The sequence below is a fragment of the Malaclemys terrapin genome, chromosome 6 (genome assembly GCF_027887155.1).
Source record: "Malaclemys terrapin pileata isolate rMalTer1 chromosome 6, rMalTer1.hap1, whole genome shotgun sequence".
NCBI lineage: Eukaryota > Metazoa > Chordata > Testudines > Emydidae > Malaclemys > Malaclemys terrapin.
In genome coordinates this window covers 61,358,194-61,646,551 of record NC_071510.1, presented here as the reverse complement: position 1 = coordinate 61,646,551, position 288,358 = coordinate 61,358,194, and the positions used below count along the sequence as shown (strand labels likewise).

Here is a 288,358-nt window from a genome sequence, read left to right as displayed (position 1 = left end):
GCCAGGCCAAAGACATTTGACTCCTTGTAACCATGCAGGACTCACCCCTGCGGCGCCTCCTGCTGGTACATTCTGGGAATTAGCTCTCCAGCCATCAGAGCGCCCTCTGCAGGCCAGTGTCCCACTTTCCCTGGCCCCTGTGTCCCTCCCGGAACGGTTCTGTCCCTTGGCAGTACACCGCTCAGTCTCTGGAACCCCCACCCTCTATCCCCACTCGCCTCAGTCTTTGGCTACTATCCAGCCCCCGTTCACTGGGGCAGACTGCAGTATAAGCCACTCATCACAGGCAAGGTTGGGTTTGGACCTGCTGCCTCTGCCTACCCCTTTGGGCTGCCCCCTGCAACCCCAGTACCTATTTGGCCTTCCACTAGGCCGCAGCCTGGGGGTTTCCAGACCAGAGCTCCCCAGCTCCCTGGGCCTTCCCCCAGCCCTGCTCCAGCTCAGGTACTTTGGTATGCTCCCAACAGCCAGGTCCCTCCCTCTCAACAGGCTAGAGAGTCTGTCTGCTCCTAGCCCACTGCCCTCTTATAAGGGCCAGCTGGGCCCTGATTGGGGCATGGCCACAGCTGAGGCTGCTTCCCCAATCAGCCTGGGCTGCTTGCCTCCAGCCACAGCCCTCTCCTGGGCTATTTTAAGCCCTTTATGACTGGAGTGGGTGACCACCCTGCTACACTCCTTCACCACAGAAGCCTGAAGAGAAATCAAAGAATGGATCTGCAAGCTGCCTGGACTTGAAGCTGCAGAGAGCCCAAAGATCTCTCTCACTGAGGGAGAAGAAAAAGAGGAAGTAGATGTCACTGATCATTATCTTCAGCCCCTTTTCAGCTTGAAGACATGCAAGAAGCATTTGTCTGCTGAAGTGTCAGTGTGGGAGAAGTCTCATTTCTTCAAGTGGTGGCCCCTATCTGTATACGTCTCCCTAGTGGAGGTACAGGACTCTCAACATAAATTTGTGGATATATTGCAAACAACTGGATCCAGTCGAATAGCACTACCAGTTAATTAAGCTATTCTGGAACCTGCTAGAGAAGTCTGGCATACACCAGCTATATGTGCCCCTATCCCTAAGAGGGCAGAGAAATGCTATTTTGTTCCAGCCAAGAAAGTGGAATTTCTTTTTACCCGCCCCATACCCAACTCTCTGGTCATTCAGGCTGCCATGGAGAGATCTAGACAACAACATCCAAAAGCCACTCCTTCTGACAATGAGGCTAAATGTCTAGACTTGTTGGGGAGGAAAGTCTTCACATCCCCTAGCCTTCAGTTCAGAATAGCAAACTGCATCTGAGGCAGAGAGAAGAGTTTAGTCCCTCGACGTATAATGAGCCTTGGTCTTTTACCTACAAAGGATAAAAACAATCAAAAAATCACCTAGACTGTTTCTTGCCATAGTAAAATGACTCCAAGGTCAAGGTATATCTTCACAGAAGCTCTCTGTTGTATCATACGCCACTACTAGCTGTCACATGATCTCTCCCTTCAGGAGTAGGGCCTACCAAATTCACAGTCCATTTTGGTCAATTTCACAGCCATAGGATTTTAAAAGTCGTAAATGTCATGATTTCAGCTATTTAAATCTGAAATTTCACAGTGTTGTAATTGTAGTTGTGTGGGGTTGCAAGGTTATTGTAGGGGGGGTTGCGGTACCTCTACCCTTACTTCTGTATTGCTGTTGCTGGTGGCGGTGCTGCCGTCAGAGCTGGGCAGCTGTAGAGTGGCAGTTGCTGAAGGCAGAGCTGCTGCCAGCAGCAGCACAGAAGTAAGGATGGCATGGTATGGCCACTCTTCCTTCTGCACTGCTGCCTTCAGAGCTCAACCCTCAGTCATCAACCACCACTCTCCGGCTGCCCAGCTCTGAAGGCAGCAACACAGAAGTAAAGGTACTTCTGTGCTGCTGCAGGCAGCCTTCACAGCTGGGTGCCTGGCCAACAGCTGCCGCTCTCCAGTCACCCAGCTCTCCGGCCACGCAGGCAATGCAGAAGTAAGGGTGGCAATACCGCGACCCATCTAAAATAACATTGTGACCATCCTGCAACTCCCTTTTGGGTCAGGACCCTCAATTTGAGAAATGCTGGTCTCCCCCGTGAGACAACATTTCACAGGGGGAGGCCAGATTTCACAGTCCATGACACATTTTTCATGGCCATGAATTTGGTAGGGCCCTATTCATGAGGTAAGGGCTCATTCTACATGAGCACAAGCCATATAAATGGCATCACTTCAGGAAGTATCTCTACTTGACATTTTCACAGCAGCTATGTGACGTTTCAACCGCACGTTCACAAGACATTATGCTGTAGTCCAGGACTCCACTGGTGACGCATCCTTTGGAACAGCCATCCTTCAGATGGCTCTGCCACCTTCAGCCTTGCACCCTCCTCCTACTAGAGTACTGCTCATCAGTTACCCACAGTGGAATACACTTAGGGACCTGCACTCGAAGAAGAAGAGTTAGTTACTTACCTTATAGTAACTGGAGGTTCTTTGAGATACGTGGTCCCTATCTGTATTTCATTACCCTTCCCCTCTGCTTCAGCTCATTCCTGGATTCACAATAGAGAAGGAACTAGAGAGGCACTTGGTCCACTCCTCCCTTTATACTCTCAGGTTGAGGCATGAGGGGAACAAGGGTGCATGTGTGAACTAATGTGTCCTGCTTCCAAAATTTCTCAAAGTCTGGGTGCATGGAGCGCATGCTCACCCACAGTAGAATACAGACAGGGACCACACACCTCAAAGAACCTCCAGTTACTATAAGGTAAATAACTTACTCATGGGAAGGATGGTCTGGATTCACTGTGGATGCTGCTCTCAGTTTTTCATAACCTTGTGTTCAGATGTTCTTCATTCTGGGATTTTTTGGTCTTTTTTTTTTTTAATTTAGCATGTTCAATTAAGGTTCCCCCGGCCCTCTTTAAGTCAAGTTTTTACAACTTTAGTTCTAGTTTTAACTGTTTTTTTCCCCTTGGAATAGAGATTTTTATTTGGGCCGAGTTTACCCCTACAAACACTGTAAAGTTATCTGGTGGACAACTAGGTGCAGACAGCACCAAGAAGAGACTTCCAATGTCAGTAAGTGCTTGGTAATCTCTAAAATGGCAACAGAAAAATAATTGGTTGGACAGAAAACTAAATTCTTTAGGGATCTTTTCTACTGACACTGTCAGGATCCATAGTGAAGGCATTATGTCAGTTCAAATGGATGAGACACTCACTCAGGACCCTTATCAGATCAAGGAAAAACCCTTATCAGAGAATAGAAGCAGAAGGAAAAAAATGTTTCCTAGAGTTGGATGCCCTCTGAGTAGCTATATTAATATATCAAAATGCCTTTCAAATGCCTTTGCCACAACATAGGCAAATTGGAACAAACAGCACTATTCTCAGTCTTAAAGCAATAAAACAGTGCACCACTAGCTTTACTGCTTTCAGACAGAGACTAGTACACTGGGCAATGCTTGCTCTTTGTTCCATGGAGCCATTTAAGTAAATGACAACTTCACTGTCTGGTTCAGCAGATAAAACAGAGCCAAATCAACAGGTTTCCAAGTGGATAGTCTCTATTAGCAAAATAAACCAGTTTGCATTTGCACACACATGAACTGCTTCATGTCTATAGTAGAGCATGAAATCCAACAGCAGTAGCCCCAAATACACTTGCTACTTGTAAAAATTACTCCTTCAATGCCATTAATTTCTCTGACTCTACAAAAAAAAAAATGGAGTAGATCTGCAATATGAGAGTAATAGCAACAAAATTACCATGAAGACTTTTGGTACAGTATTTGAACTTAGATGAGACTGAAATCCATAGCTGTTTCATTGAACATAGCAATATAAAAGGAGCTATTTCTCAGTCAGATACAATTAGCTTAACAAGGGGAGCTTAAATGCTGAAAGGCAGAGCTTCATAGGAAAGGGATATTCAGACAATGATGTGATGCACATAAGATATTTGTTGACACAGCAGGGTTAAAAACAGAAACCTTATACTATTGAATTGGCAGAAGGAGTGACTGGAAAGTGATGGAATATACAATAATGCTAAGCAAAGTCTAATAATCTTGATAGACAGGAATCTCCTGTTTGTAATAGTGTAAGTAATTTGTTTTAGCCATGGTAGATTGAAAGATATTGGATGTTAAAACTGCAACATTATCCTGGATAGTAAAGCTGTTTTAGTTTACTTTCAGAGGTTTACAAAATTTGTTAGTAATTCTCTCTCACTGAGGCTAGTTGAAATCATCATTCAAAGTTAGCCTGGCTTTTCAGTCATAGGAAAAACAAAGCACTATATAAAAGAAAATACTCTAGAACACTTCTAAATTAGGGTTTTTTTCCCTGTAAAATATATAGCATGTTTTGTTGGTGTATCCACCCCCCCGGCCTGAAGGGATTAAAGTGGCAAGGGGGGCCAATTAACTGCCCAGGCTGCACCTGAAGGAGGAGAAGCCAGGGAGCAAGGATTAATTAGATGAGGCTCAGCTGGACAGAAACTGGAGCGGCCTGTCTAAAGCCCAGGAGCTGAGAGCAGCTGAGGGCTGCAGTCCCTTCCTGGGAGAAGGAAGGTGTGTTTGGAGGTATAGAAGCAAGTACCCTACAGTTACTCCCTGGGATAAGGGAACTTGAGCTGGCAAATGAGGAAAGGCTCCAGAGAAAAGCAGCAAGGAATGAGATAGTGCAGACCTTGGCTGCTAAAAAGAGGGCCCCTGAGCTGGAATCCGGAGTAGAGAGTAGGCCCAGGTTCCCCTACCAGGCCATGAAAAGTGAACTTCCTTGGGCAGTTTTCCCCGAAAGACTTTAATATTCCGGATGGGGAAGACCATAGTGACCTGGCTGGAGGTCCAAGCCATGAAGAGGAAGCTGCTGCTCCTGGAGCAAGAGGGGCTGCAGGGTGAGAGGATGATGGGTGGAGAGACTGCTAGAGGAGTGCTCAGCCCCTGGAAGGAACTAATCCCCAGAGTGGCCAGGAGGAGGTGCCGTAACAAACGGTGAGTGGACCCTTTGTGACACACGTACAGACACACGTACAGAATTCAGGATAGTATGGAGTGGCATTTGCTTGGGATAACCAACATAAGTCATTCAGGGCTTTTCTATTTGTGGGTAATGCAGTCGCCCCAAGTTCATGCTGATAAAAACCTTTATACCACATTTCACCATCATATATGTTCTTTGGGCAAGATTGTGGGGTGCAGTGTGGCTGATGTGTGCCATCCTCTCAATGGATTCTGCTATAAAGTAAGTGTAGCCAGCCTTGGGAGGATCAACTGGTGTAGTGGGATCCTGCAATGGCATATAGGCTGCGTAAAGGCTCCTACACCACCATCACTCTGCTTTTACCAGAGGGGGCATGGCTAAAGGAAAGGAGGCAGTCAGGAAAACCTTGTGCTATGTCTTATGCCCAGCTCAGCTTTCAGTTCTTTGGGCCCTTTAGCAGCCCTGCTGTAACCTACCTTTGAAGCCTGGCCATTCCCAAAGAATCAATATGCTTGAAGGAATGCAAAGTTGAGTTTTACACCACCTTTGCAACAATCCTCCCCTTTCAACCTGTATGTATACATATTCTTTCTATGTAACAATAGTCCTGTGGACCATCAATTTACTTAACTTTTGGAGTACCATCTTATAGGATCTACACCAGTGGTGGGCAACCTGTGGCCCGCGGTCCGCATGCGACCCATCAGGGTAATCTGATTGCGGCCCACGAGACATTTTTGCTGATGTTGACCGTCCGCAGGCATGGCCTCTGATAGCTCCCAGTGACCGCGGTTCTCCGTTCTCAGCCAATGGGAGCTGCGAGAATGGGAGCTGTGGTGGGCCGTGCCTGCAGACAGTCGATGTCAGCAAAATGTTTTGCGGCCCGCAATCAGATTACCCTGATGGGCTGCAGGTTGCCCACCACTGATCTACACTAAGGAATGTAATGGTAAAATTTCTAAACCTGCTGCAATTTATTTAAAATTATAAAAATGCAAGTGTATATAAAAATTGTATATGCTTCATAGATTCCCAGGCCAGAAGGAACCATTGTGATAATCTAGTCTGACCTCCTGTGTAACACAGGCCATAGAACTTCCCAGAAATAATTTCTAGAGTATATTCTTTTTGCTTGATTGTATCTGTTTCCTTACACCTTTCATATGGCACTTGTCTTCTCAAACTACATTTTTGTGGGCAGGAATCATTTGTACAGTGCCTGGTTCAATGAAGTCCACATCCAGCTCTGGGCCTCTGGGTGGTATTTACAACATAACTGATGAAAATTCCTTATATTTCATTTTAGTCAAGTTAGAACTTCATGAAGGAAAATATCAGAAGTAAGAGCTGTGACCATTGAAATTCAGTTCTTCAGCATTCATCAGGATAGTGTAGTATGAAGAACTGCTGCAGAGTTCACTCTCAAAGTGAATTCTGTTTTTTATAGATCAAGTCATAATGTTATCATTCTGTCCAGAACCTAAACATAGCAAAGAAAAGCTATGGCATAGGTTTAGTGTCAGAAGGCCCTGAGGAGGGCATTAAAAATGTACCTAAAGAGAACTAAGTTTCAGACTTTCACAAGCTCGGCTTGTACATCTCCACCCTAGATACAAGGTTAAGAAAACCTTTAAAACCACACTAACTAGTTGACTTAAAAAGCTGCATATCTGAAGCCTGCAAATCTCCACCAGATGTGATTAAAGCACACACTCCTAGTTCAGTTTCAGCCTCATGGGCAGACAGAGCAAGCTCTTTTACAGAGGGAATCTGAAAGTCAGTTACCTATTTTAATATCCATACTTTTATAAAGCATTATAAGGTAAACCTCCAAGATTAGGGGATACAGCTTTTGGAAATAAAGGATTCCATGCTGTTTCTAGTTACTCACTGTACGATTAGCCCAAGCTCTTTATGGTTTGTTCTCTAATGTATTTATGCTTATCTTTAATAGGAGGAATAGTAGCTTAATTTCTTCCCATTCTTACTTGACTCTTTACTCTGTCTATAGCTATAGCCAGTATTCCTCTGGGGTGGAAAGTGGGTGTTGAACTTGGTGAAGTAATGCAGAAGCATATGTCTTGTAAATTATGTTGAATTCAGTCAAATAATGGGGCTGATTCTTGCAATAACTTTTATTAGTGTCATGCATCATCAGTACATGTTCCATCATTCAGCTTTGTCCAGCGGTCTGAACCTGACACAAATGGGAGCATTAATCTATACTGCTTACGCCGGTAGTAAGGTGGAGTAGAACGACCTTGACCAAGAGGGGAAATGGCACAGCTTGTTTGTCATCCATCCAGGAGTAATACTAATGTTAAAAGATGTTTGGGTTTATACTAATAAGCTAATTTATGGATTTGATTGCCATTTATTCAAGTTTATTAGTTTATAAATCAGTAATTTTAGAAGAACTATTCTAGCTCTCATGGACATGCCCTTCAAACTTGCAACCCAGACTGACAGTTTAGCCAAGAAGGATGTTACTCTGTTGTTTGAATTAATTACACTTCTATGTTCATTTTGATGCTACATGTACATACTGTTCTATAAAAACATTTTTGATTCTATTTTAACTGTTTTTCACTCCTAGAACATAAAGATCTGAAAGTTGCTTTGCGGTTAGAGTTCTTTATTGGACTCAAGTTGGCCCGGCAATACCAGAATTACCAGAGGGCAGATTCATTCCATTCTGTTTCTTTCCAAATCAGCTTCTGAACTAGAATAAGCATCAGTCTTAAGTGAAAAAAAATTACGGTGGGAAAAACAAAAGGGAGGCTGAAGCTAAACTTTCATATGCTCCACTTTTCTGCTGATCCACATCTTTTGTATTCAGATGAACAGTTTATAAGATCCAGCATTTAGATTTGTTTCTATTATTAAACATTTATAAAATCAGATGGGTAAAATCTGGAATATTATATATTTCACTAGATAAGTTAACGGATACTCATAAAAGATTATCCTCTCCCCTCTCTGACTTGAGTTCAAATCCAATTTAATGAGACAGATTTCTGTTTGGTGTGTTTCCTCTGAAGTCAGTGGAGATACTATCAGGATTAATTTGCACAATATCTACAATGAAATGAGTGTATTGCTGTAACAGGGTGCACTCACGTCACACGAGCATCCCGTGGTTGAGTGCATGGGTGCCTGCAATTTTTTCTTCACTCACAGTGTCCCATCAGCCATTATGCTTGTCAGTTGGTGTATCTTTCTGTAGTCCTCCCTGGACTCAGTCATTAACCAGTCCATCTAGATTGCAAAGTTCCAACTCTGGTATTGAGCAGCACCCCAAGGGCTTCTTCCCTGGTGACTCTTTGCCTCTACTTGAGTCCTCTACTTGAGTCCTTCCTACTGAACCACTCTTCTTGGACTCAGTTCACTAACCACAGCTCCCCGCTGAATCAGTCCCAGTAGTGCAGCCCTCTTCCCTGGGGTGTCACAGTTCTAATTCCCTTCCTTAGGGTGTAGACACTTCCCCCACCAGCCACTAGGGGAATCTGGTCCAATCCACTGTTTCTTTTAAATATAGCAGCCTCACACTGCGTCCCTTTAGTAATTGCTGTTCTGCGTTTCCATGGGCCACTTCCCCATAGCCTGTCTTAGTTGAGTCCCAGCAGCCAGTCAGGAGCTATTCTTGGGCTTCCTCTGTCCCTTCCAGCAACTGATCTATCCAGCCCGTTTGCCTCTGCACCCAGCCAGGAACACCTTTTGCTCACCTGGTCTCTGCCAGCAGACTGAACTCACTCTGCAGTTCCTTCTATACAAGACGTCTGGCCCTGATTGGCTGCTCCCTGCAGCCTCTTTCCTCATTGGCTGTGTCCCATGCAACTGCTATAGGGAGTTTGGAAAACCCTCTCCACTGCCCTCTTCTGGGGTGGGTTGCAGCAGAGCCACAAGGCCTCCAGCAGGGGGCCTCAGGGCCTATCTCTCCCCTTCACAATTGAATTTATTGTGGTTCTTGAAGACAGCGGTCCTCTTCACACAGCCATCAGCACCATATAATACTATACAACTGATTGATTGAAAACCGAGGACCTAATTCTGATCTCAGAATGCTTTTACATTGACTTCAGTGTAGTTACTCTTGATTTTTCACCAGTGTATCAATTAGTTGCACAGGGTCACAGATGAGGCTAATAGTAAGATCCAAAGAAATTTATAAGCACAGAATATCCGAGGAAACACAAATTTTACTCTCTACTCTGGGGAGTTGTAAATCCCTATATAAAATGCTATTATTGAACCCTAAATTCTTTTCTCTTTCTAGCGTTGGCTTTCTTTGTGACTGGGATTCTTGGTATCTGGGGCTGCAGTAGATGATGCGCACATATTTACTGCAAAATATCCAACAGGGATAGAAGAGAATGATATATTGCCTGCTGAACTGTTCTGTGTCCATCGTTCAGTCATGAATATGAGGAGTCAAAAATGCACCACTGCAAAATAGACATAGGTGAAATGTTTTCCCCCATACACAAAACCATTAAGCATGTTTATTTATTTGGCTGTTATTTTTGCTGTACTGAGTTGCTTCTCTTAGTGTACCATGCACAAAGGTTGCATAAGGTTGAATACAGGGATTGCGTTCCCAGGTTGACAAGGTTACGAGAAACCCAGCAGCTTAGCCAAACTATTTTTCTATGGGTCCCTTCTAAATAACTTGCAAGTGGACTCTGGAGCACAGGTTGCACCAAATGTTCTTTGTCTGCTTAGTGCTTTGTTTGTTTTTTTGTTTGTTTGCTCATTAAGGGCCAAATTCTGATATTCCTACCCCCATCAAAATAGTACCTTATTTCACAAGTGAAGTCAGTTGGGCTACTCGCGATATAAGGTGTCATTCAATGTGAGGCTATCAGAATCTAGGTCTTGGTAGCATTTATCTTTCTCCTTTTGTTCTATCTTTGTTTCTTCCTGTACTTTTAAATTGTGCTTCTGCATCAGGTAAGTACTGGGGAGGGGGGTTGTTAATTATTCTTTAGTATAACTGTTGTATAGAGTAAGCAGTCTTAAGAAGAAGTTTTAGAAAATCAATAAGCTTTTTGGGACACTTTCAGCAATGTAGTTAAAACAAATGCCTAAATATATATGCATGTGAATAGCTCAACTGACTTGAGTGGGATTACTCATACATTTAAAATTAGGCATATGCTTAAATACTTCCTGAACTGGGGCTCAGTCAGAATTTTGTCAAACTTCTTGATTTACAATAAACAAAACATGTTTAAAGTCTTCCTTGGATCCTGGGTACAGATCTAGCATATTAAGCATGCTGAAGTCTGTGCTGTTTTCTCTCTTCTGCAGGGAGAATGATAGGAAACTTCAGTTCTTTCTAAAATTATAGATAGGTCTCATCTGAGTACACAACAAGCAGCACCAGACAAGAAAATGAACAAATGTGACACAATAATTTTGTATCAGCGCCTCCCATTTTTATTTTGGATGAGCAGCAGTGAAGTCGACTAGAATCCTGACCTGTGAAGTTCTGGCAGACAGTGCCTTGATGTTTGCAATTTTAGTTTGTTACATTTGTCCTTTTGGTGATTTGCTGGCAACGAAGTGAAGCTGAATTAGAACAGTAAACTATTAAGCAATGTTTACAGCAGCGTCAGAGATCACAGTTCTGGTCAGTTTTATTTTGCTGCCATCTGGAATGTAGAGTGGAATAAAAAAGAGAAAAAATGCATTGGGAGAATGTGGAGCCGTGGAAAGCGAGAGAAAGGGGAAAGGCAGAATACAGGGAAGGGAGATATCAAGACTATAATTTAAGGTAACTAAAGAGCCATCACAATTCACAAATGAAAGGGGTAGGAAGGAAAGCTCATATTATTCAGTTCCACTGGTTGCATCACACACAATTTTCCACCACCCACCCAGATCCCTCTAGATGTCTATCAGACCCGTTTTTGAACACCTGTAATGATACAGCCTCAATTACCATAGTAGGCAGTCTGTTGTCAGATCACATATACTGTTAAGATACTTTCCTAACATCTTATCAAAATGCTTATCTTACCATTCTCATCTAAAATACATGCAGTACATAAAAATGTAGCAGGTGTTTGTGGGATCCTGCAAATGTTCCTAGTTGCTTTTTGTCGAGTCTCTATATTTGTTCACATACCCTCCTCCTCCTACAGCACTGATTTCCCCAACTTCATACAGATGTGTTTGTCATGAATCCTCATAGTCTTAGACTAGGAATGCTTTCAAGTCAAGGAGAAAGAATAATCTAGGTTGTCAAATCTGGAACTTTTTGACAGAGAGCCTAGAGGGAACTATATCTGCAATTTCACTAGGCCTTATTGCATCCTCTTACAAGGCCCAATCCAATGCCCACTGGAGTCAGTGGGAGTCATTCCATAGGCTTCAATTGGCATTGGATCAGACCTATATGCTTAGACTATTAATGCCACTCCTGATTGGCCACATGAGCAACTTGAGGCTCATCTTTTCCATTGGATCTGAGAATACCACCTTTGTAGCGCTTCTGTCTATTGCTTCTTTGGCCATGGGAGATCATTTCTGATGGTTCAAATCCAAGTGTCTTGTTTGGTAATTTTAACCTTGTCCCGAAATCAAGGAGACCGTCCCACCTGCTATTTTTGAAATCAATGACTGGCATTTCAATGTTCATCTAACAATAACAATCACTTTTACAGATCTCTTTATCAGTATATCTCAAAGCACTTTATGAAAGTGGATGGTAAGCACAATGAACTCCATTTTACAGATGAAGAAAGTGAGGTAGACAGTGAGATTATAGGCTTTGCCCATGGTTGCACAGCAAGTTAATGGACAATTATTAATCCAGAACCCTACCCACTGGACCACATTGCCAGATTTTATTTCCTAAATTTAAAACATTTTAAATTTTTTAAAACATTGAGTAATCAAATTAAGAACATAATTACTTTACAACTTAACTAATGCTCTAATTTAAATTAAGTTTACAAAATTAAAGTAAATGTAGTTGATCTGCTTCTTAAAAATCCCCTTGTTTAATTTGACCCAAATAATTTCTGCCTACCTTTACTTTAAAATAAGTATGTCAGTTTGCTTCAGCATAAGGTTTTTGGTAGATGGTGTATTTAGCACATAATGTATTGGCAAAGTGTTTCATTTTATTTTTTTTAACACTTCACTCCACTAGTCTGTAAATACAACTGGGAGAGAAAGCTGTGTTATACAATTTCTGAGTTGTTTTATCAAATATCAATAATACTTAAAGGAAGGATACAAGTGGGAAACCATGTTTATACAAACCTGATGTTCCCTGGCTTCACTATATCTTGCTCAAGAGGTTAGCAACCTTATATTTCATAACAGGAAAGAAACTAAATCACAGGGAGTTCACCTACATACACATTTTTTTAGATAATTATTCAGCCAACATCACAGAGCTTAAAAACCCCTAGACTTCATGGTCTCTGAAGACTGAATTCATTATGTCTTAAACAAGATAAGATTTCCCTTTGGGATTTTGATCTGGATGCTTTCTTTATATAATTTACCTGTTTAGGAAGTAGGCAAAGAGAATAGATCGACTCTTGTAAGTCAGTACATATCAGATATTCAAAGATATTTTCTTGCTATTCCAGACTTAATAATGATTTTTTTGAAATGTAGGCAGGTTCATATTTTTCCCCTGGGTTGAGACATGAGGCCTAGTCTTTGTGCCATTTTCATTTATAGTTTTCCATAAGGCAAGATGCACAGGATGTAAAGCTCTCTAGTTATGACTCTATTAAGGATATGTGAAAAGAAGGTATAAATTGGAATTAGGAATCCTGTCCAAAGAGGTATAACTTGCTTAAGCAATAAAGTAATAGTGATAGTCTCTGGAAAATTTGGACATTTTTGGAAAAGTTAGTCCCAGAAGTGGATATGAACCCAGATTCCTTTTGCCTCCTTTTGGCAATAAACAATTGGGAAAAAAATCCCTAAAATGAAAGGGACAGATCCTTAGTATCATTCCACTGAATTTGATTTACTCTGGCTGAGAATCTGGCCCAAATCTCCATTAAAATCTACTTCTTACAGTTGAGTGGCTTAAAGCTGTGTACACAGGGACTGGTCTTAAGGATCTAAGCCATGTTTTCCTTGTGGAAAATGATGATGATGATGATTTTTATCAACATCTGTGAAATTTCATTTTTGTGATAGTCTCCTTTCACAGTAAATAACTGAGTTCTTGTGGAATTTTAATTTTAAATGCTTGTAATTGAATGAATTGTGGCTTGAAGAGGAAGAACAACTCTGATTTAAAGTCACTAGCCTTCATGAGTTTCATAATTCACAATGGCATCTCATTTATTCTGAAACATATGCAGTAATTGCTTTTCTGCCTTGCACAGTTTGTTACTGGTCTTGCTCTGCATCAAACATGTGAAACATAGGTTTACTTCTCAGTCCCTTTCTCCTTTTTTCCACTGGTCCTGGAATCTGTTGACAGGTCATGTAGGCTCTGGAGAAAGGAGGTAATTTAACATTGCTGAACTGTGGTTCATTTCACCTGTTTAAGGAGCAGCAATGGCCGGCTTTGAAGGGTGTTGGCTTATTTCATGCTTAAAGAGGGTGGCATGATGTGGGTTCTTGAGCAATATCTGTACACATGACCCCCCACCCTCCACTCCGCATCTCCATCAGCCTAGTATCTAAGTACTCTGGGAAACAAAAGATCCTACCAAGGGAAAAAATGCTCATCTCACTAGCAAGTGGAGCCAGGAATAGTGGAGACACCATTGGGGAGTAGGGGGGGAGGAATAAGATATCAACCAGGAGCAGTTAGGGCAGTGCTCCACATGCTTCTCCCCACACCCAAATTGCTGGGGGGCTGCTTCTTTCTATTGCCTCCCCTCTTCCCCTTCCTTATGTTGCAATACAGGCATGTTTGTGGGGGGAGGAAGGATGTCACATGCTGCAGCCAGGCACTGGAGCCTGTCTCTCCCACCACAGATGCCTTTGGGCAGTGGGGGGTGGTAATGGTACTGGTGATTGGCTCCTGCCTGGAGAAGCTGGGGATGAGAGAGGTTGCTACTGTATGCTGCCTAGGCAAGTAGCCCTATTGGGCTTCCTGTTTCAGCTGATCCTTCCCATCCTTAATCTAATATGCTGGATCTTTGGTGATGCCGGGGCGAGGCTCATTACCAGTTTTGCAGTCTTGAAGGATTCTTTCCATATGGCAAAATTGTTTCCACCATCCATCTGGCATCCTAGAGTTCTAGTTTTGGGTGTTTTAAATTACAATCATCACAACTTTCGTAGAGTCATAGATTTCAAGGTCAGTAGGGACAATTGTGATAATCTAATCTGGCTTCCTGTATAACACAGACCATACAGCTTCCCCAAAACAATTCCTAGAGCAGATCTTTTAGAAAAACATCCCATCTTGATTTAAAAATTGTTAGTGATTGAGAATCCACCATGACCCTTAATAAGTTATTTCAGTGGGTAATTATTCTCACTATTAAAAATTTAAACCTTATTTCCAGTTTGAATTTGTCTAGCTTCAACTTCCAGCTATTGGATCATGTCATACCTTTCTCCACTAGATTGAAAACCCCATTATTAAATGTTTGTTCCCCATGTAGGTACTGACTGTTATCAAGTCACCTTTTAACCTTCTCTTTATTAAGCTAAATAGATTGACTCAAGTAGCTCAGTCACTATAAGGCATGTTTTTTAATCCTTTAATCATTTTCATGGCTCTCCTCTGAACCTTCTCCAATTTATCAACATCCTTCTTGTATTCTAGATGCCAGAACTGAACACAATATTCCAGCAGCGGTCACACCAGTACCAAATACAGAGGTAATATAACCTCCCTACTCTTACTTGATATTCTTCTGTTATATACCCAAAGATCCATTTTTGGCCAGAGCATTGCACTGGGAGCTCATGTTCAGGTGATAATCCACCACAATCCTCAACTGTTTTCCAGAGTCACTGATTCCCAGGATAGTCTCTCCCTTATTGTAATTATGGCCTACATTCTTTGTTCCTAGATGTATAAACTCATATTTGGCCACATTAAAACGCATATTGTTATTTTGTGCTCAGCTTACCAAGCAATCCAGATGGCTCTGTAACAGTCACCTGTCCTATTCATTATTTACCACTCCCCCAATTTTTGTATTATCTGCAAACTTTATCGGTGATGATTTTATGTTTTCTTCCAGGTCATTGATAAATGTTAAATAGCGTAGGGCCAAGAACCAATCCCTGTAGGTCCTTACTAGAAACACACCCATTTGATGATGATTTTCTGTTTACAATTAAATTTAGAGTCCTATCATTACCCAGCTTTTAATGCATTTAATGTGTGCTATGTTAATTTTGCATCTTTTTAGGTTTTTTTAATCAAAATGTCAGGCGGTACCAAGTTGAACGCCTTAGAGAAGTCTAAGTATATTACATCAACACCTTTATCAACCAAACTTGTAATCTAATCAAAAAAAGATATCAAATTAGTTTGACAGGATTTATTTTCCATAAACCCATGTTGATTGGCATTAATTATATTACAACGTTGCAAGGTTCCAGTATGATTGGTGGGTTAAAAATGGTCCCTGTAACTTGGTGGGCTGCCTGGGCTTTGAACCTGGGCACAACAGCAGTGCAGAGTGACTGGAGGTGTGTCTGTCTCATGCATTTTATATCTTCCGCTTATCTCATCTCTCCTGTGTAGAGGAAGGGAGTGGGTAGGGAACCTGACTTCAAGTTAGGGGCCCAGTGCTGACCTGAGGTTCCAAGAGGACATGGCCTTCATAACCATTCTCAAGTTTATGATACCTGTGGCCATTAGTGCCAGTTGAGGTCCACACAGGAACAACCCTGCTAGGTAGTTTGGGGTTGTTAATCCAGTTGTTTAATAGTTTAAAATAAAGTTGCAGCCTTTGTAATTAACCATACTATGCTGTATATGTCTCATTGTTTCTGTCATCACATCAGTGCTTCTTTGCACAATCGAAAGTGATTATCTTTAATCTCTTTGGTGTTTATACTGTACTGAACAAACCAGTCACTCAATAGTGACAGTGTTATATCTCACTTTCCTAGAATTTCTCTCGTTTGCCCAATGCCTATTAGTTAAGCAGTCAAGCTTCTCTCATTCTCCCTCTAAACTCAGTACCCCATCCCACCTTCAGCCATCCCACCTTCAGCTGTTGTGTCAAATGTCATAAGCTAACCAGGAGCTGGTCTAGTCTGTACTTGAATGAAAAACCTCCAAAGAAAACTTGGGTACTGTGGAAAGTGATGTTAGTGATTCAGTAGGTGTCACTCTTCCCTCTGCATCATCGCTGAACCAATGCCACTATATGTGGTCCTGGAAATGGCATATTTGGGATAATATATCCTGACCACTCATGCAGATAGAAAGATTCTATGGCAGTGCGATTGAACTGTGGACTTTTTTCATATATAGTGACCATGTGTCCACATGTCCAAGAATCTTTGTGGAGGATGATTTGAGAATCGGTTTTGGACATTACAGAGTATGCTTTGCCATACAAATCACTGGTACTAGTTTTGGGGTTATCAGTGTAATAAACCATCTTTAAACTTCATAAAAGCATTAAAATGTGTTGTACTCTGTTTGGAAAAATGACATTGTAAGGTTTCACGTTTCTTGTGTCTCATTGATTACCTGGGATCTAAACGTTAAGCTGGGCTTTTCATTTTCTTGTTTTATCACCCAGTTACTTGAGGTTCTTGTGCAAATCATGCCTTCAGTGGCACACGTGAAATTCATTGTCTTCAACTTTGGAAGTTAGTAAACAATTCTGTCGGTGTGTAAGAAGGCATAGAATCCAGCTCTCTGGGCTGTGTTGGTTCCTCAGGGCTAACAAGTAAAAGCAGTAAAAATGTATTTTAGTCATTAAAGTCAGTAACCGTGACTGAATACACAGAGGGAGCAGAGCTGTTATGTGAGAAGGTGTCATTTCTGCAGTCAGTTTTCAGAGTAGAACTGCACTTTAATTTCGCACCACCTAGTAGCTGCTAAATATTTAGAAGAAAGGACCCATACTTCCTCCCCCAGGTTTAACAACTGTCGGGTTATTTCCCTGGTTTTTGCTATAGTACTAATGGAAAAGTTAATGGTAAAACAAAAAGAAGACATCTGCTAAGGAATCTGGTTGCTATTTAATGTTTTTTTTGGGTACAGCACATTCACCACCTGTTAATCCAAAGCATCTAGGGCTCAATCCTTGTGTGTGTACAAGCTATCAGGGAAGGAGAGGAAATGTGGTTATATGCCAGCCTTGCACTTGAACTGATATAGGTCAGTTAATGGCCTTCAGGTGACTTTTATGCCAGCTAGAGATCATTGGAGCACAGTAGTTCTCTCATACAATACTTTCCCCTTCATGGCCCACTCCCAATGTAATCCCTATGTTGCTGGTAGGTCCTACCTGCTCTATATCAAATAGGAATTTGTGCACACCAGGGCCATGCATATCTGTCCAGTTAGGGCAGCTTTGTGACCCCTTTGTGCCATAGGGCCAGCACAAAGGGGCTGTATGCTCTTTGTGAGTAGTAACTGTGATATACCTGGTGTGATACACCTTGCCATAAAGGATATGGCAAGATCCAGGAGTCAGCCCCCATCCCTTCCTCCAATACATTCTGTCTACAATATATATCCTGTAATGTAAGAAGCCAATGTAGCTATTACTATGAAAGTCTTAGCACAACTACTGTAACATACTGCTGTCTTGGTTTCTTGTTATTATAGGCACTATATCCTCTTTAGACAAACAGCACTTTTTATTAGATTCTGCCATCCCTTCACATGTTTAGTACCTGTTTCCTTGAATAGTTCAATTCATTTCAGTGGTCCTCCTCAAGAAGTAAGGTGCTACTCAGTGTGGGTAAGGGTGGCAGAATATGGTGCATAGTAGGGTTATTAGTCCTGCCACATCAAATAGTAGCTAAGCTCAGGTTCTAGCCAAACTGTGATCAATCAGCCCCGCTCCACACACAATCACACCAGTTGCTAGTGACTTCAATGGGTTTCCTAAGCTACTGCACTGTGGTTATGGAGACTTTACCCTCAATCTAGTACCAGCTGGAGTGGGAGTGTTTTCCTGTTTTGCCTATGAATACCCTTTGCTGGTTGGGACAATGGTCCTAGCTGGTGGCTCTATCAAAGATGCGGGAATAGTCAACCTTTCTGAAAATTGGTAACTCCAAGATTATCCAGATACTTGGAAATTTATCCGTGATGCACTATAAATCACTTATTTTCTGTTACTCAAACAGAATTATTTTAAACTACAAATAGAATCTCAACACTGAAATTTTTACTTTCATTGATCTAATATACATATATTTTAAACCAGTATAAACATTAAGGCTGATGACGAACATGATGGCATTTTGAACTGTCACATTTTATCATGTGGAATAACATTCACTGGCGGGTTTTTTTTAAAGTATATCACATGCAAATGCTTCTATCTAAAGGCTGATGACTTTTTTTTTTTAAGATTATTTTGAGCTGTCTCTATCACACCTGCATCTATCATTCTTTACTTCTGTTTTTAATCATCCATTTTAGGTGCTCAGATACTGCCAGGATAAGCAAAGTGTAAAAGGCCTGATAGATGAATGTGAACCGTGTCACAAACACGTGGACAAAGAAATGTAACAAAAGATCCCAGCTGAGAAATAGCTCATTACCCTTCTCCTCCTTTGCTAAAAACCCTGTAAAATGACTGCTTTACCTTGGCCAATAATTAGTACCCTTATCTGGAGCAATGCCTGCTGTGTACAGCATCTCCCCCAAAGATGAGTAAATAAAGCACAGGGTACATCTGAGAGTAAATAACCCCATACAGGGAAACATACTTTAGCCTGAGAAACAATTGAAAGGAATCTGTCATAGCTTCACAATTAAAGGTACAATATTAGTTTCTGTCTATCTGTCATGTCTATAGAAAAAACAAAATCTTTACTGTTACTAATGGTTCACTAGTCTAACAGCCCTATTTAAAATAACTGCACAGTTCCCAGACCAAAAATAAATACCTCTTGAAGGGAAGCTGAGGCAAATTTACCACTTATTACCACAGAGCAGCTTGACATCACTTCATTTCAAATTTCAAACTGACTATCCACGCAGCAGGAGGGATATTCATTTTAAATTAAACATGCCAGGAATTGGACTTCAAAGGAAGCAAGGAGAATATTTTGTTTCCTCACTGGAAATTCTCTATGTCTGCACCAGTGAATTTTGGCTCACTATTTTTCCTGTTAAAATTAATTGCTATCCATGCTAAGCTAGAGCAATTAGATCATGAAAGAACTCTTACAGTGGCTCATGACATGGGAAGAGGATGAGGGGCACAAAGAAGGAGATGTAGTTATCAGACTACTGATACCAACTGCTATCAGAGCTTAAAAAAAATACAGGAGAGGGAGCTTAGGAAAGCAAGATTTGAAGTTTTTATCAACTAACTGTTGGTCTGAGATGCATAACTTGCAGTGTGTGAAACTTGGGAATACAACATAGGATGAGGGAGATGAAGCTTGCCTCAACATGCGTCCATTAGCTGTAATTAATGTTGTTGTCACAGAGGTGTTCACTTAGAACCATATCTGTCTTGTCTGTGCTCATAATAGGATTAGGAACACCCATTTTAAGGGGTTTATAAGCAACTAGAAAAAATTGGCTTGAACCAAAATCTTGTCTGACAGGTCTAACCCCTTAAAGCACCTTTAAAAAATATCATCTATGTTTAAATTGCAGCAGGAGTACAAGCAAATGTGCATATTTGCTGGATCTGGGCTCTTTCTAACTGCAGTTCTATAACTCAGTATGTTTCTTTTCTTTAAAAATGTTGCTGTCATTAATATGGAGTGTGATTAATATATATGAGAGAGGTATGAGTGTATCTGTACAGTTAAATGAAATCAGTGATTGTTTCAGAATAAACGTTAATGAATATACAGCCATATTTTGTAATTTCTTATACTGTATGCAAGTTAGTGTATTATTGATGTAAATGTTGCATACTAATGCCCAGATGGGTTTGATCAGGAATTACTGTGTGAAATTCTATGGCCTGTGTATGTCGAAGGTCAGATTATGATTAAATTATCATAATGGTCTCATCTGAGCTCTGCATGTGAGTATAAGCTGAGATGGCATCAGTTAGCTAAGGATTATGATTAAATCATCCAAATACTTGAATTCTAAGATATTATCATGAACTGGTCTTGAGCTGTGTGTACACATGTACTACTGTCCTCTTCTGGATGGAGTCAGAACTGCTATACTGTGGTTCATACTCCCTATACAGCTAACAACGAAGAGTCTCACTTAGCTCAAGTGACAGGGGACTATTTTTAGAACAGGTGGTTCTGCATTCCATTCCCTTTGTCACCATGAAACTCTGAGAAGCCATGGCTTACAGCATAATAGCAACAATAAAATTCCTAGGGGACCACAAATTGGTTATATTAATAAGGGTCACATGGTAATAAAAAAGTGGGGAAAATCTGGTGCTTGAAATAAAGCTAATATTTTCTCTGGTGGTTACTTGGGGCTTTCTGCAGCATGCGGCGAATGACAGCATCAAGTTAACAGAAAGGAAGCATAGCAACAGCATGCCTTGTCACTTAGTAACTAGATGGAATTACGATGAGGAAGGAATGAACATATATAAGTAAAATATTCAAAAATATAGATATTTATTCAAATAATAGATGGAAAACCAGAGAGAAGAAAAATGGAAATAACTAAGATTCTCCAAGTACACTTCAGTGAAGTGCTAAAAAGAATCCTAACTGTCTGTCACCATTCAATGTGCCATAATTTTATTATCTTTCCACATGAAGCGGTGCTATTGCAGTGCTGTTACATTCTCTCCCTTCACCTCTGGGTGCCAAAGAAGTTTGACAGATGAACCTTCAAGGAAATACTTTATTTTGCAGACACGGATTGATATTTTATTATACAAACCACATCTACATGAGTGATTTTCCCTATGTGCTGTCATGCCCAATGCTGATGAATATACAGTGATATATTTCAGCTAAAAACAGAATCCCAATTAATTTCCCTGTTATGTTCTTTCACCCTGGGACTGAAAGTGTGTTCCTTATCATTAGAATTCCTTCCTTTACCCACTGATCCAAGTAAAGCATAGAAGAAAAAAGAGAAACCAGACTGCTGGGGAAAGAAAACTCTTCCTATTCGAGCTACCTCCTGACCATTAAAGTTCTGCCAAAGATGTCAGCTTTTTAATGAAAAAAATCACTCTAAAACACAATTCAAAACTCTTTTTAAGGGATAGGGAATGAGATTTTGGGAAAGTGGCAGGACATGATTTTATGTTGTTAGATCTTCTAGTTTGGATATTTAATCAAATATGCAATCCAGATCTTGTACAATGCTAGAGATTATTACACTTATAAACCATTTTCCCCTTTCACTGCCATTGCTTCAGCAGCTCTTCATTTTCAGTGGAGTACAAGTACAGCTCCTTATCTACAAGTTCTCATTTTTATAGGCTCAAGGTAGAATTGTAAGCAAATGTTAGGAACACACCTTTATTGCTTATTTTGTAGAAGACATGACACAAGAGTGATCTCTCTTTTACACTGCACCATCTTTTGATGTTTTGTCTCAAAATATTGATGTATTAGTCATGAATTTGCATAAGCAACATCACATACATTTTCTCTACTCTCTTTGCAGTAAAGAAAGCTTTACCGCAACTGTGCTTGACTAGGGAGGAATCACGTTGTGTTTGGTAACTCTTTCTGTTATTGAGTAGCTTCTGGGATTGAATGAGCATTTAACACAAAGAAAGGTAGTATTCCAAACTTCATTCACCATAGGGACAAATATTTTATGTGTTCAGGGTGCTTTCAAAACAATTACCATTTAAATTTGGGTCACAGAGTGTATATATATATATATATATATATATATATATATATATATATATATATATATATATTTTAAATATTCTACCTTTTTGGAAATTTTCATAATAAGCTTAGCAAAATACTTGAATATATTTTAAAGATACCAATATTAACATCATCATTTTCCCTGTGTAGCATAGTCAGTAAAGTTGATTGGTGGATGACCATTCTGTTTCACAGAATTATGTTAAGAAGCCTTGATTGTGTGTGTGTTGGCATGTTTCTTCTTCTGCAAATATGAATTCCATGTTTTTATGGCCTCTTTTCAATTAAAAGGAACTCTGTCAAGAAAGTATAAGACCAACATTTATGACACAACAAACAGTGGGGTCCTAGTCCATGACTGGGAGTCCAAAGTTCTACCACAATACTACTAATAAATAATATTAACAATAAAAAGTTTCATAAAATTTTATGGTCCAGATTCTGCTTATCTTACTCCTGTTGAGAAAGATTTACTGCAAAAGCAGCTCCATTGAATAAAATGAGACTGCTCTCAGAATAAGGTACCACTCAGTGGGATTAAGAGTGGTAGAATGTAGCAAAATGAATAAAAATATTTTCATATAAACATTCTCTAGCAGTGTTGTGAACCCAAACATCTTAACATTGTCCTAGTCTGTGAGAAAGTGTTTCATCGTCCAAGCCAAGTAAAATGCAAAAGTGAACGATGACCATACATCCAAATTAGACTTTCTTACAATTATTTTATTTTAATAATTTGTCATATAATTTGTGTCATAAATAAGGAGTTTTGTTATTAACAACATATTAGTTTTATCCTAGCAGCTTCCCTTTAAGGTCAAGGCAGAAAAGCAGTGGGTTTATATGTAATAGAAATTGTGAACTTTTTCAGCCCTTGTTGAGTTGCTGTCCCCATGCGCTAAGATCCAAACTAAACAAAAAGTAGTATCACTTCCACCTGGTTTCCATACTGAAGACGGGTGTAAACATATAGCATATTTCTATTTAAAAATCATTCTTGCTTTAATAAAGAATTTAAGAGCCCACCATCTTACTTCCAAAGTTGCTTGTAATTTTTTTTTCTCCTCCACAAATGTCTGTATACCTGGCAGAGATCAAGAGAAAATTGTGTCCTACAAGAATTGCTGTATCCGAGCCAAGTGTTGCTTCTACTGTACTTTATCTGATCATGATCAGGCATCTTCCATGGATCTTTTTTTTGTTGAAGGTGAAACAGCAGTCTGAGAGAAAGAAGGTGGAAGGCTCAAATGCCAACAGACTTTGCCTTAAAGCTTCAGAAGCCCAGTTTTATGGGGCTAGGATTTTAGCACTAGTGTAAAATTATAGCACTTGCCATTTCCTATGGTGCTAGAATCCAGAAAGGAGTTCCTTGTTAGAAATACAGAATATAATCTTACATTCTGTTAATTCAGCAGGGCCGTCCCTATATTCATGCATATGAATACCCGTTGTATACCTTTCTGAGGCAACTGCTGGATATGGTGTTCTTTATGAGAGCTAGTTTGTGACATTGCATTAGCCTTACTATGGTCCATCAAGCTAATTTAATTGCATCAGGAAATGAGAGCAAGGGCATCATGATGGTGCAGCTTTTCTCTCCCAGACCCAATCAGGAATCCCCAGACATGGCAGAAGTCTCAAGTAGAGACCTGCTCTGCTCAGTATGCTAATTGGGAGCAGGGTTTAAAGGATATAAAACATGTAGTGCTCACAAAGCTGATTTTCAGTCAGCTGGAGCGAGGTCACTGCTACCACTTGCCCTTGCTCCAGCAGTAGAGTACATCATCTCACTCCAGAGGGGTTATCTGCAGGAAGGGAATATACAATAGTTGAGTATGGTTGACTAGGAGACCAAAAACTATTGTCAGCTTGGTATTTTTATGTTTTAAATTGAACTATCACATTGATGAATTAGCATCGAATCCTATCACTCTAATTTGATAATTTGCCTGTGCATTAGGATAAGTAGGATTTGCATAATAGTTTTCACTTGTCTATTTAGAAATAAAATAGTTTGATATTTGTGTGGACTAAATGGGATCAAGCTACCAACTGCCAGGAGACTAATTTGATTTTAAAAAGACACCACTGGGATTAAACTGAGTTTGCTACTGCTGGGCAGCAGCTGCTTCTGCCACATCCCTGGAGGTTTCTTCTTTTTCCCCAATTATTTTGCTCTCCCACTCCAGACTGACCATTTGTATCAAGTTAATCTTAAATTCACATTTTTATTTTCAAAACCCAGAACCAAATTGCAAATCCTCCATTAACTAGTCCAGCCTTTTTGGGGATGGTAGCCAAAGAAGTGATGAAACTTCCATGGGCCTCAACACACTAGTAACCTCACAACACCCCCTGAGAGTAGGGAACTGAGTCACAGGTTAGATAATTAACTTGCTGTAGCTCACACATGAGTTCCATAGCTAAGTTGTGGTTTGAAGCCAGGTCTCCTGAGTCCCAGTCCAGTGCCCAATCCACTAACGTACCTTTCCGACCTATTGCAAGTTTCAGTACCATACCTCTTAAAAAAAAAAAAAGTCAAGCATCAAAAAGGGCTCTGTCCTCCCAGCATCCTCTTACATCTCTTTAAAATTCTGCAATTGTCATCCTTGCAACTCTGAATTCTTTAGGTTGCCTCTAGTGGGTATTTTTATACATCTTTTATTTTATAACTAGATTTTATACATAATGTGTAATACTCAATGGAGATTTTACATTTTTTTTCCTGGGGCTACTTGATAACATTTTTTTCGATCTATTAAAGCACCCAACTCCTTTCAAAGATAGGTCTACAATATGATGTGCCAGATCTGACTTTAGGCACCTGCAAAACTTGCAGTCTCTGGTGGGAGATCACTAACTTCAGATCAATTAGAACATCATGTTTCCTCCCTTTTTGTTGTATATTTATTTTTTGTGTGTCTAAATGTTTCTGGCAAAGGAATTTCCAGGGAGCTGTCATTCTTCTAGCACAAAAGTATATTATCAAAGTATTTCCGCAGGTAATACCAGGAGAATGCTAAAATCATCCACAAGTCCAGAGAACGAAGGAAAAATCCTGATACCTAATGGTAAAATTCTTCAAGCTTTCCATTTAAAATGCCAGTGTTTTTTCTAGGAAATGCTGTGGTGATAGAGAATTAGTTCTAGAAAGAAATAGATGAAAATTTAAAAAAAAATAAAGAAAACTTCTGGGACATATTCTGATCTCATGTCAGTTTTACACCAATGTAGTTCCATTGATTTCAGAGGAGTTACTCCTGATTTACACCCATGTCTGGGGGATTAGACTGTTGATGGGTATCTACATCTGTGTGCATGAGATTTACCTGTATTTAAATATGTATATCTTGTCTGGGTATGTTTAAGAGCCTTGTGTATTTATATATCAAAATTAATACAAATATTTATGAAAGAAAAACAATACTTGCGGAAGTTTCAATATTTCTGTAGCTGTGGACATCCTTAAGCTTTCTCTCTTTCTGTCTCTCCATCTAGTTATATCTTCTATGAACTCCATCACGATATTATCTTAGCATTTCCCAAGTATTTCAAAAGAAATACAATAACAGTATATCATTCTTTCTTCCTTACCAGCATGTTGGTGGAATAGTTGGATTAGAGTGAGTGTGTGTGTGTGTGTGTGTGTGTGTGTGTGTGTGTGTGTGTAAAACACACACACACGAGAGAGAGAGAGGATGATATGGAAGGGGAAAAACAAAGTCAAATAGATGAGGGGGCAACCAGGATCCAGTCTGGTCCTTGCACAATTTAGAGCAGCCTGCCGGCCCAATACTACTGGAACATGGCATGTTCCTGCTGTGCCCTTCACAGGTTTCCCCATAATTCTGCCTGTGCCAGGGAATAGGTGGTGTGCAGCTGGCTATGCCATCATCACACCACCCAGACATTTCCCTCCGCAAGGAGGTTCTGTGGATTGAGGTCAGCTGTCTGCCCATTTATGTCACGTGACGTAAAAGAGAGAACAGTGCTAAGGATCAGGTCTGAAGTTTTTAGGTAGTATTTCTTTAATTTTTGTAAATATAATTTAGTTTTATATTTATGTTTGATACCTTATAGGCAAAGAGGGTTCAGGAGCTTGTAGATCTACTCCCCTTCCCCCAGAGGACAGATGTCCCTCTGATCACCTTCTCTACATTTTTTTCATGAAACACCATGCACCATCCCACGTCTTCTCCTGTCCTGTGTGCTTCATTATATTATAGCCCTGATCTCTGTGATGAAGGCTTTCAGTATATATTCTACTGCTTCCAAGAAACATTTAAAAAAAACATTTTTTTAAAAAAATAGATCTCATTCACATTGTCACAACTTCATGGCTCTATTACTGATTGTCTCACATTTAGTTAAAAGCACTAATTACATGTTTAAATAACAGCTGTGGACGTTTTTCTTCTTCTGGAACCTTGCAGACAAATTTTCAGAATTTTGTTGGTTTTTAAGCTTTCATGTCCTTTAACATTTAGGAAAACTGAGAGTCTGAAAATGTTATAGCTCAAGTTCATCCCATGAATGCTGCAGAGGTGTGGCCACATTAAAAAGTGAGTGGCCCCTGGAATATGTGGAATACCCTGTCATGTGACATGGGTATTGTTCTTTGTAACCCTGACCCAGATCATGTGACTGGGACCAGGAAATCCAGTGCAGTTTCTTACCTGCATTCTGATGTGTCACAAATTTATTATAGTTGGAAGTGTGCAGGACACCAGGAATGAAAATATGAGTTCTGTATCCTCATTTTGGTTTGAGATCACCAGAATAGATTTAAAAAATGTCTGCTTTCATCCCTTGGCTTCCATGGTTGCCTCTTTGCAATGGAATCATACCAGGAAGGAATTTGGTTTTATCTTCACGTATGATTTACCCTGACTTGCCTCAAAGTTGAATAAAAATAGTTATAATTTTAGTTAACATAATTATTTACTGCAAAATAGTCACTGCTTATGTGTATATAATACACAAAATGTCTGAGTCTTGAGAAGTACTAAGCACTTGCCACTCCCACTGGACCTATCGGGACTAAGCCCTTTAGAAATGTGCAGTGTAAATCATTGTCTATGAATTAAAAGAAAACTGAATGCTTTTCCCCTCCTGGAACTTGCATTTTTCAGATCCAATATAAAAATGCAACACAATCTATCTGGTAGAAAAAGGGTTAAGATTATTATTCCTTGTTCTAAATGGTATTTACATAGGTTTAGGCAATAATATAAATCCCCCAAATCACTGATAATCTTTAGTGAGATAACCCTACAGTGAAGTCATTTGCATATCAGGTTAAGCTGATCTTAAACTTACAAGTACTCATTGGAACATTAGACCTCATTGCTGATAAGTTTTTGGCATCAAATGCAACCTGCATATGTATTTATTTAGTTAGTTTCTTTTTAGATAGTACTCTTCATTGTGAGAGGACTAGAACTACACTGGAGTAAACTCGGTACTCTGAAAAGCACATCTGGACTATAGCTCAACTTCTTTCTCGATTAGTCCACAATTGTATGTGTACCTTTCTAGTTTTGTCTCTGGCCTGGTTTACACTATGAGTTTAGGTCGAATTTAGCAGCGTTAAATTGAATTAACTATGCACCCGTCCACACAACAAAGCCATTTACTTCGACATAAAGGGCTCTTAAAATCGATTTCTGTACTCCTCCCCGATGAGGGGGTTAGCACTGAAATCGATATCACTGGTTCGAATTAGGGTTAGTGTGGACACAATTCGACGTTATTGGCCTCCGGGAGCTATTCCACAGTGCACCATTGTGACCACTGTGGACAGCACTTTCAACTAAGATGCACTGGCCAGGTGTACAGGAAAAGCCCCGTGAACTTTTGAATCTCATTTCCTGTTTGGCCAGTCGAGCTCATCAGCACAGGTAACCATGCAGTCCGAGAATCGAAAAAGAGCTCCAGCCTGGACCGTGCGGGAGGTACTGGATCTGATCGCTGTATGGGGAGACGATTCCGTGCTAGCAGAACTACGTTCCAAAAGATGAAATGCCAATACATTTGAAAAAATCTCCAAGGGCATGATGGAGAGAGGCCACAACAGGGACTCAACACAGTGCTGCGTGAAAGTTAAGGAGCTCAGACAAGCGTATCAGAAAACCAAAGAATCAAATGGACACTCCGGGGCAGAGCCGCAGACATGTCGCTTCTACGCTGAGCTGCAGGCAATTCTAGGGGTGGCCGCCACCACTACCCCATCCCTGACCGTGGATTCTGAGGAGTGGGTACTATCAACCACGCCTGAGGATTTTGAGGATGGCGAAGATGATGATGAGGAGGAGGACGAGCTTGAGGAGAGCACACAGCACACCGTACTCCCCAACAGCCAGGATCTTTTTCTCACCTTGACTGAAATACCCTCCCAACCCTCCCAAGGCAGTATCCCAGACCATGAAGCTGTAGAAGGGACCTCTGGTGAGTGTACCTTTGTATATATAATACATGGTTTAAAAGCAAGCTTTTTTTAATGATTAATTTGCCCTGAGGACTTGGGATGCATTTGCGGCCAGTACAGCTACTGGAAAAGTCTGTTAACGTGTCTGGGGATGGAGCGGAAATCCTCCAGGGATATCTCAATGAAGCTCTCCTGGAGGTACTCTAAAAGTCTTTGAAGAAGGTTTCTGGGGAAAGCAGCCTTATTCCGTCCTCCATGGTAGGACACTTTACCACGCCATGCTAGTAGCAAGTAATCTGGTATCATTGCATGACAAACCCTGGCAGCGTATGGTCCTGGTGTTTGCTGGCATTCAAGCAACATCCATTCTTTATCGTGTTATCCTCAGGAGAGTGATATTGTTCATGGTAACCTGGTTGAAATATGGGAATTTAATTAAGGGGACATTCAGAGGTGTCCGTTCCTACCGGGCTGTTTGCCTGTGGCTGAAAAGAAATCCTCCCCGCAGTTAGCCAAGCAGTGTGTGTGTGTGTAGCGGGGGGGCATTGGTGTTGAGCTGTTCGCGTTTGGCTGGCAGGGATCCCTGATACTAGCTACGCAGTGGGGGGAGGGGTAAAACGATCAGCCCAGAGAATTGGATGGGGGGGGTTAGTTTGGTTTCAGCTGCTGCATGTTAACATGAAAACCACAGCACTCAACGGACTTTACTTGGTATGGGAAAGGAGGGCGCTGCTTTTATAAAGTTTGCAGAAGCCGAAAGACTGTGGCTTAGCATGGCTGCCTGCAAGCCAAATTCTGTTGCCCGGCCCTGCATCTGTGATCTCTAACACCAAAGCCGCAGGCACTCAATAGATGCAAAATGCGACCTTGCACCGAAATCATGTATGCTATGTAATGTGAATAGTGTTGTTCACCATGAAAGAGTATACCCATTGTTCTGTAAAATGTATCTTTTTAAATACTTCTCTCCCTTTTTTCCCTCCTGCAGCAGCAAATTTTTCAAGCCTCCCTCCTCCGTCCCGAAGGCTATCTCAGATAAGGTGGTGAAAAAAACGAACGCGCAATGAAATGTTCTCTAAGATCATGCAGTCGACCTGCAATGAAAGAGCTCATCAGAATGCATGGAAGGACACAGTATCACAGTACAGGAAAGTGGTCAATGAACATGAGGACAGAAGGGACAAACGTGAGGACAGGAGGGACGATCGAGATGAGAGGTGGTGGCAGGAAGATCAGAGGAGGCAGGATGCAATGCTGGGGCTACTGTGGGATCAAACGGACATGTTCCGGCGTTTGGAGCTTCAGGAATGGCAGCAGGATCACAGACTGCCGCTGCAGCCCCTGTTTAACTGCCCTCCCCAAGTTCCATAGCTTCCTCACCCAGACGCCCAAGAATGCAGGGGGGAGGCTCCAGGCACACAACCACTCCACCCCAGTGGACAGCCAAAGCAACAGAATGCTGTCATTCAAGAAGTTTTGAAGTGGCCTTTTCCTCCCCTCCTCCCATACCCCACCCTTGCTACTTTGTCAGTTATCTCCCTATTTTTATAATTAATAAAGAATACATGGTTTTTAAATGATAGTGACTTTATTTCCTTTACAAGCAAGCGGTGATCGAAGGGGGGAGGGTTGGTGGCTTACGGGGAATGAGTCAACCAAGGGGGCAGGTTTTCATCAAGGATAAACAAACAGAACTGTCACACCGTAGCCTGGCCAGTCATGAAACTGGGTTTCAAAGCTTCTCTGATGCGCAGCGCTTCCTGGTGTGCTCTTCTAATCGCCCTGGTGTCTGGCTGCACGTAATCAGTGGCCAGGGGATTTTCCTCAACCTCCCACCCCGCCATAAACGTCTCCCCCTTACTCTCACAGAGATTGTGGAGCACACAGCAAGCAGCAATAACAATGGGGATATTGGTTTGGCTGAGGTCTGAGCGAGTCAGTAAAGTGCACCAGCGACCCTTTAAACGTCCAAATGCACATTCTACCACCTTTCTGCACTTGCTCAACCTGTAGTTGAACAGCTCCTGACTACTGCCCAGGCTGCCTATGTATGGCTTCATGAGCTATGGCATTAAGGGGTAGGCTGGGTCCCCAAGGATAACTATAGGCATGTCAACATCCCCAACAGTTATTTTCTGGTCTGGGAAGTAAATCCATTGCTGCAGCCGTTTAAACAGACCAGAGTTCCTGAAGACGCGAACGTCATGAACCCTTCCCGGCCATCCCACGTTGATGTTGGTGAAACATCCCTTGTGATCCACCAGTGCTTGCAGCACCATTGAAAAGTACCCCTTTAGGGGATAGACTGAGGGGTCTTAGAAATCAATGAACAATAACATTACAAAAGGCAGCTTTCCAATGTGTTCCAAACATTTCACAACTGCAGAGACTGAAGATATCTTTATGGCTGATAATGTGAATGGATGGTCTCAAGCGATCAATATGTGCCATTGGTTTCATTTCAGCCTAGGTTAGTAGCACCCAGAAATCATTACCATTTAAATGAAATGAGTTGGTGGTCTCAGTCCATGCCCAAGTTGACAGGTGACCACATCCCAAACAATATCATCGGTTGTTTGGCAATTTCTGGAGAGGCCAAAGACTGACTGAGCGCTGAAGGGGGAACTGCTGGATCCTTTTGCTTGACATGTGGTCCCTACGGAACATGATTTTGGAAATATTGGCAAAAGAAGATGCGGAAATTGTTCTGCCAAACTCAGTGGTACTTGTTCTGAGCAGAGAGAATTCAGTTCTAGTGCTCTTTCTGGAGCATTAAAATCAGCTTACTTAGCAACAAATACAGCTAGTAACAAAAATTATCATCCTAAGTACTTATTCATATTTATCTTTATTTTATTTACTAGTATCCATTTAACTAATGGAAAGATTAACCTACTGATTTGTGCTGATAAATCTGGAATAGTGGTAATACTAACTGTAAATAGCAGTAAATGGAACGTGCAAATTTTCACAGGTGGGCTGAGATGAGGGGAGTGCATTTGTAAAAGTGTGTGATAGGAACCACTGCGGTTTGTGCTGCTGCAGCATTGCTAGAGTCATTGGGGCTATTTCTGATCAGAGTTACAACAGCGTAAAAGTTTAAAAGCAGAACTAGACTCATTACACTTGCCTCAGGAATGGCGCCTGGGGGAGTGGCCCTTCCTCAAGGCCTTATAATGCAGATAGTGGCTTAAAAACCAGTCTTGCCCCTCTGTGTACACAGGCACGCAGAGGGTTAGCCCACTGCATCATCTAGCCATCTGGAATCATGTTAATTGTTGTTCTGTCATCAAGAAGCAGCCCCAACAGTGCATAATGTATTGAAATAATTTGCACTTATGGGAGAGGTGGAGGGCTAGAAATTTCTCAGTGCAGTTTAGTCAGGTAGAGCCTGCCACCTTTGATTTCTCAAAAAGCACAGTCTCCTTATCTGCGTGACAAAATAATCATATGGATTTTTGTGTGAGAGGACGAAGGTAAATCAATATCAAACCGCTGCACAGGTGCCTTTGTTATACTGGAGTGCTAACAAAGGCAAGATCAAGTTTCTATACTTCATCTCTGCCCCCAAGCTATTTTAAGATGAACCCAAACAAATATTAATGAACTGAGAAACTTTCTCGGTGTGACCACAATGTTGAGATTGCATGGGAAGTTTCTCTTGAAGCAAAAGGAGTGGGCAGAGAAGACCTGCTTGGCTAATTTGAAAGAAAGGCTTGTTTAGACTGAATATACACCTCTACCCCGATATAACGCGACCCGATATAACACGAATTCGGATATAATGCGGTAAAGCAGCGCTCCGGGGGGGCAGGGCTGCGCACTCCGGTGGATCAAAGCAAGTTCGATTAACGTGGTTTCACCTATAACATGGTAAGATTTTTTTGGCTCCCGAGGATGGCATTATATCAGGGTAGAGGTATATTGGAGAAATTGTTCAGGAACGGTTCATTCCTGTTTTTAAAAAAAATCCTTATAATATTGCCAAGGTCAGTGAGGTCTGCAGTGATTTCCTGTCTGAGTGCCAGTCAGGCAAATTAAAGCTACTGACTGCTTTATGTTACACCTCCAGTATTTTTCTACCCCAAAGGATGCAGGCAATTTGTAAAATGCAAATATGTGCAACTTCTTTGGGCCAGTTCCTCTACTTGGATATTCCTATCGCTACCAACCCCGATTCCCACCTGGCCAAGATTTCTGAGATCTGCCCCAATTTCTGATAGCAATAAGGCTGACACTGAATAATTAAACTGAGAAAGCCACTTACTACCTACATATTTTGTCTAAATTTTTGAAAAATCCAAGAGTGTTTTGTGCAGTAGGAGCGGGTTCAGAATCTGTGAGTGTTTGAGCCTGCTGATGTGGTGGAGTAACGAGGAACAACTCCTGGTTTCCTTAAACTGGCATAATTTCAGTGAGGAGGAGAAAATTTTTTGTAATATCTTCTTGAATTTGCTGATGATTTAAAAAATAAAACATAGACTAGTCATCTTGTGGTGGTGAGCTCTGCTGGTCTGTCACAACAAAGAAATGAAACTAAAATATCTCAAACATTTATCTTAAATATTCTCTAGTCAGAGATATCAACCAGTTCTTCCACCACACAAACACTATTAAGCTCTTTTTGCTTTTGGAATTAATTGTGATGAGTTGACAGAGCTCCAGAGATCTTTGAAGAATAAATCGAATATGTCAGTTTGCTCTGAATTTTCCACACCTCTCCAGTGCATGTTAAATTGAAGACCTTTTAAGTACATTGTAATCCTGTAGCAGGCATTTGTCAAATTAGAATTTTCTGTGGCATCAGTATAAATTAAAGCTCAGTTGATATTTATTTTTATAACTAAGCTGATAGTTATATTTTACTGTTAGGGGCATGCAATTATGCTCACTTGCATGGATTTATTTTCAGCATCTACAATATATGGGATTTTAAAAGGTTTTGCTTTATGCTTACGTGCAGCTTGGCATACATAGCTGCAAAGCAGGGAGGGTGTTTCCTCATTTTAATGTGTTATTCTTTTGGCAGGTCTTAATTTGATAGGGTTTTACTGTGTACACAAGATTTGAATAAATCTCAAATTAGTTCTTTCACCAATCAAAACCTCTTCACTGTGTAAAAATGCATAATGAAATAATAGTAGTTTCTGTAGATTTTTGTTAAAATTAGTACTAATGCTTCCAGAATGTCTTCACATCTCCAGCTCTGCGTAGGTGTTAACCTCTGAGTCCTGGCTTTATATTTTTCCCTTCAGCACATATAGTTGTTTTAGAGAACTTAACACACACATCACAAAAAGCTCAGTGCCCCGTGTTTCATGTATTGTGTGCTAGGCAAATAATGTTAAAGGATTTCATATTTGTAAAACTAAACTGGCTTTTTATTAAGAGAAATATGTAAAGAGATGATGCAACTGCAGCTAGCATTCTAGCTATGTGCATGCAGACCTCCAAACTCTTCTCTCCAACAACCTGTGCTCCTCCCTTCAAGTTTCATGCAGGTTGCTATATCTTTCCTTTTAACAGTTTTGTTGTTGTTGCCTTTTGTGCAAGCATTTGCTGACTTGCTGGAGCCAGAGGTTACTAGTACGTAGCCGGCATTAGGGCCAGAGTGTTTACCACCATACCATTGCAGCTTGTTAGGCCTCATAGCCTCCCAGTTTTTGTTTGTGTTATCGCTGTTGGTGGGGGACTTGCTTCCGCCTTATTGCTGCCTTCATTCAGTTGGGTGGGCCTTTGCATTACTCATGTACCTGATTTCTTCTGACTTTCCCGCATCTGGCCAGCTGATAGTTGAAGCTCTTTCAATGCCCTCCTGCTCCTGTCCTTGGCCCTGTCTGTCTGGGTGAGCTGGCTCTCTTGCTGCTTCTCCACTGTTCTTTGGTCTCATTTCTACCACTGACCTCAGTCTATATCTGTCTCATATGACCTATGTCCCACTGCAGCTTGGACTGTTACCTTTTGCCATTGCTTTGTGTGGTTATTCAGTATTTAGACCCAGACTGGCTCACCTGTGTAGTAGCCTTGGGTTCTTGGCTTCTTTTTCTAATAGGCTGCCTGCTTATCTTGGTGTTCTCTCAACTACTTCTGTATTATGTCTATTGTTCCTCTGCTGGGCTGCAGCAGGCTATCCCCTCATGGTTCTCCAAACCATCAGTCCCATGCTGGGCTAGTGCCTGGGAAGGTGAAGAGGGATATAAGAACTCTAGAATAGAGTCTGGGCAGACACCTCAGATGTGGAAAAGCGAGAGGTTCAAGTGCCTGCTATTCTGGGGTGGTGTCTGTCTCACTGGTTGCCTCTCTCCCACCCCCCAAAAATGTCAAAAGATGTTGGTTTTGTTGATGTAGAATGTAAAATTTTTTGAAATCTTAAATGTTCATGGGACAGGAAAACAATTTCCACTCAAATCTAACTATGATCTTTTTTCCCCAGCATCAGGTTGGGATTTCACAAGGCTGTAAAGTGTCCTCCTGTTGTTGATCACTACTTTTTTGTACACCTCACACTGTTCCCTATACACTCTCAATTGGAAAGCATTCCTGGAGAGTAGATATCTCCCTAGCTTGTCTTAGGCATGCCTCTGAACCCCTAAGTGTGAAATGTATAACCATCTCTTGATGGGAGCTCTTAAATCTTCTCAGATTATTGCTCAGTTCCCTTTAAAATACAATCCTGTCTTGAACACACAGCTCATGGCTCACTTGGTAATGGGGATAACTTACTGTGGCATTGCTTCTTGTGATCCAGCCAGCACTGGGGTATGAACTGTTATATTGTAGCACTCCATCCTCTTCAGTGCTTTACTGGATTGCCTGGAGCCTCCCATCAGAGATACAAAGGTATTGCAGAATGCTGATAAACTGTCTCCTGTCCCACAAAGCCATCTGTGTTGTCCTCTGGAATATATGCACTATTCAGTGTATCTGCCATCAATGGTGACTTTCCTTAGCAGAACTTATCCTCAGATCATAGCACTGCAATCCCAATAACTGGCATTGTAGTCCCTTGTGTACACTCAGCAGCAACTCCTCCATGATGCTTTGTAATGGCTTGTGATCTGACTGTACATCCATCTCCTGCCCAAAGGTGAACTGATGGATCATTCCATTCCAAAGAGCACAGCCAATAGCAACTTTTCTGACTGTGCATTTCCCGTCTGTGTCTGTCAGAGCACTAGAAAGAATTGTTATAGGATGCTGGCTTTGCATGAAAGTTCCTCCGAGACCTCCACCTGAGGCATCACATTGTAGCTCTAGCTGCTCTGCAGGCTGTAGTACTCTAAGTCTGGTGCCTCACTTATGATTTTCTTTACTCTTTTCCAAATGCCTGTTTTTGGGTCTCTGACCATTCCCATGCTGTATCATTGAGAGCTAACTGTCTCAAGGGTTCCAAGGCTTCTGATAGAGGGTGTTTGCAGAATCTGGGAAGAGAGATGACCATTCTTCCTTATACAACTGTGGATTCCCTTCCCATCCTTTGGTCTGGGCATTTCCTTAAGGGCTCTCAATTTCTCAGGGTCCATGTGACATCCCTCAGAAGTCAGGTGTCCAATGTAGGGAACCTCAGTTCTCCTCAGCTTCAGCTTGTTGCATTCAGCCTAATAATATTCCATATCTGGCTCCTGTTTAGTAGTTATCACAGCTGGATATCCTGGCCCTGAATTGCCTCTTTCTTGATCTCTCCTACCCCTACATTAAGAATGTCATCAGCTACAATGTCGATGTCTGTTTGGGAGTGCCTGGTTCAGTTTACACTGGAACACCTTTGGAGCCAGGCTGATGCCTATAGGCATTTGTATCCAGTGGTACCTGCCAAAAAGTGTGGCAGAGATATCAGGCTCTGGTTTCCTCCTTGCTCCGGGCGTGCTCAATTCCCCTCTACCTCAGGCCCCGCTCCCACCCCACTCTTACCCCTCCTCTTCCTGCTCCTACTCCACCTCTTCCCTTCCCCCAAATCCCCACCCTGCCTCTTTCCACCCCTCCCCCAAGAGCACCCCGTCACCCCCCCCCAGCACCTCCTGCCATGGAACAGCTGAATGTGGCAGGCAGAAGGTGCTGGGAGGGAGGAGGAGGAGTTGATCAGCAGGGCTGTTGGTTGGCAGGAGGCACTGGGGGGTGCGGGAGGAACTGGCTGCCGGTGGGTGCTCCCATTAATTTTTTTTCCCCGTGGATGATCGAGCCCTGGAGAACCCACGGAATCGGCACCTATCGCAGAGATTGGATTGCTCATCTGCTCAACATGCCAAAATCCATTCTTGACATCCCAAACAGTGAACATTTTTTCCCTGGATAAATCGTGTAGTATGTCCTCAACCATTGGTAAAGGGTAGCGTCTTCTTGTCAATGCTCTATGCAGTGGTTTTGAATCAATGCATATCCTCAGTTTACCCAAAGGTTTTCTCACAATTACTAGTCTGCTGATCTACTCTGTGCTAGTTTCCACATGGGTAATGATGCCTCTTCTTTGCCAGGGCCGGTGCAACCCATTAGGCGACTTAGGCGGTCGCCTTGGGCGCTAACATTTGGGGGGCGGCGACCGCGCGGCCGGATCTTTGGCCGCCCCGGTTGTCATCAGTATTTTGGGGGTGGGATCTTCCACCGCCTCTGTCAGGGGTGGCATTTTGGGGGCGGGACATTCTGCTGCCTAGAGGGGCAAAAACGCTGGCAGCGCTCCTGTTCTTTGCAGGCTTGCTGGTTTCTTCTTCAACAGCTCCCCCAAGGCTAAGGGTACTCTGTGTTTCAATATTCTCACAGACAGCATGTTGGGGGTCTGTTTCTAAATTTGGTTTGCCCTATTAGGTGTCCATCACCTTAAAATATGTCCTTATATTCTGTTAGAATGCTGATCAGGGCCAAGGTGTCTGTTCTTCCTCCTCTCCCACATTGAGAATATGCTGGTTCTGTGCTATGATCTAATCCATGGTTTACTCTGCCCTGCTGCCTAGCAGGGAGTGGGACTCCAGTGTGGGTTTCTGATCAGCAGCCTGCATTTGTCCACTGGCCGCAGAATGGTTTTACTGTACGTCACCAGCACCTGGTCACATTTCTCCAATTGAATATTGCTGTTTATCAGTATTGCTGTGATTCCATGACAGCTGACCCTATAATCTAGCTGAAATCAAATTGGTCATGGAACTAATATGGACATGAAAAGGTTCTGTCTCCCAGACTCCTTGTACAGTTGCCCAGTGGGCATTTTTCTTTCTGCCTTTTCTGTTGCTTTCCATTCTACATTCTATGTTGGCCTGGCTCTGTCCTACTTCCTGGGTTGCTTTAGGTTGAGCCCATGTATTTGTTTTGCACTAGTGGCTGTTATTGTTTTGCTCCTTTCCCTGGACAGGCCAGATGCCCTTGATATTTGGAGCCATTTCTCTCAGGTTACATCTGCTTCTCTCAACAGTCTCTCTGTAAACTGGAGTCACGTAGCCACAAATGGTCCTGTCTCTAATTAGGGAATCTGTAATGTCTACAAAATGACATTTGGATGCCAGAGTTCTCAATTCTGTAACATATCTATTTCCTTTTCTGCTTCTCAGTTCCAGGTAAAAACCAGTATCTCACTAGTGTCTCACTGTGTCTGTGATAAAGGTGTCTGATGACTACTGTGATCAGCTGTGGCAGTATTTTGGCTGTTATTCCTGGCACTAGTGTCTCACCCATTACTTGTCCTCTCCCACACACCCAGTGCAATAGTAGAAAAGCTTTACCTTCATTTTCACATCTTTATCCCCCATGTTCGCTCTGTTTATAGCTATAGTCCTTGCTTCTACTTCCATGCTTGTGCAATGTTTTTTTGGTCTGGAAATCCAACATTCCTCTTGGTTTGAGTCCCGCCATGCTACCCGTTTGCTCTGCTTCTAGGTGCTGCTATGTTTGCCTCTTAATCACACTCTCTTACCTTGCTGGGTAATAACGTGAGCAGTCTCCATGCTTGTAAAACTAAACTGGTAGTATTCTGAGGTTTACAGAGATGCTGGAACTGCAGCTGTCATTGTAGCCACATATAGAGACTGAGCTGCTGGTGCCTTCTCTAAACTATTCCTTCAGCAATCTGTGCTCCTCCCTCTGATTTCCATGCAGTTCACTACACACCTGAGCAGCTCAAAGAGAAACAGGGCCTGCTCTGTGGATCCACTTGCAAGACTGGGAGCTTAGGGATCAATTCTGTCCTCATTGAAGCCAATAGTAAAACTCCCACTGCAGTAAGTGGGAGTCAGGTCAGGCCCGTGTTTTGGTTAAAGAGATATATTCTGATCATTTGACCTTAAATTAATATATCCTAATACAATATTTAGTTTGCATTTGCTAAATCTATGAGGCCAAGATATACACCCAATTATTCATCTGGTTGTGTAAACTGCCAATACTGGTTCTGAAAGACATATGAAGGGTACAGTGTATTAAGTAACACAGGGGAAGTCCTAAGTACAGGTGTAACTCCAGATGGGTAAGATGAACAAGTGTTCAGTCCTGTTAAATTATGGTCCCAAGGCATGATGGCACCAGAATCTGTTCGCTTTATAAACATTGTCCCATAAATAAGGATTCCTTGTGGTGATTCTCTCTCAACCTCTTGCTGTTACTACAGCCATGTCAGCATCTTTCTCTGCTGATGCTAATATTGCTGCTGGGTGACTTGCTGCTGTTTCCACATCTGCTGTTAGTATATCCACACCAGCGTGGTGAATGAAAGACCACATTCTGTTTCCTCTGCTTCCAAGAGGAGAAAACCTTTGGCAGGAAAATACAGAAAGAGTGATAACGCAGAAAGCGACCAAATATTACAGCCTCATTTAGGCCGCAATTAAGGTGCTTAAAGTTACCCAGATGCTTAAAAACTTGGCTGAACAAGGGTCTTGTAGGACAGGCCCACTGAAGACAGATGCTGAAAAGAAAACAAATGTATAAGAAAGCCCAGCTGCCATCAGTCCTCGAGTAAGCTGGGTACACGGCATGGCATCACTAACACATTGTAAATAAGTAATTAAGATGCCTAATGTAACTGAATAACATGGGAAATAGTGGCAATAAAAGTTAATTGCAAAATATGTCTGTTCTTCAGAGAAATGCACAGGTATGCAAAAAGGACTTACTAGTATATATTACTGCATTTATGAGAGACTGTAGTCATCACAAAGACAGAAAGAACTCTTGGGTAATCTAATTGAACTTGCTCCCTATGCGGATTTGTTTCCTACAATACATTTCCCAGTGTTTTGTTACAAGGGCTATGGGAAGCATATGAAATAGATACTTTATAGACATATGGCCCAGATCCTCAGCTTGTTTAAACTGACATAGCTCCACTGAAGTCAGTGGATTTATAACAGCTGAAGATCTGGCCCCTGTGTAGTAATAATCATGTAGGGCCAGATTCTGCCACTTTTACTCACGATGAATAATACCCTACTTCATGAATAGCCCCATAGACTTTGGAGGCTGTTTGAGTGTACAGGGCAGATCATCTCATGGTTACGGTACTAGCTTGGGATTTGGGATTTCCTGCTCTGCCCCAGTCTTCTGTGTGGCCTGGGGCACCATGTTTAGTCTCTCCATGCCTCTGTTCCCCATCCGGGTAAAATGGGGATAATAGAACCACCCTGCCCCACAAGGCTGTTGTGAAGATTGTGAGCTACTCAGATACTAGTGATGGAGTTTATATAATTACCTAAGACGGACAGACTTGAAATCAAAGGGCTACTCATGGAGTAAAGTACTGTAAAGGTTCCAGAATCTGGCCCATAGTGTTCAGTTATGTTTATGAGTATTTTAATAATATCTTTCTTATAAATTTTAGAATTAATGTTCATGTGTAACAAGAACTCAGTGCATACATATTGTGATACAAGGAAAAATGTAGAGCATGTGCAAAACTGCACAGCTCTCCTCTGATAAAAATGTGCTTGTTTGCCTTAATATTTGTTTGATATAGCCACAGTGGGCCTGATTCTGCCACTCTTAGTCACACTGAGTGGTACCTTACTGCTTGAATAGTTGGGAGTTAACTACTGCTCAATAGGAGCAAGTGTGGCAGAATCTTGCCCTGTGATTGTATTCACACTGTAAAATCCAGAAACAACCCACTACCACTCTTACCTGAAGTCTCAGTTCAGTACTCATTGTACTCTGGCCTAACTGCATCCTTTTGTACCACCTCCAGAAATTCTCTTCAACCCGACATCTTCTACAGTAGCTTCAGAGACCAAGACCACAAGGACTAAAAGCAATTTCAAGTAAGAACCTATACAGTACAATTTGATGCACATATTATATGATGATTTTTAACATAATGTCTTAGAGTAATATATACAGTATGACTTTATTGTGTATAGCTTCTTTCGTTCAAACTGCATCTCATATTTCTTTACAGTTAATACAGCTGCAGGGTGAAATAATAAATAATTTCTGAGGGAGTCGGAAATTAAGAGGCATAGCTGAAGACAAAAAAAGATACGTTTTCAGATGAGATTTGAAAAGAGACTGAGAGTCAATGAGGCATGTAAATGCATTTTTTAATCTTTATAAAGCATCTTATGCTCCAGAAGAATCTTTTCCAGTTAGCAGCTTTTTCCTTTAGGCCACGGAGAATCAGAACCACATGGTGTCACTGGGTCCTTGCCAAGCTGCATGACTCACCAGCAGTCAAAGCACATCATTCTACAACGTGTGGCTGTATAATATTAGAAATCGGTGAAGATATCTCGATGCGGAGTGAGAGAGAGAAGGACATCCTTGAAGAGGCAGAAAAAACCTGATATACCTTAGACTAGAAACTTTTTCCCCCCAAAGACTTCCTTTTTTAACCAGCACATCACCATCTGATTCAGAGTGGTCTGCCGTTTAACATCCTTCTCCCCAATCTCTTAGGAGGACAGATCTCCCTGAAAGATGAATACTGCATCTCAACCATGGAAAAACTGAGCAGAAATACTCAAGTGCTATAGGGAGGGAGAGGTTGCAAGTTTACTGCTGAAGCAGTGAGGAGATGCCTTCAACTTAACCATTTCATGCCTCTGAGACAAATTTAGGCTTTCTTTCTTTTCAAATCCATGTTAATTGCAGAGGGAAGAGAAATAAGTCAGAATAGTTCGTAGAAGACAGTTTTTTGTCACTTCCACTTAAGCAAAGTTTTACAGGTCTGTATATATGTATATCCTACATATTCTGGATGGAGAAAGGCAGGAGTCAAAATATCTAGATTATGGATATCTACACCACATTTGGTTTGCATATGAATCCAGGCTACTTGAGGCTATGTTATGTCAAATCTGTTTTAAAAAATTAAGGCAGCCACATGCCGTTTTTGACAAGACACTTGCATTTTTCTGCTGTCTTTAATATTGAATAAAGCATAGTTGATTTACAAAAAAGATGAGCATCTCTCTAATGCATAGCTTTTGGTCTAACAAATGTGGGTTACGTAATCATTCAAGGTACTTGCCTGGAGTAGAGAGCTGGTGGGGAAAAAAAGGTGTTTCACTGAAATTTTGAAGGAAATAAAGTTTTTCATTTTATTCAAAAACTTTTGTGAAAATGTTGTTTTTTGGTGATTTTTGAAGTCTTTTGAAAAGTTTCATTTGGAGAGAGAAAACACCTTTTAAAAATGTTTCCCTCTTTTTTCCACTAAGAAAAAGTGTTATTTCCCCATTGAAATGAAAGAAAAGTTTTGGAAATATTTTGAAAAAAAAATTGAAAAATGTCCGTGACAATGTCTAAGCCTATTGAAAAGGTATTTTTCATTGAAAAAGGTTTTTAGACAAAATGTTTTCTTCCAGCTCTAGCCTGGAGCTACCTAGTCCTCCAACTTCTAAATAATCTTTTAGATTGTGTGTGGAAGGCCTCATAGATGCATTGATTTTAAGGCCAGAAGAGACCATTAGATCATCTGGTCTGATGTCCTATATAATACAGGCCTGAGAATTTAATCCAGTCACCCCTGCATTGAGCCCAATAACTTGCTTGACTACAGCAAACCCAAGTTATTGGATTCTCTTTGCTCCATCGTCCTTTCAGTCTCTGATGGGATGGGAGTGCCGTGGAAATGCTGAGTTGTGCCAGGGATAATTAGTTGCATTTGGCTTTGAGCACTGCAGCTGCTTGTGTTCTGGACATTTCCTCAACAACCTATCCTCAGTTTAGTCTTTTCAGTAGGATGGAGGCTGCCTCAAAACAAGATAAAATATTTGCATACTTCATATCTATAGCTGTTATTGTTGTTTCTCCTTCATTTACCTCACCTGATTTACAATCTAACAGTGGATTTGCAGAGCTACAGGATGGTCATCTTAGGCTAAGTCTACACTACCCTGAATCGGCGGGTAGAAATCGACCTCTCGGGGATCGATTTATTGCGTCCCATAGGGATGCGACAATCGATCCCCGAATCGACGCTCTTACTCCACTAGCGGAGGTGGGAGTAAGCGCTGTCGACGGGAAGCCGCAGAGGTCAATTTTGCCGCCGTCCCCACAGTGGGGTAAGTCGGCTGCGATACGTCGAATTCAGCTACGCTATTCACGTAGCTGAATTGCGTATCTTAAATCGACCCCCCCTGTAGTGAAGACCTGCCCTTAGAAGATGAGCTATTCTGAACTGTTGGGTTTTGTAATATTTATAGCTCAGGAATGATTGGATATATTTCCCCACTCCTCCCAAACACAAAGGTACTTGCTTCCAGTGACTGCTTTATTCCTTTGTTCTAGTTCAGGTTGGGTGTGGCAGGGAAGAAGCCTGACTCTAAATCAGAGATCAGTTTACAAGAAAGCAGGCCAACAATTAATTCTTTTGCATTGAATTAAGGTTTTCATTTCAGGTCCCTGATGGCCTCTGTCCTCAGACAGTAATTTGGTAGGTTGGCTCAAACCAATGAACAAAAAAGTTAGGCAGCATAGGACAGGCACTCTCTGCAATTCTGCATAGAGTATAAGAGGCATAAAGAAATCTTCCTCTGCTATCCGATCTCAAGAAATTTTCAATCCTTTGTTACTTCCAGATCCTTTTTTCCCAGAGGATTTGAAAGGATTTGTGAATCTGTCAAGAAAATGGAATAACTCCTGTGAGCCTTACTTGATTCTTATTTAATCTTTACTCAGGCAAACAACAACTGATCTAAATGTAATTGGCCCAATATGCTGATCATATGTGTATCATCTGATTTTTTTCTTTTAAATGCTGTCATATTTATATCATACCTAGTACTATGGAGTCTATCCTGGTTGTGGCCTTTACGGGTTACTGCAATCCCAATTTTAAAAAATATAATTAATTAATAATATTCCCCTTGTTCCTCCTGTTATAAACAACACAATAATTTGAAAAGAGAATAGGCAAATAAAAGCCTTTTTATGTGTGAAATGCTCTTGAGAAAGCTGTGTGATTGAATCTGTATTACAAAGTGGACTGTGATCTTGTGGGTAATCCTGGAAAAGTGATCATCATCATTTTAAAATATTTTAGATATTATTTAGTTGGGTATAATGAGCAATCCAACATATGGATCCCTACAATCATGTTTATTGCCAGTTTATTACTGTTTTACACAATTACAAGATGTTAATGATAAATTAAAATACTGCCAGTTTGAAAACAAGTGAGAACAATTTTTTTCTCTGTTTTGAGAAAGGGCTGAGAATGACAGTTTGCTTTGGTACGCACAATGAACACAATAGGATTTCAAAGAAGAAGTTTGTCATTAACAGTAACTGGTATAGGGATTCGTATTACCCGTTCTTTCAGGTTCCTTTACTGGCGGTGCTCACACAGCATTTCCCCTACCCTATTTGAATACTGTTCCCCTAATGGATTCTTTTAATGATCTATGTTCTAGTGTGTGCCTGATGTTTGGCAGTATATCTTAGTGCTTCCTTAAAGGATGTCACACTTGTCTCATTTCAGAGCCACGCAATGTTAATATTCTACGGAAGAAGGCGTAAGTGACTGATGTAGAGAAGGAGGGTGTTCATGTAGCTGTATAGTTTATTAGCTTATGTTCATGTGAAAAATCTAAGCCCAGGGTTAACCTGTACATTAAAGCTGTCTAGAATCACTTCTAACTGATGCCTCTAGTTTGTTGTTGTTGTAGGTTTTTTGGGGGGGGGGGGGGAGGGGACAGTTTGTTTTGGAACAAGGATGACATGAATCATTTTGCTCCCTTGGGACAGTAACTTTTTATGTGCTCTTAGCCCTTTTAGCTGGATGCTCATTGTTCTGTTTTGTAAGTTCAACATACCCTGCTGTGGGCTTTACAGGAGATGGATGGTAATAAGTATAGAACATTTATTATGTGTAACTTAAACACGAGGTGTAAAGAAGTGCATTACACATGTAAGGGGTAAGTGAGGGCAGAGCTGAGGCATCAAACAACATGGAGCACAATGTGGATGTGCAATGCACATTTTAAAATGTATACTGAATTATTAGGAGTATCTGCAGATCTTTAGAAAATTATCAGAACACTGTCTGTCTGCCTGGAAGCCAAGTTCAATAGCTTACTTAAGTTGCTGAGCTGTGTCTGCCTAGTGTTGGCATTTCCAGCTGCCTCTTTTCTATATCCACCATGCAGCAGAGCTGTAACTGTTGCTGAGGCAAGCCTGCTGGGTAGAGGCTGAGAGATAGCATTGACTCACTGGGTTTAGTGCTCCGCTTCTCTCCTGCTCCTCCACACACCCAATTTGGAGCTGAATCTTTACTGCTGCTCTCTATTTCCTACCTGTAGACTTGCCATAGCCTGAATCAATAACTGGGTGTTCATGTTCAATGGTGCTTCTGTTGTTTGTTTGTTTGTTTGTTTTTGAATGCCCTGAGAAGCATAGGGCCCTATTTTCTCTTTTAAATTAGAGTTTCTTGTTAATAGCTATCCCTTCTGTAAATCAGACAGTCTTTAAAAGGCCGTGGCCTGGCATAGTAGTAATAAAATTTCTAACCCTCCTTTTTGCAAGATAACCTGGGAGTGTTGTCTTACTAGTAGCGAAAAGCTACCAGTGGGTTTTGTGTACCATTGAACTATGTTAAATGAAATCTTATTCAAAGTTGGCTTAGCATTTCCACAGTGCTGGTCTGCAACAAGGTCAAAGGCACTAACCTGTTACAAGTGGAGCGGAAGCATGGTCTAATGCCGTGATTCTCAAAAGTTTGTACTGGTGACCCCTTTCACATAGCAAGCCTTTGAGTGCGACCCCCTTATAAATTAAAAACACCATTATAAATACTGGAGGCAAAGCGAGTTTTGTGGTGGAGGCTGACAGCTCGCGACCCCCCACATAATAACCTCGCGACCTAACCCCCCTAAGGAGTCCTGACCTCCAGTTTGAGAACCCCTGGTCTAGTGGATAGGGCACTAGAGTGGGAGATGTGGGTTCAATTCTTGGCTTGACCATTGACTTGAGGTGAGACCTTGGGCAAGTCACTTTATTTCTGTTTCCCCTCTCGCCCTTTTGGGGTCCTGTTCCTGGTGGATGCTACTGTAATACAAACAATAACAATCAATGAGAGCCATGGTTAGGTCTGCCCCGTTAGCAGTGTTTGAATATTGTTCTGTTACATGGCTCTTAGCATGTTGTAATGAGGTGTGGACACAAAATATATTATGCTCATTTCTGGACAGGGCTAGCAAGACAACACTGCATCATTTTATAATTAATAGGGTATCTTTGCAGGCAGAATAGATAGAAGCTATTTTTAAATGAATCTGAAGAATGCATGGAAATAACCCCCATGGAAACCTGCAGACAACATGAAAAAATAGAACTAAAAAGTGTAAACATTTCCTGTTTATCTTAAAAGTATAGTTGCCAACTTGTTAACAACTTCCCTGTTGATCATTGTACCAGAAACATGCCACAAATTTGATTGGTATATCTGTGCTTATTTATCACACGCCATTAAAGTGTTCTCTAGATCTGTCATCACCAGGCCTGTCATAGCTAGATGATGGAATTAATTAGTTTGTACCAAATTTTTAGATCTTAGACTGACACCTTGTTGATATACATTTAAAATGCCCATCAGTAGCAACAGACTTGCCTGGACCCCACCACAGTCCTCTTTATTGTTTAGTCTGGTCTCTCTTTTTTTTTTTTATGTGACCTAATGCCCACTTTAATCTTTAATTTCCTCACTTTCCATTTATGTGTGAGGGCATTCCAAAGGAGTGAAGCTACAAGTGTTTTAACTATGCAAATCAACTTTTCCCCCCTATTTTTGATCTTTCAGATAACATTGATGTTTGCAACTTTCCTTAAAGAACTGGAGTTTTCATATGAGCTGAAAAGCTCCTACATTGTGGCTTGCAGAATTAGGTATGTTCTCCTAGAGAGGTTTTCCATACAACCACCTCCATGAGCAAGACAGACAAAATAATAAGCCAATGCAAATTTGTTCAGGCCTTCCATGCATCTTGTATTAGGATCTGGTATGAATGGATAAAATGAAGGTCAAGTAAACACACACAATTGAAAGAATTATCGTTAATAATTAATACTTTGCACTCCCATAGCACCTTTATCCATAGTTCTTAAAGCACTTTAGAGATGTGAATACATTATTATTAATAATAAAGCTACTTTGTATTTCTACAATGCCTTCCACTTAAGGATCTCGAAGTATTTCATAAGCATTGATGAATTAAGCCTCAGAACAACTCTCTGAGCTAGAGATTTTAAGATTTCCCCATTTTAAGATGAGGAAACTGAGGTACAAAGAGCTAAAGTAATTTGCCTAACACCAAAGAGTGACTGGAATAGAATCTAGGAATCCTGATTTTCAGTCTCCCATTCTATGCAAGGCAATGTCTCTTCCCAGAAACCATCCTGCAGATTTGGACAGAAAAACACTCTGTACTTTACCAAAATACCTGACAGATTTACACTATTCATGAAAGTTGCTAAGGGCCCTAAACCTCATAGACACAGTTGGTTTCTGCCCTGCTCTTGGCTGTTCTGCCAACAGGATGGCTTTTTTTTATCTCTTTGTAAGGCAGAAATATGGAACCTTTACTTCTGTGATTAGTTTCATCTGCAAATATTTTATTTTATATGTTACCGGTAAGTAGCATTTTCAGTGCCCTCTTTATTCCTCAAATATAAAGCAAGTGATAGTTGCAAATATCACAACCACAGTATCCACAGTTCTCTTTGAAATTTTAATTTGTTTTAAAGAGCTCATTGTCTAAAATATATATTAAAAAGTGGCTTCTTTAATTGAAGCCAACATTTTTTCCAACTATATAGTGTAGGGATTTATGCTTCGATGTAGCATAAACCAATACAGAGGGATGGGGCTGAAGGCTGATGCTTACGAAGATCACTGGAAAGCAGTGTACGCAGCACATAGCTGTCAGATTCATTCACTCAGTGCCTTTGTACCCTATAGAAACGTGCTTTAACTGAGGGCAGCTACAATAGCAGTTTATCATGTTGCCCTGCAAAATCCACCCTGCTATGTGCGTGGACTCATGATTTACAAAACAAATCCTAATGCTCACCTGTACAATCCTGAGGCTACCTAACATCAATTCTTTACTTCCTAGGAGGATAAAAGCAATCTCTGTACATCTTTTACCGTGTATTAACTAGTAAGGTTGAAAACACAGACATGAAATGAAAGAGGGAAAATCATTCCACGCACGCAGAGCTGCAAATCAGAATGCTTGAAGTACTCATCACTAAAAAAAAGCACTGTTTGCTAATGCTTACCACAGAGTGGCAACTGAGACACTCCAGTAATATCCTGTTCTAAATATAGGGGGAAACTGGTTTGTCAGATGCCACTCCGTAATAACTATTGGTAAATGGTAGCTTTCTGATTGTGATTATATCACTTGGATTGATGGAAGATGGTAACATGTCTGTATAGCTACAACTATAGGTAAGGTTGCTTAACATTTTCCATTATAAGATCCTGTTTACAAGTACTTATAATTTTGACAAACTTTATTGTGTTGGGACTGAAATTTTCTATGCCAGGTATTTGCCTCGGGCTCAATTTTTTTTGAAAGTTTCAGCAAAAATGGATTGGGCTTTTCTGTGAACAAAGTCAGGAAAGAGGTTCATTTGCCAGTTAAAAAATTCTTACAACTGTCATTGAGAATCTCTAGTGCTTCCTTGTTTTGATACTTGGCAGGAGGATCACCCTGTGGTCAGGGAGGTGCCTTTGGCTATCCCTGTGAAAATCAGATGGGGGGGAAGTGGGGCAGTTTGCCCCGGGCCCCGCAGGGGCCCCCATGGGAGTTTTTCGGGGCCCCTGGAGTGGGATCCTTCACTTGCTCCAGGGGCCCCAGAAAACTTTTGCGGGGCCTGGGCCACCGGAGCTTCTTCCGCTCTGGGTCTTCGGCTGCAATTCGGCAGCGGGGGGGGTCCTTCCGCCCCAGGACCCGCCGCCAAAGTGCCAGGTCTTCAGCGGCAATTCGGCGGTGGGGGTCCCCTGCTGCCGAAGACCCCAGGCCCCCTGAATCCTCTGGGTGGCCCTGGTGAAAATCCACCGAAATTTGGCTGCAATATAAACTTCTGAAAATCACTGTTTGCACATGCTCAGTAGAGGTAAATTCTCCAAGGAGTCCTTGTGCATCATGCTCACAAAGCCCTATACTATACACACTGAGCATGTTCCACCACCCACAGAGCTCACTGAGCATGTTCCAGCCTGAAACTCATCTGGCCTTTTTCTGAAATGGCTTTTTCTGACATCTGGAGGTGGTTGGTCTGGTAACACAGAGACTTTTTTCCTGTGCTTCCAGTGCTTTCCCTGCTAGCATCCAGGTAGTGTTGATAAGGAGGAGGAATCGGCTGGACTAGAATGTTGAAATGTAAGGAGCAAAAGGCAGGAACAGCGTCAGGCATGGTGTTCAGGCTGGGACAGGCGTGACAAGGGCAGGTGTGTGTTACAGGATGGTAGCAGAGGTGGAGAGAAGCAGGGAGGACAGGGACAGCAGAGGACAGGGCAGATGGAATCAGGCTAGGGGCAGGACTCTGTAAGGACTAGAGCACACTCCTCTCCAGAATCTTGAATTGAACCCAGGATTCCTGAGTCACAACATTCCTCTGCTGTCAGCTAATCATGAAACCCACTCGCAAAATGTCTCATTTAGTGGAGGGGTTGGATGATATGTGTTGTATAAGTGATGGAGCCACAAACTGAATGGTGAGGGTAAAAAAAGTATTAAATATCTACCCATCCACCCAATGCACTGAATGGTGCAGGGGTCTTGTGGGAAAAGTAGTATGTGATCATGTAATTAAAGACTGTATCATAAAGCAAAAGGGGGCTGAATTAAAGTTGCTTGGGCAACTTTAATTCTGACCTCTCTTAACTTTTGAGTGATAGACTTTGCAAGCTTAATGTTCTTTCAACATAGCTTTTGTAAGTAATAAATATATAATGGGTGTGTGTGTATATGTGTGTGTGTGTATATATATATATATATATATAATGCCAAAGTATATATAATACAATGCCTTTTGATGGGTTGCCTCCAGCAAAGATTGAATGCAGCACCTCTAAATCTACAAGCATGAATGTCTACTACCTGACCTAAATTTCACAATACTGTTGTAGCAGACTCTTAAATCTGTACATGTGGAGTAAAACTAGAGGGCCATCAGAGAGCCACACCATGTAAGCATGGGTTACACAGACAGAGGTAAGCAAAGTAACCATGTATTCTTACTGTATAATCTCATGTTTTCTCTCTTACCCCTTCTCCTATTGTTTTGCTGCCTTACTTGTGTTATTTAGGCAAGTAACATCTTTGGGAGGAATCTCATCTTTTCTTTCCCTGTAATGCATGGAGCACAGTTGGACTCTGTAGAAATAATAAGAAGAATTACCGTATATACTCGATCATAAGCCAGTTCGTTTATAAGCTAACCCCCCCAAAGATAAGTAAAGTATAAGTAAAAATGGAAAAATTTTATGACCCTTTCATAAGCGGACCCTATAATTCAGGAGTCAGCAAACTTTGGCTCCCGGGCCATCAGGATAAGCCGCTGGCAGGCCGAGATGGTTTGTTTACCTCGAGCGTCTGCAGGCACAGAGATAAACCTAAGTAAACAAAGTGTCCCGGCGTGCCAGCTGCTTACCCTGGGGGGCGTGCCAGCAACTGGTGGGGAAATTTTGGGGGGGAGGAGAAGCTGGGGGTCAGGGGAGTAACCCCTGTGCCCACCCCCCACATGACCCCACCCCTAGCCTGGGACCCCCAAACTCTCCCCATCACATCCCTTCCCACCTTATCTGGGGAGGGCCAGGGGAGGAGCTGGCCTGGCCGGAGCTGCTCCGGCAGGCTCGGCAGCGCAGCCACAGCCTGCTCTGGCGGGCCAGACCGGGCAGCCGCAGCATGTTCCAGCGGGCTGGGCCAGGCGGCATGGCTGCAGTGTGCTCCGATGGGCCAGGCAGCGCGGCCACAGCCTGCTCTGGGGGCTGGACCGAGTGGCACGGCTGCAGCCTGCCAGCCCGGGAGCTGCAGCTGCTTCGGAGACTGGGGGGAGAGCAGCCTGGCCAGAAGCGGAGAGACTCTGGCCCGGCCTCTTCCCTTCTGGCTCTGCTGTCTCTTTTTGCTCCCTCTGTTGGGGGAAGGGGCTGTGTCCCACCTCTCCCTCTCTATACCCATTCATAAGCCAACCCCCTTCTCTGGTGCTTCCCTTTTTTACTAAAAAAAAATTTGGCTTATGAACGAGTATATACGGTAATAAGAAAATGATGTGAAGCAGAAGACTATGCTTTGGAATTACCCTCCGTACACTTGCCCTTCTGTCAGGTGAAGGCAGTGCAAGGCTCAAGTTCTTGACCATGGATGAGCAAGGGAAGTAGGACGGACTTGGATGAGGGCTGGGATATGCTGCAATCAAGCATGCTACAGCTTTTCTTCTTCTCCTTTTTAGCATAGCAGGTCTGCTGAATGGGAAGGGAAAGAGCAGGGGATTACAATAGGGGGATAAAGAGAACTTAGAATGAAGGGAGTGAAGAAAATGTTTTGACCCTATTTAAGATAGCCATGATTTTCTAATATTCAGGAGCCATCTCTCTCAGGGTCAACAGGACATAGTTAGGCCGGGTACTGCCTGCTGCTTAAATCTAAAGTAACTCTCTAGCTGGGAGCAAGCAAGTAAGTTCAGAAGGGAATTGGAAATGAGGTGGCACTAGTAATAATAATTGTATTTAATAGGCAGCCTTTCTCCACCCCTCAGATGAACCCTAATGGCAGCACACAATACTTAAAAACAAATGAATATAAACCCTCAATTAATGTGTAAATAGGAGCTAAATCAAGATAATAAAGTATTATCACTAGATCTGATGATTGTGATAAAAGACTTAGTTCACTGGAGACCAATGATACCTGACTCATGCCCAATCCTGGTCTCAGTAGATGTGAGTGGAATTGGGAGAAAGCTGCACTTTTTGGAACTCTGCTGCAGCATTTCGCTGACTGCAGTATGTCAAGTCCACAAGCAGATGGGGAAATAGTCTGAGCTGGATCTGCAGATTTCTCTGTTTCACCCAAGTGGAGTGAAGTCTATAATTATTTTTATTTTTATTGCTGTGAATGTTGTGCTTGTAATATAGGAAAGAATTTTAATTAGCTGCATAAGTTCCCATTGTAACCCTGAGCTTATTTTCAGTTACCCTATGCATAGGAACCCTAAACCAACTCCAAGTACCCTACTCATAGGAACCCAAACCCTAGGTCCAAGTACGCTACTTATTGGAAACCTAATCCTGGATATCGGACCTATACCCATTCTATCCCTAACTGTATATCTCAGTACTCTACCCATAGGAACCATAACCCTAGAGCAGGAAGCCCTATACATAGCAACCCTATCCCTAGTTCCAAGTGCTCAACCCATAGGAATCCTAACCCTAGCTTCGGGACCCCTACCCATGGGAATGCTAACTCTAGCTTGGAGCACCCTACCTATAGGAACCCTAACCCTAGCTCTGGGCTCCCCTCCAATAGAAACCCTTACCTGAGCTCTGGGAGCCCTACCCAGAGGCACCCTAACCTTAGCCCCGGGTGTCCTACCCATAGGAACGCTAACCCTATCTCCAAGCTCTCTACCCATAGGAACCCTAAACCTAGCTCTGGAAACCCTACCCATAGGAACCCTAACCCTGTCTCCCGGTCCCCTACCTATAGGAACTCTAATCCTATCTCGGAGTGCCCTACCCATTGGAACACTCACCCTATTCCGGAGCACTCTACCCATAGGAACCCTAACCCTAGTTCCAACAGCTCTACCCATTGGAACCATAACCCTAGCTCCAGGAGTCCTACCCATAGGTAGCCTAACTCTAACGTCAAGTGCCCTACCCATAGGAACTCTAACCCTAGCTACGGGCACCCTACCCCTAGGAACCCTAACCCTAACTCTGGGCGCCCTATTCATAGGAGCCCTAACTCTAGCTCCACAAGGACCACCCATAGGAACCCTAAACCTAGCTCCAGGAGCCTTACCCATACGAACCCTAGCCCTCGCTGTGGGTCTCCTACCCATAGGATCCCTAATGCTAGGGCTGAAAGCCTTACCATTGGAACCCAACCCTAGCTCTTAGTGCGCCCACAGCTAGGGTTTGAGTTCCTATGGGCAGGGCGCCCACAGCTAGGGTTAAGGTCCTCTGGGTAGGGCGCCTGGAACTGGAGTTGGGCTTCCTATGAGTAGTGCACCCATACCTGGGGTTAGGCTTCCTAAGGGTAGGGTGTACTCAGCTAAGATTAGGCTTCCTACAAGCAGGGCTCTTGAAGATAAGCTTAGGGTTCCTATGGGTAGGGGGCTAGGAGCTAGGGTTAGGTTTCCTATGAGTACCTTGCTAGGATTAGGGTTCCCGTGGGTAGGGCTCTCAGAGCTAGAGTTAGAGTTCCTTTCGACATGGTTCTCAGAATTAGGGTTAGGTTTGCTATGGACAGGGCTCATGGAGCTGGGGTTGGTGTTCTTATGGGTAGAGCTCTGGGATCTCGGGTCGGGGTTCCTATGGGTAGGGTTCCCAGAGGCAGGGTTGGGGATCCTATGGGCAGGGCGCTTCTGAGCTCAAGATAGGCTTCCTTTGGGTAGGGTGCCCAGAGCTAGCATTTGGGTTTGGATGGGAAGGGTTCCCGGAGCTTGGGTTCGGGTTTCTATGTACGGGGTCCAGGATCTAGGGTTAGGATTCCTAAGGGTAGAGTGCTCCGAGCTATAGTTAGTGTTCCAATGGGTAGAGCACTTGGGGCCAGGGTTAGGGTTCGTATGGGTAGGGCACTTGGAGCTAGCATTAGGGTTTCTATGGGTAGAGCTCCCTGCCCTAGGTACAGGGTTCCAATGGGTAGAGTACTTGGAGATAGGGTTAGGGTTCCTATGGGTAGAACACTTCAAGCTAAAGTTAGGGTTTCTGTGAGCAGGACATTTGGAGCTAGGATTAGGTTTCCTGTGGGTAGAGCTCCCAGCCCTAGGGTTACAGTTCCTATGCGTAGGGTACTTGGAACTAGGGTTAGAGTTCCTATGGTGGGACGGTTGGAACTAGAGTTAAGGTGCATGTGAATAGGGCTTCCAGAGCTAGGTTTAGGTTTCCTATGGCTAGTGAGCTCAGAGCAAGGGTTAGGGTTCCTATGCATAGGGCTCCCAGAGATAGTTCTATGGTTCCTGTGGGTAGGATTCCCAGAGATAGGTTTAGGGTTTCTATTGGTAGGGCTCCTGGAGTTATGGTTAGGGCTCCTATGGTACAGTCCCTGGAGTTAGGGTCAAGGTTCAAATGGGTAGGATGCTGGAATCTGCAGGTACGGTTCCTATGGGTAGGGCATTTGGAGTTGTGGTTAGGGTACATGTGAGTAGTGTACCTGAACCTAGAGTTAGGGTTTCTAAAGGTAGGGCGCCTGGAATTAGGATTAGGGTTTCTATCGGTAAGGCTCCCAGAGCAACTGTTGGGGTTCCTTTGGGCAGGGCACTCGGAATTAGGGTTGGGGTTCCCATGTGCACAGGGCATGGATCTAGGATTAGGCTTTCTATGGGGAGAGCGCATGGAGCTAAGGTCAGGGTTTCTGTGGATAGGGCTTTTGGAGCTAGGCTTAGGGTTCCTATCCTATTGGTAGGGCTCCCCGCCCTAGTCTTGGGGTTCTCTGAGTGGGGCACTTGTTACTAGGGTTAGGATTTCCATGGGTAGAGCACTTGGAGATAGGTCTAGGGTTCCGATGGCTAGTTCTCCCTGCCCTAGGGTTAGGGTTCCTATGGGTAGGGCTCCCTGCCCTAGGTTGGGGCTCATATGGGCAGGGCACTTGGAGTTAGGGTTGGGGTTCCCATGGGCATGGAGCTAGGGTTAGGGTTCCTATGGGTAGGGCTCCCTGCCTTAATCTTCGGGTTCCTCTGGGTGGGGCACTTGTAACTAGGGTTAGGGTTTCTATGGGTAGAGCACTTGGAGATAGGGCTAGGGTTCCTAAGGCTATTTCTCCCCGCCCTAGGGTTAGGGTTTCTGAGGGTAGGGCACCAATAGCTAGGGCTAGGGTTCCTATGGCTAGTTCTCCCCACCCTAGGGATAGGGTTCCTATCATAGGATGCGCGGAGCTAGAGTTAGGGTGCCTATGGATAGGGCTTCCAAAGCTAGGGTTAGGTTTCTTATGGCTAGTGCACTCGGAGCAGGGTTAGAGTTTCTATGCGTAGGGCTCTCAGAGATAGTTCTATGGTTCCTATGGGTAGGATTTCCAGAGATAGGTTTAGAGTTCCTATTGGTAGGGCTCTGGGAGTTATTGTTATGGCTTCTATGGATAGAGTGCCCGGGAGTTAGTCAGCATTCAAATGGGTAGGGTGCCTGAAACATTTCCTATGGGTAGGGCACCCAGAGCTCTGGTTAGCTCCTATGGGTAGCGCACCCAGAACTAGGGTTAGGGTTTCTATAGGTTGGGTGTCCGGAGCTAGGGTTAGGATTTCTATAGGTAGGGCTCCCGGAGTGTCTGAGCTAGGATTGGGGCTCCTATGGGCAGGGCACTCAGAGTTAGTGTTGGGGTCCCCATGAGCATGGGGAACAGAGCTAGGGTTAGGCTTTCTATGGGGAGAATGCATGGAGCTAGGGTTAGGGTTCCTGTGGGCAGGGCACTTGGAGCTAGAGTTATGGAGCCTATAGCTAGGGCTTTCAGAGCTAGGGTTAGGTTTCCTATGGGTATGGCACTTGGAGCTAGGGTTAGGGTTCCTTTGGACAAGGCTTTCCACCCTTGGGTTAAGGTTCCTATGGGTTAGGTACTTAGAGCTAGGTTTAGGGTTTCTATGGGTAGGGATCCCCACCTTCTGATTCTGGTTCCTATGGATAGGGTACTTAGATCTATGGGTAGGGTTCTTATGGGTACGGTAGAATGCCAACTATAGTAGAGAAATTACAACACACTATCCTAGAGTTTTAAATTATTTATGACGTAGTAGTAAAGTAGTTTTGGTATGGGGGATCTCCTGCTCACTAATTTGATAAACTGTCACTGTTTATTCTTTCTCTTATTTTCCCTTTATTTACCTAAATATAAATTAATCATAGACTCTAAATATGTTTTTTTTTAAACCGTCTACCATTAGGATTAAGATGTGTGCCATCCCTCCCGTCATTTTAAAAGGTGGTGGTTTAATCCTTAGATAAACTACTGTGTATCGTTGATTTGTACTGAAAGGTTAAAAAAATAAAGATGAACGAAGAATATATTGAGTTGCATTAGTTATGTTAAACGTCATGTTTGTTTAAAAGCAAATCCCCAAGAGACTACTTAATGCTCTGTTACTCAACCTAATGCATTTTCCACTCTGGTTTTGAATAGTAGAGAAGATCCTGCAAAAAGTGTGTTTATGGTCAAGATTTGCTTCTGGAAATGCTAATATAAAACATGTAAATGGATCCTATTTGAATTTAGAAAGCAGTGCAAGCTGCAACTCTCCTGATCTGCATTTCTACCAACTCCTCATCAGCACAGAGAGCTAAAGATAATCCCTCATCTTAAAATCAGATTTAACTGTGTTGCCATATTTTTATTATTTCCATCAGCAATGTATTTTTAATGTTCTTTAAAAAAATCAACTACAAATTCAACATAGTTCCAAGACATTTAGATATAAAAATTACTATAAAGACTGAGTTTGTTGGGATATAAATGTGAATGATTAAAACCAGATCTGTTTAATTTTCCTGGAATCCAGTGAAATATATTAAATACTATGAACTCAAGGTTTCTACTCTGAAAATATGACTGTATAATAGTAGCACCTGCTTGCTGTGCGTATTTATTTGCTGACATTAATGACTAAAATATGTCTAATACATCTTGTTCCTATTAGCACAGCAGAACCAATACAGAAAAGGAAGAACAAACTAGATTCACATATCATCAGCATTGTTAACAAAGTTTCAGTTGCAGAATCTTTATTTTTGATGCGTTAAGCCAGAATGGACCCAACTTGGTTTTCTGATTACAGGTTGATTTGAAGCACTGACCATTTTAAAAATCCATAATTTTGCCTGTAAGATAAGTAGGATTTTGCCATTTGGGCCCAACCCTATTTCTCTATCCAGTAGTTGTAATGTACAGTAATTAATACTCCCGTATAAAATTAATGGAACTACTTATGTGAGCAAAGGCTGCAGGACTGAGTGCCTGAATCTTTTTTAGAGATAAGTAGTTTGCCTTCTTAGCATAGAGTTGTTTTCTGCATGTTTAATCCTGTCAGATAATTCCTTGATGTTTGTTTGCTTTAGCAATGACTGTTGTTACTGAGGATTCATAGCAATCTGCTGTAAGATGCTTTATAAGGAGGATAGCACTGTTCTTAGTTTTACTGAAAAGCATTAAAGTTTTTGCCTAACTTTAAGAATGAATCAGTCTTATTGAAGTCAATTGAAGTCATGCTTAAAATTAAACGTTCTTAAATATTTTTGCAGGATTGCAGCCTAATTGTGCTTCCAGCAGTAATTCTTTCAATTTCTTCCAGGTTAACTGGACACTTTGGGCCAAATTCTGCTCTCATTTACTATGCGCTTACTCCAGTGTCACACCCTTTAATTCAGTAGTTATTCCAGAGAATTTACACGTGAAAGCAAAACTTGGTCCATAATCTTTTTTTTTTTTTAATGAGTTTTGCACAGATATAAATAAGGGCTAAGATCTGAGGACTTCATTTTGTGTTTTTTCCTGCTACCAGCAGTTTATTTTAATTATTTTAATTCCATTTGCAGTTGTATGTTCGGTTCCTATCATGCTAGTGAAAGCATCAGATTCATATTAATTAGAATGCATGTTACAGCTTGCTACCATCATAGGACTCCCTGTGTCAGAAATGGTGGATCGTTAGATTTGCCAAGCTGGAATAGTTTATCCAGAGTTGTGGTGGATATTCCATCACTGGAACTTTTAAAATCAAGATTGGATGGTTTTCTAAAAGAGACACTGTGGTTCAAAGAGGAATTCAGGGAAGTCCTGTGGCCTGTGTTATACTAGATGTCAAACTAGAAGACAACAAATGGTCCCTATTAACCTTATAATCTATTAATCAAATTGAGGTTATGTGAAATTTTATGTTTTGCTAGGGCAGTCAAATGATTAAAAAAATAATCACAATTAATAGCGAGATTAAAAAATAGTTGTGATTCATCACAGCTTCAATCGCACTTTTAAACAATAAAAAAATACCAATTTAAATTTATTATAAATATTTGTGGATGTTTTTCTACATTTTCAAATATATTGATTTCAATTATAACACAGAATACAAAGTGTACAGTGCTCACTTTATATTATTATTTTTGATTACAAATATTTGTACTATAAAAAAAGATAAAAGAGAGTGCAATCTACAAGTCGAAGCATGAAGGGGCATATGAACATTTAGCATATCTGGCACAAAAATACCTTGCAACACCAACTGCAACTGTGCCATGTGAACGCCTGTTCTCACTTTCAGGTGACCTTGTAAATAACAAGCAGGCAGCATTATCTCCTGTAAATGTAAACAAACTTCTTTGTCTTAATGATTGGCTGAACAAGAAGTAGGAATGAGTGTGGACTTGTAGGTTCTAAAGTTTTACATTGTTTTCTTTTTGAGTGCAGTTATGTGAAAAAATATTCTATATTTGTAAGTTACACTTTCACGATAAAGAGATTGTACTACAGTACTTGTATGAGGTGAATTAAAAATGCTATTTCTTTTGTTTACCTTTTTTACAGTGCAAACATTTATAATAAAAATAATATCAAATGAGCACTGTACACTTTGTATTCTGTGTTATAATTGAAATCAATATATTTGAAAATGTAGAAAAACATCCACTAATATTTATAATAAATTTAAATTGGTATTTTATTATTGTTTAATAGTGTGATTAAAACTGTGATTGATCGTGACTATTTTTTAAATCTAGTTAATTTGTTTTGCTTTAATTGCTTGAATTAACTGCAATTAATTGACAGCCATAATTTTTACTAACAAAATGGATCCCACATTATTATTTTTCGTATAATTCAGTTTAGGGGATAGCGTCACCTGTATAGTCCAGCTGCTTTGTGCCACCACAGCAGTGTAAGGCAACCATAAAACCAGTTTGACTGGCACCTTACCCTGTATTTACAGGGGTTTAGCATCAGTAGAGTCAAACTAAGGAGCCAGAGCATATCTGTGAATCTAGTTCTAGGTTTTTAACCCATATATGGGCCCTGCATGGTGAGAGACATGTTGATGTATTTAAAGTCTTTTAGCATTAATTTGGATAATGCACCTAGTACCCCGTATTGCTGTTAACTATTGCAAATATATAATTATCCAAATGCTTTAATAATGTTATTAAAAGAGACATGCACTCAGACCGTCAGGTACTTATTTGGTTAGAGGAATAGCAGACCTTTTCTGAATTATAACATATTTTCCTGGGGCCCATTAATTTTACATAGGAGAAGGGCAAAATTCTTCCCTCAGGTCAGAGTATAGACTAATATTCTGATCTCCTTACAGTACATGACTAGGTGTCTAATAGACATAGGTCATTCTGTATTTATAGGTCCCTTACCTTCCATGGATTTGTGGTGTAGCTTTGAGCCCATACAGATGGCAAAATAACCAAGATCAGCCATGAGGATCAGTCTAAGGCTGAAATTTTGCTCTAAGAGCTTTCAGTCCCTGGTTTTCCTGATTGTGGATCCAAACTGCTAAAAATGAAGAAGTTTTGGAGTTGCTCAAAGTTTTTCTTTTCTATTCAGAACAGGCACATGATTATCAGGGAGAAATCCTTCAGATTCAGTGCTGCAGTATTACAAAACTTGTTCTGTCCTTGTGGCTTTCCTCTAAAGAGAAAGGTAGAGGCAGATATTATATGCTACAAAAAACCCAAAACAAACAAACAAACAAAAACAGAGAGAGAGACACACACACATATGCTGGTCCTTGAACTACTGCAAAGAGATATTGTATTACATTTTGCAGTGTTTCCTAGGAAACCAGTTCAGTGTAAAACAAATTCTTTGTCTCCTTTGCAAAATTGTTTGAACTATCACATCCCATAAAAGGTTGCTTCACAAGCAATTTATGCAGCATTAAAAAAAGCTTAATCTGCAGTTTGTGGCACCAATGAAAGTGATACTTTTATCAGAGGCTTACATGCTTTAGATTATATTTATTCAAAATTGATAAGATTATGCCATAATTTCTGAAGAGTCTCTGAAATAAAATCTTTGTTGTGTGTGTCTTTTTTTTTTTTTTTTTTTTTGTAGATAAGTCTTTTCTGTGCACCAAGGCAGCATTAAAAAAAACATGAAATTATTTCTAGGGGCTCTTATCAGCACGTCCATGCTAGACTATTGTTTGAGAGAGAAATAACATTTCTTCCTGAGCATTCAAGAGACTTGAACAAGATTTCCATAGATGTTGGATTTTACTCACTGTTTTTATTTCAAGGAGCGATGCATACGCTGATTTGTGGGTTCCCATCTGCGATAAAAGGTTCAGAAGGTAGGAACAAAAGAATATTCTTCTGACTTGAGTTGTTTCTGACGTCTATTACAGCAGGATGAGCTTCCCCCCAGTGCAGGAAGCTTGCATTAAGGGGCAGACCCTCAGCTGGTATAAATTGTCCCAGCTTCTTTGCAGTCAAAGAAACTGTGACAATTTACACCAGACAAGAATCTGTCCCTTATGGTTTAAAGTGGTACTGTCTACAGGGATCTGTAGGTTCGCAGTACTGGCATGAATTTCACCAGTAATGCTGAATAGTGAAGAAGAGCTTACAGGTTCTTGACCCTGGAGGATGTAGGGTCCTGGGATCCCACATTTCTGAGGTTCATATTTTTAAATTTTTTGTTGTTTTAATTTTAAAGTCAGCTTTAGAATTTAGACTGTCAGTTCTGAGCAATTTGATGACTTACTATTGCAGGTAGATTGGCCTTTGCTTCCATTGCACTTTGCTTAGGTGTGACCTAATGGATCTGTTCTAGTCCCATATTCTGTCATATATAATTGTTATAATTTCCCATCATGCTCATTGTGATTTTTTTTCTTGTTGTAGTCCAGAGTTCAGCTACATTTCTGACGATCTCTGACAATATTTTATTATTCTATTATTTACGATGCTATTATTCTGTGCAATGGACTGCTATCCACATTATGCACACAGTTGTTGAACTTCCAAATGCATCATGGCCAGCAAAGGAAAACACTGATCTAACTGAATTAACAATGGTGTTGTTATGCTTAATAGAGTTTGTCATGAAACACTAAGCAGATGTGACAGTGATCTTGGTTAGTCGTATTTTTGTCCTTACTCCCAGCCATGTTAACTGTTAGCCAGACCATTTTGAAGGATAGCTCTCCTTTGCTGATCAGTAATCACACCTACCTAGACATGTGACAATCCCTTTAGACTGATGGTTAGAAAAAGCCAAAGCCTTGAATAACAGAAAGTTTTAAATACAGATAATAAACTTGCCTAATTAAAAGGAGATGCAGATGGCACTGTCACCTAGCAATTTTCACCTCACTTACTTTGACTCCAATTATAGCCCTTCCCTACTGACTTACACTGTTTAAATTACAAAGTCAGAAGGATTGATGACTATTTACCTGTTTCTATTCTACAGACAAGTCTAACACATTGTCCTTTTTCTGTTCTAGGCATGTGATGATGGTCTTAGTGTTTATTTGGGAAATAGAATTAACTTCATTCTTTAAAAAAAGAAAAAGAAAAACTACTAAGAGACTCATTAGCAGACCTACTCATCAGCATGAAGCATATGACTGTTACGCAACACAATTTGTTGGTTAGAGGAGTACCATAGTTCTGGGAAATACATGTTAGTAGTTAAATAGCTATAGCATATGTATTGCTTTTCAAGTCAGTTTCCTATTGTATTTTGCCGTTTGGCACACTATAGGAAGACTGATCTGGCTTCCACTCCATGAAATTTGTTCCTCCCTACTAAAAGCCAGAGTAAATGGGTTTTGTGGGGTGAATAAAGCTGGATTTGTGGGGATAGAATCCACCCCAACCCACGGACAGGCTAAAGAGATGAAATAGCTACTGTAGGCTGTTCCTTTGCATGGGGTGGTACCCAGCTATTGTGGCCACTGTTCCTTCTGACCTGACCCTGAAGTTCCACACCACGCTATCTGGGGCTGGCACAGCATTCCTGTCTGACACTCGGAGTCCAGGAGGTGCTTAACCCTGTGTCCACTGAAGTTAATGGTAAAGCTGTCAATGGTGCAGAAGCTCCTTGGTGTTGCTGCTCTGCTTGCACCATCAGTGCTGCAAGGCTTCTGTAGTGCAGAGTCTATTCAGGCCACGTACTGGGGGGAATTTCACCCTTGTTTAACAAAAATATGAGTATAGACAAAAACTGAATAGTTGCATTTCCAGGCCAGCTTAGCTAAGCTTTTTGCCTGGCCAGAACCACCCAACTTCAAGCTGTGTTGGCTCCCTTTTGGGAATAGAGAAGAGATGGCAATCCTGGTGGACTTGCTCGTGTTAGAGTTCCTAGTGTCAGGACCTAGGCCCACAGCGGGAGTGAATGTGGCCTTTAATGTTTCATGGATTTTAGAGTTGGAGGTGGTACAAAGCCTGGGTCTTCTCAGATAAAAATGTTTTAATGTCTCAGTCTGCATTGTGAGGTTGAGTGCGATGGTGAGCACTTGCTCATGAAAGTAGTTCCATTGACTTTAGTGGAGCAGCTTATGTGAGTGTGACACTCTCTGTACACCAGAGCAACACCCTGGCACCCCCATATTTGCCATGGTGGTATTATAATATGTTTTGTACAAAGTATGCCTTGTGAGGTATCGTTTTAAAAGTATTGACCAGTTTACCATTGATATCCTGTTAAATTGCATGGGCTATCATTTTATGTGCAGTTATGAAGTTTTTCTGTGTGTGTGTGTGTTACTGAAATATGTTGTGAAGTTGGAAACATCCACAACTAGCCTTTCAGATACAACAATGGAGAAGCCAGACAGCATTGATGGATCATTAAGGGAAATCCACATGAACAAGGACTATTACAGAATCTGTATACAATGAAGACTTCTCAGAGGGAGCATGTAGCCAGTGGATACTGCTTGACTCACATCATAGCAAAAGTTCTTTCCAGGAAGCTAGAAGAACCTATAAAGAAGGGGAAATGACATCATCATTTCACAACTCAGCTCCTGGAAACACATCTAGAGAACAAAGACTTTGAACTGGGGAGGTGCTCCCAGGCTGAAAAGAGGAATCCCAGCCTGTGTATGAAGGAACTATACCATCAGGGTAAGATACTGCTTGATTCAAATCCTGTCTATTTGATAGAACTCAGATTGTGATTCTACTTTTATTTCTTAGGTGACCAACTTTGAGCTGTACACTTACCGCTTATAATCCTTTAAAATTATCTTTCTGTAGTTAATAAATCTGTTTTATATTTTACCTAAACCAATGGGTTTTGCTTGAAGTACTTGGGAAATCTGCTCAGGAACAAGAGATGGTGCATGTCCTTTCCACATTGAGGGAGGGGTGGACTGGATAATAAACTTACACTGATCAGGCTTCTGACCAGGGCAAGGCAGTACAGCTCTGGGGTCCTAGGCTGGGGAGCTGTGGGGAATTGACTGGAGCTTCTTTATTGTTGGTTCATGAGTGGCTGGCAAAAGCATTCGCGTAATTCAATTGGATGTGTGTCGGCCTGTGGATGTCTGTACAAGTGCAGTACCTGGAGGGGTTTGCAGCTTGCCACAGCATCACAGTGTGAGAGGGAGCCCAGGTTGGTAAGACAGAGGCCTCAGCAGTACCGCAAGTTCAGGTTGCACCCTGGGGAACCCATCACAGTAAGTGCTAACCACTGTAAAAATGGCCTAAATGAAGCCAATGAACAAGGATTTACAGTATCTAAAAAAATCCACTTTTGGGATTCATTTACCAGAGTATCTTTCATTTTGTGCAAAATATTTATGCAAATTAATGCTGATTTGCAATGAGCTTTCACATATCAAAACATGCTAAATGAGGTCATCACGAGTAACAATATTAACAATGAATACTGTGTCATTTAATTGATTAAACTGCTCAAAGCTCCATTGCTTTTTTCTGACACTTTTTGCTTGACCCATCCAGACTAGAGGAATTTCTGCTATATGGTACCCAATTATTAATTTTCTTCAATGACACCTTCAATTTTTTTTAAACAGCAAACGAAAAATGCCTCTTATTTCATGATGCACATTTTTCTTCCTCATTTATTCCTCCTCTACTAGGCCATTACTGCAGAGCATTAGCAGGATGAATGACTGCCTCTACAAACTGTTAATGCTACTGTAGAGACTGCCTTGAAGAAGTCGATTGGGAGGAAGAGTGGCTTTGAGGCTTACACCTTAACCCAGAAAGAGATGCTTTGTCATACAGGCAGATTATTTACAGATCCCCAAGGGTCCTCCACAGAGGATCTCTGATTTTGCACCCTCTTCCTCACGACCTTGGTTTGCAGTTACTGTCCTTCTGCTGAAAACAGCTGGGTGGGGTTCCCAAAAATGTCCTTCATTCCTACTCTTAGATCTACCAGGGTCTGAAGTGTTCTCTGTCCTCAGGTGCTGAGCAGTCTAAGAGCTCAGTAACACTCTCAGTCTAAGAACTCTTACATGGCAGCACAAGACTTTCCAGCTGGCCTCCTTTTTTTAACCCCATAAATTTAATTTTCATTTGCAGAAAGGTTCTGTATGAAACAGTATTCTGAAGCAAACCAGGACAGCAAAAGCTCAGTCTTCTTCTCATTCTGTTCCAAAGGCTAATGGGGCCAGGGCTAGCATAGAATAATTCAAATGGAACACATGCTAATGCTAATGTCTGGAGAAAACAATCCAAATGTGATTAGTCAATGGGAAGTTGAAACATGGAAAATAGTAATGTTGAAAGAGACTTAGGAGTGACAGTGGACAGCAAATTAGACATGAGTTTGAATGTGTTACAGCAGCAAGAAAGGTAAATGTAGTTTTGGGTTGTATACACCAATGTGCCATGTCATGGAACTAGGAAGTAAGGGCACACAGATAGTATAGTGAAGAGCACAGTATAAGTACCTAGCTAGACAATAGTCTCTCCCAATATGCACTAATGCAACCCCACCTAGAATTTTGTGTTCAGTTTTGGGTGTTGTCTCACTGCTGGAAAGCTATTCACAACTAGAGGCTGGTTAGAGGGCTGGAACAACTGAGGACAAGAAAAGAGTTAAATATGTCTAACCTAGTTAAGCAACAACTAGTGAGGGTAGGACAGAATGTGATTACAGTTCACAGCTGCTGTATCTGAAGGGGGAAACACTAAAGGGAGGAATTATTTATTTAATATGAACAATAACCAGGAATAATAGGATGAATGGGAAGCCTTAGACTGACTGTTAGGCAAAAGTTCTTGCTAGTGAGGTCTTTTAACTTGTTGAATAATTTCTCAAGGGCAGTGGCAGATGCTTCATTATTTGGCACATTTAAGACTAGAGACTGGAGAAAACATAGCAGAGAGAATATTCATGCATTAGCAGGAGATAGATACTTTGTACCCTATAGACCGTTTCCATTTCTACGCTCTGTGATTTTTATGAAACTTCTAGGAGCCAATCATGCAAGACGTTGAGCACTTCTTGAGAGGTGCTGAGTGCCCTCAACTCCCAGTGAGGGAAAGCAACCTCTGGTGGAATCAGACTCAGGGTTGGAGCAAATGAATGTGGTGGACTCACCTTTGTCATCAGTAAATGTGCATCAATGCCCCATCTAAAATTCAGTATGATTGGCAAATTCTGTTCAAGAAAACCCTAGGTCTGTCAGGAAAAAGGCAAGGATAGTTTTGTGGGTGAGGCACTGGACAGAAGGTCAAGAGACTTGAGTTCATAGCTTTACCACTTCCTGTGTGAACTTGGGCAAGTCACTTAAAGGATGATCCAAAATCCACTGAAGCCAATGAGAATGTTCCCATTGATTTCAACGGACAGTGGATCAGATCTTTAAGCTTTCTATGGGCCAATGCCCCATATGTAAAATGGGGGGCGGGGCGAGGGAGGGGTTTAACAGTAGTTCCCTACCTTACTGGGATGTTGTGAGGATTAATTAATGTTTGCTATATGTGATAGCTAGTAATGGGGACAGATAGGTATATGGGAATCTATCTGGGCAGAACTGCAGGTCAGGAGTGAGTTGCATTCCAAGAGCTATTTAGGAAAGCGTATGCATGGCCTGTACGATGACTAACATTGATTATTACAGTGTAGCCCTCACTTCCATTAGCTTTAAACTCATATTATAAAACTGTTAAAATAATGGGTATTTGAAGGTTTGTTTAATAGCTTTTTTTTTAAAGTGTTCCACATTTATGGAATTCTGTTACACAATATAGAGTATGCAGGTAATTTTTAATAACATCCAGGAATGGATAAATAAACTCCTTTATTCTTTAACTGTTTAGTAGTATTTTCTTGCAAAATTAAAGTTTAATATGATGTTATAACATCCTGTAAACCATGCCCATGAAATTTAATGTTTTGCCTGCCATGTGAAAAATGTGACCCCCCCCCTCCAATTTACTAATACATAAAACAAGGAAGTGAAGTCCCATCTGTATAATGATCTATTTTTGGTGGACCATGCATGATAAAATCCCAGCCTTGATCTCTTAAACTATCAAGTCTGCCATAAATATTTGATGATGAACAAGCCCATAAAAAGAAAATGCAGAATATGAATAGAGGGAGAGCAAATATGTAATTCAATTTTTAATTACCAGTGTCTTGTGCTAAAGTAAAGTTCATCTTCCATAAGAGGTAGAAAATAACCTACAATTTCCTCTCTTATTGTAAGCTTCTTTAAACAATCAGCATCACATCTCAGATTAGAGCTTTAACAGGGAGCGAAATCATCACCGAAACAAAAGAACAGGACACAGACTAAGGTAGAACAGTCTAGTTTTATTACCTTATGCAATCAAGAGCTTTTTTCCTTTCCTTTTCTTTTTTTCCCCATTCTTTCTGTTTTTTTTTTTGTTTTTGTTTTGTTTTTTTTTACAACATACATTAAGTTGTGAATCAGATGTTAGGGGGATGTGGAGATGAAGGAAAGTCAGTGACATCACAATATTTTACAACTTTACAACAAATGAGAGTCTGAATTTGTTGCATCTACCAGTGTATATCAAGGGTGGAAAGCAAAGGCACACTTAGGTTTATGTACCCCTCCAAGTGAGGGGTGCAGGGAGATTGGGGTGAGAGAGGATTAAAACAAAAGAAACAAAAGACCCACTGAGTACAAAATGAGCATTTCAAGGTCAACCCAGTAACTGATGTGATGTATATTACAAAGGCATATTTCTGTACAAGGCTGTTGCAGTGATTATTCATTTCTACATGATGTCAGAACACTTTGCTTAATAATAGCAATGGGCACTGCTCATTTGGTACTCGAGGGATTGGAGTTTGGGGGGGAAAAGGTTGCAAGTTGCTGCTGCTGCTACTTTTTTGTTTTTTGAAAGAAAAAAAGACTTTCCTGCTACATACTGTTCTGAAGGGTTTAATTAAAAAAAACATTGCTTTGGATACAATCTATCTACAGCAGTCTGCATAGTTCACTAATGGTGAACAAGTCAGTTTCATAAAAGCAGCAATGATGGAATGAAAGAACATGCAAGCACCCTTGTTACACACTTTGGTCTAGATCATCCAGACTTTCTAAATACCATCTACACGCTAGCTGACTTGAACTCTTTCTTTTTGATTGTTCGGAAACAAAACCAAAACCCTGCAAAACAAATTAGGTATAAAATTTAAAAAACAATCAAAACAACCTCCCCTCCCCAAATATACTGCCCAGTAAAAAACAAAAATGGCCCTCCCTTATTTTCTATAGTATGTTGACACAGTTATTATAACAGATTAAAATCAAATCTACCTTTGTGCATGAATAACTGGAAAATTGTAAAAGACCTTATATGTGGGCGTGGGCACCTGCACACTCAGGCCACATGAAAAGTCACATGAAAGGAAAAAATGAAAATCAAAATTAATTCCCCCAAAAGGTTTTTTGCAGCATTGTTCTGGGTGGCCTTATTCAGTTACAGCAGGAACCAGCCTGCCTCATCCTACTTCCATTTCACTTCATTTTGTATACTGTGCATGCACACGGCAGCATGTATCATTGAGGCTTGCTTCCAGTGGCTGGCCAGTCACACACAGTGCTTGTCTCTATCTAGTGGACAAACCAGACTTGGAGACCATACATTACTCATTTCTCTGCTGGCTAATGAGAATATCACCATACTGAAATGATATGAAAGTATAAGGGGGAGGAAATTGCCAACCACAATACGGTGTCTATGCTGCCAGCATAGCCTAGGGGTGGTTTGAGGGCAGAATTGGCACAACTAGAAAGTCAAACTGAATTGGAGGGTATAGTACTACTCTAATTTCTTGATGGATATGGTGTTATTACAATAACCACTACATTCTTCTTTGAACTTCTTTACTCCAATTCTCCAGGGGGCTTCGGAGAGGGAAGGTAAATAAATATTTGCATTTATTCAAAGGGCGGGGAGGGGAAAGTTTTACATACTACAGCTCACAAATATACACAACTGAGGGTGTAAGGCACAAATTTACATGTGGAAGAAAACAGGCTATTCACAGATGTATTCCCAAGAAAAACCTGTGTGATAAGACCATAATTTATGCATGGTAACAGCCGGCATACTAATTAGGTCACACTGTTTGTGGATTTTGTTTGCCGTCTCACATGCAAGGTGAAATGAGATGGCACATCACAAGCTGGTGCCTTCACAGAAAGTATTAATGACTGACAAAGCCATGTTGACAGTAATGGTGCACAAATGTGCAGTTTTTAAAGAGTTTCTTTTGCAGTTGCTTTAGGAGTTATAAATTTGGGGGAGTTTTTGTTTGTTTGTTTGTTTGTTGCCTGTCATAGATCAGAGGCCCAGCAAGCAAATTAACTAACAGATTTAAATAAATATTCCCCTTTTTTCAGCTAGAGATCAAACAGTCCAAACACAAAGTTCAGAATTCCAGCTCCAACTTATTTAACTCAGTGAATTTATTGGAAAAATAAAAGAGTTTTAATTACTCCAGTTAATGGGTTTCACGTTAAATAGGTATAATTTTCAATGTATTTTTTTCTGAAGAGCTGTTCATAGGATGATATGCAGAAGTCATTTCCTTAGGAAAAACAAAAGACGAACAATAAATAATAGGAGTTATTTGCGTTAACAGTCACATGTTATTCATTAAAAGAAGAGTAGCAGAAATCTATGACATAGTTTTGCCCAACGTGGCATTTATCTGCTATAACCAAACGGCTGTAACACTGATGGGCATTTCACAGTACCTGCACATAGTAAACTTCTGCCATTGTTAAGTCAGAGTTAGCTTTATCAATGAATTTTTTATTTTGTATTTATTTTATTTTTTTAAGTTCTTTTATTTGCTTTGCTTTTCAGAGCACTCTTTCCCAGTTCAGAAATGCACTGTGCAATTGGGGGTGAAATGTCACAGTCATCATTCACCTGTGTGCTTTTGGCTCAATGTTTGTGATGTTAAGTTAGTGTTTTGAGTAAAGAACTGTCAGGTAGTGGGGGTGAGTCCTGCAGTTTGAAACCTTCACTGCAGATCAGATGGCTCGGTTTAAAAAATATTCCACTTTTCCCAGAGAGCAGGATCAACACATCCTCAGCTTAACAACAGCCTTCTTGTCAATTGGAACTAGTGATGCAGTTGCAGAACACTGGCTTTAAAGGGCAAACTCTGTTTCATTGCTGTCCCCCCCCCACTGTGATTATGTACACGCATCATTGGGCTTCATGGATGTTGAGAGTGGAGTAAAGGAAGGTTTGGGGGGCACATCTGGTTTTAGCGAAGGTGTACGTTTCAACCCGGCCCTTGTCAGCGAGTTGTATGCGGTGAGACTAGGCTGCCGAGAGACAGTCACAGCTTGTGCCTGGGCAGCATGGACTTGTATAGAGTCCACTCTCTGTGGGGCAGGCGGAGGGTTGTCTCCCCGGCTGAAGCTCTGATTTCGAGAGAGGTGGGAGGAATTAGAGGAGTTAGTATTGTTTCTTTTGAGAGTTGATGTCTGATGATTTCTCGTGAGTGAGTTCGTAGGGTAGTTTCTCTTGTAGTCCACATTATAAGCAGAGGAATGCATTTCTAATCGCTTGCCCAGACCACTCTGAGCCAGAGAGGAGCCAGGAGGACCCAACGAGGCTTCCCTCTGGGGTACTTTTGGTGGCATGCTATCCAGATTTTCCACCAGATTAACCCCATGGTTGGGACTTTTGCTGCTGAGATGCTCCTTTATGGTTTTGTACTCGAGCGTGGCATTCTGGTCCTCCATGGCCATTTGTGCCATGTCGCTCATTTTTGGCTGATCAACATACTCATGTTGATAGCCTTGCTGAGAGATTGGCAAGACTACAACACTTGGGATGTGGCTGGGAGAAGCCCTGAGAGGCAGGTCAGTTGGAATCACAGGCGATGACATTGCAGGGATATCTTTTGTGCAGGCGTTGATAAGGTTCTGGTTTCTTTCCCATTCCCTGCTGCCACGGCTAGGCTTCCTCTTCTGTTGCAGGGTTGGGGTGGACTCAGGGGTTGGCAGAGCAGCCAAGTCCAGATGGTGCTGGTCAGCTTTGATTAACATTTTGGCAGTGCTGCCCGGGGTAGCGAGTTTGCCATTGTGCATCAAAGGTGTGAGGATAGCTTCTGGTTTTGGCTCTTTGGACTGTGTGTCTCCAAAGAGACTGCTGAGCTTGGTAACACTACTCATGGAGCCGCGGCGGGAGTGGGCCAGCTCCTTCTCCTTCCTCTGGACAACGGCCACGTCTCTGCGGCGATGGTCACAGATGCAGTAAACTATGAGTCCTGAGAAGACGGCCCCCATGACAAAAGCAAGAATGACTGCAATGGCCAGGAGGGTGACCGGCACCAGCTGATCATGGCCTTTGAGATAGCTCTCACGAATCACTCCTGCAACAAACATATAATGGTAAGCAAAAATCTAACAGGAAAAGCTTCTTAATGTATCTATTCCATTCAAAGGCATTAACTGGGGATTTTATTTGTTCTCAGATTATCATTAACTATCCCAAGTTCACATCCATACTGTACCTGCTGGCTGGAACTCACTTTGAGCAAAGTTGAACTCAAGCTGTTGAATTAAGATCCAGGCTTGAACAACTTGGAGCCCAGGGGGGGTGTTCAGGGTTCAGTCTTTATAAAGACAGGGCCCATTTGCAGCATTTGGATCTGTATCAGAGATCAGCTTTCAAAATACCCCTGAAATTCCAGGGTATTTAGATCAGGAAGTGAAATCCTGGCCCTACTGAAGTCAATTGCAAAATTCCCATTGACTTTAGCAGGGCTGGGATTTCACCCAGGGTTTTTAGTTAGGACTGTCTCGCAGGCTGAGAAATAGCATATATTGCTTCACCCATCCCTCAACCCCATCTCTCCTCCCACCTAATGTTATCCCACGTTTTATTTCAGTAAATCACCGACACTGAAAAAGCTGAGGAGTCAGAAGCTTTATGTAGGTTACATAAATGAATCTCACATGCTTTCAAGTTTTCTCCCCTGCTATTTACTTGTTGTCTCTGTCACAAGGTTTGGAAGCTGGTGTCATATGTTTGGGCTGCAGCAGGGATGTTATAGAGTATTTATATCCTGAGTAACTATGAGAGAGAGAGCCCAACACTGAAATACATTGAGACAGAACAGGTTTAAAAATACCCTCCAGATTTCAAGTGTCACTGCTAATTTTTTTTTTTTTAAATCTCTTCTGTTCTAGATAGATAAATATGCTGGATTCTCTTTGCTGCTTTGGCTAAAAGCACACACAGTGAGAAGCCGATTTTGTGGCATTGCACTGTGCTTAGAGATGTTGTCAGGTCGTCTTATTGCTCCTAAGGCGTGCTGTCATAGTAGGCTTCTTCAGTAGAGTTAATATCCTCAACTTAATAAAAATGATGTGAATGCACCAGTCAATAATCCTACAGAACATTAACCAAGATATTGCACATATAAAGAACATTGCTTTTCCTTTCCCTACTTAGTTGTGCACCAAGTCAGCACACGCTAATCAAATGCAGGTGCGGAACCTGTTGGATTCTTTTAATGCTAAGTGAGAAGGAGTCGCAACTGTCAGATCCTAAGTGCCTGACAAAGTAGTTTAAAAAGCCACAACTCAAATACCCCATTCCCTTCTCTGGAGAGCGTGCAAATGCAAGTGCATTAAAAGCATACTCTGAGGAAATGTAAACAATGTTCTTATTATGAGAGAGATAGTGAGAGAGAAAATGTACCTCGAAGGCCTCACAAGACTTTGTGAAGATACCAGTCTTTCATGTCATAAATCAATGGTTTCAGGAATCCAGTCTTTTATGTATTTAGTAGGCAGATAGCTGTGGTCCAGAATTAGAACCAAGTGCAAAAAACCCCAGCAAACTTTTTCAAAATACCACTGAAATGCTGTTGTTGCCTCATGGAAAGCATTGATAAGCATTCTGTCTAGATTCAATTCTACTTCTATAGCATACTTGTCCTCATTTCAATTAGTGTGTGTAAGTGGACAAATGATATTTGCATACAAACCAGGAATTTTAAAAGCTGAACTGTTCTTGAAATCATAATCTCCTGCTTGTGACATCACAGTTGGTTGCCATGGAAATTACTTGTGTTGTGACAGAGGATTGTGATTTCAAGTGGGGAACAAAATAGCAGGAGCAGTCGATCCCTTAAGAAACAAAGATCCTGAGAGTTACATGAATTCATGTAAATATCCTTTATAATAAAAGAACAAGGTAAGTAAAATAACTCCCAAAGGGAAAACAATGTGTAAGTAGAAACAATCTTCAAATTAAATGCTTTTCAGACTCTTCCAAGAAGCCCCAGAAGCTTTTCAAGGGCCAGATTTTGCCACCCTTTTACCACAAGCAATACTTAATGTGAATATATATGGTAGAATCTGGCCTTATAGTTGAGCTTAGACCAACAATAGTATGAAAGTTCATAGTTAAAGTTTCAGCCAAAATGCAAATCTTTTTGTGCCTTACTGACAGGAAGCATGGTCTAGTGATTAAGGCATGGGATGTGAAATGAGGACACCTGGATTCTATTCCTTGCTCTGCTACACTCTTCCTGTTGTGACCCTGGAGAAGTCACTTAAACTCTCTGGGCCTCAGTTTCCTCAACTGTAAAACGGGTATTTACTTACCCCAGAAGGGTGTTTCAGACCAAATTCATTTATATTTGTAAAGTGCATTGACATCCTCAGAGGGACACTCAGAAATGGAAAGCATTTTAAATGCAAAATATTACTTTGGTGTTGCAAGGATGGTGAGAAATGAGTTAGGTCATATCCACACATATACTGTTAGGCACAATGGGCTGAGCTAAGACCAGCTTCAGCCCTCAGGATCCAAGTTCACAGGTGACTCATGTAGATCAGACCACTGGAACTTAGTGCACAAAGCAGCTACAGAACTGGGCCCATAATTTACATTTCCTTGCTTTTGTCAGCTAAAGTTAAAACTTTGATATTGATTTACTTGGCTTCTTATTTCACCTGAGTTTGCTTAAAAATATCTTTAAAAGAGGATAAGAAAATGGAATAAACAGATTAAATAAAAATGAAACAATTATGTTTCAAATTCTTTCATTCATCTAACAGTTTTGCTGCTGTTTGGCTTGGTAGCACCTCTGAATACTTGTGATATAGTGAGCCATTGCTATTGTATCCAAAAACTGTATGGGACCTCGCTATCACTATCATATTACAAATGGATTCTGAATCATTACAACTTAAATTACAAAACCACACCACAATTCGGAATGCGTGGCCACGTGTGCTCCAGAGAGCTGTGTGGAATAGTAATGGTGCTAGAGGTCAGAGTTTTTCTTCACTGGCACAATTTCATGAGGCAGCTTGACTAGAGCCAGTGCCATTAGAGTCTCACTTTCATGACTTCTAAATTCTGCCCAAATCTTCATAAACTCTGAAAGAGAGCTTTGTCATAACAGAGCCCAAGGTCAGTTTCTGTGGCTTTGCTCTAAGTGTGTGGATCTTTTGGATACAATGTTGTGTTAATAAAATGGGTTATTTTGATCACAGGTCAAATCCAACTGGACTTACTTACTTGAGTAATCCCAACAACTTTAGCTTTAATCATATGATTTAAGATGGGCAGGATTTGACCACAAATTAATGAAGTTCAAGGCACAGATAAAGTAAAATAAACTAAAACGTAGTGGCTATGAGTGTTTTGCATTCTAGTATTAGGAGGGAACACCACCAAAACCTTATCTGAAACAAGGGGATGATCTCAATCTATTACCAATGCACATCCCAAATATTCAACACCATTAGTAGCAGTCCCAAGAGACTGGGGCAGAGTGGATGGGTCTACTCTATCAGGGGTCGGCAACCTTTCAGAAGTGGTGTGCCGAGTCTTCATTTATTCACTCTAATTTAAGGTTTTGCTTGCCAGTAATACATTTTAATGTTTTTAGAAGGTCTCTTTCTATAAGTCTATATTATATAACTAAACTATTGTATGTAAAGTAAACAAGGTTTTCAAAATGTTTAAAAAGCGTCATTTAAAATTAAATTAAAATGCTGATCTTATGCAACCAGCCTGGGGTTCTGTTCCTCTAGGCCGGCAGAGGGCTGATCAGGGCCTGCGGTCGGGACCCCAGACCTGGGGGGGAGTGTTTCAGGGGTCAGGGCAGAGGGCTGGGGGAGGGGGTTCAGGGCAGAAGGCTGGGATGTGGGGGGGGTTCAGAGATCAGGGCAGAAGGCTGGTGGTGTGTGGGGGTGCAGGGCAGAAGACTGGGTGTGTGTTGGGGCATGGGGGTTCAGGGCAGAGGGATGGGGCTGTGGGGGTGCAAGGCAGAAGGCTGGGTGTATGTTGAGGTGTGGGGGTTCAGGGCAGAAGGCTGAATGGGGGGTTCAGGGCAGAGGGATGGGGCTGTGGGGGTATAGGGGCAGAGGGATGGGTGTGCGTTGGGGTGGGAGGATTCAGGGCAGAGGGGTGGGGGATGCAGGGCAGAAGGCTGGGGTGCTCAGCTCATGGGGGTGCTCCCAGCCCCCTGCCCTGAGCAGCTCAAGGCAGGGGGCTGGAAGGGATATGCCCTGTTCCATCGCCTTCTCCCAGGCTCCGTCCCTATCTCTCTCTGCCTCCTCTACGGAGCTGTGTGCACGCTGCCGCTCTTCCCCCTCCCCCTCGCTAGGGCCATCAGCTGATTGGCGCAGGGAAGGAGAGGAGGAGGGGCAGGAAAGCACCACGCTGGGAGAAGAAGCGGGGGAGTGGGGAAGCTTGGCTGCCGCAGAACCAAGCTTCTGCCTCCTGCCCCCGCAGGGGAGAGTGGGGGGCTGAGTGGGGCTGGGGGCCGGGACCGCGGCAGGGAGCTGCGTCCCACTCAGAATCGGCTTGCGTGCTGTGTTTTGCATGTGCCGTAGGTTGCCGACCCCTGGTCTAAACTATCTCCTCACACTAAGCCACAGTCGCTCTAGGAGGACACTGGGGGCACAGTGTGAGGAAGCTTACTGTGCTGCTGCCCATGCATTCCTTGTTCAGTGGCTATTGAGAGAACAGTGGTTTCCAGTGGCATTTCTGAACAGTAATAATTCAAAATATTAACATAAGCAGAAAAATAATGGACAAAAATGTAGAACCTAGACTCTTGAAAATCTGGAGCATATAAGGGGTTCAAGTCATCATCCAATCTACACCTTTAAAGACATAGCAGATAAACTGCAAAGACTTCATTGTATTGAAAAGGCTTGAATCTATGTATTATCTAAAATCCTAGTACTACATCATGTGCTGGTACACTTAATTACTGAGGTTTTTTTTAAAACAAGATCATAGGATGTTCTGGACATGAGTTTTGCTAATTTTATAATACATGATACCATAACAAATTTCTTATACAAAATATTATTTGCTACTTTTAAAATGACCTGAGTAGCTCGTCACTCTAAATATGAACATTAATTGCTTATTTTATTTGATGTGATTATAAGTGTATTAGAAGGGTTTTTCTTTTGTTTCAAACGCAACCTTATCTTTAGATAAACTTGAAAGATCTTCCTACAAATAGGTTCATATTATTTCCATATAGCATGTGCAGGTTGATCTCCATAAATGATAACAAACCATTCCCTGGACATGTTTATGTTATTTACAGAATACATTCAAATAAATCTTAGGAGAAAGCACTGCGGTAGTAAACCTCAAAAGCATCAGAGGTCATAGGCTTGAAGATATGAGTGCTCAGCACCTTTAGGGATCAGGGCCTACATGTAATTAAGAATCTAATCATATTGATATTTAACAAAACCTCTTGCGGTCCTCGAACCAGGCTAGTACTCTTCCTCCTGAATACATCCCTTTCCCCATATCAGCTATGCTATCCTTTTGAGAGACTGAGGGGCGGTTTAGTCATCTGATGTCCTCACTTTTTTGGTGGTTGTTCCTCTTCATGGAGACAGTAATCAACCTGATCTCTTCCTTCTCCTCCTCCTCCTGTTCAAGGGAACCTTTTCCACTGAACCAGTGCAATTGTGTCTGGTATTCATTTTTCTGGGCCTGTTGATCTTACCAATTTAAAATATGAAAATAATTCTGTGTGTCCTCAGGATTTATGCCCAGTACTTTCTGAGACTGTAAAATCCTGGAGCATGCAGGATCATCTCTTCTTACTTTTCCATCAAAGCTGCCCATCCAATGAAAGGAGAGTGATCTCACATCCTCTGGGATTTATCATTCTACTCTATATACAGTCATGCATAAATTGTGAGGAAACCCCAGAGTGCCATTTAAATGCAGAGGGGTGAGATTTAGAGGTCTAGCAGAAGGATAATTTGCTACATCATGATAGCAAGTTGCATTCAGGAGAGGAGACCCAGTGTGAGAGGACAGAAACAGGCATCATGGCCCATCTTCACCCCCCAAGAGAACATGCTACTAAGGTAGTGAGTTGGGTGGTTGGTTTTTAATGGGGACCTAAGAAAAATGTTTCATAAACTTCAAAATGTTTCAGCTCTGACATGAGGGATGGACAAAGCTCAGATGAATTCTTATTTTATCTGCACTGGTTCATTACTGGCCTGGTAATAATCATCCATAGGTTTAATGTCTTCAACACTAAAATGCAGTTGTACTGTGTGACCTTGGTCTCTGAAAACTGTGTCTTCTGAAGCCCAACTAATCATTCCTACATTATACAAAAAAACATATAAGGTACCTTAGCTAAGCTGTGTTTAAAGGGCTTGATCCCACCGAAGTCAATAGAAACACCTCTTAAGAAACAATCAATGTCATAAATCAGACTGTTCAAGTATGATATACTAAGAACCAAAGCAAAATCATAACTTTGAACAAGGAAAGCCCAAGCCATAATATAAAATGTGATGGTTCTTCCATTTTTTGTCTTGCTATCAGTTCCCCAGCTTTCTTGTTTCTAGGCTGTTATGATATGATGGATGTGTCTTCTCCATAGTGAAGTGATTAATAGGCATCTGTGGAGAGCAGACCCAGTGACCACAGATCCAACAAAAACTCTCTGTATTCTTTTTTATTACATTCAGTCAAAAAAGACAAAAAAAGTCTCCCATGTACAAGCCTGAGTTTGTTTGTCTTGTCTGTGATCACGGATAGAGATGGCAAACTATCAAGAAAAGCCCTAGAGTCAGAGTCCCCTAAAAATAGATTCTGGAGTTTGCTTTATGGTGAAGGCAAGTCTGATATTTCAGTGAACTCATCACAACTGCTTTGGTGAACAAAAACGAACTAGCTCATTTTTCTCGTTTGAATAGCTTATTGAAAAGACATTCCATAAATACAAGGGGCTGAATTCTGACCTCATCTCCTCACATACAACCCCACTGAAGTCAATGGAGGTCACACATGTAACTGAAGACAAAATCTGCTCCCATCACTAGAACACATGAAAAAGCTAGCTACCTGTCACCACAAACAATGCATTTTCATTTCAATACCGTTGTTAGCTGTAATCTGTATTAAAAGAGATCTCTATACTCTGAGCTGCACCCCGGACAAACAGGATGACCACACCAAAAGTGAAATGAGACCGCTATGTGGTTATCTCAGCAGGAAGCTGTCGTCTTCTTGTTTCCCAGTATAATGTGGACCAGATGGTAAAGTACTAAACTTAACCGCTGGCAATGGCATACACGGAAATGGAACTTAGAGATGGCAAATGATATATGATATTTTGACAGGGATAAAGGGAAACTACTAATTGGGTATAAAGTTTCAGTGACTGAATACATCATGGCAGGGAGGCAGCCAATGAGTTGTACCCATTTTAGCTATTTTGAGCTTCACATCTTGACATGATACACTCAGTGGTTGAATGGGATTCAGCCCACTTCCATTCTGCCCTACCTTTCGAATCACTTAAGGTTTTATTGGGAGCTAGGCATAGCTGCACATTGGGCAAGGTGAGCCTGAAAAAAGAGGAAAACCTGCTGTTCACATTTTTTGTTTAGTACCAGCTTTTTGTTTGTTGTTTGTGTACCTATCTCTGCATTAGAGTTAATTAGCACCACAAAGAGTGGTGGTATTGGTTCAATATGAATGTTTGTGTTTATGGGCTTTAAAATATAATTTCTGGATACAAAAGAATGGGTTTTCAATATGTGTATTCAACTGTTAGTGCTGTATTTACATACATTCACATGCTGATAAATTCTATATCAGGTCTGGAAAGCCTCTCAAGGTATTTTTAAGCTTTTTTTTCGCTTCCCTAAATATGTGTCACAAAATAATCTGCTGAAGTTAAACCGCACATCCAAATCTGAGTTGATAGTAGGTATGGGAATAGCCATGGTCTGCAATTTTTTTTTTTTTTTTTTTTTTTGCTATTTGATATAATTACTTTGCTTGAAGGAACACTTTCAAGGTCAGGAAGCCCACAATCTCACCCACAACTCATCAGATATCTACCACTCTGGTGGGAGCCCCTCATCGTGGAGACAAGTAAGCAACCTGCTTCCCCCCTCCTTCTACTCCTTCTGTTCCACTGGCCCAGTGCAGTTGTACTCAGTATCCATTCTCCTGGGCCTGCCAATCTCACCATTTATATATAAGAAAAGTTACTATTTGCCAACAGTTAAAACACTCTTGTTAAAACCGCTGGTAAAGGATAAATTTTTAATGGGGACCACTGCCCTGTTGTTTTCATACAGCTTTGCAAATGCAAGTTTTATGTGATTGATTTCTCTCACTCTCTGAACAACCTATACCAGCAGCCCAGCATTTCTGAGGAAATTCTGCAATATCAAAACAGTGTGCACATATCCTGCAGGGAAGGATGAGGTTAGTTCGCAGTTATAAAGTTTTGTATATATTTCATAGCTTTGTAGATTTCAAGGCCAGAAAACTACGAAAAAAATCCAGTGACTATGTGTCCTGAATAACATGAAGTGCAATTTGAAAAGCATTGGCGTTTCTGATCAAGCATAAAGGAGAGACTGTGATTACTAGTCCCTAATCTCAATAGTGGTCCCTCCAAGAAGGGCTTGTTTACTGGTTTTTGAAGGTGTTTTTTTCCTTCTTCCAATTGATCCAAATTAAATGCCCCTACCCCTCCTGATGAATGACTTTCAGCCTAACTCACTATGAAAAAAAGGTGATTGTGTCCGACAAGAGGAGAAGGTGCACATGCATGGCTTTGCTTATAATGAGAAGGAAAAAATGTAATGAATGCTAGTCTTAAATGTAAGGGTCAAATGTAAAAAAACCTCTCCACCATGAGCGTTCTAAAGGTCCCAGGTCAGACAGCTGGCATGCTGACCTAAAAAAACTTCCTTAGGCGAGATGTCATTGTACAGTCTTTAATTCAATGGGAGGCATGCAATCCATTTTAGTGTGCATTATAGCAGCCACATAAATCCTAAAGCATGGGTTTGCTCTATTGACTGTACAACACTGAAGATCTAGCATTAAGGAGAAATATTTTTATAAATAATTTCTCTCTTTAAAAGCTTGTAACGTAGTTATGAATTAAAAGCCCAATCCTGAAGTTCTTATTCAGGCAAATCTTCCACTGAAATCAAAGGGATTTGATTTCAGTGGAAGGTTTGCCTGAATAAGAAGGAAGTGTGTCTGAGTAAAGACTGGAGGCCTGGCCTGTCTCGATTTTTTTATACTCTGTTTTGTGAGTGGTACCTCCACAAATGAACTAATTTACTGACCTTTTTAAATCTGACATTAGGTTCAAAGTACATATTCCACTGGATCTATTATTTATGAGAGAGAAACTACAGCTCTGAAATCTGTACACTTTAATTTGTCCCAAAGGTTAGACATAAGGCAAATCCCTACAGTAGAAATTGCCTGACACCATTTCCCCCAATGACTAATGGTATTCAGTGGCTGTTCATTGTGAATTTTACTGATTTTAGTACTGTACTTACTTCTCCCCTTTCACTCTTCACCCTGAGCAAAGGTAATTTTAGATGCGTGTGTTTGATAAGAAAAGGCATAACAATTGTGTTTCCTATGAAAAAAATAAAATATGGGCGCTTGCAAAAGATAAAACAAAATGTATAATAAAATTCAAATCCTCAGGAAAATTAATTCCTTTGTAGCTTTTTCTTTGAAGAGAGAAACTTTATGCTGCCTTGCATCTTAAAATACAAGCCTCTTAGAAAAAGTCTAAATTTCTTCTGATGTAAAAGAATCTGTGAGCACATTTTAGGATCTTTCTACAGTGCTTGAGATGAGCTTAAAGATATTTAGCTGCTCTTTATTAGTTTACTTCAGGGGATCCTCTCACAGCTGAGTTGAACTAGATTTACATGTGCTTCTGTGAATATGTATGATTTCAGGGCTCCAGAGTAATTGTTGTAGCATGCAATGTGCATCGCTCATCTTAGCCGTTCCCATTTCACTGCATGTTAACTCCTCTCATGGCACAGAATAAATTGAGCTTTTTTCCTATATGAAGGCAGCAGTAGGCATTATGTATTCTGGGAGGCCTTGTGCCGCTCCCGAGGCAGTTCTTATGTGCAGTGTCAAGAAAAGAGAAGCTGTCACTGAAAAATTCTCTTGCGCTTCTTCTCTTTCCACACAGCCTATTCTGATCTATGACCTCTCTGAACAGTGGGGAAAACTCAAGTTTGCTGAATGTCAGCATAAGTAGCTCTGCATAGCTCTATGAAACTAGAATCTGCTCTGGCTAGCAGACTTGAGGAAGAATCGGGGTTAATTTTTCATCATCATGTGTGTGTGTGACCCAAAATCATAAATTGGATTCCTCATCCACTCCAATCCTCTTTTCAAGTCAAAACATGAAAGTAATATTTTTAAGGCAAGCTACTAGTGTGAATGAAGAGGCCACAGCTGAACTAATTAATGAAGTATCTATTGAATACCCAGATGTTTAATTAATAAGATTGTGCCCTGTACATCAAATCCTCTGAAGTCCATCAAGAGTGCTGTTAAGCTGTCAAAAAACTAAAGGACTGATCCTGCAACCTTTTCTCATGCAAGTGGCCCTTAGGTCATGGGGATGGTCCTTGTGCCTTCAACTGGACTATGTCTGTGTATAAGGGTTGCAGAATCAGGCCTTAAGTTAGCTCTGCTCTTGCAAAGAAAGGGTGAAAGGGAAAACTGTTTGAAAATCTGTGAGACGTCTGTGAATCCTTCATATAATTAAAATCACAATATTTATTATGTATTTTGTGATAAAAACCAAATACGATTGTTGAAATTTTAGTTGCTTCTCCGCTAATGGTAAAGGACCTGATCTCAAAGCTTTACTCTAAAGCCTTGTATGTGTGAATCAAAATATATTTTCCTATTTATTGTTCAGTAAAAGGAAAGATTGGATGACTGTGTCTTAGAAATAATCAGAGGACAGAAGCAAGCAGGTGGAGAGGAGAAAATAGTTGGTACATAGGTGATATCACGCTTGTTATTTTTCTCTCCTTATTGCACGCCCTATGACCTTGAATAAACTCAGTGAGTATTAAATCATTTTGAATTTGAAGCAATGCCCACACTACAGAAACACCTCTTTATATCTACACTTCTGTTCCCACCTCAAAATAGAAGACAAGGAGCTGAATTCTATGATCAGTTACACCAGTTCAAATCCAGACAATGGAGTAACAGAAATAATTACAGGTATGCGCGCTCTCTCTCTCTCTCGCACACGTGTGGCACAGGTATGCAATTGAACATTTTCTCTGTTAGACATCCTGTCATGTACTATTCCCATCTATCTCACACTTCATTCTCCAACTGGGCTGGTGGTTCCATCTGCACACTGAAACCCTTTCACCTATGGAACTCTATAAATAGTCAAATTCTCGGTCCTCTGCATTTTTCTACCTTCACCCTGTACCTTTAAACTTGTCCACCATATTTATCCTGATGATACTTGCTTATGCATATCTTTTAGCACTTTCAGAGATTCCACACTCTCTATCCTGCCTTGATCAAGTAAACTTTTGCCTTTGATCTAGCTTTATTTTATTAAATATCTCAAATACAGCAATATTTCTGTTGGGTAAGAGGCCCAAACAGAAGCACAACTTGATGACCTTGATCTTATGCCATGATTCAGACATGTTTTTTCCACCCCCTCTATTGCTTATAATGTTGATTCTTGACTCTTATTTTCCTAGATCTCCCACGTCTGCAAATCTGTTTTCACCACTGTATGTCATGGCTTAATTGCTTTGTCTGTACCTCTAATGAAATTCTCATCTATGCCTTTCACTCCTCTCACCTTGACTCTTACACTTCCCTTCTCTATGGCTTCCTGCCCAGTCCCAGGTCTCCAGACTCTGTTATGTGCAGTATGCTCCCAATCGTCATCCTCAAACAATTTCCCCGGCTTTCCATTCATTTCAGGATCCAGTTCAAATTTTCCTCTTTGGATTTCTTGATTTTGTAAAGCTTCTGTTTCTGTTCATTTTTTAAAATCAACGTTTTCCTCTCCTGGAGGAAAACCTGGCAGCCTGCATGCCATGGAAGTCAATGAGAATGATGGTGTTATACCAAGGTACCTGGTAGGCTTCTTGCATATCTGTAAATGTTCCTTAGGACAGGATGTGGTCTGATCTACTACAGAATTTTCCATGGAGAGGATTTCTTTTTTTGGTCTTTGGAGGTTCAACAAGCTGTTTATTGGTCTCCTTCCATGCCATATAAAATTGCTGCATATTCTGTTTAGGTCTTTTTAATGCCATGTAGGTGGAAGAATGTGGTGGACATGTAGGCAATACATCACATGGGGATAGGCATTCATTTTTATTAAGTTCTCTCAGCCAAACATAGATAATGCCAAGTTATTTCATCTTTGAAGGTCTTGATGTCAGATATTTACAAGGGGGTGCAGTTTTAGCAATATTATCTTAGTTAAACTGTAGATTTGTACCCTGTGGCATATGAATCTCTCAGAGGACCACTGGCATGGAAAATTAATTAGCGTCTTGCTGAATGAGTGCCTAAGCACATCACCTTTGACTTGGCCATATTTAGCAAAAAATATACAGAATGCTGCAGGCTTTCAAGACCTCTTTAAGGCACTGAATGGAAACTGTTTTGTGACGATAAAGCAGGATGTCATCTGCAAAAACAGCTATGTTCTTTATTATGGATTCTGATTCCCTGAATCTCTGCAGAGTCTCTGTAGTGCTTGCAAGCGGTTCAATGGTGAGAGCATACCGAATAAGTTACAGAGTCCAAACTTGCTTTTTGCCCCTCTTTGCGAATCATAGAATATCAGGGTTGGAAGGGACCTCAGGAGGTCATCTAATCCCCAAATAAATCATCCCAGCCAGGGCTTTGTCAAGCCTGATCTTAAAAACCTCTAAGGAAGGAGATTCCACAACCTCCCTAGGTAACTTATTCCAGTGCGTCACCACCCTCCTAGTGAAATTTTTTTCCCCCTAATATCCAACCTAAACCTTCCCCACTGCAACAGGAGACCATTATTCCTTGTTCTGTCATCTGCTCTCACTGAGAACAGTCTAAATCCATCCTCTTTGGAACCCCCTTTCAGGTAGCTGAAAGCAGCTATCAAATCCCCCCATATTCTTCTCTTCTGCAGACTAAATAATCCCAGTTCCCTCAGCCTCTCCTCATAAGTCATGTGCTCCAGCCTCCTAATCATTTTTGTTGCCCTCTGTTGGATTCTTTCCAATTTTTCCACATCCTTCTTGTAGTGTGGGGCCCAAAACTGGACACAGTTCTCCAGATGAGGCCTCACCAATGCCTAATAGAGGGGAATGATCATGTCCCTTGATCTGCTGGCAATGCTCCTACTTATACAGCACAAAATGCCGTTAGCCTTCTTGGCAACAGGGGCACATGGTTGACTCATAGCCAGCTTCTCGTCCACTGTAACCCATAGGTCCTTTTCTGCAGAACTGCTGCCTGGCCACTTGGTCCCCAGCCTGTAGGAGTGCATGGGATTCTTCCGTCCTAAGTGCAGGACTCTGCACTTGTCCTTGTTGAACCTCATCAGATTTCTTTTGGCTCAATCCTCTAAGTTGGCTAGGTCCCTCTGTGTCCTATCCCTACCCCCCAGAGTATCTACCACTCCTCCCAGTTTAGTGTCATCTGCAAATTTGCTGAGGGTGCAATCCATGCCATCCTCCAGATCATTAATGAAGATATTGAAAAAAACCAGCCCCAGGACCCACCCCTGGGGCACTCCGCTTGATACCAGCTGCCCACTAGACATGGAGCCATTGAGAGAGTCTGATTGGGTGCCACTCAAATAAAGAATACACATGAAGAAATGTAGAACATGATGGAGGCTCTAAAATGATGTTAGAAATTAGATTTCTCCAGTACTACAAACAGATAGTTCCATAGAACCTATGTAATACTAGAACAGAGGTGGGCAAACTATGGCCCGTGGGCCACATCCGGCCCACAGGACCGTCTTGCCCAGCCCCTGCTGTCCCCCTTTCCCTGTAGTTATGCTGCCATGTGGGCAGCACAGCTGGCTCCAGCGGAGCTGCGAGCTCCTGTCAGTCTGAGCGGCATCGTAAGGGTGGGGGGGGAGGGTCGGTTGGATGGCGCGGAGGTTCTGGGGGGGCAGTCAGGGGACAGGGAGCGGAGGGGGGGTTGGATAGAGGGTGAGGGTCCAGGGGGGAACTTAGGGATGGGAGGTCCTAGGAGGGGGAAGTCAGGGGACAAGCAACATGGGGGATTGGATAGGTGGTGGGTTCTGAGGGGGGCAGTCAGGGGGCAGGAAGTGGGAGGGGTCGGATAGAGGGCGGGGCCAGGTTGTTTGGGGGAGGCACAGCCTTCCCTACCTGGCCCTCCATACAGTTTCACACCCCGATGTGGCCCTCGGGCCAAAAAGTTTTCCTACCCCTGAACTAGAGCATCTAACGCTACAAGGCCATTATTGTTAGTTTGATGTGATGAATGATGTTTAGTGTTTACCAAATATTATAACCTGTGGCCATCCCTGGACTATAGCCAGATTGGTCAGTTTAAATTAGTAGTGGTAGGGTTAGACAGCACCTTTTGAAAAAGACTCTTTCCCAGTAGTTTATTATTAAATTAATTGATGTGAATGATATTATTTTTTTTTAATACCCCCCTCCCCCAGAGTGCAGTTATACTGGCTTCCAAACTGGAACTGGGTAAGATTCCCTGGTCTGACGAGGGAGAGAACAACTCAAATATCTGTCAGTTGACTCTCTAGAACAGGTTTATGGAACTTGTCACTGAAGCCGTTGGACTTGGGACAGTTGTCATGGAACTTGTCACTGAAGCCGTTGGACTTGGGACAGTTGTCATGTGTGAGGTCCCTTACACTTTCTTATGCACATTGATAGCACTGCTTCAAATGATACCGCTTGCTCCTCAGTCTTTTTGTAGGAGTATATGGGCAAGAATAACATAGGGGAGTTTGGGGTTTTTTTAAGAGAATTTTAAAAATACGCCATTTGTTTTCTTCTGTCACAACTGTAAGTATCATAGACAAATCATTAGTGGGATGGCATATTTTTGGAAGCATTCAGGGGTCTTTTTTTTCAAATTCAAAAAATCATTGTTGGGCATACAAAAGAGCTGCCTGGGCCCTAGATGTGATAATGTTATCAAGCTGCATTTTCATTTGAGCTGTTGTTTCGTGAAAAATACCCATCCTCAGTGGTCCTTAAAAGGAGTACAGTTTCTTATCCAGGATTGACTGTCTGATAAAATAGCTGTACCATATATGAAACAATAATTCTATGCTTTAAATACTTCTCAAAAACTCATGAGGAGACTGCTGTCAACTGCCATTTATTTTAAAATATAGCTTCATATGACAATTTACACCAGCTGAGGATCTGCTCCGATGTTTAGTGAAAAAACGCTTTACTTTTTTAATATGTATAAAAGAGGATTCTCCATTTGTAATTCTGGTCGTTGAGATCCTAGGCTTCTAGCAAGGTATATATTGGTGCGTGAGTTGAGATGAGTATTACACCTATCTTAGAAGCTAAGAGATTTAGAGGGAGAGATTTAACTTTAATATAGCATTAAAATCTCCTACAAAGTAGAATTTAGTATTTATTTAAGGGAAATAATTAGTAAATAAATCTGATAGAAAATTGAGAAATTCATCAGGAGAGACAAAGCTGCCTTAACTGTCTATGAAAAATCACTCCAGTGCAGATGAATGCTACTGTAGCATAAGATTGGTGTGGTGGCTCTAATGCCACCTCCTCTTCACTCAGCCCAGGGAATGTGGTTGGGGCTTCCCTGGATAGTTTTAAGGGTCCTTTGGGGTTACTGGCCACCTTGCATAAGTAAGAGCAACCTTCAAGCAGCTCTGAAATATGGGAAAGTTGTGGCCCAACACACAGCTATGACCAAGATGCAGGGAGCAGTATGGTGGCTTTACACTATCCGCTTCTCCTGAGTTGTGGCTGTGTGCTCCTCGGCCACAGTTGAGGACTCTGGGGACTAAATAGTAAAATTAATGCCAGAAGCTTAGTGATCACATCCTTTTTCACCAGCAATGACTGAAGTACTCAGGGTAAGGGTAAATGGTTTATTGAAATTCTCTTACAAGAAGTTGCTTAGATGCAGCAAATACTTATTCCAGCCAACTTTTTTAACTTTATTGGGGCAGTTCCTCAGCTGGTGTAAACTGCAATGTACATCAGCTGAGGATCTACCCCATTATGTTTAGAGACATTTTGATATATAGCCTCAATTTAGAGTGCAGAGAACTTACTTACATTTTTAGATGGTTAATTCCTTTAATAGTCGAAATACAGAATTTTAGCAACTGCAAAAGAGTTGTGGTGGGAGGTTGTATTTTGTTTCATGGCTGTAACAAAGGAATTCTTGGGTAAGTAATCGCCGCTATGAACAATGTTGCTTCTAGGTGAGCTAGTGGATGGTTAATCTATTGTAAACTTATTAAATTACATTTCTAAATTTAACAGTATTCTTAAATATAATTATTATCATAGTGCATATGCACAAGATGGCTGAATGAAACTGCACAGGCTCCTCATCCCTCTGCATTTCAGTCAGACTGCTGCTACTTCTTTCTCCTCCATGGGAGGGATGGTGGGGGGAGAGGAAGGGGCATTGAGAGCACAGGAGAGACCGTCTCTTGGCTCTCAGATGTGCTATCCAATGCCACAGTGCCTGATACCCACCAGGAGCAATTGCAGGGAAAATCCTGCTCAGACCCTGCAGCCTGAAGTACTTTGCTGAATCAAGGACATTTGTAGGAGAGATTGCTTATCAGGTGCAATGCAACTGGCTTTCTGTGTTTAATATTAAATAAAATAAACCATGGCAAAATGTGAATTATGCTACTTAAACTTTCATAATTAAGTGTGTTAGTCATTAATCAGGAAACTAAGATACATCCTTGAGTGAAAGAAGACATCTAAATTTATCTCTTTTTTCATAATCCTAATCAAGTGTAAGGATCAATAGTTCGGAATTTCAGCAGAAAAAGGCTATTGAAAATGGTCAGGGCAAGTTTATCGCCATGAAAAGAATGGAAGTGGTATTTCATTTAGGATTAGGCAATTAGTAAATAATCTGTAGGCTATATGGAAAGTGTAGGCTGCTCTCAATCAACACTTGGGTTGTCATAAAATTATTACAGAAGATGTTCTCTATTAATTAATATAATCACTGAATCTAAGCACATACTATATAACTAATAAGAAAAATGAATTATTCAAATAGCTTTAATTTAACAAAGTATTGCCATTTTAATTACATACTGGCATTAATTTAACACAAAAAAGTTCTTTAAGACTCATTTTAGAGTTATGTTATTTGCTCTAAAGTGTCTTTGAATTTTAGAGCCTTTTCATGGTTTTTAAGTTGGAAAGCCCAGATTCTCTCCTGGAGACCTGACCTCTTTGTGCTGCCTGATAACCCCCCAATTAGCATAAAGCCATTATAATTATCATAGAGCTGGTGTAGTCAGCACTTACATCATTGCCTCCAACTGTTCGCTGGCCATTTTCTGATATTGTGATGACCATGTGGGGCCACAGCCCAGTTAATGTACTTTACAGCCATTCCCAATCTGAAAATATTTCAGGATTAGTGTAGAACCGGCCCCAGAATCAGAAAGTCAAACCCTTTGTGCTCCATCATGCAGCTGCCCCGATAGGAGAGTGCAGCTGTGAACGTAGTCCTTGAGGAAATATATCTGGTACCCTGATTCTTGCTGAATTGGATGCAGCATCTTTTGCTGCAAAGATGGAGAAAAGTCCTGTGTCAATTGCAGTTTTTCCCTGGTGGAGGGAGATCTTTATTTCTTGCTCCCTGAAAGAGGGGAAAACTCTAATTCTAAGAGCTTTTTTCTGAATGGACCCCCCAAGCTACTACAGCTAAAAGTAAAAAGGCAAAACCTTAAAAATAGAGCTTGTCAGTTGTCAAATGTGGCTACAATGGATTGCAGGCTTTTAAAGCTATGTAAGTGGATAATTACAGGTTGGGGGAGAACTCGTCTCCTGAAGCCACTTTTGACACCTGATGAGCTCCGTTTTTAATGTTTTACTTGTAGATCCAGTAGTTTGGATGTTCTTTCAGATAAAAAGCTCTTTTTTTCCCCACTCTTCCAGGGAGACCCAGAAGTCATGTTAAGTTGGCAGCTTTTGTTTTCATATCTTCATCTTTATCCTCGGAGTAGGCTGACAGGTTTCTGTTGCTATTTGAGCTGATACATACATTGTTACTGATGGTTCCTCAGTTGTTAGACCAATTAGCTGGAAGGGTAGATGGATTTCATAATTAGCTAAGAAAGATTGTAGAACTGTTTTGATTTAAAATTAATTACTGTGGTCAAGTGTAAGGCAATTCCGTGTATGATCTTGGTTACCAGATACAGCATTTTGCAGAAAGCATGGTTCTCGGCTGTCTTCCTGATCTTCTCCCATCTTTTAGCGCTGAGAGTTTTGCTTTCTTTCTTACAACTCCAAAAGGAGTCCACATATTGTTTAGAAAGCTTTGATTGTATCAGTTGGGGAATCAATTATTTTGTGATTCAAATGAAGATCTAAAAGAGTTTCAGCCAGGAGCTAAGGGAGATGCTACTAAATTGTTATTCTGCATTACATGACCGCCTCCCTCTTTCGGTTTAAAACTTATTCATGAACCTTGTATCTCTCATCTACTCTGCTTACCTTGCAGTAGTCTACTCTCTTTCCCTCCACCATCTGTCAGATACAGTCTTGAGAACGTTTCATTGAAATAAAGTCTTAAGACAGTCTATTGTCTGGAACAGCCTTCCTTCATCTCTCTTGTATCAGTTTCTCATCTCATTTCCACTTTCAGCTGAAAATGTTTCTTTTCCTCTCTCACCTATACCCCTTAATTTCTGCCTCTTGCTATTAATTATTACCCTTCTGTGACTACTGTTATTCTACCATGTTTTGGTCTAGAGTTGCGATGAAAGATGCAATAGGCGAAAAAATTATATTGTATAATTCTGGACACACAGCAGAAGTGTCAGTAGTAAAAGCCTCTCCACACTGCTCTGCTAATGTGCCTAAATCTGAACTGCAGGAACCACTTCTTGAGGTGTTAGGATATTTCAGCTTCCAGCTCCATTTAGCTGTCAACCCTTTTGCTGAGGCTGCCAGTTATGATTGTGGCTTTTGCAATGAGGACACCTGTCCATTAGGAACTGCACTGAGACCATTAACTCCATTTATATGGTGATTATATTGTTAGTACTGACCTGGTTCGCAGTCAAACTGGAGTCGAAAAGCTCTGAATCCCATTGCCAAATCCCCAAGCCATCCAATTCCCCAAGACAAGCCACTTATTAGGACTATTCCAGACAAGCATTTGATTATTTTAAAAGAAAATTTCTTACAGCTCCGATGAAGACCCATTATGTGACAAACATGAATACTATTCCTTTTATAAACGTGGCTGTTTACAACAATTTGATGCAAATTCACTTAAGAACATTTTAAAGAAAAAAAAATCTATTGGGTTTTGTTAGGAATAGGTTCCTCTAAACAACCTCTACTGAAATTCAAATGTGAAAAATAATTATGTCTTAATCTACATGGAGATACATAAAAGATTTAAACAGACTAAATCCTGCATAATCTCAAGACACTTTACTGAAATCCCAGTATGGAATAGAATATTACTTGGATTATAACTAACTTCATTTCAAACCTCTCTCCACGAACTGCCGATAGATGCTGGAGAAGCAATGGAGATACAGATAGTCAGGGCTGATTCTCCACTCTGTCACACTGTTTTTATATCTCTGTTTTAATTGATTGCAGTCTAGGAATAGAGTTCCACCAGCAGAGTAACAAATTAAAGGGTAAGCCCTGACTGTCTTTATTTTCACTGCTTCTCCAGCATCTAGGTTCTGTTTTTCGTAGTTAGAAATGTTGTGAAACTGAAGTATTGTATGGACAAGGGTTTGGTTTTGATCAGGGATACTAAAAACAGGTATCTAGAGCAACAGGTGTAAATGTAGTGCTTACTCCAGTCATGTACATCTTCAGTACAAGTCTCCTTCCTGGCTCCCTGGAAATGATCGTGCATGCTGCTACTTCGTTGATTAAAGTGAATTTTTAGCAAGGGTCAGTCACTTCTGATATTCCCATAACTATGACTGGCTAAGGAATATTTTGTTGACCTTGGAAATTGAAAAGACAACACTGAACTCAAAGGATGATCTGGACAAATTCTGTGCTACACAGAATCCACTTCTGAGTTATTACAAAATGGCAGCAGGATAATAAGGAATTCCCCTACTGCTCTTTTGTAAACATGTTTGGAATCCTTCCATACCTTGAATAAATCAAAATAAATGTATGTAAAAATAGAGTAAATTTAAATGTACTCTCTGGGCCAAATTCACCCATGCTGCTAAGGGGTACAGCATCATTAGCCTCAATTTATACAAAATGAAGCTGAGCCTCCATCTTTACTGTAGGTTGTTATTGTTTTCATTTCAATGTGAACAGGATTTCAGTAAATAACCATTAAAACCCCAGTTGGATTTCTACCTTCTCAATCCCTCCTATCATGACAGTACCTGAAACCTCACATAATTTTGGGTCTTTGGAGCAGAGTCTGGCTTTATTTTTGTGAACTCCCCAGGCTAAGTATAGTGTCAACACTCAGCAAATCATTCAAATAGTAGTAATAATAGTAACAGCACTACCTTATTCCTGCAAAAGGAAATGTTTTCTTTTAGACGGACTCTTGAAATGTAAAATCTTTGCCCTCCCTGTGGCTATTAGCTGACTACTTCAGAATGGTGCACAGAAACTGTGTGACAGAGACAGGTTTGCAAATATTGTTAAGAGAAGCTGAAAAAAGGAGGTTCCAACATATATAATATTTACGGTTGCATCCCTGACAGCCTAATTAATGTACTGGCTACTCTTGTCATTTGTACACCTCACCTCTTATTTTGAATCAGCTTTGTACTATTATTGAGGTGTAGACACTGAACAAAAAGTTTGTTAAGAGAGGAAGGGTGTCAGGGTCACCTAACCATGCAAGAGACAAATATTAAAACTGCTAAAAATAACCCCTGGACTTTAATCTTTCAGTGGACTAAGCAGTTAACTCCTCTATTGCTTGAATTAGACAGAATAAAAACTGGCAAAACCAAGAAAGTAGAAGCCACGACTGCATCTAATTTATGAATCTGATTAAAGGGCAGGCTCCAACCATCTAGCAAGTGAGAGAGAAAACAGAGTGTTTACTGTGTTTGTGTTAATGAATCTAGGACTTGAAAGATATCAGGCATTTCTAAAGAAAGGCAGCAAGGACAGAAGACAGTAGACAAGGGCCAGTAGGGCAACGAAGGGCAAGGTCAGTTACGGTTGAAGAAAATTACTTCATTTTCTTCATTTATACCCTCTAATAGATTTATGTATCTACTCCCCATTTTGTTAGTAGGACCATACATAGATACAGCACTGTCGTACGATTCAAAGTGAACAGGGTAAAGCCTTGGAATATTCCACACAAGGAGCTTGGTTTTATTACTTGAGGGAGGGAGACTAAGTACAATGGCAGCAGAAGGGAAGGTTAGACTGCAAGGTGAGGAGCTACTGTTTTGACAGAGGTGAGAAACACAAAGAATTAAATTAAAACACAGCAAGAAAAAACAAACAAAAGCACACTCTGGAAATGTGTTCTTTTTGGAGAGGGCTGGGAGAAGAAAAAATGGTGGAGTTTGCCAATCGCAATTAATTTTTCATTCTGCAATATCAATGACAGATTATTCAGTGGCCAAAATGAAAAGGCCATTGGGATGGCAACAAACAGCTCCTACTCTATGAAGTGCACTACACATTTTCATTTTGGCAAGAAATGTGAGGTATCTCAGAAACAACAATTCCAGAGTATATTTAGCTACTAAAGCTGTGGCACACAAATGTCACATTCCCATGAGTCAACCCATTTAAAGAACCCCCTCTTTGCACCCCCGCAGATATTCCCCAAGATGCCTGTGCTGAATTAACAGCTGAACATATGGATGTGACATCATCAAGGCACCAGTGTCACAGAAAATAAAGTAGCAAGTGGTTTCAGTAGAATTAGAGTGAAGTCGTTTGTGAGTGCAAGAAAAGAAAGAAAATACCTTCCAAAGGAATAAACACAACCACACCACACAGCACTTTGCAAAACAAAAGGAAAATGTTAAAAACATAAAAGAGATTTTTGGTTTTTTTTGTAAACGTGTGAAGGGAAAAAAAAACACACAGTGAAACAAAAACAAAAAACTTTATAAATGAATATTAAACGTAACCTTGTTTGGTTTAATTTTGCATAACAACTCATTCCTTTGCCCTTTAAAATATTGGATCAATAGTAATTTTGGACCTAACTGGGGTCTGATTGGGCAAGGCAAGGAGTAACAGCACACAAGTACATGGTAATGGTAAACAACCATGCGGTCACCTCTGCCACCATTGTTTTTGTGTAGACTACTTCCAGCTTTATCAATATTCATCATTAAGCCCCAACGAATGCATGATATTTAAATGACCCTGTCAAGTGCTAAGAAGACTCTTTGGTAACCGTCGCTCCCTGGGGAGGTAACTATACAGTGCAAGCTACCTCATCAGTCAGTGACTAGAAGCAAAAAGGCTTACAACCCAATAGCTATACATTTATTAATATTTTTACTGTGCGCTCTTCTGAAAGCTGCTCCTGGCATACAAGATGCTTTTAAGAAGTAGCCTTCTGACCATTAAGAGTACTGCTGTGCAAAACAGTTGTGATGCATGGAACCACACATAACAAATGCCATTAATATTAACACACACCTCTGCATTCCTCCCTGGCACATTAATGACCAGATTCTCCACTGGTGTAATTCATCATATCTTCATAGACATCAATGGAGCTACACCAATGTCCACCAGCTGAGGAGCTGGCTAGCCCCCAGGCGTTATCCTTTCCCCATTACAGATACAGGCCTAGTTAAAGGTAAACACATCTGTCTAAGTGGATGGGAGGAGGCCAACACTTTCTCTTGGGGGTAGTGTAGTAGAGAAGGAACAGAAGCACTTGCTCAAAATAGTGTGTATTATCAAGAGAGATGAACAAAAAGAAGCCAATTACTTATCTGCCATTTGCAGTGTGCCAGATTTATTGACCAGAGGAATTAAGGATTCAAGGTAAAGCACACATTATCATTTTGAGTCATTTTGTTTTGCTTTCTTTAAGTACATGGCAGACAGAAAAGCAAACATTTCTGCAGCTGTTACCATAGCAAGAGCTAATTGCTTTTACAATAAATCAAAGCACAAGGCCCATAAAGGCAGGGTGGCCCAGCAGCAATGTACGAGAAGCTTGCAGGCTCACGAAGGATTACTACAGCCACTTGTCAAGGGTTTCACTTTGGAGTAATCCCAAACTCTGAGGTTCTGATTGATGTTTACTACCATAATATTGGAGTGAGAAGAGATGGGCCAATCAAAGAACTAAGACAAAGAAATGAATGTGAAGATGGGGTCTGCAGGAACCAGCAATTACTTATTGGCAGAAGCATGCTCTTATATTTAAGGCACAGGATGAGAAATCAGAAGTCCCAGAGTTCTATTTCATGCTGCAGTCTTCCTGCATGTTCGGCAAGTTCCTTATGTCCAGATTTGTAAAGGTATTCAGGGGCCTAAAGATGCGGACAGACACCTAGTGGGATTTTACAAAAGCATTGTTTTCAGGGGGTGTTGAGCACCAAGAGCTAGATTCACAAAAGGACTTACATGTCTTACTGCCACTTTAGGTGCTAAAGTCAAACATTTAGCAGCCACTGAGATTATCAAAACCTCCCCTTAGCTGCTGCGTAATCCTGCAGGTGCCTATGTTTCTGCCAGTAACGCTTCCTCAACACCTAAGTTCCTACTAGTTCACGTGCAAAATTGCTCAACTCCTGGTGCCACCTTGATGCTCATACCTGAGCCATGGTGGGATGCGCAAGTGAGGCGTTCTCCATCCATCTCATCTGCCGGGCATTCTCAGAGCATGCCTATCCGATCAGGACCCATATAGAAGACAGCTGGGGGCTACCTGATCAAGAATGTTTGGGTCAGGCTGGCTGGTGTGAGTGTTCTAGAATACCCAGACACTCCCCTGTCACTTAGGAGACCTGTTTTCAAATTCCCACTCTGCCTGATTTGAAACGAGGACTTGGCCTCAGGTCTCGGTGAGTGCTTTAATCACTCACTATTAGGGCTATTGGTATAAAGGTGGGGAGATCTTGCTCTCATGAGAAAATGGCGAGCCTGGCTTAGGTTCCTAACTTCAAGAGAGGGTTTACCTGGAATCCCAAATGGAGCCAGGTGCTTCCCTGTGGCCCAGCGTTAGATGCCTACCTAACTTTGAGCAGCAGGGCCTAAATTGCATCCCCTGTCTCACCATTTCCTATTGGCTTGCAAAGGCAGCTCTCCATTCAGCTTGTGGCTTCTGAGAATCTCTTTTTAGATGCCTAACGCTCCCTATGCATTGTATAAGAAGCCTGGGCACCTAACTCAAGGCTGAGGATTACACTAGGTGGCAAAGCGCCTAATGCCTAAGTCCCTTTATGGATCTAGCTCCAGGTGATTTTGAAAATCTGACCTGGCACTTCTCTGCATTTTTCAGTGCATACATACATTTAAAAACGTGGCCACTAAATCGCTACATGCCTCAGTTTCCCTATCTAACTTACAGGGCGATGAGGCTAAATTAATTACAGTATGTTTTAAACCATTGGATGGAAGGCACCATGGAAGCTCTGTGTGTTAATGATAATATAAAGCAGTGGAAGTGGCTCATCATTAACTCATGAAGATCACGCTTAAACAGGGTTAAATCCACACTTCCCCAGTCACACATAGTCTCACTCACATTTGTTTTGTGTGGTTTCCTTAGTCAATGAATATCGAGAACTAAGTCTAAGCTTGGTTATTTTGTTTCTGCCTTTCCAATAAGCTTTTAATTACAGTGCAGGAGTTTTGTTACAGGCTACCATGATCCAGCTGGAAGCAGTTAGTTACACTGTAGTCACTCCCTCCTCCCCTCCACCACTGGATTCATTTCCAAGGCCTTACCCTTCTTGTCTTGGTGATTATGGGATGAGACTGCTGCATATGGATCTGTGTTTTCAGATGAGCCAACCGGATCCTTCCAATCCAGCATACGTCCCCTAGTATCATAACCCTCTTGAGCTGGAGAGTCAGAAGTGGTGGTGCTTGGAACTAGTGAACTGGAGTGGCCTGTATTTACATTACAAATACAATTAGGGAAGACACCACACATTAGTCACTCAGGAGCATAAAATAAGCCTTGTTTTTTGTGAATGCTGGAAGGGTTTCTTGAAACCAAGCAATGTTTCAAAAGCCTTTCACAACATTGCCCAAAGGAAATGTAGCATCTGAATCTTTTGCAGCTGTGAGAAAAACTACTTTCTGAGTAGTCAGAGCAGGCATGTGTGTGCCTGTGTCAGTGGGAGACATGGGCCTTGACGATAGTTAACACTTCACTGGTTTACCTAAAGGTTTTGGTTAAAACTGATTGAGTTGAAATGGTGCAGTGGGCATGCTTTCTACAATTTCAGTCCAGTTAGCTTAATTCAGTAGGGTGTTGAGCTAAAACAATATGAGCCTGGTTTACACTGAATTAAGCATGTCCACACTGTTTTAAGTTAATTGATTGTTTTAAACCAACTTAAAGTGAAACTGGTGAAAATTTACTGTAGACAAGGCTGCTGTTCTTAAGGAGAATGACAGCTTAACTGTAGCAGGGATAGGGCAGCTGATCCCTGCCTCGTGCTCTCAGGGGCAGGACAGATTGTCCAGGACCTGACCATGTTCTCATGATGGTATCAATTTTCTGAAAAGCCATAAGCTCCATGATTCGCTAACACTACTTTAATACTCTGGAGTGGTCTCTGCCCAAATGGACGCATTAGCATGATCAAAAGGGGGTCCCTGTAATGGGAGTAGGAGTGCTGGCAAAAAAACAGATAATTGGGTCCTGGCTCCACTCACCTGATCTAGATCAGGAACACAAGTGTCAATACCCCTGTCTCATGACCATGATCTACTGACTCTAGTGGCCCCTGCAGCAGTCTCCAGGTGAGATTTGCCCCCCCCCTTTAAGGATAAAACACTATTTTTTTAAAAATCAATCCAGGCACCTTCAAACCTTAATTTGTTCCTGCTTAAGAAAAGCTTTTTTCATGCTGTTTATTTGGCTCCAAACCACATTGTGTTTTCTATGCAGGCTACTGCAATTTACCGTGCACTACAGGAGACAATCTTAAATCTTATAGTTCCATGGAGTTTTATAATGATTCTGCGATCATTATTGCTGTTTTTAACTATACAGGTTGTGGCAATCACCTTTTGACATGGTTCAGATTAACAAACATGTTCATGAGACATGGCCAGCCAGGCACAAGGCAATTTTCACATGAAGTGGGATTTAGTTGGGATTTGGTGGAGAACTGATCTGTGTGGGTTAAATAGTCCTTTATCCACCTCACAAGGTTGAGTTGCAAATGAATTCAGTGAAAAGGCAGCAGCTCTATTAAGTTCCTGCTATGATGTAAAGGCGCTCTACTGAATATTAATTATTGTGGAGAGACAGAAAATGTCTCTGTGCCTCCCTATATTTTTGAGGAGGTCCTTTGAGTCATCACATAGGGTTACACACAGCAGCACTTTGAACAATATTTAACACAAGACATGCATGTAACTATTGCCTGTATTTAACTGATACAATTTGCAGGAAAGGAGGTCAGCTCTAGTGTTTTTACCATGGATCTAGTCTTGAGATGCTACAGCTAATCATTAACAAGATTAATTTAGCAGTGTACCCCAGGCTGAAGGATGATACTGACAAGGGCACTGTATTATTCTTTAATCTATCATGACAGGAAGTGTGGTTCCACTATCTGTCTTTCTAAAATACTGCAAATTAGAGGCTTCATTTTGTTTAAATAAGCTTTTTTAATTTTGCTTAAATAAAAAAAGAGAAGCTAAGTGGTTATCCACTTCTAAAGATTTCTATAAAGCCAAGAGCATTGCTGGAAATATTGGTAACAGTTACATGGATGGATTCTGAACCAAATTTGCTGCCTTGTCTCCAAGAATTCCAAACAGCTGCCTCTATGCAAAGGGACTAGTATGGAGCCAGCTACTGAAAATATGTGCCTTCTTAAACTAGGAATATACTGGAACTGTAAGGCTTTTCGACCATACCATTTTATGCCAATAGGCTCCTGTGCTCATCCCAAAGAAATAAAAGAAGCAACGGGACAGAAACAACCTAGAAAGTGGAAGTTATGAGCTTCCATGCTTCTTTTCTCTAAATACAAAACCACAGTGCCAGTATTCATGGGGTTCCAGACTGCAAGTTGACACCCTATTCAACCACTGCAATACTGTACAATATTTGATCAGCCCTACAAATAATGCTGCACTCAACATAAGAAAGCAGTTAGTCCTAGCTTGATAAGGACTGAGGAGAAAGCATTGCCAAATAGCAGTCATAATTTATACCTGTATTTGATATGCATTTTGTGCCCCCATCTCCATGCAGACACTTTCAATTTAGCTGTGTTCAAGGGGCAATTTTATGGTAATGCAATAAGTATAGTTAAGGAAAAACATTTCTTAATACGGTAATCTAGGGGAAAGATATGCCTGAGGGACACATTCTTTACAAAAAGTGTTCCTGAACCATATGCTACAAATACATGGAGAACTCCTTGTAATAGAAATCTATAGCTATATGATGATATTAATGTGTACCAGATGGCAGTTAGGTAGAGAAGTGTTTCACACAAATGCAAGAAGTCAGTCTATTCACTCTGTTACTAAAGTGTTGGTATAGTATGCATTGAGAAATGATTTTCTACATGTAGCTGAGAGACATTTGCTTCCATCTGAGCGAGGGGCAGCAGCAGATTAGAACATAATAACCTTTCCCACTTGGATTCAGACTGGATCCTGCAAACACTTACTGCTGGGCACAAAGTTTTTTCCCCTGAGTCAGGGGCGGCTCTATGTATTTTGCCGCCCCAAGCACAGCAGTCAAGCGGCTTTTGGTGGCATGCTGCGGGAGGTCCGCCGGTCCCACGCCTTTGGTGTACCCACCGCTGAATTGCCGCTGAAACCGCGGGACCGGCGGACCTCCCGCAGGCATGCCGCCGAAAGCAGCCTGACTGCCGCCCTCCCAGCCACCGGCAGGCTGCCCCCCACGGCTTGCCGCCCCAGGCACACGCTTGATGCATTGGTGCCTGGAGCCACCCCTGCCCTGAGTAGTCTCATCGTGCCCTGTGAGTGTTGACACAATTAGTCCCTTGTGAAATTCAGATTTACGATGGTGCACTGCATAGGCGTATGTGTTACTTAAGCACTGAAAATAAGGGTTAAAAGTGCTGCATAGGCTTAGTGCTGCCCCTCTGTGCAGGGGTGACTCACTCATTGTGATGATTGTTCCTCAGCAATGACTGTCATATGTAATGTAATATGCCTTTTTCTCAAGTACACTAAGGCTACTTTATTCCACGCTGCCTGCATAAAGTGGCCTTAAGTTATATTTACACCCACTTTAAAGCCTTTTTACACAACTACAGCAATGCAAAGTGGCTTTAGCATAATGGGAACCAGGCTCAACAGCTCTATTTTAACATGGCTTATGTTTAAAAAATGTCTAAAGTTACTTCCTCATTAAGATTCTCCTGTTGTTTTAAACTACCCCCATCTGAACAACTGCAGATATATGGTGCTCCTCAAGCACTGATTTTGAAAGCAGAAGTTTAAGGACACATGCTGTTTGAAAAAAAATGATTTAGTGATTAATTTGTAAAGCTTTTCGTTTGCAAGTCTGTAGTCACAATAATACAGCAAGAACAAGAAAGCAGATATAACTAGAGAAGTGCGTGTTGAGGAATTTGGAAGCTGTAATATGGTTAGTGTCTGTGAGCACTGACGATGAGTCAGAAGAACTGTATTTCTGTAATTACAACTCATTCTAACCATGTTTTTATGAAACGAAGAGATGATTTTTTTAGCTTTAACACAGTGTCGGGGATGCAATATGGATTTGATAGTTGCTCTAATATGCAAAAGGTGTTAAGACTCCAGAGATTAAGATGCTCCACACACTATCCTATTAACAACTATAGCAACCTAATTAGACAATTAGAGGGAAAGGCTAAATCAATACTACAGAGGGAGAAAGGAATGTGGCTAGGGGGTAAAATAAGGGCCCAATTCACTAAAAATTGATGTTTCCAAAAGTAATTAAGTTGCATACAATTTTGCACAGGGGAAAGCTTGCTTTAAGCTAAGAATCCTAGCCTTTCGTCTAAATATGTGGTTTTTGTTCCATATATAGCTGACCTTCATAGAGTGGCCTTCTGCATGGAAAAATGAATGTGCATGAACAGTTATCGATATGAGCTTTGCACTTTATCACTTGTTTACAGATGATCATGCGAGGCTGCCCCATCTGCTAAATTCAGGAGGATGCTGATGCCAAGAATACAAAGATTAAGGGCTTGACTCTCTTCTCACTTTCACTGGCATAAACTAGGAGTAACTCCAGTAAAGTTTGTGGAGTAACAATGGTGTAAAACAAGTATGAGAGGAAGCAGCCCTAAGCCTTCTTGTGACTCTGGAGTTTCAGATGCCTTTGGAGATAGATATATATCCCACAAGCTCCAAACGCATCCTGAGCATTCATTTGATTGACATGCTCATATATACCAGCATTCTAAGGTTCTAGCCATAATGAAATGCCATTTAATTTTGCATTTAATTATGTTCAATAACAGTCAAATGCACTGTTTATATAATTTTAGTTAAAGTGGGTATACTTTTCTTCTCATGCTAAAATGACTTATTTGGCTCAGTTAAAATACCAAACATAAGTGTGTCTATACAGTGAATTGTTAACATGAGGCTGTTTTTTTACTGTATGTTTGTGAGTTTTCTCTCTTCATGTACGAGATTTTTGTAACCCCCTTTTCTTTGGTAGTTTGAGCGCAAAGCAGAAGGGAAGAAGGACTGTCAACTACATCATAATGTCACCACTTGTATTTTAACTACACCAATAAGAGAAATTCACTGATCTAATGACTGCATATCAGGATTTGGCCCAGGCATGTCATTAGTATTAGGTGACAGATAAGGTGTGATTGGGACTTAAAGTTAGCACTGGGTAGCATTTCTCCATAGTCCCAGATAAATAAGATCCTTTTTTGAAATGTTAATGCAATAAATCAGTTTGGGAGAGGGAGATACAGACATCAGAGTGATTTTTTTTTTTTTTTTTAAATACACACACCCTTTGGGGCTGTGATGCTTCTCCCTGAGGGCCATCTTCATGACTCTTTGGTCAGGTGAAAAAAGCAGCTTCCACCACAGTCCAAAACCAATAAGATGTCTCTCCACAGCCCTGCTGTAAAGCGTTGTTTCATATGAGTGGGAGTACCAATGCATTTGCCAATCAAAATATTTTTGAACATCAGTGCTATACACAGGGCAATTTTTTTTTTCAGACTCAGAAACATTACTATTCGTCAGTTACTGCTATATGCTTTGGAAGAATAACACTGAAAACACTTGCAGATGCAGAGCATGTGCTAATTTTGTCCCAATTCTGATCTACTTTGTTCGTCCAGGGCTTGTTAGTCCAGTGCTGCCTGATAAGAGTCTGATCACTAAGCCCCAACCCTGCCACACTGAAGTCAATGGGAATATGCCATTGCCTTAACTGGGAGAAATACCATACGTCACTCACAGCCTTTGGATATCTGCCATTGGAGGAAGATCTGTTGTGGAAGCAATGACTAATTCTTTGGCTCTGGAAGTTAGAACTTTCTAGTGTGAAGCCCTTTGTTTTCAGATGGCTTGCTGGGAGCAGGCAACACCAGGAAGTTAGGGAGTTACATAGAGCATGGAAGCACCAGAAAGAATAAGGCAGTCCAAAAGTTTGGAAGCAATTGAAACCTTCATGTTTCAGGGCATGAGCCAACCTCTAACTAATGAGGCTTGCAAAGAAATTTTCCTTATGGATAGGTTATTCCATAACCCACAAGCTCCAAACGCATCCTGAGCATTCATTTGATTGGGTTTCTTTCTCCTTTCCCTAAAGCATCTGGTACTGGCTGATGTCACAGACAGGATACTTGGCTAGATGGACCTATTTTCCTACCTATTTTTCCTCAGCGAATAGACAAAATGTATTCACTGTACCATGTACTCTATCTAGATGTTCTGGTGAAGCATGCTTGGGTCAGCTTGGTTAAAAGTTCTGAATCTGGAGTACCATTAAGACTGGCCATAAATTGTTTTAGCTCAATTAAGTTAGTTTTGGTGCAAGATGGAAAATTGTATGTCAAAAAGCACAAATAATCCTAAGATTAGTGAATCAGGCCCCAATAAAACAAAACAAAAAAGACAAAATTCTATTGGGCAATGGGGTCTACCAGCTAACACAAGGACCTGAGGGAGAATTTTTAAAAATATCAATAAACTGACCATACACTGTGTTGTAAGATATTTCATGAGCTGGTGAAGGAGTTGAAATGGCTATGAAAAAAATAAATTAGGAAAAAACATTATAGAAAAATCAAGGCATGACAATATTTAAAAGGTTAGTAAGATGATCCCTCCAAAATTGAGCAGCACAGTTAGGAAATGATGTGACTAAGAACATCCTTACCATTCAGTGCTACAAAGGAATCTGAAAGAAAAACAAAAACAAGAGGTAAAAATCATTGTTTCTCACACAGTGTTAAGTACTTGCTACTAAAAAAACCTCTTATGCTTCTGTTATTTAATTGTACTGTGTCAATGCCCAAGTGCCCCAATCAAAATTGGAACACCAATGCGCTAGATGCTGCACAAACATAGAAGACCACCACAGTGTCTGCTCCAAAGAGCTTACGAGCTAAAGCCTCACTCCTTCGAAGACAACCGTGCAAGCAAACCCCAGCCACCACATGGCTCTCTTTGCAGGATCAAGTTCCAAGAAGTGAATTTCACCCATTGTGCACAGCTTGATTCTGAATCATTTCTCACCCTTCTTTGAGGTGACTGATGTCAGATATCCCCCACTGCCATTCAACCTGGCCAACTGTTATTTGGCCAATTTCTTGTAACCATTGCAGCAGAAATGAGTCTTGAGAAGGAACAGGAAGAGGGCAGTTGCCTCATAGACCATTAGTTATTATACATTTAAATAGTTAAAGCCTCAACTTATTCTTACATTCAAAATCTGCAAGTGCTGATTGTCTGATTGTGGTCAAGTCATTAGGTGTCTGCTTAAGGAGAAATTTGGAGAAATCCCCACTCTAATTTTTCCATGTCTCAAGCTGAGTTTTGGCAGTATTTGGTATTGTGTGGAGGACCAAATCTAGAGTGAGATCACTCTTGGTGTCTCTATGTACATGGCACTGGTATGCAGTGAAGAGTACCATGGAATTATCTGCTTCAAATATGAAACTCTTTACAGAGTAAATATAAAAACAGGCTTATGCTGCTGCCATTGTAGTTACTGACAAAAATCACATGGACTTTAAGAAAAGTGGGACTGAACCCATGCACAATAAGGACCATTTAGATAGTGTCCTGAGATAGGTGCCATGTCACCCCATGGGAAGCACTGTAGGGACTGTGCATAAATCTCTCAAACAACCCAGAGTATAGGCTACCCTATCCTCCTAGTCCATGAAGCAGACTGACGTGGAAGTAGGCGGGGCGCATATGTGACCCACACACCTCCAGGATGTGGTGTTCTGTCCCCTCTAGTGGCACTGAGACCACTTAGAGATTAATGACTCTGCTACAGCCTTAGCTAAGGACCATGTGGCTTTTAGCTCATGCAGTAGAGGCTCATAGGCTAAGCTCCAAAAGTCCCAGGCTTGACCCTGCCCACCAATGACTGGGGTCTGTCGGTGTTACACATACATAAGAACGACCATACTGGGTCAGACCAAAGGTCCATCTAGACCAGTATCCTGTCTTCTGACAGTGGCTAATGCCAGGTGCTTCAGAGGGAATGAACAGAACAGGTAATCATCAAGTGATCCATCCCATCACCCATTACCAGCATCTGGCAAACAGAGGCTAGGGACCCCATCCCTGCCCATCCTGGCTAACAGCCATTGATGGACCTATCCTCCATGAACTTATCTAGTTCTTTTTTGATCCCTGTTATAGTCTTGACCTTCACAACATCCTCTGGCAAAGAGTTCCACATGTTGTCTGTGCGTTGTGTGAAGAAATACTTCCTTTTGTTTGTTTTAAACCTGCTGCCTATTAATTACATTTGGTGACTTCTTGATCTTGTGTTATGAGGAGGAGTAAATAGTTCCTTATTCACTTTTTCCACACTAGTCATGATTTTATAGACCTCTATCATGTACCCACTTAGCCGTCTCTTTTCCAAGCTGAAAAGTCCCACTCTTTTTAATCTCTCCTCATACGGAAACTCTTCCCCTAGTAATTTCTGTTGCCCTTTTGTGAACCTTTTCCAATTCCAATATATCTTTTTTGAGATGGGGTGACCACATCTGCACGCAGTATTCAAGATGTTGGCATACCATCGATTTATATATGGGCAATATGATATTTTCGGTCTTATTATCTATCCCTTTCTTAACGATTCCCAACATTCTGTTTGCCTTTTTGACTGCGGCTTCACATTGAGTGGATGTTCAGAGCCCTATCCACGATAACTCCACGATCTCTTTGTTGAGTGGTAACAGCCAATCATTTTATACGTATAGTTAGGATTATGTTTTCCAATGTGCATTACTTTGCATTTATCAATATTGAATTTCATCTGCCATTTTGTTGCCCAGTCACCCAGTTTTGTGAGATCACTTTGTAGCTCTATCATCTACAAATTTTGCCACCTCACTGTTTACCCCTTTTTCCAGATCATTTATGACTATGTTGAATCGTACTCATTCCAGTACAGACTCATGGGGGACACTACTATTTACCTCTCTCCATTCTGAAAACTGACCATTTATTCCTACCATTGTTTCCTACCTTTTAACTAGTTACCAATCCATGAGAGGCCCTTCCCTCTTATCCCATGACAGCTTACTATGCTTAAGAGCCTTTGGTGAGGAACCTTGTCAAAGGCTTTCTGAAAATCTAAGTACATCTGATACAAAAGATTAAACCCTTGAGCTCTCCCAAGCAGAGGGACTGCAATAAGAAATGGCTGTGTAAGGAGTGGGAGGCTCCCGGTATTCTCCTCAGCAGTGCGTCTGTGCAGGAGTCAAGCACACCCTGGCCTTCAGTGTACATGCTCCATTACTCTATATGCCATAAGTGTTGGCTCACTGTACATTAACTCCTCAGCTTCAGCAGTTTTATTGTGGCCACAGGCAGCAGCGGAAATTGTTTTATGAAGAACTGAGTTCTTGGTTGCATGGATTTAAAGTAATGTCCAGGTTCTGAATTAAACCAACATAGGCAAGAACATTAAGAATAATGGCCATCTTGAACGCAACCCTAAGTATTTCTGGGGTCTCTAATCAGCACATAAGATTTCACTGCATGTGACATGTGCTGCAGTCCCTGGGCACCACGCACTTTAAAGACGGAGTTCAGCTTTCACTTTGACAGCTTTCACTTTGAATTTCTAAGATATAAAGAGGCATATTATCCAAAGTTTTATACAGGGATTGCGCTGCAGGATTCTACTGCTGGGAATGATGAAGTGAAATCCTGCACTCTGCTGCACAAGAAATTTACCTTGTAAAGTTACATGTGGTTTGTATTAAATCTCTCTCCAATTAAAAATGCTGAGGCTCTTTAAGGATATTAAGGTACGTTAAAGTATGTCAAATGCAGCTCAACATAACCTTAAGCACCGCTAAACTAATTTTGACATCGATCTTTTGTGTAAAGCCATGCCATGGGAGTGGTTATTAAAAGGATTTTTGCATGGGTTTTCTAAATGCCTCTCATGGAGTTAGCACAGATAGGCAGAGTTAAAGGGTCATTTTAAAAAAAAATCACTTCACATGTATAGTCCACGAGTTTGAAGGTTAAATGCTTGGCCATATAACGTGTGTCATTTCTTTCATCCCAAAGGCCACATTCTCCTAGCCTTGTTCATCATGTTGACTAGCACCTTATTTGACCAGAGTGCCCTGGACTTCAATGTGAATATTCTAGGCCCTGCTCATGGTAACTCAGTTTATCAGAATTTGGTCCCAACTGATTAGTCTTCATTCCAAACTCCTTGTCTACATTGTCCCTGTTAGTAAATGTACATAAATTCAAGGAAATCAGAAAAAAGTCCATAACATAAACAAGCCCAATTCTGTAGGCAGCAAGGATGAAATCCGGACACCATTACTGACAAGGGCAAAACTCCCACTAACTTATGTGGGGGCTGGATTTCACCCTCTAGGGTTTTGGATGCACAAAGAATAAAAGATTAGGCTTATTATGCACACACTTGTATTTTTCCTAAATTTAAATATGCTTAATCTGAAAGAGCTATATTTTGGCACATGACACAGTTCATAATAAGGGGTGATGGGTAGCTGCACTGCCTCAGGAGCAGCCCAAGTCAGCAGTTGCCTCTCAGGGAGTCACACTCCCCTCAATTCTGCCCCTTACTCCTCAGGGTTTACTGCTGGCCATACCAGTTGCAAATTACTACCTCCCACAACATGCTGGCTCAGCTGTGCTGGCCAGTGAGTAGGGAGTGGAGACAAGGCTATGCACACTTCTCATCCCTCCTCAAGTCACTGCTGCCCATCTGTTCCAGAGAGGGACTAAGAGTAGCCTTGCTTACCCTTGCGGGCTGCGACTCAAGGTCTGAGTAAAGAGAGCAGAGGGGCTCTCATGTACAGGTACACAGACCAAGTCACAATCTCACCCAACATTTGTAAAGCAACAAATGTTCATTTTGCACTGTGGAGCTGAGACCCTGCATGCAAGATCATACACATAAACCAACCAACCCACCCACCCACCCACCCTTGAGTTTACAATGGCAACGAAGATACAGTGTATACAGCTACTATAATTAATATCCTTCAGAGCTGGATTTGTCCCACAACACAATTGCCATTAAAACAAGTGCCATTGTTTGTATAAACCAAAATGCTGTTTTCTTTAAACAGGCACACAAATGCTTTTCTTGGACTGGTTACTTTAAGTGTGGTTGCTGTTGTTATGTTTTTCATTGCTACCAATAAAGCCCTGGCAGGTAATGGTGATTCTGGGCAGTCAGAAAGATTCTCTGACACAAGATAAACAGGGAGTAAAAGCTTTGCTTACTTTGGCAGTCACCCAGGCCATCTGTATTGCCATGCTCTATGTCCTGCTCAAATGCCAACCTAAATAACAGAAAGAAACATAATAGTGTGAATAACAACACTCACAGGCATCACCAGAGAGAAATCATACCATCTAAAAATGAAATAAAGATACAGAGAAAAACTGGTCATTTCTTTAATACACCACTGGGAAACTTGCAAAATGCAAACACAGACAAATTGAATTATTTTCATCTCTTAATGGTTCTTTTGGGTGCAGAAGATGCTTTGACATCTTTTTCTGCAAAATCTACTACATCTTGTATTGCTAAATCAGGCAAACAGATACATATCTTTATGAAAAATGGGAGAACATCTGTGAATAAAGTGATAAGTCTAAAACAAACAATGAAGTTATCAGCAAGCAATTATGATTCTATCTGAACTTGCTCGTATTCTACAGAAGGTGCATTGGTATTTTGACAAGAAAAATACATTAACCCAATATGTAGGTACTGAGCCTAGGAACTATGATAATAAACACTACAGAAATGCTCACAGATGCAGAAATAGATGTCAACATTATATGCTTAAATACTATTCTACCAAATGGCCCATCTGAGGCAGAATCCACATTGTTGTAATGAAGAGAATACAACAGGGCACTTATAGTTAACAAAGATCTACAGTGAATCTTTAAAAAAACATTCTAAAGTAATAGAAAGAATAAGATGGCTGATCTAGGTATAAGAATGATAACACAGCAGTTATATTTATTGAGGACCTGTAAAGAAGCAGGGGGCTTCCTGTTGGCAGGAATACGGAGGTTATCTGATGTTAACAATACACCTGTACCAAGATTCTGAAGTACAGCCAAGGCTTAAAGTGAGCAATCTTGTGGTGTGTCAGACCTGGCAAAAATATGAGACTTTTCCGGTGGATCTGTTGCCTGCAAGGAGGCATTTATAAATGCATTTAAAACAAGCATCCGGAGTCCTAAAATGTTGTTATGAAGTACTGAAATTCCACTGTTAAGCAATAAGAGACCCAACAATTCTTTCGGTGTACTTTAGTGATCTGTGATTCATTTTAGTAATACACAGCAAATTAGGAGAGCTGGCTTTGTTTGTTTTCGGTGGTCAGACTGCTTCAGTAATCTAATTTGGATTCTATTGCCTCTTTTAATCAGCTTTGATGGCACCAGTGCCAAACTTGCTCATACAGTTCTCCTTCTTTGAGCAATACATGGGACTTACTGTGTATCTATCTTCTTTTCTTTTTCCTAAGGGTAAATAATCAGTGGAGAGTTTGCATCAAATCATACTCTGGAATTCCAGAGAATGCAAATAGGATGAAAGCAAACATTTTGCACATTCTTTTTCCAAGAGCTCCTGCTGGGCTTTTTCACAGTTCTGTTCAAAAGTGTATCTCAATGGCATCATTGTTAAAGCCCCTAATTTTTACTCTGTCTATCCAATGCCAACGGTTACTTACTTTACACCAGGTAACAGCTGTGTGCATACCCCACCTTCCTTCACCCAGCCACAGTATGGGTCTCTGGAGGCTATGCAGGCCCTTAAGAAAGAAGAAGATCATAAAGCATTCTGGAATTTTTTCTTCTTCAGTTTTCTAATGCTCGATATGGCTTGAAAAAGGATTTGTAAACTTGGGGAGAAACCCTGACACAAAACACCTACTTTTTGCACTTGCCATGACGCTCACATCGTCCCAGGGGAATCTTTATCACACAGGTAGAGAATGCTACATAGAGAGAACTGCTATGTTTGTCAAGCTGCATTCCCATAATCCTCTTGTCTTCTACCCCATCATAGCTGCACCTGATTTGACAGAGTAGGATAATGTTATAAATGGGTTCTCTTGGCAAATTTAATTATAACATAATGATTTCTTAATCTGAGTAAATTCCAGAGAGGAGAAATTATTAGGTCAGAGGAAAAGAATACATGAACTCTATTAAAATCATAGTTCCTAAGATATATAAACAACTGTTAAAAAGGATATATACAAGAGGGAGCTGCCAGTAGGGACGACTCCATGTAGCTCCTTGACTTTCAAATTCACTCCCCTCCTTAACCTTTATGGTATGCTGCAAAACTAATCTAGTTACATTTGAGGAGGGTTGAAGGTCAGGAGGTCTTATTTTGGGGGTGGGTTTTTGAGGGGAATCAGCATTTTGAGTGTGGGGGGGTTCATTTTTATGGGCAAGTTGTTGGTTAGCTACTGCTATTTTTGTATTTGTTGGATTGCATTGTCAGGGATGCTTAAAAGCTGCCTGTGATGCAGGGTCGGCTCTATGCACCAGCAAAGCAAGCAGGTGCTTGGGGCGGCATATTTGCAGGGGCAGCATTCGGGCCATCCTTTTTGTTGGTTTGTTTGTTTGGGAGCCGGCCCTGCGGGCACTCACCCAGGTAGACGCTGTCCTGGTCCCCAAGCTGATGCTGAAGTCCAGGTGGAAGAGCTGCAGCGGGTGGCCAAAGCTGGCCCCAAGACTGAGGTCCAGCAGCAGCAGCGCGTCGTGCGTGGGGAGCGCCCTGGTTCGTGCCACCAGGCCCGGGTGGGCCATCCGACACGTGGATCATGGGACACTTGGGCTGGGGGCCGCCCTGCGGGGTGCACGGAGCTGCCTGCAAGTGCCGCAGGGTGGCTGCCCCCCAGCGCCACAGGTGGGGCTGGGCAAAGCGGCCCGAGCCACCCAGGGGCTGCGGCAGGGCGGCCAGGAGCAGCAGCGGGGCAATAGAGGGAACTGGTGCAGCAGGTGGGTGCGGGGGGAGCCCAGCGCTGGGGTGGGGAGCAGCCAAAATTTTTTTTGCTTGGGGTGGCAAAAACCTAGAGCCGGCCCTGCTGTGATGGGCAATTATCTATATGTGTTGAAATTAAAATACATAAAATAAAATGTAGAAACAGAGGGAAGCAGACACTAAAGGAACGTTCAAAATGACTCGAAAACTCTGAATTCTGTGGCCATTCCCTTTTCATGGGACTACCTGCACCATGGAAATTCAGACGTGTCAATGCTGTCCCGTAAATGAGTACAAAAAACCAGATACGTACTTTTCGGGATTGTAAACATTCATCTCCTCCAGGAAAAGGCTATCATTTAGGAAACCGCTGTTTCCTGTCCGGGCCAAGAACTTCAATATGATTCCCTTCTCTGATCCCAGGAAAACCACCGTGTGATTCTGATGTGGCCCAGCAGCAGTGTCTACTGCAATTTTGGTCAGACGGTATCTAGCACGACAACATAGCATTTGTCATTATTTGAGTTAGTCTATCATTTATTTTATCACTTTTCCCACTTCAAATAATAGTTGATAGCTTTCTAGTAATCATATAAGAAATATAAACTATTTTTTTCAGTTGAGCTGACCCTATTAGTTCACACAGAGAGTAGTAGCTGGGCACCAAACTGATGCTGTTTTGTGTGTGAATATGTATGTTATACAGCTAGCAAAAGTGTTTGCAGCAGCAAAGCTCAAGCAGCCAGCTGAAGAGGCGTATAAATGTCTGAAACCACTTAGCAATTACTCTTCCAATCAGAAGCAAAGTGCTAGTCTGATGACTTCTATGAGCAGGGAAAGAAAATGAGTGCGTGGAAATGTTTAAAATTTCATATTCTGTCATAGAAAGCAATAGTGATGGCATATCCATATTCATCCTTTTGGTAGTAAAAGCTGTGTCAGCACAATACTGAAAAGCTAAAAGCTAAATCAGGCGAACTTATACTTCACCACATATGACCATACCACTACCACCAAGATAGCTCAGGGATTGGACAACATCAGCTCATGATGAAGAGCAGCTTTGTTGAAGCTGAACCTGAGCAAGACAAAGATGATGCTAGTGGGCAGAAGAAAACCTTAGAGGAGTTTGCAGCCATGGTGTGGTCTCCTTTCATTGAAGACACCCCCCCACAATGGATCAATTTGATTCATAGTTTAGGAGTGTGCCTCGATTCCTCGTTGATGCTAAGTTCTCACACAGCAGCTTTCTGTCTTCTCTGGTGGGCTGGGAAATGCCAATGACTCCAGTCCTTCGTTATTACTTACACATACCTTCATCACCTTCATCTGGATAATAGCACTGCAATATACCTGGGCATGAAGCCTCCATCCCTTAGGAAACTCCACCTAAAACAAGCATGTTGCAGCACATCTTCTCAACAACATGGCCTACCACAAATACATCAGATCTGTCCTCCCCTCTCTTCACTGACTTCCAATAGACTACTGACTCAAGTTCCAGGTCTTGGTCTTTATCTTCAAAGCTGTCAATGGCCTGGGCCCACGGTATCTAAAAGACCATCTAAAGCTCCCATGGTTGACACTTCTGCTCCTCTGGCACAATGGAATTTTCTACAATAAGGATAAAGCTCATCTATGTGGGAGACAAAACTTTCTTGAGGCCAGTCCGAGACTGTGGAATGAACTTTCGCAGACCACCACAAACCTTATCACCTTCTTCTCCAAGTGCTAGGTGCATTTGTTTGACCTTGTCTTCTCTAACATACAAACTCCTCCAAAACAAAACCCAACCCAAACTAAACACTATACTGCACACACAATTCTCCCCCTGGGGAGAGAATGAGAGCGAGAGAATAAACTACATGAGGCAGATGTTAGTCACTTCGCTTAATACGCTACAGGAGGGTGCTTAGATATTATCATGATGAGAGCAGCGTAAGAACCTTTACAGAATAGAATAGAAATGTGTTTCCCAATGTGTGGTGGTGACAATCTGAGGATTGCTGATTTATGTGCCTTTGTACAAATCTCTGTATTATTATTTCTTTTCTCATTGTCATAGAACAGATGGGGGTTATGTGATTATTTCTGTTTGTACACTTGTGCAAACACTGAAACACACCAGCACATATCCTGACAGACATCTTTGTATCCTGTGAACATATCCTGACAGGCATCTTTATTTCCTGTGGACATATCCCCTGGCTATCTGTTGAACTTTACCCAAAATTTTCTACAGAGCTGTTTCAAATACTGGCCCATAAGCTAACATGCAGGGCAATGTTCCCTGCTCTACATTTCCTCTGCAATCTGGTTTCAGTGCAGCGTGGTTGGAAAGGACTGAAATCATTTCCAGTCTTGAAAGCTGCTCTGGGAGTTCTGTGGCATCTACTCAGTACTGTCATCATTCATTGCTGGATTCATGCCCAGCACAGCAGAAATGATTATTAGAATTTCAAAATATTCTAAGCATAGTTCATTAACACATCCTGACAGCATGTTAAGAGGGTTAGGAAAGTCCATTTGGAAGTTAGTTATTTACCTGACCATCGTCCTCAGGAACCAGGGCCTGCTGACAATTGAAGGAACAGCCTCGTCCATGAGAGGATGCGTTTTGATGAAATTTAGAGTATCATCTGGGAACTCATTGGAGGTTATGTACTTTTCTAATGATACAGAGCCAGCACAGCAACCTGGCCTAAATGAAACAAGGGGGGAAAGTACTTGTTTAGTGCCTGGGGGCAAATCTTCTAAGTGAATTGCTTTTCTAAGCATCTGGCACTAGGCAAGAATTTGCCAAAGGTTCTGTGCTGAACAATTCAGAATGCCACCAAATGAAGTACTGTTAGATTTCCTTTGGGCCTGCTGAGATCTTAGTGGGAGTCCAGGACTCTGTTCTGCCTATCTCAGGAATACTTTGATTTATTGCCACCCTAACAAGCAGATCATGAAGTTTTAAATACATGAGTCTGCAGTCCATCCACCCACATGGAGTCTAATAAATGTACAGACTTATTTGGCAAAATACTGTACATGGATAAGGCACTCTCCCGGTTTTAACTGGCCCCATTACTGTGGCGCTTTCTCATGGAATAAGTGTACTCTATTTAATTTACAAGGGGAAAGTTGTTTTTTTACAGTGTGAAATAAAATGTTCAAAATACAGCCCAGTGGGGGGTGGGAGAACCCAGCATCAATGTGAACACCTTATTTACTGTGGTTTCACTTTGTTTCTGACAAGCATGAGAACTCCAGTGTGGCAGAATGACAGTATCCTGCAATATCCTGAGCAAACCTCATTGAATAAAGATTCATTTTAGTGAATTAAGTTAAACCTTTTTGAAGTAGATTTAATATCTTTGGGGTCCATTGTATTACAATTGCAACTGTTTACATGATACTGTAGGATTGTATGTAATTTTTCTAGGGACTTGACTAATATAAATGTTAGGAACTTCAAATAACTTCTTTGGGAGAATATGTGTGAAGTGGGTTTCCTAGTAGATAGTTGGGAGGCCATTGGCAGCTATGCCCTGGAAAAAGACCCATTGTCTCCTAATTACCTACTCCTGGAAACCCCAGATCAAAGACCCCTGTATAAAGGATGGACTAAACTTTTCATGACTATGCTTGTTCTGAGCTGAAGCTGTGATCAACTTAAACATAAGAACGGCCATACTGGGTCAGACCAAAGGTCCATCTAGACCAGTATCCTTTCTTCTGACTGTGGCTAATGCCAGGTGCTTCAGAGGGAATGAACAGAACAGGTAATCATCAAGTGATCTATCCCATCACCCATTACCCGCTTCTGACAAACAGAGGCTAGGGACACCATCCCTGCCCATCCTGGCTCATAGCCATTGATGGGCCTATCCTCCATGAATTTATCTAGTTCTTTTTTGAACCCTGTTATAGTCTTGGCCTTTACAAGATCTTCTGGCAAAGAGTTCCACAGACTAACTGTGCATTGTGTGAAGAAATACTTCCTTTTGTTTGTTTTAAACCTGCTGCCTATTAATTTCATTTGGTGACCCCTGGTTCTTGTGTTGAGAGGAGTAAATAACACTTCCTTATTTAATTTTTCCACACCAGTCATGATTTTATAGACCTTTATCACACTGGTTCTCAGACATCTGTGCTGGTGACCCCTTTCACATAGCAAGCCTCTGAGTGCGACCCCCCCCTTATAAATTAAAAACACTTTTAAATATATTTAACACCATTATAAATGCTGGAGACAAAGCGGGGTTTGAGGTAGAGACTAACACCTCGTGACCCCGCATGTAATAATTTCACGACCCCCTGAGGGGTCCCGACCCCCAGTTTGAGAACCCCTGCTCTATCAGATCTCTCCTTAGTCATCTCTTTTCAAGCTGAAAAGTTCCAGTCTTATTAATCTCTCCTCATATGGAAGCCGTTCCATACCCCTAGTCATTTTTGTTGCCCTTTTCTGAACCTTTTCCAAATCCAATACATCTTTTTTGAGATGGGGTGACCACATCTGCATCTGAAACCACAAGGAACCTCTGGGGTGAAGGTATGAAGGACTGCTCCTACCAGAGCCCATGTTAAAGTTGGGGTGAAACCTGGTAAGATTATTAGCATGAGTGTAGATTCTTTTATTGTTTTAATGTTTTTAATGTAGTGCTTTTTCCTTACGAATAAAATAGGGCTGCATAGGAAGTGCTGGGTGATAACGCATAACTGTTGGCAATTACATGGCATGCTGTCTCTGAGAGGAGAAGCAAGCAGGCCTGTTTAGACAGACTGTGTTTTGCTGGGAAAATCACAGTATAATCCTGGAACTGGGCAGCCCGGAAATACCCTGGTCAGGAGGGAGGGAGACACATGGCTCCACCCAAGAGAGGTAACTTCTAGGGAGCTGAAAGCCTGAGAGTGGGTGCCGTTGCTGTGCCAGAGAGAGGAATACAGGTGTAGTTGCCCTGAACTGTGACACCCAGTACTGTAGGTATGAGTAAGGCTAAGATTTAGTCATGGGTATTTTTAGTAAGAGTCATGGACAAGTCACGGGCATTAAACAAAAAATCCATACAAAAAAAGTCCATGACTTTTACTGTATAAATACCCGACTAAACCTTAGCAGCTCCTGGGGTTCCAGGCGCTGCTGCTCTGTGGGGCCCCTAGGACATCGCTGCTGCAGGGGCCCACCGATGGCTAGCCCCTGCACTGGCCTCAGGGGCTGACTGCCCCCAGCAACCCCTGCTCCGAGGTCCCAGGGACCGCTGCTCAGGTGCTCCCAGGGGCTGTCCCCGGGACAGTAGACATAACATATACATGATGGCATTTCAAAGTTCCTGTCCAGGGAACAACTTACAAATAAAGTTGAAGATAGATACACTTAGGCCTAATGAAGAAATTGAAATGCTAGGTTCAGTAAGTCTCTAAAACATAATGGGCCAAATTCAGACTTGGTGCAATGGAAGTCTTTTGGATCAAATTAAATGATGGATTTGGGACCAGATTCTACTAATGGTTACAGTGGTATAACTCTATTGACATAAATGGAATTATTCCAGATTTACACCAGTATACCATTAAGTGGAATCTGGCTCTGAGTGTGATGGGTGTAGGTGGCAAGGTAGTGTAACTTGCACTGAACTGGTATTTAATGGGTCTACAAAATGAGTGCAATGAACATGTCTAAGGGAGTGGAAGGGAAATGGACATAAGGGAAACAATTAATAGGTGCTATTAGATAAAGCAGATCCCCTTTTTTATCTTACACCCTCTAGTTAGTTGCTTTTCCTTCTTCCGCCTTATTTCCTCCTACTTGGCACATTAAGTTATATTTGTTATGTTACCCCCAAATGGCAAATTGGTGCCATTCATTTCCCGACAATGTGTAACTTATACCATCTTAAGCAACCCCTGATTTTGATCTAATGGGTATGATCCTGATCTGACCTGTATTAAAGCGGATTTCAATGGACTACTACTGATACACCACCATAACTTAGATCAGAATCAGGCTGAATTCCTATTTCAGTTAAAATATGCATTTCCCATTACATCTGTATCTCACATTGCTGCTCAAGCTGTCTAACATGTTGTATTGTGTGCACCAAGACACAATCCATTACTACACAGCATATGAATGCATACCTGGGTTTGGGCACTCGCTCATCAGGAACTGGTGTCCACGTAGAATCTGGAGACTTTTGTTCTTTGAATCTCCCAGTAAATACATTGGCAATGTCAAGCATGTCATAGGCACAGACTGCAGAGCCAGGGATGCTGCAACGTGACATTTCCCAGAAATTATTACTCATTATGCAGTTATGCATAAAATTTTGACTGAAAAACATGCTGCATAGAAGTTTTCCTGTCACAGGCTACTTAGTCCTGAACTTTATAACCTCCGGGTATTGACAGTAAAAGGCTGCCCCATGCAAAAGTTTGAAATGTACCAATGGGTAGTCAGTTTCAAAAGCCTCTAAAGAAAGAACGAATTTCAGTAATCTTGAACAGGGAAAAGAATCTGGGAAACTCTGCTTGCCATTGGTGATGTATGAAGAGTAACAAGCTATTCATTTAGCGCCCAGTACTTGGAAAGCCAAGTTCCTGTAATTCATAATACACTCTCAGTACTGATTCTCACAGTTCTTGCTGTGCCCCCAAAATACAATCTAGAGATAATTCAGAAATTGCAGCTGATGCATCTCTCTGTGCTGAAGGATCCCATTAAGACTGAGAGTTGAACAGTATCACAACATCCTTTCAGGTTCAGATCTCCATCAGGTTTTCCTGTACATTTCTAACTGACTTCCTATACACAGTTAACTCAATCAACTGTAAAGAGTTTGCAGAAACAAACACAGTGTTGCTTATAGCCACTAAAAATTTCAATTAGGATTTTGATTATTTGCATGTAACCGGATAGTAACCATGTCCAAATATAATTACATTCTTATATAAATACTATTGGAAGGGCTTAGAGGTTTCCCTTGGTCAATGACTTTAAGTTATGAATTATTCATTTATCTACCTTTTATTGTTTACACATGAACTCTTGCATTTGCGTCTGACTTCCGCTGCTTGATTTTGATCAGATAAATACTGAGCACCAGCTGGCCAAGATTTGTAATCAGGCTTTTGGCTAGTGGACTATAATACACCACAGAAGACACCTTGTTCCTTGGCCTTTGAAAGTGGGAACAAAACTATGGGGGGGATACCACAAGACTTAGAAGGGAACGTAAATTGATATGAAAATAGTTTTATAAATATTAATGAGAGTTTGTCATTTTAATTTCAAAATGCAACATCCAGAGGGCTAGTAAATGAAACAGAAATAGGGGAACCTCACTAGCCCTGTTTGAAACAAAGGGAGGTGGCTAGCTCTCCAAAGACTGGGCTGTCCCATGGAAGGAGACCTAGTGCAAAGGTTGCTAATGTGAGTCCACATTCTGAAACATTTTAAAGAGAGAGCCAAGTTCATCTTGGTGTAACTTTGATGGAGTTATACCAGGGTGACTTTGGTCCTGAGAGTCTAACTGAGGGTGCCAGGAGTATCTAGGGCTCAATCCTGAAAGGTGAAGAGCAATTCCTGCACGTGCTGAACACCTTCAAGTCCCATTGGAGATGGAGGAGTTCAGCACTTTATAAGATTAAGCCCCTAATGAAGGGTGAAAAGCAATTTAACAGCAGGAGGTTTGGTATGGTGAACAAAAACACCTGCAGAGTTCAACTCCACACTCCCTGCATAGTGAAGAGATCCCCGTGGAAGTGGATATGGGCAGGCCAAAGGTCTAGCTATTGAGGATCGCAGCAGGTGGATCCACTTAGCACAGTGGGGGAACAGCAAGCCATATCCAATATTCCCCATAACCCAGTAGGAGCTGGACCCAGACCCATGGCCTACTTCTAGGCAGGGATTGATGACTCCCTTCTTACTAGCCCCTTCTAGTTCCTGTGAACAAAGACATTTTACAAGGCCCTGCTCAATGGATCAGAAATTAGCTTTAGCCACTCCATGCATAAACCTGTTGTTGCAGTGTCTCCAGCCGCAATGTATATCCTCCCATCCCCTGCAAAAAAGACTTTGCCCACAGGAATAATACTTCACATATTATATGATGGTTTCCACGTCTTAAATTCTCATAGATTATTTCCCAGAGCCCTCCAAGCCTCCCCAACATGCTATAAAATCTCCAGGGCCCAGTGGTGGGCGGGGCTTGGGACTCTGGGCTTCAGCTGCTGGGCTGGGGGGACGGGAGGACTCAGAGCTTCTGCCCTGCAGCAGGGTAGTGGGTCTAGGGGCTTCTGCCCTGCAGTGTGGCAGGGCTCCGGGCTTCAGCTGCGAGGAGGTGGGTCTTGGGGCTGACGGTTGCAGTAGTAGACATCTTAATGATTACTAACAGCACAGCATGGAAAACCCTGGAAAACTTTCAATTTAGAGGCAATTCTGATGATATAGCCCACTTTCTGGTGCATTCTTTTGATTTTTTATTAATAATAAATATTGTTTATTTATTAAAACAATAAAAATCTGTTTTAGGTGATTTGCATGAAAACAGAATCATCTGCTCCTGTTGCTTAGTTTTTATTTGAAGTCATGTCCTGCATTTGTGGCATAATCATTCCACAGCAGCTACTCTAATTTTGTTGTCAGAAGCAGTAATTATACATTGGAGGCCTGCACTTGCTCCCATTTGAAATCAGTGGGAGTTTTGTCATTGACCTCAGAGGGGTCACCCTTTGACTCTAGGTGGGAAATGTACGGCAAGAGCAGATGAACTCCAGCAATAAAGTTCATGTTGCAGCCCCAGTGTCCCTTGTAATATAGAACAGGGAAAAAGAAACAGACCCTCTGGGGCCCTGCAGGAATTTTTCTTTAATTAGAACATTTTTTAACTTTTCCTGAGACCTCAGTAATTAGATGCAGTTACATGTTTTAATAACTTTCCAAGCAGCATGTTATAATATACACTGGTAACAAATTCTAAACAGATGTCATGGAAAGCCATTATATGCTGAACTATAAAATGCAGGTGTTAGAACAACGGGTCCCATTATTATTTATTGTTTGTGTTGTGGCAGTGCCATTACCAAGAACAGACCTCTATTGTGCTAGGTTCTGTACAAACACAGGAAGGCATGTCTATACACAGAGGGGATCCTGCATTCATGAAATGGGAGAGTTCCCCTCACTTGGCATGCCCACTGTTTTCCTCTCAGAATCCCTTTAATGGAGCATCATGGGGTTACAGATCCATTGGCTTAGAAGGGACAGGAAAGTGGCAAGCTAGATCTGGAGTCTTCCAGTTTCTCCCCTACAAACTCATGGTGAGAGCTACAGCGATTAACACAAGATGAGGATGTGTTAACTTCCACTACTATCCTGTCCACACTTTGGAGCCCTTTTCTGTGAATGTGTGGGCAGCCAGGTCAAGACCTTAAGAGATCAGCTGTTCCAGAAGACAGACTGCCAGGGGCTAGCAGGAGTTGGTGGGGTAAGGCGGCAGGGTGGAAGCAAGGGACATCTGTATGTATCTTGAAGAACCCAGGGCTTCTTCTAGGGATCTGGGAGGGGCAAACCACACTCTGCCAATAGAAGAATGAGTAGGAAACTCTGCAAGTTGGACATTGCAGAGTTTTCTGTCCCCTATCTAAAATGATTCCAGCATAAAGGACAATGTGCCTAACATATGTGACCATGTAGCACATGATTTAAAACTCATCTCAAGCATCAGTCATATAATGTAATAAACAATACTAGAGTATTTAAAATTGGAAAAATGGGTGCCCATATGTGCATGCTAAATAAAACTTATATTTTAATAGCTACTGCTTCTTGTAGCTTTAAAGTGTAAGAAGAAATGGAATGAAAAGGCAAAACACACGGTACATATTTAGCACAAACCAAAAAGCTACTACATTGGTTACCTGTTATAAGGGGTGGAGAAGGTTGCCAAGACAATATCATGGCCATTGATATGGATAACATCCGTAACAGCCTGCAGTATGTTAAAGTAGAAGTGTGAATCGCCAGGAACTGAGCAGTTCAGGCGAGCCTTGAGAAAGGAAGTCCACTGTTTTTCCAGAACTCTCTGGGATCCTCCCATGTCATTCTTGCAAACCTGAGCCACTCTTGGGAAAACTACCTGCAGTGAAGGAAAAAAATAGAGAAAATGAAATATTTCTTTGATCAGAGAAACTTCCTTAAAAAAAAAATAGAAATGACACAGCGAGGTGCTTAATTTAATCCCATGTTTCCATAATCTGTGACAAATAACAAACAGAGGAAAATTCAGCTTTGGAAGAGTGTGCTATAAAAGATAAGGCTGAGGCATTTAATACCCAGCCATAAATCCTCCAGGAGATCAGTTCTCAGCCCATATAAACTCATTTCCATACAGACTGCTTAGCTTTCTATTTCCCCAAACAAAAGCACTTTATATTCACAATCCCTGCAACCCACGCTGCCAGCCTCTGGGTCTTGTATCTTCGGCACTCAAAACTATGCAAACCTCGCTGGGCTTGTATTCATACCCTGCACCTTTGTGACCCTTGTCAGCTTTTCTGTCTGCTTAGTTGGAAGTCTATTGTGGAAATATCAAAAAATTTTATTCAGTAAGTGTTCAATTGTTCTTTACAATAAGCCAAAGAACAAAATTCCTCCCTTGTTTACTTAGTGCTCCTGACTCTCATCTCCTAAATATAGCTGCCTCTTTAAAGTATAAATTTTAACTATTATCTGATACGATGAATTAAATGAATTTGCCATTTACTTTGCAGAGTTAGGAAAATAAAAGAGCTTCCAGCACATATCGCCACCATCACATTGTGTATCCAGACAGTGCAATGTTTCACTTCAACCAACCTTTTGGCTCGAGCAGTAGGATCCTCTCAAAACGATGACCTTGTCATTGTGATTTATGGTTCTCATTTCAAGGTCATTCCTAACAGCACTGGTCCAAGAGCAGTTTTTTCTGAATATTACAAAGAATCGAAGGCAATTCTCTTACCTTTCCCATACTGTTGTACTCCACTGCTATTTCCCGAAAGAAGAAGTAGATGTAGTCGCCATAATCTACCGCTTGGACAAAGTATGGCTCTGTAAACAGACAACACATTCTGTCTATGTGTACACCATATATAAAATAAAAATGAATCAAAGGCACAGATAAGAGCAAAACATATCATTGCATACCCAAAGAGACAAACTTTTTTGGAGGGGGACAGAGCTCTGTTTTCAGCCCTTTCACCCAGACCATGGCTTATCAGACAGGAAACAATTCAAAATATGGGCATGGGTAGCTGGTGCAAGGGTAGATCCTTATGGCCAAAACCTCACACGTGGAGAGAATAGCAAACCATGCAATCTGCTGTTCCCTAGACTTAGTGATAGCAGTAGCACATATGGACTAGCTCCATGGGTACCTGGTATTAACACACATATACACACACACACACACACACACACTGGGCTAATGGTTTCTTCCCTCAACCCCATTCTGTTTCAGCATTTTTGCATGCAAGCCAAGCCCTTATACCTGAGCTTGGCTCACTGTCTCACTGCCATTCATGATGCGTTTGTGAGGGTAAGCAGTAACTTTCTTAACAATGAAGGTATTTACAAATTGCCTAATTCACCGGCAAAGCCATACAGCACCTAAAATGAAGGCTTTGTGTCATATCCCCAGAATGGTATTTATATCGATGAATCATAACGTTGCAGAACAAATTCTCTGTATCTCATAAAACCCTGATTGTTACCTACCACAATCCTAGGAAAGGAGTTGGTTCAGGCACAGCCCAAAAACATTGGTCTCCTCTCCCAGCCCTGAAAATTTCATCTTTTTACACAATAGCTATGAAATGAAAGATTCAGGCTTGGAAAGTTGGATGTAATGTATTTTACTGTGGTGGTACTTGTAGTTTCTTTTAGTATCCAGTAATGGGGAGGGTAGGTGGGAAGGGAAGAAGGGGAAGGAAGGAAGGAAATCAGAGTAGGTAAAAGATGTAATTTAGTTTCTTCTATCTGACAGAAAACATTGATGAAATGAAACTGCAGCGAGGTCTGTCAGCAATCCAAGACTCTCATCAGAGATGCAGCTCCCTTTTTTTTCGTTTGTGTACTCACCTTTTAACCATTTTGAGTCATGTTTGACTGTCCGCAGGGTTGGGCTGTCTCCAAGGCTCCGGTAAATGACTGCATCTATTGCAAGGAAGTCCGTCACTGTGGCAGAATACAGCTTTCCCTCTTGGGGAGTGGGAAAGAAAAAGAAAAAAAATGGGAGGAAAGAGAAATAATGTAATTATTTTCCTTCATCAATCAAATGAGATGGGACAAATGAAATCATCTCAATCTCTTTGGAATGAAAATTCTGAGTGGGTAACTGGAATCACAGGCAGACTGAAATGTTCCTCATTTTAAAAATGAAATGGCAATTTCAGAAGGATGCACTGGAAACAGGGCATTCCCAGAAAATGTCCTCTGTTTTACTAGATTAGATAAATTGGGACTGGAATGCCCGGCTTCATTGTAGACACCACTACCACAATACCATAGGTAATCTAATGTGACTGGAACAATGGCTGGAAAAGATGGGGTTGTTATCCACAGATCCCAGCAAAATAAATGGATATGAGGGAGACCAAGAGAACTGCTAGTTTTTAAACAAGTTTGTCAAACTATGTACTTCTGGAGAGCATTGTTCCTTGATTTTGTTATGTTAGCTAATTGACACTTAGTTATTTCTTCTTTTTTTGTCTTTAATGTGCAAAAAGCTCCGCTCCTTTAAGAGTTCTAGCACAAAAATTATCAGTGTATGGCATGGCAAAGCAAATATATAACTGTGAAGAGACTGATGAAGGCTCTCTATCCTTTTAGATATCTGATCTATGCTTAGGCATCTTTACCTCTTAAAGAGCATAAGAGGAGGAAAGCTAAGAATGTGCTGTAAACAGGGCACAGCAAGGACAAGAGAGTAAGGCAAAACATCACAAGGAAAGCACTGACAAAGTTTAATTTGATAGTAATTGCAAAATCTGGTCATTGTACCATAGGGCTATAAGAAATGTCTTTCACCCATGATAATTCACAGTAACACAAACAAAAGAACATTATGCAGCTCCAATAACTCAAATCTCAGTTGTGTCTAAATGAAGTGGGTATGGGGTGCACCCACCTCATTGGGAGCTATAATGGGTATTAAGCTAGAACTTATCCACACTGGATATATGATAAAGTGGGTGCCCCCTTGTTGAGAGGTTTCTGAACCCTTTTGGCCTATACCTCTGCTTATTTCCAGCTAACAGCAGCAGACAGCATTTCATTTCCCTTCAAGGTTTAAAAAACAGATCAAATCTTTTCATTACCAGGGCAGTAATCTTACTTCTGTACCACGCAACTCCTATCAGATTTTGGCTGTTTAAAAATAGGTCTACTTTCTTAGGCGAAAATAAATAAGTGTTTTAAAAGCAGACACTAAAACCAATAAAAAGGCTGAACTTTTCAGCTGTGGATGTCAGAGCTCAACATTAATATAATCACTCTCCTTCCTGCCACATCCCAGTAGGTCTTGTGACAATCACACTTCACATACACTAGCTACAATAGCTGCAAGAAGAGTCATATACACATAAGCACATCCTACAGATTAAAGTCAGCTGGGCTAGCTCCCTAAACTGCTGGTTACTACAAAAGCTTTTCCCAGGGGATCAGACTTTATAACCTATCAAACATAGAATGCTTTTACTAAAGCCGGGCGAGTTTACTTGATCCATTCTGTAACAATTTATTTGACAAACTTTACCTCTTATACTGAAAGGCAACAGTCCTGATACACAGAACCTCATTAGTCAATTGACTAATTTGTGATAACTTGCACTGTATCTTGCTCCTAGGAACATATCTAAAATGAGGGTACTGTAAGAATGTGTGATATGTGCCTATGACATGGGAATGGCAGCTAATATACAGCAGCTACTTATATAATACACTTCTATTAGTGGATGCTGTTTCTTTAAAACCCTCTTCCTCTGGAAGCATTTAACTTCTTTTGGATTAAAAAAGAGAAGTCAATAAAAAGAAGGTCACTCCCCAACATCCAGAAAAATCCCTCTAGTTTTGTCCTTACTATAATTAATGACCTATTCATTAGTATTTTTAAATTAGATGGCGCCATTAATTTATACTAAGCTGAGTGAGGGCATGCTGCATCCTACTAGAGAATCTCTCCTTTGTAAAAGACACCATGTCAGTTCAGACACTGTAGGTGGTACTATGTCTTTTTGGTTACAGCAATGATCTCCACTTAATAGTGGCTGATCTGTTTATGAACTGCTACACTCTCAAGTGAATTTCTAACATCTTTTCTAACAAATAGTTAGTCATTATTTTCTATGTAATAGCAAGATACCCGCTCAAAAAACAGGAGTAATGTTATCCTAGGTTGCTAACACACTTTACCATCTATGTTACAGCCAAACCTGAGATGTGGTCACGAGAGTTCATAATAAATAGAAGTGCAAAAATGAAACAATATAATCAGAAATCTATAAAAGGGAAGAAGTACCAAAATATCATTTTATAACCAATGGCCCAAATTAAAACCATTAATATGCACTCACTTTTTAAATTACTGTGAGAAACAATAGTTAACTGCATTCGGTTACATGCAGCATAAATCATCATTAAAACAAGAGATTTCTCTCCTTCCTCTGCCACAGCTGGGAATGATCTGTCAAGATGTTTCTACTTAAAAAAAAAAAAAAAAAAAAGAGCTAGCACTTCTGCTTTCCTTGTTGATGCAGAGGAGTGCACTCACAGATATTTTTAAACATCTCTGAACTGACCTTCATTATGAAGGGTACCTTAGTTTTAACCAAATACAGGACCATAGCCTGCTCCTGCTAAAGTCATTATGAGTTTTGTCCTTGGCTTTCATAGAAGCGGTCAGTATTTCTGTCTCACACTGATCTGGCGTTATATTATCTCACTTCTTTTACCACGAATCCAGTAAACATGAATCAGGAAACTGAGGCTTTAGACAATGTTGATTATGGTACTGAAGTTAATACAGCAGCTTGTGAAGTTTCCTGCACTAATGATTCTAGTGGCCCCTATTTTGAGTCATTATTCACTTATTGTGCCACATTTTAAATGAGACCTGAGGAAGAGCTCCGTGTAAGCTCAAAAACTTGTCTCTCTCACTAATAGAAGTTTGTCCAATAAAAGATATTACCTCACCCATCTTGTCTCTCACATTTTAAAAGTGTCATTTTGTATGGGAGGGATATTGTACCATGGCAAGCAGGACTTGGAAGAAGGGAAGGAATGGGTTAGTCTCACTTTTCCTTATTTACCTGCGAACAGTGCAACATTGGCATGTTTTGCATCATAGGGGCACCTGGCCATTCCACTGAACTCATCTCCTAGGAACTCCAGTGTCTCCATCTGAAAAAAAAAATGGAATCTCTTCAGAATAAAAAAATGAAACTTATTACCCAGGACAAAAACTATGATACTATTCATTTCATAGAAGGGAAGAAGTTCCTTTTTGTAGCAGTGGTTTTGGCTATGAGTTAAGAACAGTGCAAAATTATAGCATTGCATAAAATCAATGAAAGAGTATCCAGTAAGTTAGACATCCTTTAAAGCTTCTCGTTCTTATCCCCATTACATTTTACAAAAGTATTCAGCTGATATTTTCTCTGTACATGGGTTTCCTGTTGAACTGTAATGGGCTATGCGGTCTGTGATTCTGGAAAATATTCGGATGTTATTCTCAAAATGATGCAACAGAAGAACTATTATCCAGAGCAATAGCCTGCAACCCATACAAGTGAGAGGAAAAGCACAAGGTAATTTTGTATGTGTGCATTTTTTCTCCCTCTTAAGCTGGGGCACTATCTGGGCTAGTCAAAACTGTGCTATTCTCTTTTCTGATTTGCATGTTGGAAAGGACCACTTTCCAGGTGTTACTGGGCCTGTGTCATATAGCAACCCTCTTACCATCAAGCAAGAATTAATCTGTGCGGTAGTTCTAAAATTTTAGGCTTAAGTATAACCCCTAGGAAATTAATTCACCACCAGGTACAGGTAATTATACAAATAACCAGCTCAACCTCATGCAGAAGTTCAAGGGTTTTTAGTAAACTACACGTAGAGGTGCTGATCCCACATGTTTAAGACTCATATATCGTAGCTGGCAACATTAATCAGCAGTGTAGCCCACAGAGCTAGCTTAGCATTTTATTTTACTTTTCAGTAATGCAAGGAACCTACAGGCCTGTATCCTGTAAGACATTGGCATAAGTAAGTAAAATAGGCCTATGACCCTTAGCATAGATAAAATGGCCTGACAGTTACCCTAGATTTTGGGGAAGTGGGAATAGCTTGTTCAAGAGAGGGAGTTGGTACATAATACCAGGCAAATGCAGGAATACTGAACTGATACTTGGCCTGGATATTTTAGGATACAATTGTTGGCATGTGTCTAACCACCAACTTGCTTGAGCAATAGGTGACGTATATGATAAAGAGGTAAATGGCATTAATATGTTAACCTATAGGATAAATGCACCCCAATATTATGAGGATGAGGAAGTTAGATTTGGACATGGAAGGCTGAGCATCAGAGTGAATATCTGTGAGAGTGCCCAGGTTCTATAATAGGCTAAGCCACCATGTAGCAGGGGCTAGCTTTCCATCCTTTAGCTCTTCATTGTTATCTACCACTGACCTTTGGGTGTTGAGGATTTGGACCATCGGACTCAGTTGGCATGCCAGGGACAGGGCTCGACCTTTGTCTCTCACCCCCAGAGCCCCAAGGAAGGGTTGAGTATAATAATGTGAGCATATGCAGGGAATGACACCAAAGATACCCCTAATACTGTATTACAGCTATTTGTTTATGTGGTTTGGAGTTTTTTGTCTTTACTGATTGTTTTAATAAAGATAGCAAAGGCTTTGCTTTATCCTCAGTGTGAGTGTCTTTGCCATTCACCCTGAGGTACCCTACAAGATATTGAACTTGTCAGTTTTAATTCTGTGGAGCCTGATTCTGGGACGAGAACACTATTACCCCCCCCCCTCCAGCTCATTCATTAGTATTAATTGGCAATCAATACTATTATTATTAACCATTCAAAAGGATCAGGCTACATCAATAACTTGTATGTTGGGGTAAAATCCTTCTAACATATTTAACTCACTTCAACAGTACACACTGTATAAATCAAATGCAGAGTTCAGAATCATAGACCATGAAAAATAATCCATCTAGCACCATCAAGCTACCCCAATCAACTTTAAGCTCATATGTTATGAAACCTAACTCATTCAATGGATGATTTGTCATCATTTGTTTTCTGTCATGTATCTTTTCTGTCAAGACCTTCTGAACGGAATCAGTTGTGTTTACTCTAGGATGGGAAAGCATTTAAAGTGATGGTGAAAGGAAATGAGCTATGCTCCAGAGGTCCTTCCCTCTGCAAGGAGCACAACATTCCAGGGTCATCTGTACTTTCACTTTACAGTGCTGAGGGATGGCCTTATCTTCAGTTTGGCATATCTCAAGTGCCCTGGTGCCATCTGTAATCCCTGAAATACAGTCAGGGAAAGTCAGTGCAGGTGTCAGAGTGACCTTCTGTAGGCCCCAAGAGACATCACCGTGCAGGCTCTCAGAGCATAGCAACAGCTGAGGGAATCAGCCAGGGACATATATCATGGGGAATGAAACATCTGCAGAAAGGATCCTCACATTAGGATGCCAAGAAAATCCGTATTTGTACTAAAAAATAGCTTTCCGGCAAGGAGACTCCTAGGAATTTGTTAGCAGCATTAATTGTACTGAGCACTAAGCAATGACAAACAGAAAACTAAACTTAGGACTGGAAACAGGAAACTTGGCAACATGATGTGGATGGAAGGTTGGGGATAAGGGAAGGGGAAAAAAGAGAGACTTTTTTTAACCAGACCAGTTGTTCTAATTTCAGTACTCCTCATATCAGGTATCTGCACTATATAATTAACACAGAGCTACAGAGAAGACTGTGCTGCTGCTCTGCACATGTGTTGATGTGTTTAGCTCATTCCAGGCTAAAGCCATTGCAGGAGCTAAACCAGCATGGCAGAGGAAGGATGGTGAGAAGTAGGGTAATACTGTGTATCACTGCTGTAGTTGCTTTCCTGGCAGTTGATATCTTCAGTTTGTTTTCAGGACACTTCTTACAATAATCCTGGACCTGATCCTGTACCTTGAAGTAATGGGAGGTTTGCCATTGACTACTATATGAACAGGAGTAGGCTTTTTATCAGTAGTAACTGAATCTTCTTCCTCTCCAAAGAAAGGTTAGAAATGCACCTTGTGACAAAGGCAGATTCTAAAAGAGTGCACTGCTCTTAGGCTCAATACTAAGGCCCTGATCTAACTCTCATTAAAACAATTGGAAAACTCCTATTGATTTCAGTGGGGTCTGGATCAGGACCTAAAACCCTACTCCTCAGAAAATAGACAAAGGTTGAATAAATGGCTTTGCATGAATGCAGAAACACTGGCACACAATTGGGCTGAGGGAAGGAATCTTCAGCTCTAACATGTGGTTTATTAGCAGGGCAGATGGGCAGTTGTTTAGTGCAGCCTGCTCCTAATCTCTATATGATGTTTCGACCTTGTAGATACCCCATTTCTTTTCCCCCTCTGCATTTCCCTGTAGCAGTCTACTGCTGAAATCACTTTCACAGAATGAAGAAGTGTGTAGAGTCCTGCACAGGTTCCCTACTAATTGGGTCCCCAAATACCAATGCAGCAAAAAAAGGCATAGTTTCCACTATGCTAAGCCCCTAAGTGTCTAGACTAGTATCTTTGGGATTGGGCACAACACAACAGCCAGATTCAAAATGGTTTATGGATGAGAAATCCTCAGCCTCAGGCCTGTACTTTGAGATGCGTCAGAAGTAAACTTTTTACTTAAGAAAGTTCAGGGTACTAGCCCATGTTTTTGCAGTGAGCTGTAAGTTATTGTTCAAGACAACTGAGAAGGATAAGATCAAGTAGCAATATACTTTTATGTGTAGAGGTTGCAAAGAGGTGTCTATATCAATCCAGGCAAATCGTAGAAACCCAATCAAGATTCCACATATAGAATGCTGAAGAAGTCAAACAAGTGAGGATAAACTATGTAATGTTGAATGATACATTTTATGCTGCCAACCACACAGTCAAAATAAATTGTTAAATTTCTCAGCGCACAGCTGCAATCTCCTAAACATAACACCTACCTTATAGTTCCTGCAAGAAGGGTTGAAGGCATTTGTTCCACAGATAAACAAGGTATCATCATTTCGTTTCAGGAGGACTTTAATAAAATTATGACACTCATCCTGAAGAAAAATAATAAAAAGTATTTTACACAATATATTACAAATGTTTGGCTTTATTCTTGTGCCATGATCTTTCACTGTCAGGGCTAAAATGAAGCTGGCTAGTAGCCACTGTGACATTCTGGGCTTTAGTTTCACAATTTTTTAACTGACAGTGAACAAGACAATGAATTTTCATTCCATTTGTTTCAACACAGTTGCTAGGAACTGAGGACATTTTATTTACATTACAGTTCAGACTTCATTATTGTTCATGAATTTTGTTTGAACTTTGTTGCTTTAATCAAAACTGAGGACCTTTCGGATATATTGCTGTAATACAATAGTAACACTAATTTATTCAGTGCAGTACACTAACGTAAAACTGATGGAAATCAGGTCCAGAAACTCTGGGCCCGATTGTGAGCTGACTAATGTTAGTCAGTGTTTGCACTAGTGTAAAATTGGGGTGAGATCAGAATCAGTTCTTCTGCATCTAGAAACACACACTTTGTATTATGGCTTTTTATGAGCTCTTCAGTTAACTCCCAATGGAGAATGGACAATAGTGTTTAGCTATAGGAGGCAGCATTAAGCCATGTCAGTACACTTAGCACTGTGTCCATAATTCCCACTGCTTCTAAGTATTTCATGATGTTACTGCAGCTGCTGTCGTAATGTTTCATCACATTAAAAGCAAACTATTTTTGCAAATTAAAGACTTCAGTAAGTTGATGGAAAAAGCAATTACTAGCAAAGAAGTGAATGGCATGATCCATTCCACATCACAGAGAGCAGTCTGAGATAATAGTTAAGAAACTAAACTAAAGTGGCAGCTGCAGGAGAAATGAAAATTGCCTACCTTATGTTTTCCCTTCATTCTGCATGTGTCTACATCAGCCTGTCTAGATTTCCATGTCAGTTTCTGCAAGGATCAAGAAAGAAATCAATTAGAGCCCAGAGGTTGTTGCATTTGATTTCAGAAGTAAGAGTTCCCTAGGGGAGACTAGCTGCTGAACATATATTTATTGAAAGCTTTCTGCACCCTTTCTCCATGATTAATTCACCATAACAATGAAAGATCAGTGATGTAGAACATTCACTTAATTTTCTGTTGGGTTTCTAGTTTAATGAATAGATAGCATCTCACCTTCTAAAGCCTGCAAACATGTGAACTTAGTAATTTGCCAATTTTTAAAAATATATGCACTTTTAAAAAAGACTTTTCTTTTCTCATCATTTCTTTTAATTTGATGTTGTTTTGCAAAGCAAATTGTTGCAAATGGACTATAAACTCATTAGTTATCAAGCCAAAGCATACACATTGGCACAGTCCAGTTCAGATGAGCAAAGAAATCCAATTCAGGTTATTCTCCTTACTTCACATTAGCTAATAGGCTCAGAGATCCTCTAGCTATCAAAGTACAGGTACAGGTTTTATTTTCTAACATTGTTTCCCTGGAACAGTTATAGGTAAATCCCATATTGGATTTTCATTCCTCTATGAACCGGAATCTAGATACACCACGTTATGAAGTTACGTTAAACTTGCCATGTAACTGAATTATAGAGTTATAGAGTTTAAGGCCAGAAGGGACCACCAAATCATTTAATCTGACTACTTGTATATCACAGGCCACCAATACCACCCAGGACCTGCACACTAACCCAACAACTGAAATTAAAGCAAAGTATTTTTGACTAGATATTAGACTATTATGTGCCAGAGGCAGAGAATGGGAGGTGCACCGATGCCTGAGGCCCCTGACAGGGCAGGGAATTAAGTGTGATTCACCTGGGTGATCCCTGCAGGTTGCCCACACCTTCCACTGTGAGGAAGGCAAAAAAGATCATGGACAATCTGACCTGGGGGAAAATTCCTTCCCGACCCCACATATTGCCATCAGTTAGGCCCCGGATTGAGTGTATTAGCTTTGAATAATTATAGTAAAACTTCATTAAGAAGTCCCTAGCTTAAAATACGAACACCCTTATAACAATAATCATGGCTTCGACCTGACAGCTCCATTTAATGAATTGAGTTAGTACTCATTCATTACAGTCCTTCAATAAAACATTTTTCATGGATGTAAGCATGAGCGGCGGGTATAATAGGCTGGGGAAGGCTGTAGTTCCCGAAACAGCCCATGTGACTTTGCCCATGCTCCACCCCGAGGTCCCTCCCTGCTTGCCCTTCCCCCCTGATGGGAGCTCTGGGCTTCAGCGGGGGAAGGAGGGTGGGAGGGGTGGGGCCTCAGGCAGAGGGGGTGGGCTGGGCAGGGGGCTAGCCTCCCCGAGCCCGGGATTCACCCACTGCCCATGGATGTAACACTAGTTTTTCTTTCCTCTGCTGCTCTATGACCTCATTTTAATATGAGTATCATGTCAAACTCATATATGGCATCATTCATGGATTTAACATGCCCATTTTTCCTTTCCTGAGGTGAAATTCACCCCGGTGTTCTATGAATACCATATATTGCATATAGGGTATGCCATGTGCCGATTAGTATGACGAAAGTGGTGGGAGGTCATTTCTAGAAACATTCACACAATAAAGAGGAGAGCAATGCAAGAAAAACTATTCCCATTTTGAATATAATTTCCCGTGAATGTAATGTGGTTTTTCTTACAACACTTTATAGCATGATGTTATAAGAAAATTTTATTTACTGCATACTGGCATGACTGACTAAAAAATGCGTATATGAAAATATATTAGATTTTGCCTTTTATGATGAGATTTTTAGTATTCTTAATTGGTATAGTATAGCAATTATAGAAAGCTACATAATATCAATGAATAGATGTTTGCTGGATTCCAGGGAGCTCAGTGTATTTCGGTACTGGCTGCTTATCAAGCTAGCTAAATCGCTTATAAGAAATTCACAGAGGTCATGACTGCTATTCCAGCTTTCCCCATATATGACTAGCAATTCCACCTTACTTGACTAGTACAATTTTTACAGCAATGCTGGAAAGCTGTTTGAAACAATGCCCACTTCCTATTTACTCTCTGTTCTTTCTAGTGCCTTTAGTTTCAGGATGATAAAAAGCTACTTACTTTGCTAAAATAAATTTCTTCTGTCTGTGATGTGTCCATATCAACAGTGTAAATATGGTCCCTGTAAACAAAGGTAAATCAATGCAAAGTCAAAAGCACTGGTCAGTTTATTTTATACAATAAAAAAAAAAAGAACAGACACGATACAAGAAAACACTACTGATTGCTTGGTCTGCTTCTTCTGAGAATGCACCACTGTACATAAACTGCTTTGCTTTTTCAATTAGAAGAGAAATTCTAAAAAGCTAACTCAAGATTCTTCCCAGTATCTTATTTGTATGAATGAGATTTAAGAAAGGGGGCTAGTTCCTCATCTCTGGGGTCTGGTGGGCAGATGTTTTTTTGCATCTTTATATCAACTGCAATCCTATTTAGGAAACCTTTACCAGCTTCCTGGGATGGCATTCAGTATGCCATTCATAGTCATCTGAGGTTAATGCTTTTTTTTTTTTAAGTTATACCTCCAACCTCAGCCGTAATGATTTGATTGACAATATGGAAGGGAAAAAATTGACAGCAACAAAATTGGTCTTCTCTTCACACACTGATGGCCAAATTAAACTCTAAAATTCACCCTCAGAAGAAGTTTAAATCTCGCCTGTGCTCACCTTCCTGTTTTGCTGAGAACCTGGGTTTCTCTACAATTAGCTACCAATCTTCCCTGAGCAAGGGGAAACAGACTCAGAAAGTCAGGTGAGGGGATATTTTTAAGCAGTCCCCTTCTGTGTGAGTGGATCACAGAGACATTTTTGACTGGGGCACAGAATTAAAAAAGAAAACAAAACACCTGAAAGAGCCACACCAAATTGTGCAGGAGGGGTGAAAAACACCCAACATCTAATTTTTCCTTGAAATAACAATGACTTTTTTAAAAATGCAGGAAGTCTTATGGCTAGAAAACGATTCATAGCTTTAAAAGGGGGCTATATCGGCGTCTGTTGAAAGTAGGATACAGATCGTTTCCATTTTAGAAGCCTCTGTTGTCAAGATTAGCTTCATTTTATCAAGTTTGAGAGAAACAATATTAGCTTCTAACTAAAGCAGACAGAAAACACTCTTTGCTGTAAGATGAAAATAAGCAACACTTCTCTCACATGGAGAAAAGGGGCAGCATTGTTAATAGAAATTGGCTTAAAAAAAAATCTGTCTGCCACTGCAGTTGAGGCAGTTTGTTTTGTAAGATGCCAAACTGAGGTGGTGTTTTTCTCCCTCAGTCTTCAATACAAACCAGAACTGTCATTTACTTTCAAGATGGGTTTAATGCCTTATTATTTCCTTGACTTTACCAGCGGAGCTATGGTCAGGGTCAGTGTCAGAATAAAATTACATATTAGCATATCAGCTTTTTAGACAGCAATGTTTTATATATATATATATATATATATATATATATATATATATATATATATATATATATATATATATATATATATATATATATAAAATCATAGTTGCAGTTGGGGCTACTACATAAAATTAGAAACCAAGAATCTGAATTGTAAATTGACTGATTATTATGCATTGGCAACACCTGAAAAAGTGTTCTGATTGGCCCCTTTCTGGCACAACTCTTTACATTAATGATCATTTTAGTGCTGTGGATTTCTTTTTAAAAAGACAAACTAGCAACAACAAAAACCCGGTAAAAATAAATGGGTGAAATTCAGAAAGAGGCTTGTGTTACTTAGCATCACTCACACCGTGGCCCTTCTGAGTGACTTAAGTGAGTAAGCGACTTACTTTCTGGCTTGCCAAAGTGTCATAGGAGAATTCAGACACCAAGTTATGGAATTAGGTCAATGAAATCTGATTTCAGGATAACTAAAACCATTTCCGCATGCTGTATCTAACGCACAGTTGCCCACAGTGTTGGCAAAAATTAAAAGAACTGTCTAGTGAAAGGCACTATAGATACTAACGGACTGTTTTGCCCTCTCTGCCCCAATACTGCCTACTGGCTGTGGTATGTGTACAGTTCTCTGCTAATTAAGTTATTCTAACACAAACTGACTTAATCCTAGTGCTTCTGTTTTCCCACCTCGTCAGCAGAACTGAATTTTGTTGCCATGGTATAATCTTGTGGAGGCAGGGAATTTAAATAATGCTGCTGGCTGTGCATGACCCTTGGCCACTTAGTGCAATGTCTGGAAATGTGTAACTGCACTCTGGTACTGCAGAGGCTCAATGAACCATTCTGTGCATACATATGGGAGGTGACAGATCATGGGAGCAAAAGCAACCACCAAACAAGTCAGCAGGAAGAGATGACACAGTTAACTTCAGGAAACGTGTGTGCAAACCTGCACCCTCTGAGGGAAGAAGAAAATGCTGCTATTCTGTTACATATCCAGAGGGAAAGCTCAGGGGCAACATTTCAGAAAAACTCAGCTGGGGGTAAGAGATGGGAAAAGTTGTGACAGCACAGAACATAATTTATGATTGTATTGTACCCTGCAAAGTTGGGGGAGGGGCAAAAGGTGGAAGATATTCTGGAGCATACAGGCCTAGGAAAAGTCTGAGAGGAGCAAACTAAGGTCTGGAGGGGCAACTGCCCCGCTTGTCCCATAGCAAATGATGCCCCTGGGAAAGATGCTCAGCTGATGTAAATTGGTGTACTGCTCTAGCCTCATTGATTTCAGTGAAGCTATGCGAACTTACATCAGCTGAATATCCAGCCCATAATTTGCACTGAAATCTTTCAAAACCCACAAAAAGTGTTTAATAATAGTTAGTACAAAATTCTTATATACATCCCCATATCCTATTTGACAAAACAGGCAATTGACAAACAGATTTTGTTGTATGCCAGACATCCAGTAGTAAACTAACTGTTAGCTGTCTCTGAAATTAGTTTGTCCTTTTTTCCAGGGAAATTAACTGCAAAGTGAACAGTGAGCACTGGATTTTCTTAAAAACCTCTATGTTTAATCATTTGTTTTCATTGGTTTTCAGATAATTGGGTACAAATGTAAACTTAGTATCACTATATTTAGACACCCAGAAAACAACTTAAAAGAAGCATCTGATATGGTAGCTAAGAGATTTATGCTAAATACAGATTCAATTAATCCTGTTATGAAGCTCTTTGATAAACACTTTTGATTGTGTTCCCATTTGCTTCAGTCTCTCAGTTTATTGCCACCATTAGTGTTACAGATATAAACTTTCACTCACTCTAATTATGGAAAGATCACTCATTTTTAAAAGTTTATCACTTGAAGATAAAAATTACCTTTTGAATTTTAACTTTTATCACATAGGCTTCTCAATCTAGAAGGGATTTTTTCCCAGTAACATTCTGAGGAGGAAAATAATCTACTTAACAGTTTTTTAGTTACTGGAACAAAGAAAAGTTTAAGAAGATTTTTTGTGCTTGTGTAAATAAAAATGGATTACGTCTTTCTGTTCTTTTTGCAGGTCATTTGTCCCCAATAATATTGAAGCACTTCTCTATTTGAATATAATATAATATTTTATATATACACATTCACACACACTCATACACAATTATGGTATATATTACACATACACAGACTAAGGAGCCAATTCATTTTTTAAAAACATGAACTGTAATTTGTGAATTGTAATTTGCCATCACGAAAAGTTCAGATTCTTTTTCAAACTGTAGCATCAGTGTGCAGCGGAGGCATGTAGCTTGCTGATTACAAGTTAATATTTGCATCAACATTTTAGTCTGGGAACAATGTTTGGATATTTTAATCCACCAAGCAGATTCACATTTCTAATTCTAATTGTCACATTGCAAATAACCTGCCAATTTAAAAAAGAAAACATACACACACACAAAAATAAGGCAATTCCCCCATGAAAAATTACATTAAGGAGTAAATCCTGCCCTCCCTCTGGCTCCCCCACATGCATGTAACCACACAGGTACTATGTTTTCACAGGAAGGCGAAGAGTGGAGCACTCTCCCTGAGAGACTCTGCACAGTCTCTGTGTCATTGAGCCAAGTTCCACACTTGTTCTTTGAAGAATAATTGAAGGCGAAGTTGTTCGGTGGGAGGCATGGACAGTGGCTGCATGCATAACATGGATCCTGTTGCCCAAAATACTACATGGGGCAGCATAAATCACATCCATTGCGCCCATCCCAAACCTATAGTAGAAACTGTCACCTGTTTGGGCAGTGTAGGAGGTGCTATAGCAGTGCTATAGAAGCTGAAGCTAAGGATTCTAGTCCTCTGCCTGTGATGTACAACCATCTATTTATTTGGGCTGCTCTTTCCCAGCAGTTGGCCCCTAATGAAAATTAAAGGCTAGCCTGGTTATCTAGTCCTTTATTGAGTGCAACAGGCTGCAATGCAGAATATCTGAGTTTGAGACTTGATAATCTTTTAATGCCTTGTGGACAGGAATTGGGAATGTTACAGAAGCATGGCGTGCAATACTTTGTAATAGGCTGGAGCACGCATGAGGATCAGCACAGTGATGTATGGGAAAGGTCTGAGGAAAGGGTAAGGGGGGAAAATAGACAAAATGGCCTTGTTTTGAAAATATATGGTCTTAACTTAAAACACTACTCCCTACTCTGCCATAACTCTAAGACTGTGCCTCCTTTTCTAGGGACTACTGGCCTTGGAGAGTACTTGCTAAGGAAAGGAAAGGAAAGGAAAGATCATAGGAAACCAGCAGAGAACTGTGGACCCAAAATCTCCAGGACATGTGAGAAATGCAAGCCTATATATGAAGAGTTTGTCAGAAACTGAGCTTTGCAGTGAAATCTTCAGATTCCTCCAATGTCTAGGCATAATGAGAAGCAACTTGAAAGTGCAGTTACGGTGTAAAAATGGCACCTTCTTACTCAACAATTCTGTTCCTTGGCATATCAATCAATCAATGACTCTAACCCATCTGCTCCCTGAATATATTCTTTCTTATGTGCCAATCAGCAGGGTATTTAGGTACCATTCTGTGACATTTATGTAATAACAATAAGTTCTGACCTCCTGTTAGCATTGGAAAGCCAAAAACATATGGGAGAATGAGTATTTACATATAATATGCACCAGGTCTGCAGCTGTTAAAAAATTGGTATAGTTCCAATGAAATTGTAAGAGATATGCCAATTTACACCGACTAAGGAGCTGGCCTTATAAGCCTTCTCATACAAATGCATGTGTTTGTGTATATAAAAATATAACTGTCTAGCAAAAAGCTGCAGAAAAGACATTTAATTAACCTCATGGAGTACATCAAAAGAAAAGCAGTAAACATTTCTTCTGCCTTTTTTTTTTTTTGGTTTTACTATAAAATATGCCTAGAACATTAAACTTTAATTATTCTTATTCAAATATGTACTTATGCACACAGTGGATCATTTGTGTTTGTTCTCCAAAATATGTAATTAATTGTGTGCTCAAACAAAATCACAAACTCCTTTAAGGAAATAATAATTCTGTCTCTATCCTCCAAGTCCTTGTGAGTCCCTTCAACTTCCATTGGCTTTAATGGGGGCTGCAGATGGCCAGCACCCCCAGAAGCTGCTCAGCGCCTTGCAGGATTGAGCCCAAGATGACAAACTAATGTAGCTTTTAAGACGTATCACAGATAGACTATAAAGACCAATGTGTGTGATAAAATCCTAAAATAAATGTCTGGCAGAGATAAACTCAGAATATCAATTTTTTTCTAGGAGTAGCAAGAAGGGAATTAGGAGAACACTACAGACCTAGCAGCAATGTAGAGGGTTCTGTTCATTATCATGATCAGCTGGATGTCCAGCCTGTGCCTTTGTGTGGCGTTCCGTCCTGGCTTGTGCCCCACAAACACCGGATACTGTTTTGTGTCTGTGAGAAGGGACAGGGATTGGGAGAAAGAAAGCAAAAAGACACAGAGACACTCACATTATGAAATCATGTTAACATGGAATATCCCATCACCAAACCCACTGCCAAAATCTATAATTCCTGCTCTTACTGTCTCTCCCCACCATACAGCCTGGGGTACTGAAGTAATAGCACAATGGATTGCATAGCTCATCAAGGTTATAATCTTTGTTTGCAATTGTCAAGGAGAAAGCCATTATGTTTTTAGAAATGAAAAACTGTGATTTCTGAGAGCATAAAACTGCTCTGAGAGTTCTTGGCATAAAGGTACTTAGCACTTCCACACAGTTTTCCTTTCATCCCCTGCAGTGTTTTAAATGCTGGATGCTGCCTGCCAAAGTTTATCTTTCAGGACAAAGCTATTTTATGGTACAGTATACAGCGGCTTTCAATCTGTGGTCCATGGACACCCGGAGGCCCGCAGACTATGTCTAAAGGGTCTGTGAAAGGTTGTCATTACCTTAGTACAGTGGTTTTCAATCTGTGATCCATGGATCCCGGCTGGTCCGCAGACTATGTCTAAGATTTCCAAAGGGGGCCGCATTTCCATTTGAAATTTTTTAGGGGTCCACAAATAAAAGAGGGTCAAACCCACTATTTTATAGTAACTTACCTGTCACTGCAATGGCTATGCTGGCTAGTGGTTAGAGCTAAGGACTTGGCATTACTAGGTATAAAATTGCCAGCTTCACAGGTTTCCTATAGAATTGGGCTGCTAGTGCAGGGCAGCTATATTTTTTCTAGAAGCTGTGGGTAGCTATTAATTGTCCTTAATTTATTTATTTATTTAACCTGACTGGTTTTGGTTGTATTTATTTATTTTTGGCAACCTGTCTGATACATCAGTTTTCCTAGCAGCCAGATGATAATGCTGATTGGAAGTCTGTACCAGTAGCCACTCAGCCTTTTCCCCCAACTCTGAGAGTCAGTGAGAGCACTTATTCATTATATTCCAGAGCTCTCGTTGCTGGGAAGTCAACATGCACTGATGGGATCTATATACAATCTGTATGTAGATCCTATAATAGACACCCAGAAAACATTTCTGACAGAGTTTCTGTCTGTCTGATGCATTTGCAATGCATGTCTCTAGATGTAAGAGCCAGTCAACTAAGCAGCTCCCAGGAAAGCAATCAGAAAGACGCCCAGAAAACAGAAAGAAAACGAGACTATGAGTAGGAGCAGCATCAGAAGGCAGAAATCCTGCACATTCACATAATGCAGTTAACTGGCATCTAATCAAGCATTAAGCCCTTTCTCCCGAAATCTGTTTGCTCCAAACAAACAGCGCTACCTTGGAGGGGGGTGGTGGTATTATTGTAGATATTCTGCTTTAATTTTCTCGGTGAACTCTCTTTAGGAGGGTCTTTGGTACTAATCTTGGTTGAGCTACTGACTCACTGCATAGGCTTGGGCAAATCACTGTGTCTTAGTTAGCCCAGTTGTAAAATTTGGTACAAACAGGAACTTCCCTGCAATCCAGATGCTGCATCTGAGCAGACCATTTCTGGGTAAATAAATTAACCAAACTCAAAGAGGATTGAGGTTCAGAAGGTTAATCTTCCTGACCAAGATTTACTTGAGAAGTACTAATTTTTAACATTCCAGCTTTCCTTTCCTCTGTCCAACACTGCTTCCTTTGTAACTGACTGCCCTTGTGTGAACGGAGGCTTGTATGTTTGCAGCCATTTGACATTCATAACATAGAAATAGAAGTTTCACATATTTTTCTCTGCAGAGGGGTTAAGATTGCTGACTTGCCATTCCTTAATCACACTTTTACAAATGCAGGTGCCAATCCTGACAAGTGCTGAACACCAGGGCTAGATTCACAAGGGGGATTTAGTTGTTGCAGTGTCTAACTTCGAGGTGCCCTGACACCTAGTGGAATTCACAGCCCCAAGTGAGGCGCCAAGGCTTCCTATATAATGTGTGGGGAGAGTTAGGCACCTAAAAATGGGATTCACAGAAGCCAGCAAGCTGAGCAGTCTGCCAGCTAAGCTAGCCAGTAGCAGGGATGAAAGGAGGTCAGTGTGGGCTGGTACGGCATACCGTTAAGAAGTGGCCACTGGTACCAGCCCGTATGCAGCTAACGTTAAAGTACTACTGCGGCAGCACTTTAACATTGCTGCACCTTTTGTCCCCCACCCCGTCAGCAGGGCAAAAGGGGCAGCTGCTCTGGAGCTAGCAATTTAAAAGAGCCCAGGGCTCCCTACCACCGCCGCTGCTACTGGGTAGCATGGGCCAGGCAGCATGGATGGGCTGGCTCGGGGAGGCTGACCCACAGCCCTGCCCCTTCTGCCCGAGGCCGGGGCCCCATATCGATAAGTGCTTAATGTAACTTTCACCCCTGGCCTGTAGGAAATGCTGAGGAGAGAGGCCTAAGCCCTGCCCCTCAAAAGGAGTTAGGTGCCTAAGTCTGGGCCAAGGGAAATGCCTATCCCCCCTCAGGATTCATGGCTGTGAACCCTCTCATGGACTTGGGTACCTAAGTCAGGTCAGCCCTTTCCCAAGAAAAACTGAGTTGCAGATGGTATCTCACCCTTTTATCCAATAGTTCAGGGGTTAGAGCATTCATCTTAGAGATGGGAGACGTTGGTTCAAATCAGACAGAGGGGAATTTGAATACAGTTCTCGCACTTTCCAGGAGAGTGCCCTAACCACTGGGTATTCTGGGGTGGGTCTCTCTCAGTCTCTCCTGTTGACACTGTTCCATTTTGTATAAACTAATTAAAAACTCCTGGGCCAGAGAGAGTGGTAATGACTCTATAGCCTGGAAGGCATTCACCTGGGAGGGGGGAGACTCAAGTGCAAGTCTCTACACTAATGAATATTGAATTATTTATACAAAGTGGAATAGCTCCAACAAGAGAGAGAGCCCAGAAATTACAGCACTCACTTGCGAGGAGGAGCTCTGTGTTCAAATCCCTGTTTCTTGTCTGGGCTATGTGTATGCCTAATGGATCGGGCCATACAGGCGGGGAGGATGCCTACTTTGTAAACTCACTGGGGCACAGGTGTGAATTGGATACCAAGGTGCTGGACAGTGTAAGATTTCGTGGCATAAATTTATGCACCTCATAAATTTCACAAAGGAAACTTTGATGCCCAGGTAGCTCCAGAGTTATGGTGGGCATTGTGTGAATGCCAATGGCACCTGCTTGTTGTACTTAGGCTACTAAAGGGGCTGTGAGATGCCTAAGTCTCCCTTGTGAATTTAGCCCCCAGAAGGCTTTTTTGGAATAACTGTGATTGAACTGTGATAACCATGATAAAGAGGAACTTGGTAATAATACTGAGGGTCTGAGCTAGGTGGTCAAATGCAGTGCATGCTTTCTCACCTAGTCCAGCCAGGCCATCTTGATCCTGACTTGCAGCACCCTGTGCTAGCCTAGTCTCAGAGAGAGTCCCCATTAAAGCAGGATAGAAAATGGAGAATATTTGTTGCAAAAATTTAGCCTTTTCATCAAAATGTTTTTGTCAGAATCTTACAAACAGTTTTACTGCCCAAAATGCCAAATGGTAAAGTGGGACAAAGATTCATCAAAGGCTGAGCAAACAAGTCTGGTTATTTGTGTAGTTCTAGAAAAATCATTTCAATGGTATTTCCTCAACACAGCTACATTAGTGAGCTACACCTGATATATGGACTTGGTTGGTTCTCCAGAACTTTCCTTCTGGGGAGTCAGGTAAAAAACTCTCTGTTCATAAAAAACAAGCTTTCTTCATTTGTTGTTGGGTAGAATGGGAAACCGTGGCCTGACTGCACTGCAGGAACTCCCGTTTGAAGAGTATTCTAGGTTATGGTTTTGGAGGAGCAAGCAGCTCATCAGTTCTGAAAACCCAAGTCAGGGCAGAAGTGTTCTGCTCCAGTTTTATCATCTGGGAATGTAATCTGGCTGATCTGAAGAGCCATCAAGAAATAAAAAACATTGTTCATTTCAGATCAGCTAAAACTGTGTAATTTTGAAGTTCAGCGATCAATACATTCCTTCTTGGAACTTGGGGGAGGAAAAAAGCACCAGGCCTTTCATACTTACAGTTGCCATGCGAAATACTGATTGGCTCAGAATCTTCTGGGAAACCAGCCCCAGCAAAGTGTAGCAGTGTGAAATATAGCAGCAAGGCTTCTGACCTCATAGTAGTTCAGCGGGGAGACTTTACTTCTTCACTTCACCCTGTAGAAAACAAACAAGGGCATAAGAGCTTCCTGTCCATTCTGTTTTAACTACTGCACACAGAAAGTAGGGTTTGAATGGTCAACAGATAACAAAGGGGATTCTCACTATAAAGTAACAAATAAGTGTAATTTTTAAAAGAGTCTGCCCTGCTGGGCCACTTTTCTTTCATTCCTCAAGCCCGTATCAGTCACACCTGCAACTTGGCTTTGAACAGATTTAAATATGCTGTGAGCGACCTGTGAATTTTCTGTCTCAGCTGATTGGCCCCAATAAAGAAACTTTGTCCTCTGAGTCAATCGACAGCTGACAAGAGTTTTTAGGGAAATACTCCATCTGCTGTTTCTTTAGGTAGGTTTACATAATTAGATGATGACACAGGCCATAAATAAAAACCACACTACATTATTTAGGTTAAAAAAAGTGATTAAAGGTTATACTGGAAGACTGATTCATACCCTGCAGAGTTGTGAATCAAACACAGAAACACAGACAGTTTGATGGAGCACACTGAACATGTCATTGGGCTTTACCATAAAAATATGTACCCATAAATTTAAGTACCATAAAACCAACACTCCAACTTGCAATAAAATAAAGGTGAATAGAACTGTCTAACATCAGGGTTTTTTCCCTCATGTTGCATCAATGCATTCGCTCATTGACATTCCATGTGCTAAATAAATAAATAAATCCCCAAATCTTGGAGATAAAAAGAACAAAAGGTGCCTGTGCATACAGTGAAAGAAAACATCATAATACAGTAAATAGCTCATAACTCCCAGGCAAATTTCACAGAGGTGCTGATCTGCAGGGGAAATCAGTCTAAAAGTGGGGTTTTCTTTTCAGCCCTTCCAGGGTTTCAAACCTTTGATGCTGCGTGCCAAAGATTATCTTTCTGAACAAAGCTATTTTACAGCAGTCTGTCAATCATTCAAGATTTATGTGCAGAAAGTCAAACTTTGTAACCTAGATAGTCTTTGAAAGTTACTTTGGCAAATAAAGTGCTAACTTGCCCTTTTGCAACACTATTTAATATTAGATACCTATGTCTCCTTTTTCCATGCCAAAAAAAGCATTAACAAGTTCTGAGTGTTGCATTTTTACTTGCAATTTCACAGACACAGCTGGTTCCCAATCATTTATTCAATTGGAAACGTCACACTAATTAATTTGCCTTTTCTAATATGTGCTTTGAAATAAAATCCCAGCTCCTATAACTGAACTTCAGATGGAAACTCTGTTGAAGGGCATTGTGATCCCTCGGGGCTATAACTAGATGATTTATTATACTCCATGTTTGCCTATTATTGTTCACACACACACACACAGACTTGAAAACTTGGCTGCTTCTGTATTTTTATTAACCAAAGTTTGAACCCATAGAAAATAAACTCTGATGTGAGCCACTCTGTGATTAACTAACTGACTCCTCGACTGCCACATAGCGTTAAAAGAATGGCAAAGGTACAACAGCAAGAGTAAGTAAAACATAAAACAGAAACTGGCTGGCTATTATATTTTACACGAGGAAACATATGGGGAGAGCATAATGCACAGGAGTCTCGAGAGAAACAGTTCTGTCTGGCATTAGGCTAGTGGCCACCTGTGACTACTGAGACAACTGTGCCTCCCCATAGCTACTTTATTTTCTCCCTTCCCACATTTGTCTCATTAATCACCTGTTTCCTAGTGTTTAAATTGTGAGCTCTTTGGGGCAGGGACTATCTCCATGTTATTTTTTGTATAGTGCCTAATATAATAATCCTTGTTTGAGGTCCTTAGGTGCTACCACAACAGAAATAACAAATAAGAAGGAGAATACTCAAAACCACAGATTCCTCGGGGTTTGCATTCAAGGAAGGATTTAAAAAGGAAAAAAAGAATTAAGGGGCTGATTTTCGTCCCTCTTACAAGCCTTTTGAAATACAGTTTTGCCTTTACCTTTAAAGACTCATTTTTCATATTCGGTATGAAGCGCCTGTTTTGTCTCTACAAGTGCATTGCAAGGTGACAAAACAAAGTATACTGCTTTAGTATATCAACAAATTTCAATTCCTTCCTTCTTGCAAATGCTTTGGTCAAATGCAAAGCTCTTTTCTGAAGTACAGGAGAGGAACAGTCATTTATCTAGAAGAAATTTAACAAGCAATTCAGTTTCTCAATTTAAATCCTTTCCACCCACAATATCAGTCTGCAGGCTGATAATTCAAATTTAACATGGCTTACAGTGGGACTGCAACAGAAGAATAGCTGCTTTATGTTACTCCCTATCAGCACATCATCAGCTAGCTAACAATGTATGTATTATATGTGGAAAAGCATTAAGGCAGCGTTGATAAATCTTGCCCATTCCACTTTAGAGCTTTAAAAACTTTATTCAGGAGAGGTTGTGATATATCACTCCCTTCTTCTCACTCAACTTTCTGAACCGTCCCATGTAAACATGTAGACAAGAGGGTCTCCAGTCAGATTAATTACCTCTGTTATACTACCGGTCATTTTAAGTATAGTTTAACAGACAGGATTTTTTTCTTCACATGAACACAAAGAGAAGACTAAGGAGTTTTCAGTTCTGCAATCTAACAGCTTAATAGTGCAAAGCTGTTTCTACACACAAAGGCCTGAGTCTGCAAAAAGAAGTGAGGCGTTGTGATGCTCCGTGTCATAATGCCTAACTTTTTTAGGTGTCTAGAGAATCAATGTGATTCACAAAGCCTCAGTTAGGCACCAAAGCTCCTATCAAATGAATAGGCATCTTATACTGTGATTCACAAAGGCCAGCATGCTATGCAGGGAGCCACCTAAGCTAGCCAATGGGAGATGCCAACGACAGGAATGTGTACTAAGCTCCACTCATGTCTCAGAGATACCGTAAGTGTCTAAGTGCAGGCCGCGGGGAGGCCCTATCGCTCTTTGCAATGCCCAGATGCAAACCCTCTCTTGGCATTAGGTGCCTACACCATTTTAACAAGAAGCTGGGAGGAGGAGGTGCTTTCCCCATAGTTTTTAGCCCAGTGGTTAGGGATGTGGGAGAGCCCCTGATTCAATTCCCCCTTCCTCTGAGGGGAGAAGGCATTTACCACCTCTCAGATGAGTGCTCTAACCATTGGGCAATAGGATATTTGGAGGTGGGAGCAGGGTGTCCCTCAGTCTCTCCTGTTGAAGCTGCTGCACTCTAGATAACTAATTAAAGAGTCATTGGAGCATGGGGACCTGATTTTCTGTCTCCCACCTCCCAGCTGCATGCTCTGACGACCTAGCCTAAGTTCCCGCTAAGCTGTGCAGCCGCATGGCCGCGCAGCAGGCTGTCAAGGGCTGTGCAGGCGGGAGAGGCACCTTGTCCCTGGCCCTGGCCCCAGAGCTGCCCCAGTGGGGAGAGGCGCTCTCCCCCGGCCCTGGGCTGTTGTAGGGAGAGAGGGCTGGGGGGAGTCCTCTCTCCCCACTGCAGCCCCGGGGCAGCCTGCACCCCAAACCCCTCATTCCTGGTCTCACCCCAGAGCCAGCACCGCCAGTCAGAACCCTCACCACCAACACCCAACATTCTACCCCAGCCCTGAGCCCCCTCCCACACTCCAAACCCCTCGGCCCCACCCCCAGCCACACATCACCTCCATATTGGTGCACATAACAAAATTCATTCCGCACATGGATGTAGAAAATTAGAGGGAATATCATTGCACTTGGTTATAGAGTCATGTTCATGCTTGCTTGCTTGCACTCTCTGCCCCAAATGTCTCCTTAACTGAGAGGGAGAGCACAAGCATGTGAACGACTCTAGAGGTTTGAGCACTCAAGTGAGAGGTGGAAAACCCAGGATCCAGTCTCCCTGCTCCAATGACTCTTTAAATATTTATGCACAGTGCAAAATTTTCAACAAGAGAAACTAAGGGAGCCCCACATCAAGTGGTTAGAGCAATCACCTAAGAGGTGGTAAAATCCCTGTTCAAATCCCTTCTCCCCTCAGGTGAAGGAAGGGACTTGAACTGGGGCACTCCTATATTCCAGCTAAGTTCCCTAACCGCTGAGCTAAATGCTATGAGGGAACACCTCCTCTTTCCCAGGTATTTTGTGAGAACTCATCTGAAGGGCCCAATCCAGTACACATGTTCACAGGGCCCCTACCAGATTGGGCCCTGCACCCAACTTAGGCAGCGGAATGCCTGCATTCCCTGGTTTGTGAATCACTTTTACAGCAGGAGATAGCTGCTCGGGTGCCTATTGGGAGGCATGAGTACGCATGCTCCAAGGCTGAAACATAGGTGTCCATGGAACTTTACTGCAAAAAAGTAGGTGTCATGTGAGTTTAGATGCCTACAGTGTTCAGTGGGAGTTTTGTGCACCGCAGTGTTCCAAAACCTGGACTTTGGCACTTTACTCGTTTAATGAATTCAGGCCAAAATCCTCTGTCATTCTTAAGGATATTTTTATTTGTTTTTAATAAACGTGGAGGCTGATTATGTACCACCCTACACTTTGTGTAGTCATTAGCACCAGTACAAAGTAAGTACAAAACGCTCCCATTCTGATCTGTTAGAACATTATACCCACTCTTCCCTGGGGTAAATGCCTACTGAGCAATGGAGAACTGGGTCCAAGGTGAGTCTATCAGCCAATGTCAGCTTTTTTCTGGAAGGTAATTATACTAATTTAATATGAATTTTGGCATCCTTTCTGTGGTGCAAGATTTTTGTCCAGTTTCAGTGACATTTTAGAAAGATGCTTGTTAGAAATAGTTACATTCCTTTCTAATATAAATTCCCTTTTCAGCAAGTCCTCTGCTTTAGTTGGGCTCCTGTGAATGATACAAGTATTTTGACTTACAAGTGTAATGGAACTACTTCCTAACCAAATGTCCTTCCATATGCAGCATGTGATGAAGCACAAGTAGCCAGATGGTGATGCCCAGAGAGTAGAGGTACCATCTCCAAATAACGGCTTTGTAAACATCAAGGTTTAGATCCTCAGCTGGTGTAAATTGGAGTAGCTCCATTGACTTCAATAAAGCTAAGTCCATTCATATCAGCTGAGGCTCTGACTCCAAGAACTTCCATTCCTCCTATTCAAAAAGTATACATTGCTCCAACAGAAAAAGTATTAATTTTGCCAAGTGGGTTTTTGTTCGCTTGGTTTTTTTACTTGTAAACTCTGGAGACACAGCATGATAAATGCTTTAAAGTACTTGAATGAAAGATTCTATATCAATTCACAGTATTATTAGTCATTGAGATAGTGAGGTTTTGCGAAAGGGTATGACTTGCTTTTGAGTTCTGAAGAACACAAACAAGCAGTCTGTTTTCTTGAATTCCTTGGACTAATGCAAGTATACATTGATGCAAGAGGATCTTTCCTTGAACTGTCTTCTTGAAGTTGCACAGATGTTAGTGAGGAGACTTTTCCTTAGTAAGTATATATTTCCCCTGTCTTAGTCGTTGTAGTGATTAGGTTTAAAGAAATCATATAATCTTTTGTCTCATATGCAAATCTTGAGTCCCCTATGGGAGAAAATAGGGAAATGTTGTCTCAGATTGTACTCCTGGGGGCTAGAGTACAGCACAGCATGGCACTGATCTTGATAAGGGTATTGAGGTGCTACTTCAAGGTGCTATTTCAATACAAATAAATAAATAAAGTTTCTATAGCTATTAGTCTCTAATTTATACATTGGGAAAAACCAAATTATTGGCCTCAAAGAGTATTTGAAGATAAGGAGGTAAATAGTGTCCCTGGCTCAATATGGCTTGTGATATAAGGAGAATGGTTTGATTTTTTGAGCCAAACGCAATATATAACTTCTGGAAACCATGACTCTCGGAGCCAAAGAGAAAGACACCAGCATGACATCAGCCTTCTGCTGTCTGATCTTTTTTAGTGTTTAGTGAGTGATGGTTCAAGGCAAAAATGCATGCAGAATAACCGTTTGGCTAAGGAAATGAATATATTGCTACTGCCATAATATCCTATTACCTTGTGAGTGTGTCTGGACTGTATAAGAAGGGTTTGCTTAGTCTGTACATATTACAAATAAAATGTAAAAATGAAGTGCCAATTTCCTGATAGATTCTGTGATAACTTAAGACCAGTTTGAAGCCTGAGAACAGAGGGATAGTTTCTGTTAAATCAGTAGCAGCTGCAAATATATTTGCAGAAGAATATGGTGCTTAGCCCTTAAGATCTACAATCTTCCATGTCAAAGAAACACCGATTTAACTTTTCCGCTCAGCTGTACCCTCAGTTAATCAGGTGTAATTCCAAGTAAAGTCAGAATACAGAACAATGCCAGGGTTTTTCTGTGGGTCTCCAATCATGACCAGTCTTGCATAGCTTTTGCTGGATTCACACATATCATAAACCTACTTTAAATCAAGACTGGATGTCTTTCCAAAAGATATGCTGTAATTCAACCCACAAACTATTGGGCTCAATGCAGGGATTACTTGGTGAAATCCAGTGGTCTGTGTTAGGCAGGAAGTGAGACTAAATGACCTTAATGAGCATAACAATCTATGACTCTATTAATAAGAAGAATATGTATTGTGACAGACGCAGACCAGTGGGGTACAGCAGTCTGGTAGAGGGCAAATATACTGGTCACTGGATGAGTAGTTTTCTGTTCCCTGAGTGACCAGACCAGGGGCTGCACTAGAGTAATCAGGAACCTGCTAGAACTAGTTAAGGCAGGCAGGCTAATTAGGACACCTGGAGCCAATTAAGAAGAAGCTTCTAGAATCAATTAAGGCAAGCTAATCAGGGCACCTGCATTTTAAAAAGGAGCTCACCCCAGTTTGTGGTGGGACTGTGAGGAGCTGGGAGCAAGAGGCACAAGGAGCTGAGAGGGTGTGCTGCTGGAGGACTGAGGAGTACAAGTGTTATCAGACATCAGGAGGAAGGTCCTGTGGTGAGAATAAGGAAGGTGTTTGGAGGAGGCCATGGGGAAGTAGCCCAGGGAGTTGTAGCTGTCATGTAGCTGTTACAGGAGGCACTATAGACAGCTCCACTCCACTGGGCCCTGGGCTGGAACCCAGGAGTTCCCCCCCAAACCTCCCAATTGACCTGGACTGTGGGTCCTCCCAGAGGGGAAGGTCTCTGGGCTGTTCCCCAACCCACATGGTAAATCTCTGGCAAGAAAATTTGCCAATAAGCGCAGGACCCACCAAGATAGAGGAGGAACTTTGTCACAGTATATATTTGTACAAATTAAAGGCGACAAGCTACCTTCCTGCAAACAAGTCTTAGAGTGTGTGTGTGGAATAAAATGTGCTGAAGAATCTGTGAGTAAGAAATCTAAGAAGTCAAGTCATACCTTCCCTCCAGGGAACAGAATTTGAACCACTGCATCAGGAAAGGAGACATAGCCAGTAAAACCAGCAGTATCCATGGAGCCACAATCCAAGGGGATCCCCATAAATATCTGGAGAACAGGCACTCTCATCACATTCAGGGGCCCAGCAAACATGAAAAATAATGAAGGGATGGGAGGAGGAATTAGACAACTTAAAAACATGTAAAAAGTTCTAAAAGGCAGGTTCATGTGAATTTGTTTGTTCATCTCTAGGTATAAAATTTTGAAAAGTGACTTAGGAACCTAAGTCCCCTTTTCAAAAGTGATTTAGACACTTGGAGCCTAACTCTCATTGAAAGTGTGTCCCTTGCTCTATATAAGGAGAGTGCTTCCTAGTGGTAAAATTTCCCACTCTATCACAGGCTTGCTATGTGTTGATGGGCAATTCACTTATGCCCCCCTGTCTCCAGCTGGAGAAACCTTTGGCAATCCTTTGAAAAGGCACTATTATAAATTCAGAGTATCATTATTATTATTGTTTACTACTTTTTAAAGTCACAGTTCCTAGACAGAGAAAGACATGGCTCTATATAAGCCAGAAAAAGAGGCTAGAAATAAAACAGCAATAACAGGAATGTAGCTTGTGACCCATACTCCCTGTGAAAAGAGGAAAGCTAGGCAGGTGCTTTCCAAGCAGCTAAGGGAGGTGTCCAGGGGAACATGCTATTGCTATATGTGATTTTGGGGTAGCGGTTTTGTTTTGTAACAATTAGATCTATCACCCAGGTACCACTCTCAGGTGTGGCTGAGTGTGGCAGTGAAAAAGATCACACAAAGGGTCCTGATGACCACTGGGGAATGGAATGGTGCCACAGGCAGCAGACAAAAAGGAATAAACAGAAGCAATGAAAGCTCAAGGGTGCTTGCAGAGCTCAACAAGCACTACAATGCAGATGACACAGTGGTAATCATCAGGAAACCGCTTTGAGTGCCAGACATTAGCAGTGAACTGGCACACAGCAAGATGATGTCTGGGATGGCCAATTCATTTTTCCTGTGATGATAATCAGTCACCTGAATGCGAGTGGCTGTAACTACTCATGCCAGGTTCCTCTTCCTCCATAGCTACTAACCATCAACATCTCTCTGTGATCCACTGTGCATCCATCATTCATCTTTCCCTATCTTGTCCTGCTCCTGTTGTCTCTACAGCTGCCCATCCGATTCCTGTGGCCAAACATGTCTCAAACACTCCAGGTATCTGGCCAGTAAAAGAGAACCACTGATTATTACTAGGGGGCAGAGAATGGCACATGGTCCAGGTTTGTGCAGAGAGGCCCCATATCCCTCCCACTTTCCATTGAGTATGCCCTGTATTAATTGTAAGTTCCTTGGGGCAAGGTCTGACCATTTTGTAGGTGTTTCTATAGTGCCTGGTACAATGGCTTCCTTGTCTATGATCTGACTACTTACCCTGTTTCCCCGAAAATAAGACAGTGTCTTATATTAATTTTTGCTCCCAAAGATGCGCTAGGTCTTATTTTCAGGGGATGTCTTATTTTTCAGAAATGAAAAATGCCGCCTTATCGGTGGATGCCTTATTATCGGGGAGGTCTTATTATCGGGGGGATGCCTTATATTACAACGAGAGGCAAAACTGTAAGTAGGCCTTATTTTCGGAGGATGTCTTATTTTCGGGGAAACAGGGTAGGTGCTACCACAATCAATCAATCAATAAATAAATAAAATGTGCACATAAATTCAATGCACATCAATTATGCACACCCAAAGCGCTCCTTACACATAGGGGGAGTATATGGGCATCCTGTGATATATGCACTTTACTACCATTTTAATTGGATTTAGCATTGCTTACTCATTTCCCTGCTGCAGGCTACATCCCAGATATAACGATTGGGCCCGGGGGATATACAAGGGTGGAACATAAGATATATTTTTCCTTATATAGCAAGTGACAGCATACACCTTTATTGAAGAGAGTAATAAAAATCTACCAAACAAGTATAACCAGATACTATGTAATCATCTCTTCAAGGATCTATGCAACTTTCCAGTAAAGCTAGGGCAAACTTAAGGCTAAAATCAAGTTTCAAATCAAAATGCAAATATTTCTCAAAAATGTTTCAAGAGGATTTGGTTTTATTGTAGCATGCTGATGTTTGTGTAAATGTAAGTACTCGTCTGCAGTTTTACACAGGCAATAAATCATACACTGCAATGTCAGTTCTGTGTGTCATATCACTACCCCCTGATTCAGTGACTGCTAAGATGAACAGATTTGGAAAACCCCCAGTAAGAACCAATGAACCTCTTCCTAAAAAAGGTGTCATTTCAGTAGGTAATACTGGCAACCTATCTTGTATAGATCATCATTACTGATCACCCCACAATAGTACAAACGGAAAATGTGAAGAACAAATGAAAGCTTTAATAGGAAGAACCTTCCATTGACCTGAGTGACACAGTTCCAGTGACTTCAGCTTTAATAGGATGCTGTTGTTCAGAGAGGGAACAGTCAGATGGAAGATGAACATCTCCCAGATGGAATTAGAAGTATCTCAGGCCTATCGATTCTGGTTGTAACCTTTACTGTAAACAATCTACAGGGACCTCATCAACCACCTGTTCAGTGATATTTGCATTGAAATATGGAGCCAACGCAAATGAGAAAATGGCCACAGTTCCTTGCTAAAGCATCTGCTCCTCTCTACTCTTCTGGTTATCTATTTGTCAGGGAATCAGAGGTACACATTTTAGCGGAATGGATAATGTAATGGCAATAACCTGCTCACACAGCAAAAGACACAATGAATATGTTTGTCTTGATGTTGATGGTGGTATTATATCATGCAATATTTCACTTTCTAATAATTGCTCAGTTTTATACTGAAAACAGGCTTGCCAAAACTGTCAAGAAAGGCATTTGTGCTTGGAGAATTATTGCTAGAAACATTTTTCAATTTTATTTTTGGGGCAATAAGCCTGCATTAAAGAACAAAGACAGTGGCCAAATTATTCCTCTTCCTTACCACCAGAAACACACAGCAACAGATCTAACTTTAGAACAGCTTGTTCAGTCATCACAATGATCTCTTTATTATTTTAAATACACCTCATTTGTTTAAGAGATAAAAATAGCTCTATTTGTTGTTTGTGGGCTTCAATAAACCACTGTCAAGATTTTTAACTGATGTAAGAGCTAAACGTAACACTGCCTTTTTACAAGAAAGAACACTATCTCTAATATAGTCTTTGCTGTTTAATCACAGCAACCTTAATAGAAAACAGATACACTACCAACAATACCATTAGTCTTCCCGACCCTAACTTTGCCTGGGAAATATCAGTGCTAGTCAATAGACCTTCTATTCTCTCTTTCAGCATATGGAATAAAAATTACACTGTAGCCTGTGATTCACAGGTATAGAGAGAATGAAATGTGTTCTTCCTTTTTTTTTATTATCGATAACAACAAAGGTGAAACATGAAACCATATATGTTTTCACAACAGTATTGCCAATTGCCACTGATTAAAAGTTTGACAAAGCCCTTCAGACATAGTCTGAGCTGCTACACGTCTGCAGTAAACATAACATCAGGATCAGGCAGTAATCCTAAAATAATCCCTCTAGTGCATTAAACTCTTCAGGTCAGATTCCCTCAGTTGCTTAGCATATGTCTCCTTTCATTATTATGGGTGCATATTTAAATAGAGTCCAGTCTTTTCTTCAATCTCCTCCCCCATCCAGGAAAACAAAAAGGTAATTTACAGTGGATTTATGTCTGCACAACAGATCAAATCATATGAAGAGCACAGCATTATTCTAGACCAAAATTAGGATCCCACATAACATATCATTGTGTTTTAGAGCGGCTGATTGCTGCTTAACATAATCATAAATAAATATTTTTTATTTTGCATATTTGTTTAAAGTTCAAAACTAAACTCAAGAAATATATTATCTTTTGATTTGTGGTATTTGGCTGCTTTAAGACACTCATTTTATTTGTTTGAAATGGAAATGTCCATCTTTTTTTAATTTCCCAAAACAGCAGAGAACACATTTAAGTTCAACTGTTGAGTAATCAGAGCACATCTCCTAGCTTTTGTGCAATTACCGATATGTAACGTTGGCCACATTAATGCAATTTACTCAGAAAAAAGAGTCACTAACCTGGCTTGATTTACATTCAGTAGAATAACAACTTTCTACAGTATATGTTTCAAAAGGTACTAATCAACTTTAGCTCAAAAGTGACTGAAGCTCCACAGTCCAAAAAATATGGATCAAATTTACTGTAACCATCCCACAATGCTAATCAATTTTAAAAATTTAAATCATGGCTTGATTAAACCGATCACTTGTGCCATGCCCCCATGAAAGTGCATTACTTCCACAGCAACAATGGCAACTTTAAGAGAATCCAGTACCCATTATATACCAGAATAGTCTAGTCCAGGATTTAGGCCAAATTTCAAGATCATAGTCTATGAAAGGTTGCTCAATGAAATACAGCAACATTCCACTCAAGCAAGAAGACTTTTATAAATGTACATCACAACTTGTGAAGGAGAATGAGAAGGTAAAGGTAAGACTTTCCCCCAGAAAGCAACCAATTCATAATGAGAATTTATGTATGTCCCTGACAGATAAAAACTGCAGGTAAGCAAAGAGTTCTTGAAGACTTGTGTTTATACATTCATTCCCTTATTTGTTTATGAAATCAATAATCTTTGGTTTCTTTCCACCTTTCAGAATGGCAAGAGGGAGATTGCTGCAAAAATGAGTAACGGCCGAAAAACAGATGTAATCCCTAAGGCAAATTTTAAAGCACCTTGTAGGTAAGCATAAGTTGATGGTGATAACAAAACTGAGAGCACTACAGCAAGAATGAGACTGGAATGTTGCCTCCACCATTCCACACACACTTTGCTCACATATCAAGGTAATGGGCATGTAAAATTTAGATAGATTGTCTTGATCTCTATTTGTCTTTAATTATTTCTTTTTACTGGTAATTTGTGGAATCATATACTTTTCAGATCTTTTCATTAGTGTGTATGGCCTTAAAGAAACAAACAAAAACCCTAAAGGATTCTGGACATCTATCTAGTTTTGCTTTTCCAAAATGGGATGATCCCCAGGATTGCAGTTACCAATCATCCAGTTCATGCAGTCTGCTGGTAATTGCTAGTTGCAAGTGGCAGTCTCTGAGCTCTACTGTGCCTGGATTTATGCCCAGAAAATTACCAAATTATACATCATCTATAATCTTAACAGTTTATGGAGAGGTTGATACAAGAAAAAATCCTACCCTCGAGAATTTTTTTGTGGAAAAAGGATCACTCATGACAACATGGCATATTTTTCATCCATAGCTTAATTTCACCTACTTTGGTAATATGAAAAAAGTCAATGAAAGGAGCCAATAGCTATATTAAATGATCCTACTTCCAGGATGCTCTTAAGACAAACGCTTATTGTCTGCTATACTGGACACAAGGTTAATTACTGTAATCTAATTTATCTTACGAAAATGTTATATGCAGATATCACCAATTAACCCCTAAATATAAAATCACAATTTCTTTAATTAATAGAACATGCACAATCACTCTCATTACCAAGAGACCAGTATCAAGAGGAAATGTGAAATTATCCCATGTGAAGGGATTTGAAAAGCAGGCACAAAACTGAGATACTGATGGTCAGACAAAGAGGTGGTAATTCAGGAAGAGCTCAGACATTGCACCAAAGAGGCACACTACATTTCTATGCAGGCATACATTCAGCACTGGTCTACACTACAAACTTATGTCAGGATAACTACCTCGCTCACGGGTATGGACCTAATCCCTGGTGTAGACAGCACTATGTTGACGGGAGGACTTCTGTCGTTGACATAACTACCACCTCTCGGGAAGGCAAAGTATATTTATGTTGATGAGAAAAGCTCTTCTGTAGGCATAGGTAATGTCTTCACTAAGCGCTACAGTGGCACAGCTGCACCGCTGCAGCCCTGTTAATATAGACATGCCCTCACCCATTTACTCTAGAGTACAAGCATCCATATGCATTCGTTCACACCTGTTTCTTGGGGGGTTAAGAATAGTGTAGAAAGGGAGTCAGAGCGACTCTGATAGCTTCCTAGAGTGCAAATTACAAGAGTAATAACTCTGTTATTATGTACTTTACATCTTTGGAAAGGTTGAGGAAAAGATCCAGTCCAGTGCAGTGAGAGAAAAGGGGTCTACAGAGTATGAATGCATGAACTGAAATGATGGGTTAGCTTCCTTGTCAACAGGGGAAACCTCTAATCCAGTCTCTGGATAACTGGTAGAACAAAGCAAAGTCATTCTCCTCTCCTGCAAGAAATATTCGCTGCCCTTTCAATAACCTATACAGGGTCTTTGCAAAGGAAATAAAGAATGTCACATGGATGAGTCAGCAGTCTGTTTCCAGGTAGCATGCTAGGACAGGCTAAACTATTCAGCCCACCACCATAACAGTAAGACAAAAAGATTTCTATATCATTGATGGTTTCTACAGTTATTTTAGGAATGATTGACTGCACTCGTGTTCCAACAAACAATAATGAGATATACTGGAGAGGAAAAAACTTCAATGGCTCAGACACACAATTAAATCTGATGCTGAAAACATTATTACAAGTATTCTAGCTAATTTTGTAGAGTTAAAAAAATGCATACAGCACCAGACATCGGCACTCTGCCAAACTATGAAATTATACCCACCAACTCACTGCCAGGATAGGTCACTAACTTTAGGGATTGATGTACGTTTGGATCATATACAATTGTTTGGTTTGGATGTAATTGAAAAGTAGATGACTGGAGAGTTTTCCTCCTCCCCAACCACAAACTTCACTCTTCGAAGGGGAGGAGAGGTGCATGAAAAGAAAAATTCATGAACTTTTGTGATCTCTCTAGCATGGCTGTGTATTTTCCTGGCTTGAATTAATACTTCATGAATTGCCCGAGAAAAGTATAATTCCTGTGTAGGAACAGGAACATTGTAGCTGCTGCTCTGTTGTTTCTCCCTCTGCATCTCGGCTGGTTATGTAATCTATATCAAGTATGGCAGAGAATGATTTCCTATGACTTTTGATGGGCCTCAATAACCTGGATGTTCAATTGGTCAGTTGCCAGTGTTTGTTGATCTACAGCCAAGACAAGAATCTCTGCCAACAGAGAGAGAACAGATTTTTTTTAAAAGCACAAAAGGAATTAGATCAGATACTCAAATAGCTTTTTAATGAGACTGCAGCCTGTATGCGTGTACTGTGGTAACCTGAAAAGCCTGGAGAGATCTTTGCTGGCATGATGGTTTCATGTTCTTGCCATAGACTCAGTCCTCCAGCCCTTTCTCATGTGAATAAGACCATTGGCATCTATAGGAATACTCACATGAGTACGAGAGGAAGGACTGAGTCTTATGTTTTTGCATTACTTTAGAGCAATGATTCTTTGGCTTGCTAGAGAAATGCCAAATACCAGTTACAAATAAAGGACCTGGACCTGCTTCTGTTGAAATCAGTGGAAATTTTGACATTGATGTCCATGGGATTAAGCATCCACAACTCCCACTGGCTTCAGCAGAAGTCGTAGGTGCTCAGCAGGTCTGAGCATTTGGCTCATGGAATGGATGATTTTGCAATACCTCTTTCATAAATCCCGTCGGAATCAACTACCTTCTCCTGGCCTTGTACAGCTTTATTGACCAATGTCCTGACTCCCATTCTCTCTGCTGAAATGAAGAAAGGCACATATTGCAGTTCAGCTGCCCATGAAATATAACAGAATTCTCCCTTCTAACCAGCCTTCAGAGTTTCTGATGTCCTGAACAACAGGATCAATATCACCTATGTGATGGTATATGGTTGCTCAGTTCAGAGGCTTTCAACTCTAAATGCAGCACAGCCAACACATTATTCACAAGAGTTTAAGATTCACACCAAAAGAGGTGTGTGTGTGCATATGTACAAATTCTAGGACACAGTATCCCCTCTAGAACAGATTTTCAGAGGTCCTTTCTCTCAGATATGAGATTAAGATAGTGTGAAGGGCCAGCATTATTTTCTTTCCTGCAGTTTTTGTGTGTGTTCACCAGTTCTGTTAGAAAAAATATTTTTAATTAAAAATCTTATTGTCTAAATCTCTTGTTCTGGAAGTGTTGAGCATCTCTACTCCTGATCTCTACACTTTGCTCCTATCTCCTGACCGTCATGAGTGACTTTTCATGGATATCCATCACAGAGCTGAATCAGTCAATGAAGCAGCTGCAGAATGACATAATACTCGTAAATAGTTGTGGAAAGCAAATTTTGAATTCATTTTTGAAAACATTCCCACCAGGAACTTGATTGTAAGAGTTAGGCTCATCCCAGAAAGACCACCACTTGGCCAATCACAGCTAAGCAACACAGCTAAAAGAATCATCCACAGAATAAATGAAATTGCAAAATATTTTGATGAATTATTTTGAATAACAAATACATTTTTAAAAACTTGAATCTACAAATAGAAAAAGGGTTGAAATTCACCCAGTACTTCATTATCACCTCTGCTTAGGACCTGAGTTCACCTGCAACCTCAGGATCCAAGCACTCTGCTCCTCATTCCAGCCCTAGAACTGAGCGTGTTTCCCTCAGCAAGCAAGTGCGCACCTTTCACTAAGGTTCTGGGCAAGCTGCCTCCTCCCATAGAAGCTGAGTACAGCAACTTGAATGGAATCTGGAAGGATGAGCAAGGGTTGCAGGAGAGAAGTATTTGGAAAAGGCTCCAAGAAGTCAGTTTGCACACAGTTAGGAAGACGAAGCTGCAAGTGAGCAGCCATAAATTGCTTTAATAAACAGCCAGTTCAGTTTAATAAGAATGGAATCTTCTAAAGTAATTACTGAGTACATGAGGAAAACACTGAGCATAAACCCCAAAAGCTCCCCACAGTCTTCTGTCCATCACCAGAGCTAGATACAATGACTCCTCCCTCACCTACAAAAGCTAAGAATGCTGCCTCCCTTACACTAGGCACTGAATACCCCGCCACCTTACACCCACACACCTCTTGATGTTCCGAGCTCTTCCAACCTCTCCCAAGAGTTGATATATCCAAATTGTCTTGTCTGCCTATTTAGACTGCAAGTTCTGAGGGACGGAGACAGTCTCTTCCCCTGCCTTTCGGACACTGCCAAGTACGCTGTCAGTGCTTCAAATAACCAGGATGCTCTGGATGGCCAGAAAATGGTCTTATTTTATTTCACAATACTGGAATGTACTTTTTTATTTGTGTTTGTGTAAATCAGGACTGTAACATTCACTTAGTGGAAAACACTGGTAGGTTTTGCAGAAGAGGTGTGTTTTAAGGAGAGACTGCAATGGAAAGATGTGGTTAGCTTTTGTACTGGGGTGGGAGGGAGTTCTGTATAGGAAGCTGCCTTCACCTTTCTGGGAGCTGAGTGCACTTCCTCCCCTCACCTCTTTCTTCCCCACAGAATGAAGTTTACTGCCTGCTCCCTCATGGAACTGGGCAACTTTCCTCCCCTTCCCCTTGGAGTGGAATGTGCTGTTTCTCTCTCCCGGGAACAGCAGAGTAGTATGAGGCCCTCCTGCCACAGGAGAGAGGGGCAGTACCCCAGCAGCATTCTGCCTGACTGGATATGCAAATGGTGACAAAAATCTAATTTGTAACATTTTCCACTTCAGTTTCTTCAAGTCACAGTCTTTGTTTGATTGTTATGCATGTTTAGAAATGAACAGAATTAATCATATCAGAAAAAATGCTGGCCTAATATAAGCCGTATAGTGCAGCTTAAAAAATGCAAATATTTGCCAGTATTCTCCTTCTCTCTGGATTTTTTTTAAACAGATTTATTATCACTTTTTTAAAAAAATACATAGAGCCATATTAAACCTTTCATTTCTAATATGCTGCTTTCAAGGTATTTCTAATGTAAACACAGACAAAAGGTATGTTCTCCTTTATGACAGGCCTGAAATAAAGCAGCCCTAATTAGAAAAACCAGATGCTACTTAAGAGTTAAGGCAGTGTGACTGCTGGGATAGGAAACCTATCCCCCCAGCTTATCCAACAACAGCCTCCCCCCTCCCTGGCTCATCCTCTCTCTTTGACTCTGGTGACCTATACATTAGAAATTTGATTACTGATTTGCTTCTAACCAACCGCACACCATTACCAATGTCCTAAAAGGCTTTAGTGACACTGTGCCAGCTGAAGGAAAGATTGCAGTATGAGGCCCTGTTCACACCAGTGCTTGTAACTGGGTTTGGAACCATTTTCACACATAAAGTAATGGTTGTAACCCAATTTGTGTCTACCATACATACAAATTACAAACCTTGTGCAACATCCCAGTGCCAGAATACTGCTGGGGATTAATCTGTGCCCTGGGATCAACCAGACTGCTTAATTGGAGAAAAATATAAATAAATAGCCTTGGCCACACCGGACCAAACCATCCAATTGTTATTTATATATCTCCCGAAAGTGTGGTAGAGGTCTACAAAGCATAAGAAAACAGGTTCCTGCCCTGTAAAGCTTACAATTCATATACACAGACAAAGAGGATAAGAGGTGAAATACAAGATTTTTTTTTCACTTAAGCATGTTGAAAGTGGTCCTCACTTGCAGTTCTGATGGTTTAAACCGGGCAGTTTTATTTAGTCATTTTGATTTTTAAATCGCCAGTTTTAACCCTGAGCCATGCCTCGCCACCCACGGCCAACACTCTGACAATTATATAAAACTACTGTTCCTTAGTCCTGTAACAAGGCCTTCAAAACCCTCAGTATGCACATGGAAATATGCACCAAAAAAGACGAGTTATTGCTAGCACAGTTTGTGTTCCAGCAGGGACATGGCTTGAAAGTACAGTTTCCAGTTCAAGAAGCACAAACATGATGATTCATCTCTCTGGTAATAGTCAACTCATAATCATGTTTTTGTTTTGTGTTTTCCTCATTACTGAATGGTCACTCAGAGCTGCACTTTTTAGGTGCATTGACAAGAGCTACATAAATACCAAGAGGACTGCTGTGAGATCTTTATCCTGAAAAGTTGCCATCAAAAATAGAGCAACAATTGGATAAACAATGAAATCATTATTAGAGAAGCTGGAACAGGTTTAGAAACCTTTGAAGATGGGTTAAATAGCTGAACCCCATCCTTGATCCAATAACTATGGAAGTGCTTTCCAGACATAGTTTTAAATCCAACACAACAGTTTTCGTTTGTCATGTAAAATGAATTGTAATTAATGGTTTCTGGCACCTGTATTTAACAAGGATATGCCAGTGATCACTACAAATTCACAGTTAAAAACAAAACTCAGAAACAACTCCTTTAGATAAGATTAAGATTTAACATACAAACAATTACTAGCTGATCCAACTAATGGAATAAGGTTTCACTCAGGAGTCATTAATTTTTTAAGCCTCAGTTCTAGCAATGATGAAAAGGATGATACTAAATATTGTAATGATTTTTTTTAAAAGTCAGATTACAAAAAGATGGTATGCTGACGACCAGGGGAAAGAAAGAAAACATTGCAGCACATTACAGCTTTCTGTTAAAGTAACAGCTGGTTCTTGTATGATATAAATAGCAGCCACGACTCCTCTAGGATCACATTGTTGTGTGAGTCTATATACAAACGTCACTGATGTCTCTCAGGGACCACTGGAGCTTTCAAGGTCTGTTTGAGCAAACTATTCTAACCCTCAGATCCCCTTCTCTGAAAACAACACTTACCTTCATTTCTAATCTGAGGAGTGGCTAAAGCCTTCAAGAACTTAGGCCAGTTCTACAATTTCAACTTTGGCAATGCAATTTCTTCCTTCTAAGTCAGTCCCCTGTAATGAGAAGTGACTAAAATTAAGCTTTTCAAAGCTTACTGGTACTTATCTCTGGTTTTTAAAAGCAATGTGGACTTATGAAAGACTAGAGGGTATCTGATTAAAGAAATACGCACATCCATAGGCCTTGCCTTGTGGCCTCCTCCTCCCCATCCCCTTATTTTCCTTGCTAGGAAGATTGACACTACATGAAAATTTGATTCTTGGGTAAGCCGAGTCATGTAAATTAGCTTAATGAAATAGATGACTTTGTGGATGTCCCTTTGATACTGATTAGGCTCAAATATCCACTCAGCTAATGACTAGAGCAATAGTATGATAGCACTTGTGGAAGTGTCACCGCTATACCATTTACAACCCTTTACTCATCACTGGTTCATATCTTATATCCCCCTCGTCATAATCGTAAAAACAGGCAGGCTTCCAAAAGCAAACAGCAGCAGTTAACAGCCTAAGACATGATTGACACTACATAAAAAATCTATGTGTACTTTACTGACAGCCCAGAACTCAACATCTAAAGGAGATGAGCCTTTGCGTCCTCAGCTTTCAAAGCAGATAACCTGCAGGCACTTTGAATGTAATTATACCCACCCTAATAACGATCTGTTCAATGGCTGCCTACTGCTGGTGCCCAGACAGGTTAATCACATTGCGTCCTACTGAAGAGAAAAACCTACCCTCCTTGTCACTTGAAACATGGGACATATTGTGTGAAGGGAACGTTTCAATGAGTTTTCCCTGCATAGGCTGGTGACATTCTTCAAAACTTGAAGGAAATTATAAAATTTGCCAATATAATGCACCGCTCCTGATTATACAAGGACTTTTAATCTACAAGAGTATCATTATTAATGCTGCAATTTATTCATGGAGGTCACAGAATATGTGACTTCCGAAGACCTCCATGACTTCAGCCAGTGCCGGCTGGTAGCTGCAGGGTCCTGTGCCACCTGCAGAGGCAGGGAGCTATGGGGTACCCCTGCTGCCCCAGGAGACGGGAGCCCTTAACCGCTTCTGGCAGCCCCAGGTGGCAGGGGGTGCTCCCGCAGCTGGGGGCTGCCAGCGGAGGGGGACCCTGGAGCTCCAAGCCACCCCTGGAGCTCCCAGCCCACCGGCAACTGCCCAGGCTCCCCATTTTGTCATGGATATTTTTAGTAAAAGTCAGGGACATGTCACGGGCTTCCGTGAATTTTTCATTATTGGCTGTGACATGTTCGTAACTTTTACTAAAAATATCTGTGACAAAAACTTAGCCTTATTCATTATTATTCCTGTGTATCTGTTATTCACTGGGCCCCAGCTATGTGCTCAGCACTGTACGAGGGGATGTATTCCCTGCTTCCAGTGAGTTTATCTCATCTAGAATAGCCCAGTTTGGCAGTCATTCCCCATGTGGAACTCCCACTGACTACACTGAGAATTCTCTTGGGAAGCCGTTGCAAAAGCAAGCACTAAGTGATACAAACACTACAGTACAGACTCAGCGATATGGTGGAGTTAATTTGTTTTATGTATATGTAACACTATTAGGAGGGTTAATATTGCTAGGCCTCATGGAAACACCTGTAAAGAGGGGGTATGAAAAAGTTGTAGTGGTGAACATCATAGGTGTAGACCCAAGTGGGTGTCACAATGTCAAAAAATCTTCTGCAGACTCTGGCTGCTCCTCTCTTCATGCCACTGTTGCCAGGCTGGTCTGCTCCATAGCAATGCTACTTCACATTGAACATAGTAACTCTTGGGATGCAAGGCAACAGCTGCTCATTCTGTCCCCTGCTGACTGGACAGTAGTCAGACTCCTTGCTTCCTAACAACAGGAAACAAAGGAGTGGGGTGTGCTAGTGGAAAGCTCAAGATAATTCCTGCCCTGCTCTGGCAATCTTAGGCCAAAGGGAGCTGGGGGGGGGGCCCGGCTCCCGGCTCCCCGACCCCGGCCCGGCTCCCGGCCCCGCGGGCCCGGCTCCCAGCCCCGCGGGCCCGGCTCCCGGCTCCCGGCTCCCAGCCCCGCGGGCCCGGCTCCCAGCCCCGCGGCTCGGCTCCCCGGCCCCGCGGGCCCGGCCTGGCCCCCGGCTCCCAGCCCCGCGGGCCGGCTCCCGGCTCCCCGACCCTGGCCCGGCTCCCCGACCCCGGCCCCCGGCTCCCGGCTCCCGGCTCCCAGCCCTGCGGGCCCGGCTCCCAGCCCCGCGGGCCCGGCCCGGCCCCCGGCTCCCAGCCCCGCGGCTTGGCTCCCCGGCCCCGCGGGCCCGGCCCGGCTCCCCGGCTCCCCGGCCCCGCGGGCCCAGACCGGCCCGGCACTGCGACCCTGGCCCGGCCTGGCCCCCGGCCCGGCTCCCGGCTGGGCACCATGCCCCCGGCCCCGCACAAAGAGGCCCCGGCCGAGCCTCCCGATTTTCCCGGACATGCCCGGCTTTGGGGGATTTCCCCCCGGACGGGGATTTGAGCCCCCAAAAGCCGGACATGTCCGGGAAAATCCGGACGTATGGTAACCCTATTTTAGAGACAAATGGCTTGGATTCTAGTCCCAGCACCCTAGATGGGTTCATGTGTGCACATGGACTTGTTACAGAAGCACCAAAAAAAAAGAAAAATTCTTCTTTATGACAAGTATACCTAAAACAGTGCCCGGAAAGAAGAGGATTAAGCAATGGCCCATAAGGAGAGAGAAAGGCTTCCAAGTATCAGGGGCAACCTGGAAGAAGGAGCAAGATGAGAGTGGGATAAGGATATAAGTATGAGTTTGGGGAGAAGCCTAGGCAGCAGGAGGGGAATCAGGAAGAAATGAGAGAAAGCAGGAATTTGCACACAAACCCTGACACACATTAACTTAATTTGAATAGATAGTGGGAATCCTTGTTGTTAAATTTAAATAAAATGGACTTCAGTTTTATACAGCTGCAAAGATAAACATGAATCCCCATGTTTCCCCCATAAATCCATTATATAAGATTGTAAATCAGCTCTTCTAAATGCAATGGACAGCAGCCCCAGATATCAATTCAGTTAAGAAAAACACCACCACAAAAAACAAAGAACCCAGAATCTGTTGCACTCTTTTTTGGACCCTGATATTGTATTTTTAAAGAGGTTTGGACTCTTTGTACACAGTTCCTGAGAAAAGGAAAGGACAGTTTAATTTTAAAAAACAGAAACTCTTATAAACGTATAAGGCTCAGTTCAAATTCACATTAGAGTTAATGGAAAGGTTCTCAATGAATTTAGGAGCTGGATCAGTAACACACTCAAAGTTTGGGCATTTTCTGGGGGAAAAAAATCAGACAAAACGCCACTATTTAAGTTTGAAAAATATCTCCTGAGCATGTAAAATAGTTCTTTGAATTTGGTTTACAGCACACACTAGAATCCATTAGTTCTCACGTTATACAACACATTATGATTGTTAGAGTGCAGACATTAATTTTTCACAGATTTTTCCTAAAATACCATTTTATTTTATTGGGGTTGCTTTTATTGCACAAACTTTTAGCATTTAGTAGTGAAAAGGTCAGGGCTTTAGATGCTACCATAGCATTAGTTGTATGCTGTCACACATTCAAACTACTAGACTGATCCTGCAAATCTGCCATTGAATTTAATGAAGTGAATGGGAGGGTAGCCAGATAGAGGATGGCAACATGGAGCCCTATGAAATTAGTATTCTGTACCAACTAGAATGATAGTTTGTGTCTTGTTGTAGATTGTATTGTGCACTGTGACTCATAATACACAAATTCAGCCTCGCACTATCCCATGCGACAGGAATGCTCCATTCGTGTATGGGGAAAAGTTGCTGCTTAAAAAAATGTGGCTATTTGCATTACTGAGACAAGAAGGATTTGAGCCCTGGACTGCAATGAGAATTGCACATCTCCCCCAGCACCACCACCACCAAAAGCAGGATTTTGTCTATCACCTATAAGAGGCTGAAATTATCTCTGAATTTCCTAGGTTTGTAGGTTTAAATCAGCCCCTCAGTGTAATTTTAACACAGTTGTTTGTATTTAATTTTAATTAGGAACAATTGAATCTCCTGTTAACTTGTAAGCAAACAAAGAGACCTCTCCATGAGCACTGGGATTCCTGCTTGGCTGACTTTAAATAGATGAGACTGACCAGATATTGACTGTCGGTTTAGTGAAGAAAGGGACATTGTCCCAGGAATTCACACTCATGGGAACTCAGTCAACACAATGATGTATTGCAAACTGTGAGTGGACTATGACCAATCAAAATCTCACTGTAAGTTTTAGTGAGGAGGGCTTAAAACACAAATTGTGACTGCCAATGTGTTGAGAAGACGTCACTGTGAAAAAATCTTGGAGCAAATACTGGCAAACAAGCAAAAAAGTGTAATTTATTTGCAAAGATTTTAAGGTGGAGAAAAAAAAGAAAAGAAAAAGCCTGAACCTTCCAGAGAGTGAACTGGCAAAATCCCAATCCTAGCTCCTCCTGAAAAGCTCAGTGTGCTAGTGTTTCCTTCAGGTACTACATTGTCGACAGCAAGATGTTCTCAGCAGTAAAATAACAGCTGCACAATACAAGCAGCAACTGAATGGTTGAACAGCTTTTTTTACACAGGCATAGTGTGATAAAAACCTGGTGTTCTTTTGTGCACCACAAAGCCTGTACTTTGCTGACTCCAAGTTCAAATCTCACGGGCTATTAGAAGAAGGAAGAAGGACAAAGCATTAACATGCATGAGAAAAAGGAATATACTTTATTCTGGAAGCCAGACCTGTGCTAAGAGCAGTGTTACATCCTAAATACCAAGCCAGGAGCAGCTTTTATGTCAATTATAAGGCAGTTATTTTGGCATACAGTGATCAAACACTCTGTCACAGTGCCACTCATGCCCATTGTACACAGTGAGGTAAAAATAGAGCATTTTCCTCTGAATGGTTGTGTTTTCCAGCAGAGGTAAGAATAAAGGACACAACGCTGTCATTATATGTTAGCCCTGTGACAGATGAAAAAAAGATTTGATTCCTCCTCCCCACAAAAAACCTAATTCCTCCCCCCCAAAAAAAATAAATCATAGTCATAGAAATTAGAGATGGAAAATTCCTTTTAGATCATTGAGTCCATCCCTGTGCTGATGCCTGACTAGAGGGTATTAACTACTGACATAAATTCTGTAATTATTTACACAAACTGTTAATATTTATTACTGGCTCCTGATTATCTGATTTTAACTGAAATAATAATAAGAGAAACAGCGTAAGAAGACATCAAGAGGACAATGTGGCAAAAGGCAGGGCAGGGCTGTTAATAGTGGCAACCTAAATGGAACAAATTCTGAGGAATTGAAATGCATGAGTTCCTGATTTTACCTTTTCTCAAGTATCTCTGCCTTCATTTCCCCTTTTGTTCTTAATGCACATTTTTTTGTTTTCTCTTAAGTGTTTCAAGTCTATGTATTCCTGGTGAAAGATGTCCAGTAGTCCTACAGATTGAGCCTTCTATTCATCCAAAGACCAGATATAGTATGGGTAATTTATTTATCATTTTCACTCCATTGTCTTCCAGGAAAAGTGTAGAGTAGCCACTCCTTGCTCCCCTTCCCAGCTCTTCCACTGACTTTCTTTATGACCTTGTGACTCAGTTTATCCATTTGCAAAATTTGTATAATGATAGCTACCTCACAGGGCTGTTAGGGGCTTAATTAATGTCTGTAATACACTGTAAGATCCTCAAATAAAAGACGCAATACAGTACATGATAATATTATTCCTTGGCAGTCCCCCCTTTTCCAGTTGGCACAGTTCCCTCTTTTCCTTGCTTCATTTTTAATCTCTCTCAGTCCTGGGGCTACATCTTATTGCTTTGTCTCTAAATTCAGGCTAGAAACCCTTGGCAAATATAATTTCCACTAGCAAAGTTAAGTCAATGTCAGAGTTTTCTGTGTAAACTATAGGAATTAAAACAAGTCATACTGACAGTGACATATAATTTAGTTCTCTTATCCCTGCTGCAATGGTTCTTTATAGCGATCTCTAAAAGAAGGCAAGGTAGCTGAAGGTCAACAACTAGATTTGTTCCCTATATACTCGAGGCTGAATATCCTTATGAACATTTATGCACATTATTCTGGGAGAGAGAAAGCCCAGTCTTTGATGAATGCTTGAATTACATGCTGGCTTTGCTGAGGCAAACTGCTAATTGGCAATAATCAATTCATAATCAAAAAATTCTGATTTTGTAGAAATAAAATTAACACCACAATTCTTCTTTCCATCAGTTTTTGGAAACTAAAATGATTAATTTAAGGAAGAAAAGAAAAGATACTTTAAAACTGTACAATGATTTCTCACCTCTAAAGGTGATGATGGTTCACAGACTTTGAATGGAAAATTATATAATAATAATATAATTGCACACGACTTTGCTGGAAACTCAGGAATACCATGGATAGAGCAAATGATCAATTACTATATGCTGCTGATAATAGTCCACCCACACAACTCTGTCTGTCAATACTGAGCTCACATTATTGTCATTACTGTTCAAATACTAATTCCAGAGCACATATTAATAATTCCAGTGTGCTTAGTTGTATCTTACACATGAATGGATATTCAGGGCAGGAGAAAACCCTAAATTCTGCATGCCTCAAAGAAATTTGATCCATGAAGATGTGAAGTCTCATGTTCTAATATATTACATCTTAGTTTGCATCTTTTCTTTCTTGCATTAATCTTCACCTCTAAATTAGTCCCATCTTCCTTCAGTGAGTTATATCATTGCAGCCAGGTCTTATAAAACACACTTCTATTTAAAAAGGGAAGTAAAAATTAAAGATGCACAACTGGCTCTTCTTTAGACTAAGAGCACTACAGAACATGCTGAAGGAATGCTAATCAGAAATTCAGAAGTACTGAAGACAATCTCCAGGTTTACAAACATTTGCTTTGTGGTGGTATACTCTTCGTAGCCAACAAACCAAACTACTTGCCTTATTTACACCAACTTGAAGTTTATCATACTAGTCCTGGTAAAGAACACCATCCATGTAATGTTGAGGGTCTTACATGAAGTTTAGCAGATTGAGGTATGCTTTGCAGAAAAATTCCAGACAAAGTTCAATTTAAAGAAAAGATTCTGATCTTAGTTACACCAGGTTTACTCGTACTCAATGAAAGAATTACTGATTGGCTTCAATGGAGTTACTCTTGATTTACACCAGTATCATAGCAGAATGAGGTACAATATTCTTTTTACAAAAATGGAGTTGGTTGCTGCACAGATCATGTAATACTCTAAGACTATAATTAGAAATTACACACTTTTAGCCTTGAAGTATTTAATAATATGTTTGTCTAATTCAGAGGTGTAGGCCGTTTTCACTGAAATAACTTCCGAAGAGTAATCAGCATTTGTCTTCCTGCCTATCACATTCCTGCTTCTTTTCCATTTTCTCTCTTTAGATCTAAGCATACACTGAAAAGCCCATTTTATAAATGCCCAGGAAGGATGCACAGTTTAAAATGTAAAGATACTTTCTAAGAATCACAACATTAAAATAGGGGCATTTCCCCATTTTATGGAATTTCCAGAGTAGATGGATTTTCACTTTCATTCCTTTGTTTTTGATCTTTATACTATGCTACTTAAAAGGTTTATAGTAACCACAGACACAAGATCCTCCGCCCTTTTCTCTTTCACATTTGTTGTCTCTGCTTGTAATTAATGATCGGCATGTTAAAACAAGCTAATAAACATGAGCTTCCATAAATTAAGACGTTGTGAATGGAGATCAGTTTGTATGTAGGCAGCATTTCTTATGGCTGAAGATCAAAAAAAGTTTTGTAGACAAAACAAAAGGGGAGACATACTTCTCTATTTTTTTACTGAAACGTCTTCTAAATTGTCCTTGTTCAAAGGCAATGGAGGTGATGACAGTTTTGACCACGTGCCAGCTGCAACTAGAACACCTTTAAGGTGTAAAAGGACCTGTGCTGGTTTTTGTTTTACTTGGCCAGAGCCCATCAACTGTTTCTCAGATTCATTCCTTCTTAATGTATAGAAAAACTTCCAGTCTTTGGGGATATGGAATGAAACACCCATATAATCTGTAGAAAAACTGAACACGATACAAGAAAGGTGATCTCTCTTTTCCCATTTTTTCACCCTCTTTTCTCCCCTTTTTTTCTTTTTCTCCTTTTTGAGAGATTACTTTCAATCAAAGGATTACCTTCATCGTTACTTCCTCCTGGTTCTTAACTAAACTCAATAAGATAGATTTCCAGCCATTTGCCCATTAAAGTCACTACAAAAATATTATAACTATTATGCAGACTTTCCAACCTGACGACTAGTACATAATGACCTTGCAGATAAACACATCTAGTCTAGAATATTATCTTTCCAGAATTCCAGCTTTCTGAAAAGAGAATCTGGAGTGAACTTGTGGCCCATGGAAGTCAATGGGAGTTTTGCCATTGACTTCAATGGGGCTAGGATTTCATCCCTGGACTCCTAGGGCCCTATTCTGCTCCTATTTAAGTCAGCAGGAAAACTATCTTTTTTTAAGATGAACATTGTATTTAGATGCATTTGGCAGATAATTTTTCCACCTGTTTTGGACACAGGTTCATTATCTGATAGTTGCAACTAAACAAAAAGGTTTTAAAAAATGTAACCATGTACCGGACACACATCTGCGGTCCACTGATTCTCTATGATATCCATTCCAAAGAACACTAAAACTAGCATTTTCCACAGCCCCAGTTACAGTAATGAATAAAAATGATTTAATTTTCATAAAGAGCTTTGATAGCAATGACTTGATTTGTACTAGCAGGGGATTCACGTTGATCAAGGTATTATCAACAATACATAAAGGCAGATTTGAGTCTCCTTTGATACAACATTAAATCGCTGAATGTACTTAGGGATGGCTGCATTTGTTTGGGGACAAATGACTACCAGCTGGAATCTCAGCCTAGACACTGAATGAAATCTGAATCTTTCTAAAGATTTGGATAAGTAATTTCTGATGTCATTGTTAGGACCCCCTGGTTACTAGGATAATATCAGACTCTATCATATGGTGCTCAACAGGTGGAAAAGTCTCTGCTGGGTTGACTGCTGTCTCCAGATCTCAGGTAATCCAGGGTTTCCTCAGGAATGCAGTGTGTGGTGGTGTTGGATGCCTATGAATTGGGAAAGCCCTGTAATGCAAATGACTTGAAGACCCGACCTGCTGAGATGTTGCTGGGGATTTGGGTCAATAATAAAGATAGGAGAGTAAGACTGGGGAGTAGGGAGACAAAAAATGGAAGAAAAAGAAAAACATGGAGGAAAAGGCCTAATCAGAATGAAGTTGTAGGGCTGGGAAAATCATTAAGAAAGTTGATTGCATACAAAAGGAGGGAAGGAGCAAGAATCTGGATCTGGATAGTGTAGTTTGGGAGAAAGGAAAGATCAGGTTGAGTTGGGAAGAATGCTAGGGACTTGTCTACATGAAGACACTCGGGAAAGTTGTCACATTAACTAAAGAGATTAATTTAAAGTATATTAGTTAAAGTACATTAAGCTAAAGCAAACTAAGGCCACTTTGCTTCTGAATAAGAGTGTCCACACAGGGCGTTAATGAGTTTTAAATACTGCATTTGAAATTCACACGTTTAGTTAACTCAGCTTAACTTTTCTGAGCGTTCCCTGGTAGACATGTCCTAGGATAAGACGTGGAGAAAGGTGGAAGGTCCAGATCACATTCAGATCTCTGAGGGTTTATGGTTTCTGAAAGCCAGATCTTTGAGATTTGACCTTCACTATTTATAGCAAGTTTTTCCACAGTGGTATATGTAGGATTTAACATTCAGAGTTGCTTGTGGGGTCTTAAATGATTCTCCTGAGTGCATAGCAAGGTATTAACCCAACTCAGTCTCTTGTCCATCATAGAAATTTTCCATGTAAAGCACTACATGTAGTTTGATGCATTTAATCAGTTGAATACCCCATTCATTACTATTGGAAATACTATAAGTAGAAATGTATTTCAAACAAAAGCACAGCATGTTCTGCCCTTGCTGCAACTGTTACTTAATAATTATCAAGGCTGCAGCAAAGACAGCAGAACTTTGCCATGAACTAGCCTATTCCTTCTCATGCAAACACATTTCCCTATTCACCTTGCTCCTTGATCACTAGTGGGGATTTATAAACTATTGTTTTACAGTCAGCCATATAATATGACACATCTACACATGCAAGCTGTTTGCTCCCCTTGTTCATTTCATACTGAATTTGTCTTCAACTACAAACTATAGTCACGCACTGAATAAATAAAATAAAGGCCCTTTCCCCAAGTAAGTGTTGTTGAACACTGTGATAAGGATAAAACTAATCCAAACAATAGTCTAATCTAGGCTAATTCTTCTTAGCAAATTCAGTCAGTAAAGTCTACAGTCTCTGTTTACCCTGATAGAATATGGCTCCAGTCATATCAGCTAAGAATTCTATCCTCTATAGTGCAGGTGTTGCGTTCCATAAGGCATGCAAAATGTTGAGGTCTAGTTTAATTAGTTTTCTGACAAAGTTTGGCAGTTTTATATGTTTAAAGTATAATGACTAACAAAAATATAATAATGTTCTACAATTAAAAGGAATTGCAAGGCTAAACAAAGAAACATTTCTAAGCCCCTCCTTGTTTTATGACAAAGAGCTGCTGTGTCATATTCTTTAGGTTTTCATTCTTTGTGGTGTTTTTTGGACGTTGTAAATACCATAGTTTTTCAAACAAGTAACACAAAATGGTTTTCTGGCTCTCATTCTCCAGCATCTTATTTGCTCCATTCCCCCAGAGCAAAACTGACATAAGCCTATCAGATCCAACCACTTGAGGACTCCCTTTGGTAAAGGGATCTTCTGCTGGCATAGATCTGCTACTGTCATGCCTGCACTATTGCCCTCCAAGCCATCAACATAAGGGAAGTGGCCAGAAGAATGAGGATATAACCAAAGTGCTCTTATGCTCTGGTGATTTCCACCTACTGGGATTGCCCCTTGGCACAACTTTCACAGAACTTCCCCATGAACTGTGCTCTACTATGTACTCTTCGTCACAGCCCAGAATAAGACCTTCTAGGTAAAAGTGATGACTAATCTACAGACTCGGTACATAATGTGTATATGTCCTGAAATTATCACTTATTTTACAGACCACTAAAGTCAAGGGGAGCTTTTCTTAAATACAGAATATGTGGTCAGGGTCTATAAATTTTTCTTTCAAAACATGAAAATTACGGTATGGTAGTTCCTCTAGAGCACAGAATTCCCATGAGCCGAACATTAAAACTGTGGGAGAAGTAAGTGAATAATACTTTGTAACCTCCAGGAAGTCCAACAGGAACTTCACTGCTACTAATTGATTTTATGTGGAAGTAAGATACTATACTATAACAACAGGCAGTAATCTAAAACTCCTTAAAGAACCTACTAATGAATAATATTCAAGCACACAATGTTTACCTTAACATATCATTTCTCTTTCTGAATTAGTTTTATTTCTTTCACAAACTTTTTTATGCTGCTTATTGGTTCCCATCTGAATTGCAAATGGGTTTTTCTATCTATAAGTACTCAATAAATATTCTCTTGGCCTTTTGGCTAAGAACAAATATCATGTCAGTTTAACATCTGGTGTTTGCTCTGCCTGCAGACTATATCCTGTTTTTGCTAGGGGATGTGCTCAATAATCTAGTATGTCTTCTTCATCCTTAACTTTCAGGAGTCTATTTGATTAATTTATCACTAGAATGGAGCATATCCTACAAAATATACCTATGAATTTTTAAATAAATTCTCTTACTGTTTTGCTTGCTCTTGTAGATACTCCAATAAATAAATTTATTGGCTGCAACTTTCAGAAGAAACAGTAAATATTAAATGCTATTGGAGAAATATTTCTGCCATGGAAAATTATGCAGGCTTTGTGAATAATGCTGAAAGGGATGCTTGCTAAAATAAATCATGTATTTTCTACTCTGGCTTTCAAATGACCACAAGTAGGGGTTGAGAATGTTCTTCTTTTGTTTATCTTATCCTTCTGTACCTGCTGTAACATAGAAGCTAGCTCCTGCAGCTACAAGTTTTTTTGCCAACTACAGAATCCAGATATCCAGCCATGGAATATATTTTTAACAGAGATATTGGACCTCTTCCCTGCTTTTTGGCACATTCTTCCATTGTAGTTGTAGCTGGTGACTATGGAACTGCGCCTGGCCAATTTAGGGTGACCTTGCCCACTTGAATATTTTTTTTTCCTGTTTCTAGCCTTTAAGGGATTTAATTCCTGTTTTTAAATAAAATTGGTGTGCCAATCCAATACCAACCATTAGATTCGGGTGCTGAAGGCTTTTGGGGTTAATAAAATAGCTTTCACTGCACATGGCATTTTTTTCAATAAAATTTCACTGATTATGAAAGGGTAAACTTTCTGTGTAAAGCTCAAGGAATAAAGTTCAACATACTTGTGCATCATATTTTTCACATACTATGCTGAACACCTACCCCCTGAGAGTCACCTTTATCTGGATTTGTATCACACACTAGACTATTATTGATACAGTTCTAAAATTATTCTCATCTTTCTCTCATACAAAAATATGTACATTTTCAGCCTGTGAAAAGTTAAGACTTAAATGCTATTTTTTTAAAACTGTACATATTAAGAGCTATCTGTATGCCTGGCTGTTTCTCCCATACTAATGTTTCTTCTGCATTAATCACCATGTGCCAGATTCTGCCATACTTACTCATGCTGTCTAGTCCCTTATTGTGTGAGAAATCCTGTTTAAACCATGTTGTATATCCAACAATTGATACACAAACAATCCATCCCCAAACGAATGCAATCCTGAAATCCACAGGAATAGCATTAGTTTCACAAACTGTTTGTTTACTGTGATGCGTTATCTTGTTTACATTATGGTGACTGACAATGAGTGAATGATGTAACCACTTAGCAAACCTTCATTGCTTTATTACTCAAGTTACCTTTTGTGCTAAGTGACAGGTGACAAAAATAAATATTGTTTGCAAACAGAATTACCCAGAGCAGGGGTTTTCAAACTTTTGCACTGGTGACCCCTTTGCCTCTGAGTGCAACCCCTCCTTATAAATTAAAAACACTTTTTATATATTTAACACCATTATAGATGCTGGAGGCAAAGCAGGGTTTGGGGTGGAGGCTGACAGCTCACGACCCCCCATGTAAGAATCGTGTGACCCCCTGAGGGGTCCCAATCCCCAGTTTGAGAACCCCTAACCCAGAGGAACAATTGTCAGGAAATGCAATGTGCCCATTTTACATTTTTAAAGCAATGTTTTTATAGTTTCATTGTTCCTAACTCTTGCCACTTTATTAGGAGTCACATCTGAAGAAGTGAGGTTCTTACCCACGAAAGCTTATGCTCCCAATACTTCTGTTAGTCTTAAAGGTGCCACAGGACCCTCTGTTGCTTTTTACAGATTCAGACTAACACGGCTACCCCTCTGATACATGATATTTGGTGTTTCGTTTAAAGCTTCAGCTTCTGGAATCATGTGATTATATGAGAATCTAAATCTCTATTTAAAAAAAACCTCCTATTTTCTAGCCTGCATAGTTATGGAGAAAAGAATGAAAATGTGAATTTCAAAGACACAAAAACCAGAAGGCAATAAAAAGATCTCAACATTAAGTATTTTTCAAAATCTCATGATTTAGAAGTCAACCTCCTTATGTTTTTTGGAGTCTTGACTCATGATTTTTGAATAGGCAATACTGTATTTATTTGGAATTCTGAGGAACTCAAAAAGTTAGAAACTTTCCTGAAAACTATTGTCTTGTTTTAATTTTAACCAGACATAGCTTATCCAGTGACACATTTTAGTGCCACTTGTGAGACCTGCATTTGGGAATGAACTCTGCCTATGAAAACTTGGTGTGTTGCAATGATTTTCTTCATAATCTTTCTGGGAAAATGGCAAGGGGATCTGGTTGCTTTTGTTATGTACCTTCCATGTCAGCTAATCCATTAAGAGCCCAATCCTGAAGCTCTTACGCATGTGCGACACATACAGAGGTCAATGGGAGATTTGCGTAAAAAGAACTGTGGGATCTGGCTCAAGGTAATACCAATGTTACCCACCCTGTGAGCTGAAAGTAAAGACCTAGTGATCTGATCTGCAGAGGGAGGGAGCCCCTGCAGCTGTCATTGCTGGGTATCCAGCAAGTCTGGAAGTCAGACCAAATATCTTTCTTAACAGCTGCAAAAAATGAATGAGGAAGATAAAACATGAAGGCAAAACTCTGGAGAAAAAAATCCCTTCATTTGTAATAAATGGAAAATTATCATATGAATTTGTAATAAGACATTCATTTTGATAATATTAGCCATTATTATTAAATAAATGAATAAACTGCACTTCTGCAGCATCTTCCGCAAACATTAATTAATTTAACATTGTAATACGCCTCCCAGAAAAATTTAACCTATCCCCATTTTACAGATGGGGGGAACTAAGGGAGAAAAAGGTTTAGTGACTTCCCTAAGGTCGTGTAAAAGTCTGAATCTGAGTGGGGATTAGAATGAAAATAGTTTAACTCCACAGCCTGTGTTTCGATTATGAGGCCATCCCTCCTTTCTCTCACATGCAGCATGTAAATAGGTCTCTGATAATTAAGTCAAATACCTCTTCTATATAATCCATACAAAGAGAGATTATCTATCCGTATTTCCATTTTACTTTACAAAGCCTGTATAGGTTCTGGTACATACTGAATGTTAATGAGCTACTGAGCAGTACTCCGAAAGATCATATTGTATAACACGCATCCATCCTTTATTAACACCTTTCTTGCATATATTTTCAGAGGCCTGCAGATTTTTGTCATCCGCTTAATGCAATCTACTCCCAATGCCAATTCCCTAAACCTGTGATTCTCTCATACAACAGACAAAACCATAAGTAACACTTGTTTTCCATGGTGAGTGAAACTGAACTGCACTTTTAGACTGAAGGTCTGCTACAAATTTTACAATGTCAGCAATGTTTATATGGATTGCAAAAAGGTTACAGAAAGAATTATCTCAAATGTTACTTGATACTGGCAGAGCTTCAATGCTCCAGTTCTGGGGTTTGAAATCAGCACTGTGAAATAACCTAGCAAATTTGCTAATGCTAACAATATTTTGCTGTACAGAAGCTCTCTGATAGCGGTATTCTGTTACCAGTGTGGCTCCATAGTTCTCTCTTCCTTTACCTCCATTGGTTGTGAGAGTCTGAGAAATGCCGCAGAAAGCCGGAATATCATTTCTATCATTTGATTCAGCATTCAAAACCTCCTCTATTTCCCATTAAAAAATCTGTTTTACATAATATTTCAAAAAAAGACAGTAGCAGCTAAAGGGTGTAGAACTATGGCATGAAATTAAGGCTCTGTGCACAATATTGTTGAAAACTGTTAGCAATAACAATGTTAAAGCACACTTAGCACTTGGTACTATTTTTGTATCCCTTTGTCAACATCTGAGCCTACTGTTTTAGCTACTCAGCATCCAAGTTTACAGAAATCCGAAGGGGGGAAATTATGAACAAGACAACGCTGGAAACCTAAGAATGACCCAAATTAGCCTTTCTATACATAATAATGTCAACATTTTAAATTCTGGTATCTAAAAATGTCCCGGGAATAAAGTGCCTTGTGTCTGGTTGGCAGTATACAGATCTCCTTTTTCCAATAGTTTAGAGCTATGGGGTTTGATACTTAGCTGTATGCTTCTCTAACCCTGAAGATAGGTCAGAAGGCATCAATCCCTAAACCTCTCACTGTGGGCAGGACTGAATAATGTCCTTGATCTTGGGCAAAGTGTAGTTTCGGGCACATAATTCTTCATTTACTGGGTAAAAGAGGGCCACATTTTTCTGGTGGGTTGTTTATTGAAGAAAATTGCAGCTGTATGAAGATGCTTCTAAGTTTGGAATGTTGTAAGTAATCCCAGGAGGGATATATTAGTGGGCAAAATGCAGGTGAGGTAGCCAAAGATACATAACAAATGCTATTTAATGTGTGGCTCTGCCATTCATCACATAGACACCACATATAGGTGGCATATATAGAAATTTTGACAAATTTCAAACAAATATGTTTGTTTCCCTATGGTATTTTTATCTATATCATAATGTTGATCTAACTGTATTTTTACATTTCTAACTTTGTGGTGTCACAATGAATGAATCATTTAATAATGTTTTATTTCAATGTTAACAAATGTTAAGACACACAACAAATGCTTTATCAAAACTCTTCCCCCAAGACCACCCTGAAACTCCAAATAAGTCCAAAAAGCTACACTAAGAATAAATATCAGAGACACTGCCATCTTTGTCTCTTCATCTCATTAGTATACAAGATCATTAGTATACAAATGATATAGTATATGGTGCCTGTATTCCCTGATAATATTAGGGACCAAATTTTCAGAGAAGTAGATTATAATCACACTTGCAGAAAACAGTACAGTACTGTCAGCAATAGCAATAAATGGGAAAAACGGAGACATAGGGAAGCCTGTTGTCCTAATGAAGTGAAAATTCTACAACACATTGTGTTATAAAATGAGATTTGGCTTCTTACTGGAAGAATAAAACAATGGATTCAATAGCACACAGCACTACCGATTGAGTATGTTCTGGCTCCTTTAATCAGGGCTACTTTCCATGCAGAGGGGGGATGGGTAGGAGGGAAGGGAAGACAATCAAGGTCCTTACATTCTGAATGCTGTCACGTTCCATGGAGCACTGCACCATGAATAAACCAATTCAGACATGGGTCATAAACAAATAACTACCATTAGAAAATATGTATGGTATACATATATGTGTAACTTAATTTATAATGTAGCTATGACAGGTTTCTGCTGAGTTCAAACAGTTTGGCACAAAATAGCATCATTTATAATAAAGCCAGGTTTTAGCACTTGTTCTCAAAACACACAGGCAACCAATACTAAAAACATTCACAAAGCGCTCCAGGAACTGAAAAGACAGTTTGTCTGGTCGAACCAAAGACAGTTAATTGCAGCCTATCCAAGTAGGAGCAAGTCCATCTAATTATTAATGGGACATTGTCAAGCACGTTTAGCTTTGAAAAGCCCAGTTTAAAATAATTTTTCAAATCTGTCCTCTTAAAAAAAAAATCAAAATATTTGAAAAAAAATCACAGCTGTTACTAATGAATTACATTCAAAAGAATAACATGAACAAGCTCCTCTAGCAAGGTTCCTAATCAAGGTAGGGATTAATCATTTTTATAAAGCACTCATTTGAAAAGTCCAGTACGTCTGTATTTTGAATATGTCAGGGAATACTTCCATTGTAGTTTGGGTGTTGGAAACTCACTGCAATATATTCTTTGCAATAAACATGTTTTTTAAGCCTTATGAAAAATGCCAGAAATGCCCCTGCCCATCACAGAAGAGGTAGAGCATGGACAGCAGCAATGCAAGCCGTGTCAAATGCCGTAACCTTGGTCTGACCCTCCACGGATGAGTGGGTAGTTCAGCAAGGATCAACATGTTTTCTTTGTTATAACTGCTTCAAGACCAATGCTTGGAAAAGCCTCCTTCAACCTATTGTAGATTTAAGATTAAAACAGTTTCCATTAGAGGCCCCAAATTGACCCCTTTCCATAAAATCCATTAAAAGCATCTGATAGGTGGTGCTTGATAGGTTAGGGATGAGGTCGAAGTAGAATTATTCTACCAAGGTCCAAAGTTTGAAGTGAATTAGCTTCCTAAGTTTGGACACCCTAAAAATAGAGGTATTCACTAGAGTTCAAAATGTCTTCTAATTTTTTTGCCACTTTATTACAAAGCAAGCAGGAAAGCAATAAAATTTACCTTACTGCCCTTTAGCTGTTCAGAACCAGAATTTCAATTCTAATTTAAAAACCTATTTGCTTTGAATCAAGAGTGTCAACGTTGGCTTTGGTGAACCTCATGTGGAATGTCAAATGACTGTTGGAAGGCAAATCTTCTTTCTCTTCAAGTAAATATCAAGCTCTTGTTCTTGAGAGCTAGACCTCCAGTTCTAACCCAATCACTTGTTAATGATGAAAAGACAATTTTCCCACCAAAGGCTTCCAAGAGGGGTCAGCAAGTCTCCTAAGACTTTGTAGGAAAGAGAAGTCAGGTGGGGGATTCTATTTTTCCCCACCTACGAATCTCAGGAGTTCTATGGGAAGATGATCTCCTGTTCCCTAAACCTTCTGTTTTCTCTGACTGCCCCCCTCCCACCCACCACCATTCCCCTCCCTCCCCCCCCCCCCCCACACACTGTGGATCTCCTGAGGTCCTTTAATGGAAGGGCTCATCATAAAGAAATCTCATTGGTGCAAACCATAGATTTGTAAGGTGAAGAAGACAGGAAAGGTGCTATTGCTTCTTCCCCACTTCAGCTCCTGAACCTCAGAGCTTCCCGCCAGTACACACCTCCCCACCTCAAGTCCTGGAAGTCCCCCTGTGGCCCACCCAGAGACCTGTTTCTCCCGGGTCCCTATAGCCCCTCTCCCTCAAATGTTCCCTGAATGTCTCCTGTGACAACCGGTACCCTTTTATAAGGTTATGATAGATTTTGAACAAAATATGCTTTGTGAGATATCATTTGAAAGGTCATAATCTGCTGAACATTATTGTCCTGATAAAATATGTGTGGCAGCATTGTATATAAAGTTACAAGACTCCACTGTATAATATTGTTATAATATGCTCCAATATTAAGAAAAGCAGGTTCAAACCTGTTTCTCAGAGACAAAGACACACGGACACCCCAGCCAGGTGCTAAAAGGCTATCGCCTGCTTAAGAGACATTCTCCAGCAGAGGGGAAGGGGTAAACAGAAATTTACATTCCATCACAGGGATGGTTCAAACGTCACAGCCGAAAGAGACTGTTTTGTCACCATGACTCAGCAAGGGGGGATAATGCTTGACTTCACTCATCTTCCTCCCATCTCTATGCTCATGACCTCAATGAATACCTGAGGGACACTGAACTAAGGGGGAAGGGTTCCAGGCTGGAAAGAGACCCAGCCTGTGAAATTTACTGCAGAGTGTGGTAAGAGAAATGCCTTTGCTTTGAATTCTGTTAGTCTGTTAAGTTAGCCATCAGTTCGCATTTTATCTTGTATTTCTTTGGTAACCAATCCCGACTTTTATGCCTCATTGCTTGCAGTCACTTAAAATCTTTCTTATCTTTTAGTAGTTAATAAACTTGTTTAACTGTTTTATCTTAACCAGTGTGTTTGGATTAAAGTGTGTGGGAAGCTCCAATTGGGGTAATAAGGTTGGTGCATATCATTTTCCACTGATGAAAAGACAGACTTTATATGAACTTGCATTATTCAGCAGTGTGGTGGACAGTGCAAGATGCACATTTCTGGGGTAAAGTCTGGGATTAGAGAGCTTGCTGGTGTTCTTCTGCGGTTTAATTCATGAATGGCTAGTTAGGAGCACGCAATACCATGTAACTGGGACACGCTGGACACTGTGTGTTAACCGGCCAGGAGTGACTGTTCTCACAGTAAAGCACTGTAAGAGGTACCCTAGGTTGGAGAACTGGGGAGAGACAGCTGTTCAACAGTCCAGATTGTACCCTGGCTAATGTCACACTCTCACTCCCCTGGATGTCTTTATTCTTCCTCCTCCAGTGTCCCAAGAGTTAGGATGGCAGGGCACCTGCCAAGAACCAAAGGCTACCATCACTGCAACTGCCTGTCCTTTTAGAGAACTTCTTGTGAGCTTGACCTTAACTCTGAATGTACTGGGTTACAACTTTATTTAATTTATTTCTTTTTACCCCTGAAAGGTAATATACATGAAAACCACTGATGTGTTCCTGCAATCTTCATTTCAGCTTAATGAAGGGTTTTTTTTGTGCGGGGGATTTACAATCAATACAGCACCGTCCATTTAATTCAAATAGGGTGAAGCTCCATCCAAAGAAAATGTAGATGAGGTAGATAATCTGATACCTTGTACTGGACCACCTTAGAAGTGTTGCTGTGCAAAAGGCTATCTGGAAGGTCTTTTTTTCAGCTTGGAAGCTTTTGTACTGAACATACACAGTAGGTATCAGCTTGTCATATAAACTATTTTTCAAACATTATTTACTTTCCAAAGATGTCTCTAAAACCTCTCTTGAGAAACTCACAGGTGTTACCCCTAGGTAACTAATGTATTATTTATTGCTCTAAGATGTATGCTGAACTAGGAGGACACATCTCCCTATAGCTACTTTAGCCAACGGAGGGTTAACAGAACTAAAACTGTGTATTAGAGACAAAATGCTTGGTTAAAGAATGTTAAGGATATCATTTCAGTCAAGGAAAGCAAAGAAATGTAGTCAATGGAGCCATTCCATACTTAACTTTCCATTTAGTACTGCAGGCTTCCAGAACCATGTTTGATCTTTTATATTGTGTACTGTAACATAGAGGCAGAATAGAATGAGTTTAAACCACAGAGTGACAGCCTTAACTTTGAATGTTCTTGCTTTTGTTAGATTAAATTAAAGCTGTAGCCAAAAATACTGCTCTTGTTTTGCATGCTGAACCCCCACTGACGTTAATGGAAGTACTGTGCACCGTCCTAGGAAATCATATGTTCTAAGATTGTGTTTTAACACATTTTTTTCTGAGTTAGAGGTAGTAGGCTACCCCAGGCATTTGAGCTTGTCCAATATTTTGTTGTTCCTACCTCTAACTGAAAGCCAGTTCAGACATTATCCTCAGTGTGGTCCTCCCCTTTATTAAACAGATGTTCTTCTTCCTAGCCACACCCATCATAATCTAGGCATCATCACAAAGACCACCTCTCTTATTGTTTGACTCTGTATCAGTTGCACAAAGGAGCTAGAGTTAACATATTGGTTTAAGAGATGGGATTGGTGAGTGGGTGTTCTCAATGAAAGGTCTTTGCCTTTGGAACTCCTTCCTCCCCATCCCCACCTTTGTCAGCCAGACTACATTTTTGGTGACCTTCAGGATGTACTGCAAGGCCCACATATTTTCCCAAGCTCTTTAACAGGCAGAGAGCCGTTGATTAGGGTTTTGGAATAGATGGCTGGAGAGTCTTTGGTTGACACTGAGATAAGTTATAGACAGTGTAAGTACAGTTTTTAAATGTTTATGTATGCTAAAAGATTATTAACTAGCACATCTTATGAATCCAAATAAATAAATGGCTTGACTGGAAAAGTTGGTTTACTGGCAGGTAGGAGGCACCAGTGAAGCAATCAGGCATCATTCTTCTTCTCATTCACACATCTGAGCGTAGGTAGCTCACTTCCATGACACACCCAGGGAGAAAAAGACTTCAGATTTGCCTAATTCCCTCATTTTATTCACATCTGAATTTTATGCTATTTACATTGTTAGTCCCTTGCCATTTGGGGCTGAAACATATTATAAACATTCATAATAATGCAAACAAACAAACACACCTAATTATCCCCGCTCAGATCGGTGTGCTGAGGGAACCCTTTGTGTGCCGATCCTCTCCTTTTCCCATGGAAAGAGAGGTTAACTGCCTCCCCAGAGGACTTGTGTAACGTTATAGATCTGTGACTGAGGAGTGGGCAGAGAAGAGGTGAAGGGTATGGGCCTGAGGCAAAAGTGGCAAATACTAGATGAATATGCCCTGGCAGGAGGGACTCCATGGTGACACACTGCGCTGAGGCAAAGGAGGGTTAGGAAGCCCCTGTCACAGGGCCTCTGAGGCTATGGCTTTGCTCTTCTGCACATTTCTTGGGCTCTTCATGGATCTCAAAGGGTCTGCATGGCCCTTCATTCACTCCATACACATAAACCTCATCCCCAAGCAGAATGATCTGGAGAAAAGTCTGAAATAGAACCCTCTGACTTCAACAGGACTTGAGCACACTAAGAATTAGGCCCTACATGCTGATAATCAGGCAGTGGTTAAAAAAAACGCTACAAAAATTATCTTTTGCCTGTTCCAGATCTAAAAGTTGATTTGTTTTAAAGCAATAAATGGTGTAAAGGTTGATAGCTTTTGTGCCCTATTTCAACACAATGCAAATGAAATGTTTTAAAACCATTGAGTTTTGAAGTGGACCTGAACCAAAATCCTAGATCCAAATACACACCAAGCTTTGAGGAAGTCAGATCTGCCTGCTAAGGCTCAGGATCCATCAGGATCTGGATATGTAGGGGAGGCCCACCACTAGTTGAATTATGAACATGGTTTACAATAAAAACAGCAACTGACCTTAATGTTCTTTGTGCTGCTGAGCACTCGCTTAATACTGAACTGTGGCAGCCTATTTTTCTGCGTCCTCCAAAAACTTTTTTACATTTCAAAACGCTTATATTTGTTTAAAACATAAAATAGGGGATAAATACTCCTGTGAGCCAGGAAAAATATACTTCATCTGAGTAAGGGGGAGAGTTGGGACTATTGCCAGAAACTATTTAATAATTTGGAGCCATTTTTACTTTCTTGTTTCACCGGGGGGGGGGGGTGGAGAGGAGGGGGAGAAGAGACTGTTTAAAGACCGTGAAATCTTTCTTGCTTGCTTCCTTCCTTTCTTTGTAGGAAAATCCAGCTAATTTGTTTGAACTTAATCTGCCATTTTAGGAATTCCCCTTTGCATGATAATCAGAAAACCAAATGATTCAGAGCTAAAGCTAGACCACACTATTTTAATATTAACCTGAGATGAAGTACTGCCAAAATGAACAGCCATGGCCTCGATGCAGGAAAAATTGTATTATTTCATATCTAAGTTGTTAACACTTGTATATCCTGACATTCCTATTTATCCCGGAGTGTTAGGGCAAGACCCTGCTACCCCTGAAATTAAACAGGAATTTTACCAGTACTTTCATTAGAAGCAGGATTGGACCCTAAAAGTGTCTGTTAATCCTAGCGGCAGTTCCTCAGGGAAGGCAGTGAATCTCATTTGAATCAGACACATTATGGCCTTTACCCACTGCTGTAAATTGGCTCTGAGTACATGTCTGTGAGTAGGTTTCACTAACCCAGTTTGAGATATCAGCAGTCTCTATTGCAAAAAGCTATCAACTGCATTGCTTCTTATATTACTTATAAACAGCAAGACAACACATGAACATAAAAGCTACAGGGCATTTGAAAAGTGCTGCTTGGGTCTGTCTTTTCCTATTTCTCTTCAATGTTTTCACTACCCTTACTAAAATCTGGCTGACAAGAGTGTCTGCACTGAGATTTATAAACACAAGAGGGCAGACTATATGTAATATGAAAAGGAACACGAAAGAAATGCATATTTTCCTATTAGTTTTCACAATTTAAATTGCTGAGGTAAAAAAACAACACTTAAGACAAATATTTTTAATTTTCAACACAAAAATATCTAGCTAAGCCCTTCTTTGTTCCCTTAGGCACTTTATTGTTAGTGGTACTTTTACAGAAGACTTGATTTTAAAACTAGCTTTGTGATAAAGTGACAAGTTTTTTCTCTTGAAAGTATAGGGATTTTCTGAAGCTCCTATATAACACTAAGGAAAGTTGCTTGTTTTGTGCCAATTTTGCTGTCCCAACTAATGAAAATGCAACATATACTCTCCAAGTAAATTCTACCTGCAGAACTCTCTAGAAAGACAAAGTTTAAGGGTTTAAGTGTATTTCACTCATCTTTGCAGAATTCTTTGTTTATCTCCTCAGGAATTCATACAGCAGCTCATTTTTGGCTATTTACTCCAGAAGAAGTAAACAAAATTGTGACCTGGAAGTGTGGTTCAGTCTTGCTACACTAAATAACAAGCTTTTCCAGGTTTAACTTTTGAAAAAAGTTCACATCTAAACTCCTTCAACCACATGGACTCTAAAAGATATTATTTCTTCAATACAACTACTAACTCAGACTCACACCTTTATATACCTAGAGAAATAAAGCACTTCTTCATGGATTGAATGTCATGGAATTTTCTCATTCATTTCTTTAGAGAGTTGAAAATCTCCCAGATTGAGGGCCCAGTCCACCTCCCATTGAAATGTGTGGGAGTCCTTCCATTGATTTCAGTGGGAATCAGATTGGGCGCTTACAGATCTATTCTGTTCCCAATTAAATAAATTGGGATTTTACCATTTGGAGTAGGATTGGCCCTTAATTTTGTGAATTAGGTGTAAATAGATTGAGCACTAGATCCTCCTAACCCTTACTCTTGTGAGTAGTCTCAAAAACTTCATGAGTAGTCACTCAACTAGTTCTTACTCACATGAGCAGTCTAATTGGCTTTGATTAGATGATTCACATAGGTAAGGACTACTTGCCTAAAAAAGATTTGCAGGATTGGGCCCCAAGAGTTGCATCCTGTGGTTTAGCATGAATCAGGACTGCAGAATTAGGCCTTGTTTTCAGAAAATACTATAGAGGAGATTTAGATTCTGAAAAGTTCTTAGGATTCTTGGATTGCAATGACAATCAGTGTTTCCATCTGTTTTAAACTAACACTGATTACTGACCATTTTTGAAAAATGTCTAAAAGAATTGATTTGCTATTCAAGGTGAATCAATACATGTATTCTTACAGATCCCTTCTTTGACATTAACAATCATTACACATTCTACATTTTCCTTCCCTCTTCAGTACATCAGCATTTACTTTCAACACAATGTTACAAACAACACTTGCTAGGTGCTATTTATGATTTTGCAAGTGATGTCATCTCCAGCATTTCAGTTACACAGGATATCTTAAGACATAAACACAGATAAATATAACTATTACATAAACATATATCTGTTAAAATGTAAAGCACTTGTTAAAAAGGAAATAGAATACCTTTGTCTGAGAACACGGTCTAATTATTACACAGACTGTATTTTTATTTTTAAACAGTTTTTCCAATTACAGACGCCCCCCGACTTACGCAATCGTTCCATTCCGGAAAGCCTTGCATAACTCAAATTTTGCTTAAGTTGGAAACGTATACCCGTACATTACGCAAAAATTTCTGCAACTCGAAAATCCTATTTCTGGCTTATGGAACTTTTTCCATAAGTACGAATTTGCGTAAGTCGGGTCTTGCATAACCCGGGTAGTGTCTGTATAGTCGAACTTTCATTATAAACATATTTGAATTATATACTATACTGGGAAACATATCTTGTCAATGAAAGAACTGTGTTATTCCAGTGGTTAGTCATCCATCCACCTTCTATCCCAGGTTTTCAGACTGTTAGCTCCAGGTTAGCTAACTATCCCTTTGGACTGTTAAACAAGAACAGGACCTTGGGAAAGGAAATGCTCTGGCAATATCTCTGGGTCTTATGTTCAGAACAGGATAAAAGGCGAAAAAAGACGACACCACCCTACGAATATGCTTCTGGTGAGGAAGTTAATCAGTATTTGAACACAGTGAACTTCCCTTCCTCAGAACTAAAAGGAAACACCTTGAAGATAATTTAAGAAGTGTAATAGCTTATGCAAAAGGCTTTCCCATTCCCAGAATATCTCTTTAAGGGCCAGATTCTGCAGGACTTACTCAGGAAAAACTCCTATGGAATTCAAAGATTTTTTTTTTTTTGCCTGAACTGCAGTATTGGGACCCAAAAGAGCCACTACAAAGAAGTTTGTCTTATTATTTGTTTGCAAAAAATGAAATTACTTTCCTCTCTCCACTCTGCCCCAAGAAAAAAATCCATATAAATCTATGCGTGAATTTATTTCTATTAGAGGAAATCTTGTTAGATGAGTACAGTTCTGAAAAGTTATGTTATGTAATCAGTTTCCTAGAACACATTACAGCAAATATTAAAAATCAATTTAATTTAGGTCCTTTCTCAGTAAGATGACTAAAGATCAGTAAGTCATAAATGCAAAAACTGAGCATTTATAATTAATGAGTACAAATTATTCTAAAACTGATGGGTCAAATGCTACTAGGAGTTTATGTAAGCTACAAATTTATTGTTCACACGCAGAAATTTAATTTAAAATTCTAATGTATTATACCCTACGTTCAGTAGAAAACTATTCTTAGAAGCTAAGTATATGAAAGATAACCGGGCTTTGATGAGATGATTCATCAACCGGGCTTGAAGATTGTAATTAATAGGTTGAGGTCTGCTCTGAGGTACCTGATAATGAAAAAGGTGTTTCAAAACAAATACTGAGTCAGATTTTGCCATGCTGACGTTGGCTAGTACCTCACTCCATGGAGAGGCCCCTGGGACTAGATCATTACTTTGGAACAAGACTTGTGTATGGAGTGACAAATAGGTGTACCCCAGGAGTAGTACAGAGGATAAATTGTGCCTCTTGGCGGCACAAATCCCACCTTGCTTCCCCACTCCTCTGTCATGTGTCCATGGGAGGTAGTACTTTGCTGCTGGCCTGTTCCAGCACCACCTTACAACATTACCCACAATGGCACAGTTGTACCAGAACACTGGGGAAGCAAAGCCAAGGCTCCAACTACTCTCCCCATCACTTCTCCCCATCCCCCTTCTCTAGGAGGGAAGCAGTGGGTGCATAGCAACCATTTACTGATGCTGCCCAGACCTAAGATCCAGGTAAGCAGTCATGAGATAAGAGGGGAGGACCTTTCATGGATCAGTAACTGGTTAAGAGATGGGAAACAAAGAGTAGAAATAAATGGTCAGTTGTCAGAATGGAGAGTGGTGTCCCCTAAGGGTCTATACTGGGACCAGTGCTGGGCAGCATATTCATAATGATCTGTGAAAAGGGGTAAACAGTGAGATGGCAACATTTGCAGATGATGCTCAGGCCTGGTCTAGACTGGGGGGGGGGGGATCGATCTAAATTATGCAACTTCAGCTACGTGAATAATGTAGCTGAAGTCGACGTACATAGATTGACTTACCATGGTGTCTTCACTCTGGTGAGTTGACTGCTGCCACTCCTCCGTCGACTCTGCCTGCGCCTCTTGCCGAGCTGGAGTAGAGAAGTCGACAGGAGAGCACTCGGGGATTGATTTATCGCGTCTAGACTAGACACGACAAATCGATCCTCGCTGGATCGATTGCTGCCCGCCGATCCGGCCAGGTAGTGAAGACATACCCAAAATTACTCAAGATAGATAAGTCCAAAGCAGACTGTGAAGAGTTACAAAGGGATCTAACAAAACAGGGTGCCTGGGCAACAAAATGGCAGATATGGCTTGAATAGGGATTGGGAGTGGCTGGCTCACTACAGAAGCAGCTTTTCCTCTCCTGGAATTGACACCTCCTCATCTATTATTGGGAGTGGACTACATCCACCCTGATTGAATTGGCCTTGTCAACACTGGTTCGCCACTTGTGAAGTAACTCCCTGCTCTCCATGTGTCTGTATATAATGCCTGCATCTGTAGCTTTCACTCTATGCATCCGAAGAAGTGAGGTTTTTACTCACGAAAGCTTATGCCCAAATAAATCTGTTAGTCTTTAAGGTGCCACCAGACTCTTTGTTGAAAATGGCAGATGAAATTCAATGTTGATAAATGCAAAGCAATGCACTTTAAAAATCAAAATCCTGATTATATATACAGAATGATGGGGTCTAAATTAGTTGTTACCACTCAAGAAAGAGATCTTGGAGTCATTGGGGATAGTTCTCTGAAAACATCCTTAATATGCAGTGGCAGTCAAAAAAGCTTAGAGAATGTTAGGAACCACTAGGAAAGGGATATATAATAAGACAGAAAATACCATAATGCCTCTAGATAAATCCATAGTGCGTGCACATCTTGAATACTGTGTGCAGATCTGGTCGCCCCATCTCAAAAAAGATATATTGGAATTGGAAAAAGTACAGAGAAGGGGAACAAAAATGATTAGGGGAATGGATCAGCTTTCATATGAGAGATTAAAAAGACAGAGACTTTTCAGCTTGGAAAGAATATGATAGAGGACGATTGTGAAGTACGTGAATAAGGAAATGTTATGTACTTTTTCACATAACATAAGAATTAGGGGTCATCCAATGAAATTAATAGGCAGCAGGTTTAAAACAAAATAAAGAAGGAAGTATTTCTTCACACAACAAACAGTCAACCTGTGGAACTCTTTGCCAAGGATGTAGTGAAAGTCAAAACTATAACTGGGTTAAAAAAAGAACTACATAAGTTCATGGAGGATAGGTCCATCAATGACTATTAGCCAGGATGGGCAGAGATGCAACACCATGCTCTGAGTGTCCCTAGCCTGTTTGCCAGAAGCTGGGAGTGGACGACGGGATGGATCACTTGATGATTGCCTGTTCTGTTCATTCCCTCTGAAGCACCTGGCATTGACCACTGTCAGAAAACAGGATACTGGACTAGATGGACCAACAGTCTGATCCAGTATGGCCGTTCTTATGTAGTTGTGGAGAAGAAGTGGGGCGAAGTTACTTCTTCTTAAGCCTCTGCACAGGGCCACAGTCCAAATCAGAATTTAGCCCATTAGGACTACTCACAGAGTAAGAGACTTCTCAATATGAATAAGGGTGGCAGAACATGCTGCATAATGTTGTTGAAATTAGGAAATATTATACTTTAATTCTCTTCATGAAGTGTGTTTTCTTTGCTTGATGAGATCCTTGGATTCAATGTTACAATATTACAGTTTCGCTACGAAGAGATGTATACACATTCTTTAGTTGCCCAACCTCAAATCAACCGTATATTTTAATAAATTGAAAATATACTCAGGGACCAATCCTGAGGAGTTTTGCCTCTGACTTCAATAGGAACAGGACTGGGCACAATGTACATACAAAGACAATACAACTGAAGTTAACTTGCTGCTTAAAACAATGCTTTGAAGTAACATAACTTCAGATATGACTATGCCTTGGAGGCACAAAAATATGTAATCAAAAATTGTTAATTAAGGTTATTTAAACTCCAAATTATATATGACTATCATCCCCACAAAAGAGCTGCTGTCTTTCCTTAAAGCTGCATGAACAATACCTTGTCTAACCTGAGACTAACTGGAGTACTACAAGTTCTGGTGGCAGAAAGCACAACTAGTGCAAACTGTCTTTACTGCCTTTGAACTGAAGTATTTTTTCATTAATATCAGTTTGCTTTTGAAACCACCTACTCCCATCCATAAGGGAAATGTAAAGTGACCAGGGCATATCCGTTTAAAGTGTTAAATCATCAAGCTACCACAATGCTGGATATACTAACACATGTTTTCTCTGTTTAATGGAAAAGATTTGGGGGGCTAATTTCAGCCTAGGGGAAAGTCACATCACAGGATCAAGTATCAGGGAGTAGCCGTGTTAGTCTGTATCTACAAAAACAACAAGGAGTCTGGTGGCACCTTAAAGACTAACAGATTTATTTGGGCATAAGCTTTCGTGAGTTAAAACCTCACTTCTTCGGATGCATCCGAAGAAGTGAGGTTTTAACTCACGAAAGCTTATGCCCAAATAAATCTGTTAGTCTTTAAGGTGCCACCAGACTCCTTGTTGTTATCACAGGATCAAAAACTTCTGTGTCACATGAAAGTACAAAACTTCACTATATGGATTTCTGGGCCCAGAAATCTGCGGAAGCTAACAGCAATTAAAGCCTTGTTATCCCCTCTAATTTACTTTAAATTGTTGGACTTTGAAATCAGTCATTTGGTATAATTCATGAAGGAGGGTTATGTATAGTAGGCACATGTACTAAAACTATTGATCTTTTTGGAAAACTGATAAGCTGGTGTAGTGAAATCCCAAACTGAAGCTCTGAAGCTCATCCTTGAATGAAGCTAGCCATTTTACAGTAAAAAGGGGCTAATTTTTCAGATTAGTTCCATTTATAATGAAGTCAAGCTTTCTTTAATCTCACTGCACAGCTTTTAGTATGATGCCTTGCTTGATATGAATTTTACAGGTTTCTTTTTTGAAGGGAAAATACTGGTCAAGTTTATCTATATGGGAATCAAATTGCATTATTAAAACTGGAGGGAAACACTTGATTCCTGTTTGAGAAACTGGAAATAAAATCGAACAGAAAATGGGATTTAAGAATCTGCTAAAAACGAATGGTTCATTCCTTCTCACGCTGAAGTCAATGGGAATTTTGCTTCAATGGGAAGACAGGCAGATCCATAATTTTCTTACCAAAAGAAAGCTGTGCAGTATTTTACATCGTATATGACAGACACAAATAATTAATTAGAGTGAGAAATGCATATTGTGCTATAGTTAGTGTTTCTTACTATACCAGTTTACTAGTCTACCACTTTTCCCCCCACTATCAAACAAGACACCATTTTACAGGTGAGCTACTAGTATCTGCTTCTACTTCTGCCTATACAAAGCTACAAATGATTTAATATTATAATTAAAAACAGATACTACAACCTTAAAGAAAAGTAAATGTTTGTTCTCATACAGTGCTGAAAGAGAACTAGTTCTGAATGCCAAAAGTTTACTTCCTTTTTTCCCTGCTGAATAACTCAAATGGCCACTGTAGCCAGTACAATGTTCCTCACTGTGAATGGAGACCTCCCTCCCCAAAAAGGAAGGGTTAAATAAAGCTAATAATAGAAACTAAACAAATGTTTACTCTGTCAAAAACATGATGTCATGTACCTAGGCCCAAGAGATTCTAAAACAGATTACCTGGACTGCTTAGTAAACCCTAAATGCCCTAATTTACCCAACCATTTATCAACAGTCCTAATGAAAAGCCTTTCCTGCTCTTGCAATAGATAAAAGTAGCCATTAGTCTCTGAACTGTACATTTTTACCAGCAAGACTTAGCAAGAAGCAAATCTTGAGATTAAAAAATCAGCTGGATGTTCACATAAAAAGGTCCAGAGAGACATATCTAGGAGTTGCCTCTTTTAATCCAACACTGAATTATGTTGGAAGCTGTTTTCTATTCTTTTAGAGCTCTACTAGTGCCAAAATAATGGCAAGGTTTGCAAGTCCTAGTATATCTCAAGCCTTTCCCAAGGCACCCCAACACTATCTGAGACACTGAAACTATGGCAACCGAATAAGAAAGCAGCTTCCATGATTAATAGATGAAGATCCCAGCGACAGTGTCTAGGTAGGCCATAATTCAAGAAAGCAGGAGAAATTAGCATAGAATCCATCTCAGACTACCAATAAAAAGTAGATTTTGATAGGCATCAACAAAACTGGGCTTTTGTTCTTTTAAGTCCAAAACATTGTTTAGATGCTAATTTATATCACACTGAAAAGACGGGTTTCTCCCATACAAGTGACAGATAAAAATCCACCAGAACGATGAAGGGAACAATACAGACAATTTCCTACCTGGACATTTCAAAGCCAAATGCAAGCATATCTAATATTGGAATCATCCAATTGAGGCTGCATAGCTGGGTATAAGAAGTGGGGGTAATGTTTGCTGGGGTCGGGAATATGTTGGGATACAGTTTTCCGCATTGTGTTTGGGATTCATAAGAGGTATATTCCTTTTCATCAGCAACATCAGGACACTCATTTTCACTCCTGGAGGCTAGTGGTTACTACAACATTGATGAAAGGCCTGGAACACTTATAAAAATGCATAATAAATAAGTAAGTCACTATCCCCTCCAGGAAAACTTCTGATACATACCCTCTATTCATTGGTATCAGGCTACCCTAAAAACCCCATAACAAAAACACTCTTCACTTCTTTCTGCTTCCATAAACATTTGGTTTCCACTGAAGGCAATTAGATATAGAAACCACAGATGTATTGGAACATACTTTCTTCTTAACCTACCACTAAGGGCCCAATTTTGCAATCCTTCATGCAGGCAAAAATCCTATTAATTTCAATATGGCATGAACATTTAACAAATATTTTTGCAGAAATCCCCTCAGTAGCAGTTTTGTTTGATAACCACAGAAAAGAAATAGGAGAAGGCAGCATATTAAACATTCCAAGTATCTGCTCTAAAATACTGTATATAGAAATAGCTATTACTAACAATACTTAAAAAAAAAAAAAAGGTCATCATGAATGCAGTGAATTACCATATGTCTTCACTCTTGAGATACAGCAACTGGCAGTTCTGTTAATAGCTAGTTTATCTATTTCATTTTACATCTCTGTTTCAACCACTACAGATATATTTTGGGAACCAAAAAATATCCTTTCATACAAGAATATCTCTGTATTTCACACACCGCATTACCTACCCCTCTTTTTAGCTGATAAATAACTATAATTCCAAACTGTGGAAGGCCCTGGAAGACTGAACTTTCATGGGGTTTTACAGTTGAATTATGGGATGTTGTGGTTCTTTTCTAGTTGTTCTTGCTTTTTAAAAGTTGTTTTCATAAAGTGATATCTATTTCAAATTGTAAAATTATGGCTTGAGTCAAACTCTAAATTTCAAAAAACATTAGGTTGGCAGCCTTATTTCTGTTCATCTGGTGCACAAAAGCCAAAAATGTGCTGATTTTGTGTTGGGGGAGGAAGTGGGATATTTCCTATGTGTCTCTTCCCTTCTCTATTTCCTGTGGCCCCTTCATTAACCATTAGCAGCTTTTCTGCTTCTGAAATGTAAAAAATAATGAGTCCTTCTATGGATATATTTTTAAAATAAACTATGACTTTCTGAACGATTGATTTCTTAGCTATACGTCTTCACTTTTAAAATTATTTTCATTTCCCCTGTTGCTTTGACCCTTTCAGAACTCACTATTGCTAAAAAGCGACAGGCAAGATCAGTTTGTGGTTTGGAGATCTTCAGAAGAAATTTAGGATCTGCCATAAATGGCAATTCAGTAAGGGGCACTCTTCCCTCTAAGTGCTATATCAATATCCCAGCTTTGTGCTTGGAGGCACTATACATCTACCAGTGCCACTCTTTGGATGAGCCCTAAGCCAAGTTCTTGACCACTTGTGATAATTAAATATCCCCAAAAATGTAAATTTCAGTGCTCAATTATTTCCACCATCTGGAATATTGATTTAGTTGGTAAAATAGATTTGTGCATCATAAGAAAAGGAGAGATGTTAATTCTGGTGCCAGACCAAATTCCAACTGGAAATTAAGTTCTGCTTGCCCAATGCTGCAAACACCTTGGGTTAATCAATTATTTGTTGTCAAGGTCCAAATTTCTTGATCAAGGTATAGTCAAGGTCCAGACTCCAGAGAAAGTAATACAAAAAGAACAACAATGATGATAATAGTAAATAAATACTGTAAAAAGATTTTGTGGTCTATTCAAAAGTGTCTGGTGGTCTAGATTTTGCCCCGGGTCTGCCTACTGACTACCGAGTGACTTTATTCATATGTGTGGCCTCACTGAGATCAAGTAAAGTTACTCACCAGCCTAAGAGTTCACAGATCAGGATCCAATTTTCTCTGCTTCCTATCCTAACAGTTGTGTACTGCTGCTGTGTGCTATTGAACAACAATTCCACTCTGTACCAGAGGTGGCCACATTTCACTGTCAAAGTGATCTCCATATATTCCTTACCCACCTCATTGTAATGCTATGGAGGACAATTGGTTAATGGTTGTAAAATGCTTTAAGAATCACCAGGTGTGCTGGTAGATGTAAGAGGGAATTAAAAGACATGGAGTTCAGCACAATTTATTACGGACCTGACTCTGACCTCACTCAAATCAGACCACTGATACAGAGCTTTAGGGCCATATTACCATTAAGGGTTTCATACTGCAAGGATGTGCTCAGCACCTCACTATATCAGGCCCTGACTATGGACCATTTCTTACCATAGGATAGAATTTCCAGTGTAGGGACTTAATCCTGCAAACTCTTGCTCACCAGAGTAATCCCTGCTTACATGATCCCATTTTACTTTAATGAAACTACTCAGAGGAGTAAGGATTATTCACGTGAGTCAGCTTTTGAAGATCCGGCTCTGGAATTGACATTACTAGTGAAGTCACATGGAAAAAAAAAAGGTAAAAGAAAGCAGCATCTGTACCTATTTAGGAATATAAGATTTCTATTTTAGTATCATTAGCCTTTCTCCCTACATATGGTTTGCCAAAATATATAAAAATATATCAGAATGAATATTACTTTCCAGATTTTACTCTGTAGTTTGTTTTGAGCATTTTATTATCATGTATGGTAGCCATGTACTATACACAAAACATTTGTTTGGGTAGCATAACAATGTGTTCCTGCAAACAAGTAGGTTGCAACCCACGTGTTATCTCAGGCCAATTTAATCCTAAAACATTTTATGTCTTCCCTCTGTAAACCGTGTGAACTCCTTTCAGATGTATTTATGTATGGCTCTTCTCGCTCTTCAAAACAAGATGACAAATTTCCCCTTTCCTTACAAAAACACACACACAAACAGGTTCACAATCACCTATTTCCTTTTTAATGCGAACAGTTCTATTTTGGATTTATCACAGGTCATTAATTTGCTCCTTTTTAAAAAATCAATGAATCAATGAAAGCAGTTCCTTATCTATACCCTCTGCTACCTATTTCTTCTGACTCCAATTGCAATAGCTGCCCTCCTCAAATTACAAACATTAAAAAAGGGGCCATAGCTACCATCTACTTTTATCTTCAAGTAGTTAAGACATGTTAAATACACATGTTCCTAGTAAATTTTAGCCCAATTATCCCCCTCTTTTAGGAGTATTGGTTTAGCTGATAAAGTAGATTTTGCCACCATAAGAAAAATATACAGTTCTAATGTAAACTAATTGAGAATATGCAAAACATCTGTGAGCATATGATTCTTTTCACTCAAACTATTCACTCATGTTTCATATCTTCTTTGACTCCTATTATATGAAAAGCAAATGTAGCAAATATCTTGTATTGCATGAAATTAATTATTCTTAAAAAAACATCAGTTTATCATTTACAGAGGTAAGGCTGGATCCTGCAGTCCCTTGACTAAACTTCCATTGAAGTCAGTGGAAGATTTTCCTGAACAAGGAGTATAGAATTGCACCCATATTTTTTATATTTAGGGTTTATACAAGAAGAATACGCCCTTTGTCTTATTGTCTTTGGGTCTTTTATAAATGGTTACCAATATAAAAATTGGATGTTTTATATTCTAAAGAAAACTATAAACAGAGAAACACATTGGCACTGTAGGTGGTTTGGGGTTTTTATTTTATTACTCATGCCAGTAGTTCCATTCAAAGTCCTGTGGGACTACTACTGTAAGGAAGGGCTTGCTGGCAATGGCCCACTTTTCTTCAAAATATGCTGGCCAGCCCCATTAACCAAAACAAGGTCATTTGTCTTTTTCATTATTTTTTCTGAAATCCACAAACCAATCTCTAAAAACAGTAATATTTATGCACATCTTAAACCAGTCGAATAATCTGGGCAAGAGCTGCATAAAGGGCCTGATCCTGCAAGCGTTCCTTCTGCAAGTAATTTTTACTCACTGGAAGAGTCCTATTGAAGTAAATGAATTTACTCCTGTGAGTAAAGATTACTCGCATGAGGAATGATTGCGGGATGGGGCCCAAAGTAAATAAGAATGTGTAAACCAAACTCACAGTTATTGAAATTGTTTTTACAAAGACAGGATAATAGCTGGAGACAAGATTTTGCCCCTATATTTAAGGTTGGGTTAATAATTAACGTTAGTTCTGGTTTATATTAAGCAGGAGTTATCAGGGTGTATTTCAAATAATACCATACTATATGTAGACCAGAGATAGAAAGTGTTTGGGATGATTTAACTCTCCTGTTATGTATTTACAGACCCAAACATGCCCCCCCATTAGGAATTTGCATTTTTTATATATAGCCAAGTTAATTAAAGCCACTATTTCTGTATCTGCAATGAACTTCATGATCTTCATTCTGCCTCAATTTAAAGAGGTCTGAAAATGCATAAACATTGGCATAAGTATGTAGGTTTACAAACATACTTAAAGACCAGCTAATTATCTTAGGAAAGAAGAAAAGAGAAGAACAAATTTCCTTCTAAACAAGTGGTCAACCAGACATGTAGGAAGAACCCAATAATTACTATATTACAACTAGCCATTAAATAGTCACTCATGAGATTCTTTGACTATGGTTAAAAAAAGCCCTACTGCCTTAACTTTGTCAAAGCTGCTGGGAGCCTAGCTTCAAAGGAACAGGGAAAGCTGTGGTTTTTACATTTAACCCTTCCTCTGGATGTCAGTCATCAGCACCAGTTTCCCCTCCTCTCATCACAAGCAAAGCTAGTTGGAAGTAAAGCAAAAATCTTTGGCACAGAGCGCTCCGTGCAGCCCAAACCAGATGCCTTTTCACACTTTCAAACTTTCACTAACATTTCCCGGGCCACGAGAATGCCCCAAATGGCTTCACTGTCCCCGGAGCCAACAATCCCCTGACCCAGACTGATTTATCTAATAATTGTTACTTCTGTAATTGCTTGTAGGAGGCCAGCAGCCACCAGCTCTCAACTTTCCCCCTTCCCCCAGGCAGTCTCAGTTCTGCTCCACTTTTCCAATACACCAGCAGGCAGGAAAACAACTCATGGGGATTTGCAGGCTCAGGCTCCCACTTTCGCTCATGCAAATTCACAGCCAGAGCACTTAATGCACATTACTCTCAACTGAGAGCTTTTCATGCTCCTGCACACACACACACACACACACAAAATCCCTCCCACCAGCAGCATCCTCCCTGCCACTATCATCCCCCTCCGCCCCCTGCTGCTGGCTGGGATTTCGGTGGTGAGAGTGGCGGAAAGTCCTCTGGCCCTTTCAGATCTAACACTCTCTGTCTGAAATAGTCCGGAGGGCGAGGGGGCTTATCGCCATCCCAGGACGGTTCCTTCTTACTCCCTACAGCAGGGAGCCCCCCTCGCCTCCCCTTCCCTTTCCCCCGCCTTGTATTTTTCACCCAGGCAGCACTTTTAGGAGGGAGCTCGGAACAAACACTCCATTGTGCGATCCAGGCCTGTTATTTCCTTTTAGACAAACTTTGCCATGGGGTTGCCTGGTTCCCCGGGGTCTGAAGGGTGGTGGGGGGGACACACACACTGGGGGAGCAGCAGGGCAAGGGCGCTCAGAGGAGGGAAAGGGCGAGGGCTTTGGTTTCCTAAAGGACCATGTTGTGGCTCCTTCATGCTCGGGTCAGTGCGGACAGTTGGCAAGAGCGGATCAGCCCCGTGGCCCTTCCAGTGTGGCTGGCAGGACCATGGGGAGGGAGTGCCTGAGCCGCCCCCACCCCAGTGCCAGAGGAGCTGACAGCAGCGGCGAGAGGGGGCGGGGAACAGTCCTGCCTGAGAGCCACCTTCGCTCGGAGCCGACTGGCGCTGCGGGGAGTCAGCCCGTGGTGGCTCCCGACACAAACACACACCCCAGCTAGGAGTGCGGGGGACAGCGCCAGAGCCAGAGCCTCCCCCGCTCCCTGCTGGCAAAGCAATGACAGGAGCCCGCGGCTGGGAGGGGGAGATCAGCCCGGAGCGCCAGCCCCATGCTAGCGAACAAAGCCAGCCAGGCAGCAGCGCACATCCACACCCAGGGACCAGCATGGGCACGGGGGGCGCGGGGCAGAGCGTGTGGGGCTCCCAGCTGGCAGGAGGCTCCTTTGTTCCACACCCAGCGCCCCTGTCAATAACAACAGCGTCAATACCCGGGTTAAAGAGCAGCGCCCAGGGATTACGCACGTGCAAGGCGCTCACATTGTCCCCATAACAAAGACTCGCCAGCTCCCCCCGTGACGCTCTGCAGCCCCGGGATGAGCAGCTAAAGGCGGGGGCTGGGAGCCCCAGAGCCCGCTCCCGGCCCGCTTTGGATCTCTCATACGGGGCGCCCCGCACCGCAGCAGCGCGCACGCCCAACAGCGGGGCAAAGCAGCCCGGCTCCGCGTCCGCTGCGAACAAGCGGGGCTGAGTGAGGCGCGAGGACAAACGCCTTCAGCCCCGCTAGCGCCCGAGCCCCATAGGGACGCCCCGGTGTGCCAGCGGGCTGAGCAGCTAGACTGATAAAAAAGGCAGCCCAAGCCGCAAGCTGACCGGGCAGGGGCAGCCGCACAACGTGTGCTAGGGCGGGCGGCTCTCCCCCGCCTTCCCGAAGCGCTGCCGAGCTAGAAACCAGCAGCCAACCTTAACCACACACCGAACATGCTTCTCCCGGACCCGCCAGTGCAAGCCAGGAGGAGCCTTCCTTTGCAAGCAACCCAAAGGATTAGATATAGATATGGAGCGGGGAGTACTGTACCTTTTCGGTGCATGTATCTAGGCAGCTAGAGGACAGAACTAGCTGATGTGGTGTCCCATTTAGTAATCCATTTAAGGGGATCTCTCTGGGAAACTGGATCCACTCTCTCCTTTGCAATCCTTTGTCATTACTACATGTGTGCTTCTTTGGGGGATGGGATGTTTAATATTGCTACTTTCTGGAATGCAAATGCAATTTGCTCATTTCCAATGACGGGAGAGAAAAGGGGGAAGAGGAAAAAAGGTTTAGCAACTCCTCTCCAAACCCAAATTCCACTAGGATCCCACTCCAGGAAGTCCCCTTCAGTCGAATCTTAGGAGATAAGTCATTTCAGGGTCTTGTCCTGCTCCCTTTCTACCAAAAGTGCGCCAGGTGTAGAGGCTGCTTCAGGAAAACTCCTAGGCAGGCGGCACTCTGTGTGCCACGGCAGGAAAGCGCGGTTGCTTTAGCCCAAAGCTCCTGGTCATTGAACTGTGTTTGTAGAGGAGTTCAGAGCAACCTCTCTCCCTTTGCCCTGCCTCTCTTCCCACTGCTAGTCTCCGAGTCCCAACTCCTCTCTCAAAGGAAGGCAGCTTCGCTGCGGGTGGAGTCAAATCCCGGACTGGATCTCTCCAGATGGACTCACTTCTTCTTCACCCACCCTTCTTCTCCAGTCCCTTGCTGTACCGAACAAGGATGAGCATGTGCAATGGGTAGCGGATAGGGTGAGAGCATGGCGAGTTTCCAAGTGGATATTCCCCCTCCCCCCGACATATACAAACAAGAAGGTAACGAAAGTGAAGAGCTGGAAAAGCCCTTACCCCATATACAGCATTTATGTACAGTACTGTGTTTGTAATCAGGACTGGGGATAAAGCAGTGATGAGAGAAGTATTACTGATTCTTGACGCAGAAAAGGGCAAGGAAGAAGTGCTCCAGGAGACGAGATACAAGAAAGGATTTGCTCATCGATTTTCTTAAATGAAAAAGTTTTAAAGGATGAGGGTAAGTGAATTAAGACTTTCTAATTCTGAGAACTGTTCCAGTGCTCAAATCCTAGAGCAATGAACATCCTACACACAAAGCGAATTGACTATAAGATATGTAAATATATGTAAAATAACTGTTCAGTACATAGTATTCTTATACAAATAAGTAGATATAACAGCTCTTGAAAGAAAAATATATGCCAAGAATAAACTAACAGAACTATGATAGTCTGAACACTGTGATTGAATTTTTGTATTTATATGCAATGAGAAAATTTTTATTTAAATCCTTAATAAAGTGAATGTAGTGCCAATAAAAAATCCCCAATAAAAATACCTACACACGCACATTTTAAATATTTATTTTATACAGGTGCATGAAGAGAGGAAAAGGGATAACCTTTCTTCTACAAACATTAACTTGCCAAGACACAGCCTCCATCCATCGCCCGCGTTAAAAAAAAGACTTTTTTTTAAAGGAAACTTGCCAAAGGCCAATACATCCTCACTCCTCTCCATTCCCAAGGCATATCCTTATTTCTACCCCATATGTATATGCTTATGTCTACGTCAGATTTGTACTGAGTGAGGCAACCATAAATGTTGAAAATGCTGGCAATCGAAATTTTCCACCACCGAGATTGTTCCGGGTCCACTAAAACTGTTTCCCATACCAGTAGCAATGTTTCGTTTTAAGAGAAAGCAGCAGCAAAAGAGCAGGGAGCTATACTTGTATATCAAGGTCTGCAGGAGAGAGCTGAAAAGATGACAATGAAAAAGTGCCCGGAGTCAAAAACAAATCAGAAGCCTCAGGTGGTCTAACTTGCACCTCTGAAACCTAAGTGCCACTGCGTATGTACACAAGTTACACAGCATATGCCTATATTGTAAGTACAGTCTGTGTGTACAGTGTATCTCAGATGATATGATTAAGAACACACGCACACAATAGCTCTACCTAGAGGGGTTTAGCCTTGGGAGAAAGACGTCTCCGAGCTGGCTCTTGCTGTTTTCCCGGTGTGCCAGAAGGGGCCGCTGCACTAATTCGCCTGGGCAAACAATGCGAGGCTTGATTAAATTTGCAAAGTTGCTGCCTGATCTGGCTTCCTCTGAAGGCGACGGCAAAACTCCCACTAACTTCAATGGCAGCAGGATCGGACGTCTGAGTTGCGCACGTATTAGCACAGCGGGAGCTCCCCTGCCTCCTGTCATGCTAGCATGGTACTGTGGCGCACTTCTCAGCTGCGAGTTCAGTTTGTGTGCGCAGATACACAGACACAGCTCCTCCCGCTCCAGTCTCTGCTCTGTACAGATAGACGCATGCTACGTATATCTCCAGCTACCGCTATACAGTTTCCACAACGCATGTTATATGGAGAAGTATTCCATTCTATTGTGTAACCTCCTAATCGCATGTTACTGACATTATACATTCACGGAGGGCACTAATCTGCGGTACCACGATGCCATCCGTCCGATAGCCCTCTAGGGAAATAGGGCTAGTCGTGTTTGGCAGATCAGGTCCCAGTTGTCTTCCCCACCCCACCAATCCCAGTTTGTTAGCTGCTGGCTGGGTTAATCCGTCCGTGTCTCAGAGCCAGTGAAAAGCAAGAACAGAGCTAATAAATTAATCCTCCGGTTTCCCACCCCCCCGCCCAGCAACCCTGCTGCTACCGCTGCCAGTCAATGCTGCTACTCCGGCGAGTGGTAGCACTAGCGCCCCCAGGCTCGGGTGCGGTGAAGGAACGGTGTAGCCTGCCTTTCACTCTTGGCTCCAGCAACAGCCCCAGCCCCACACTCCGCGGTTGATTTACATGTTAATTGTGTCTGGGAAAACTTCTTTAATTGCCGGAATTAGGCAGAGCAAACGGATTGTTTCACAGGCTGAACCAAATTAATTCCAGGTTTAGCTCCTTCCCTTAGAGAAACAAACAATTAAGCTGTCTTGTTTTCTTTATGGATATCGTTGAAATGGGAGACACGTTGCTTTTCTAGAGAGGGCGGGGTGGGGTCTTCTTTCGCAGGATGTATTTGTTATTTTGAATATTAAATTTTATTTATTTATTTTATTTCACAGAGTCGTTATATGAAGAGGATATTTCTACTGGCACAATCCAACCAGTAATACACTGATTTACAATTGCTTACCTTTTCATAGCATATCACTAAAGAAAGCTGTGTCCCACCTCTCTGATTTTCCAAATCCCGCTGCATTACGATCCAGTTAGACAGCTATCATTTTAAACCGTTTGGATTTCGATTATGAGATGAAACTGTAGTGGAAGCCACGTGTAAATCCGCTCGCTTGGAGCTCTGAGACTCTTTTACCAGTGCCTTTGTGACAGCAAGAGAAGGAGCGGGGGGAATAAAAGCAAAAGATTCCCCATCCCCCTTTTGCTGATTTCAGCCTGTTCCTTCTCTGACTGCTGCCGCTAAAACCTAGAGGCTATATGGTCAAAACCTGATACTCACAGACAGGATTGACGTTCAGAGTCCTCAATCCCACTTCAATCAGTTGGTCTCCAGTTTGAAACAAAGCACTACTTGGGACGTGGGAGGGATGCAAACCACAGTGGAGTCTCTTTACAGTGAATGAAGTGCAATTCAGTGCAGCACATGGAGACTTCTCAAGGGTCTTAAATCTGGCTATAAAACATAACCTTTAAAGTCCTGGGAAGGAGCTAAACTATAACCTGAATTCATTTGGGGGGGATGCAAGACCATCTCCTCTTGTCTTGATCTAACTAGTGTGCAAATGTTTCCTAACAGTACTTTTACTGTATCTGTGCCCCATGAATAGATCCACAGGGTTGCTGTCCTTTCCCTTTCAACAATAATTCTACTGTACTGCATTGAATCTTTAGCTCCATTCACTTTTTATATCAAATTATTGTTTGGGAAATTAAAAAATAACTGGAGCAGAATAAGATGAAAAATATCAAAGATTAAACAACCTAGATCTGTAATTAAAAAAACAACAACAAAAAACAATAACAAAATTGCATATTTTCTTGAGGTCTTCAATTGTATGGTATGGACCTTAATGTCTTCAAGAATAATTTCCATCTTCCAGATCTCAACTGACCCATGTTACAACAGCCGCCTCAAGTAATACATTTCAGAACCAGATAAGTGAAATGATGGATTTACTAGCTGGCCATAAGAAGCATGGCATTAAAATAATTACTTGTTTATGACAACTGTTTTTCTGCCTTTTACTTTTATATAATAAAAGGACTGCTAGAAATTGGCTTTGCTGTGGTATTTGTTTTAGGATCTAAAGTTACATACAAACACATTCAATTTCTAGCTGTTAGATTACAAGGAAAAGGATTTTTCTGGTATCAAGAAAATTTCCCCACCCCCAGCCCTCGATAATTTAAACCGAATATGTACTTAGAGTAATTTTCTAACCAAAGGAACAGAGACGTTATATATTTTCTTTCGTTTCACTGGAAATTTAAAACAAGACAGCTCTGCACCAAGCAGAATAATTGCTGAGGATGGATAAACTGAGTGATGAATCCTGCTCACCTTAATAAGTTAACTTGCTGGGCCTATGCAGGTGAATATGATGAGGAGGATTTGGCCCCATTAGCCTACTTTTTATTGTAGGGTAAAGGTACTGGCTAACTGCCACTTCACATGCCTAAATCCCAGAATCAGTCCACTAAGATTCACTAAACCCCTGCTCTGTTGCCCCTGCTCTGTTGCCCTGCTCTGTAGGTGCCTAAACTGGCTCAGCACCTAAATTTTTACAGTAAGAGTTCCCTAGGTGCTTATGTTACTGCCTCTGAGCATAAGCCGTACATGAGGCATCCAGACACTTAAAACTCAGGGCGATGCATAAACTGGGGACAAAATAGGTATTCTTTCATATAAACTGCCTGCAGGACCTAATCCTGTAATCGCACCAAGACCTTGCCTACTGGATCAGGCCTCTATAGGTGAGCTTTGCACAAAATGGGGAGAGGAGGAGCTCCTTCCTAACTTTTAACCACTGGTTAGGGTACTCACCTGGGATGTGGGAGATGCCCAGGTCAAGTAGCGCCTCCACCTGAGGAGATGGGATTGTGAACTAGGATCTACCACCTCTCAGGTGTGTACCCAAATCACTGGGCTATGGGATATTCTGATGTGGGGCACCCTAAATTTCTCCTGTTGAAGTTGCACTGTGGCTAACAAATAAAAAGAGTCACTGGAGCAGGGGTACTGAATTCTGGGTCTCCCACCTCCCAGTTCAGGCTAAAGAGTCAGCATGATTCTCATACTCTATCTGTACCTCTCTCTCTCACCTAATAACTTGAGATGGCTAGAGCACCGTGTTGGGAGACCCAGAATTCAGTACCCCTGCTCCAGTGACTCTTTTTATTTGTTAGCCACAGTACAACAGCTTCAACAGGAGAGCGTGAGGGAGCCCCACATCAAAATATCCCCTAGCCCGACTGTTAGGGCATCCAACTGCAAGATGGCAGATTTCTGTTCAAATCCCATCTCCCTCTTAGATGGAGGGGGAACTTGAACATGGGGTTCTCCCACATCCCAAGTAAGTGCCCTAACCACTAAGCCAAAATTCATGAGGGAGCTCCTAAATGCCAAGGCCAAAAGGGACCATTGTGATCATCTAGTCTGATCTTCTGTATAACACAGGCTATAGAATTTCCCCAAAATAATTCCTACAGCAGATCTTTTAGAAAAACATCCAATCTTGATTTTAAAATTGTAAGTAATGGAGATTCCACCATGATCCTTGGTAAATTGGTCCAATGGTTAATTACCCTCAGTGTCAAACATGTACACCTTATTTCCAGTCTGAATTTGTTTAGCTTCAACTTCCAGACATTGGATCTGCTGCACTGAAGAGCCCATTATGAAATATTTGTTCTCCATGTAGACATTTATAGACTGTAATCAAGTCACCCCTTAACCTTCTCTTTGTTAAGCTAAATAGATTGAGCTCTTTTGGTATGTCTACATAGCAATTAGTGCCACCCAACTGGGGCTTGCAGGGCTCAGGGACTGTTTAATTACGATGTAGACATTCAGGTTTGGCTAGAACCCAGGCTCTAGGACCCTGCAAGGTGGGAAGGTTCCAGAGTCTAGGCCAGGGGTCAGCAACCTTTCAGAAGTGATGTGCTGAGTCTTCATTTATTCACTCTAATTTAAGGTTTTGCCTGCCAGTCATACATTTTAACGTTTTTAGAAGGTCTCTTTCTATAAGTCTATAATATATAACTAAACTATTGTTGTATGTAAAGTAAATAAGGTTTTTAAAATGTTTAAGAAGCTTCATTTAAAATTAAACTAAAATGCAGAGCCCCCCGGACCAGTGGCCAGGACCTGGGCAGTGTGAGTGCCACTGAAAATCAGCTCGTGTGCCACCTTTGGCACACGTGCCATAGGTTGCCTACCCCTGGCATAGGCTCTAGCCAAGCCTGAATATTTATGCTGCAATTAAACAGATCCTTAGTCCAAGCCCCATGAGCCCAAGTCAGCTGGTATAGGCCAGCCGCAGGTGCCTAACTGTAGTGTAAACGTACCCTTTGAGTCTGTCGCTCTAAGGCATGTTTTCTAATAGTTTAAGCATTCTTGTGGCTCTTCTCTGAATCCTCTCCAAGTTATTGACATCCTTCTTGAATTGTGGGGACAAGAACTGGACCTAATATTCCAGCAGCAGTTGCACCAGAGCCAAATACTGAGATAAAATAACTTCTCTACTCAAACGGTTCCCGTCTGTGCATTCCAGTGTCACGTTAACTCTTTTGGCCACAGCCTTACACTGGGAGCTCACGTTCAGCTGGTTATCTACCAAGACCCCCAAATCTTTTTCACGGTCACTGTTTCCCGGGACAGAGTCCCCCATATCATAAGTATGGCCTACATTCTTTGTTCCTAGGTGTATACATTTACACTGAGCTACATTAAAATGCATATTGTTTGCTTGTGCCCTCTTTACCAAGTGAAGCAGATCACTCTGAATTACCACTCCCCCAGGCTTGTGTCATCTGCAAACTTTATCAGTGATGATTTTATGCTTTCTTCCAGGTCATTTATAAAAATGTTAAATAGCATAGGGCCAAGAACCGACCCCCATGGAACCCCACTAGAAACAAACCTGCCTGATGATGTTTCTCCATTTACAATTACAGTTTGAGACCTATTTGTTAGCCAGTTGTTCATCCATTTAATATGTGCATGTTAATTTTATACTGCTCCTTCTTCTTCCAGAAATGGCATAGGCGCCTAGCTCCAAAGAGGATTCCTGGCTGTGAATTGTTAGCAGAGATAGGTGCCTATCTCCTTGATAAGTGTGGGGCTTAACACACACCTCTGTGGTTGGCTCAAGTAGCTCAAGTGGCTAGTTTAGGAGGCTCCCTGCCTAGCATGCTAGCTTTTGTGAACTGTAGTCTAAGGCACCTATCTCTCCCCATTCATTGTACAGAAGCTTAGGTGCCTAATTCAGGCTGTATGAATTGCAGTGATTTTCCAGGTGCCATTCTTTTGTGCAGCCAGGCCAAGATGACGTTAAAGTTGGGAGATCTGTGTTAAAATGCAAGAATAGAGCACTGAGCAAAAAGACATCTTAATATAGATATGTTTTTGTTCCTTTTCTTAATCTTACTGCAACAAGGAAAGCCCAAACTGTAAATATGATTTCTGTCAAGACAACATTGTTGAATGCCTAGCAAAGTAATTACTCCTACACAGAGAAGATAAGATCCTTCTGTTAATCGCATCAGAGGAATTCTCAAAATTCAGCTGTATTTCAAGTATGTTTAAAAGCAGTTTGACATTAGATGAGTAGATAACCATTCCTTATCACACCATTGCTGGCAGGAAGAAAAAGCTGGGTAAATAGTTAACTTATGGGCGCCCGATCCTGAACTCATTACTTGGGCAAGAAGTCAATGGACATTTTGCCTAAATAAGGGCTATAGAATGAAGCCCGTGATTTAGGAGTTGTAAGCTTTCGACATATTTCAGATATATTGTAAGTGAACTGAAATCAGGGTAAGAGCAGGATGGCCCTGTGCGATGTGCTGAAGGGAGAAATGTGGTTAGAAAGGCCACATAATCCACACCAGGGAGAGCAGTGGCTCCACAGCATGATATGTCCCTCCCTGGGAGCCCACAGAGAGCCTCTCTATGACAACTCCACGCAACTGGGTTTGCACAGCTGTGGGGAATGATGGAAGGGAAATAGGGTCAGGGAGCAGCTGTTTTATGCAAGATGCTGACTTGGTCAGCCAATTGTATTTCTGCCAGAAAAATCAGCAGAAACTCATGCTATTGTAGAAGCAACAATAACTTCTCATCTGTGTCATCTGCTTCCCATACAGGGGGGAGTGGTGCACAGGCTTGGCCAAAGTAGGTAGTGGCAGCAGAGGTCCTGAGAAAGTCATGGATGGGGTCAGGAGAACAGAGTGACTTGTCCTCTACACAAAGACTCCAGGTATGAGGAGCACAATATGGAAAAGAACTGTAGAATTTAATAGATGTTAAACCAGTAGAGTTCTATAGCTATTTAATAGGGTTCTGCTATGAAATAACTAAAAATATATGGGTCAGATCCTCATTTGATATAAAGTGGCATTATATTGACATCAGTGCAGCTTCCAAAATGACAGCCTTCACATCGTACTCCTGTTACATGTTATCCTGGCCCTTCCTTTCCAGTTTTTATTTTGTTTCAATTTTCTCAGGAACTTATTAGTGTTTATGAACAAATAAGTGAAAAATCAGTGAAAAAATTAACTTCACATTTTCCTGGATAAATATTGGGGGATGGGAGGACAAAAGAAAAGCAACAAATAGAGAAAAGTAAGAATATTGAAAGTAAAAACAGGTTAATGCTGGACTGCTGATCATGCATCTCTCCTTCTAGGGAAGGGGGTGTTCCAGCTCTTCTTTTTTTAGAAATTGAGCACTAATTGTACACACATGCATGTGTGTGTGTCTCTCTCTCTCTTCTACATAATGAATGTCATCAAATTTTAGTTATGTGAAATGTGTTAAAAGATCTTGTCTGGGGCAGCGCAGAAGAACTGTAGGACAAGTTCTATGTGTCTGACAACTTAATGTAGAAGGTTTGTCACATGTCAAGTGTGAGTGCCTTTAAAGAGTTCTCAAAGTGCATAAAACTGATGTTGTAGCTCTATAAGAAACTCATGCTGCAGAGAATGAGCAAGCTGCAAGATACCAAATTCAGGGCTATGATCTAATTGCCACTGTGAATTATGGGAAGTATGGCCTTGCCAGGTACACCAGACACAGTCTTATAGATGTCTCAGTCCTGGAGGAATCTAAGACTACAAGAATCTCTATTGCTGCAATAAGAATCAGACAATTGACCATCATGAATGTCTACAAACCTCCAAATATTGAATGGCCAAAGCCCGCATTACCATTTTTTCTCCATCCTGCCATGTGCCTTGGTGACCTTAATAGCCACTACTTATAACAGGTTTATAGCAGAAATGATGCAGCTAGTGAGAAACTCACAGACTGGGCCTCATTTTTGACCCCAAACAATCAGAGACTTTTCACTTGGCCAGATGGAACACTGAACACAACTCAGACCTGTGCTTTCTAATGAAAGACAATAGTGGTGTTCCTCTGTAAGCTTCATAAACGGTACTGGGAAACTTTCTTTATGTAGCACACCACATTCTGCATTTTGGCTTTGGAATTTTGCTGATTGAATCAACACCAAAACCGCACTGGAATTTCCACAAAGTGAACTGGGTTGCATATACTGCTGATATTGAAAACGGGATACTGTACCAAGTTGATCCCAGAAAACTCTGACCACTTTGTTCACCTTCTTATCAAAGTTGCCATGAAATACATTCTCTGCAGCTATTGCAAGCCTTGCTGGCAGCCAGAGATAAGCACTCTTTAAATAGTATGAGAAGAGCTCATGCAGTGATCCGGACACAGCAAAAGCACTAATAGAGTCATTGAACTCTGCCCTCCCAAAGAGATGGAATGAGACTGTGGAGGGTCTTGACTTCATTCTTTCCAATTGCGAAGCCTGGGCACTCCTCCATAAGCCTGAAATCACTGACCCAGTAAGACCCCATCAACCAAAAGTGATGGCCAATGCCGTTGCCTCATATCTTCTCTGTAACTCAAAGACCTAAATTAACAAAATGACTGGGCTCAAAGTTCAGAAAGAGTTCTTCCTATCTGACAAAGCCCCACCACTTCACTGCTCTCATCTCCATATACTATAGAAGATAGGAACAAAGCTCTCATGGCCACTAAAAGTGGAAAAGCTGCTGGCAAGTGTATTTCAGTATGCAATTCTCCAGTTTGGCCAGTACAAAAACCAGATGGGTCATGGCATCTTACTATTGATTATCAAAAATTAAATCAAGTGACTCCAGCTTATGCAACTGTTGTAGCCAAAATGCCTGACCTAAATAAATCTAAATCCCAAAACAAAATGGTTTTCTACCATTGATATTGCCAATGGCTACTGGTCAGCACCTGTTTTAAGGAAAGTCAGCACCATCTGGCTTTCATGATAGAAGAGGCCCAGTACCCTTTCCAAGTCTTACTCCAAGCATTCCGTAATAGTCCATCTATCTTTCATGGACAAATGAAGCAAATTCTGTATAGGTTTTACAAGCCATCTGTTTTATTTCAGTATGTAGTTGACATTTGTTTAGCAACAGAGACTCAAGAGGAACATCTGGAGTGCCTGGATGAGCTTTTACAAATCATCAAGGAAGCAGGACTGAAGTGTAACTCAAAGGTACGACTAATAGTCCCAAAAATGTTTTTGTTTGTTTGTTTTCAGGTATCACATTGTCTCAAGAAGGTTGAACAGCAGCCCAACAGAAGGTGGATGCAATTCAGGAATGGCCTATGCCCACTGACATAACTTCTTTACCTTCTTTTCTACGTGCACATAATGTAGGTATAGGCAGAATCCCCTCATAAAAAAGGGGTGCCCAGAGTGGGGAAATTGAGCTTCCTATGGGAAAACTCCAGCAGGAACCATCTGTCTGTTGATCAATCCATGAGTGACCCATCAGACCCTAACACCATCTAGGAGGATGTGGGTATGTCTGTGTAAGCAGAGTCAGGATGAGCTCTACCCTGACATCTGGTGGTGAATTATGGTGAGTGTGGAAAAGAACTCCAGGGGCTGATCTTGTTTGCACAGGCACACCCACCTGCCTGGCATGAAACAACAGCAACTGAAAGTGGTTACTTTGGATGGGATGGGATCCCCAGTTTCTCTGTTATTGGGGCAGGAAGAATAAAGTTTTGTTACCCTGATTCTGTGAATCAAGGCCAGTGGAACTGTTGTATGACAGAAGGACTCCCATTAGCTAAGTAGCACTTGCTTGACAAGGGGCATGGGTTACAAAACCCAGTGACTTGAGAGAGGATGGGGGATAGGTATTTGTACCTGATGGTATGGGCCCCCTTTGAGGGCTTGAAACACCAATTGCACCACCTCTCCTCTCCACTGTTGAATGTCAGAGCTAACTTTGATTCCATTAGAAGTCTAGTTACAGGCTGATGAGCTGAATTCACTTTGGGCCAATGGTGCACCAGCTCAAGTTCAAGCTGGAGTGGCTCATGGGATGGCAGGAAGTGGACTGGCTCGTGGTGAAGGCTGCGGCGGAACCCCACAGAGAGACGGACGGACGGCCTCGGATCACGTAAGGTGCCCCTTAACACCCTGCGTGCCCCCCTTTTACTCTGGGACTGCACTGACCAGGGACAGAGACTTTGGGGGTTGTTGGACTTTTGGGACTTTGGGTGGTTGCTGGACCCAAGAGACTTTGGGGGTGTTGGACTTTGGGGACTCTGGGTGATTTTTGGGTTGTTGGATTCAAGAACCAAAGGGAAAGGACACAGCCCAATTTGCTGGGTGGGTCTTTTGCTCATGGTTTGTGTTATAAATCCTGTTTGTGGTGTTTTTCCAATTTAATGCTGATGTTGTTTACCTCATGTTATTAAACATTTTCTGCTACACTCAGACTCCGTGCTTGTGAGAGGGGAAGTATTGCCTCTTAGAGGCGCCCAGGGGGTGGTATGTAATTGTCCCAGGTCACTGGGTGGGGGCTCAAGCCAGTTTTGCATTGCGTTATTGAAACGGAACCCTAGATACAGAACCCGGCCCTTGTTGCTGCCAACTTAGATGGGCAGAAGTGTTACGTCTGTAATTATAACTGGTGCATGGACAGATCTAGGAGTTGTATATGCTGTGACATTCATAACTTTGTTGGTAAATTTAATAAGCTTGGTAAGAGACAGTGGACCTTGTTCTCGTGATTGTATGTGTTACTTGCCTATGGTTTCATGTGTTCCTATGAGCTCTAGATCTAAACCAGGCAGAGATAACTCTGTTGAACTCAAGACTGTAGCTGCCAGAGCCGAACCCTCCATGGTGTAATATAACATCATTAAAATTAACTTTAAATAAAAATAAAGGCTACAGCATGTATTCCAAATTCCTTAAGAGTTTGGCCAAAGGGACAAGCATGGTTGGGAGACCTATTTATTTGCGGGGACTATCGCACAAAGCTGGTGTGAGGAGATAGTCATTGTCCTTCTCAAACATGGGAAACTACCTCCTTATGCCACCAGCTAATGCCCAATATCACTCCTCTCTACAACTCTCAAGTCAATGAAGATGGCCTGTTACACCCCTATCTTTGAGACCATCCTCAAAGGAACAGGCCAGTTTTAGACTGGTATGAAGCTGCTGCAACTATATACTCACTATTACTAGTCTCATTGAGGCTGGCTTCCAGCAGAATCTAAAATCCGGAACAGCACTTATAAGTTCATTTGCCAACTACAACACAGTATGGGGATATGAACTATTGCTCAAAGCACGAAGAGCATCAAATACCATAGCACAATGCAACCCTTGGCCACAGTATTGAGTTATCATAAATACCATGTCCTTTTGAATCAGCAGATCAGGGAAGCATGCACCCTCAATGATGGTCTGCCTCAGAGGTTCATGCTGGCTCCTTCACTATTCAACATCTATATTGAATTGACTTACCTGACAAAATGTTGCATAAATTCATTTATGCTAACGACATTGCTCTTGCAGCACAAAGCAAAGATCTTGCCACCATCAGCAACACCCTCTCCAGCAACCTCAAGATAATGGCAGAATACTTTCAATATTGGAAGTTCCTCCCTAGTGCCTTCAAATCCTTAGTAATAGCCTATCACCTAAACAAAAAGGCCTCAAGGAACCACTCAGTGCCATCTTTTTGTGGTCTGAAATGAGACCTATCTGAAGTGCCTGGGGGCAACTTTGGACAGAAGCTTGATTTTTAAGGCTAACCTGGAAAAAAGATATGAAGAAAAGTAAAAGCAAGGACTAGCTTCACCTGAAAACTTGTGGGCACAACATAGAATGCCAATGCACACACATTTCAAACAGTGACTCTAACCCTGGTATACTCGACCACTAAATATTGTGCACTAATCTGGGTGAGCAGCTCACATACCAAATCTCTGGATGCTCAATTGAATGCTGCAATGAAAATCCTAAATTGAACATTAACGTCAAGCCCTGTTCAATGGTTGCTCATTCTGGCACATATAACTCCACCCAAAATCTGAAAACACCCACACAGAGCTCACGAGAACAACTTGATCTTACCAATTTATGGCCAACTTGGTCTTATCAATTTATGAGGACCTCTAGAACCTTCCAAAGACATGCCTGAAATTTTGCAAGCCCTTTGGGGATCAGGCTAAAGCTCTCAAAGCATCCTCATTGAATCCTGGCTGGCGCACATTTGAAATAATTCTGGGATAATGCTAATGTCCCATACAACACCTGATTGTTGACCTCACAAAAGAACTTCCACACTTCAGCCTATCCCAGAAACAATGGTCTGCATTGAACCATCTCAGAACATCATATATCAGATGCTGTCATCTTTGGAATGTAAGATACAATGCACAATGTGAGCGTGGACACTAGTCGCAAACTGCAGACCACATTGCTTGCTTCAGTCCTTTGCTGGTCGCATCTCAGATAACACCTAGCCACTTCCAAAGGTATTCACTGGCTCACTAATCTGGACTTGGTTGAATGTTGCTAACCTCTCTTGCCATATGAAAGAAAAATCAGCTGCGCCCACTGTAGTTGATTTACACCACCTGAGGATCTGGCTGATAGAATTTAATTGAGAATGGTTCACTTTGTATAGAGTTTTTTAACCATCCTATAGAATTCTATAGCAAGGATACAATTCTCTATTGAATTCTATAAAATAGTCCCAAAAATCTATAGAAAAGTCAACATTTGCTATTAAATTCTAGAAGATTTTCCATAAGGGAAAGCTTCTTTTCTTCACACATTCCCAGGTTTTTTGGATTTTGAAGGTTGCACATTGGTCTCCTATAATGCCAAAACCCCGTCCCCTTTGAGGGGAGAATTTAGCAGAAACTGTACGAGGTGAATTGTGTGGAGTTTTTAGACTGTCCTTCCCAAGGGTTTTACTGTGGGAAGGTGTGAGATGCTCCTTAGTTAGTAATTATACAGTAGCTTAGTTAGTAGTATTGTACTGTACGTTTTATTTGCCATTTCTGAAGTTGTTTTTTTCTTTAGCTTTTTCTGCTTTGTTCATTGCCATTACATCCTGAATACAGCTAAGAACCAAAGATAATAAAATTCATAGATTCTCAGTTGCTGTCCCTGTTTATGCGATCAAGGTTTGAAGCTAACCCAATGGTGTTGTTTAGGGGTGAAAAAAAAGCGCTCTGAGAATGTGCAAAAGATATCTGGAGTGGAGAGTCAAGCCAGTTTAAGCATTTTTCATGGTGTTCTCAGCAGGACTTGATAAAATCAGGGCATCAATCAAGAGCTTAGGGAAGGTGGTGAGGGAAGAGTAGATTTATTTTAGCTTTGTCTGTGTTCTTACTGCGGATGAATGTGTCCCAAAGCAGACCATTATTGCGGTTCCCAAAATAGCAATGAACAGTTCAGATGGGGGGCGCAAGAAAAGTGTAAAATTATCATAATTGAAAAGACAGTGTTGAAAGAGGTCGATATTATAATAAAATGTTTAAAATACAATTGCATCAAACTGAGAGCAAATCCAATTTTAAATAATAAAAAGTAGTTAGTTAAATAAGTAAAAATCATTGCTTTCAGTGTCCTTTCAGCTGAACTGAGCCCTTAGGAACACTCAATGTGTGGAATTGCTAGGCAATACAATATTACCAAAAGAAATCTTTAATGGTTTCAGTAGCTGAAAGAAAGAGGCTTTATTCCCCACCCCTCCCCCCCACTTTAATTCACAACATTAAATCTCATACAGCTGACTTTTTAAAAACCCTTCTAGCTGATGACAGTGGAAGAAAGAAAAGGATTTGGAGGGGAGGAGAGGAGAGAAGAGGAGAGGAGAGAGAGAGAATAGATAGGAGAAAATGGAAGAGCTGAGAGAAAGGCTCCAGCTGAGAAGAGTTTGCTGAGATTAGAACAGACTGAGAAAACAGCAGAGGTGCGTGTATGGGGAAAACAGAAAGAACTAAGGAGAGAGAAAGGTACTAGAGAGAGAGAGAGGGGAAGCTAAGGATGAAAAGGATTATGCCTAGCAAAGTATTAGCAGTTATAGGATGAGAATGTAGGAAAAATGTGATTGGCCAATCACTGATGGTCCCTGAAAAATGATAGCGACTGATGAAAACTGATCATATGAAACAGATTTCCCCCTCTCATCTTGTGGGAGCATAGAATTAAAAATATAAGGGGAACCTGGGATAGGGGAGCCTGAGTTGTTCTGTGTTTGCACGGGTTCTGAAGCAGCATAATACTTTTGCATATTAAAGGAAAAATTAAAGTCAAACACATTATGCTAAGAAAGAAAGGAGTGACTGAAAGCATGTTGAAAGAAATGACAAAAAGAAGAAGGAAAGAAAAGAGTATGTCTCCATTTTGGTTGATCAGCATTCATCTATGTCAATCAACTCACAAAGAGGTCTGCTGAGTTATTTTGAGCTTATTTTGGGTGCAGGAAAAGTTATATATGATATGCAGGTGGTGAACAACAGATACTCTGAACTTAAGTCCAGAGTACAGCCAAGACTAATGCAGCTAAAAAAAGTTGTGAGGTTGCACCATTCCATGCATGGCCTACCCAGATTGCAACTCTGGGAGGGAGAGGAAAGCAGGTTTTACTTGACTGTTACTCCTGGGCAGGGAGGAAATTGAGAACGAGTGAGCTTGAGCTCCACCCTCTCCTATTGCACCAGCTAGTGCATCCAAGCTGACTTAAGAGGGTTAGTAAAAAGTGACAAGGAGTCCTGTGGCACCTTCCAGACTAACAGACATATTGGAGCATAAGCTTTCGTGGGTGGCTTTCGTCAGTTTCTCCTATCTTGGTGTTCACACTTCAACTGCTAGAAGAGGGCCTCATCCTCCCTGATTGAACTAACCTCGTTATCTCTAGACTGATTCTTGCTTGCATATTTATACCTGCCTCTGGAAATTTCCACTACATTCTACTGATGAAGTGGGTATTCACCCACGAAAGCTTATGCTCCAATACGTCTGTTAGTCTATAAGGTGCCACAGGATTCTTTGTCGCTTTTTACAGATCCAGACTAACACAGTTACCCCTCTGATACTTTGATACACTGTGAGGAGAAAATATGCTGCCCCAACTTTGGAGATCATTTCCCAACCACAGCCCAACCAGGGTAGAGAATTCTCAGGTTCAGAACAGGTTAATGAACTGGGGCAACATATGTGATACAGAAATAGCTGTGTGTGTATTCTATATATATCATATCTAGGGGATTTATTCTTCTGGCACTACAGAATGGTTATCAATACTTGATATGATTAGAGGGAAAATTGTTTATATGATGAGTTCAGAAAATATGATGCAAAATTTAATTAAGTGACCCTCACAAGACTCCTATGAGGTAGGAGAGTATTGTGATGCCCATGGAATGAATGGGCAAATTGAGCTATGATGTAACTTGTCCTGCAGCTTGAATCAGTGGCAGAGTCCGGAAGAGTGTCAGAAGCCCAAACTTCTGGAGTGAAATCCTTGTCCCCTTGAAATCAATAGGAATTTTGCCACTCACTTCACTGGAGTCAGGATTTCACTACTGGTGACCTGCTACACTGAGTAGACCACTCTCTGCCTTATTCTAACTGAAAAATAATATTATCTTGGTGGAAGTTAAATGCCAGTGATGGACATTAAATTCCCCTAAGACTAATTATGAGAAATTAGTATTGCACTCTACAAACTAAATTTTAGTATCTTGGCCTAGCTAGGGAAGTAACTAGATTACATTTACACAAGAGAGGAAATTCTAGTCTGGGACTTACTGGTGATTATTAGAGCTGAAAAACATTTGCTAATGAAGCCTGCCCTGTTACCAGAGAGAGAAGATGGTGTGTGTCTGCTCATTTTCTTGGAACCATCTGTTAGCTAATCTCTCTCACTTGTGACAGGCTCAGGTAAATCCCAGCTGGAAAATTCTAGGGTTGTTTAAGTAGGTTCTGTCACAGTTCAGGGCAACTGCACTTGTATTCCCCATCTATGGTTCACCAAGGGAACCCTCTCTCAGGCTTCTGGCTCCCCAGCCATCACCTCTCTTGGGTGGAGACATCTCTCTTCTCTCTCTCCTGAAGTGGGTATTTTAAGGTTGCACAGTTCCCTGCCTACACTGTAAATTCCTCAGCAAGTTAGTCTGCTTAGGCAGGCCTGCTTTACCTTCTCCAAAGATATTATGAACAACATAATTGCCCACAGTTAATTACCACACAGTGATAAACAAGCACATTTATTCTTCAGGTGAAACGATTACAGAAAAAAAAGTATAAAAACAATACACACATTCTATAAAGCCTGGCAGAGTTCACCCACAACTCCAACCTTGGGCTCTGGTAGGTGTCAGATCTTCCAATTCTTCTCTAAGGATTGTGCCCTCACACCAGTGCGTAATTTGCAATTTTTTTACTTTCATAACTGACACTGCAAATCCAGAGATCCTGGGGCTATGAACTGCCAAGCCTACAGGTGCTGGGTCAGCCATGGCAAACCTTGGCACAAATTAAACACTGCCCACTGCCCACCTCCTACCCCCCTTGGATAGAAGGTCCTGTCCATTTGCTAGATCAGAAAGAAGGCCCCGAGTCATTTTAAACTCAGACTATTTATCCAAAAGTCCTTTCTTTGCCTGCTGGCCTCTGGAGAATCCAGTTTAAACTAGTATATGTGAGCCTCCCCAGGAGGTGGTACATCTTTGGAGGTGTTACAACCTGAGTGAATTTACCTAATCACCTTCCACTGTTCCTAGTTCCTGGAGGGGCTGTGGTTGCCCTCCCCAATACAATTACATACAATCACTGGCCTTCAATGATACATAAAATTAATTCAGTAAGATCTCCCAAAGATATTGCAGGAAATTGCCATATCTGCCACAATTTCTAGTTACTCCCCTGAGGCCAACACTGATATAACAAAATGGGAAGGAAGTGAAATACACTGGAGAGTCCAGCCAGTTTGAACATTTTTCATTAAACCAACAAGTGGTCAGGAAACCATGTAGGAACAGAAGCCCGTTTGAGTCTTTATACAAATGGGAATTTTCCAGCTACTAATGGACACAAACTTTGATTTCTGAGTTAAAACTTTGCCCTTTTTCTAATCCATCTCACCAAACATAAACATAAGAATGCATCCTCTGTTGGTAAATATTGACATTATTGCTTATGTTAAAGCATATAAATATATATACAAAATAACAATAGAATTGAACAGTTTATATATAACAGAGGGAAAATATGGAAAAACATTAAATTCCATGAAATAAACATCACACTAAATTTGTGTGTTATCATTTATGAAACTCCATTCTCTGAAAAATAAACTCACATATTATTCTCAACAGCATCATTTATAACATTATTGGTGACTGGCTCTTTTACTGGTGATATATCTGAAATCAGCATCCTTCCCTTATTGCTGTGACTTCCTGTGGTAGCTGTTTAGATTTCGCATAGAATATGCATTAGAGCTCACACATAGCCAACACAAAGGCCTACACACCACTTTAGCCCTATTTTGAAGGTATAAGTGGATTTAAGCAGTGCATAAGCATTGTATGGGCCTCTGCCCAGTAGTGAATTTTCACTGTCAGAGTTAAGTCTTTTTCTTTTTAACTGCATAAAGGCCAAATCTGGTGTTATAAATTACCTATATTTTCTATGGGCTAGAACACCTGGGGTAAAATCATGGCCCCCAATAAAGTAATTGGGGCCTGGATACAACAGGTATGTAGGCACCTAAGTCCCATTTTTAGGTACCACTGTGGTCTGCAAAAGCCCAGCTTGGCTGCTGCCTAACCCTGTGAGCAGCTAAACTCACTCAGCGCATACGTTTTTTCAGTAAAAGATCATTAAGCACCTACGTTTCCGCCTCTGGGCATGCACACTGCAGCCTCACTGTAGGTGCCTAGATGCCTATCCTGCCTAAGCCCCACAAAGAACAAAGTTTGCTCACCTATTTTGCATATGGAGTCCAATCCGGCAGGTGTGCCCAGAGGCCGCCTACGGATTAGGTCTCTTTCAAAATCCATCCAGAGGAGATGCTAATGCCCATTTTATAACTTTTAGCCCAGTGGCTAGAGTACTCACTTGGGATGTGGGAGACCCAAGGTTAATCCCCCCTTTTGCAAGTGGTCTCCCACACTCCTCAGGAAAATGCTCTAGCCACTGAGCTATGGGATATTCTGGTGTGAGTCTCTCTGTCTGTTGGAGTTATTCCATTTTGTATAAATACTTAAATGATCACTGGGCCAGAGAGTGACTGTATAGACCAATAGTTAGGGCACCCGCCCATGCAGAGGGTGAAATTGAACCTGGGTCTCCCATATCCTGCGTGAGTGCTTTAGCCACAGGTGGGCATCAGCATCTCCTCTGGATGGATTTTGAATCAGACGTAATCCGTAGGCGGCCTCTGGGCACACCTGCCGGATTGGACTCCATATGCAAAATAGGTGAGCAAACTTTGCGCTTTAACCACTAGTCTAAACATTCTAACCTGGGGAGGCTCCTCCTCCTCTGGCTGTTTTGTTAAGTACCTGATTTGTGATTGTGGCTCCCTACGAGAGACAGGCACCTCTCTTCAGCCCAGACTTAGGACACAACCCTCTAGTCAGTATCTTTCATTGGTTAGCTTACGCAGGGAGCAGCCTAGAATGCTGGCTTTTGTGGATTGCATTCTAAGGCACCTCTCTCTCCCTGTGCACTGTATAGGGACCGTTGGCACCTAACTCATTGCTGTTCCAGTGATTTTCGAGATGCCTAAAGCAGCACTTAAGGCATTGTGATAAAAAAAACCCATGGCAGCGAGTCTCAGAGCCCAGGTCAACTGACTTGGGCTCATGAGGGCTGTGAGGTTAAAAATAGCAGTGGAGACATTTGGGCTCAGGCTGAAGCCTGGGATCTGAGCCCTTCCTCTCTGGCTCTCAGAGCCAAGACTCTAGCCTGAGCCTGACCATCTATACTGCAATTTTGTAGCCCCACAGCCTGAGTCTCACATCAGCTGACCTGGGCCAGGCACAGTTGTGCTGTGGGCCTTTTATTGCAATGTATACATACCCTCTGTCCCCTTCTGAATATGGCCTGGGAGCTTTGCCACTGACTTCAGTGGAGCTAGGATTTCAATTCTGATGCTCAAAATTCTTTACATAAATCAGTTTGTGATACTATCTTCTAAACCCTGGGATTGCAGAGCATCAGATAGAATATCTAAACTTTGTGATATGTGGTACAATATGTATATAACTAGAAAGTCTAGGCCAAATTCTGGTCCCATTGAAGCCAATGGCAAAACTGGCATTGATTTGAGTGCAACAAGGAATTGGCCCCTAGGTACAAATCCAGACCCCAGCACCAAGCACGCAGGCCAGGCACAGGGTATACATACAGAGGGACAGGCAGGGAGGAATTTTCCCTTCTTTTCTCCCACAGCCTACTTCATCTAATGGGATGCATAGCCTACTCCAGCCCATTGGAACCTTGTGTGATCCCCAAGCCTCCATATTGTCCATTCTGCAGAAGGTAATCCATGCCACAAAGGGAGTACATACACTTATAAGCTCCCCCCCCCACCCCAGTCACCCAGGTGGAGCAGAACTGCACAGGTTTCAGTGCCTGGGGAACCTCCACATGTGAGGAGACAGGGGTTTGGTTAGTGAACTTTTGACATTTTTGTAGAAGTGGCTGTTCATGTTCATTAGTTACTATTCAAATGGCAATAAGTAGGCATTTTCAGTGTCCCCCTCAAGACTTTGCAAGATACATGGCCAGATTATGTAGGAGTGGCCTACAAGATCACGTTTTAAAATTAATCATATGGGCTCAAAGCTACATCCCCTCCCCCTTTTTGTTTTTACCTGTCTAGAATTTTAAAATAGTCATAGTACTATTTCTGCAAAGACTGTATTTAAAAAAATGTTCCTTAGCAGTCCACCTCCATCCTTAATTTTCCAGCAGAGCTATAAACCCCTGCAAGGAGGGGGCCTTGTAATAAAAACTCTGCTGCCACCTTAATGATGGTAGCACATTGTAATATGCAGGTTGCTGAAAGGTCTGGTTAATGAATATCAGTAGGATAAGAAAATTATGAGGGCACTTTTTAAGGTCTCCATGCTGTGATAGATTTATATCACTAATTACAATGAAAGGTGCACAGGAATCTTATGGACATTGCCTCTTTCCCCCAGAAATCAGTGCTGCCTTTTATTAATTAAATTGCATATAGAACAATATAAATCTCCCAGTGCTTATTCCACTCATTTCATACATACTAATGAGGATGAGCTTCTGAAGCTAGTGATAGGAATCATTTATTCAGTGGTGGGAAAAATAACATCAGGATTCAGACCCCCTGCTGACTTTGCACACAGTTCTGCAAGATTTATATTGGTCTACTAATAAGTAACTGAATACATTAAACAAGGCACTTGTCATTGCAAGGGACTCCTTGTTTTTCTTCCTTGAGTATTCTTTGGTGAGGAGATTAGGGGGAGATGGGCCCTTTATCTAAGCCTCTTCCTTTCGCATTTCATCCATCAGTTCAAAGCTATCCTTTCCAAATAGAAACTATGCCAAAGTTCTCATCAATCATTAAAAGTCCCAGCAGCTACAAACTAGCTGATTTTGATGTGAAGTGCAACAGTACTGCCTCTTTTTCACATAAGAAAGTGAACTGCGCTATATATAAAGTTAAAACTCTATGTTACACAGTAGCATGATTAGTGAAGACAGAAGATATAGGATATTCAGCCCCCCTCCCCCAAAGGTCCCTTTAGAGCTCATCTTTGGAAGCAAATACAATAGAACCAGAAGGTTAGAGAGTTTTCTGCTGCATACATTGCTGCACACATGGTCAAAGTGGAAAAAAACCCTGGTTGAGTCCTATAGACACTCATTTAAGCTTAAACTGTGAAAGGAAACTTACTTACCTTTGAGATTTGGAAACAGACAGTACTATTCATTACACTGACACAGATGAGTGACTGCCATTAAAATGTTAAAATATGCCAACAATTACCCATGAAACCATCAATATAGAGTGGGTGGTGGGGACAGGAGGAGAAGTAGGGGAGGTTTGGATGTCATCATAAACAGCACTTTATAGTAACTGATGGTAATGATGACTTTTTAAACAGTAACCAATTTATTCTGCCTCCAGCAGTTCTCACAAGGCAGCCAAAATCCCAATAATGCACTAAAAACATACCTGGGAGAAATATTCCTTCCTGACTCCTGCAGCAGACCAGTTTACATTGTGACACAGGAGATTTGATTAGCTTTAGTATCACAGCTTGCATACCTGCACATGTTATTAATGGTGATAAAATTATCCATCTCTTTCAAAACTCCAGCTGCAGTATTTGACTCTACTTGAAAAGGGAGGAGCAATCAACTTTTTTGTGCAAGTCAGCTCCAAGACTGTAGATAACCAAGGTACTACATCCTTTAGGAAGCATAGGTGCAGGTTTTAGAGCAAACACTGTTAATATATGTATGGCAAGTACATCCTTATTGGCTAAACAACTGTTTTATATTTAGATTGCAAACTGATTGAGGTAGGGATCTTCTTTTTGGTCTGTGTTTGTACAGCACCTAGCATAATAGGGCCATGCTCCATGACTCTAGGGCTTTTAGGTGCTATGGTAATACAAATAAAATAAATAAAATAATAAATAATAACAGAACAATAATTTTGTGGGGGCATTGCACAGCACTTGTAAGGGTCAAATTTACATCAGAATAGTAGGCTGAAAATGAATCATGTGGAGGAGCTGAGTCAATCAGGGTGAATGGGGAAATAAAAGAATGGAAGTTGGAGGTGAATTGCTTCCCATCTCTTAGCCTTCTATTCCGTAATGCAAACATAAAGGGTCAGATTTGTATGGGAGTTAGGTGCTGCACTGATTGATGTTCGATAGAGTAGGGTGCCTAACTCTGCTAAGTCCTTTTGAAGATTCCAGCCAAAACTTCCCGGAAAATTCAAAAATTAAAGAGAAAACCAAACCTGTCATTTTCTCAAGGTTTTGTTCATGGTTACAGAAGTTTGAATATTCTGTGTTAGAAAAAGCAAGGCAGATAAAAACTGTTCCCAGAAGAGAACAAGAATAGGCCAAGGATCTCCTTTATATAATATAAAGGAAACTTCAGGAAATTAACTTCCCACTTCTTCATATTTCCTTGCTTGTTACAGTTTCCTTCTACCCTTAAGCTCTTTTGAGTGACCCATTTTGTCAATGGGGATGCATTTTCTTTGAAGTCATAATGTATCTAGAAAAAAAATACTTTAAAAACATTCTTTTTGTTAGACCTGGGAGCAGGGTGGGGATTGTAAGTCACCTCTAAGCATTTGGGTAAATTGCAAATAATATTTTTACCTCAAGGACTCAATTTTAAATTATGGCTTTTTCCTCTGAAGATTTTTTTCTTAAAACACATTTTCCCATTTCTTTAACTTCAGATTTGGATTTAGACTGTACAAATTAGCTGTGGGTGATGAATTTATGACACACAGTCTGTCAAATGCCAAAATGTGGCTACTTAAATCATTAGCTATCGAGTAAGTCATGACTGTTGCCTGTTAAAAACATAAGAACAACCATACTGGGTCAAACCAAAGGTCCATCTAGCCCAGTATCCTGTCTTCCAACAACAGTGGCCAATGCCACATGCTTCAGAGGGACTGAACAGAACAGGTAATCATCAAGTGATCTATCCCGTCTCCCATTCCCAGCTTGTGGCAAACAGAGGCTATTTCACTTTGCACTCTGAAGCACTCCTCCTTCAGCTGCTGTGGTTGCCCTCACCACAATCATCTACCCCCTGGAAAGGAGAACTATGCAGCCCCGCTGAAGCCCCTATTCTTGACTGTGTCTTTGGTAGCAGGTACAGGGTATGCATGCAGCAGTGTGTGTCATCAATACATCACCTAGGAAATCATGTGTTTCATCGCCATGATGTACCTGGCTTCCAGGGGCCCTGAGAGCAGGAACTCTGAGGTTGTTTCTAAACCTGGGTCATTTCAATGGCATTACAAGGTAATCATGCTGCACTAGCGGGCTGGCCTACACTTCATTTTAAGCCACAAGTAGTAGCAAATTCTAGCCATACTTTCAAAGGAGTCAGTAACATTTCTGTAGGAAACATAAAAAGGATCAGATTCATGTGGTTGTCAAATGAAACAATCCCATCTAGCTCCAGAGATTCCCATGTTCCAGCTGGGCAATGTTTGGTTACACTTTTGCCTTTTGATGCAGAAGCTTAGATCTCAGATTTAATATTCAACTCAGAGTTCACTGAGACAATGGCAGGATCTACTCAACAGTTTGGCACCTTGTGAAACTGAGATAAATCTTAACCTTTGCCAAATACAAAGGCTGATAAAAACACAAGTCACTCTTTCCAGCTGAATTAAAATAAACTGCCAATGACTTTGTAGTACTCATCTACTTTGCTGTGTTACTGTGCTAACCTTCAATGGCATTGTGTGATGTCTACAAAACACCCACTGCAGAATTAATAAATAGAACTGCAGCAGCAAGCTGTTTGCCAGAGATTTGAACAAGTCCTCTCCTCAACAACTTTTCATCCATTAAACTCAGAAGAAAAACATTTGTTACCTGATTTCTCTGTGCTATCCCAGCGGACAGTTTAAAGTCCTGTCCTGTGAAGACTTATCCCATGTGACTAACTTTATTCACACGAGTAAGCGCTTTGGATGAAATCCTGGCCCCATTGAAATCAATGGCAAAACTCCCATTGACTTCAATGGGGTAAGATTTTACCCTTTGTGTTTGATGGGACAAGTCACGGGAGTAAAGCTGTGTTATGCATGTAAATCTTTTTACATGCATAAATCAGGGCCACAGTTTGTTTCTTCAGCATTTCTAAAACATATTTCCCTGTAATACTGTTATTTGAAAATTATATTAAAAGGTTCTGATTTTGAGGAGATTGCTCCATAGAGAATGGTTTTCTCCACAGGCTTCAGATCTTTTTTACGTGGGAGTCCACATATGACGCATGGAAATGAAAAGAAATAAATATGTTTGAATGGTTTTGTTGCTCATCTTTGGAAAACTTTTTTGTGGGGGCAGAATTTGTGATTGGGTCTCTGGAAGAGGAATATTGTACATCTCTTGCTATATCAAATAGAACATCAGATTTGACATTACTCAACTCTCGCTACATTCTCTGTTCACTGGGCAGGGGATTTTCCATTTTATTTTCCATCATACAGTATTTGTAGCCATTTTACAAAGTTGCAAAATCATCTACATTCACACTGATTAGTGCAATTTTTTTTTCTATTTTTGAAAGGTTGTCAAGGAAGATGGGTGTGAAAAGCCCCCATTCACCTCCCATCTACACTTGTCTTAGACGCAGTTCCACCTATGCAGGTTTCTAATGTGATTTGGCCAACCAGCGTGGATATGGGATCAAAAGTGATAGAATCATGTTTAAAACATATTCAAGTATTGTTTAACCCCCATCTAATCTAACCATGTTAGAAATCATCTTAACTGGAAACATGCTTTAGCATATAGTAGCTTCCCCAGAGTAAAATAAATATTCCTTTCACTGAAGGGAGATACTGAAACAGAAGCAGGTATTTCTTGAAAATTAACTTTGTATAGGTAATATAAATATTTACTAAATAACAATGTTCATAATGCTATTGGGGACTGTGCCTCTAAGGGCTTTGCTTCCCAGACAGCGACTCTTGGGCCTTGGCTACACTTGCGAGTTACAGCACAATAAAGCAGTCCCGGGGGCCCTAGCTCACTCCCCGTCCACACTGGCAAGGCACTTAGAGTGCTCTGACTCTGCAACTACAGCGCTGCTGGTACTCCACCTCGGCGAGTGGAATAACGTTTGCTGCGCCCCCGCTGGAGCACCGTGGCACCAGTGTGAATGAGGTGTTGCGTTACTGTGCTGTGACCAGCCTCTGGAAACGTCCCATAATCCCCTTAAGTCAAGTAGCCACTCTTGTCATTGTTGTGAAATCAGCTTCAGGAATGCAGAAATGCCCTTTCAAAGCTCCATTTTGGAGAAGTCATCTGCTTATTAGCTCAGAGAAAAGCAAACATTTATTGTTGCTTTGAGTGAATGAGAGAGAGGCGAGAGAGGGAGAGGGGGGTCTGAACTTACAAGACAGCATGCTGACACACTCTCAGCAACCCAAAAACCCACTCTCTCTCCCCACACATACACACAACACACTCCCTGTCACACTCCACCCCATCCACCCCCATTTGAAAAGCACGTTGCAGTCACTTGCATGCTGGAATAGCTGCCCGTAATGCATTGCTCCCAATGCCGCTGCAAGTGCCGCAAATGTGGCCACGCCAGTGCGTTTGAAGCTGTCAGTGTGGACAGACTGCAGTGCTTTCCCTACTGCGCTCTACGAAGGCTGGTTTAACTCACAGCGCTCTACATCTGCAAGTGTAGCCCTGCCCTGAGTGAGGTGCTGCAAAGGTCTAGTTTATTGTTACGCATAGCAAGTTGGAATCCACACAAAATAAAGTAGAGCTTAAGGAAGCATCTTAAACACGGAGTGATCACTGAACACCCCAAAGAGCGCTATAGAAAAATCACTAGTTTCCAAAAATGCAATATAGCGCCTTATCTCAGTTTGTGTAAAAGTCTAAAATAAATCTCACCCAACTCAGGTCTCTAGTGTCATAGCTGAGCCATGAGTCCAGGGGAATGAGAAAGATTTCCCATTAGCAAGCTCAGCTAATAGGTGTGGTGACTGTGAAGACACTAGCACAGGATCTACAAGTGGTAGAATATCAGCCACTGCTCCTGTCTATACTTTGAACTGGGAGTGTAAATTCCAGTTGGAGGATACATACTTGTTTTAGCTCTGATTGCGCTAACGTGCTAAAAATAAAAATGAAGCTGTAGCAGCACAAGCCATGGGAGGGGCCAGCTGCCCCAAGTACGTACTGATCCGAGATATGAGGCACTTGCTCAGGGCAGCCACGGCTACGTTCTATTTTTAGCACACTAACTCAATCAAAGCTAGCGCCGATGTATCTCTTTGAGCTTGAATTTATACCTCCAGCTCAAAGTGTAGGCATACCCTTAGGAAGGTAAAATATTGCTGACCCTATTTTGATACTTGCTATGCTGTTATTGTGTCCAGTATGACTGGGGAGCTGTTTAGCCACGGATAATTTCCTGAAGCACAACAAAATATTAGTGATGTTATTCTAAGAGAACTCCTGCCCTTGATTAAACAGCTAAAAGATTCAGGATTTTTTTTGTAGACATGTCAAGGAATAAAGAACATGCAGCAAGTATTATACATGGAAGCACTAAGTGTAGTGATGAACCCATGATAGCTATACCCAATGAAAGCCATCTACTATGTAGTTGTGGGAAAGGGTTGGGGAAGAGATTCTGGTAGAAACAGAGTTGGGAGATGTTCAGGACATCCATATACCCATATATCATTTATCTATCCAGGTTAATCTACATATACTGTGAGAAATCTCAGGACAATTCACAGTGTGTAAAGTTAAGCAAATATGTCTTTGTAGGATTGGGGCCAAAATTTGTAGAATATATACACTTAAGGTACTGGAAGTAGGTCTAAGTTGCATCAAGTGGGCTTTCTATACCTGAACTGAGATTTGCTAAGCGCCATCTCTGAATTTGACCCATCATGTTTTTCTAATTCTCTCTGCTATACTTTTCTCTGTGTTTTGCTGCATTAATTTTTCAGACTTTTGATTTCACTAGTGATTTTAAAGAAGCTCTTCTTAAGCTTGAAAGCTCGACAATCTTCTTATTTTAAAGGTGAGTTTGTTTACCAGAAGAGTCTTGTGGTAAATCCAGTGGAACAATGCATTTTGTCTAAGTGAATGTTGTTATAGGTAGACTTAAAGAGAATTGGGAAAATGATTCAAGTAGCTATATTATTTTTCACATGGCAACATAACATCAAGAAGGAGCATATGGGGTTATAAGGACACAATACAAATGGGAAAAACAATTGATTCAAGTTATCACTTTTTAATTAACTTGACTCCTTCCTGTTGTTTGTCATTTACACGTAACTAGAAAGGCACACTTGGGCTACTGCTGCTTTGACATAAGCAGCAGAAGAAATTCATTTACAGCAGTGATTTCACCTACATAATAATTGCAAAACCAGAAAGAAAAGAAAAAATGAAACCTATGAAGTCTTGAACAACTAGTAGAATAATTCATGTGGGACAAACAAAAAGAAATTGTTGGTTAACTGAGATGAAATGTGCTTTAATTCCATTGAGAATTCTTTCCCCTTTCCTTTGTTTTATTCTACAGCATCTGAAATTGAGTCACTGAGTGCAATCCATCCAGGTTTCTTCTTAAGAAAATGTACAGTATGAAAATACTACAATAAAACTGAAAGCTCAGATGTAAAGCCTTTCTTCTAGGACTGCCACAAGTCTTCTTGGTTCAAAGTTATGGCCCTTTGTTGATGACTATGTCTTTTTCACACCTAGATACCCAAGAGACAACATCTACCACTGTATAATACTGGGCAATATCACTGGGATGATTGGAGGTGCTCAACTGGGTGCTCCAGTGATGTAAATGAATGAGATTTCCAAAGGGAGCATACTCTGTGAGGGCACATAGACTTTAGAATTTGCTTCCCCACCTGTTGATCCACCAGAGTCTGAATGTGTTAGCCTTTCAGAAATATGGCAAATCTCATATTTTTTCCTCAGGCATCTGTGGGTGGGGGTGGATGGATTGTGAGCAGCAGCAGTGATGGACAGAAGCACATCAGAGACTCCTGACATTATAGCCAACATTTTTCAAACTGACATCTAGCTTCAGGGTTAGACTCTTTGTGGTCATTTACGGTTAATATATTGTCGTGTCCCCCTCCCACTCCCCCGTTCCTCCTGCATTCACCAAATGCCCTGTCCCACCTTCAACAATTTTCCTACTTTCTTCTCTTCCCCTTGCCTAAATCCATCCTAACACCTCACTTTCCCATTGCTCCCCTTCTCACCTCTCCACTGCTCCATTGTGTCCCATTCAAAGCTGATAAAAATCACACAAATAGCAATAGGCAGAGTTTATTTATCAAAGTCAGAACAAAATAGGAAATGAGAGAGATGTGTATAATATATTCCACACTAATTTTTAATAGACTATTCACAGATTATGAGGCCCAAAGGGACCTCTGTGATCATTTGGTCTGACCACTTGTACAACATAGGCCATAAAATTCCCTGAATTAATTCCTGTTTGAATTAGAGCATATCTTTTAGAAAAAACATCCAAACGATTTAAAAATTGTGAATAATGGGAAATCCACCATAAAGCTTACTGTTCCACTGGTTAATTACCCTTCACTGTTAAAAAGATGTACTTTCTTTCTAGTCTGAATATGTGTGGCTTCAGCTTAGCCTTTGAATATTTTTTGGCTTGATCTGCTAGACTAGACTTATCAATTTTTTGTTTCTCATGTACATACTTATAAAGTGTATAAATACATTATTGTACTAGGGCTTCCCTCATTTACCTTTACACTGCCTTCCTGTTACCTCTGGTCTTAAAGTAAATTGCGAATTATTAGGGGCAGGGATTGTATTTTAGTTCTATATTTGTACAGCATCTAGCACAAAGAGGCCCTAATCTCTATTGATTAGGACCATCAGAATAACAACAATAATCTGTGTATTATTGAATTTAGAATTATGGTCTGTTATATCTACAAATGTGTATTGATTTATGCTTCCTATTGTGAAATTTTAAAATTAGGTGAAATTTCAAGTACTTAAGATTGGAAATTTTGTGGTTTTGTAAAAGAAATAAAAATTAATACACTTTAATGGACTTGGAATCCTTGTGCTTTCTGCATATAGGGCATGGCAGAATTGGTTGCTCCTGTCCCTATTTCAGTCTTCTAATCTAAAAAATGTTCACTATTTTTACCAGGTAGAATTACATATTTTTCTGTTACTTTGATCTATCAGGAAAACACCTAGGATTCATTGGGCCAGATCCTCAGCCATTGTAAAGCAGTGGCTCTGGCCCATTATCCCTCTCTCTCTCCATTCCTTGATCTATAGATATATGATATACCACATATGGATAATGAACCCTTTATACAATATAAAACCATTTTCAGGAGCCAAGTTGTTTGTTTCTCAAGAGGTACTGTGATAACAAGGGTAATAATGGTGAGACTACCTAGTACATTAAACTTTATAAGACTCTTTTTTGATGTCAAAATCTCTGATAGAGATGCACTGTGAGTGAAGACTAATAATGTTTAGCTGTTAGATGTTTATAGTGGGTAGGCTGGAGCAGAGAACTTCCTGAATAGGTGCAGTCTTTAGAAAGTCTAAAATCTGGAGCTGATTTTATGGATGGAAAGACACCTTTTATAAGACACCTTTGGCACATGAGCCAGCTACACTAAAAGTAAGTTTAGAAGAGATTGAATACAAGTTGAGAATAAACCTCCTACAAATAGCTTCAATAATAAAGAAAAATATAATTAGCTGATGTAGCTTAATCTCTGATTTATGGATATTTTATCTCATCTTCAAAAGCTAATGGCAGAATCGCTTATTATGATCTGCTGTGTTCTTGGATACAAAGGGTAATATTGTCAAGAAATACTTATTGTCGAGGGTAATTGCCAAAAAGAGGAAAGTAGAACAGAAGGATAGAGATGAAGAGAGAAGGTATTGGTAAACCTTATACTTATGAGAAACATTATACTTCAGAATAAGCGTTTGTAACACAATAGCCTAGTGATTCAAGATCCAAGATTCAGTCATTTTAAACCCTCTTGTTCATGAGATAAGCAGTATCTTTAGGCTTGAAACATATGTTAACAGAGACAGTTTTAAAGTCAGATATTGTCATTGTAAGGTAGTGATTTTTATGTCAAAAAAGTCATTATCCTCCAAAGATATATGGACCTTTAAGGACTCAAAATATTGAATAACTTAAAAGCTTTCTTGTACTACTCTGTGTTTTTTTAAAGATTGCTTTATCTTAGAAATTCATTGCCAGTAAAAAAAACCCCTTCATTTTGTATTAGATTAAAAAATCATCATTACAATTTTAGTTGTTGCTTTTGCTGTGTTTTTAAAAAATATAATCAGTAATGCATAAATAAATACAAATTATAAGTGCTGAAGGTAGCAATGCTTGTGGTTAAGGCTGCCTGACACTTCCCATTATCAGACCTTTTTCCAGTTGTTTATAACGGTGCCAAACTTAAACTGTTTGGGCTGAAATTTTCAGTGATGTGCCTCAGGCTGATTTTTTTTTTAAAATGTTTCAGTAAAAATAGTTCAGCCATATCCAAGAACAAGATTAGGGAAAATACATCATTTTGCTCATCTTAAAAATAAATAAATAAATCTTACAATTGTTTTGCTGAGAAGCTCTAGTGACGCCATACTTTGGAGCAAAGGTTTTGAAATTTGGCAGAGTACTCACCTTAGTATTGGGAAAGCATCTTTTGCCGTCCTTATGAAAATTTGCCCAAATTAAAAAAGCTTTTAAAAATAAAATGAATCGCAGTTTGTACATGCTTAGTAAAGACTTGTTAGAATTTGGCATCTAAATTGCCTGAAGCTTCCAGCTGTGATGAACATGCTCCTTCCCCTCACAGCTGTGCTGACCAGACTACACATATGCCATCTTCACAGAGTGACTCAGCATGCTCTGTCCTAGGACTGCAGGGCCTGAGCAGGACTTTCCCTGAAATTGCTGCTCCTAGACTCTAGGGGCACAAGGTAGCTGAATTAAGGGGTTGCACCTTAATTTTGGCATTTCCTAACTTTTGAGTGCTCAACAATGTTCTTTTAACATGTTTTTTTGGGTATAATAATAATAATAATAAAAAATATACAGTGAGAAAATACTGGTAATTTGAGGCTTGAAATACTTCAGAAATAAGTATTTGTCATAAACCATTATCATGTGTATATGGGGCTTTGGATATCATGACAGAGTCTAAAAAGAGAATACTTTTAGGCTTTCATCCTGCAAAGATTTAAGCACATGCATAAATCTTTTCAGGATCTTGGCCTAAATTAATTCCATGTGCTGACATTAGAAGATAATGTTTCTTTTTGAGGTGGGGGAACATAGAGAAAGACTATTTGTGAGGAATCTGGTGCGTTAGATACTGAATATCAATTCAACATGAGTGGCATGACTTTCTGTATTTTTTTTTTCATGAACATGCATTTGAGCAAAGTTTCTTCTCATGGAAAACACATTTTAGGCTGCTGCCCATGATAAAACAACTTTTGTTTCAGATGGAAGGGGAAATAGCATAGAAGCCATCTAGATGAGGGCCCATAAATTAAATTACAGAAATATATAAAGCAGACGAGGAAGGAGAAGCAATGTCATTCCCCTTATACCATATACAGGACATCACAATCTCCTGTTTTTCACATGCTACATCCTCCTTAGTTGCTATTCCAATGTGGCCAGCCTGTTAAGGTAGACTAATAAATTGCCCTAATCCCCAGCATAGTGCAGACATTCAAAGGAATGATCATATAATCTGATTACCTACAACTCTTCTGTGCTATAAAATACATGGAAAATAAACTAAGTCTGCTAAATAAATGTGGCCACTCCTAGGCGCCCATTAACAGATTCTATACGTGTACACCTCTACCCCGATATAACACGAATTCGGATATAACGCAGTAAAGCAGTGCTCTGGGGGGGCGGGGCTGTGTACTCCGGTGGATCAAAGCAAGTTTGATATAATGCGGTTTCTCATATAACGCGGTAAGATTTTTGGCTCCTGAGGACAGCGTTATATCAAGGTAGAGGTGTACAATGAAAGAATGAAAGCGACAGACAGACACACAGATTTCCAAAGTGTGCGAAGTAGAAATGTCAGGTTGTGAGGATAAAGCTGTGTTGATATAATTCTTGTTAGGATTGTTCCCTGGCATATGCACAAAGCTCAGATACATATTTCTTACTCCCCTTTTCCTACCTCTCTTGTTTACTGTGCATGCTGATGACAGCAAAGACACCTACAAATAGAACAAAGCTTAATTAACACAAAAGAGGGACAAAAATTTATTCAAATGTTCTGGCCATACTAGGACATGGAGATATTATGAGAATTTGACTGCACCCTTCCTGATAGTGTACATACATTCTTGCTGCAATTACTAATTTTTTGTGAGAATTACTGTGGGAAATAGTGGTATGAGAAATAATTGAAGACCGGTAAATACACTAGGTAATATGCATGAAATGTTTAAAAAAAACAAACAGGATAGGGAGAGAATATGTTGCCAATCCCCCAGACCTGGAGCTAACTAATTTAAATGAGAGGCAATGTATGTGAAGCACTCTTTACAATAGGACCACACAACTTCTCTGACACAGAGACAATTAAATAAATCTAGTTAAAATCTGCTCACAAACTTCATAGCCAGGACTGTGCATGAATAGTTATGCTCAGTTACGTTTTGTAAATATGCTGAGACAAAATTAAATTTTAATTCTGACTGACACAAACCAATAATATTACAATAGCCTAATTTTTCTAGCAGTGATTTCTCAGGCAAGGCCTACATATTCAGGTAACCTAAAAAGAAAATTCCTAATCTGGCTGGCCTAAGGCTTATTAGTGTCATCCAGCCAGTCAGGGACCAGAAACGATGCCACATGATTAAAGTGACTAACCACACAGCGGAAATGAATGAATAACAGATAATATAATGAAAGCAAAATACATTAATAATGTAAAAGCAGAAAAAGGCCCAGATTCATTGTATAACTTATTCACTATGAATAGAGTGCTTTGCTTTGTCTCTTGTTCTTTTACTTTGCTGTGAAATTAATGATGGACAAACTGATCTGGATGAAATAGGATTGATGCCAAACCAGAGTTGGGCAAATAACCGATTTTTCTTTTCAGTGGCAGTTCCAAAAAAATGAAAAAAAAAAATTGGTTTGGGTTGAACTGAATCTGAAGTTTTTCCAGAATTTTTGGTGAATTGAAAAAGTCTGTTTGGGAATTGTTCCACAGTGGGGATTCAAATCTGAGTCTCCCACTTTATCATTGAGCATCCTAACAGCTGGGCTAAATGTTGCAGGGAGGGGGCATCATCGTCATCATCACCATCATCTTCCCCTCTGGCCATTTTGTGAATGGTTGAAACTATTTTTGTCAAATTTTCAAATAGTTTTGGGCCAACCGAAGCACCTATTTTTGCCAAATAAACCATTTGTTCAAAAAATTTTGCCGGCTCTTCTCCAAACATTTCACTCAGTTTTAGAACCAACCCCAAACTGAATCAAACTTTCTGAAATGTGCAGAAAAGTGATTTTTTTCACTTGTAGTTTATGGTGGGGCCTGGAAACAGAAGCATCAAAATATCATGAAAAATGCTGTTCTCTCAATATTTCCAGCTAGGGCCAAAAGTGCCAAAAATCTTGCAAGAAAGCCTGTTGTCTTGAAATTTCCAGCCTTTTTTTGCAGGCTCAAGAGTTGCTTTGAACAAACATCAGAATTTTTAGTTGCTCAACCCTGCTAGGCCTGGACTATGGACTCATTGAGGTTTACCAATCCCAACAATAAACATGCTCCTATTTTTCAGAAGAAAAGTACAGCACCCTTTAACTGTGAGAAATAAATTGGTTTTCAAGGTATAAACTGATACTATAACTAAGCGGTAGGTATTTCTTTAAGCAAATAAATAGGTTAAGTACAAGCCACCCAGCACAATACATATTACCAATTAACTGCATAGTTAGACTGTGCCAAAGGAACTCATTGATTGCTCTGTAATTTGCAATATTACTCTGGTGTATTTACTGATGGGCAGACTAGAAAACCCATAAATTTCCACACATATGGGATTATGCTGTTCAATCCAACTCACAGAAAATAAAATAGAAACCAAAACCACTTATATAAATGAACCTGCAAAGGGATTTCACTGCAAAAGAAAAAATAATAAGGGTTTTTGTTTTTTTTCATTTTAGATTTGAGTTTTCAAAGCTAGCACACAAAGCCTGGTTGATTTGATACCTATAGTATTAGTGAAGAGAGGGGGATGACCAGGTGCTAAAAGGGTTTTTGTGGCTTTATCAGCTGCTTTCCTGAAGGATGCAGCTGTTGACCTCTTCTTCAGCTCAAACAGCTGGAAATTGATGCAGCTAATTGGGTCCACTGACACAGGAGTCAAATACCTTTTTTAAGTTCTGTTTTTGCCCTTCCCTTTCTTAACGCACATTATTAACTTTCTAGATGGGGAACATTAAATTATGTTGCATTTCAAAGAGAAAATCTCTTAAAGTTGATGAAAAATATCCTTAAAATAAATAAAGGCTGCTGAAGTGAAGACACATTATCCATTTCTTCAATTAGCAGCAAAGTCCTGGTAGAATTCTTAATGAACTGTGGGAGTTCTGATTGAAACATTCACTATTTTCTAGGATACCATGGTTGGATAAAATGCCCTGACTGAGCCTTGGTAAAACACCTCTTTGCAGAGTTTCTGAGAATGAGGTTTTAAGAGATTATTCTAATCTGCTAGGTTAAAAGAAGGGCAGATCACTCGATTTCACTTTCAGAGAAAATGTGGATTATTAAAATAAATAAATAAATGAAACAAAACAAAAAACCCAAACAACATAATTATATTGTCCCTAAGGTTTATTTGTAATGCCCTAGTCAACTGTAGCAATATTACTAATAGTTCTAAGAATAAAAGGAATTAAAGAATCTAGTTTCCTAAACAATTTAAATATTGAAAAACTGTTCATAGATTTTCTTTTGTCATAAGATATAGTTTTGATTTCCTAAATATTCCTGAAGTCTGAAATAAAAATTTATGGACAACTTGAAGACCTAACAAAGGCTGCTGACAACAGAACTAAAACAATACATTTCAGTCTTTAAGTGCTGTCTTAGCTAAGAAGACTGGAAATTGACAGACATCTGAGATTTTCTGTTTTTAACAGAACAACTAACAATTCTTTCTAGTTTCACCTCTGGCTCAGAAGAGTATATTTCATTTTGTCGAGTACACTGATGGAGAATGGGGTGTTCAGTACCTCTCTGACTGTCTGTCTAGGTCAGCCAGGAGAAAGTTGAATGAGACTCAGTCACAACAGAAATGTTTTCTTGTATTTTCCCTTCAATTGAGCAAGAAGAAAATTACAAAGGGTAGGAATAAATGGCCATTTTTCACAGTGGAGAAAGCTAAATGGCAGGATCCCTCAAGGGTCATTACTGGGACCAGTGCTGCTCAAAAATGATCTGGAAAAAGGGATAAACAGTGAGGTGGCAAAGTGAAAATGATACAAAATTACTCAAAATAGTGAATATCAAAATGCCACTATATAAATCCATGAATACTGTGTGCAATTCTGATCACCTCATCTCAAAAAAGATATATTGAAGGTACAGAGAAGAGCAACAAAAATGATTAGGGGAGTGGAATAAGTTTTCTATGAGAGAATAAAAAGACTGAGGCTGTTCAGCATAGAAAAGAGATGACTGAGAGCGGATATGCACTGCTACAGGCTGGGGACCAATTGGCTAAGCAGCAGTTCTTCAGAAAAGGACCTGGGGATTACAGTGGATGAGAAGCTAAATATGAGTCAACACTGCGTCCCTGTTGCCAAGAAGGCTAACGGCATATTGGGCTGCATTAGTAGGATCATTGCCAGCAGATCGAGGGAAGTGATTATTCCCCTGTATTTGGCACTGGTGAGGCCACATCTGGAGTATTGAGTCCAGTTCTGGGCCCCCTCACCCACTACAGAAAGGATGTGGACAAAGCGGAGAGAGTCAAGTGGAAGGCAACAAAAATGACTAAGGGACTGGGGCACATAGCTTATGAGGAGAGGCTGAGGGACCTGGGCTTATTTAGTCTGCAGTAAAGAAGAGTGAGGGGGGGATTTGATAGCAGTCTTCAACTACCTTAAGTGGGGTTCCAAAGAGGATGGAGCTAGGCTGTTCTCAGTGGTGGCAGATGACAGAACAAGGAGCAATGGTTTCAAGTTGCAGTGGGGAGGTCTATGTTGAATATTAGGAAAAACTATTTTACTAGGAGGGTGGTGAAGTACTGGAATGGGATACCCTAGGGAGGTGGTGGAATCTCCATCCTTAGAGGTTTTTAAGGCCCGGCTTGACAAAGCCCTGGCTGGGATAATTTAGTTGGGGATTGGTCTTGCTTTGAGCAGGGCATTGGACCAAATGACCTCCTGAGGTCTCTTCCAACCCTAATCTTCTATGATTCTATGATACGATAGAGATATATAAAATCATGAATGGTATTGAGAAAGTGTTATTTACTCCTTCGCATAACACAAGAACCAGAGGTCACCCAATGAAATTAATATGCAGCAGGTTTAAAACAAACATAGAATCATAGATTAGCAGGGACCTTAATAGATCATCTTGTCTAGGCCCCTGCTTTCTTGTCAGGACTAAGTATTATCTAGATCATCCCTGACAGGTGTTTGTCTAAAAATCTCCAATGATGGAGATTCCACAACCTCCCTAGGCAATTTATTCCAGTGCTTAACCACCCTGACGGTTAGGAAGTTTTTCTAATGTCCATCCTAAACTGCCTCTGCTGAAATTTAAGTCTATTGCTTCTTGTCCTACCCTCAGAGGCTAAGGAGAACAATTTTTCTCCCTCCTCCTTTTAACAACTTTTATGTACTTGAAAACAGTTATGTCCCCCCTCAGTATCTGAGAACAAAGCAGCCATGCTGAGCCAATGGAGCTATGTTTCTAGGGAACTGAGGAATGGAGGTAGCTGGTGGCTATAGCTGATATGGAGGCACAGGGCCTCCAGGCAGCCCGCATGGCCTTCCACAGATTCGCTGGGAACAATGCACCATGAATGGGGTGTGCTCCATGACCCTTCTGTGTGTGTCAATCTCTGTGAGGAAATCCTTATGATAGATATGACGATCTGGTCCCAGAGTAAAAATATGTTGGGGTCTGATTCTGATCTCATTTATTCCAATGTAAGTCAAGTTTAACTGGAGTGAAGTCAATGGAACTACACTAGTGTGAGATCAGAGTGAAATTCTCAAATGTGTTAGTCATGTCTTGATGGTATTTTAAGCAGTTTATGAATCAATCCCAAATGGCACAGAGGTACAGTGTAGTTTCAAGTTTGGGTGTTTATTCAAATCTTAACCAAACTTACCTAAATAAATAAATAAAGTTGGAGAAGAAACTGGGCTGGAAGTTCCATGAGGCAGAATTTCACATGAGACATTTATTGCCTTTTATAATACATCCACATTTGGCTTTGGCTGAAAGTAGGAACACCAGAGGTACTTATAAAATAAAGAAGTTAACATGAGAACATAAGAATGGCCATACTGGGTCAGACCAAAGGTCCATCTAGCCCAATATCCTGTCTTCAGTAGCCAATGTCAGGTGCCCCAGAGGGAATGAATAGAACAGGTAATCATCAACCTACCGTAATATTTCCCAAAATGGTTCATGTTCAGTTCAAATTTTGAAGGCTTAGGCAGTTTCTTACTCATACCTTACTCATACCAGTTTCTTGCCCATACCTTATCCTAACATTGTCATATCTATTCAAAATAAAGGCATTACTTACAATATAATACAGTTCAGTGGAAACATGCAAGATGGACAAACTATACCTTAGTGAAACAAGTGGAAATCTTCAGTAAGGATCTAACCCCAATTTAATTGTTATAACAAAATACTCACTAAATTCAGATCTATAAGACTAACGTCTCCAAATCAGACAATAAATAGAAGCAAGATGCCATCTTGTAAGGATAGAGGAAGTTCTGTTTGGCTTTTTAAAGCTATAGCAGTTCTGTAAGAGTGTAACTGGCTCCAACTGACTTTCTCACAATCCCTATGCTGCGGATCAGTGGCATTCCAAAAGGTGGCAAGTCTTTTTATACTTTTGAAAATATCAAAGGAAATTAAAGAAATCACTTCCAATCCAGATACTCAGAAATGATGCCTCACTGATCACTATGAATGAGGGCAACACGCTAACACCAACAGAAATTTTGCAAAGTAATTTTGGATTGCTGCAGCTGAGTAGCACTCTGAGTATAAACCATAAAATTAAATTCCACTCTCCTTCCCATACTTTTCAAAGTATACCAATTAGATTTTAGAGTGGAAGGATCATCTTGTTCATCATGCATTTAAGGAAGAAGTTAGGTGCTTTGCTGACTCGGGTCCTAAGGCACTGTTCTGGGGCTCAGGACTTCTAGGTTCAATTCCCATCTATGCCATAGACTTCCAGTATGACATCAACAAATCACTTTAAAATGCAGATAATAAAAATGTCCATTCTCCCACCCTTTGTCTCTTTAGACTGTAAGCTCATCAGTTCAGGGACTCTCTTACAATGTGTAAACACATACAGAGTTCAGGGCAATGGGACTATAGTGGTGTCACGGTCATTTCTCCCACTCTGGGTCAGAGGGAGGCCATGCTGCCTCACTATGTCACCGGGATCACGGGCTAGTGTCAGGGAAATTAGCAGATTAGGTGTTATTGTCCCAGCCTTCGTAACAGGGTGGAACCCCAAACAGTCAATAGGTCCTAGGCCTTCAGGCAGGGCTGGGCTAACAAGTAGTGTATCTGCTCTAGCCCTCAGGGGTGGGGTGCCAAGGGTAGGGGGACACAGGCCTGCCCAACTCTACTGCGTCCCAGCCCAGGGCCCTAAAAGTGGCGGGGTGTCCCACCACTGGGTCATTGGGGATCCTCCCGCAACACACTGACCGGCTGTTAAGCCACAACACCACCAAACTGAAGTCTGATTTCCCTGGCTACTTCCTACCAGAGTTCCGGATCAGGCTCCGTGGTCTCAGGATCCTCTGCTTCGTTGGGGTACTCAGCCGCTGGCAGTCCCACCAGTTCCTGCCTGGCCTCAGCCCTCTCTGAGTCCAGGGTGCCGCCCGGTTTGGCTGCAGAGTTGGTGGGCTGCAGCCAGCAAGGCACATCTGTCTTCTTTTCATACTTCCTGCCCTGCCTCTCAGCTTCCAGTGGGAGAATTGAGCCCAGCCTGACTCCGCCCACCCGGTAGCCACCGTCTACCTCTGGTTCATAGGGAGGCCACACCGCCTAACTAGAGGGCTCCTAATCTTAGCTGGAGATATTAGATGCTACTGTAATGCAAATAAATAATATTTTCTAGTTGTCTGTTGTCAATAGTGAAACTTTCAGGATTTTCATTTTGTTTTCTTTTAAGGATAAATTGTTTCTTTATTTTTTCTGAAAAAGGGGAAGCCACAAAGAACACTTCGGCCAAACGATGGCTTGCCATGTCAAATCCATTCTTCACAGTATTAATGTTTTAATTGTTAGAGAACTTCTTCAGACTAGCTATCAATGAAGTTCAATGTGTCATAAAACTACATGCCAGCTCACAAAATAAATTATGCTGAGACACACCTTAGATGATTTTTATCCAGTTTGCCTTTAGCACCATAGGAGGGTATTATTGTGTGGATTACTGTTGTTGTAAGAAAGATTTAGAGACTGTCTTGATTGATTAAAATATTTGTTAATGGCTCTCTCTTATTGGGGGCTGAGCTATATTTGATATTCCTGAATAATTTAATGTTACACATTTATATTTTTAAGATCTGATAAAGGGACCCTTGATGGCTCATATTGAGTAACACTTACCCCTCTAGTATCCCAAATGAATAAGGGCTTAATTATTGGGTCCAATATATACCATACCCCATGCACACCACTACTGAAAAAGTAAAGAAAGACTCAACATGTAATCATTGTGACCTTCACAATTTAGAAAGCCTGGACATGAGGGTGTTGAAGCACAGAAGGCTTCCAGGGAATCAAGAAGAATGTAATAACCTGACCCAGTATGTAACATTGAATAAACTCCTCTTTGAATGACACAGAGATAATTTCAAGGTAGTTTTAAGGAGAATCTTCCAAGTGGGTTAGTTTGAGGTAAAAACAAATAGTGTTTGCTTTCGCATTTTATAGTTACTAGAGGCCATTTAGCCCTTTTTTTGGCTTGTGAAATGTCATGCGTGCACATGGTACAATAGAGATAAAATAGGAGTAGTAATCATCATCATTGCTATCGCAGTATGGTCAATTACACTTTTAGTAATAATATGTTATTATATTACCTCTTACAATATGTATGATATTTCTGCTTAAACATGTATCTTCAAATTGGAGGGATTACTAATAGTTCATTGTTAGAGTTTTGGAAGAGCAATGCTCTTGGAGTAAAAGGTATATCATCATCAAAGATGCTACCATTTGATGCCTCTGTAGTTTTCTACATTTGGGGACTCCTCAAAGTTTAATCTAGAATCAGTGAGATAACCTTCATTTGTAGTGACAGCTGCTCTTAAACCTCACAGAGCATGTGACCTCTGAGGTGAAGATTGAAAAAAATGGGTTTGTTTAGTCTGGAGCAGAGAAGACTGAGAGGGGACATGATAATAGTTTTCAAGTATGTAAAAGGTTGTTACAAGGAGGAGGAAGAAAAAATATTGTTCTTAACGTCTGAGAATAGGACAAGAAGCAATGGGCTTAAATGCAGCAAGGGAGGTTTAGGTTGGATATTAGGAAAAAGTTCCTAACTGTCAGGGTGGTTAAGCACTGGAATAAATTGCCTAGGGAATTGTGGAATCTCCATCACTGGATATTTTTAAGAGCAGATTAGACAAACACCTGTCAGGAATGGTCTAGATAATACTTAGTCCTGCCACAAGTGCAGGGGACTGGACTACATGACCTCTCGATCATGTTCTATGATTCTATGTGTGCTATTGAACAACTGAAGTATCATTGGAAGTGGAATTCTAAAACCTCTCTCAGAAGTTTCTAGAATATTTTAAGAGGAGAAACCTAGCCTGTCCCTGGATGCATAAATAACAAACTCCATAACTACTGTTGAAAATATCATTAAACAACTATTATTTTGCTGGTATTGGACATATTGGCCTCAGAACCTAGATGAAGTTGGTATGGCAAATTTGCCTCCATGGCAAAGGGGTCTAACTGTAGGAATTGTTCCATTAAAAAAGGGGAGGAGGGAACTCTCTCTATTGTCCAGCCTAAATCTTTGTCCAGAACCCATATCGCGCCTGAATGGAAATTTTTGCAAGATTCAAAAGGTATTTAAGTTAGGATTCCCCCCCCCCCCCCCCCCCCGTTGGCTTTTGTTTTTAAATGCTACTGCTTTTAAAAACTTCCTACCTTTGTCTGAGCCTAAGCAATTTAACCTGTTTGGAATCAGAAAATACAGAATCTCATATATATGTCTGTTTTTATGAGATTTCCAGCACAAGTTCAATTTCACAATTTGCATTTTCCAAAGGAAATTGTAGCAGAATATAACATAGCAATATTAATATAATAACCATTTCCAAAACAATATGGTTCAGTTATTTTCAGTTAAATAAGTGACTATTTGGGTGCTTATCGCAATCAGTCTGACTTTCTGAGGTCACCCACCACTTGCTTTTATTAGGGCGAATAGAATTGTGCTGATTTTGCAAGCTGATCTGTGTATGCAAAACCCTGAGCCCACACAGAGCCCCACTGGTTTCATTGGGTCGGCTTGTAAAGTCAGGGCCCAAGTTGGAAACTAAATAATTTCAGCAGAAAAAAAAAAAAAAAAGTATGTCCACATTCAGACACTGCACTGACTTGGTGATACAACTATCATGATGTGCATGTGGGTATGTGGGTTTTTTAAATGCCAATATCCATTTTTAGAATCACAATGCACTTATTTCATTTCAGAACATGATTTGTCATAAGAAACAATAAACATGAAAAAAGACACTCAGACATCCCTTCTTAAAAATCTTTTTTGGTTGATGATTCCTGTCATTCTGAAGTCAGATAAGCTGATTTTTCACCCTTCCAATACACAGATATTTGGGGGCAGGAGAGAGAGTGGGAATATGCAGTTTTGGCCTGGCTTTCAGAGAGTCTTTACAATAGTTTGCTCTTTCCAGGGAGCGGTAAATGCTAATTCCTTTTTAGTGTGGTCTCTAAACTGGATTTCAATTTGTTGTTAGTGCAAAAATACACTGTCTCTCACAGGTGGCTTGCAGTTGCTGTGTACATGCCTTTATTGCAAAACCATTAAGACCACCAATAGAGAAGACATATACAGGCCTTCCCCTGGGAAGCTGTCAGCATAATTGCTGTGTTGGCATATGCTGAAGACTCAGCTGTCTTTCCATTCACCCATATCAATATATTCCTCTCAGGCTCCTGGACCCCCGGCTACTAACTTGCAGCTTCCCTTGCAGTCTATCCTTCAGGGGCAGACACTGAAAATCAACCCTGCTGCTTTTAAAGATAGCATCTCTCCTGAAGGCAAATGATCACCATGAGTTGTATCCGATACTGGAGAAACGAAAGAAAAGTCTCCAAAATGAGTTCATCTGTTTGCAGGCTCTAATCACCTCTGCAGATCCTGAGATCAAATGTACACAGCTTTTTATGCCTGCAAGTCAATCTCTTTTCAGGGAGATTCAAATTAGAACAGTTAGGGAGACCAGGCAGAAGCATCTGAGCATTCAGTTCTTATTGCTTATCTCTTTTCTGTCATTTGAACTTCTCAGCCTTTACTTGGCTGTGAAGCTGAACCCCAAATACTCTGTTTGTTTTCAAACAGCAGAAAAGGCACGTTAGTGGTACAGTGCCTCCATTTCATGTTGGGTTAATACGTTCCCTATTATACTTATTGTTCTACATTTACTCTATTGCCTGGTACTGTAATACACTGCTCTCAGTATTCTAATGGGATTTCATGGGGCTGCCATCACTAGCTTGATTTGTAACAGGAAGCTAGGACAATAAAGGCTTTGAGAAGATTAATGTGAGAAATGCATGCCTCTGTAGAGGGGCATCAATGCAAAATGAAAAACAACACTGTCTCCCATTTCTTGTTACTGCCATCTCATTTTCACCAGTAAATAACTAGTGCACTTCGCTTCACAATGAACACAAACAAAGGGAAGACAGCCTCTATCAACAATGAATACACTATAAGAGGAGAGATAGGGCAGCATTCCTTTGGGGTATTTAATATTCACCTATCAATTCTACCCTCCCCCTAGTCTTATATGTTTAAAGAAATGTCCTCATTTTGTATCCAAGGAAACATCCTTCTCCCCCTAAAAAACAGCAACTTTCTATCAGAAAATGCACAGCATGTTGTAATTGGTCTAACAAAAGATTGGGCAATTTAGCAGCAGGTTACAATTGTAAGCTCATGTACATACTCAACTGAAACCACTTTGTCTCCCAACATAGCTTGGATGAGAAATTGCATTTGGTAGCACAGCATGCACAACTGTGTAGTTGACCTGAAAGCAAATAGCCATCCCCAGAACAAGGTGGTCCTGAGAAAGCAGCCTCTTGTATTTCACCGGGTATAAATTATGGTTATGCATGATGCACACTAATAGAAAGTCATTGCGTGTTTTTAGGGTTTCTTAGTTAGTGTCTCTGAAGGTCTTTGAAAATGTAAAGTGCTATATAATTGCCAAGAATTATTAATTATTATCAATTAGTATTTGAGCTATGGTATTACTTCTGGACAAAAAGAGAGGGTGGGGGACAGACAAAGGGGAGAGATGATACATTTACTGTTGTTTTAAAGGGAAAGTCTCTGGATATGCAGAAATCATCATGATTACAGTTCAGATAATCACCTGCAGTGTCACACCAACTTCAAAGTAACCTTCTGTAACTTCTCCTTGAGAAACAAGAAAAAAAGTTTTCACACCAATAGAACAGTTGACTGGTAACAGCCTGATCAATCTGGGCTACCATTGAGCCTGCTCAGAACAGAGCTGATTACTTCTCTATGGAAGCAGCCAAGCCCTTGTTACCTCCAGGTTAGACTACTGCAATGCCATTCACTTGGAGCAATCCCGGAAAAAACTGGGAATTTTCAGCTAATATAGCCCACCTGCTCAGCAGCATAAGTTGTCTTGAACATATTGCTCCACTTACTTTTTATCTGCTTCTGAGTGCATTTCCAAGTGCTGGCTTTAATCTATAAAAGCCTATGGATATGTCTATACTACAAGTACTACAGTGGCAAAGGGCTTTTCCGTCACTATAGTAAATCCACCTCTCAGAGGCCATAATGAGGTCAAGAAAAGGGTTCTTCCATTGATCTAGCTTCATCTACATCAGGGGTTAGGCTCACCAAACTAGACTGCACATTTTTCACAGCCCTGAGTAATATAGCTAGGTGAACTTAAATTTTGGGTTTACACGAGGCCTCCAGAATTTGGGTTCAGGCTAATAAGAAGGTCACACCTTTTCTTGCATGCCATTCCTACTACTGAGATATGGATACGTGCTTCTGTTGACTCTGGAGATCTGGAGGCAAGACATACTCAATAGAGAATCCTCTTGCTTTCCATTGGTTCACCAAAGTCGTAGTTTATTAACCCATGGTACAAGAGTCATGTTTGCTTAAGTATTTGTTTAAGGGTGGGTTAGATTATGTAACAATTAAATACTCTGAAAAGTTTATACAATGACTGTATGCTCATAAATTCCAGAGTAAATAAATAAATGGGGAATTCAGAGAACACAAACTTTTGCCTTCTGAATGCCAGATGGCAATGGATGCTGGGAAAAGCATTGTAAGTCATAATGTAACTAATTACATTAACACTGAGATATGCACAGATACCATATTTCTTATGCACCCTGTACAAGTGTTCCCCATCACCACATCCATAATAATTTGTTATGAAAGCAATAACAAACTAGCTGCTTTGTGATACATTCTTTTCCTGAAGTCAGCTAGAGGGATCCTAAATTGATTTAGGTGTGACTTGGTTTTTAACTGGATTAAAGTCTGCTCTCCATTAAAAACCAATCAACTGATATGCCTTGCAGGAATTTTACTTTATGAACTGTACTCTGCTTTAGAGCCCACATTTTCCAAAAGACTGATTATGTCCCATTTTTTCCTCATCAGTTTCCTACACTCGAATGAGGGCATGAGTAAATTACAGAAATCCTCTTGGTTATTTCATTGTTTTTCTGTGTGGAGCAGAATTCACTGCATATTGCACAGGTGTGTCAATGTAAATTTCAGCTGACTGGTATAGTCCTTGGAAAGTTTTGGTTAATAGATCATCATCAATAGCCCTTTGAGGGCCTGATCAAGAGCCCAATGAACTCAGTAGAAAACCTGTTGACTTCCGTGGACTATGGCTCAGCCTCTTAAATGCCTTGCTTCTGATACAAATTTAAAAAAAAAAAAAGCCTATAGCAATACAGAACCCAAAATAGACCGACTTTTAAAGGACATTTAGAACTGTTTGTTGACTGGAAACCTATAACAATAGTTGATTTTGTAAAGCAGAAGGTTCTTTGAGTGAGCAGTGTTTGTACAAGCTTAAAATATAACTGAATTCAGAAATGCAGCTCTTCTGTGAACTCTGAGTGTGTATACTTGAAAGTGTTAAGTAGAGCATTCCAGAGGAATCAGAAATTGAAAAGTTGTTATATACCTAATTTTGTGTGTGTGTGTGTGTGTGTGTGTGTGTGAGAGAGAGAGGATGGACCAAAAAAAAAAAAAAAAAAAAAAAGATAACCACCTAGTAGTGAAAGGACTACGTGGTTTTTACCAAGCAGCAGTTACAATGAATTTAGGGCTGTATTAATTGCACTGTCATGTGCTTTAGACTGTTCTGGTTGGTTGCCAATTTGTTGCCAAGTGATACTTTGACGTATGCCTAGCCAGGAAATGCTAACAAATAGAACTCCAATGTTTCCCTGTTCCTTTTTTTACAGTGTTTTTATTGGAGTTATTTTTAATTTATTAGTTTTGTTTCTGTAGCTTCTATTTTGCTTTGTAAATAAAGTACAGCTTCCAGAACTGCAAAATTTAGAACACAAAAGCCTGGGAAAGAATAAATGGTTTGCATACAATTTCAGGGAGACAATTTCAAGAATTCTCTGTTGAAGAGGAGCTCTTCTCTACTGCCTTTCACTTTCTACATGGAATAACATCTTTAGTACACCTAACTGAACCTTTGTTTACAGCACTTTTCTTGATTTCATTGTTTTAATGGAGGAAAAAAAATTTGTATCCAGAAAACCTTCTTCTTTAGTTAAAAAGAGTGGTCAGAAATATATCACTTTACAAAGGGAAGAAGACGACTCTCTGTGTTGCTTTGCACCAAAATCATCCAAGGTGCATATATCTACCTACTTCTGCAAATGGCCCCCCAACACCACAGCATCTGAGTGCCTCATACATATTCATGAATGTATCCTCACAAGATGCTTTTGAGGCAGCAAACTGAGGAACAGACACCTTAAAAGCAACATTTTCTAAAAGACCTATGTGATTTAGGAGCTTAGGGCCCCATTTTTAAAAGAGATTTAAGCATCTAAGATTCTATATCCTACTGAAAGTCAGGCCAAGTGCCCAGGTCATCTTTGAAAATAGGATGTAGGCTCCTAAGTCATGTGTGTGCTTTTGAAAATGTTACCCTAAGTGACTTACCCAAGGTCAGACAGGAAGTCTGTCGAGGAGCCATAAGATCTGGGTTCTGTTCCTGAGTTCCAGTCCAGTTCCTGAACCAATGTACTGTCTTTCCTTTCTAACGTAAGTAATTCATTGAATTGCACAGGTGTTATAATGCTGCCATTATTTATCCTTTCCTATATGAATAGCCCTATGCACTTGTGTATACAGGGGTTGTCACTATTCTGGAAGGGTACAGGCCTCTGCATGAACATCAAACATACCCACAGGGATCTCTGGAGCAGAGGTTGTGAGAGCCTGGTTATACAGCACACTGGCCTGGAGGACATCTGAAAGTTTTGGATAACTGGATGTTTGGATAAATGGAAGTGCTATTAACTATCATAGGGTTACATGTGGGACACACTGGGTCTAGATAATTAGGATTTTTGGATCAAGGGAATTTGGCTAACTGGAATTATACTGTATATGCAAAGTAGATTTTCATTTGATATTTCACCCCCCCCCCGCTTTCCCCCCCTCAGTCTTAGACTTTAAATAGTGACCTGCAGAGGCGGTGCTAACCCATTGGGGGCCCTAAGCAGGAACATTTTTTGGCCAACAAAACATCATAAAAAAGCGAATGGGAGAGGGATGGCCTTGAGTGGCTCAGGGCCCTAAGCAATTGGTCTGATGACCTGTTGTCTGGTCAGGCAGCACCTGGAACATCAGTGGTAAGAATGAAGCACTGCTCTATTTGGAGTGCCTAACTGAAATCTTTTGTGCCAAGAAGGGATCATATGTCTTTCCTGGGTATATTGAACAGTGCTCTAATTACTTTTGCATACATTCACAGGTTCTGAAAAGCCTTAATTGGTTTCTCAGGATAGTTCTCAAACTGAAAGCAACTGCATATTGAGAGAGCCTGGCCCTGTTATATGGACAATATGTTATCATTTTCATACATGCCTCACAAATCTGGGGGATTAATTTTTTTAACTCTGTGATACAACAGTTTTAATGAACATGAATTAAAAAAAAAAATTAAACTAGTAGTCCTTGGCATTTTCATGTACTCAGAATGCTTTGATAGTGCCTCTGATCTACCAAAGGGATTATATATACCAAGAGTGTATAGTCTAACAGCACTTTTCAGAGTGCACAGATTATTCATATCTATGGATTTGAGTCTCCTTTCACAATGCTGACATAAATCAGCAGTTACTCCACTGACATCAATTAAGATACACAGATGTAAAACCCACTTTAAATGAGAGGAAAATAAGATTCACATACATCTGCATATCTACAAATATATTAGGCCTGATTCTTCTTTCACTTACTCTGGTTTTATGCTAGAGCAAGTCCATTAGCTTCAGTGGAATTCCTCATTTACCCTGGGGTAAATTAGGTGAGAATCAGGCCTGTTTTGTTAAACTCACAAGAACAGATTCTTTGCCATTGCTCTGCTCCATTTGTACTGCTCAGGTGGTGCAATCAGGAGTGCAGACTGACTGCAACCCTCCAGCTGGGGATACCCTTGGCATGAGGATGACTCCCGTACATAGTGATCCAGCATAACTGGCTCCTATGTCTCCCTTCCTACTGCCCTCATTACCAGGGCAATTAGGGGTGTGTGAAGGGACATGCTGGGCAGGAAGGATGTGGTCCATCAGTCCCAGCCATGGGGATTATAGACAGCTGCCACAGGCAAACGCGAGTTACTCAAGCCGGTGTCTGGGGCTAAGGAGAGAATCAAGGGGTAACAGCCAGTTCCCTCATGGTTTCCCTTCGCTGTTGCACTCAATATAACTGGATGCCAGAGAGAATCTGACCTATGCTCTGAAAATATGGCTTTATAACTGGAAATATTGGCCCCATTTTACCTATAGCAGTGTGTAGTGTGAACAGTATCGCTGCAATATATAAGGTTAAATAGCTCTCTCAAATGCACCTCTCAAGTTTTGTCACTTAATAACAGAGGGTCTAAATTGGGACCTTGTAGCTTTACCCTGTTAAAATTATCAGATTTTTGTTCCGTCTTGACTGTTTTTGGCCTTCCTGTGTGTCCTGAGTATAATTGTTTCTCTGAGATACTCTACCTGTTCATCTGATGGACTTGAGCAGTTGCAAGATCAGTATATACTAACTAGGCTTCAGATGCCTGAGGATGTGGCAATGTGGCAGTGCATTACTTTAACTACTCCTTTTGTTAATTAGCATTATTCAGGGAATAATTGCTAGGTGTGTCGTGAAAGAATCAGAGAGTTTGTAATTAAAAAATACCAACAACTAAACCAGCTCTTCCATTTCTGTGAAAGGCTGGAGCTAAGAAGTCAGCTAGCTATGGGCAAGTGAATGGCCTTCATTATTAAGTTAATCGCATAGAGACAGATTCTGATAGTTTTACTCACATTAAATTGTACCTTATTCTGTGACATACACCACTGATTGCAACCAGACTGCTTGAGGAGAAGGGAAACTTAGGCTGAGTAAGGATATCAGAATCTGTCCCTTAATGCTTCTTTGTGGTATCTAAACATATTGAGTCTGGTTCACCCTTGGGTTACTTGAGTTTTATGCCAGAATAACTCCACTGAAGTCATGAAATTACATAGGGCTGAATCAGGCCTAGTAACTCTGGAAGTTGGTTTCTTTCTTTCTTTTTAAATGTAGTGGCTTGTGAAAGCAATCAACTGGACAGCCTTGGACACTGTGGACTAGATCCTCTACTTGTGTATATTGGCCCGAGTCCATTGACTCCAACAGAGCTAGGCTGATTTACCCCAGCTGAGGCTCTGGTCACCTGAAATTCTATTTATCCAGCATGGACATTGTCAGTGCCCTATACTAATATGTTGAGAGGGGACCACTCTGGAGGGACCACCTTTGGTGCTGAGGGTTCAGCCTCAATCTCATTTCTGTCCCTACTTTCTGCCAAGAGTGCAAAGAAGAGTGCACCAAAGCTACCACCTCATTTCCCATACTGTAAGCCACCAGACCGCCACTGATACTATCTGAAAGGTAGTACTGTCAGGTAAAAGGGTCTGTATCCCATTACCCATTCCTGGAGCCATCCAGTCCCTCCATCATGCAGTTTTCTCTAAACTCATGTTTACACATACATGCTGCTATATACTGTATATTCCACATTCGATTTTAGTTTAATCCATCAAATATGTCTCAAGGTCTGGTGCTTTTTGCCTCTCTTTAAAATTGTGAATATATTAAAGACAGATCCCTAGATTCAAATCATGCTTGTTCAAGAATTCTAGCAAGTTTTGTTTTCAGATTATCACGTTTCTGTCCTACTTTCTTCCTTCCTAATTTCACCTAATTAACATCACTACTAAATTTACAAATTATGTAGAAAGTTTAGCAATTCAACATGACCTTTGGGTCAGATTTCTTCTTGGTCTTCAGTTTTTGAATTTTTAATACTCAGTTCTTGCTTGAACAGAAAGCTTTAATCTTTCCAGTCAATAGTAAAGTGACTTTTTTTTCTTTCCAGATACATAATTTGAGAAAAGAATAATTCCCACTGCTGATAACTAGCACATAATCTAGAACAGGGGTCGGCAACGTTCGGCACGCAGCTCACCAGGGTAAGCACCCTGGCGGGCCGGGCCAGTTTTATTTACCTGCTGACGTGGCAGGTTTGGCTGATCGCGGCCCCCACTGGCCGCGGTTCGCCGTCCCGGGCCAATGGGGGTGGCGAGAAGTGGCGCAGGTGAGCGATGTGCTGGCCGTGGCTTCTCGCCGCCCCCATTGGCCTGGGACGGCGAACCGCGGCCACTGGGGGCCGCGATCGGCCGAACCTGCCGCGTCAGCAGTAAATAAAACTGGCCCGGCCCGCCAGGGTGCTTACCCTGGCGAGTCGCGTGCTGAACGTTGCCGACCCCAGATCTAGAACTAGGAGGGTTAAAACATGTATTGTGACAAATTTAACTAGCAGTTGGGGTACTGTTTCATTTCAAGCCTTGTCTATGCAAAGTTTTTGTAGTAATTTAAATAGTTAAGTTTGGGGTGCGATTTTCTACCCAACTAGCTGAATCAGTACATCCCCTAGTATGGGCACAGTTACACAAGTATAAAGGTGCTTTATGCTGGTATAGCTTATTCTCCTTCCATTATGAGAATAACCCATACAGGTATAAGTAGTGTCATGGTAGTATAACAGCCAGTATAGTTAAAGCAGCATGATTTTTTTTTTGTAGACATAGCCTTAGTTTTCTCTTGGTCTCTTTTTCTCTCACATATACAATACTAACTAAAATTATATCGGCCTACATATAAGCTTAATTAAAATGCAGTGGTATCCCATTAAAAGGAATTTTTAAAAGAAAAAAATAGATAAAATGGAAGTTTAATTTTAAATCAACTAGCAAACAGGAGCGGCTAACAGGGGAGATTTGTGAGGGACGTCTCCAGGTGAAGGAGGAGCGATTATGTGATCCTTGGGGTAAGTTTGTTGTCTGTTGTGTGTCTGTTTGTGTTTGTGGTAGTGTGATTGCTGCTTAGGGTCACCAGATGAGAGGAAGAAAATATCGGGACACCAGGGGGAGGAGGGGTGCAAAAAAAAAAAAAAAAAACTGCCAGCGGAGCGAAATATTGGGTCAGAGATCGGTCAGGACATGGGACAAACAGCTAAAAATTGGGACGTCTGGTCACCCTATTGCTGCTGGACTGAAATATACCATGTGGTCTGTTTGTTTGGGGGACTGTGTGCTGACCGTGGGGGTGCTGAGCCTAGCGGCCTACTAGGCAAGGCTGAGAGCTTCTTAATGAGGCTTTGATCCCTAAGCCTTTTAGCACCCATCAACCCTTAACCAGGGGGCAGGGCTACTCAGGAAGACCAGGGCTTTAAAAAGCCCACTCCTAAGTGACCAGAGGAGCTAGCAAACAGGGAAGTTTGGTGAGGGAGTTTACAGGGCTGGGGCTACATACACTTAACAGTCCTTAAACTTAAGGTAAAAAATATCCCCTGCTAAACAACACAACAACAAAGGAACTAGCTGCAGGAATAAAAAGAGAATGCAGGCAGAAGTCCAGCAACAGAGTGGGGGCTACCCAGTTTATTGCACTCAATGTAGCATGTATGATTACCCGCCATATAGGCGGGTAGCGTATGTGTGCCTTCGGTGCAAGGAGCTCCTGGCCCTCAGAGACTGTGTATGGGCTTTGGAGGCCAGGATGGCTGAGCTGGAGGAGCTAAGGGGGACAGAGAGGTACATAGATGAGATTTTCTGGGACACAGTAGAATGGTCCCACCCCCCGTCTGACAGCCTCTGTGCTGTTGAAGAGGGTGAAAGTCTTAGGGAAGGAGAACATCCAGCTGGAGCCGAAGGAAACAATCCCATAGTTGGGACCCTCCTTCCAGATGATGTTGTGGTAGCCTCTCCCACTGCCTCTCCGGGGGAGGGAACTCCATTTATTAGGAAGAGACAGGTAATAGTAAATTCGATCATTAGAAACATAGATAGCTGGGTTTGCGATGACCGGAGAATCGCATGGTGACTTGCCTGCCTGGTGCAAAGGTTGCGGATCTCTCGAGACATCTAGATTGGCATATGTGGAGTGCTGGGGAGGAGCTGGAGTTTGTGGTACATGTAGGTACCAATGACAGAGGGAAGAATAGGAGAGAGGTCCTGGAGGCCAAATTTAGGCTGCTAGGTAAGAGTTTGAAGTCCAGAACCTCCATGGTAGCATTCTCTGAAATACTTCCAGTTCCATGTGCAGGGCCGGTTAGACAGGCAAAACTGCAGGGTCTCAGTGCGTGGATGAGACGATGGTGTAGTGAAAGGGGGAGCCTATAAAGGAGGGATGGGCTCCACCTACACCAGAATGGAACCAGATTGCTGGCGCTTAAAATTAAAAAGGTTGTAGAGACGTTTTTAAACTAAGGGCTGGGGGAAAGCCGACAGGTGCAGAGGAGCACATGGTTCGGACATTCCTTAAATGGAGATACCCTATGTCGTAATAAGGAGGAGAGGATGGAGATGATAAAATACAGGTAGGATCTGATGAAAGAAACAGTTTAATGAAAAAAAATCCCATTCAATTACATCATGTAATGGCAGGCAGCTAAAAAGTGACAAGTTTTTAAAATGCTTATATACACCAATGCTTGAAGTCTAAATAATAAGATGGGTGAACTAGAGTGCCTCGTATAAAATGAGGATATTGATATAATAGGCATCACAGAAACTTGGTAGAATGAGGATAATCAATGGACACAGTAATATCAGGGTACAAAATATATCGGAAGGACAGAACAGGTTGTGCTGGTAGGGCAGTGGCACTATATGTGAAAGAAAGCATAAAATCAAATGAAGTAAAAATATTAAATGAACCAAACTGTACCATAGAATCTCTATGGATAGTAATTCCATGCTTGACTAATAAGAATATAGCAGTAGGGATATATTACAGACCACCTGACCAGGATGGTGAGTGTGACTGTGAAATGCTCAGGGATATTAGAGAGACTACTAAAATAAAAAAAACCCTCAATAATAATGGGGGATTTCAACTATCCCCATATTGACTGGATATATGTCACCTCAGGAAGGCATGCAGAGATAAAGTTTCTTGATACCTTAAATGACTGCTTCTTGGAGCAGCTAGTCCTGGAACCCACAAGAGGAGAGGCAATTTTTGATTTAGTCCTAAGTGGAGCACAGAATCAAGTCCAAGACATGAATATAGCTGGACTGCTTGGTAATAGTGACCATAATATACTTAAATTTAACATCCCTGTGGCAGGGAAAACACTACAGCAGCCCAACACTGTAGCATTTAATTTCAGAAAGGGTGACTACACAAAAATGAGGAGGTTAATTAAACAGAAATTAAAAGGTACAGCTCCAAAAGTAAAATTCCTGCAAACTGCATGGAAACTTTTTAAAGACACCATAATAGAGGCTCAACTTAAATGTATACCCCAAATTAAAAAACATAGTAAGAGAACCAAAAAAGAGCCACCGTGGCTAAACAACAAAGTAAAAGAAGCAGTGTGAGGCAAAAAGGCATAATTTAAAAAGTGGAAGTTAAATCCTAATAAGGAAAATAGAAAGAAGCATAAACTCTGGTAAGTGAAGGGTAAAAATATAATTAGGAAGGCCAAAAAAGAATTTGAAGAACAGCTAATCAAAGACTCAAAATGTAATAGCAAAATTTTTTTTAAGTACATCAGAAGCAGGAAGCCTGCTAAACAACCAGTGGGGCCATTGGATGATCGAGATGCTAGAGGAGCACTCAAGGATGATAAGGCCATTGCGGAAAAAACTAAATGAATTCCTTTCATCGATCTGCACGGCTGAGGATGTGAGGGAGATTCCTAAACCTGAGCCATTCTTTTTAGGTGACAAATCTGAGAAACTGTCCCAGATTGAGAAGTCATTAGAGGAGGTTTTGGAACAAACCGATAAACTAAACAGTAATAAGTCACCAGGACCAGATGGTTTTCACCCAAGGGTTCTGAAGGAACTCAGATGTGAAACTGCAGGACTACTAATTGTCATCTGTAACCTATCATTTAAATCAGCTTCTGTACCAGATGACTGGAGGATAGCTAATCTGATGCCAATTTTTAAAAAGAGCTCCAGAGGTGATTCCGGCAATTACAGGCCAGTAAGCCTGACTTCAATACTGGGCAAACTGGTTGAAACTATAGTAAAGAACAGAACTGTCAGACACATAGATGAACATAATTTGTTGGGGAAGAGTCAACATGTTTTTTGTAAAGGAAAACCATGCCTCACCAATCTACTAGACTTCTTTGAGGAGGGTCAACAAGCATGCGGACAAAGGAGATCCAGTGGACATAGTGTATTTAGGTTTTCAGAAAGCCTTTGACAAGGTCCCTCACCAAAGGCTCTTAAGCAAAATAAGCAGTCATGGGATAAGTGGGAAGGTTCTCTCATGGATTGGTAACAGGTTAAAAGATAGGAAAAATGGGTAGGAATAAATGGTCAGTTTTCAGAATGGAGAGAGGTAAATAGTGGTGTCCCCCAGGGGTCTGTATCTGGCCCAGTCCTATTTAACATATTCATAAATGATCTGGAAAAAGGGGTAAACAGTGAGGTGGCAAAATTTGCAGATGATACAAAACTACTCAAGATAGTTAAGTCCTGGGCAGACTGCAAAGAGCTACAAAAGATCTCTCAAAACTGGATGACTGGGCAACAAAATGGCAGATTAAATTCAATTTTGATAAATGCAAAGTAATGCACATTAGAAAACATAATCCCAACTATACATATAAAATGATGGGGTCTAAATTAGCTGTTACCACTCAAGAAAGATCTTGGAGTCATTGTGGATAGTTCTCTGAAAACATCCACTCAATATGCAACGGCAGTCAAAAAAGCAAACAGCATGTTGGGAATCATTAAGAAAGGTATAGATAAGAAGACAGAAAATATATTGCCTCTATATAAATCCATGGTATGCCCACATCTTGAATACTGTGTGCAGATGTGGTGACCCCATCTCAAAAAAGATATATTGGACTTGGAAAAGGTTCAGAAAAGGGCAACAAAAATGATTAGGGGTATGGAACGGTTGCCATATAAGGAGAGATTAACAAGACCGGGACTTTTCCTCTTGGAAAAGAGACGCCTAAGGGGCAATATGATGGAGGTTTATAAAATCATGACTGGTGTGAAGAAAGTAAATAAGAAAGTGTTATTTACTCCTTCTCATAACACAAGAACTAGGGGTCACCAAATGAAATTAATAGGTACCATGTTTAAAACAAACAAAAGGAAGTATTTTTTCATACAACGCACAGTCAACCTGTGGAAGTCCTTGCCAGAGGATGTTATGAAGGCCAAGACTATAACAGGGTTCAAAAAAGAACTAGATAAATTCGGAGGATAGGTCCATCAATGGCTTTTAGCCAGGATGGGCAAGGATCATGTCCGTAGCCTCTGTATGACACCAGCTAGGAATGGGCGATAGGGGATGGATCACTTGATGATTATCTGTTCTGTTCATTCCCTCTGGGGCATCTGACATTGGCCACTGTCGGAAGACAGGATACTGGGCTGGATGGACCTTTGGTCTGATCCAGTATGGCCGTTCTTATGTAGTTTGACTTTAAAAAAAATACTTTAGCCAGCTTTGTACTCCAGATCTGAGGTGCACAGCAGCTAAAAGCATATAGGCTATAAGACTTTAACCTATATTTTTGGCATGGGCAATAGACCAGCTCCCAATGACCTCATACTGTGACAAGACTCATACAGAGAAACACATAGGCCCCAAACTGTTCCCCAACTATACAAGTAGTCAAAGCCAATTTAAAATCAATTTGATGTTTTACAAAGAGCCAATGCAGCTCCTTCAAGATTAGTGACAGCAGCATTTTGCCAGTGTTGGAAGCTATGCAGCATTTTCTCAGGAAAGCCATCAAGTAGAGCAGTACAATTGTCTATTTTTAAGAGATTACAGACACGTGCACTACATCAGTCTGTGATGATAGCATTGGCTAAATTCCAGCTGTGTTCTGTGAGTGACAAATCAGACAGATAGAACAGTCTGTAGCACAACCTTGCCTGCTTTTTAAACAGCAGAAGGAAGAATCTGATCAGTTTCAACAAATTGTTTATATTGGAGACCTCCATTTAGTCACCCTATATGTAGGGAGCGAGAAAAATAAGAATAATTTGGATCACCAATTCAAGCCCAAATCCTTTCCAATATTCTTATTGTATTGGTGGTTTGGATAAGTATAACTATGCTAGCAAAGCACTATTCTTTCCATAACAAATCTGAACTTATGCGGATATCCTGCAGCTTCCATTGCAGCGTCTGAGCAAATCTGATAGCAGCTAGTCCAGTAGAGATTACATCAGGTGATAGTATTACAGAATCACCAAAAGCTACTCCCTTCTAACACTGAAGAAGGAATTTTATTAGAATAAGGAAACAAAAAGCAGTGTAATTGCTCTTACTCGGGCTCTGTCTGCTTCACTGTACACACAGCATCTGCTTAGAACCTTCCCCAGCTTCTTCCACACTAGCTTTGTGTTATAGCTTGAAATGAACAGTACACATCCTCACGGCTATTTTCAGATTTCAGATGCTCAGTTTTCTGCAGTAAAATCTACGACAGACTCATTATGCACCTCTGACTAGGGAGAAGGCTCAGAGAATGAGTGTTTAGAAATACAAGGGTCACATACTTGTGCTGGCCAGCTGCACATGAATAAACAAGGGAAGGCCAATAAAAGAAAATTCCTCTCCCTTAAACCTAGGCAAATAACTGCAGACACGTTTTTGTGAATATCTGCTTGACTTTTTTCAATGAACTCAGCCGTGGCCATGTTTGTAGCCCATTCTGAATTTGCTTTTCATGAACATTCATGCAAAAAATTTTGCTGGCACTATACCTGTTGAGACAGGACAATAAAGTTTTTTAAAAAAAATTGTAAAAAAAATATTGTGAACTATAAATACTGTTGAGGAAATAGTGATATTCTCACCAATAATCCAGAAGCTAAAAAAAAAATTGAAGCTGCAAATTATTTCTCTACTCACATACATGTTCTAGACTTCCCAGGAGTATTCTATAATCAACTGTGTTAAATGCCACTGACACACTCAAACCAATACTGAGTCAGAGATAACGGCACCTCCTCAGCATTTTGTGCTCATTACTACTGCATATTTCTGAGAATTCAGTTCAGAACTTTCCAGCCTGGATTTAATCAGATGAACCTCATTTTTAAAAGAGCATTAATTTTTCTCCCACCTGCATTCACATATTTATAAATTCTGATATTCTTCAATACTAAAGCTTTATGAGATACATTCATATGAATTCTCCGAACAGTATGATGGTTTGTTCAGAATATGAAAAATGCAGTTTTGAGAGTTAATTATCAGTGTTATTCAGAGAATGTTTGAAGGCATTATTCTAGGCTGGCATCATGCTAAAGAGGTAGGGCTGGTTGAGATCCATAGTCAGAACTGCCAATTATTTTTAAGCATTAAGAAGGTGGATAGCAGGAAACTAACTAAATTGGAGTATAAAACAGTAAGAGCGAAGTAAACATGATAAGAAAGTGATCAGCAAATCCATAAGCAACCCAAAGAAATTAACAGAACCAAATATCAAAATCATTTCAAAACTATCCAGCGTGTATCGTGTAAAGCGAATGGGGAACATCATGTGAAATCAAGTTATTTCATAAATAAAGTGAAGTATTTTGACAACAAAGTTGTGTTATGTGTCAGCATGAAAGCTGAAATATTTTAGTACTGAAAGAGTAGAAGACTTCATAGCATTCATGGGAATAAAATCTTATTATTTTTATACGACTCCTAAAGGACTTTAGAGGGTGTGTCATGGAAGGTTCAAGGTAAGGCAACAGGAAGTTATTAAATATTCAAAGAGCATGTGAGGAAGATGCACAGTAGAAATAATATTTGTAATAATTTTACAATAAAAACCAATCACAATCTATGCAAAAAATACAGGCAAATAGAACATGTCAGATAAAAGGAAGATCATTAAATGACTGTCTACTTGTTTGAGTGTAATCATTTATCAATAAATTTGTTTTTGATCTAGTGCTAGGTAATATCATACTAGTCTTAATGGTGATTAAACAGGAGGATGAAACTCCATGGCCAGGCAGGACTCTATGGTGAACTCTCAAGTACTCAAAGGATAAGCAGTATAAATTATTGCAGAAAGAATCTTCCTCCTATGTGTCATGTTTTCCCCCTTGAGGATTCTTTCCAGAGGCAAGTCAGGTTGGGGAGCTCCTGACAAATGTCTTCTGGGAGAACTGTGCTCTCTGTGGCAGCAGAGGCCAGGTGCCAGTGCAGAGGTAAGGGGTCTCAGTTCAGAAACCTGTTGCCTCTTGGGGTTTTGGGCGGGGGGGTGAAGCTCCCCCCAATAGTTTTGCTAGATGAGAGACAAGGCAAAAGCACTGCTCCCAAATGAAGGAATCCCCATGATTAGAAACCCAGGGAAGGTTGGGGCCTTAAATTACTAGAGATATCTATTAGAAATATTCCTATAGCCTTTCCTAAGGAGAAAGGCTGGGGTGGGGGAATAGCATCATATGTAAATCCATAGAATGTGAATAAGATTCTGAATCTTGAACTATGTCTCTGCCCATCTAAACCAGAAAAATGGGTAAAGCATGATGATAAGATGTGTATGTCAGTCCTCAGAGAGCTGCCAGATGTCTGCTTTGTAGTTGGGAGCGGGGAGGATAACCAACAACCCACCAAGCCCACAGAAAGACCCCAGGGTGGGGGGGCGGAAAGAGGTTGGAATTTGATATTTAGTATGGAAACCCAAGGAAAATTAGCTAATGTGTGTGTCAGAACAAGAAATCCTCCACTCATTTCAATTACTCAGAATCTTGGTTAGCCCTTGAAAGTGCATTTTTAAGACTTATGTAATTAAAAGGAGAGTAAGAGCCAAAAGGGAAATTACAAAAACTTGTAAGAAGAATTGAAAAACTAAAATCATGATTCCTTTACATATTTTACCACCATCTTATACAGATTTAGACAATAAGAAGAGAGCTTTTAATGGGCCCGATTTAGATCAAATGTAAAACTGCACTAATTCTATTGGTTTCAGAAAACTTTACTCTGTATTTACACTATATACATCACATCATAATCTGCCCCATTGTTCACAGAGTGCTTTGAACATGTGAAGCATTATATAAATGCTCAGTTTTACTAAACTGGAGACACAGATCAGGCCTGTTGAAAGGTTTGTTAAGGTTTACACACTTAGGGTTGAATCTGTAGAGCACATTGGGAAGTGCAGGGACAGTAATACAGGGCTTACCACACATCTTTCTGTCCCCTCCAATTTTGGGAGCAGCTGCGAGTCCTCTAAGTCATGTCATGGTTGTTCTGAATTGTGCCATCTTGTATCATTCCTTCAAGAACTATCAAGATGGTGGAGACTCCTTGAGCACAATGCACTGCATCTGTGCTTTGACCCCTATCCAACACTGCCACTATGTTGGGGGACTGGGGGAAATCTTAGTTGGGGATTGGTCCTGCTTTGAGCAGGGGATTGGACTAGATGACCTCCTGAGGTCTCTTCCAACCCTAATATTCTATGATTCAGCCTCTCACTAAGAGCAGTTTTGATTCTTCTGAATGGCAAAAGGGACTCCATGGGGCCTAGTACCTCGCGAACCTCTGGAAAATTTGAGTGAATCTGGGCTGAGTTATAGTTTTATGGAAAGTTGCCACTGTGACAGTATTTAGCCTTGAAACTTTGGGTTAGTTTGAAACCCACCTGAATTGAAAGGGAAGAAACAATTCTGCTGAAACTCTGCAAACTGAACCGCAGAACTTCACTCATAAGTTTACCTAGAAGTCACACTTACAGGCTAAACTGCAGTGTTCCCACAAGGAAGACTATTCTTCATGATCTTCTCCTGAGAAGTGGAAGAGAAAAACTGTACGAAGTTCTTCACATAAGACTGTCACTCTTTATACACTGATAATTACATCAGCTGAAAATTCAAAAATCAAGATTACTAAAAGCATGTTTTCCTCTGCTGTTTTCAGTGGTAGGGTTTGATTTCTTTCTGGCTTTGCAGCATTTCATATTTGTCTATAGAATTAGTAGAAATGACAGAGCTCTCTCCTTTTCCATAAATAAAATGAATTAGAAAATGTAACATGCAAAAACAAACAAACAAAAAGACTCATTTTGTGTAAATATGAGAAGAATGGGGGAGGGAGAGTTAAGTGGTCTCACCAAGCACTGAGTACAAGCAGAAATAATAAGAGGCATTTTATATCACACAATGAAAGCTCTCCAGTTACACACAGTATTTATTGTTTGAATTTCTGTTGGTGAAATGGACTGCTAATTTTTTTTCTGGTTCATATCTATTTGATTGCTATTTTGTTTAGCTGCAGTTTCAGTGCATTTGGTGATCAAATCTTCCTGTAGGATGTGTTTTCCAAATACAAATAGGCTAGCGAGGCTATCTTTGTGTGTTAATTTAGATTTGGCATTATTTTGGCAGGTGGCAGTTTTATGTATTATTACTGTATATAATGAAAAGAATGTGTGGACTGTAGATTGGGAGAATTACTGGGTCAAGTTGTCTGCTGCTATAAATAATCAATAGAATTACGCCCAATGGAGAATATGGTATATTGAGTCTGAGGGCCTTATTCTATCTCACTTACCCTTCAGTCAGAAGGAACTTAGCTGAGTCAAAAGAGTTACACTGGGTAAAACTGAGGAAAATGAGATCGAATTCAGGCCCTGAGTGCAGTAAAATCAACTTCCAATTATGGAGCCCACCCATTCACATAAGAGCCAAATTTAGCTTTTATCATGTGGAGTCAGAAGAATGGGCCAGTGCTGGCTAGTTGTTAGACCTCAGAACCATCTTTCCTGTGTAGAGCACTCACTATATGTCACTGAGCATGGGGATGGGAATTAGGAGGGCAAGGGGGAAATGAGGCAGTCAACATGCTGTGAAGTACAGCTTACCTTTTAAAATAATCAGTGTGTGCAACTGCTTGGTGTTTGCTGTACACTATAGCATGCATGCAGGGGAGCTGGTCCTACATCCTCTCAAGCACCTGGGCTCACCAGCCAGGCAGTAGCCACTCTCTGCCCCTAGTGTTTGACTGTATTACTGTATTTGACTGTATACATTCCTGAATAGGGTTGGTGGGGGTGGAAAAAGGCTCCCTTCACCCTCTTCCTCAATTAGGGCATGCATGCATCAGAGGACTGGAACATGCCATTACTGTCAGGAGAATTACAAAGAGCTCCTTTATAATTCAGGTATATTATAATATACAATTATATATCATTAAAATGGTACCATTTCATTTTAATGTACAAGAGTTATCATGTAATTAATCTGGGATAATATGGAATAAATTGTAGGTTAATATCCCAGGGCTTTATTAACCAGGACACTTTTCCACAGTTGCTTGGACTGATACCTGTACAGTATGATATCCTTTCAGGAAATAATGGGCTTTCTTTAGGGTGAGCACAGAGGTCTTGCCTCTTCTACCCTCCCTTCTCACTCAGGTCGGCGTCACAGATCTGCTTCTAGCTGTTAGGTTTTCCAGACAAAAAGAGCTACTATGTACTTTCAGTCAAAATGCCACTTACCTTAAAGAGGAACAACAAAACAAGATGGACCAAGTGGAGCTACACCACCATATATCAGCTGAGGATCTGGGCTAAAGTCTCTTTGTATGTGTTCTCTCTGCAACTGGGTGCATATGAGCTGAACACAAAATGGCACAAAATAATAACAATTACAAAGCTATCTACATCATACTCATTAATTTAAAAAAAACAACAACTTACAGAGCCAGTAGCAATGCATCATTGAGTGATTCGCAATTAATTTTACAACATACTGTTATATACATGCAGCCAGACATACCTCTCAAGCTTGAGTGCTGTCAGGTTTCAACCCATGCAGACTCAGGCCAGGTAAATGTTTGGATAGGGACAACTTCTAGGAGAAGCACGGTGGCCACAGGAAGTGGTGGTGTGACTCAGTGGGAACTATTCTTCCCTACAAGGTGGGGCATTAGTTAAAAGCTTTCATGGTGGTTGGAGGCATCAGGGCTGGCAACAGCAAACGGGTCAACCCCCAAAGGTTCAATAACTATTTAAATTTATTAACTCTTTAGTACCTGTTTGTAGGTGTTACATACTGTGGGGTCTGTTCTCAGCTGCCACTAATCAGATCTGACACAGCAGAGGAAGGGAAGTTGTAAAGGTGATTGTGCTGTTCCCTGATCTTGCAGCTGATTCTACTCTGTCCACATGCCCAGCATAGTTTTACCAGCTTCAAAGCCGATCTCATCAGGTGAGGTTTGCCAGAGAGCAGTGGTGCTCCTGCTACAATCCCATTTTTCCTGGTTATATGCCCAACACATGCCATATGGGGATTACTGCACAATGCTTGATTGTGCAGGATGACTTTCTGACCCTGTTGTGTTACTGGAGCAGTGAAATGAGTGGGAGCAGGACGAAGGATCTGATCTAGCATTTGCCAGTTTGCCTAGAACATAGAACCCCAACAGCTGGCACAATGGTGCTTGTTTTTGTATGAGTCATAAAACTGTGACCCTGACTACTTGTGGTGATTAAAATCCAATGATTGAAGAACCCAAAGATCCTTACAAATTTCTTCTTTCTGAAGGAAGCAGTAAATGTAGACATCTCTGGGGCAAAATGCATCAAACCGTGGAAGGTCAGCTCTCACTCCTATTGACTGGGTTTTGGATCAGGTCCAAAGCAATGCTGCTCCTCAGTTGTGGACAGGAAATTAAGAATACCATATCCTATTAAAATTTCAGGGGGAATTTACTGGAGGTGGGCAGAACATAATTACCCAAACTGTAATTTGACTATGGCACTGGGATGAAAGCCTCTACTTTTGTCAAAAATGCCACGGGATTTTAAGTGACCACAAGTGTTCAAGACCTCTGTTTTACCTCTCATCCAAAAAACAGCACCACCCTGCCAACTATAGCAGTTCTGCTTCCCTAGGTAGTCTGGCAAACATGTGGCTACCACAACTGTCCAACAGTCTCCCACAGTATTAGTGAATGCTCTGATGATTCCAAGAGTCAGCATCCCACCCCTTTAGTTACCATCTGAGGGGGGAGAACCATAGTTCAGGCTACAGCTTTATGTGACATCACTATGAACAGTTCCAAGAGATTCCCAGAATACCTCCAGCAGAGAGAGAAATACAGATCAAATATTTCTCATGGAAAATGGAAACAGAAATGTTTGCTTTTTAAAAAACAAACAAACATACTTTGCACGGCCTCTATACATGTTAAATAAATAAAGGAAAAAGGAAAAACCTTATTTTGCATTGCATTTCACTCTTAAAACTTTAAAGCTGCAGAGAACCTTAAAGTTTATATGAAGCCTTTTATAGTGACAGTAGATTTATTATGAGTGAGCCAGATTCTTTGTTGGTGTAAACTAATGTAGCTTCTTGAAACCAATGAACTATGCCAATTTGCACTAGCTGAGGATCTGGCCCATTATTTGTTGATAATGCTCAAAATGGCCATGGTACTGTCCACCCGCACCAGAAGACACAAACTGGTCCAAACAGTTTACAATCTAAGGCCCCAGTCTGCAATCTGAGCTGCATGAATGGACTTTTGCATCTGTGGGTAGGGTCCTTGACTTCTGTTTGCGCACAATGGTCTGCCCGCGTGAATCAGATTGTGGAATTGGGGTCTAAGAAGAGAGAGAACATATGGAGATTGGTGGGAAAAATAAAATCAAAATATATATCCATATTTTATATGCAGTAAATACTTTTTATATACATTGTTGGCCTGATTTTCAGAGGTGCTGAACACCACAGTTCCCATTGACTTCACTTGGAGTTGTGGGTACTCAGCACCTCTGACATTTAGGCTCTACATAAAGTTTTTTGGCTAAATAAATTTGCATGAGTTATACCTTACAGTCGCCCACCAAGATAATTATTATATCATTACAATTTCGTGTACCCCTCACAGAAAGAGTGGATCTGAGAAAGCTGTGAATACACCAGTAAAAATAGAAACATACCAAATAAGCAGTCATCCTGATTGCAGTTTGTGAACCTCTGCTATTGTGCTGCTAGATGCTCACTCTTATTTCATTAATTGTTTTAAAGATACACATAGTTGAAATCAATTAAAAATAAATGTTTATGTAAAATCAGCAACAAGTCAGCCATAGCATGATTTAGCAGCCACAACTGAACTGAAAAGCAGCATAGAATCATAAGGCCTATTCACCACTGAGTAACTCATTTCATGCTACTGTAACTCCACTGACTGAAGTGAAGAGGGTTACACCGGCACAAAAGTAGACTAAAGGTATGTCTACACTACCGCCGGATCAGCGGGCAGCGATCGATCCAGTGGGGGTTGATTAATCGCGTCTAGTCTAGACGTGATAAATCAACCCCTGAGCGCTCTCCCGTCGACTCTTGTACTCCACCTCCATGAGAGGTGCAGGTGGAGTCAACAGGGGAGCGGCAACAGTCAACTCACCGCGGTGAAGACACCACTGTAAGTGAATCTAAGTACGTCAACTTCAGCTACATTATTCACGTAGCTGAAGTTGCGTAACTTAGATCAATTCCTCTCTCCCCCATCCTCCCCAGTGTAGACCAGGCCAAAGAGAGTGGTGAATAAGACCCATAGAATCATTTAGGATACAAAGAGACCTCTAAAAGACTAGTTCATTCCCTGCCTTGTTGCAGGGTCATAATATCCCTTAAATCATCTGGATCAGCTGATCAGAAAGGTCTTGATATGAAGACTTCTACTGATGATTATTTCAACATTTCTTTTTCAACCCTTCCATTCCCTAACTAATCGTCTGGTGCTAAAGTAATGATGTGCTGAAGGGGGAAGGGGCGGGGGTGTCCTCAGGGCCCCTTGCTAAAATGTTACCAGCAAATTAAAGGTGTCATGTTGGGTGTCTTCAGAAGGCTTGTGATGCACTGAGCATTGTTCTTATAGTAATGTTATAGTAATCGTTGTTATAGTAATGTTATAGGTTGTAATTTCATGTATATAGTTATGAGGCTATATACATGAGGGGCAGTTCACATCTCATCAGGGCATGTATGGGACAAACCCAGCCCAGCCTCACAGGAACAAAGGACACTGGACTATGCAACAATAAAGGATCTGTTGGACTCTCAAGTGAGTCATCACCCCTTCCTCTGGTCAGTTTGGGACTGCGATGAGGTAATTCTTGCTTGACTCGGAAGTGGGGGGGGGCAAAGCCAAGAGAGAAGAAAGAACATGATAAAAGGGAGAGATGTTTGCCATGCTCTTCCTTTCTCTTCCACCTCCATCTACAGACATCACCACCAAGCAACTGAAGCACTGATCAAAGGGGAGAGCCTGGCTGAAGGGCAACCAGCAAACCTGTGGTGAGAAGCATCTAAGTTTGTAAGGGCACCGAAAGTGTTAAGAGCAGCTTAGAATGCGTTTTGTTTTTATTTCATTTAACCAAATCTGACTTGTTTTGCTTTGACTTATAAATCACTTAAAATCTATCTTTGTAATTAATAAATTTGTTTGTTTATTCTACCTGAAGCAGTGTGTTTGGTTTAAAGCCTGTCAGAGACTCCCCTTTGGATAACAACCTGGTGCATATCAATTTCTTTTTTTAATTGATGAACTCATATAAGCTTGCAGTGTCCAGCAGGCATAACTGGACACTGCAAAATGGAGGTTCCTAGGGTTATGTCTGGGACCGGAGATATTGGCTAGTGTCATTCGGTTGCACAATCCAAGGAGCAGCTTACATGCCAGAAGCTATGCATGAACAGCCCAGGAGGGGGGTTCTCACAGCAGAGCAGGGTAAGGCTGGCTCCCAGAGTCAAGGTTTGGAGTGACCTAGCAGATCACTGGTCCAGATCACACCAGGGGAACGTCATAAGTATAATTTTAGGTTTATGCTCCAGTGGAGGTGCATGCTCGGGGAGCTGAGAGTTACCTTGGCTTTAACCTTTCTGCGGTTAGTCCTAGGCTGGAAATCTGGCGGTTATTTTGGCTGTAGCCTCTCTATTGTTGGTTTGTGCAGAGGCTGGTCAGAGAGCATGCTTGTAACTCTGGCTGGGGGTGTCCCTACTTGTGTGTTTGCTGGTGGAAGTGTAAGCCTGGGAGCATGTCTGCAGATTGTCACAGCAGCAGAATGAGAGAGGGAGCCCAGGCTGGTAGAACAGAGAGCTCAGCAGTACCCCAGTTCCAGGTGGTACCCTGTGGGGGAACCTGTTACAAACATCTCTGGAGTTAAAGTATGAGTTAACAAGTTTCTTGCAGTTGGAATGGATCTGCCAAATGGCAGATCTATTTCCAAGTATTTCAAACAGTAGGATACACTCAGTCCCTCTTATAAGCTCTTCATTCAACCCATTCTCTTAATTTCACAAGTTGAACACTATGCAATAGCCTCAGTATATTGTTCAGGAATAAAGTATAACCTTTTCCAGAATGTGATGCTCAGGGTTAGATTTTCAAAAAAGCTTTTTATTGGAGTGACAGGCAACTGTCCCTCAGGACACCTCCTTGTGATATGTTGTGGCCCTTCCGCTGCCCTGCCTTCCCCCATTTGAATTTTGTAAAATCACTTCCAGAGCAGAATTCCTCCTTTGAGGTCTCTCATTGATTAAGACTCTTACACCATATCAATTAAACTTTTGCCCTTCAAATTTAGCCCTTGTTCCTCCCTGGATTCAGGGCTCCCATAGCCCTCCTTCTGGATCTGTGCGATACTCCAAGAAGATTCCCCTCCCCTTAAGCAAGAGCCCCACCACCCTGCTTCATTGGCCTGTGTTGGTAACTCAGGCTGGCCGCAGCCCTGGATCAGCTTCTCTGAGCTGGTCCCTTTTAATTCTATCCTTCTCCCTAGACAGTCTTCTTTTAAGCTATCCGCTCACTCTCTCCTGGTTGGCTTTCTAGGGGCTCCTTTATTACCAGGCCTGGACTACCTGTCATGTGGCTGTGATAACTTTCACCAATCCAGGGAGGAGAGCTGAGTGAGGTACAGTGGGGCTGGACCCACTACCTTTTAAAGGGGCCAGTCACCCTGTGACAATGTGTGAAAATTGTTCATTGCAAAACTGAGCAGCTATCAGAATACTCCTACCTCTCAGTACATGAACCATGCCTTTAACTAGGTAGACAAAGGGCAGTTCCTCTGATTTGCTCTTGCATTTGAAGTGCAGGTCCAAATTCCTCCCACAATTCAATTGTGGGAGAAAACAATGGGCTCAAATTAGGCAAGGTCAAATTGCTCCCATAAAGGGAGGCTTGTCCTTTTGAAAATTGGCATCTGAATGTGTTTGTTTGCCAAGTGGTGCTGTCTGCTTTCTTAGTTATGAGAAAGCATTTCTCCATGGCCAGAATTTTCAAAAGAGCTCAGCACCTCCAAATTGAGACAAGATTTTCATCATGTCAGAGGCTGTTTTTTTTTTCAAAATGTGACTAAGTGTCACAAATGGACTGCTAGCTACTGAGCGCTTTTGAAAAACTGACCATTTTTTTTGGTGCCTCATTGATAGCTGAGCTCTTTTGAAAATCTGGGCTTGATTGTAGAGGCTGAGTTCTTGAAAAATCTAATACTGTGCTTCTTTGAAAATCTGGTGCCCATCAGCAGTATCAAAACTTCCAAAGTTTGATACCAATGTGCACTCCTCAAGTTCACTAGGAGGCAGCATGAAGTTTTTTGCTGTGAGCTAGTGACAATGTAAGCTTCTGTAATGGCATGAGGGTATTGTATTTGCAATACAACAATTGTACCCAGTTATGTTAGCCTAAAAGTACTGGATTTTGATCCTGTACCTCTCTAGCTGCTTAAATATTTGCATAAGAAAACCAAAAGAGCATTTTCTGTGAGATTTGAAGGTTCATTGTGGTCATCCTTACTCATGAGTAGTCAGGTGGAGGTCAATAGAACTACAGGCATCGTACATACTACTCAGTTTCAGTAAGGCTGGCAGAATTGGGCCCAGAGAGATTCTATGGTTAATTGTAGTCTACAATCAAGTATTATCCGCCTTCTGCAAATTTACATGGGATTACTGTAGAATTCTAAATAAATTGACAATTTTATAGAAATTGCAGATATGAAAGTTACTGGCTAATTAAAGAGTAGGGGCATCTGTGTATAGTACTATAATGCCATATCACATATTCATTGAAGTTCAATAATATGGGAAACAAGTCCGACAGCATAAGACTCTTAAAGAGAGAAGATATTGTGGAAAACATTTTCAGTGCATCTTTATTGTCAGCTAATTTATAACATATGGGGTGAGGGAGCGACATATATGGCGAATAAGATTTCTTCTCTCCCCCCCCCCCCCCCCCCAAGCTGCATTTTCAGACTGTTAAAAAAATCAAGCCCACAGCAGTGTTTAAGTCATTAATACATTTCTTAGAATATATCTCCTATTTGAATGGTTATAAATCAAACCTTGGGAAAAAAAGGGAACTGACAATGGGCCCTTAGAGTTTTATTCTTTCTGTCTTCACAACTAAATGTATGCTGTACTCTCCTAAGTAAGGATTTAAATAGCTGATTGTTGCTGGGTGCGTTTCCTCTTGCTATCACTACCTATATGGATTTCAGAACTATATAGTGTTTTCAGCCCCGTACATTTCACAGTCAATAGCTGTTTGTTTTAGAAAAGACCAATATACAATAAAAAGAGCTTCCTCGTTGAATGTTAACCACTCCTACATATACACACTAATCCAACATCACCCTGACTTTGAAAGGTATAGATTGGTGCTAAGGGCAGAAGAAAGGGTTTAAGATGAAATAACTATTAATTTATTTTTACCGTTGTCAAAGTGGCCACCAGACTTCTAGGAACTGAACAAAACACAAAAATGCTGTGATCTCCATTTATTAGAGGAGTAGCAAGAGCATGTGAAAGACATCTTGGAAACAGTCCATACCATAGTTCTGACTCCTAATAAAATGTGTTACCCTCACCCTAGCTGGCACAGCATTTAACAATACATTAGGGGAAAGATGCAGAAACAGGTTTCTTGGCTGATTTCTCAGTTTTTCATTCATTCACTGTGGTCCGAACAATAGCCTTGTCACTTCATGCAACTGTATGGCTCACACAGCCTATGCTATGTGCTTTGGACTGCAGGAAGGATTTAAGACTAGAATGTGCTGTGTGTGTGGCGAGCGTAGCAGTTTACAATTCATGAGTGGTTGAAAATGTCTTGCTTGCCAAGAATGCTGTGCCTTTGTTTGAGACTGCCAGAGGGGATACTACTGATTGAAGGGTCACTAGTTGAGCGAGGAGCAAATACTTGCTTCAACAATAAAATAAACACACGATTATAAAATGCATTATCTTTACTGTACACGGTATTGTAACACTGCAGTCTGCCAATAATTTATGGTCCCTTAACTCACTTTCATAGGAGGTGTGGCAGCCGAGTGGTTCAGGTGCTTGGGTACAATCCTGGAAGTTGTGGGTTCAAGTCTTGCTGATCTCATGCAGAAAGACAGTCTCCTTTGTGTACTGGTGGCTTTAGAAACCAGCATGCCTTAACCTCATCAGCCCAGTGAACTGCATGGGACAGACTGACTTTTTGACCTCATGTTCCTCTCACTTCATGAGGTACTGTGTATTACAGGGTGTAATGGCATGCCTTTGGGGTGGCTCAATGAGGAAATGGCTGTGTTGCTTGTATTCTAAAAGCATCAGAGTACTGCTGTCACAAGTCATCTGTTCCTACATGACATTTGTTTCACTAAATAAAAGATGTTGACAAGCAATAGGGCATTATTGATACCTGAAATAACAAGGTAACAATCAAGTAAACCCCCCCTTAGGAAAAAACCACCCACCCCATTATTCTCTGTGAAGTGCCTTAGCCTGAGCTCACTGAAGTCAATAGGAAGCTTTCCATTGCCTTCATGGGCTTTGGATCAGGCCCTATTTGCACAAAACATTACAGTGAAATACAGCTTTACTTTGTCAAGTGTCATTCCTATGAATTATATCCCCCAAATGGTTACAAATTCAATAAATCAATTACAGAGATAAATATTACCAAAGGGGAAGAGAAATGAAGAGTTATAGGCAAAGGAGGAAAGAGACTTTCAAATCTCAGCTAAAACTAAGGCCTTGTCTACATGCAAATTTGTGAGTGGCAGATAAGGAACAAAAGCCATACTGGGTCAGACGAAAGGTCCATCTGGCCCAATATCCTGTCTTCCGACAGTAGCCAATGCCAGGTGCCCCAGAGGGAATGAACAGAACAGGTAATCATCAAGTGATCCATCCCCTGTCGCCCGTTCCCAGCTGGTGGCAAACAGAGGTTAAAGACACCATCCCTGCCCATCCTGGCTAATAGCCATTGATGGACCTATCCTCCATGAACTTATTTAGTTCTTTTTTGAACCCTGTTTTAGGGCTTGTCTACACTGGCAACTGCCATGGCAGTGCTTTAACATGGCTTGTGTAGTCGTGGCAGAGCACTGGGAAAGAGCTCTCCCAGCGCTCTAAAAAACCCCACCTCCACGAGGGGCATAGCTACCAGCGCCGATGCACTGTCTACACTGGCGCTTTACAGCGCTGAAGCTTGCTGCGCTCAGGAGGGGGGGCAGAAGAGCGGGTGTTTTTTCACACCCCTGAGCAAGAAAGTTGCAGTGCTGTAAAGTACCAGTGCAGAGGAACCCATAGTCTTGATTATCGTTATCACACGGCTGCCTGCTGCAAGGTTCTACATCCTTCTGATACATCGAGTGATGGCTATTGTCAGAGACAAGATACTGGGCTAGATAGCATTTGAGTCTGGACCAGTATGACAATTCCTAAATTAAACTGATTTAATTAATCTGGCACTAGTTTGTGTGTAAACACTCTTATTTCAGTTTAAGAATAATTTATTTAGGCTTAGCTTAATCAGTACCGGAGCCAATTTAAAAGTGACCCCCTTGATCAAAAAAACCTCACAGACCTTAATTTATATTAATTTAAGCCACACAAACTCAAATAATAGTGTCTACACACAAACTTGCACTGGCTTAACTAAATCACTAAAAATACACCTTTAGTCTGTATGTCAACAGCCCTTGGGGTTAATGAGGTTGAGATGTACTTAGATTGTAAGCTCCTTGTGGCAGGGACTATCTTTTTTGTTACATTTGTTTAGTGCCTAGCTAAATCGGGTCACAGTCAATGGTTAGGGTCCCTATGTGCTTCTGCAATACAAATAAATTCTTCTTAATAATAAAAATAATGAAGGGATTCTCAGATGACAAGGAATGCAGAGGCAAAGGCTCTTGCACTGCCAGTGGCCAGATTACATAGTGACAGAGAAGAAGCCAACAGTAAATCTATAGTGGGAGGTGGAAGGGAAGTAGAGAGAGGGACTGGGAATTCCCCCCACCCTTTAAATTAAGAAGGGATATATTAAATTGGATTCTGCAATGAATGAGAAGCCAGTAAAAGTGTCAGGGGACGGGAGTCATATGGTCATGCTTGCATGCAATGTGAAAACGCCACTAGTAGCAATTCACCACATGTTGGTCAGTGGAAATATGGGAGAAGAGAGAGATTTTTAATAGCTAAGGTAAAATAATATGATCTTACTAAGTGCTCTACCTCAGTTCCTTAATCTGTAAAATGGGGATAATAATACTTACTTCCTATCTGACAGGGATTAATTAATGTATGCCGTGTTGTTGTAGCCAGGTTGCTTCCAGACTATTAGAGAAATAAGGTGGGCGAGGTAATAGCTTTTATTGGCACAACTTCTTTTGGAGGGAGAGAGAGAGAGAGAGAGCACAACAAGCTTTTGTGCTTACATAGAGCTCTTCTTCAGATCTGTGAAGAACAGCTCTGTGTAGCCTCAAAAATTTGTCTTTCATCAACAGAAGTTGGTCTAATAAAGGGGATTAATGAATGTTTGAAAAATGCTTTTAAAGGGAAAAGATGATGCTATAAGTGGTAAGGATTATTATAGCTTTATTAAGTATTATTTTTAAAAATAAGTGAGTCTTTTTGTGAGTCAGAGCTTCCAAAAGCCTGAAATCTCTACATTAAGAGTGAAGCAAATGGAATCAGCTTGAAAGTACAATAGTTAAATAAGCAACATTTCTACCCCCATAAAAATGTCTTGTAACAAACAGTAAAGGTCTTATGTAAGCATAAGGCATCAGCTGTATGGCTTGTTTAAAAGGAGGCAGTTGCCAAGGCAAGTACTCTGCATGTGTGTGTTGAGAAGTTAGTTTTCCACATCAGCTCTAGCCCATAAAAAAGTATGTTGACTACCATTTGTGAGCAACTCATTAAAAAAATAGTCCTCAACTCAATAAGGAGGAGCTTGTAAAGTTTACAGAGTCCAAAAAGCCTTCATGCGTCAAGCCGAATGTTGGGAAAGTAATTAATTGCAGGGCAGCTTGAATACCCTGTCCCTTTTGTCCTTTTGTCCAGACAGTTCAGTTGTGTTCTGTCCCAGAATGGTACAATCATTATCTATGGCCAGATGCTCCTGTGATTTCTTGACACCTGAATGTTTTACATTGCTAATACAGCTTTAATGCAAGATAACTAATTGGACGAGGACCACCAGAGTGAGTGGTTACAGCAGCTCAGGTGGGGGAGTGACTTCCCTCTCCTTCCCACCATCTCTCTCACTTTCACCCCTGGGTTTTAATTATGCTACCACACCTTACACAGAGATGTGAAAATGCTATAAAAGCCCCTATACTTGCAAATAAAGTTAACCAGACACAGTAATTAAGGAGAGGAGAATAGCTGCAATTTGTGTATTTTCCAGGGGTTAGGGCTCATGTTTTTCCACAGTGGTGAAAAAAAGAAAAACAACACCCAACCAGGATTGCATTTAATTATCCTGTGGTCCCAGGTGGCCTTCACTTTTCCATGCCTGTTAGCCACTGAATGCTATCAGAACTGCTTAGCTGAAAGCTCCCTTTGGCATGTTTGATGGGCATTGCAAATCCTCCTGCAGAGTTCCCTTTCATGTCAAGACAATAGCAAGCACAGGGAAACATCCCCATATGTCCTTAGCTCTACTTCCCCCTTTGCTTTGCAGGTTATATTCAGCACTCTTAACTATGATCAATGATCGATTTGGTTTATGCCCAGCAGCTTCCTTGGTGAAGAGAGAGAGAGAGAGAGAGAGTGTGTGTGAAATAGCGAGTGGGGGTGGGGCTGCTCACAGCCTTAATTCAAGATCCTCCTTTTTATCAGAAGAGAATAGCAACATCTGCTACTTTGTCCACTGAGTGCCTACTCTAATTTTCAATCTCATTCCTTTCTAATTTATTAATATTTATATCTTTAGATACAGAAAAAAGTGATCGCAAATCAAAACAGCTATTTCCCATCTTATTTTTCTTTTAATTATGGTTGTGTGTCATAATCATCTTGTTTCAGGACAACAAGAATTATTGTATTACAATCCCATATAGCCTGACTCCTTTGGGGATGGGGTACCTATATTTCACCAAGCAAAAGGCAAATTAAAACAACTTACAATCCATGATTTAAAGTCCAATTCTTATTAACCTGATTTAATTTTGGACTGTGAAAATTTTCTACAAACTATAATTTTGTGTTAATACTGGATTTATAAAGATTGGGGGAGAAAAATCCACTTGGGAGCCGTTACTACTGCCACTGGAATTGTGCTGAATTTCTCATTTCTGTCCATTTGATTGGAAATTTAAATCATCTTGCATTTCAGGATATTGGTAGCCTCATAAGATACAGAATCTGACAGTTTATGGCCTCAGTCTATATCTTGCTGTCTTTAAAGGAAAGGTAGTAAAAAATGAAATTACGGAAAACAGATAAATGCCAAAATCCTTTGATGTTGTATCTTGTAATTATCACATCTGCTGCAAAGCATCTGAAAAATGGCTCTGGAAGCCTGCCATGCTCCAAAACAACTCACACAATGAAGGGGAGCAGGACAGTAAAGGACAACTGATAATGAGTTTTTTAAATGAAAGTTTAACCTTGTAGCAGTAGGTCTTGCTTCCTCCCTCTTTTGTTGTTGCTTCTGTTGGATTTTCATCTAAAACCCATGATTTCTCTCCTTCCTCCCCCACCCCCACACACTTTGCAATGCCATCTGATGTCATAAGCAACAGAGGGTCCTGTGGCACCTTTAAGACTAACAGAACCACAGGACCCTCTCTTGCTTTTTACAGATTCAGACTAACATGGCTACCCCTCTGATCTCTGATGTCATGTTTAGGAAATGTAGCATGGGAACAAATTCATCCTTGCATAGGAAGATGGGCTAGCGGGGGAAAAGAGAATGAGCTTTGTCTTTTCATTCCCCTAAGCTGTATTTTTTCAATATTATAAACTCATCTGTAAAGCTGGAATTGGCTAAAACTTCTCTGCAGTAAGTTTTAAAATTTTTTTGTTAGATGTAGTTTAGATTGGCTACGTGTGTGTATATGGAAGGGAGGAGGAGGAAGGGGATGACTAAACATTATGTGATTTAGAGTCTGAAATAAGAACAGCCATATTGGGGCAGACCAATGGTCCATCTAACCCGGTGTCCTGTCTTCCAACAATGCCAGACACTTCAGAGGAAATGAACAGAATAGGGTAATTATTGAGTGATAGAGGTTTAGGGACACACGGATCATGGTGTTGTGGCCCTGACCATCTTGGCTAATAGCCATTGAAGGACCTTATCCTCCAAGAACTTATCTAATTCTTTTCTGAACCACATATAGTTTTGGCCACTGGTTGACTGCACATTGTGTGAAGTATATAAATAAAAGCTTATGCTTCTAAAGGGGCTGGAAAGCACCTTGAGCAACTTTCTTCAGAGGAGCTATCTGAGGCCTTGATACTGCAATTCGCTGCCCATGGGCAAAGCCGTTCAGCCACATGAAATGAATTGCAGGATCAGGGCCTGAGTGTAGAGTACAAGCTATCAGTCCAAAATGTACACTAATGCCTGAGTATTTTCAGACCAAAAAAATTAGTTGAGCTACAGTAGTACAAAAATCTGCTATATGTATCCATAATTCCTTCTAGGAGGACTTATAGTTCATCTATTTACAGCTGGTCTAATTCTGCCACCCTTACTCAATGGAACTAATTAGGGAGCAAGATATTACTTATCCTTAAGTACGGTGACAGGATTAGGCCCCATAGAGTTGAGGTGATAATGGCAGTGGGTGTAGACACTGGATTTAAATATTATAGGTGGGGCAGGAAGCACCACTTATTATTAATGTTCCTACACTTCCCCTTATAATTCCCTGTTTTCAATTGCTTATAACTGTTTATGCTGAAAGTTTCCATGCTGGGTGTCTCCCTCAGTATGAATATTTCTGGAAAGTTTCAGCCAAATCAGTTCAGCCATTTCTGAGAACAAGGCTATTTAAAACAAGTCTGGCAACCTTTCCTTTGAGAAGTTTTAGCGCCCCCATCATTTGGGTCAGGGACTTGAAATTTGCAAGGGGAGTGGCCTTTGTATCTGAGACGTGACTTTTGCTGTTCCTGTGAAAATCCTCCCAAATTTGGCCACGTTATAAACCATCAGAAAAAAGTCAGTTTATACATGCTCACTAGAGGCAGAATTTAGCAGCTAAAACCTTAGAAGATTTCACCCTCACTAATGACAGGTTTCAGGGTAGCAGCCGTGTTAGTCTGTATCCTCAAAAAGAACAGGAGTACTTGTGGCACCTTAGAGGCTAACAAATTTATTAGAGCATAAGCTTTCGTGGACTACAACCCACTTCATTGGATGCATAAGCATCACTAAGCCTCTTCCATCCCAGCACAGGTCCTAGCGCTGACCAGATTGTGGATTGACATGTAGGTGACCAGGAAGTTGCTTGGAGTCTTTAGTGGGTGGGATGTAGACTTCAGGGGACTGCAGGAAGAGAAAGGATGGTTTTGTGTTTATTAAGCAGTTGAATGACACCTTACAGGCTCTAGAAAATTAGATTCTATTTCTGCCACTGCCAACATTTTGAGAGGTGGTCACTAATGGTATGTCCCTATGCCTGATTGAATTAAGTTACAGCTGAGAGTGCCAATAGGAGCAGCGTTTTGAATGCATGAAATGCAATATAATGCTAAGTAGTCAGGTCCTAGTCACCTCCAGTTGGGTGCCCAAGATTAGTTAGTGGATACTTTTGACCTTAATTTCTCTGCCTCCATTCCCATCTGTAAAATGGAGATGATACCCCCACCTCGCAGGAGTGTTGTGAAAATCAATTTGTAAATCACTTAGATACTCTACAGAAACTCTGTCTTCACAGTAGGGTTTGAATCATATGCAGTAAATAAGGCATGGGGAGGAGAGCCAAAGGTTGAACAATGAACAGAAAACAAAACATTGATTAGCTTTTCATTAACTGAGCACCATCCATTGCCTGCACTGAATGAGGCAGGACTCCTGTGGAAAAAATAGTATGTGATCATGTAAATAAACACTGTATCATAATGCGTAGGCACAAGAGGCTAAATTAAGGTTGAAAAGATAACAACAGTCAGATAGGGTCAGACCAGTGGTCCATCTAGCCCAGTATCCTGTCTCTGACAGTGGCCAGGTGCCAGATGCTTCAGAAGGAATGAACTGAACAGGCCAATTTTGCGTGATTCATCCCAGCTTTTGGGAGTATAACCTTTATCCTATCATTCCCTAAGTTTTGAGTGCTTGATATTGCAATAATTAATAGTGCTTTTGTAATTTGTGTACATAATAAATAATAAAATGGTCTATACTTTGAAATGGAAAGGGTGAAATTGTAGCATTTTGCTTGCAGCATAAATAGGGAACAGTGTGTTGTCGCATTGTCCCAAGTGGTCTGGTACATCTCTTTCTCCTCCCTTGATTTTTCCCGTGGGGTGTCAGGCACTCCCTGGGACATACTGAAGGAGCAGTCCCTAGGGATTGCAACTATGGCCAGCTCCTGTGGATTCATGGAGGTGTTGAAGAGGCTCTTTCCTTCACAAACCCATGTGAGGACATGTCACATTCTGGTGCAAACAGCATATAATCAACATTGTCCAAGGCCTCTGAAGCCATTATTATTGTATATGCTGTTTCAATAAGCAGATTTTGGGGAAAGATTTGGAACATTCCACTTTTGTGTTCTGTCTCCATTTGCATATTTGCTTGTTTTATTAAATTTCAAAATATGACTAAAATATTAATATGTAGATTAAACACTAGGTGTGGCACTCTGTACTTCAAAGTAGTACCTTGGAATCCCCATATTCATTGCTGTCATATAATTATGATGTTTTGTACAAAGTATGCCTTGTGAGGTATCATTTTAAAAGTCTTTATCTGTTAAACATTAATATCCCGGTAGATTGTATGAAGCATTACTATATGTGCTACTGAAATATGTAGTGAGGTTGGGAGATGCCCACAGCCAACCTTTCAATTGCAACAAAGGAGCAGCCAGATTTGTGCTGATGGCCCATTAAAGGGAATCCACTCTCCCAATGGCCATCCCAGAGACTTCTCAATAAAGCATGTATGCAATGGAGACTGCTTGACCAATAGGGACTGCCTGAGCCCCATGTTACAGCAAAGACCTTTCCAGCAAGCTGGAAGAAAATATAAAATAGGGGAAGTGACATCATCATTTGGGTTCACTCCCCTCTGGAAGAAAAAGACATGGTTAGAAGAAAGAGACTTTGAACTTGTACCAGGCTGGAAAAAAAGAGTCCCAGTCTGTGTATCGAGGAACTGCAGCCTGCTTGTGCCATCTGTCAGGGTGAGACACTGTTTGATTCAAATTCCGTTCAATTTGAAGAAATAAAAATAAATTCACAGTCTAAGTTCTAAAGTAACCAACTTTGATCACTATGCTTGCTAATCACTTAAAATCTATCTTTCTGTAGTTAATAAATCTCTTTTCTATTTTACCTAAAACTTTGTGTTTTGATTGAAGTGCTTGGGAAATCTCAGCTCAGGTTACAAAGGCTGGTGCATGTCCACTTTCCTTCAAAGAAGTGGCAAACTAGGTAATAAGCTTACACTGGCCAGGCTTCTGACCCCTACAAGACAGTACAGTTCTGGGGTGCAAGGCTGGGGAGCTCAGGGTAATTGGCTGGAGCTTCCCTATTGATTATTCATGAGTGGCTGGGAGATCATTCATATAACACAATTGGGCATGTCCCTGCCTTTGGATGTCTGTGTAAGTGCAGTGCCCATCAGAGCTTTGTAGGTTGACATCAGCATCACAGTGTGAGAGGCAGCCCAGGTTGGGGTGTTTGGAGGGCTCAGTAGTCCCACAGCCCAGGTTGTACCTCGGGGGCCCCATCACATGAGGGGATCTGATTTTGAACTAATTATACTGATGTAAAATCTGGAGTAAGTGCACTAACAGTGGAGTTACTCTGTATTTATACCCATAAAACAGACAGACTGTCCAGCTGTCATACACTTCTTTGAAACTGAAGCCATTGCATTCTCAATGGGGAAATAATGTTCATAATAAGGTGCCGTACACAATCTCAAAGACAATTTTCCCCCTTATTTCTTTTGTACAGCCCTTGCACCTCTCCCATGTGAGATTAGACACAAAAGACCAGATAATGTTCTCCTTATAATGGGGCTACTTGCAGAGTGGAATGCTACTGGGATCAGCGTCTGCCCCAAAACAGAGTGGTGGGATAGCCTTACAGCATTCTGTGAAAGGCAGGAAGCTTATGTTTACAGGTTCTCTCTATTTCCTAGCCTTTCATGCAGAGGTGCTGCAGGAATCAAAGAAAACACTGTTCTTCCATACCGTATGTTACAGCACGACACCTTCTGCAGTGCCATGGCTGCAATGGTGTGACTACAGGAAGACATGAGAGCCATAACTGTGAATTAATTGGCTGTGTGCAGAGCTAAACCAGACAACATTCAGCAGCTTTTCCCATGCTTAATTATAGATACAGAATAGGCATGGCAACATCAAGCAGCATAGCTCAACACAAAGGAACGAGAGTGTGTGTTATTAACTGTGTGTGGCAATTTGGGGGTCAGGGACTGTTTATATGTCATGTGTGTGAAGTGCTTAGCACAGTGTGGCCCCATTCCTTCACTGAGGCCTCTAAGCATTACAATACAAATAAATGATAATGCTAATTGGAGCGAGGCAGTGCTGTTTTACTTAAGGCCAAAGTTGAATAGTAAAATCAGGATGTTCCAGGGCTGGTGGCGTAGGAGGGTTTATTTTCTGCAGCAATGGTTGTGGTAAAATGTATTTTTGCTGCTCCTTCAGCTTTTTATGAGAAATCCTAAAAGCCACGTCTCCAAAACTGGAGACTTGGCAGCAAGACAAAAGAGAATGTTGCCCCATTCCCATCCAAGTGGTTTCTGAGAAGATGGCCAGGGGAATCATTGTGCATGATAAATGAGTCAACCTTCTGATTTTAATGTAGCAAGTAAAAATCCTAGAATGAAATAAAGATGTCTGTATCTCTCGCCCACCATTTGCTTTCGGGAAATACTGAGCACCTGCTTGTAAATGATCCTGAGTTTATGCAGCTGACAAAGGGGAAAAAAAAAAGGGGGGGGGAGAAAAGGTGTTCAACTAATTCTTTTAAGTGCTGCAGTACAGACAGCACAGGCACCCTTTATGAAGCCTGAAGTGAATAGTCAGGATGTTTTTAGAACCTATTCTCCCCCCTTGTTTTTCCACCAGAGAAGCTTGGTGAAGATGTATCTAGTGACATCAGAATGTTTTCAGAAAGGCTGATAGTGGTGCAGCAATGAAAACCTGCTTGAAATCATTCCTTGATAGGTCCACTCAGGTTTCAGAGTCATAGTTCCCATTGTAACATTAATTATAGGGGTGTTTTCTTTAATGTACCAGACAAAGTCAATCTGATAGGAAAGCAACACTGACATTGTCTTTGGTTGCAAAACCATAATCAAGGTAGAAATAAAAAAATAAATCACTTCCTCTCCACAAACATGTGGCAAGCTTTGTACTTTTACCATTTTACATTTAAGTTGTTTATCTCTCATCTATCTAGATCAAGTGATCTTTGGGAAAGAGCCCGGGGCTAGATTTTTAGATGTCTAAAAATGCAGATAGGCATTTAGTGGAATTTTCAAGAGTATCATTAGGTGCCTAGGCGCTTTTGAAAATAGCGCTGGGTGCCTCTCTGTACCTTTCGGCACAGTCATCAAACTATTGCCTGGTGGGACAGGATGGCCTGACCACTGTAGGAAAAAAAGAAGATAGGAGGAAGAAAGGGTAGGAATAAGAAAGAAGGTAGTATACTTATAAAAGGGTGTATCAATTTTTAGTTTATTATCATCTACACCCAAAGTCTTTAGTCTTATTTCCCCACAAATTCTCTTGCCTCTCAGGCAAGTCCATTGTTTTCTAGGGAAGCAGGCCCCTGTTGATGTCCCACCCTCCCTAAACTCAGTACCTTCATTCCAAGGCAATGAGCTCTTCTCCTTCCTGGAACTATTCCCCTCCACACTTGTTAGGGCTCCCAGTTTTCTTGAGTGCTACTCATCTTGCTTTCTCCTTTTGAAATGAGCTGGATCTGGCTTATTTAGGTTCAGACCCCTCTCATTCCCAGCAACCTCTGCGAGGACTGGCTAATTGAAATCAGCTGCTTGGGCATTGGTTTTCTCTCCCCAACCCTCATGTGACAGTTCACTGAGTCATACCTTTAAAAATCTGGCCCCTACCTGACAATCAGTCCTGAGTGCATAGTTGCACTGCCCCTCAAGCAAAACAGGTTTAGTCACACTTCAACCCCAGCTTCTCCCATATTCCAGAAGAGAAGTAACCTACATGAGGTCTTTTCCTGGCACAGCTCACTTCCTCCTGTTGCTTATCTCAGCTGGTAGGGGTGGAGCTAAGTCTCAGCCCACTACCACCCCTGCTTTTCCACTCATTGCACATTCAGGGTAGGGCTTAGCAGCCCAGTGGTAGCTTCTTCCCCACTGCATTACCACTTGTGATACAAGTAGCTTATGCAGGGGAGTGAAGTGGCTCCTTATATTCACTGATTCCTCTGCACAGGAATGCAGTAAGGTTCACATTCTGCCCCTGTGTTTGTACAATGCCTAGCATAATGCTAACTGCTACCCAATAATAATGATCCGAGACTATGTTTAATAGTTTGATTACTGTACTAGAGTTTCCTGTAGGTGAGAATGTTGTATCTCTTAATATCAGTTAACTAACCTATGACTCTTCTGAGAAGGAATTTGCAAATGAACTTTAGAAATTTCAGAGGAGGTGATAACAAGCAAGATGCGAGCACAGTGGCATTTACTGTATATTTGTATAATCAGCATTTAAAGAGCACATCTAATTGCACAGCTTCACCTACTAGACAGGTCTGATCAGAAGGAGAACAGATGGATTTTTCCAGATTGTGGGTGCACCCAGGAGTGGCATGGAGTGGGGTTACTGCAAAGAGACATTGTGCAAGAAGCGAGCAGAATTGCACTCTCTGAGCTGAGGAGAGTGGCATCTCACAGCCAGGAAACAAACAATGGGTGTAGGGGGATGCAAAGGTGCTGGGGAGAGAGCTCCTTTACCCAAGAAGCCAGGAGACATGGCCAGGTTTGGCCCCCTTTTACATCCTTGAGAAAGGAGAAAGAGAGTTGTGGGCAGGGGGGAGGTGGTGTGTACAGCCAACACTTAAAGTGGTCTGTAAGGAGTGATTGTGTGTGTGTGTGTGTTTGTGTGAAGTGTGTGTGGGGGGTCCTCTCATATTCTGGGAGCAGTGACATTGGTAAGACAATGCTTAAAGTGCACTCCCAGCTCAATGAATAAGGTTCCTTTGCCCCATGTCTGCAAGCCCCTGTGACACCCTCTTTTACTATATGCCCACCCCTCACACACTGTAAGCACTGGGAACAGCAGCCAGCGCCAGAAAGTTGAGAGGATCAGACTTCTGCCTTCCTACAGGTGACAAGGAGTGACAGAAAGTTCATTGTCCTTGCAGGCAGCCAAGGAAACATGGGGAAGACAGAAAAAGTGATCATATATTTATTCATTAAAACCAACACATTAGATGGAGTCTCTGGGCAAAGTCAGGACAGGCCCTCCCCGTGGGAATCCCCGTGTTTCTCTCCCACAAATTGGAATTTTTCACCAGAGCACTGCGCCTGAACTCAACTGGTGGAGCTCCCATCTTTTATAGCCGTCTCTGGCTACTAGGCTTGGGGCCCAAGTCTGTAAGTCTGAGTTCCAGGGTTATTCCTTACTTACATGAGTAGTTGCACTGAGACACAGTCCCTTCATGACAGTTGTGACGTTGTGCAGTCTATAGGGTTTTATAAAAATAAAAGTGAATATAATGTAACTGGAATATGCTTCATGCAAAAGGTCTCGTTAGGTATCATTACAAAGTTTATAATCTACTGAGTGTAATCATGCTATTTGTATAAATACCACTCTTGTATCTAAAACTAGAAATATGAAATATAACTCTGAGGGCCTATTGTAATTATGTAAAGTGTGGGTCATTAAGGATGGTTTGGAATCTTGATGACTCCCATTGTCTGCAGATGGCTGTATTTACCTGTGAGTCTTCCTGTATGTGTGTGTGCTGGCAAGTGAGTAATGAAGTCTTGCAGTGACATGTGATCATGTCACCTGAACTGGAATCCATCTTTAACCTGCTGCTTTTCCAGTGAGGGGGAGGTGGAAACCCAGAGGGAGAAAGGGTTCCCGCCTTATGCAAAAGATATATAAAGGGGTGGAAGAGAAGCGGGGGGGAGAGGAGCCATCATGAAGAATCCCCTAGCTCTCACCTGAGCTGCAACAAGAGCTGTACCGGGGAAAGAATTGTGCCCAGGCCTGGAAGGTGTCCAGTCTGAGAAAAAAAACTTACTAAAGTATCTCTGAGGGTGAGATTATCTGAATTCAGTTTGATTAGGCATAGATTTGCGCATTTTATTTTATTTTGCTTGGTGACTTACTTTGTTCTGTCTGTTACTACTTTGAACCACTTAAATCCTACTGTCTGTATTTAATAAAATCACTTTTTATTTAGTAATTTACTCAGTATGTATTAATACCTGGGGGAGCAAACAACTGTGCAATATCTCTCTATCAGTGTTATAGAGGGCGAACAATTTATGAGTTTGCCCTGCATAAGCTTTATGCAGGGTAAAACGGATTTATCTGGGTTTAGACCCCATTGGGAGTCGGGCATCTGAGTGCTAAAGACAAGCACACTACTGTGAGCTGTTTTCAGGTAAACTTGCAGCTTTGGGACAAGTGATTCAGACCCTAGGTCTGTGTCTAGAGCCAGACAGGAGTGGCTGGCTCAGCAAGACAGGGTGCTGGGGTCCTCAGCTGGCAGGGAAAATAGAAGCAGGGGTAGTCTTTGCACATCGGGTGGCAGCTCCCAAGGGGATTTCTGTGATCCAACCCGTCACAACAGTGGCAATAGAGTGGATATTTAGGGGGACTGGATGGCTCAGGAGACTGGTAATGGAATGTACAGCTTTCACCTTCAAGATTGGGATTCAAATTCAGGCTAAATTAGAAGTGACTGAGCATTGGTTGTTTACTAACCTTCAGAGGTGAAAGTAAGCCAGGACGGTGTCCTGGCAAGAGCCAGTGCCCTGTACCGGGGTGGCCCAGTTTCCCCAGGCAGCAATTTAAAGGGCCTGGGGCTTCCAGAGCCCCAGGCCCTTTAAATTGCCACCAGAGCCCCGCTGCTGGAGTCCTGGGGTAGTGGCGGGGCTCCGGGGGTTATTTAAAGGGCCAGGGCTCCTGTTGCCTCTACTGCACTGGGCCCTTTAAATAGCCGCCGGAGCCCCGCCGCCTCTACCCCAGGGCTCTGGGGGCTATTTAAAGGGTCAGGGTGGTAGAAGCAGGGGAGTCCTGGACCCTTTCAATAGCTCCCAGAGCCCTGCTGCCGGAGCCCTTGGGTAGCAGCAGCATCCGGGGGCTCCGGCAGCGGTTTAAAGGGCCCAGAGCTGTAGCAGTGGCTGAGCCCTGGGCCCTTTAAACTGCTGCCAGAGTCCCCGGCTGCCGCTGCTACCCCAGCGGGGGGAGAGGAAGGGCACTTACTGGTACAGGGCGGGCCGGGGCTGGCTCTGACTCCCCCATCCCCGCCCCTTCCAGGGGCCAGATCCGGCCCCAACCCAGCCCCATATCGGTAAGTCCCTATTTCTACTTTCACCCCTGCTAACCTGTATGAAATGAGTTCTATGGTCTCAAGCCAATTTCCAGTAGTCAATGGCCTGGGCCCACAATACCTAAAAGATTCTCACCGTCTTCTGTGGTCTTGAAGAATGAATCATATTATGTCCTGTTTCCTAGTTAGATGAACTAACATTAGCAGAAAGGTGGCAGCTTGCTCAGCTCACCAGGACTTTGAGAGGGAAGTTAGGAGGACTTCAGAAAGATAGAGAAAGAAGGAAGAGATAAGACTTAGGGATTTTAGGAAATTTTAATACCTTCATCATCCATTTTTTCCACGTTGAAGCCATAACATTTTGTTGTTTATTTGAACCCTCCATTTTAATATACTTGGATTCCTTCCTTACCCTAGAAGAGATATAAACCTCTTTATACTGACTGATAAACAGATGTATTTTTAATATTCAATTTTTCTCATCACACTTCATAATTGCAAATAAGATTATGCACACAAACACAATGCAAGAGTGCTCTGCAGCTCACTATCTCTCTCTCAGTTGAAACATTGTCCCAGGAACTGTTTCTGGGAGAAGAACTGGTGTGTTGTGTTCTCTTCCTATCCTATAACAATGGAGTATTCCTGCTAAGTGCAGTGACTGAATGACTAATCTCCATTTCCTGTTACCACTCCCTGCCATCATTTTTATGTAGTGTAGTAGTCACATGTCTGAGTGCATCCTATCTGCAAAAAGCTTGGGGATGTATATGACATCAAAATGAATTTACAGTTTTGTTTTTTTTTTTTTTAAATCCATCTTTTTTGCAGTGTTTGTTCAACTTTATCCAATGCAGACAAAGAACTTAGCAGGCTTCAAAAAAGTAGAAATGTATATGTATAAAAATAAATATCCACACTTACACTAGTTGGGGCAAAAAATTATAAAGTATAATCAGTCCTCTTGCTTTAGGACATCAAACATAAGAGATTGGGCTTAGGAAGAATAGATTTCCCCACTGGCACGTTATTGGCCAACTGTCTCTTACACCTTGCCCTAAAGCATCTGGTACCAACCTCTTGAACACAGGCTACCAGATAAGATAAATTATTGGCCTCATCTGGCATGGAAACTCTTCTATTCCTGGCTGTGGCCAAGGCCAAAGGAAGGGTAGAGCAAGGGTACTGGAACAATTTGTATAGTGGGGGTGCTGAGAGCTATTGACCCAAACTGTAAACCCCTTATATCATGGAAACCACTTCAAGCCAGGGTTGCGTGGCACTTTTCACCAGTGCTAAGTTTACACCATTGAAAAAAAATAAATAAATGAAGAGTTGACATACTACATAGGAAACATTTTATATGGTGTGGTTAAGTGAACACTGTCATTTAGGATTTGTGCACAGGACACAGAGGCCTACACATTTTCAAAAGTGACCAGTAATTTTGCAGGCTCAGATTGAGACACATTAAAGAGACCTACATTTTCAGAAAGTGCTGAACACCTATACATTGAAAAAAAGTCTGGCCTCTTTTATGATGTCTCAAATCGAGCACCCAAAAATGGGAGCACCTAAAATTACTGTTCACTTTTGAAAATGTAGACCTTTAATATGCTTGCATTCCTAGGGACTTCATCTGTCCCAGTAGCTGAATGATGAAATTGTTTCCTTTGTGAGGAGATTTCATTGTCAAGAGATAACCAGGAACAGTTTATTGTGTTCTGAAGCTGATGCTCCTGCACTTGCATCAAAAGCCTAATGAGCATGCTGGCTGGGGGGTATCCTCTCACGGCCACCTGTGCTACTGTTCAAAGATTAATGGAATCAAGTGATGCAGCAAAAATGTCATCACCAAACCTTATGCTTTTGCTACTCAGTATCATTTAACCCCCCCCAGAAAATGTGAATGAATAAACAAACCCTTCTTCTTCTACTTAACAGGACAGTTTGGGCCAAATCCCTTATCCTTTATTTTAAATATTCAAAAATCCAATTTTCAGTTTTATTTTCCTCATTATAGCAAAAGAAAATAATTGCTTATTTGATTTGTAAAATGTTTGTGCCATTGCTTTAGTTTTATTTTTATATATTATATATATGAAAAAATAAGTTAAGGCAGTAGCGCACACAAATCAAATAATCAATTATTTTCCTTTGCTATAATGAGGAAGATGTAGTGAATAGATGGCGAGAGTTTAGGCAACAGATATGTGTGCAGGTCCTACCTATACAATTAATCAAAATACATATAGGCAATGTCAGAACAAAAGAGAAATGGTTTGACATGCTAGATCCCAGAGTTAGGATCCATTCATTAATTTTAGGAATACTTTAAAAAAAAAAAAAAAAAAAAACCCTTTACACAAAACCAGGACATCATGACTGGCAGGCATTTTAACCCTTTTTGTTGTTGAAAGTGTATTTCACATTAAAGGTCACTTAACCCCATGCCCCCAGATTCTTTATGTTTAGATGTTGACTCTCTCTTTACTAAGATGAGTTCTTCATTAACCTATTTCCCATCTTAAGTTAAATCTCAAAATGAGAAAGCCAAGAAAAAAAGGCTTAAAAAAAAAACAAAAAAAAACAAAAAAACCATGATGACCTCTATGTTGGTCAGAGTGTGCACAGCCTGTCTTTGGTGTTCCTATTTAATTTCTTCCCCTTGTTGGAAAGAGGCTACGGGAGTGCACTCAGCAATAAACAGCCACATAAACTTGTGTATCAGCATCACGCACAAGCTCTGATTCCTTTCCCAGTTTGCTGCACTGTGTATCCTGTATGGCAATTTAATTTTGTCACTCAGTACTATATTTTATACGTAATCCCTTTCTGTGGAAGCTTATCAACCTTGGCAGACTTATTTGAGAAGCCTTTTGGCAACTTGTGGTCCTATGCTAGCTCTGAAGACATGTCAATATTGTACAAAGCATTTCTTAAGATATGCCGTGACCAGACATACCCAATTAGCTACCAGCTGAAAAGCCTCAGAGTAATGAATTGGCTAATCAAGATGAAACTTCAGAGAAACTCTCACTTAGGTTAATTGTCATCAATATAAACTCTTTCAACTGACTTGTTCACTGTCCTGTTTCACATTGAT

The 288,358-nt window shown here is 41.0% G+C and overlaps 1 protein-coding gene and 2 long non-coding RNA genes across 6 annotated transcripts; 2 read left to right on the top strand and 1 right to left on the bottom strand.

The window, feature by feature from the left end:
- Positions 1-9,842: 9,842 nt before the first annotated feature.
- LOC128839085 (uncharacterized) lies at positions 9,843-46,681 on the top strand. The gene is made up of 4 exons (XR_008445372.1): positions 9,843-9,930; positions 14,744-14,799; positions 40,500-40,572; positions 46,548-46,681. It is a non-coding gene; the product is annotated as an uncharacterized LOC128839085 (long non-coding RNA).
- A 14,970-nt stretch (positions 46,682-61,651) lies between these two features.
- SEMA6A (semaphorin 6A) lies at positions 61,652-200,550 on the bottom strand. Of its 4 annotated transcripts, none has more exons than XM_054031762.1 (19): positions 199,584-199,673; positions 142,119-142,256; positions 137,922-138,039; positions 132,230-132,290; positions 130,028-130,090; positions 129,085-129,186; positions 125,166-125,256; positions 121,939-122,058; positions 120,821-120,909; positions 119,739-119,956; positions 115,956-116,087; positions 112,375-112,530; positions 110,143-110,319; positions 108,768-108,908; positions 108,565-108,645; positions 107,093-107,151; positions 102,501-102,521; positions 95,873-96,037; positions 61,652-62,903 (listed from the first exon to the last, which is right to left on the bottom strand). In XM_054031762.1, exons 2-19 carry the CDS (start codon positions 142,216-142,218, stop codon positions 62,863-62,865), a joined length of 1,935 nt encoding a protein of 644 aa, XP_053887737.1. In that variant the 5' UTR covers positions 142,219-142,256; positions 199,584-199,673; the 3' UTR covers positions 61,652-62,862. The 4 variants fall into 4 exon arrangements, with proteins under 4 accessions (XP_053887737.1, XP_053887734.1, XP_053887736.1 ...); XM_054031759.1 differs by lacking the exon at positions 61,652-62,903 and adding an exon at positions 66,701-70,779 and having other exon boundaries at positions 199,584-200,134; XM_054031763.1 differs by lacking the exon at positions 61,652-62,903 and adding an exon at positions 88,184-89,050.
- On the top strand, positions 200,475-203,801 carry LOC128839084 (uncharacterized). Its single transcript, XR_008445371.1, has 2 exons — positions 200,475-200,567; positions 202,629-203,801. It is a non-coding gene; the product is annotated as an uncharacterized LOC128839084 (long non-coding RNA).
- Positions 203,802-288,358: the final 84,557 nt, after the last annotated feature.

Excerpts from the sequence above, each read along its gene's own strand:
- SEMA6A (XM_054031759.1), bottom strand. The coding sequence starts at position 142,218 with ATGAGGTCAGAAGCCTTGCTGCTATATTTCACACTGCTACACTTTGCT. Across the intron at positions 122,059-125,165 it reads CAATGTTGCACTGTTCGCAG|AGGGAAAGCTGTATTCTGCC; the intron begins GTAAATAAGGAA and ends CCACTCCCCAAG. Across the intron at positions 108,909-110,142 it reads AATGTTTACAATCCCGAAAA|GTGCAGCTATGATGGGGTAG; the intron begins GTACGTATCTGG and ends CTGTCAAATCAG.